Source organism: Balaenoptera borealis, assembly GCF_965194805.1.
Source record: "Balaenoptera borealis genome assembly, chromosome: 1".
Taxonomy (NCBI): domain Eukaryota; kingdom Metazoa; phylum Chordata; class Mammalia; order Artiodactyla; family Balaenopteridae; genus Balaenoptera; species Balaenoptera borealis.
Window position 1 is genome coordinate 165166741 of NC_138860.1, and position 243793 is coordinate 165410533.

Genomic DNA, 243793 nt, shown 5'->3' on the forward strand with positions numbered 1-243793 from the left:
GGGAACAAAAGGTTCTGGGTCTCAGGCAACCTGGGAGCAGACTGTCCTGGGAGGAGTGAGTAGATGGGGGACTGAACCCTCTTCGAGGGCCAGGGAGGGAATACTACCTTGCCCAGTCCAAACACATTAGAAAACGATGATGCTAGAAGGCCTGCAACTGGAGCTGGTAACCTTAAGCTACTGTCTTAACTTTTCTGAAACCCAGTTAGCTCACCTATAAAATCAGGAAAATAATAATACCATGAGGTATCATGGGGTCGCTGTAAAGGTTAAATAAGGCAACACAGATGAAGTGCTTAGCACAGAGCCTGGCATATAGGAAGTGCTTAACAAATATGATGATGATGATGGGCACTCAAAAGTAAAAGCAGATTAGGATGAGGATCAGATCCCCCATCTTTGTTGTCAGCCATCCCATCTGCAGGGTGAGAGGACCATGTGGATGGTAGAGTCCAGCACTGACCTTTGTGAGATCAGAGACCTCAGGTCCTGCATCTTCCAAAGCTGACCAGACCCACTCTGAGCCAGGTAGTGACTAGACTCAGAATTCATGAACAGAACCCAGTAGGGGAGAGCAATCTGGGATGGTTCTTCCCCACCCCCACACACAATCTTGAGGATACAGTAGGGACAAAGACATATATTGGTGGGAATAGTGAGATACCCTCTGTAGCTAGAGCTCAAGAATAGTAGAGGGGGAACATGCCATGGAGCAACTAAGCCCGTGCGCTACAACTACTGAGCCTGCGCTCTAGAGCCCGCGAGCTACAACTACTGAGCCTGCGTGCCACAACTACTGAAGCCCATGTGCCTAGAGCCTGTGCTCCACAACAAGAGAAGCCACCGCAATGAGAAGCCCACGCACTGCAACGAAGAGTAGCCCCCGCTCGCCGCAACTAGAGAAAGCCCACGCACAGCAATGAAGACCCAACACAGCCAAAACTAACTAACTAAATAAATAAATAGAAAAAAAAATAGTAGAGGGGGAAATGGGAGCTGAAGATGAAGAGATAGGCCAGGGATGGCCTATATAGGAGGATTTGAATGCCAGTTGGCATCATGATCTACACAATATAGATATTAGGGAGCTGTTGAAGGTTCTTCAGAAGGAGAAGAGTGAGCAGTGCTTTAGAACTCGAAATCCTCCATTGTGTCTAATGATCTAGGATTGACTTTGAGGAGCCCTCTGCAAAGAGACAGTATATGGTATTAGCCTACTCAGTGGTTCTCAACCAGAGGCAATTTTGCTCCCCAGGGGACATTTGGCAATGTTTAGAGGCCTTTGTGGTGGTCACAACTAGGGGTGTTACTGGCATCTAGTACTTAGACACCGGGAATGTTGTTTAACATCTTGCAATGCACAAGACCACCTCCTGAACAAAGAATCATCCGGCCCAAAATGTCAATGCTGCCAAGGTTGAGGAACCCTTCCCTAGACTGAGGGTGGAGGCACCTGCACCTACCTCCTCGCAAGATGCTAGTGGTGGGGACATCTGGGAGTTAGACAACTTGATGGACAGTTCTCCTGGCCAGCCCCCGGAGGCTTCCTGCACAGCGAGTCCTGGGAAGGTGACTGAGGGGAGCCAGGAGAGCACCGATGTCCTGTGATTGATGCAGTCGGAGTAGACAGATGGACCGGGCTCCTCTTCCTTTGCCCCCTAATTGACCAGGATCCTTGGTGGATCCCAGGCCCCGGCAACTGATGGGGTTTAGAGTGGGTGTCTCTGAGTGTGGGGCTGGGTGAAAGTGCTCCATGTAGCCCTCCACGTATTAAACATCGCAGAGAAGGAGCAAGCAGGACACCTGCAACATCACAGGGGTCTGAGAATGTCTTGCCCTCTTCAGTGAGGGGCTGGGAACTCTGTGACCTCCCCTGTTCCTCCCCTACAGCCCAAGGCAGTCCCCTCCCCACTCCACGGAAACAGGCTTGAATGAGCTGTTAGTTTCACCATGAGGCTGGGTTGGGGCTAGGAGACAGGTCACTGAATGGGAATCAGATATATGTTCTCTTCCTGATCCCCCTAGGGGAGAGCAGCAGCAAGAGCATTTACACCCTCCTAGGCTTGGTGGGGCAGGGTCCAAGATGAACCTGACAGAGAGGTGAAGGAAATCACTGGGAGATTTGACAAAGAGATATGAATTGGGACCAAGGCCCTGGAGGCTGTCTCTACTCCCACACAAGTAGGAAGTAGGAGGGGCCTCATGGTGGGGGCAGCTTGAGAGAACAGATATCAGATTCTGACTCCCACCCTACACCCAAGGCGCTGCAGCAAGAAGGGGTCTCTAACCCAGACCACTCTGCTGGGGAGCTGTACCCTCCAGGGCCCACCCCCTGGGGTTGGGGGTGGGGAATGTCCTCAAGGGCAAGGTTGACACCAGCTGCAAAAAGGCCTCCCTCCCTCCAGCTCTTGCAGAGGGGAAGTTAACAGAGAGGGATTGGAGGGGGAGGAACTCAGATCCAGGACTAAAGAGGTTCAACCTTTTGGGTTCTTGAGAAGGGGCGTCTAGAGTCCCTGCTAGGGATGGGAAGCTGTCCCTGCTGCATTCTTTTCCTGGGAGAAGGAGATGATGGTGGGGAGGGGGTGCCTGGTGTTCTTAAATGTCCTGGCCCCAGGGGTGATGGAGAGGGATTGGGAGTTGGGAATGAGAGCCCTTGAAGAAGTCGCTAAGGAGCCAGGAGGAGACCCTCTAGATTAGCCTGAGGTGGACCCCACCCCCACCCTCAATTCAGTACTGGTGACTTTCCAAGGAGGAGTCCCAAAGAGAAAGAGGAATTCCAAAAGGAGGAATCACAGGCAGAGAGAGGAAGAATCTCAGAGGTTATAAGATGGGCGGGGAGAGGCTCCGCCTTCAGTCTCTCCAGACGCACCCTGCCTGACAGCAGGCTGGGTGGGGTGGAGCTGCTGGCTGTGACTGTGACTCAGGTTTCTGTGGGCAGCCAAGGGCAGCCGGCAGGGAGGAGCCCAGACCAACAGACAGGCCAGCCAACTGCAGCTTTCACCTCAGCTGTCCTTTCTCCTGGGAATGCAGGAGGTTTTTCTCTAGCTTTGCTGGCCTCCAAGGGCTAGCCCACCCCTGCTTCCTCATCCTCACCCCCAGGCGACCCTCATGTTCCTTCCCAGAACCCTCAGCCAAGGCACTGACACAGGAGGGAGAGTCAAAGGTCACTGCCTCTAGGAAGGCCCCAGAATGTCTGTGCCACAGGGAGAAGAGTATAATAATGATTGGTCCTGCACGGGAGGGACGGACTGGGGGAATCTTGGGTGCTGGCTTTCAGGCTGAGCAGCCTGCTGCCCACCCCCCAACTCCCCCAGCCAGGATAGCCAGGATGGCTCACGTCTGGGCAAGCTGGTTGTCATGGTGAAGGCTAGGGGCTAGAATGGAGCTGCCGCAGAGTCAGGCTCTCCTAAGTGAGGAGAGGGTGCTCAGGGACTCCCAGCCAAGCCCTCTCAGAACTGACCAGCCAGGGATGGCTGGGGCTGCAACCAAAGAGCTATAGCCGAGGACTGACTGTAAGACTTCCCCTTGGTGATGGGTGAGGGTGCGGCCAGCACATTCCCCTGGTATTTCTGGGGCCTGTTTGCTGGGCTGTGTTTTTAGAGAGTGGCTGGAAGAAAGGGAATGTACATTTACTTTGTGCCAAGTGCCTGCATACATGTCTCACCAATCTTCACAACAACTGAGAGAGATCCAGCAATTTGCCTAAAATGGCAAAGCTGGGATTAAAATCCAGGACTGACTGCTACAAACACCGGTGATCTTTCTTTTCTGGGAACCAGGCTGTGTACTTGTTCTAGGGGAGGGAGAGGGAGAAAGTGACCCGAACTTTATCACCCTGGATATTTCATCAGGAGGCCACAATAGTAGGATGCAGGTGCTGGCTGCGTTTGGGGTTTGGAGACAGATGACAGTTTGAAGAGAAAACCACTGACGAAATGCTTGGCAGGTAGTAGGTGATCATTGAATATTTTTGTAAAGAAGAAGCCAGATCTGTGTATGAGCCATGGCCAGTTCTCTGGGACATCCTGGGAGCTTCTGGCTCTGAATTGCAGCAACAGCGGAAGAAGCTAGTTTGAAAGAGGGACTTTCCAAGACCATCCTTGGCGAGAGAGGAATTTGCGGAGCATCACTGAGTGGAGGTGGGGGGGTGGAGGGGTTAGGGTGGTGGGGAGGAAAAGGAAGTGTGTGGATGATACAGGATTACGGCAAGCTGCGGACGCCACCCAGCGGCCAAAACGCAGCCCATGGGGGAGCCAGGCTCCAGGAGTCTGCTGTGCGCGGAGCACTCTGGGAGTTGTAGTCCTACTACATTAAGAGCCGGTGCTGCCAGTGGGGCTGTTGGGTGTTGTAGTCCGACGTTTCCTGGGCGGGAATTACCCTCGTCGGCCGGACCACGAGTCCCGTGGTGCCCCGCGGCAGGCTGCGCAGGCGCGGTGAGTCGGTGCCGGTCAATACCGAATGTTGAGGGGCCGCTAACTGGGTCCAGCGGTGTTAGAAGGGGTCACCGAGTGGGTGTGTGTTGTGGTTGGGCAAGGCGGCCGGCACCATGTCGAGGCAGGCGAACCGTGGCACCGAGAGCAAGAAAATGGTAACCGGAGCGTGTGACCTCGGCGGGCGGGGCGGAATGGAGGTGTTCTGAGGAAGGGGCCCGGCGCGGGGCGTGAGTCGCAACTGGGAAAGCTCCTTCTGCTAGCGCTGGGAGGGGGTGGTTCCGCCGGAAGGAAGGAGGAGGAGGCTCCTTGGTGGGTTGAAAGCGGAGAATCGCTCCGGGGTGGTCCCGGGTCTGAGGCAGGTTGGAGGGCCCCTGGAGTAGCTCGGAGACCCCTCCCCCGAGTGCAGTTGAGTGCAAGACCAACAACGACGGCGGCAATAACAGTAACTCCCACTGTTGCTCTCTTACTGTGTGTTAGGTACTGGGCCTGGCATTTTACGTCCGTTATCATTTAATCCGCAAAATAACTCTCTCAGGTGGATAATGTTATCGCCATTTTAAAGCTCAGAGAGGTTGCATAACTGGCCCAGATTTACAGCTAGGAAGAGTTAGGATTTGAACCCATATCTCTCTGACCCCAAAGCTAATGCTTCATACTACTAGACCGTAATGTCTCTCACACTCAGATACTGGTTTTGCCAGAAAGCAAGTGTAAGGGGTGGGCCAGAGTAGGGAGTAAGTGCTCTCCCTCTGGCGAATGGCGGGGAGGCTCCCTTCTTGTCCTGGGAATAGTGGGACACCATCTAGTCCTATGAAGTTTGGCTGCAGATGGGGACTGGGCCTGGAAAGTAACGTGGATGATGTTTTTATCCAAACTGAGGGGACTTCTTGACAGGTGTTCCTTTTCTTTGGCATATTCTTATTTCCTCCAGAATTGCCCATTTGTCTTTGTTTTCCAGTTTACAGACTGAGTTATTGAAGGTTGCATGCAGGGCAGACCATGGGCCTTTTGTTGACACTCAGCTCTAGAGGGGATGACTAAACTCCCCTCACACCTTTGCATCTTATACAAGGAACAGCCACCAAAAATGGGCAGCAGGAGGCCCTATTACTCCAGAGTAGTACTGTACTTTTTCTCTCTCAGATCCCTTTTGAAAAGTTGATGAGAGCTGTGGATCTTCTCTGCAGAAATAGTAAATAGACAAACATATACAGAGACATTTACTTACATTTGGGGAGGATTTGTGGGCCTGTGAAGATACTCTGTGAATTCCTGTTTTGGAGGAAATACTGAGTTAAAAAGAAGAAGGAGAGAATATTTTGCTAGGCAACAATGTCATGTAGGGGAAAAAGCATGGATATCGGTTGGAATTCTCATTGGTCCTCAATTTCCTTATCTATGAAATGGGGACAGTAATACCTCCCTAGGATTAAGTATTAGGATTAATATCTCCCTAGGATTACCTCCTATGATATGAATGGATATGAGAAGTCTTCCTGTTTAGTTTTCATATCTAGCTCTTTTTTGCACTTTTTTTTAAAAACCTGAAACCAATATTGAAACTTTTAATACCATTTTAGCAGGAACCTTCAGTCTCCACCCCACCCCCACCCCGGCAGCCCTCAGTATTCACTCAGTTTTGGTGAAGTGAGGGAATTAGGGAGGGCAGCAGTGCATTCCGGCCTCAAAGCTTTTGCTACTGCTGTAGTCTCTGCTTGGAACTTCTTTCCCCAGAGAGTAGCTAGCTACTCCTCACCTCATTCAGTTACTCAGATACCATCTTCTCAAAGAGGGCTTCCCTGACCACCTGACTAGTTCTCTGTCCTCTTACTCTACTCTTTTTCTCTTCAAGCACTGTCTATTTCATTTAAAATATTTCATTATAAATTCTATACTTACTTGTTTATTTTCAGTCTCCCCCATGAGAATGTAAACTCCATGAGGGCAGGGGTTGGTTTGTTCACTGCTCCATTCCCAGCACCTAGAATGATACTTGGCACTAGGCAATCTATATTGAATGAATGACATGAAGGTTTGGTGCATCCTGTCATTCAATTCCTATTGGTACCCACTCGAGGCTTGTCACATGATCCTCTGTGTAGCCACCTGGTTCTGACATGCTCCCTTTCTTTCCTCTCTGCCTTTGGAGTCTCCCCCTCTAGCAGCCCACTTCCCAGTCATCCCAACCTTCTGCTAATTACTGTGTTCCCACTTAAGCCTTCCAAAACTTAAATGGTTAATATGCCCAAGTAATTAGATCTCTGCTTTTTGTCTGTGCAAATAGAAACAGCCTATTTGTCTAGCAAACTTTTCCTGAGTCCCAGCTCTGTGCAAAGCATTGTGGGAAATGCAGAGATGAAGCCCTAGTCCCTAACCTTGAGAAGCACATACTCTATGAGAGAGGTGGAAAAATACACAACACAGAAGTATGGTACTGTCTGGGATTGAGTCCTGGCTTCACTGCTTACTTGTGTGACCTAGGCCAAGTGTCTTCATTGTTCTGAGCATCAGTTTCACCATCTTTATTTATTTTCGGCCACACCAAGCAGCTTGCGGGATTTCAGTTCCCCGACCAGGGATTGAACCCGGGCCATGGCAGTGAAAGCCTGGAATCCCAACTGTTAGGCCACTAGGAAACTCCCACTAAAAAGGTAATAATAGTATCTATATAATAGGGTTGTTCTGAGGATTAACTGAGGTATCGCGTGTAAAGCTACCAGTGTGATAGTGCACCTAAGAACACAGTTGACACTCAGTAAATGTCAGCTAGCAAGCTTTTTCTTTTTTCTGCCGTGCTTGTGGGATCCTAGTTCTCCAACCAGGGACTGAACCTGTGCCCCCTGCAATGAAAGCACAGAGTCCTAACCACTGGACCGCCAGGGAATTCCCAGCATCCTTTTTGTTTTTTTTGTTTATTTTATTTTATTTTATTTTATTTTTATTTATTTATTTTTGGCTGTGTTGGGTGTTCGTTGCTGCGCGCGGGCTTTCTCTAGTTGCGGAGAGCCGGGGCTACTCTTCGTTGCGGTGCGCGGGTTTCTCATTGCAGTGGCTTCTCTCGTTGTGGAGCACGGGCTGTAGGCGTGTGGGCTTCCATAGGTGCGGCACATGGGCTCAGTAGTTGTGGCTCACGGGCTCTAGAGCACAGGCTCAATAGTTGTGGCGCACGGGCCTAGTCGCTCCGCGGCATGTGGGATCTTCCCAGACCAGGGCTCGAACCCGTGTCCCCTGCATTGGCAGGCGGATTCTCAACCACTGTGCCACCAGGGAAGCCCATGCTTTTTGTTTTAATTGAAGTATAGTTTATCTACAACACTATATTAGTTCCATGTGCACAACATAGTGATTCGGTATTACTATACACTGCAAAATGGTCACCATACGAGCATCCTTATTAGTAAAGATATTAACCTTTGTGTGTTTAGGCCTGCCCTTCTTTTGTGTTGTGACTCTATTCTCCAGAGCTCAGGTGAGTTACTACTTGAGTAGCAGCACTCAGAATCTCCGTGACAGGAGGCTGGAGAGTGACAAAAGAGGGGTGGACTCAGTCCTGTCACTGACCTTCCTTCCCCGGCTGCTGGGGAGCAGTCACACTGGATTATTTGTGTTGGCAAAAATAGTAAGTATGACTCTTAATAAGTATCTTGGAGCATTAGCTCAAAAGATCAGCCCCTTAAGGAGTTTTGATGTTTTGTTTGGGGCACTGACTGCAAGCCTCCTGAAAACTGTGCAGTAGCTTACCTGAGTGTAGGACTTGGCTTACTCTGCTCAGGTTGTGCCTGAAGTACTTGGCTTTGCCAGTATGAAACCACTCTTGTGGTTTCTTGGTCTGCAAAGCATCTTTAAGTCCAGGATCTCATTAGACCCTCCTACCAACCCTGTGATTGGCATGACATATTTCACTGTTACTGTTTTTGTTGGAGAAGATTGAAGTTTAGCAAAGTGAAGTGACTTAGGTAAAGTCTCACAACTAGTGACAAGTCCATACTCAGAACCAGGTCTTCTGACTATAAACCGAGCATCCTTCTATATGCCTTACTAATTGTTTTAAAGTTCTTTATAGCGATTCAGAATCTCCCTCTTTGAACCTAGTTCAGGGTGCTTTCTGGCACCACACCACAGAGAACCAGTTTAAGAACAAAAATAACAATATCTACTTTTTTTTTTTTGGTGAGCAGTATGTGGGATCGAACCCGTGCCCCCTTCCGTGGAAGCGCGGAGTCTTAACCACTCCACGAAAGTCAGGGAAGTCCCACAATATCTATTTCTTGAGTAGGTACTGTGCAACAGGTACTCTACACATATTATCTCATTGATAACCCTGAAGGGCAGATAATATTATCACCATTGTACAGATGGGAAAAGCTGATGTTCAGGGAGATTAAGCAGTGGCTTAGGATGACATCCCTTTTTTTTTTTGGACATAATAACTTACAGGACAGTGCTCAACTCTAAGAAGACTGAGTCTCAGTTACTTAACCTATCTCCTGTAAAATGGGGATAAATAATGTTTGTTTTGCTAACCTCTCATGGTTGTTATAAAGCTCAGTAAGTATCTGTGAAGACACTGTGAAAGTTTTATAAATGTTAGTGATCATTATTATTAAACATAATTAAAGCAGCCTGAAAGTAGAAGTTTTGCAGAAGAGATTCATGTTTCTGTTGGAAGAATGTGCTTATGTTCAGTGAAGAAATGGGACTGGTTGAATTGGCTGACCTTTAAGGTCCCATGGAACCTTAAGTTATAAGGGTCTTCAGACTCTGCAACCTCTTGTTACTTTTCTGACTTCCTCTTCTGTTCTCTCTTGTGTTTACTCCTGTCTAATCACACTGGTCTCCTAGCTGTTTCTCATGCATGTCAGACATACTCCCACCTCAGGGCCTTACACTTACTGCCTCAAATTTTTTCACCCAGATACCCTTACTACCTTCAGGTCTTTGCACAAATACCATCTTAATGAGGCCTTCTCTGACTACCCTATCTAAAACTGAACCCCCCCCCCACACACATATAGGTAAACATAAATACTCCCTAATCTCCTTTTGTGCTTATTTTCCTCCATAGCACTTTTCACCATCTGGCAGACCATTTATTTTATTTATTCAGTTTATTACCTCTTTCCTTCCTGTTAGGTAGTTCCTGGTACAGAGTAAACTTTGAATGAATGGTTTTTTCTATACAACAGCTCATTCCTATTTTTAAAGTCTGAAGACCTTTAAGTTGTATATTTATGTCATGCACTATTCCAAGTAGGCTTGGTTCATAACTGAAGATGGAGATAGACATACAAATTAAGAGAGGGTGTGGAGAACCTGCATCAGGGACCCTATTCCCAGATCCCAGGCGTATTGATTCTGTGACCACCAACAGATATATTTAGGACCTTGCTTTTTCTTACTGGTAAACTGGGGGCTGCTGCATGTATAAAGGGCTTGGTAACATCATGGTATGCTACTTGGCATCATGGTGGGCTGAGGCTCTTGGAGTCTCCATCCAAGGACTCATTAATAATGGAAGGAAAACTCTCCTGATTTAATGCCGTGGTGCCAACTCTATGGACTGGTTACTGCTGGATTGTCTCCATCCATTCATGCCTAAGCCATTCTAGTGCCAAACCCTTAACTTTACTAAAAATTATTCTCCTCCTCAGTAGCTTCCCTTTAATTGCCATATTTGGTATATGGTCTCTTGGAGACACCCTGATCTGTTTTAGTTGAATTCAAAGAGCTTACTTATCCTGAAACTGATTCTCTTTGACTCCCTGGTACAACTACCTTTTATTTGTTTGTTTTTTAGGGGAGATTTATTAATATTGCAGTTGCGGGGAACAGTGGACAGAATGAACATCAGCTTAGAAGCTCCTGGTTTTCGTCCCCCCAAATTACTTTTGTCAATAGTTAGCTGTCCCTTGGGGACTTCCCTGGTGGTCCAGTGGTTAAGAATCCGCCTTCCAATGCAGGGGACATGAGTTCAATCCCTGGTTGGGGAACTAAGATCCTACATGCTGTGGGATAGCTAAGCCCACATGCCGCAACTACTGAGCCTGAGCGCCACAAGTAGAGGGAAGCCTGTCCGCCGCAATGAAACATCCCACGTGACGCAGCCAAAATTAATAATAAATAAATAAATATTTTTAAAATAAAAATAATAATTATCTGTCCTTGGACAAATTACTGAACCATTCTGAGGCTCAGTTTCCTCATCTCTAAAATGAGATTAGTTTCTGCCCTTTCTGCTTTACAGAGTTATTGTGGGGTAAAAAATGAGATAATGAAAAATAGAATGTAGTATGTAAGCAAAAGGCATTCACATTATTATTCTTTTTTTAAAAATTTTATTTGTTTTATTTATTATTTATTTTTGGCTGCGTTGGGTCTTCATTGCTGCACGCGGGCTTTCTCTAGTTGCAGCGAGCGGGGGCTACTCTTCATTGTGGCGCGTGGGCTTCTCATTGCGGTGGCTTCTCTTGTTGTGGAGCACCGGCTCTAGGTGCACGGGCTTTAGTAGTTGTGGCACGTGGGTTCAGTAATTGTGGCTTGCAGGCTCTAGAGCACAGGCTCAGTAGTTATGGTGCACGGCCTTAGTTGCTCCGTGGCATGTGGGATCTTCCCCAGACCAGGCTTGAACCTGTGTCCCCTGCATTGGCAGGCGGATTCTTAACCACTGTGCCACCAAGGAAGCCCCTCACGTTATTATTCTTGCAGTGACCTCATCACCAGGCCGTGGGGATGAGGTGAGGAGCATTGGGTCGTGGGAGCCTGGGCCTTAATGTTAGTTGTACTTTCTTCCCCAGAAGACTTGCAGACAGAAAGGTGCTCTGCTCCGAGTCTGACAAGCCTCCATTCAGAAAGGGCTGGTTGGGTAGCAATCTTGATTTTTCAGCCGTGTTTCTGTATGAGTACATTGATCCAAATGTGCTGCTAACACGTTTCTCACTTTAACTCCGATAATACCTTTCCCCCAACCTGCTGCTTTTATTCTGTAGTCTTGATATTTGCTGTTCCTTTCACCTTCCACATCTCTCTGCTTTTTGGTAAGTAGGTGACAGGATTCTTTATCTGAGAGTTTCTGTGCTTTTAACTGTGGTTGTAATAGAAACCAGTCCAGGTCAGTATTGTGTTCCAGGTACACAAAAGATTGTGTTCCTTTCAGAGTTATCCCTTTCCCGCAAACACTTTAGCTATGTGTCGAGAGAAACATTATTTTTTCCCATGTTGGTGACTTAGAGGGTTATCATTAGTGCAGTGGACTTCATCTGGTACTTCCTTCCTTCCCCCTGGGACCTCTGCTGCTCCTGGATGGGGCCTTGGGAGTGCAGTTAGGCTTGGCAGCTGTGGTGGGATCCTGGGTCAGCAGAAGTCCACCTTGGTGTGTTGGAAGGGTGACTGCTCAGTGCATGAGGTACCTTTCACAGCCCGTTTTGTAGTGGGTCTAGTTTCAGCCCTGACACATTGACCCTAGGGAGCTAAATTCTTTGGCTACTCCACAGTGGGTGATGGTCTTTCCCACCAGACACAGTAACCTTCCTTTGAATTCTGACAGTTGCATTGAGGCCGATCCAGACTCTCACCAAACTTTCTCTTTTGTGTGGCTTGGTCCTGACTGCCTTTTGAATCTCTTTTAGAGCTCTGAGCTCTTCACTCTGACCTATGGGGCTCTAGTCACCCAGCTGTGCAAGGACTATGAAAATGATGAAGATGTGAATAAACAGCTGGACAAAATGTGAGTGAGCTCCTCTGTGGGAGAGACAGTAATGGGACTCCTGAGCACACCGAATCTACGTCGTTCCTTAGAGCCCAGAACAGGGTTCACTCTCATTACCAACATTTGGGTACAGTTTCCACTGCTTATTTATTGGGATGTTTTGGGATTGTCCTCGTTTTCCCTTTACCACCAACAGCCTTATGTTCAGACATAAGACATTCAGACCGCATAATATAGTCTGTTCTCTCATTTCTTTCCCAGGGGCTATAACATTGGAGTCCGACTGATTGAAGATTTCTTGGCACGGTCAAATGTCGGGAGGTGCCATGACTTTCGGGAAACTGCAGATGTCATTGCCAAGGTCATTATCCTGGGCCACCTGGCCATACCGAAGGATTGTCATTGGAAGGCACTGCTTACCACTCGCTCCCTTAGAAAGGCCCTTATTATTCCAGAAGAATAGCTAGGCAGCTGTTTGGACCAAAGAAGCCTTCCTGGTGGTTTAGGAATAGCACAGATTATGAAAAAGGGAAGAATGGTTGGTTGGGATCATCCCTGTGGATTAAAGACCCACTAAAATCAAAGCCAGATCTCTTCAACTGTGCAGATGTAGCAGAGTAGCACGGGGGTTAAGAATATAGACAGACCTGGCCATGAGGCATATAGGATCTTAGCTCCCCGACCAGGGATCGAACCTGCGCCCCCTTCATTGGAAGGCGAAGTCTTAACCACTGGACTGCCGGGGAAGTATGGTCCACATCCAAAAAAAAAAAAATCTTAGGGAAAAAAGAATACAGACAAACCTGGCTTCAAATTCTGGCTCCAATATTTAGTAGTTCTTAGGTAAGTTATTTTTAACTTCTTTAATTACCAGTTACCTCATCTTTAAAATGAAGAAAATAAGAGCTACCTCATAGGGTTTCTGTAAGGAGTAAATGAAAAAATGAACATGAGCATTCAGGTAAAATGAATGCCCTTATTGTAGAGTGTATATAGAAAATGTTTGCTATTACTAATATTAGTGTTATATATTATAGGGTTAATGATAAATGATATAACACCTATAGCTTTGTGGTGTTAGAATAAGGGTTCAGATAGCAGAGAGAGAGGACAGGAAAGTGTGTTGGGACCTCTCTGTGGTTAGATGCTGGTTCAGGGCAGCCACCCCTGTCAGAAGATCAGTGCTCCTTTCCACTAAGAAGTGCAGGTAGTCAGCAAGTTGTCACCTAATTGTATGATGCCTTGAAGGAGAAGGGTGTGGAATTGTGCACAGTTGCTTTTCCTTTTTTGCCTTGAATACCTGAAGCTTCAATGTCTTGCAGAGGCCACAGTTTTTTTCCTGAACCATTTAGTTCCCCTTGGTGGTCCCATCACATCACCTTCCCTGTTGTACAGCCCCTACTGCTCTTCCTCATAGTGCCATTGTGTGTTTTTTGACAGGTGGCGTTCAAGATGTACTTGGGCATCACTCCAAGCATCACCAATTGGAGCCCAGCTGGTGACGAATTCTCCCTCATTTTGGAAAATAATCCCTTGGTGGACTTTGTGGAACTTCCTGATAACCACTCATCCCTTATTTATTCCAATCTCTTGTGTGGGGTGTTGCGAGGAGCCTTGGAGATGGTGAGTGCAGCTCTTTACCTTCTGAGACACCTGAAATGTAGTAGGGTCTTAATAAATGTTTGAACGAATGAATGGGAGAGTGAAATAAAGGCTTTTAGCTCACCCCAGTGCTTCGCTGCCTGAGGCGGTGAAGCTGCCAAGTGTAGGATCCAAGTTGGAAATCTCCACGTGGTGTTGATGCTCCCTGCTAGGCTGGGAGGTGGTGCGCTCAGCCCTCAGAGCCCGGGAACATCTGTTCCCAGATTGGCTTATTTGGTGACAGTTTGATTTGTGAGTGTTCTTTGCTAAGTCTCCCTTATTGGGTGGGGGCCACTGCCTTCTGCACAGAAACTGGCAATCTTGTCCATGTGGAAACCAGCCCCCTTGTTTAGGCTACTGTGGATGAGACAGTTATAGCTCCATCCCTGGTGGTTTCCCAGAGGCTGTGGCTAGGCAGCCGCCCCTTCATTTTCGCACTGTCCCCCAGGTCCAGATGGCTGTGGAGGCCAAATTTGTCCAGGACACCCTGAAAGGAGACGGTGTGACAGAAATCCGGATGAGGTTCATCAGGCGGATTGAGGACAACCTCCCAGCTGGAGAGGAATGACCATCCCCAGGACTTCAGGGTAACCAGCAGGAGCACTTGTTGGAGTCAGAAAGCCTCAATGCTCCCTCTGCCCTCTAGAATTCAGTGACTGTTTAACACGGATGTTATATATTCTTCTAACCTTGTTTCCCTTCTCCATGTTAATAAAGAGCGGACTGTGATATAGTCCATTTACCCTACAAGTGTGCACATTCAGGAGGGAAATTCTTTGCTCCCTTTCCCTTCAAAGGGGCTGGATGTAGTCATCCTTGGTGGGACTAGAAAGAGCTCAAACCATTCTACATTCCTGTTTGAATTTTCCAAAGTAGAACACACTTTGACCCCATTAAGAGGCAAGCCTAGCACATTTGTCCCTGGGTCTTCAGAAAGTCATTGATGAATGGCCGTAGGGAATCCAGGATTCATTGGGACAGGGGAGGAGAAGCTGGGAGTGGTGGGTTGGATTTGCTAGCTGTAGTGTGACACACTGTAGTGCTTGCCAGGAAAGGGGAACCAGTCATGCCAGAAACATTGACTTCTGGGAAGCCACCCAGGTCTCTGTTTCCTCCCTGCTGTTTGGAGGCAACATCTCCTCTTTTTATAGAGGGTCCATCTTTTTTTCTTACAAGTTCTTCAATAAAGACACATTCTTGAGTGAAATCCCAATCATGTCATGTTTTCTCTCTGCTCAGCCTTGGGAATTTTGTTACAGTGGGGTGAGGAGACCTGCTAAAAGTTCCTGTGCCCTACCTTGATTTCATCTGGTCTAGGAATGGCTTCTTCCCACGGACCAGAGAGTCTGGGAAACCTGGGAGCAAATGAGGCCCCTTCAGAGTCATTTTTGAGTCTACTGTCTGTAGCAAAAACTAGAAGCAGACCATTACCCTAGACATGCCTAAAATGGACTATCCTGGGCCCTTGGCCACCAAGTTGGAGGATTTGGCTAGAAAGACCATGTAAACCTTGGTATTGGGGTGCCATTTATTGAGTGCTTACCGTGTGTCATCACTGTACCGAGCACTTTGTATGTATCATCTAATTCACAATTCAATTTTTAGGAGGAGGGCCCAAGTTGCCCAAGGTCATACAGCTAGTAAGTGGAAAAGCTGGGGTTCAAAGCCCCAGCCAAACTCCAAAGCCCGCGTTCTTAACCGTGATGCCTGGTTCGCACTGTGGGAGGGTGGGGGAGCAGGCCTGCGGCTCCCTCTCAGTGTCACAGAGCTTAGGATAGCTTTTAAAGGGAGCGATCAGAGGTCGTCAGGCCATATTTGGTAGCACTGTTCTTGGAGATGGCCTAGGGCCTTGAGGTCTCAGGCTGTTGGGGTGAAACAGAGCCCCAGGCCTTCCCCGAGGTTAGTAGGCAGGCCTGAGATGAGGGGAGTATTGTGCTTGAAGTGTGTCTTGGTCATAAAGGTTAGGACAAGGGTCCTGGGGCGCCAGAGCACACGGCCTACCTCCTCCAGCTGGGTTAAGCCGCTGAGGAGAGGAAAGATCACTTTTGTGTCCCCGAGTATAGGGATCCCATCCTTCTCTGAGCCTCTTTACCTCCCCCTCCAGGTACAATTGGGGGCCCCAGGGCAGGCATCCCATTTTGGTCAACTGTATACTCAGCGCCCATCAATGCTGGGTCCAGTCACACCAGAGTTTGAGTGAATGAAGGAGAGATTAAGGGAACGAAGGCTGGGCCCCAGATGTGGAAAATGTTGAGTGGTGTCTGGACCCTGCCAAGAAAAGTGAGCTGCACCACCCTTTCTTTCTCCAGGGGGGGCCCTTGCCCTTCCTCTCCTCCCAGACCACAACCAACTTCCCAGCAGCTGTTTGTATGGCGTGAGGTTTTGGATATTTCCTTTCCCAGAATTTAACTTGGGCAACATTACAGGGTCGGCAAGCTGTGGAAACAAAGCCCCCTTGGTGAGTTCTCGCGGTTACAACCCCACAATTGTGTGATGTGCACCCAGGGGCTAAGGGAAGGGAAAGGGCTGAGGGCTGTGAGCTGTTGGGAACATCACCTCATCCTCTCCCCAGATGAGCCAAACATACAAGGCCCAGCTACCCAACAGCTGGTCCCCCACCCCTGAAGTTAATTAACTGTAGATTACATATCCCTTTGCTTTACTATGACTGAGGCTGGGACACCACACCCCGCAACCCCCAGGCTAGGCCATTCCCCATTCATGATGTACTGGCACAGCCAGCAGGATGGGGCAGGTTTGCCTGGCTGTATGGGAGGGCCTGACTAACCGGGGGTGCGGGGGGGTTCCCAAAGAGCCTGGGTGGCTGGAGTAGTCCATGCTGGTGGCCTTTGGACTTGGCGCTGCCTGGGCAGAGCTCTAAGGAAAGGCCTTGCTCTGCAGCCTTTGGCCACCAGGGGTCTCCAGACCACCACTGTACTGTCCCAGAGAGTTACTATTGGATCCCTGGTTTTCAGAATTTGCCAGAAGATGCACCTGATGGAGTAAATCTCAGAGGCTGGTCAGAGCCTGAAAGTGCCCCTTTTCTTTAGTCACAACCATGGGACCAGAGAACAAAGCTCACATGGCTGCCTGGCTAAGGGCCTGCCTATTGAACCCAGGGCGCTGGAAAGAACACGTTGGCTAAGAAGTCACTGGCTTCCATTCACACCCCAAACTCTCATGCTGGCCTCCTGAGTTGGATGAGCTAGCTCTGAGCCCTCACCTAACCAACCCCCCCTTACTTCCTGAGTCGAGACCAGAGCACCAGCCCTGTTCCCCTGATGTAAGAGAGTCCTGTTCCTGCCCCGGACTCGCACCAGTGACATTTCCATATTCAGGTTACACCTTTCTCTGGTGGATTGGCTGCCCCTACGTTTGTACTGGGCATCCAGGTCTGAGAAGGAGGTGGCAAGAGAGGCCCGGGAGCAGAAATTGCGCTAAGTAAAGTTAAAACAGTCTCCTAACAAGCTGTTCATTGTGAATGGCTGGGGGTGGTGGGTGCAGGAAAAGCATCCTCCCGTTCTCCCTCCTGGAGCTTAAATGCTACCATGTGCTGTTCCCTGGAAGCCAGAGGGCCGGTGGGAGGGGAGGGGAGGGTGGCGGCAGGCGAGGAGCCTCGCTGTTAACCAATCCCCAGCCTTTGATGTAGGGCCAGGCCTGACCCCAGGACAGCCGCTGGCCACTGCCAGGAGAGCTGTGGGATGCGGCGCATTCCTGGGGGCAATTTACGCTTCTGGCGGCAGGAGAGGAAAGTTTCTACTGTGGGGAAGGGGGTGGGGGGAGGGCGCTGCAGTAGAGTTGAGGGCTTGGGTGTTGTAAGGAATAATGGAGGGAGCTGAGGCACAGGGCAGCACCCTCCTAACTCAGTCTGGCTCACCTAACCTGCTTGGCTAGAGGCCTCCTCCAGGAAGCATTCTCTGGTGGACCCAGAGCTGGTGAGGGGCAACTCCCTCACCCCCCCACCCTCTGGGCTCTGGGGGCCTGGACTGTCAGCCATGAGGGCATCTAGGACCGAGCCAGGCTAGAGGAGGGCTGGGAAGACGGTGTGATGAGCATGACAGCATGTGTGAGTGAGTGCAGACAAATGTTATTCATAGCAACAGCTAATATTTATTGCAGAGTGACTATGTGCCAGTGCGAGTCTAAGCACTTCACCTGGATTTCTCATTTAGCACTCACAACAACCCTATCAATCACTATTCCTATTTCGCAGATAAGAAAACTGAGATACACAGCTAATACATAGTATCAATAGACTTAGGACTTGAACCAAAATAGTCCAGTAATGGACACCAAGCTCTTATCCAGTACATTCTGTGTTGCATATGTATGTGTGTGTATTTCAGTGGGTGACTGTTTCCTTGTATTCCTTGGGGAGTGTGTCTGTATGTGAATTCTTTCAGTTAATGGAAATGTAGCCCTGAGCTGGGGGCTGGGGACATGGAGATGCTGGGAGCTTCTATCCATGGGGAAGCAGCTGAAGCCATGTGTGGTGGTGGGGAGGAGAGGAGAGGTTGAAAATAAGAGTCAAGGGTAAGTCCCAGCTCTGCACATAACTTATTAGTTACGTGACTCTGGACAAAGAATTTGAACTCTGAGCCTCAGTTTTTTCATCTGGAAAATGGGGATAATAATGCCTACTTTGCTGACTGTTTTGAGGATAAAACAAAATGAAGTATGTATATTTCCTGGCATAGGCCGAGTGTTCCCTAACTGGCAGTTATGATGAACATATTAGGGGAATTGTCTTGCAAAATTGCTGTGCGTGGATATGTCAGTGTCTGAGTGTGTGCATATGGAAATTTTGCGAAATCAGGGTCGTGCCTCTATTGTTCATTGCTGTATCCCCAAGCGTCTAGCACTACTTTCAGCATAAAGCAGGTGCTCAGTAAATTTTTATTCACTGTTGGCTGAGTGTAAGAATGGAGTGAGGAGGGCCCATAGGGAGAGGGTTGAGTGGGCAGTGTGGGGGCTTCCACCGGGACCAGCTACATATATTTTTTTTAATATGTATTTATTTATTTATTTGGTTGCACCAGATCTTAGTTGCGAAAGGCGGTCTCCTTAGTTGTGGCTCCAGGGCTTCTTAGTTGCGGCTCCAGGGCTCCTTAGTTGTGGCATACGAACTCTTAGTTATGGCATGCACGTGGGATCTAGTTCCCTGACCAGGGATCGAACCCAGGCCCCCTGCATTGGGAGCGTGGAGTCTTACCCACTGCGCCACCAGGAAATTCCCCCAGCTACATATTTTATCGGGCTCAGTGCAAAATGAAAATGCAGAGCCCCTGATTCAAAAATTATTATGAATTTCAAGATGACCCCCGAGGGCTTCCCTGGTGGCGCAGTGGTTGAGAGTCTGCCTGCCAATGCAGGGGACACGGGTTCGAGCCCTGGTCTGGGAGGATCCCACATGCCGCGGAGCGACTAGGCCCGTGAGCCACAATTGCTGAGCCTGCGCGTCTGGAGCCTGTGCTCCGCAACAAGAGAGGCCGCAATAGTGAGAAGGCCCGCGCACCGCGATGAAGAGTGGCTCCCGCTTGCCACAACTAGAGAAAGCCCTCGCACAGAAACGAAGACCCAACACAGCCATAAATAAATAAATAAATAAATAAATAAATAAATAAATAAAATTAAAAAAAAAAAAAAAAAAGGTGACCCACAAGAGCATAAAACCAAGCCCTTCCGAGCTACAGGCCCATGAAGACAGCCCCGGCCTCCCCTTGCCTTTGAGCATCACCAGCCCCCAGCCCTCCCCCAGCCCAGCTGTTCAGGAGGGAGTATAAGGAGGCTCCACCCAGGCCTGCCGTGCTTCCCAGGCTGTCTGAGGGAAGGTGAGGAAGGGGAAGGATTGCTCAGTGTCCCTTGCCAGACAGGCCAGGGAGGGACTCAGTGACCTGCAGACCTTTCCCCCAAGGAGCCCCTCCTGAGCCAGGCCAGGCCCGAAAACAGTCCTCTGCCCTCCATCCCTCTAGGAGCTCACCACCCCACCCCACGCCACCGACCAAACCACCAAGCAGGCCACTGGGTGGTCTGGGCACATGTGGTCACATTTAGACATTGATTGAAGCAAAATTGTTATAAGATTAGAATATTTAAGGTAACTTTAATTTCCACAGCATTACTGGGATTTTTGAGGATGGGGCTGAGAGATCCCCTGGGGTAGAAGTGAGGAGAACGGTGGGGCCTGCGGGAGGAGTCTTCATTTCCTTAGTTCTGTAAGAGAGGCCTCTGGCAACTGAAAAGAAAGAAGGAGGGCTAGACAGAGGGAAGGACTTTCCAGGAATTGTAGAACCAAGAGTCTGTAGTCCCCAAGCAGATACGGAAAGTCAGGGGTGGGCATGGGGGTGTGCAGAATCACCAAGGCCCTGGTGGAGCAGCAATTTACCAACACCACGCCCCCTCCCCAGACTATTTGCACACCCCAGGCACACATCTGTGCAAACATCCCTCTCTCCCATCATCTTGCCAGACAGATGGAAGGGGTGGCAAGAGGAAGGTTCCAGCCAGGCCCTCCCCAGGCTCCAACCTAGGGTGGTTGGAGCCCAGAGTTTTCTCATTGACAGATCAAGAGAGAAATTTAGAAGGAATGGGAGAATCATGGTAACAGTAATAACAACTGCTAACATTTACTGAGTCATTACTCTGTGCCAGGATTGTATTAAACCCTTTATATTCGCTGTTTCTAAGAGGCCCTATAGCATGGTGGGAAAGGGGAAGACTGGGGAGCCAGCTTGCTTGGAGTCAACCCCCAGCTCATCCACTTCCTAGCTATGTGACCATGGGTGAGTCAGTTAACCCATCTGTGCCTCAGTTTTCCCATCTACAAAGTGGGGACAATTCTTATACCAATCGCAAAGGGTTGGTGTGAGGATTAAATGAACTAATCCATGAGAAGTGCTCACAATAGTGCCTGGCATGGAGTAAGAGCCCTGCAAGGGTTAGCTGTTGCCATTAGGGACTATCATTATCCCCCTTTTAAAGAGGAGGAATTTGAGGTTTGGAGAAATGAGGTCACTTGCCCACAGTCAGGTGACAGAACTGCAGATCCAAACCCAGGTCTACTTGACTCCTCAGCCTGTGCTCTGAACCACCAGGTGGGTGCCAGCATCGGCTCTGCCAGGGGCTGTGCTAAGCAGGTTACATGCCTCGTCTGGTTCAGTTTAACCAGCCACCCCATTTCATACCCCTGCTCAGGCCTAGAACAGTCCTTGAATCCTCTCTGGGCAGCTTCTGATTCTTGTGGCTGAGGAAAATGAAGCCCAGAGAGGGGCAGCAACTTGTCCAAGGCCACACAGCAGGCAACCGCAGGCAGGGCTGACCCACTGATATCTAGGCACTACCAGGGACAGACCAAGGATGGAAGCCCTGGCAGGTGGGATGGGGAACCGGGCTGGGAGTCTGGCCTGGCCTAGCCTAAACGTGAGCCTTGGCTGGAAAGTCTGCAACCTCTGGCACCCAGACACTCATTTCCTGTCTTGAGGTTTGCTGTGCAAAGATCTGGTAGAACAGGAGGCAGCTGTGGCAGGGTCATGGCAAGACTGTCTCAGCCTCTGTTGGGGGATGGGTAGCTGAGGCTCACCTTGGGGGTCCAGTGAACACCAGGGGCCACAGGACAACAGGACAGGGCCAGACTTGGCCTCCTAGGGCCGGTTGAAAGGAGAAGGAGCTGGAGCCCTGCCTAACTGCAGGGCATTCAGCATGGGGAGAAAAGAGGGGCTGGGGACATGTGTGCCACATAGAACCAGGCAGGGGGGCCTCAGGAAAGTTTAAAGGGTGAGTCAGGAGAATCAGGGGTGGGATCACGTAGGGGACTGAGTATCTGTTGCAGCAACTGTGTGCGTGGAGCCCATGGGAGCCCCTTCCCGGGCACAGTGCACCCCCTCACTTGCCTGCTTGCTTCACCAGCGCCCCCTTCACTGAGCTCCCCCCCAAGAACAGCTCACACTCAGAGCTAAGAGCTCGACGTGGATTAATGGGTTTAATCCTCACAACAAGCCTATGAGAGTTTTTCAGATGAGGAAACTGAGGCTCCAGAGGTTAGGTAACTTGCTCAAGACACGCAGCTGGTGAGTGGTGGCTCTTGGACTTGAACCCAGGCAGCCTAACTCCACGCTCCCTGCCGCTTAGCTCCCACCCTCTCCCTGAACGCTCACCCCCATCTGATCCCCATCAAGGGCCTGGTTTTCACACCAGCTCTGGGGGAGGGCCACAGCTCTCCACCCCAGCCAGTGTCCTCTTAGGTACCCCGCCAACCAGGCCCCCTCCCCTTCCTCGGACAGTGCCCCAGCCTGGCTCCCCTGCTGTCCCTCTGAGCGGCTCAGGCCAGGAGGCCAGACCCAAAGACCTGTTGCAATCCCCCCAATCTGAGGGCTAGGATGGGAGTGGGCCCAGACTCTGGAGCTGGGTGAGGATGGGAGGCCCCATCGAGGAGTGTCAGGGCTGGTGTGTACCTTGGCAGGGGGACAGCAAAGTGGGAGGCCTTCAGAGGGCAGGCAGTAGGAGGGTGAGGGGGCCATGGAGGTGGGCCCAGACCCAAAGACAGACAGCCGTGGGCCCTCCCTGCTCCTTTTCTGGACCTGTGGAGGGTCTTTCCCACTTAGACCAGACACACACACACACACACACACACACACACACACACACACACTCACACCCTCACCCCAAACCCCCTTCCAAACTCCCCTACTGCCCTTGCTGCCTCCACTTTCTCCCCTGTGGCTGCTCCTTTGGCCTCTGCAGCCTGACCCCTGCCCCTGCCCCTGCCCTCCACGTCAACCACCAGCCCCTAACTGCCAGTCCCAAAGGACTGTGACATCTTGACCCTGGGGGCCTCACTGGACTTCTAGAAACACCCTGTCTTTGCTTTCTGAGTTACTGCTCTCTTGGTTTCCCCCCACCTCCCAGCCCCACCTTCTAGGTCTCCTTTGCTGACCTCTCTTCCTCTACAGGTCCTTTGAATGTTAATGGTCCTCGGTCCTGGCCTGGGCACTCCTTCCCAGAGCATCACTCCCATGGCATCAGTCACCATCTGTACACCATGGGCCCCTAATCTCTAGCTCAGAACTCTCACTTCCCTGCTGGATACGTGGAAGCCCACAGCAGTGTGCAACTCAATGCATCTGACCATCCTCCTTCTGGACCACCACCTCCAATCAGAAACTTGGGCCCTGTCCTCGATACTTCCCTCTTTCTAGGTCCTTCACCCCCACAGCCAAATCCTGCCTATCCCACCTCCTTTACTCCTCTCACATTTGACCCTTCCTTCCAGCGCCCATTGTCCGCCTCATTGGACCAGCCAGGATTATTCCAGCAGCCTTCTCACCAGTGTCCCTGCCTCTGTCTTCCTCCACGTAGAAGTCAGGGGGCTCTTTTTTTTTTTTTTTTTTTTTAATTGACGTATAGTTGTTTTACAATGTTGTGTTACTTTCTACTGTACAGCAAAGTGAAGTAGAGGGGGCTCTTTCTAAAGCACAACTCTGACCACGTCACTGCGCTGCTCCAGAGTCTTCAGTGGCTCCCCATTTCCCTGAAGTGAAGTCTAACCAGCGTCTGCACGGCCTACAAGATCCCGCTGCCTGCCCCTGTGAGCACACAGGCTCACCTCCCTAAACCCAGAATGTGCGGGTCACCACCGTCCCTCCTCTCGCTTCCCCCTAAGTCTCCCCCCACCTCCACCCCACCCCCGCCCCAGTCCCTCTCAGCTAGGTCACCACTGGCAGGAAACCTTCGCGGACTGCTCAATTATGGGCCATCACCCCTGTGCTGCCCCTTCCCCGCACTGAGCACACCATGCCCCCCTTCTCGGTGACAGGGTCTGGGTCTGTGTCCCCATAGACGGGTCGTCCCCGAGAGCAGGGGGCTCCAGACGCAGGCACAGGGCGCGTGAGGGTGAGTGGGGACCGAGCTGCCCGGGATGTGCGTGGGGTGGGGGGGTGTCTGAGTCGGTCTCGGGAGGGAGGCGGCTGTCGAGGCCGGGCTGGGCGCGGACCTTGGCCGTGCCTGTGGAAAGAAGAGGGTGGAGGCCCCGCCCCGCCGCGCCCCTCCCGCCTCCCTGGCCCCCGCGCGCAGCCCGCCCACTCCGGCAGCCGCGAGGGGCGGCCGGCAGAGCGACGCGGAGCCCCGCCGGCGCGGACCCCGACGACGCCCCTGCCCGGAGCCCGCGCGCCCCGGGCCGCCCTCGAGGGCCGGGAGCGGCGCCAGGCGGCCGCCCCTGCAGGTAACCGGGGGGAGGCGGCACGGCTGCCGGGCTTGGGGGCTCCGAGAGCAGGACCCGGCCTGGGCTTCCCCCAGAACTGTCCGGGACAGCTGGGACGGCTGGGCCTACGCCTCGGACTCCGAGGTGAGGACGGGATGGGGGACTGGGCCGGGGGTCGGCGCTGGTATGCGGGCGCCCATCCTGTTTCCTGCTTCCCGGGGCAGAATCCCAGCTAAAGCCCCCTCCTCCCTTCTTTCCCAGAAGCGGGGGCTCCAGCTTCAGACAGTCCTGGGTGGCATCCCTGACCATGTGTCTCGGAGCAGTCACTTCACCTCCGGGAGTCTCCCTTCCCACCTGTAAAATGGGGATGACAAAGCTTCCATCGCAGGATGGTGGAGCAGGGAGGACGGAGCAGTGGCCTTAGAGCCCCCTGTAGCCCCAGGGAGGGGAAACCGCTCAACTCTCCTCTCCCCATCTCTCTGCCGATTCTAGTTTACTGGCAACCTCCCGGTTTCCCGTTTTTTCTGCTTCTGCCCCCAAGTTCCTCCTATTCTAGGTGTCCTGGCAGCACCCCCCAAACTGGAGACTGGGGTTCTGAGGAATGTCCCTGACAGAGGCTCAGCACCTTGCCGCAGCTCAGGCCTGAGACCTGTGGGGTTGAGGGGACCGACTCACAGCCGGACTGTTTCCCGGCTCAGAGGGGCAGGGGTCTGAGGGCCCCAGAGCAGCCTCCCCAGGTGTCTGTCCTGGGGCTGGAGACATAGTGGCCCCATTAGTCCCCGGGCGGAGAGACACTGTTCATCCAGAGGAGCCCATGAGTTGCAAGTCGGGGAAGGGCAGACCCTCTGAGTTTGCTTGTTGTGTGTATGCATGTGTGAGCCTGTCAATGTGTGCATTTGTGAGGCGTGAGGGGGACAGTGAGTGTCTGCCAGTATGTTATTAATGTGTGCGTCAGTCAGTGTGTGCTTGTGTGAGGTTCTCAGTGTGTGTGAGAACATGCTAGGCTTTTGACGCAGAAATACCACTGACCTCCCTCAGGGGACCCTGGCAACCCAGAAGTCCTTCCTCCTGTCTACCTTCAGCGTCTCTTACTAAGGCCTGTGCCCTTGTCTGGTGGCAGGGTCCATCCCCTCCTTGGAGTGCCCTTAGCGAAGGCAACCTCCTAGGGAGCTGCCTTGGGTGTTTGGAAGATCTGGGGGCTGTGGAGCTGGGATGGCTGGAGGGTCAGGCAGTCTGGGGTTCCTCTCTGGGGACTGAGGCTCACTGGCCTGAGTAGATGGGGGGCCCTCAGGGAGCCCATTCTAGAGCCCAGAAGAGGAGGTGTGGGGGGCAGCAACCTTGCAGTGGGAGTTGGTGGTCTCAGTCAGGGCATAGATGTCCCCACTGGCCTCTCGCTGGGCTGGTGAACACCGATAGACCCTTGGACACACAATCACCCCAAAACGATAATGAGGGCACACCACAGACAGACAGAGTCACGCACAGCTGCATAGCTACACTCCCTCCCATTGACAGTCATACACAGTCATACACCAGAACATGCTCTGTTGAAACACATACCACCACAGATGCTGAAATAACAGACAAAGCACGCGCGTGCGGGCGCGCGCACACACACACCACACACACACACACACACGCACACACACACACAAACTCCTACAGACACATGGCAGGCCCTACGTGGCCCAGCCAGACGTACTCAGACAGGACAACACACGCACACTCACACTCACCAGGGTCTCTCTCTCCAGTTTCACTCTGTCCACCACAGTGAAAATGAATTTCCGCTCTTTGGCTCAGAGGAAGGGGAAAGAAAAAGGGAGGTGAAGATATCAAACAGGGCTGTCAGCCTGAGCACCCCACCTCCCCCCCTGCTCCGGGTCTGAGCCAGAGCAAAGGTTGGTTGCCCTACTAGTCCCCCAGCCCACTCCAGGCCCCCCAGTGGCACGCATGGGGCTGCCCTTGTAGGAAAGTGGGGCCTCAGATGAGCCAGTCCCATCTGTGGCCTGAGGCACTTACAGAGCCGGGGTGGAAGAACCAGAGGCACAGTGGCCTCTCATATGGGGTGCAGCTGTGTCTCAGGGTGCCCGTCGAGCTACATGAAGGGGAGGAACCTTACAAGCCGAAGTGTGTGTGGGAAGGGCCATCAGGGGAAGTGGCAAAGAGGTGACTCTGGCTGCGGTTTTCAGGGAGAACGAGAACTTTGACAGGTGCAGGGCGTGGAAAAGGTAAATGAGGGCATTCCAGTCAGAAGACACAGCGTGTGCGAAGGTGTGGAGGTGGGAAGCTGCAGAGTTCTCTCAGGGGAAGGTGACTACACAGTGGGAGACTGAGGGGGAGGGACTGACAACTACTTCGAGGTCAGATTTCCTAGGGCCTTGTCAGAGAAAGGGTGTGAGCTGCAGAGTGGTGCAAACTGGGAATCACTCTGGTTGCTCTGGGGGGAAAGGATGAAGAGGGATCTTACAGGCAAGGAGACCACTTAGGAGGCTGGGCAGAGTTTGAGGAGGAAGGTGATGGGGGCTGAGGTGGGTGGTTGCCATGGGGATGGGAGGCAGGTATAGATGGAGAGGAGTAAGGAGAGAGATTGGACAGGCCTCAGTGATGCTTGGCTGTGGGGATAGGAGAGGGCGGGCCAGGAGCCTTGTACTGGGTGGCCGTGGTCTGACCTCAGAGGAGTCAGGTCAAGGGGAGATGTGGGTTTGGACACCAGGGTCTGGTATGCTTAGGTGCAGGGGGCTGAGTGTCGAGTGTGGCCATGGGTCTGGGGGCTAGTTTAGTGTCTGGGAGGCCTGGGTATGTATGTTTAGACGCCAAAGAGGGTGTGTGAGGCCATATGTGTGCACACGTGTGCCCAGACATCAGTTAGGGAAGTCACGGTCCCAGAAAGGGAATTCCAGGCCTGCTCTGTTCTATGGTGGCGGGGTGTAGACAGCAGATCCTGACCTCGGGAGTCAGACAGACTGGGATTACTTTCCGCGTGACTCTGGGTAAGGGACTTCCCATCTCTGTGCCTCAGTTTCCTCATCTATAAAATGGGAATGCTAATACTTGTCTCCAGGGTCCTTTTGCCTGCAGAGAGGTGAGGAGTGGTCTGAGGTCACACATGATCAGGGTGCAGTGCCAAGAACTTTCACCCAGACTTCTGATCAGAGTCTGTTACACCTCTCTGGTTGGATCCTGAGAAGGGAATGGGGAGGACCTGGCCCTGCTTCCGTTCAGATTCTTGGAAAGTTCTGAATTGAGAAGTGACTGTCCCCATGCAGTCTGAGATTTCTGGCTCTTGGAGGGCAGAAGTGGGTGGCAGAGGGTTACTGCCTCCTGGAGAGAGCCATGCCAGCACTGCTGGCTCATCTCCTGGATGGGATTATGGAGACTCAGAGAGGAAGTTGCCTCAGGTCACATAGCAGTCAGTGGCAGAACTGAGCCCTGAGGACAGGACCCTGGGCTCAGGCTTCCCTTCCTCTCAGAGGCCGCCCTCCCCTAGCAGGGGCTATCAGGAACCTGGGATGGAGGGAACCTTGTCATCTGAGGTTCTCTAATTTCAATTATTTCTGTCCCCCTGGGGGAGGGTAACAATAAGAGTTTATCGGGCACCTACTGTGTATCAGGGCCTGTGTTTGCGTATCTCATTTAGTCCTTGTAACACTACTGCAAGGCAAGGGTCGGTAGCCCATTTAACAGAGGGAGAAGTGGAGGCTCAGAGAGGCCCATAAACTGGCCAAGCGTCCCCTTGCTGAGTGCCAAGCTGGGATTCACTCCCAGGTCTGTGAGGATGTACAACTCATGTTCTTCCCACCGACCTCCCGGGTCACTGCCCCCTACAGGGCTTGGTTTGGAGGGGAAAAGAATGGAAACTTAATTGTTGAGCATCTGTCCACAGTGTGCCAGGAATTTTCATACACAAGGGACTTTTTTGAGGGACAGGGAACATGGGGAGTAGCAGTCATGAGAAGGTCAGGCCCGGAGGGTGGCCAGGACAGTGAGGGCTGGCATGGTGTTTTGTAGTATCTCAGAATGCGCTGTGGTCCTGGTGGGTCCGTGAGGGTGGGCAACCTCTGGGAGCGAAGGGTCCTGGCCACAGGTCCCAATTCTGCCACTGGCTGTGAGCCTTCCCTGGATCTCCATAGTCCCATCCATGAGATGGGCCAGTAATGCCTCCCTGGCTCTCGTTGGAGCCTGTGGGGAGGAGCAATGTAGATTGTGTGTGTGGGTCATTTCTCCCTCCTGAAAGACCCCAGGAGGTTGACTGTTTGGTCCCCACCCCCATCCAGCATCCACTGCACTCACTAACCAGAAGCTCTCTTGTGTCTAGCCTCCTTCCCTCCCACTGTGGCGGCTCCTGGCCGCCACACAGCTCTGTGTGGGCCCTCCAGGCCATGCTCCCTCTGACAGGCAACCACGGCTCAGCTCGTGGCAAACATTCTTTTCATAGTTCCTGGAGCACAGCAAATCCGGCTGCTTAGCCAGGAATGCAGAGCCCCCTCCTGCAGCTGCGGCAGGGGCTTGGGCAGGGGAGCCCCTGGAGGTCAGGCAGGACAGGGGTGAGTGGAGGACCCCTCCCAACCCGACACACACACACACACACACACACACACACACACACACACACACACACACACACACACACACACACACACACACACACACACACTGTGCCTCAGCTCCAGAGAGCTGCAAGGCTGTCCTCATGTCCTCATTATCTGGGAACTCACTCAGCTTCAGTCCAAACTGACATCGTCCACCACTGGCTGGCTGGTGAACCTGGGCAAATGACTTCTCTCTGAGCCTCTGTTTCTTCATCTGTAAAATAGGGTTTATAATTTAACCTCACAGGGCTTTTGGGAGGCGTCATGGTGATGATGATAATAATGATAATAGGAAACATATATTGAATGTTCTTTATGCCAAGCACTGCTTGAAGTCGGCTACATGAAATTAACGTGTTTAATCCTCTCCAGTGCTCTGCGAAGTAGGAATTGCTCCCATGTTATTGACCAAGAAGCTGAGGCACAGACCACTGAGGTCACTGCTAGTAAGAGGCAGGGCTGGGAGAAGACTGTGAGCAGCTGGCCTCCAGAGTGGTTCTTAACCCATCATGATTTTTCAGGCAAGACTCTTAGCCGAGGGCCAGCTCATGGTAGGGGCTCAGAAAATGGAGACTTCTCCCATGAGCCCCGCTCTGGGAGGAGCCAACTGTTCACCTCGTGGCCATCAGCATGTCAGGTTGGAAAGTTGGGATGGGGAAGCAGGCCTGGGATCCTGGCCAGTCTCCTTGGGCGCCTGCGCTCGCCGAAGTTGGTGGGGGACGGGGGTATAGACTGTGCCCCACACATCTGGCCTGGGATTTAGCTGGAGGCAGGCTCTGTGCAAGGAGGCGATGTCGCCAGGGGAGGGGCTCAGGAGGAGATTAGGGAAGGCAGCTGAGGGCGGAGGTTAAGAACAGAGTCCCATTGAAGTCGGCTCAGGCACTGCCCTGGCACACTCACCCACCCCACTTTCTATTTTGTAGGACCGCGGGAGCCTTGGTCAACTGGAGTGGGCTCCTGAGGCCCGTGATAGGAGCTGCTCACTCTGTCGCCAGCTGTGCTGGCATCTGGGTTGAGGCAGCACAGGCAGGGGTGGAGGAGAAGTGGGGAGAAGTACTGTGGCTGTGGTCTCCAGGAAGCCCAAGTGTACAGGGGTTTGGCCATTTAGGGTCTGGGCAAGCCCCAAGGTTCAGATCCCAGCCCCGGTGCTTCCTGTCACCTTGGAGAATGGATGTCACCTCTCTGAGCCTCAATGCTCCTCCTCAGAAAAATGGGACAGCAATTCCCGCCTTATAGAGTTATGGGAGAGCACGATAAAAAATAATGCCTGGAGCATGTCTAGTGCTATGTCTGGTGCAGAAAATGTACTTGGGATTTTTAGAGACCATTATTGTTTTTAATTTAAAAAAAATTTTTTTAAGAGCTCTTTGACAAACATGCTTTTTATTTATTTTTATTTTTAATTTATTTTTTTGGCTGCGGTTGGGTCTTCATTGCTGTGCGCGGGCTTTCTCTAGTTGTGGCGAGCGGGGACTACTCTTCGTTGCGGTGCGCAGGCTTCTCATTGCGGTGGCTTCTCCCGCTGCAGAGCACAGGCTCCAGGCGCACGGGCCTCAGCAGCTGTGGCACGCGGGCTCCAGAGCGCAGGCTCAGCAGCTGCGGCGCACAGGCGAGACCATTATTATTAAGGGCTAACATGGGTGGAGGGGATGGGCAGCCAGCTTTAAGCTGTGCTTGAGGTCTTTTTTTTTTTTTTTAATTTATTTTTATTTTTATTTTTGGCTGCATTGGGTCTTCATTGCTGAGCGCAGGCTTTCTCTAGGTGCAGCGAGCAGGCTTTCTCTAGTTGCAGCGAGCAGGGGCTACTTTTGTTGCGGCACACGGGTTTCTCATTGCGGTGGCTTCTCTTGTTGCGGAGCATGGACTCTAGGCGCATGGGCTTCAGCTGTGCCACACAGGCTCAGTAGTTGTGGCTCACGGGCCCTAGAGTGCACGGGCTTAGTTGTTCTGCGGCATGTGGGATCTTCCCAGACCAAGGATCGAACCCATGTCCCCTGCACTGGCAGGCCGATTCTTAACCACTGCACCACCAGGGAAGTCCCTGTGCTGGGGGTCTTTGATTCTGATATTTAAGGCATTTCTCAGGCTGACCCCAGCCAGCCCTTCTCATCTCAAACCATCTGTGTTTGCAGAGGTTAAGAGCCCAAGCTTTGGCACCAACAGCCTAGGCTCTACCCCTCATAAGCTGTGTGACCTTTGGCCAATGACTTAACCTCTCTGTCCCTTGGTTTCCCACTCTGTAAAAATGAAAGACAAAGAACCTACTTCACTGGGTTGGTGTGAGGATTAAATGAGATAATTCATGAGAAGAGCCCAGAACCATGCCTGGCACATAGTAGGTATACAATAAATGTTAGCTATGATTAGTTAGTTCGTTTATTTATTCTAATTATGTTCAGGGCATTCACACCTCCATACCCTCACACATGGTATTCCCTTAGCCTGGACTGATCACCTCTCCCCACTACCACCCAGTTAAATCCATGTTCATCTTTCAAAAGCCCAGATCCAACATAAGTCACTTCCCCTCCCTGAGCCTCATGGTGAGGGTGTGGGCTGGGGCCAGAGAAGCTGGAGTCAAGTTGGCCAGTGAGGACCTCCCACCCAAGCTCCATCAGCCAGTCTGGGCCCTCAGAGAGAGTAGCCTCATGCCCCACCTCTGGGGTCATGGTGTCAGAGGGGCGTGGATGGAGGCAGGGCTCAGCTGAGCTGGAGAGAAGGCTTAGGAGCCGCTGGCTTCAGCATCTGGCTGCTTGTGCAGCGAGAGGGCTGGGATGTCAGAGTTTCCATGGGAGCGGGCAGAGGCGAGCAAGCAGCTGGGGGAGAGAGTGACGCAGCCGGCAGGCCTCCCTGCCAGGTGGGCTGGCTAGGCGTCCCCTCCCCATCCACCCAGGATTCATATCTGGGCTTGGACTACGACCCCAGCTCTGCTGTGTGACCTGGACTAGGGCTTATGATAGCCAGGCATCATGGTTGAGCCAGAAATGGGGACCTGGCCATCGAGGGCTGTGACCACATCATCTCTCCCTGCTCAACAACCTTCCATGGCTCCCCATTGCCTTCCAGAGATATACAAGCATAGCATTTAAGGCTCCTCACTAAATTGCCCGAGGCTTCTCAGCTCCTGCTTGTCCTCTCAACCCCACAGCACTTCTGGACCTTCCCTGTATCTGCCAAGCAGCTTCCTACTGCCTGAAATTCCTTTTCTTACTTTGTCTGCCTGTCAGACTCCTACTCACCCTTCAGGATCCAGCCTTAATGTCCTTTCCTCCATGAAGTCTTCCAGGGAAACTCAAGGGAGGGCAATATTTCCTGCTCTGTACTCCCACGGCCCAGAGACCTTAGTCAATTGTGTGATGGCCACTTGTCTGATGCCTCCAGCTAATTCAGGGCAGGGCATGGGGCTGAGCCATTTCTTTGTCCCAAGGCCTAGCCTCAGGTCCCCTACCTAGTGCGAGCTTCCCCAGGCAGGAACCCTAGTCTATAGTAGGGGCCACCCCAGCTTAGGGCCTGACAGAGTGTAGGGACTTCTCTGGCATGGACCCTGGCCCACAGAAGGGGCTTCCTCAGCCTGGGCTCTAGGACAGGAGGAACTCCATCAATCCAGGACCAGGTCCCACATGGGCATTGCTAAGTGCATGGAATGAATGAAGGGAGTCGATGGGGGGCCCTGGCTCCCTGAGAGGAGACTGAGGTTGGGGGCCAGTGTTCCAGCAGGGGCTCCTGGTAAAAAACCCATGGCAGGCGCTGGGGTGGCTGTGAGTTAGGGCAGGAGGCTTCGCCAGCTCCTGGCATCTTCCTCACTGTCTCCCTCTTTCATTCTCAGGCCTTGTCTCTGCTGGCACCTTCAGAGGCCCCTCCGACCTGAAAGGTAAGCTAGATTTGGGGGCAGGGCTCTCTGATATCCCCAGCTGGATGAGACCTGTGCTTGCTGCTATCTACCCTTGCTCCCTCCAGCTGCAGCAGATGCCCCTCCCAGGCTCGGGGTGGCCTAGCGGGCAGGTGACCTCAGCTCCCTCCGGCCCAACTTGGAAGCAGCTTTTTCTCATTTGTGAACTATTTCGCCCCTGCTCCTTGGCGTGGCCGTGTTTGCTTGGCCTGCCCGGGTGCAGTGGCCTGGCCGTGCTCCCGCCGGGCCCCCTCCCTGCCCAGCTCAGCCCCTCCTGCCGATGCTGAAGCTGCCGCCACCGCGCGGGGAAGCCGCGAAGGCCCAGGAATCTTGGCAGGCGGCGGGAGGCAGCGGGCGGCGGGCGGCGGGTGGCGCTCCGGAAAAGGCTGCAAATGCGAAACAGAAGGCGGGGGGGGGGGGGGGGGGGGGACTGGCAGCTGAGAAGGCCCCGCCTGGCTCGGCCTGGGGCCTGGGGGTGCCTGGGCCTGGTGGCCCACCCATGTCCGGTCTCGGTCAGAAGCTCAAGGCCTCTTCTGGGAAATGAGAAATGGCACCAGCTGAGGCCTGAGCCCCCGGGGAGGAAGGGCCGGTCCCCTGGCCACCTGCCTGAGGATACAGTGTTGCCCTGGGTCCTGTCCACTGCTGGGCCTCTTCTGGTTCATCTCCCCCCGCCTGGCTGTCCCTACCTCCCTGGATGCTTTGTTGCCCCGCAAGAAGCTCCTCCCCAGCGTGGTAGTGGGGTGGCTAGCCCCAGAGACGGGCAGAGGCTGGGGGTCTGGGAGGTAAACCTAGTTACCTGCAGGGAGGGAGGTTCAGCGCAAGCCCCCTCCAGCCCAGAGCTGAGAAGGACCCTGGAAGAGCCACAAAGGAAAAGGGACCCTATGAGAAGCCATCTTGCAGGCTTGGCTGGAGGTGGGAGGTGGGGTTGTCAGAGGCCAGGAGCTGGAGCACACAGGCTGCAGACTGTACTGAGTGCATGTGCTGAGCCCCAGCTGGGGATGGGGTGGGGTTGGGGGAAGACATGCCCTGGAGGAGGAGCTGTTCTGCCTGAGAGAGGCACGGAAGGCTGCTTAGAGGAGGAGGCATTTGAGCTGGGTCTTAAATGAGGAATAACATGTTTGCCTGGAGGAGAAAGGTAGAAAGAGCAATTCGGGCAAGGGCAGGCAGGTGGGCACAGGGAAACATCGAAAGGTTTCGGTTGTCTGGATTCAGGATGCTGGGGCTCAGGGCACAGTGGGCTCCTCTCACTCCCTAAACATGGGTGATTTCCCTAAGGGTGAGTCCATCCATGGCCCTCATCCAGGCTGCAACAACCCTGCCAATGAAGCCCTATTTTTATCTCCAGCCAATCTCTCTCCCTCCCAAGTTTCAGAACCACAGGTTCTCTGCCTCTTAGCTACTGCCCACCCCAGAAGCCCCTCAGTCTTCCTTGACTAGATTTTTGCTCTGCTCTCAGTTTGGAATATTCCACCATCACTTGCCCCTATGAGTATGTTGAACTGTCCTCTGTCCTTCAAACCTCCTTCCAACGCTGCTTTGCAAATTGAGGTCCCCTGTGGTCTGGGAGCCTCACCTGCAGGGGTGAGGGATGTTAGGACTCTTGAAGCCTGGTTGGGTAGACAAGGTGTGAAGAGGGCAGCACTCCTGTCCTGCCATCAACCTGGATGATAAGGTGTCCTCCAGCCAGCCTTGTCCCAGCCTGCCCACCTCCCTCCACCCCGCCAGCTCCCAGATTCCAGGCAGCCCTTTGGCTTTGGAGCGGTCCTCACACCTGCACATTTAAATTTGAGGGGTTCAGAGTCCCAGTGGCCTGTAGGACAGTGAGCTCAGCTCATGGGCACTGGGCCCTGCAAGTCTCCACCCAGACCTTGCGGGGCTGCTCGTGGATCGTCCACGGTGGTCAGCCCCAGACCTGACGTTAACATTAAGGCCATAAGTGCTGGCCTTCTAGAGGCTCCCATCAAGTGACCAACAGCTAGAGATTTCAGAACCTGGAACTCTGACAGGATCTAGGTACAAGGCACAAGAGAGGACAGAGAAAGACATCAGAGAAAGACAGGGTCACAGAGGTGGGTGGACAAATGGGATGGTGACACAGAGATAGGAGGAGAGAGACACAACAGGAGATGCCTCAGATACCCAGGCAGGTGAGGATCTGGATTCAGCGACACGGAGACACAGAGGAAGGGACACAGGTGGGCATGTCACATACCCAGAAGTAGAGGAGACAGAGTCCATAAGACTGGATTGGGGGTTTGAGGGTAAAGGAACAGGGCTGTCATGTACAGTTGTGCAGGTTGGTTACTGTTCAAGGGCACTCGGGAAAGGCAATGAGTAGGCCTGAGTTGGCTGGAAAAAGGGGTAGCCTTTTCCACTTGTGCTAAGGCATGGTATAGGCTGGAGAGATTCCATGTAAGGAAGGAAGGGTCAGAAGTGTCAGAAGTGATGTCAAGATTTCTGGCCTGGGCACCAGGGAGTGGGGGAGAAGCAAGTAATAGGGGAGAAGGTAATGACAGCAGTTTGGGTGGAGGTGTATGAGGGACAGCCAGGCGAAAATGCTCAGCTCACAGTCAAACCCAAGAGTCTGGGGCTCAGGAGAGAGGTAGCTGGAAACAGATGTGGGAGTCCTTGGTGATGGGATTAAAACTGTGGGAGATGGGAAGAGCTGGAAACTGCAGGAGAAACATCCAGAGAGAAGAGAAGAGGCCTGAGCCAGCTCCTTGGGGCAAGCCTGGGTCTGCAGAGTGGGCAGAGGGAAGGAGCAGAGAAGAATCTGAGGAAGAACCTTTCCAGGAGGGAGGAAAGCAGGGTCACAAGGCGGGAGTCAGTGCTGACGAGAAGGAAACACGAGGTGAGAGGGTGAGGGGTAGAGACAGTTCTTTTGAGAAGCTTGGCTGAGAAGGGCTGGAGAGAGATGAGGGTGGCCAGGGGCGGGGGTGAGGCCTGTGTAGATGTGGACTGGAGAGGCTGGAGACTGGGGGAGGCATCCACAGAGAGTGAGAGGTCCCCGAGGAAGAGGAAGAGGTAGAGGTGTGGAGGGGCCCGGGGCCTTGAGTGGGAGACAGGACCCCCTTCATCTGAGACTCAGGAGAGGGGGACGGGAAAGGGCTCTCTGATCTCTGCAAGCTGGGAGAGAGGTGTGGGGGCTTGGAGGCTCAGGAACCCTGGAGAAGTCTGGAGCCACCCTGCTCAGCAGTGGGGGTGGGCATCATGCCCAGTGAGGGAGGAGGGCAGTTCCTCTGCTCCTCTCCAAGATCCATAACTCCATCCTTGTCCTGAGCAGGCTGTGTGACCCCTGGCCGGTGTCATCTCAGGAGTGGTTAGGGAAAAGGCCTAGCAGGCCAGAAAATTGACTTTAGGGAACTTCACAAGGTGCTGGCCTTTGGCAGCAAGTCACCTGAGGTTTTCAAGGGTTGGAGGAGATGTTGCTTTGCAGCAGGAGGAACTGAGGTTAGACTGAAGGGAGGACTTTCTGGCCACCAGGGTAACAGGACAAGGCAGCATGGAGGGGCTGATGGCTTAGACCATCTCAGTTAACCCTTTCACAGATGAGGACACCGAGGTTCAGAGAGGTTAAGTCACTTGCCCAAGATCACCCAGCTGGTAAGTAGCTTTGCTGGAATGGGAGTTCAGGGGCTGCCGGGACCTAGAGGGCCTTAGGGCCCCCCAAGGCTGGATCCCTGATAGGGAGAGCCTGAGCAAGAAATGCTGCTCACCTGTTGAAGTGGCAGTGACCGGGTTGGAGAGAGAAAGAGAGACAGAGAGAAATGAGTCAGGGCCAGAGACCCAGGGAGAGAACAGAGTGAGGCTGGGTGAGTGGGGAGGCAGGAGGCACCAGGGGAGCAAGTGGGGCAGCCGATCCCGCAGAAATGTCTCCACAACAGGAAGCGTCTCATAACATACCTGTGGTTTGGCCAGGCCCCGGGCTGCCTGAGCTCCCCGAGGCTTCCTCAGCTGCAGCCGCCCTTCTGGGGTGGGGGGCTTGGAGCAGCAGGAGCCTGCGCAGAGCCGCGCTCCATCCACCCACCGGGGGTGGGGTGGGGGTGCTGCCAGGGCCACGCTAGCCACACCCCTGCACGGTCTGTTGGGAGCCTGCGCCCCACCCTCCGGCTCCCCTTATTATCTGGACCTCTGATAGCTCACGTGTGAAATGGGATGGGGCGTGGGCAGGCCCTTAAATTCCATAGGATCACCTGGGCCCCCTCTGCTGGTCGCCCCCTGGGACAGGACCCTTTGAGAGGGGACTGGTGGGGAGGGGTCACTGTTGCTGATGCCCCTTCCCCTCCCAAAGCCCTGTCCAGCGAGAGAGGGGTCTGTATTCATGCGCTTCTTCTTCCTGCTGGGGTCCATTCCCCTCCCCTCTCAATTGGTCTGAAAGACCCTGGAGCGCTACCCGCTCCCAGCCAACCTCCTCGGCCGCCCCTGGAGGAGGCCCAGGCTGCCACAAAACGCTGACTTGGACAAAATGCTGTTTTACGGGGATTTGTTGAAAAGGGGGGAAATCCCCGCTAAGGACTTGCAGCTGTCCAAACACCGCGTCTACCCTGCTGCCGCCACCGCTCCATCCCTTGAATTAGCGTCTCCTTTTGCATCCCATCTCCTGCCCCTGCCATCCCAGCCCCTTCCCAGCTGCCCTGGCTCCTGCCTTCCTTCCTAAGAGGTCACCAGAGAGGGTGATGGACTACCCAAGGTCACACAGCAGAGCCAGGCTTGAGCCTCAGGGCCCTCCCCCAACCCCTGACACCCCTGCTTGGCCGCCATTCCCCACGGGGAGACCAGGAGCAAGCAAAGGGATCAGCTGTTCCTCCCTGTGTGCCTCTATTCCCCGTGCAGGCAGTTCTTAGCTGAAGATCCTTGATTGAGACCACGTGAATGTCCCACCTGTTCCCATTCTAGCCAACAGATAGGCCCATCTGGCCTAGGGAGGGGGCTCCCAGGGCCGTGTGCCATGTATCTGTGCAAAGTCCTGGATGCTTCCGGGAGTGAGTTATTGGTGTGATCATTAAATCTGACAGCAAATTGAGCTCATCAAACATTTATGGAGCATCTCTGTGTGCCAGCCAAGTCCTGTGCTGGGCATGGAGTCGGGGGAATGTGGCGGGGAGAGAGCAGAAGAGCCAAAGAGGGAAACAAGAGCTGTGAGGGAGACCTGCAGGTGTCAGAGGAGCCCGGGGGAGGCATCCAATAGGCTTCCAGGATGTCCAAGAATGAGTAAGAGTTAGGAGGTGGAGAAGCAGTAGGGTGAAATGAACGTACAGAAGCCAGAGAGCCTGGGGAGCCTCAGTTGGGGGGGGCGGGGGGGGAGAGGTGACAGTGAGCAGGAGTCAGGGGCTCAGGGGCGCCCAGGCTCCCTCGGCTCTGATGGCGGCCGGCGCTGGGGGGCAGTCCCTCCCACCTGGGCTGCCACGTCGCACCATTCCAGGGCCATCGATTCTCAGCCCCTTCTCTGGCCAAGGCCCCACCTGGAGTGGCATGGCCACCTCCCCTCTAAGAGCTAGAGTAAGTTTTCCCTCCTCAAACCCACAGGCAGCTTGGAGCTGGAAGAGAGACTCTCTTTCTCAGTTTGCTTCTCCCTCTGTCTAGCTTGAGCTCTCTGGCGCACTCTCCCCCACGCCCTCCCCCATGGCAGTCTGTCCCAGCGGTTAAGAGCTCAGGTTCTTAACAGACCTCCGCTCAGATCCCGGCTGCCAGCTGTAGCCAGTGGGCGCATCACTGTACTTGTCCGAGCCTCAGACTCCTCATCTATAGCAAGAGGAAGAACAATAGTTCCTTTTTCCCAGGGACCTTGTGGGAATTAAATCAAATGCAGAATGTGCAGCACTTAGGCGGTGCCCAACCAGAGGTGTGAGCTGTCATTCTCACTCAGGCACCCCTCCCTCCAGAGGAAACACCTGCTCTGGGGTCCTGCAGCAGATCTGCCCCACCTCCACGATGCTGGCGGTGCTGGGATGGGGCAAGTTCAGGGAGCCACAGGGTGTAGGGTGGGGATGCTTCCTGGAGATCCACCTTGCCAAGGAAGAAAGAAAAGTGGGCAGCTGGCGGGGGCCCTGCCCCTGCCCGGGCTCCTGAGTGGACCGGGGGCTCTTCCTCTGGCGCCCGGCCTGCCTGTGTTCCTCCACAGTTCTCCCCACCCCAGACACCCTCCCAGCTGAGCCTGAGGCTGCCTGCACCCTCCATCACCCCCCATGCCCAGTGAGGCCTCAGCTCAGCATGGGAAGGGGACCAGGGCTCCCCAGAGCCAGGGCTCTCTTGAGTCCTCCTATGGTGGTGCCATGACCTTGGCCTCTGGCCCACCCAGGCCAGAACTGCTCACTCCCCTCCCCCTGCTTCCTGCTGCAAGCTCTGCCCCTCCACCTGCTCCCCCAACCCTCTGCCCCCCTACCAGGCAGAACATTCTGGCTCTGTGCTGTGTGAGCACCACCTCCACCCTAATAGCCCCCCAGCTCAGGTGGCAAGTGCGGGAGGGCCCTTATCCCGCTCCGGAGAGGCCGCATGGTGTGGTGGTTAGGGATTGGGGCTCAAGAGTCAGACTGCCTGGGTTTAGGCTCTGACTGCACCTCAGTTTCCTCATCTGTAAAACAGGGCCGACAAGCCTCACAGGGCTGCACGTGGATGGAACATCAAACAAACGTTAGGGCAGTGCATGGCCAGAGCCTCCATCAGCAGCAGCTGGGTACCAGGCCTACACGGTGTGGCCTCATGAGGCCCAGCACCAATCATGGTGCAGATAGAGCAGGTGGCCTGTGTTGAGGGAAGGTGTTCTGGGCAAGATTCTTAGTCTAAGCTTCTGTTTCTACTTCTATAAAATAGGGGATTATAATTGTATGAGCTGGTGGGGGGATCATTAAGAGGATTAGCGATGTGAAGCTGGTGAAGCCCTGCCTGGCACGTGGGGAGCCCTTAGGTGGCAGATGTTACCATTATGCTGGGGCTGAGAGAGGCTGAACGACCTGCCCAGGGTTACAGAGAGGTTGATGGCAGAGCTGGGTTGGCAGTTTCACCGACCTTCTCTGGAGCCCCGCGTTCATTCCTGCAAAGCCCTGAGTGATACTGTTTGGAGGAACACCACACTGCAGCTCCAGACTCAGCCCCACGTGCATCCCTGGGTGTGTACAACCCACCTGCACTCCCTCCTGCAGCCAGGCGCAGGTGTGGAGAGGCCCCTGGGTGGGGTGAGGGGAGCCCGGAGCAGGGATGCCAGGGCAAGTGGGACTTTCCTGGGGTGTGTGAAATGCCAGGCTAGTCCACTGTGCAGATATTGATGGGTGCTTGCCCTGAGGCACTGTGATATCTCTAATTATCACAGCCGCCTTGAGAAGCAGGTTGTTAGCCTAGCTTTAAAAAAAAATTTTTTTTTAATTTGTTTTATTTTATATTTTTGGTGGCGACCAGAGACCGAACCCGTGCCCCAGCAGTGGAAGCACAGAGTCCTAACCACTGGACCGCCAGGAAATTCCCTAGCTTAGCTTTTTTTAAAAAGAACTTTATTGAGATACAATTCACATAGCATACAACTGGTTCATTAAAGTGTACAAATCAATGTTTTTTTTAAGGTATTCACAGAATTGTGCAACCATCACAACAAGCAATTTAGAACATTTTCATCACCCCTAATAGAAACCCTGTGCCCATTAGCAATCACTCCCCATTTCCACTCCCCCCAGCCCTAGGCAACCACTCATCTATCTACCTTCTGTCTCTATAGATCTACCTATTCTGAACATACAAATAGAATCAGATAATATGAGTTTGTGACTGGCTTCTTCACTTGGTATAATGTTTTCAAGATTCATCCGTATTGTAGCATTTATCAGTATTTCCCTTCTTTTTATTGCTGAATGATAGTCCATTGTATGGATATACCACACTATCCATTCATCAGTGGATGCACATCTGTGTTGTTTCTACTTTGTGGCTGTTATGAATAATGTCACCATGAACGTTCGTGTACACGTTTTTGTGTGGACATGTTATTCCATTTTACAGATGAGGAAACTGAGGTTCACAGAGTGGAAACCTCTTGCCCAGGCTCCCCCAGCTGGTGAGCAGAGGACTCAGGCTGGCCATCCAAATCTGGAGCCTGTGCTTCTTCCCAACCCAGGCCTTGTTCTCAGAGCTGAGCTAAATGCTGTGACAGGGCTAGATCAGGACACAGGAGTGAGGGGTTAACTCTATGGAGGAAGGGGTGACAGCTTCCCTGGGCCTTAAAGGACGAGTTGGAGAGAGGAAGAACACTGCAGGCAGAGAAATAGCAGGTACAAAGGCCCAGAAGTGTGAGGCTGCCTGGTGTCTGGGGCAAAGGTATGGGGGAGGGGAGAGGCAGAGAAAGGGGTGGCAGGTGATAGGGTTGGAGACGCAGGCACCCACTAGGTGATTAGATTTAAAAGGCCTTGAGGGCTTCCCTGGTGGCGCAGTGGTTGAGAATCTGCCTGCCAATGCAGGGGACGCGGGTTCGAGCCCTGGTCTGGGAAGATCCCACATGCCACGGAGCAACTCGGCCCGTGAGCCACAATTACTGAGCCTGCGCGTCTGGAGCCTGTGCTCGGCAACGAGAGGCCGCGATAGTGAGAGGCCCGCGCACCGCGATGAAGAGTGGTCCCCGCTTGCCACAACTAGAGAAAGCCCTCGCACAGAAACGAAGACCCAACACAGCCATACCATACATACATACATACATAAATAAAAAGAATGTAAGCAGACAAGAATAGCATTAAAAAATAAAAAATAATTTTAAAAAAAAGGCCTTGAACGCCATGCTGGGCAGCAAGGACTTTTTTTTTTTTTTTTTTAATTTTTGGCTGCATTGGGTCTTCGTTGCTGCGCACAGGCTTTTCTCTAGTTGCGGCGAGTGGGGGCTACTCTTCGTTGCTGTGCGCGGGCTTCTCATTGTGGTGGCTTCTCTTGCTGCGGAGCACAGGCTCTAGGTGCGCAGGCTTCACTAGTTGTGGCACATGGGCTCTAGAGCACAGGCTCAGTAGCTGTGGCGCACAGGCTTAGCTGCTCCACTGCATGTGGGATCTTCCTGGACCAGAGCTCGAACCTGTGTCCCCTGCACTGGCAGGCAGATTCTTAACCACTGTGCCACCAGGGAAGCCCCTTTTTAAAAAAAATCAATTGATTTTTGGCCACATGGCTTGCGGGATTTTAGTTCCCCGACCAGAGACTGAACCTGGGCCCTTGGCAGTGAGAGCATGGAGTCCTAACCACTGGACCGCCAGGGAATGCCCACAAAGGACTTGATCCTGGAGGCAGTGTGGAGCCCCAGAAGGGCATCGACATAATGTGAGGTCAGAGAGACCTTAGTCAAATCCCAGTTCTGGGACTTCCCTGGTGTCACAGTGGTTAAGATTCCACGCTCCTAGGGCTTCCCTGGTGGCGCAGTGGCTGAGAATCCACCTGCCAATGCAGGGGACACAGGTTCGAGCCCTGGTCTGGGAAGATCCCACATGCCACGGAGCAACTAAGCCCCTACGCCACAACTACTGAGCCTGCACTCTAGAGCCCACGAGCCACAACTACTGAAGCCCCCGTGCCTAGAGCCCATGCTCCGCAACAAGAGAAGCCACTGCAATGAGAAGCCCGCGCACCACAACAAAGAGTAGGCCCCGCTCACCGCAACTAGAGAAAAGCCTGCACGCAGCAACGAAGACCCAACGCAGCCAAAAATAAATAAAAAAATAAATAAATTTATATGTTAAAAAAAAAAGAATCCACGCTCCCAATGCAGGGGGCCTGGGTTCAATCCCCGGTCAGGGAACTAGATCCTACATGCATGCCGCAACTAAGAGTTCTCATGCCACAACTAAGGAGCCTGCCTGCTGCAACTAAGACCCAGTGCAACCAAATAAATAAATAAATAAATATTAAAAAAAAAAAAATCCCAGTCTGCTTCCTAGAGACCTTTGCATTAGTTTTGTCATCTGGAAAATGGGGATGACAATAACAATACCTCGTTAAAGTGTTAGGAGGATTAAGTGAGCTTCCATCTCTAGAGAGCTTAGCCCCTGGCTGGCAGAGAGCCAGCCCAGCACATGGTACTGGGTATAATCATCACACAGTTTCTGGCAGAGGTGTGCCAAGGTTAGAGATGCTCTGAAAGGGCATCTGGCTGCCAAGTGAATGGTTAGGGGGTGGCTGTTGTCCAGGGAGGGGTCCTCGGTAGACTTGGGGGGGGGCGGTGATGGAGAGCTATGGGCAGGATTAGGAGAGGTTTAGTAACTTCTGCAAGACTCTGAGACTTTGAGCATTGCTTGTGAATAATATCTATATTCTGATCTTTTTGTGAGTCCCCGGGCCTGGTGCCAAAGTACCCATGGGCTGGCTTGATGGCCCCTCTCGTTCCTCCCTGCAGCAAGCCTAAGGACGCCATGCGGGGGGCTCTGACGTCGCTGCCTTCGCTGCCGCCACCTCTGTTGCTGCTGCTGCTGGTGCTGGGGTGCGGGCTGAGGGCGGCCGCCAGCGGTGGAGCCGCCGGGGCAGCGGGCTACCCGCCGGTGCAGTACGTGCAGCCCATGCACAAAGGACCCGTGGGGCCGCCCTTCCGCGAGGGCAAGGGCCAATACCTGGGTGAGCACCTCCCCGCCCCGCCCCGCCTCGGACAGTGCTGACCCCCAACTCCCTGCCTCCCGACCTCCACCAGCTCTTCCCAGGCGCCCCCGCCTCCGGCCACAACCCCTCAATCCCCACCAAAGGCTTTCCCATCTCCACTTTCTTCCTGATGCTGGTCCGGGGCGGGTGCAGAAGTGGGGTGCAGCTGGCTGGCGGAGATGGGCATTAGGTAGGGGGAGGGGCGGGAAGGTTTGTGGGGAAGTGGGGGGGGGGTGTCGGCTCCGATTGGCTCTAAGGAGGGATGCTGGTGCCACCTGGTGGCCATTCCATCCCGGTCATGCAGGGATGAGAAGCTCTTGGGGAAGGCCCAGCCTGGGTGGGTTGGGTGCTAAGAGCCCTGGGGTGGATACCCTGCAGTTCCCAAGGTGGCCACTGAACCACTAAATTCCATCCTCCATGACAGCAGGGAGGGAGAGACCGGGAGTGGTCTTCATGAACAGATACAGAACCTTGTCTTCTCAAGTTGCACCACATGCTGGTATGGGGAGTGGGAAGATGGGTCCCCTGTCCCCACTGTCCAGGCCCCTGACGGCCCCTTCTCTCTCTTTCTCTCTCAGAAATGCCTCTACCGCTGTTGCCAATGGACCTGAAAGGAGAGCCTGGTCCCCCTGGAAAACCTGGGCCACGGGGTCCCCCTGGCCCTCCTGGCTTCCCAGGAAAACCAGGCACTGGAAAACCAGGGCTACATGGGCAGCCTGGACCCGCTGGCCCCCCTGGCTTCTCCCGGATGGGCAAGGCTGGTCCCCCAGGGCTTCCAGGCAAGGTTGGCCCACCAGGGCAGCCAGGGCTTCGGGGGGAGCCAGGGATACGAGGGGACCAGGGCCTCCGGGGGCCCCCAGGGCCCCCTGGCCTACCTGGGCCCTCAGGCATTGCTGTCCCTGGAAAACCAGGCCCCCAGGGGGTGCCAGGGCCCCCAGGATTTGGGGGGGAGCCAGGGCCCCAGGGAGAGCCTGGGCCCCCAGGTGATCGAGGCCTCAAGGGCGAAAATGGAGTGGGCCAACCAGGGCTTCCTGGAGCCCCAGGCCAGGGGGGTGCCCCCGGACCCCCTGGTCTCCCTGGTCCAGCTGGCTTGGGCAAACCAGGTTTGGATGGGCTTCCTGGGGCCCCTGGAGATAAGGGTGAGTCTGGGTCTCCTGGGCTGCCAGGACCCAGGGGGGAGCCAGGAGCTTTGGGCCCAAAAGGGCCCCCTGGGCTGCATGGTATGGGGGTACCAGGGTCAGCAGGGGTGCCAGGGCCACAGGGCCCACCAGGGGCCAAAGGGGAGCCAGGCACCCGGGGCCCTCCTGGCCTGATAGGCCCCACTGGCTATGGGATGCCAGGGCTGCCAGGTCCCAAGGGGGACAGGGGCCCAGCTGGGGTCCCGGGGCTCTTGGGGGACAGGGGCGAGCCAGGTGAGGATGGGGAGCCGGGGGAAGAGGGACCACAGGGCCTTGGGGGTCCCCCTGGACTTCCGGGGTCTGCAGGGCTACCTGGCCGACGTGGGCCCCCAGGGCCTAAGGGGGAGACGGGGCTTGGAGGACCCCCAGGAGTGCCTGGCATTCGGGGTGACCAGGGGCCTAGTGGCCTGGCTGGGAAACCTGGGCTCCCAGGAGAGAGGGGGCTTCCAGGGGCTCATGGACCTCCTGGACCGACTGGGCCCAAAGGCGAGCCAGGTTTCACGGGCCGCCCTGGAGGACCAGGGGTGGCAGGAGCCCTGGGGCAGAAGGGTGACTTGGGGCTCCCTGGGCAGCCTGGCCTGAGGGGCCCTTCTGGAATCCCCGGACTCCAGGGTCCAGCTGGCCCTATCGGGCCGCAGGGTCTGCCAGGCCTGAAGGGTGAACCAGGCCTGCCGGGGCCCCCTGGAGAGGGGAAAGTGGGGGAACCTGGCATGGCTGGGCCTACAGGGCCTCCTGGGGTCCCAGGTTCCCCAGGACTCACGGGCCCTCCTGGGCCTCCCGGACCTCCTGGGCCCCCTGGTGCCCCTGGGGCCTTTGATGAGACTGGCATCACCGGCCTGCACCTGCCCAACGGCGGCGTGCAGGGAGCTGTGCTGGGCAAGGGGACCAAGCCCCGGTTTGGGCTGGGCGAGCTGTCGGCCCACGCCACGCCCGCCTTCACCGCTGTGCTCACCTCGCCCTTCCCCGCCTCAGGCATGCCTGTGAAGTTTGACCGGACCCTCTACAATGGCCACAGTGGCTACAACCCGGCCACCGGCATCTTCACCTGCCCCGTGGGCGGGGTCTACTACTTTGCTTACCACGTGCACGTCAAGGGCACCAACGTGTGGGTGGCCCTGTACAAGAACAATGTGCCAGCCACCTACACCTATGACGAGTACAAGAAGGGCTACCTGGACCAGGCGTCTGGGGGCGCCGTGCTCCAGCTGCGGCCCAACGACCAGGTCTGGGTGCAGATGCCCTCGGACCAGGCCAATGGCCTCTACTCCACCGAGTACATCCACTCCTCCTTTTCAGGATTCTTGCTGTGCCCCACATAACCCATGCTGCCCCGGCCTCCTCCTCTTTAGCGGTAGAGAGACCTTCTCACTTACAAAGAACCTCCATTTAAAGAAAAAACCAAAGGCCGAACAGAGGCGGGAACAGAGGCGGCCGCGGCCTCGGCCCGAGGAGACTGAGTGGGTTTCTCCCTCCGCGCAGGCTGAGGTTGTTTCTGGAAGAAGGTGGCCTGCGTTCCTCTCCCCCGAGTGTCTGTGCAGCGTCGGGGTTGTGCCCCCCCTCCTGCCTTGCCTGGCCTGCAGGCAGGGCCCCGGGGCACTCTGCCCAGCTGGTGGAGACCCCTGGCCCCCTGTGAGTGCTGGGCTCTGCTGGGCAGCGAAGGGTGCTGCTGCTCTGTGAGTCAGAGCTGAGAGGGGACTGAATGGCCCCACCCATTCCCCCGGGGAGACATCTTCCCAGCCCTGCCCTTCCTGCCTGCCCGCAGACGGCCCGTGCTCCAGGAATGGGGCAGGGCCTCCCTCAGTTCTTGGCTGGGGCTCTTCCGGCTGCCCCGGGCAGGACCTCCAGCATAAGACGGTGGGGCCCCTGAAGAGTTTTTGTTTCTCTCCAGGGGAAGGGAGAGGAGGGGGACCGTCGAGGTGGCCAGTGTGGACACCCTGTCAGGACTGCCACCCTAGCGGTGGGGCGGTGGCATCAGGCCTGTCCCTGGCAGGTACAGGCGTGTGGCCCCTCCTGCAGGCTCCCAGGAAGTGCCAACCCCCCTTCAGTGCTCAGGCTGCAGCCATGGGGAACGGTGGTGTGTGAGGGGTAGGGGCATGGGTCTGGGGCAGGATGGCAGCTCTTCATGTTTGTCTCCATCCCCCAGGCTGCCCCCACCAGCTCTGGCTCTGTTCATCATGAGGCCAGCCACCCAGGCCCCTAGGGACCACCACAGGCGGGCACGAGGCAGGATGGGCAATCAGCGAACATGAGTATTCCTCCCTTTCTCTCCTTTCACCTGCTGGGGGAGGGCTGATTTTCTCACACAAAATTGTGAGGGATCATTGCCACCCCCAAGCCCAGTATCCCCAAGGCAGAGAGCTTCTTGTTTGCCCTCAGAACAAGGTGCACACAAGCTTGGGGATGAAGGCCACCGCCTGCTTTTTCTTAATAAGAGCCATATGATGGGTATGTGTCGACCACAGGGGTTAATCTGCTGGGGCTTCCTCTCCTTCCACCCTCTGGTTCCAATTTCCTGTCCTAGGCAGGATTAGGGCCCAGGAGGCTGAGGTTCTGAGAAAAAGGGTGCCAACAGGCCCCTTTGGAATGAGTTGGATGTTTCTGCCATTTTCCCCAATCAGAGCTCCGCCCTGCAGGAAACGGGCAGGACCCCCTCCCATGCCCTCAGCCCCTAGTTCAAGCCGAGTGGATAGAGCCGAGGACCCAGCGTGAACCTGTTCCAGTTCTGGCCCGTGCCAGCCTTCCTTCCCATGTTGAGGAAGGAGTCTGGCCACTGATTTTTTTTTTTTTAACATTTTTATTGGAGTATAATTGCTTTACAGTGGTGTGTTAGTTTCTGCTTTATAACAAAGTGAATCAGCTATACATATACATATATCCCCATATCTCCTCCCTCTTGCCTCTCTCTCCCACCCTCCCTATCCCACCCCTCTAGGTGATCACAAAGCACGGAGCTGATCTCCCTGTGCCATGCGGCTGCTTCCCACTGGCTATCTATTTTACATTTGGTAGTGTATATATGTCCATGCCACTCTCTCACTTCGTCCCAGCTTACCCTTCCCCCCACCCCATGTCCTCAAGTCCATTCTCTAGTAGGCCTGCGTCTTTATTCCCGTCCTGCCCCTGGGTTCTTCATGTCACTGACTTCCGACTTGTTACTCTGTGGCTCCTCAGGCCCGTCGCCTGGCCACAACTTCTCCAAACAAAGCAGACCGTTTGCTTGCTTTAACTTTCAAAAGGAGAGACAAAAACCCAAATCTGCCCAAGTGGCACTTCAAGAGCAGGTTTTGGCTACGGTTCCTGGTGGGTTTCTTATTCATCGGCACCCACGGGTACTAAGTCTCAAATCATACCTCGTGGGGCCATCTGCTCAGCCTCCTTCCTGGGTCAAAGCCACTGCTATCTGGCCTGTTAGGGAGGCTTCTGTTGGGCGGAAATGCATCAGCTCCTAGTGGGAGCCCAGGGCCCTGAGGAGGGTACAGGGAGCCAAAAAACAAAAAAAACAAAAAAAAAAAACAAAAAAAACCCAAAACTGTTTCACGGAACTGAGTTTCTGCTAAATGTCATTCCTGAAGCCTTTGGGGAGAGGTGGGGGGTGTTTCCAAAATATTTATGGGGTTTCCAGGTGTCCACTTAACTGACTAGCTTTGATAAACTATGTCAGGTTTTAACAAAACTACATTACCTTGTGCATTTTTATGTTCTGATTCCTCATTTTTTTAAGATTAAGGTTTAAATGTTTTCCATTAGTAATTTCATTTCTAACCTGGTATAGGAGCTTAGTTCTCTACATACCTATTATGTACCCTGTGTCACAGAAGATTCGGGAAAAATGCACTTGGGAATCAAAGAAAATGGGACTTCTTTTTGAAAAGAAAAACAACGGTATTGACTGTATTGACACAATCTCAATAAAGCCTGTTGAAGAAACAGCACTGTGCTGAAACTGGCATTGATTCAGAGGTGTCTCGAGCCTCTGGATTTCATAAAGCACCCAGGGAGCTCTCTGGGGCTCTTGCTCTGCACCCTCTCAAGGAGCCTGCATTCCTCCCAGCCAGGGGTTCTGTCACCACCGCATCAGAAATGCTTGCTTCTCCGAAGCTGCCAAGGCTCTGCACCAAGTAAATGCCAAGAGGCATTTTAAGAAAGCAAAGTAAGGCAGTGGCTGGAGCTAGGGGAGACGGATCAAGCTTCCCTGGAACATTCCTGCAAGCTCTCAAGGGTAGTGGAGCATGACAGCTGGCTCAGGATCCTGAAGGTCAAGTTTCAACATCTGATACAAATTATGAATGAAATCAGGAATCTTTGCTCCTGTGGGCGGGGCTAGTGCCAGGCCCAACGCTGAAGGCAGGGCCAGGGGAGCTGTCCTGGGAGAAAGCACCGCCCCGTTAACTTGCCGCACTCTGGGAATCTGGACAGCAGACCTGAGACCAACCTGTGCCCTGAAAAGTCCTGTGGTTTTCCCCAGCCTGGAAGAACCCCATCTTGGCTGAAAGCAGGCCTGTCCAACAGTCCTGAAACCTCAGGCTAGCTGCAGAGCTGGGCATGCGTCTCTCTCCACCGAGGCTGGAATATCCCTCAAGTTTGAGGGGAGGTGCCTCCTCCATTTCAATTTTCCTTTCTTCAGAATAGATGGTGTGCAGAACTTCCCAGCAGGCCAAGGCCTTTGACTGAGGCCCAAGATGCAGAATGAGGCCCGGCCTTCACCTGAGATGATGTGCCCCGCTCACACAAAGGTCAGCAGTCCGGTGATACACGGTCCCCTCTGCATCCTCCTACAGCGTTCTGGTTCCTGGCTGGGCCTGGGTTCTATCTGGGGAGCAACCTATGAAGTCAGGCTCTGAGAGCAGGAAAATCTGGCTTGTTCCTGCCCGCTGCCTGGGCCACTGTGAGGGATCTCCAACAGGAAGAAGCACCAAACCACGCCTGCTCTGCTTTTCCTGGCTGAACAGCTGGAGGAATATGCCTCCACAAGCCAGCAGCTTGGGTCCCTAGCTCCTAGGAGAGTGAGGCCCAGACAGAGAGGCACAGGCACAGAAGGGCAAAGGGGGAAGAATCCATTCAGGGCAGAGGAGAAACACAGGAAACAGTGGTGGGATTTAAAGAACTGTTTATTGCTCTGTAACTTCGTCTGGAAGCTGTTAACAAGACCCATGACAGCCAAGGGCCAGGTGTGCACCTAGATCAGCTAGATTCACGTGTCCACCTCCTGATCCGTATAAACTTGGCGCTCGGGGGCCCTGTGCAGTCAAAGGCAGGCATCCTGGCAAATTGGTTAAATCCTAACAAGGAGAAATGATGCCGCAGATCATTTCCACCTCCCCAAATCCCATGTCCTAGATAATAAAGGAAAACACAAGTATTGCTCCAAAATAAAACCTGCCCCGGTCCCTTATGTCTGACTGAGGAGCCAGGAGCACCGAGGCTCTGCAGAAGCCAGGAACCCAGCACCAGAAGGCATCCGTCCCTCCCTCACTGTTCAGTGACCTCCCCAAAGGAGTCCCCAGCCCCAAGGGTGCACTCCAGCCACACCGCAGGAAGACCGAGGCAGGGAGCCAAGCCTAAGGGAGCCCAGGGTTTCCAATCCGAGCTGTAGTTGGTCCTGCTGGGTATGGCAGAGCCCCAGCAGCTGTGGCCCTCACAGATTCTTCTGGAAGACCCGGTGCAGGCTCTGGGCCAGGACGTCAGTCTCCTCATAGCCCTCACAGCTTTGCTGCCAGCTCTCTGGCACCTGTTCCATGCCATAGTAGGCGCCAGCAATGGCCCCGGCCATGGTGGCAATGGTGTCTGTGTCCCCACCAAGTGAGATGGAATAGACGAGAGTCCTCTGGAGGCTGTTGAAGGCAGAGGGGATCTCGGGGTCGGGCTCCATGCAGCGCAGGAAGCAATAGATGGCAGTGGGCACAGATTCAAAGGCAGCAATGCCATTCCCTGTGGGGAAGCCAGATTATGGGAACTTGACCCACCCCCCTTCCCGAGCCCCACATGTCCCCAGGCTTCCTGCCACCTGCCACAAGTCAACACTCTCAGCTTCAAGTTGGGCTGCGATTAAGAGCACAGGCTCTGGGGTTAGACTACCTGGGTTCAAATCCCGGCTCGCCCACCTATTGGCTGTGTGATTGCTGTATCTTGGGTTCAGCTCCTCGTGTAGAGAGTGAATAAAGTTAGGAATTCTCGCAGGGCTGGTGTGAGGGTGAAATGACATCCTAGAGGTAAAGCATTCTGCATAGTGCCCAGAACACAGTATGAATAAACATCAGTTATCACCATTAGCTGTAAAAAACTAGCGGCCGGCTGCCATTTCTGGGATGTTTAGCTTTAAGGCTGAGGGTACTGTCGCCCTAGAACAAGAGGGTGCTGTGCTCGCAGCCTGCCAAGGACCCTACAGAACATGGCTCTGCTGTCTCAGCAACCCTGGCAAAGGTGTGATGGCGGCAGGCGTGACTCCAGGCACCCCTGAGCCTAAGACTGACCCTGAAGGATGACGGGTGGGGGGGCTACCCACCTAGCTCGGACACCACCTCCTCTCTGGTCACTGAGTCCTGCTCTAGAAGCTCCCCAATCTTCTTCAGTCGGCTGGAGTATGGACGCTCCTCCATGCCCAACCTGTGGGTTGGGGGCGAGATTTCAGGGAGGTCGGAGCCAGCAGGGTGGAGAAGGCAGGAGGGGGAAGGGCTGCATGGGAGGGCGAGGCAGGGACGTGGGCATCTGACACTTAGGCACGGGTGTCAGGGCAAGAAGTGGGAAGGGCGAGGTGTGAGCTGCCCCGTTTGTTCTCTGGGACCTGGAGAGCCCTGAGGCACAGCCAAGGCAAAGGGCTTCTTCCCACCCCTCCTTAGGGCCTGCAATTTAAGAAGGAAGGTTTCAGCTTGAGGCAGGGCCACCCCACCAGCATGCACATGCACAGATGCGCCTCCAGCCCGCCTCCAGCCCGCATACTCACTCCCGGGCATCTGACACGGACTGGGCATCACTCTCCAGCTCCTCCATGTGGCCCAGGAGTTGTTCAAGGAAGTGCTCACTGGACGACTCACCCTGCAAAGCCAGGTGCACGGCCAGGGCCTGCAGGATGGCACCGTTGTAACCCAGGGAGGAGGCGTGTGTCAGCTGGGCCGAGAGCCGGGCAAACTAGGGCAAAGGTGAGGGAGGCAAAGACCTGCTGTCACAGCACCCAAGCTGCAGAGGGAGGGAGGGACGAGAGTGTCCAGAAGCCAGCCAGCCCTAACTACCTTCTGCACATCCTGGACACTGCTATAGGCCAGGGAGATGCCGGCCACCCGCATGGCACCCCCGTTGCCGTAGGAGCCTTTGCCATTAAACTGGGCCCGGGCAGGCTCAAAGACATCACGGCACTTGGGGCTCAGGAGCTTCCTGAAGACGGTGATCACTCCAGCACCATAACCCCGGTCAGGGTCTTTCTTGTACTCCTGAGCAAACCTAGGGGAGAGAAGGGGACAGTATAATGATCTAAGAGATGCCTGCCAGGGTTGGGAGAGAAGAAACCTGGCTGGTTTGGGAAAAGAGGAATCCTTGGGGACCTCAGGAGCCTGTGCCAGCGGTGCTGTCACTTCTAGCTTGGGAAGCTGCAGCTGCCCTAGGGAGTGTCCTGTGGCGGGGTGTGCAGGGAGGGTGTCCCGTCATGCACGGATGTCACTGGTCTGGTCAAGGGGTGCAATAACTCTGCCCACCTGGTTTGCTTCACCCCAGGACCACTGCCCTCACCTGTGAGCCATGTCCATCTCGTCGAAGGCCTCCTTGGCCAGCAGGGACTGCACCAGCGCCCTGGCCATGGCTGTGTCGTCTGTGTAGCACAGTGCTTCTGCAGGGACAGGGCGGGGGGCGGAGATCAAGCTGCAGGGCTCGAGGGTGGCGGCTTTGGCCTCCCACTCACTCCTTTTATCTACTACTTCCAGAAGGCCTCAAGTCAGCCTCTCACGCCCATCCAGTTTCCAGGGCTCTGAGTCAGTCACATGTCCTGCTGATTTCTGGAGGAAAACCTTCCACCCCTTCTGGCTGCCATCACTGAATCTCCAGTCTTAATGGACCTGCTTTGGGCCTCTCAAATCTCCTGCATATTCCCCACCCTCCAGCCCAACCTATATGTGCAGCCAGAAAAAGAGTAGAATATCACTTTCCTCATCTCACTCTCCTGCTCAAATGGCTGTCTATTGCTTTCAGGATGAGGTCCAAACTCACTGCCTTGGCCATTTGAAGCCCGCCCTTCCTCACCCATCTTATATCCCACTGCTCCTCTCCACATCCTCAGAACCAATCCTGGAGCCTGGGTCAAGTCCTTCCCAGGTGGGGCTGCTCCCCCCCCCCCTCCTCTGGCCCTGTCTCCTTCCTCTGGGTGCCCGAGTCTACTGCTCTGGCACTTCTAACACACACCATTGGTTATGTGGTAGCTTCTCAAATAGGCTATAAGTGAGCTAGGGCCAAGGACTTGGTTTTATCTGAAGAAGAGACAGTTACAGAGAACAAAGCATACTCCCTAGTGAGCCCCTTTTTATTCCTCACATCTGCCCTCTGCCCTCGCCCCCCATCCCCGCCCTGCTCTGTGTATCCCAAGCCCCAACCCTGCCTTCTCCTCCCCTTTCACTCTCAGGAGCCCCCACCCCCTACTGCACCAGGAAGAGAGGCTCACAGGCACCTACTCACAGCCACACTCTCCAGTCTGTCCTCAGAGGGACTGGTCCCTCTTGAAGTGCCCCCCGAGCCCAGTTCCCCAGGGACCTTGTCCTTCCTTTGTCTCCTCAACTCCTCCTTCTGTGATACAGCAGCACCCGGTCTCCCTTTGATCGGTCCCTGCACCCTGCTTTCCTCCAGGGAATCACTTCTCTCCCACTCCCAGTCCAGATGATAGGGGATGGAGCCAATGCCACCTCCAGCCCAGCCAAACAGCACCCCATTCCCTGTTTCAGGGATGGACGGGTGACCTAAGCCAGGCCAGTGAGACTCCACCAGAGACCTCTGCTGGTGCCACTGAAAAGAGATACTTCCTCTGCCGGAGATGCTGAGCTGGGAGCTGCTGAGGGCCACCCCGTGGGAAGGGTCTGCCAGAGTGAAGCCCACCCAGAAGAACGCAGATCTGAATAAGCAGAGGAACTGAGTCTTGAGGAGATGGCTTGATTTAGCTCTGCTTAAAGCCAGACCTGCCCTGGACTTCTCAGTGATGCCAGCCAATGCATTCTCTTTTTGCTCAGGCCATTTTGAGTTGGGTTTTCTGCCACTTGCACCCAAAGGGTCCTAAAATCTCAGCCTAAAATGTCTTCCCCTCATCTTAACATCAAACCAAAAATGAAATTATGAACTGTCCCCCCCCATCCTGTCTTCACCTCAGCCCCAGCTCATCTCTCTCCTTCCCCTCATACCAAACATACTCTTATTTTCTCCTTTTCCATTTCCTCCTAAACCCACTGAAATCTAACTTCCAAGGTTCAACCTTCTACTGAAAATGCTTTTCTAAGTCTAGACTTCCCCCCACTTAACCTCTCTGTAGCCTCACACCAGTAACCAGTGTCTTCATCTTGAAATTCTTGAGTTTTGTTGTTACCCATCTCCCCTGCTTCTCTTCCTATAAACTGTTTCCTTCTCTAGCTCCTTTTCCTCCTCCAGGGTTCCGGGTGTGGCCCCTTTTTCTTACTATTCTACATGCTCTCCAAGAAGAATCATCCTCAGCCGTGATACTGCGCTGAGATCTGGGTGATGAGTTGACTGCACAGGGAGGGAGAGGCAGAGGGGAGAAAGCATTACAGGCAAAGGGACAGCAGTACATGCAAAGGCCTGAGCTAGAGGAGGCACGAAGTGAGAGGAAGTGCAGCGCAGACAGCAAGGCCAATGGTGGTATAAGGTGAAACTGGAGACGAAGGTGAGGGCCGGCCACGTAGGGAACATTAAGGAGTTTGGCTCTGTCCTAAGGGTAATGGAAAATTACTGCAAAGATTCACGAGGGGAGACCGCGATAAGATCTGCTTTCAGAAGTGCACTCCAGCTGCCTGGAGAGGGACTGGTGGCCCACTGATTCGGGAGACCCGGGTAAAACGCGTAAAATGGGTAAAATCGGCAGGGACGTAAGTATTGGACTAGGCGCAATCTAGGCGTGGCTTGAACGGCTGGGCGGTCTGTGTAGCCAAGCCCCGGGCTGGCAAACGTTCGGGTCGAGACGTGTGAAGACGGGGTTCGGATTTGGACACGCTGAATCCGAGGTGCCCGCGGGTCGTGCAGATCGGGCCCCTCCGGCCGCTGTCCCCTCCCTGCCCAAGTCCCTCGGGGCTTCCCGGTGCCCAGTGCGCCCGGCCCCGCCCACCTGTCCGCGCGCTCCCCGGCGAGCCGGGGTCCGGCTCCAGGTCCTGGACCCGACGCAGGACTGACGTCAGGTCGACGGTGTCGCGCGCCTCGTAGACGGCGCCCACGCAGTCCCCGAGCAGCGCGCCCGCCAGGCAGCCTCGGAAGCGGGAGAGGGAGCGGGCCGCCCCAGCCCCTCCGCAGCCCGCCGCCGTCATCACCGCCGCCGCCGCCATCCGCGCGGACCAGCCGCCACTTCCGGTGCGGCCCGCGCGCGCCCCACCGCGCGGCTTCCCCGGCCCCACAGCGCCGCCCCGCGGCCCGGAGTCGCAGCTGCCCCGCGGGTGACAAGGGGCGGTCCCGCAGCCCTCATTCGATTGGGCCTGGCCTCTGTATTTAGCCCGCGTTTCCCCGACCTGTAAACGGCGTCACAGCCGGGCGGGACGGCCACTAAAGGGTCCCCGAGGGCTGCGCACTGAGGCGGACCTTCGGGCCACTGCCCCTCACGGTCGGCCAGCCGTGCCACAGCAGCCCAGCTCGGGTCACTCAGTCCGGGGTGGCCACCCCCAAGCCCTCCCCCTGTCACCCTAGCCCCGTCTGGGCCTCCCCTAGGCGTCAAGAGGGCACGCAAGGGTCCAGCTGGGACAGAGCTGGTTAGAGGTCACGGCGCTGGAGCCCAGGGTGCTGGCCGAGCCCAGAGAAGGGCATGGGATTGGGAACATGGAGCTTGAGGGATGATGTCCCCATCTTTGCTCCTCCGTGCACAGGAGAGCCAAGAGCCCTCTCCCCGCTGGCTACATGCAGGGGTAGCAAAGAACCGTCTGGACTGAGAACCCCCGACCTTTATTAGATTCGTTCTCTCCACTGCCCTCCCTCTTTCATTTTCCACCAGCCTTCCCCTCCTCCTTCAGCCCCCTCGCTAGGTTAGCTCCAGCTGGCAGGTTTTGAGTGGACTCAGGGTGCGGTTTGTGGTGCGGGTGAAGGTGTCCACCTCCGGCACAAACTTCTCAGCCGGCATGGTCAGCTTCCGCCGGGTGTCCATACACTTGGTGTCCAAGAGCATGGAGTTGGCCTTGCAGGCGATGTCAGCCTGCAGCCGGGCCAGATGCTGGTACAGGGCGTCCAGAGCATCCCTGGGGAGGAGGGATTAACAACCCACCACCGCCGGCGTGAGGCTGGGAGGTCAGGGCTGAGCTCACCAGCCTTGAGTCAGGAAGACAGCAGGGAAGCTGGCAGGCAGCAAGGGACCCCAGTGGTGGGAGGTGTCTCCCCGCCCCTCCTGCCCACTCCCCAAACCTACTGTGCCTGCGCCAGCTTCTGCTTCAGGGCAGCAGTGGTTGCCTCTAACTGGTGAACCTCCTCAGTGAGGCCGTACTGTGCCTGGAGGCAGAGGGGCAGGTTGGGAGTCCAGGTCAGCCACACTCTCCTTCTGCCCACGGGTCTGGGGGCTGCCCTGCGCCAGCACCCCTGCTCCACCAGGGAGTGAGTCATCCTGAGGAACCTTAGCCGGGGGCCCGTGCCCCACCGGGGTGCCCTCGTACCTGGTCCCTGCAGAGTTCCACGTTGGGCCGGTAGGTCCTGGTCTCTAGCCGGGTGTGGCATAGCTTCAGGTTCTGTAACTTTCTGCGCAGATCCTCCTCCAGATGCCGGATGTCCTCCTGCAGCTCGGCAATCTCCTCCAAGGTCTGCAGGGACAGAGTGACTGGTCTCCACCTGGTGCACCCAGTCCGGGGCTTCCTGGCAGGGCATCAGGCTCCTCATCCCACAGCAGGAAGTCCAGGCCCCAGGAGACCAAACGGAGAAGGCTCACATTCTTCTCTTGCCACTTGAGCTCACTGTACACTTTCTCCATCTCCCACAGGCGCTTCCTGAAGGCAAATTCCGTTGCAACCCTCTGGGCTTCCAGTTTGTTGTTGGTCTGAGGACAGAAAGTAGGCGGGGAGGGCAAGGGGAGGGTATAAGCTCTGGCCAGCTGAGGATGTCGCTCAGGTGAGGGGTGGGATGCCACACGGCTGACAGGGAACAAAAGACAAGGGCTTGAGTGCATGCTGGGCCCATCTCTTAGCCATGGAGGATCGGGGTAGGGGGAATGGTCAGTCACCTTGGCAATAGTTAGGGCGATGGCCTCCCTCAGCTCTATGGCCCCTTTCATTTCAGCCTCTGCTTGGTTCTTGTTGAACTGACTGCAGTCATCCCACTGCTGGAGTGTGGTGGAGCTGCAGGTGGCAGGAAATAATCAGAGTATGGCCTCTGCGGCGAGGAAGAGAGACTGAATGAAATGCCCTTCTTACCCGTTGGGGACACGTGTGGGATTAATCTTCAGAGAGATGTTCGGGGATTTGAGGTTGAGAGAGAAGCAGCCTCTGTCAATGTCCAGTGTCTCCATTTTGCCCCGATGGTCAGAGTTCAGCTGCTGTCGGACTTCCTGCAGCAGGCTGGGGACAGAACAGACTGGATCAGGAGCCATACCTCCAAGGCCCTGGAACGCAGCCCCCATGGTACTGAAGGGACAAGGAGGGATGGGAAAGCTGAGGTGACAATGGAGCTGCCACTGCAGCTGAGACAAATATGGGCACAGCTGGATGAGCTCCCCACAGACAAAATTATGGCACCAAGTGCTTGTACACACCCACAGGGCACACTCCAGTAGCTACACTCACAAGGCTCACACTCCCAGAAAGTCAGGGTGGTGGCTTCATCTCTCATGCTTCCAATAAATTGATAATGGCTGCCTAGAGCAGGTTCATGAGAAGTATTCTGAGACCACGTCCAGGTGGTGCAAAAAGTGCTACGATCAGTGGGTGAGTGGTTTCTGCCATGGGCACAGCAGGGGCAGAGGCGGCCTGAGAGCCAGTGACTTGTTACCCATGATACACACGTTCTACATTTAAAACACAGCCTTCAAAGGCGGGTGAACGTGCGAATGACATATCTCTCTCTTACCAGAGCTTCTCAAAGGCCTGGCTGATCTTCTGTTGCAAGGCCTTCTTGGTGGCTTCAGTGACCTCTACCTCTTTGTGCAGCTCTTCCTCCACGAGGTCCTTCACCACATCAATGTCACGCCGACTCTCCCGCAGGGTCAGGCACTCAATCGCCACATCCAGAGGCAGGTTCTTGGCCTGCAGGTTTTGCTCTGCTGACTCTTTCATCTAGAAAAGAGAGGGCACAGGAGGCTGGTGGGGCCATCCGCTGGGAAGCAGCTCTCATCCCCACTTAGGCCAAGTGACTCAGATGGACATGCCACCAAATACCCTGACCCGGAAGAGGGGAGGGAGAGGGAGGTCCTTGCAGGCAGGGTCTCCTGGCACCCTGCCCTGGCTCCCTGCCTGTGTCAGGGCGTCGATCTCAGCATCTAAGTCCGTCAGACACTTGTCCAGCATCTCCTTCCACCGGTTGACAGTATCAATCCTCTCTGCCAGTCGAGTCCTATTGTCATGTTCGTCCCAAATGGTCTGGAAGAGACAGAGCCAGATAAAGAGGTTGTCGGGAGTTGGGGGCTATCCCTTTCCCACCCAACTGGGCTCCGGCCCCCAACCTGGTTGTTGGTCTCGTTGCAGAGGACCCGGGCCTCCTGGCGGATCTGGTGTGAGGCATCTCGCTGCCGCTCAGCGTTAGTGGACAACAGGTAGCTGTTGGTGTGCCAGTCTGGCAACCGGAAGCGTGGACTGGGCTTGACACTCAGCGTGGCCATGGTGCAGGAGCCGAAGGCTCAGGGACCCCAGGCCTGTTCCAAGACACCCACCTCTGCTGGCGGGGAGCAAACAAGGCTGCAGGAGAACACTGAGGAAAGCCTCTCCTGGATCAAAGCCCCTCCAAAGGACGTGCTCCTGTCCGTTTTGCTCCAAGCCCCTTCCTGCTGGAAGCCTGCTTGGAAACAGCTCTCCCTACACTCAACTTCGTGTGAGGCACTAACTAAGTTTCCTCCTACCCATCCATCCACAGACACAAACTGCTGGACCCTTCAGGTCCTGGAGCAGGTGAAAGGGGATAATGGGGTTCCTCGGTATGTGTGTGCGCGCGTGTGTGTGTGCATGTGTGTGTGTGTGTAGTGCCAAGTGCTCAGTGGGGCTGGTGGAGGGGGGTGGGCAGGTAGCAGGAAAAATAGCCCTTAATCCAGTTTCCACCGCTACTTCCAGTAACCAAGTCCTGTGGAACTTTCTTTGTTTTCCCTGCCCTAGCCTTGGGCTAGGACCCTGCGGGATCTAAGAGAAGAAGCCCTGTCCCCATCCAGAGAGGACCGGCTTGTTTCGAAGGGGCTTCGAATTGGCACTAGGGAATTGGGGGTGGGGGGCTGGTCGCCTCCCCACCTGGATCACATTCCCTCCCTCTGCCCTCTGCTGGAGGAGGAGGAGCGGGTGTGTGAGGGGCCCCAGCGGGAGGAGCTGTGGTCTGTCTAGTTCCCAGCCCAATCTCTCCCTTCCCCTCCCAGGATAGTCATCTTCAGTTTAATACCCCGGCGCAGAGAAAGGAGCGGGAGGGGGTGAGCACCTCCCCACCCCTGTCCCCTCCTCCTCTCACCTTCCCAGCGCGCACTTCCGCCTCCCTTCGCCGGCTCCTCTGTTAAGCGCCCCCGGTTGCTAGGCAACCCCTTCCGCGCGCGGGTCATCACAGCCCGCGTTCAGCTTGGTAACCGCCGGGCGGCGCGGCGGCGGCGGCGGCGGGGGCGTTGGGGCCAGAGGCCTTCCGGGTAGGAAAGGGCCGGCGACGGGGCTGGTGCTGCAAGAGGGTGGGGAGGAGAGGGCATCAGGATATCGCGTTCACTTCATTCACAAGTTAAAAATCTTTACTTTGGGGCTTCCCTGGTGGCGCAGTGGTTAAGAATCCGCCTGCCAATGCAGGGGACACGGGTTCGAGCCCTGGTCCGGGAAGATCCCACATGCCATGGAGCAACTAAGCCCGTGCGCCACAACTACTGAGCCTGCGCTCTAGAGCCTGCGAGCCACAACTACTGAGCCCACGTGCTGCAACTACTGAAGCCCGCACGGCCTAGAGCCCGTGCTCCGCAACAAGAGAAGTCACCGCAATGAGAAGCCTGCACATCGCAATGAAGAGTAGCCCCCGCTCACCACAACTAGAGAAGGCCCGCGTGCAGCAACGAAGACCCAATACAACCAAATATAACTAATAAATTAATTTAAAAAAATAAAAATCTTTACTTTGATAAAGGTTACGCAGCGACATGGCAAAAAAAAAAAAAAAAAAAAAAAAAGTACCGTACAAAGCCAAAGTAATCTCCCGGTCAGGCTCACTCTCCAGCAGGTATCCTTCCCAGAATGTGTATATATTTAACATTATTTACACACATTCTACTGATTCTGTCTTTCCCAATAATTTCATCAACTGCTTGACGGCATAGAAGGAATGATTATCGTAATTGGAGAGGACACGCCCCTGGGAGAGGTAACAGGTATTAGAAGTAATGCTCAATATCCAACCATTTCTCTAAAAAGGAGAAGGAAAAAAAAAAATCAACCGTGCTAGTACCGTTCTAGACATTGGAAGATGTTGACAGGTAATGTACATAACTAATAGGTGAGGTAGGCATTACCCCCATTTTTGCCAGTAACTGAAGAGACTGGTAAGGATGGAAACCCAGATGCATCTGGTCCCCAGCTCTACCTTCTCTCAGTTACGACTCCGCACTGCCTCTAGTGGTGGCGCTGGACAACAAGAGGAAGGCAGGGATGCTATGCCCAGCTTGCCCGCCTGCTCCTCTTTGAGGGCTGTGCAGAAAAATCCTAGGAGATGGATGCTATGACCACCATCGTCTTACAGGTGAGGAAACTGAGGCATAGAGAAGTGAGGAACGTGCCCAGGGTCACAAATCTAAGTGGGAGAGCCTGGATCCAAACTCAGGCAGTCTGCTCCAGAGGCTAAGTTCTGGTTTGATGGATGGAGGGTAAGAGAGGAGTCCAAGAAGAGTCCTCAGTTTTAAAACCTCAGTGATTGGTGGGATGGGGTCACAGTGGGAAGAGAGGCAGAGAACCCAGGGCTTGGTAGGCAAGGGGATGATGAGGTTGGCTTTTGAGTAGTTTGAGGTGATTGTGGTGGATCTAGGTACTGCTGTCCAGCAGGCAGTTAGAAATGTGAGTCTGGAACTCTGCAGAAAGACTGAGACTGGAACATTTCCAAGACTCCCTTGATCACAGAATTTTTTTTTTCCACAGAATATTTTCTAAACTCTAATACATGGCTCATAAACCAGACATGCATGGGAATTTGTGATATAGCTCTTTTACTAGGATTAAAGAAGACAGAAAACTAAAAGGTCCTGGACAAATTATTTGCCGGGAGAAATGATAAGATTTTGGCATAGATATTTGGAAACATAACAAAAAAGAAGTAAACAAATATGGAAGAATGGTGGTGGCTTTGGCGTGTATCTCTGACCATGGTGGTGGTTTTGGTGTTCATGACTCCCGAGGCTCCTGCACATCCTGGCCAAAGGAAGAAGATATTAGCAGAAAAGGTCAGACAGCTGATGGACTGGACTCAGAAAAACAGAGTGATAAGAATGAATGATGCCATGTTCAATCGTTTTGTATTAGAAAAACCTAGAAACTATTCTGTTTTTGTGCTGTTTACTACTCTCCAGAAGTTTAGATTATGTGTAACATGCAAACTTGCTCTTCAAGAATTCCAGATCTTGGCAGATTCCTGGCAATTCTCCAGTGCATTCAGCAACAAGGTATTTTTTGCTATGGTGGATTTTGATGAAAACCCCGAGGTCTCTGAAATGCTCCAGGTGATGTCAGTTCCGAATGTCCTCCACTTTTCTGCTAAAAGTGAATTTAAAGCAGATGACATTTATAATTTCAAAGAGAGGGTTTTCATAGCGCAGCAAATGTTCACGTGGGTAGCCGAGAGAACTGAGAGATGGATGGTCAATGTCCGAACCAGGAAGCCTATACATTATTACTATTCCTTCAAGTTAGGGATATCTTTGGCTCTCATCGGTGGGCTTGTGTATGTATTGAAATGGAATAGGAAATTTATTTTTAACAAAAATTTATGGGCAGTTTTAGCTCTGTGTTTTGTGATTTTGATGTCATCTGGTCAAATGTGGACTCATATACGAGGAGCCCCATTTGCTCAAAGCAATACTCACACAGGACAGACACATTATATTCATGAAGTGCATTACTTTCAGTTTGTAGCAGAAGTGTATATCATTTCTCTGTTTCATGTGTGCATTACCCTGGGAATGTTGCTGTTAGATACAGCTGCCACCTCTCCTATGAACGTTATAAATAGGAAGATAATGTCCATGACTTGTTTGTGTCTAGTTGTAATATTCTTCAGTTGGCTGCTTTCTCTCTTCAGATTTAAAGAACCTAACTATTCATTCCACATTCTCGTGGATTAAAAAGGATCCTAGAGATGTAGACAAGGAAGCAAGAAATTTTTTTTAAATGTGAAAATAAAAACATGAAACAGCAGAATATGAACTTGTAACTTTTTTAAGTGATTAAGACTTAGCCAAAGGAGACATGAGGTGCCCTGGCAATAACAAGCTATTTTCTCTCAAAATCTGTGAAGTGTTATGGTATGCATCTTCTCTGTTCTTCTCAATTTTCTCCTCCCAGTAAATGTCATAGATTACCTTACTTAGTGAATTCCAATAATTAAAATCCTCAGAGTGTACCCCTTTTACTGAATTAGGACAGTGTTTAAAAGTACTTTAGTTAATACTTGGTCAGCTGATCTTTTTCTAATATGAAAAATATCTTGATAAGGTATCCATACCCACATCTAGCTACTGAAGTTAAAACTGTATTGCCTTTCTTGGAGGTGTATATTTGCACAGCTTACTTCGTGTGTTGTTGCCTGAAGGCTTATCTTTCTTTAGCGTGCACTTCCAATGTCTAGAGGCAGATACAGTACTATGTGGTGCTCCATCTCCCAAGTCTTCCCTACTGAAATACACTATTGTGCTTCTTGATGGTTGTAGATATTACAGACTAATTAAATACTGGATTGTTTCTCCACGATCGTTAACGACTTTTTATCCGGAAAGATTTCAGGTAAATTATCTTTCTTTATTTCTCTTCCAAGAGGGCAATTTCTAACAAAATAGTAGTTCCTATTTTGGTGTTGATGTGAGGTTGTTTTCAATTAAATTTAAATCTAAGGGAAAAATATAAAGACAATTCAGAGGATGAATGATGATTTTATTCACCCTTTTCTGTTTAGAAGCATGCTAAAATGTCAGGTTATTTCCAATATGCAGAAATGTAAAACTGAATGTCTTAAAAGCTGTTCTATTTTGGCCTTTCTACCCTCTTAAGTGGAAAAACAAAGTACAAATTTGGAGATTCCCCCCCCCCCCACCGCCCCCTTACCTTCATTTTGTCGTATGTAGATAACCAAAGTTAAGTTCTAAATAGCTTATTAATGTGCTTGGCAAATGACAGCAAAGTTGTATTTTACTATTAAATTGAACTCTGGTCTTCCCTCTGGAAATTGCTATTTTAGAAAAGTGAGAACTGTGATTGTGAAAATGTTTTTCAAGCAACAGCAATTTAGTGTCACATTAGAAGATTTCTGCTTTAAATTGGGACTGGCTTTGGCTGTTCACAACCAAGTGACCCACCTTCGAGGTACAGTGGAAGATCTTGACGTTTTTGTGTGAGTTGTTTGCCAAGGGATTTGGGTATAGTTGCTCGAGTAAATTGTATTTTTTTTTAAACACAGAGTGAGTGGAAATAGTTTCTCTAACTTAGCCATTTTTGTTTGTTTGTACACTACTCCAAAGGAAACTGCTTGACTCTGGCCTTTTTTCCAGCTTACTTTTCTGTTGCTCTCGCACCTGTCTCAGGCCAAATAATTCATGTTGAGATCCTCAAGGTTGAGACTTAAGTGAGACTAAGTAGTTTTGTATACAATAGCCAAAGAGAATGAACCGCTGCTTCAACTACACAGCTGCAGATGATTTAATCTGGAGGTTGAAACAACCAACAACCCCCCTCCCCGACTGGATTTGCCCTTCCACTTTCTTGTATAAGAAAGTCTATCAGTTCAAATGAATGGAAAGTAGCTTTGCTGCATTCAAAGTAAAGTGTTATACTTTTGTGCAGATTTTAAAATGAATATCTAAAGGGTCTTTTTTTGGAGTAGAATAAATTTTTATTACACAGCATCTTATTTTTAAAAAGACTTTATCTTCATAGAATACATCTTCACCTTAGAGATTCCCACAATGGGAAAACAACAACTTATTACTTATAATTTTGTATCTCTGGACAGACTATTTTAGGACAAGTAAAATAAACACATTTGAGGATTAAGTCTAGGTTTAGAATCTGTAACAATTTGAAACATCTATAAAGGGACCTCTTCCCTACATGGAATTTCTCTATATTCAGGAACTCTCCAGGCTCTTCTTCCTAGGATTTAGAAATCAGTAATGTGAAATATCAGCATTTCTAATTTGCCAATTTACCTTGGACATGTAACCATCAGTAACTGGTATCGACTGAACAGAGAGGGGAAGTTTGCAAAAACTAAACACTGCCTAATTTTCTGCAAAGTCTTTATTATCGAATTAACAGTCTTTCCCTTTCTCTACCATCCTAGGACAAATATAGAAGTCTGATCAGATATTGAGAGCAATAAAGCTGAATTCCCTTTAAGAGTTTGATAAATTAAAAGGCAAAAGCTCATATATAATGTTTAGTTATACTGAGACTCTTGTGAGAAGCTGAGAGACACCCCATTAACTCCCCAGCATAGAGAACTCAGTCTGACAAGTTTTGGTTACAATTCCTCTCAAATCTTTCCTCAAAGATTACATTCTAAAAATAACGAGGTGATCAGGAGAAGAGGTTTGTCTCACCAACGGACTTAACCTGTTATTTCCTCCTTACTGTGAATTGAATGGCATGACAGAGCAGAGGCAAGGGAGGTGTATAATCAATTTTCAAGGTATTACGTCTAAAAGGTCAGAGCTTCCATAGCATAGCAACAGCTGTGCAGATGCCCTCATCGTGATCGTTGAAATAACAAAGCCTAGCAAAGGTGAAAGCTGAGAGTGCCAATCCCTGGAACATAGTCACAACTTGTCCAATGTCCCAGTGACTATGAAGAGGGAAGGGCTGCAGCCAGGGAGTAGTCCACCGCAGAGCAAGGATTCAAATAAGCAGTTGGAAATAGGCCCAGGAGCAAAACACTGACAACCCTCTCACCAGTCCAGTGGAGAGATGCAGCCTTGGAACCAGAATGGTGGATGGATGACAGGTGAATGTCCTGTATTCCACACCATCCTGGGGTAGGTTGGTCCTGGAGAAATGCTGAGACATGAATGGTCTGACCACTGGTGCTCGGAGGAACAGAGCTTGTCCTCCTCAGGCACCACAGAGGACACGGCCTCCAGAGAGTCGCCCTGTCGCTCCTTAAAGGGTCTTAATGTAGATACTAGTAATACTTTTAAATTAAAGATTTAAAACACACCTTTTAATATAGTAAAAAATAATACTATTCAAAGGAATACCACAAATGGCAAACATTTATAATCTAAAATCTTTATAAAAGTACAAAAATAAATTAGAAAAATTAAACTCATAAAATGGTTAAGCAACCTTAATTTTACATTTGTATGAAATACAAGTGAAAACCATCTGAATGATAGTGGTGACTGAAATCCTGTTTGGTAAAGTATCCTATTCCTATGTTGTTTTTGGTTTTGGTTTTTGCAACATAATGTGCAATTTCCATTTGACAGTTTATGTTGCAGTAAATAAAGAGTAATATTGTACAGTTAGCAGTTGCAAGTACTTTTGAGTTGGGCTGTTTCTGAGGTCAGTTAGCAAAAAAGTCCATTAACATTTTATTTCAGCTGAGAATCAGACATCATATAAGGCTTCATAATCCTAAACGACGAATATGTCTGCTTTGTTTATAAGTAAATCTTGAACCCAAGCATTATTCTTTTTGTAAAAAAAAATCTTTATTGGCGTATAATTGCTTTACAATGTTGTATAAGTTTCCCAAGGATTATTCTTTTTTTTTTTTTTAAATATTATTTATTTATTTATTTAGGCTGCATTGGGTCTTCGTTGCTGTGCACGGGCTTTCTCTAGTTGCGGCGAGCGGGGGCTACTCTTCATTGCAGTGCGTGAGCTTCTATTGTGGTGGCTTCACTTGGTTCTAGGTGCGCAGGCCTCAGTAGTTGTGGCACATGGGCTCAGTAGTTGTGGCTCGCGGGCTGTAGAGCATAGGCTCAGTAGTTGTGGTGCACGGGCTTAGTTGCTCTGCAGCATGTGGGATCTTCCCGGACCACGGCCCGAACCCGTGTCCCCTGCTTTAGCAGGCAGATTCTTAACCACTGCGCCACCAGGGAAGTCCCCCAAGGATTATTCTTAAAGGAAAATATTTTAATAGAGAAAAGTATGAGAGAAGTGCTGCTCTATAAAGGCATTGCAAAGATCTCTATAGACTGTGGAAATTACAGAAATAACAAAAGTGACAGAAGGCAGGAAAACAGTCATCTCTTTTCTACAGATAAAACTAAAGATTCCAGTCCCCTTTATGATAGAGACATTTTATCAAATATAGTAAAAATGATCCCATCCTTTTCTGGCACTGACAGATTAACCTAATTAATTTCCTAAAAGCATCTGCAAGGTATGCAAGTCTCAGCAGCCAAGGAATTTGTCAAATGATCAGACGACTGAATCATGGAAACTACAAGAACTGAGAGTTCAAGATGTATGGCCCCCCTCCAAAAAAAACCACCTCGGAATTTTACCTTAGACTGCCGCCTCATTTCTCTATGCTTTAGTGTAGTGCTCTGAGCACCCTTTTCCCTGAAGTTTCAAGCAAGTGAAGTCTAATATAATTGGTGACTTGTTCTGTCCAGTCCAGCGTGTCTTATTAATCAATCAGAGCAATTGTCCGATTACTGTCTGCCTAGATAGCCGTCATACTTTTCTGGTACTACACTTAGGGATGCTACAGCCTGATTTATCAGAGCATGCCTTCGCATCACCGTTACACATATTTCCCCCATTTAACTGTATGAATTTGGGTGTGGTTATTGACGTTTTTAGAATTTTCCTATATCAGTGTAGTTACTGGGCAGATTGACAGTAGAGTGATTCTCTTCAATTTGTCAAACTTAACAACTGACACACATAGTTAAAAAAAACTCAACCCATCAGCATTTGTTAGTTAAGCTAACTAGTGCTTCTTCAGCATCAGTAACAAGATCCTTTAAGAACACAAACTGTACTGTTAGGGTTGCACAGACTCTGGCGACATGTAGGTGGGAGAAGACTGGGGTGAAGAACACACAGTAGCCAGAAGGGAACAGACTGAATTCTCTGATGTTCTGGAGAACATAAATAGGGTAAATGGAAATAATGAAGGGACAAGTTTTTAATATTTAGGCTGGACTGCTTCAAAGTAGTGAGTTACCCCCAGGTAAGGAGCTCATCCTCATAGGGATTCCTGCTTGCTTGGAGGCCTCACCTCACACTAGGGTTCCTTTGAGTCCAGAGATGGCAAAGGAAAACATTTGCCCTGTGCAGACTGGGCAGAGTGGTGGGGCTGTGGAGAGTGTGCTCCATCCAAAGGGACCAACCACTCTTGGGCTTCCCCTGGTGGCAGCTGTGAAGGGATACTGAAGGAATAGTGAAATCGATGACCCTCCTTACTTTTTAAGGGATTTTTATGTGAGATCTTCTGATTTTTTAAATATTAGGAACTAATAAAAATATTTTAAATACCAAACAAAAATTATTCACAGACAAATTGGCTGCCAACTTGAGACCTCTGATTTTACTCTATTAACTTCAATTATGAAATGAAAAGTGATATACCTGAAGCTATGCAGTTAGGACAGTTGAGAGCTGGTTTTCAAAATTTCAGTCCAGGGTTTTCTTGCATATTATACCTGGGCTGTGTATCCACTTCAGGGCCTGTGACGATTCCCTGTCCATTTCAGTTTCTTTTTTTCCTGCCTATTCTTAAGTTCTTTCACTGCCTGGCAGAGTTTGCAAGCCTGGCTTCTTGCTTACCCCCCTTTCCACGCCACCCAATGTCTTAAAGGGAGGAGAGTCTAAAAGAACCAATGTCTTTTATTTAAGGTGGGGGAGAAACTCTTTTATTTATTTATTTATTTTTTGAATTGTATTTTCCATCACTTTAATTTTTTTTTATATGGAGCCCCAGCCCCGTCAGGCATTTTTTTTTTGGTCGCACTGCGGAGCATGCGGAACTCCCCCAACCAGGGGTCAAACCTGTGCCCCCTGCAGTGCAAGTGCGGACTCTTAAGCACTGGACCACCAGGGAAGTTCTGGGTTGGTGGGGGGCCGGCACAGCAGAACCTCTTTAAAACCTGAGTCCCACCTACATGCCCAGCACTATTAAGTACCCTCCATCTATTAACTCATTTAATGTCCCAACAGCCCTACTATTATCTCATTATAGTGGAGGAAACTTGAGATTTAGAAGCATCAAGGAACTTGTCTATTGTCACGCAATCCAGGTTTGAATTCAGGACTTCGTGATGATTAAAGCCTAAATTCTTTCCGCTCTATCACACTAACTCCCTTTACCTAAGCCTGAAGTGCTGTAATGATGACCACAAAACGAAGTTTGGAGCAAAGCTTTTCTTTTTATTGCAGTTATTAGTGAAAGTTACACTTCAAACTGAAGCTAAGCAACACTAAAACCATTAATATGTTAAAATCAAGGATTAAAAACAAATACAACTAAGAACACTTCCAATACACAGAGTGGCAGAAAAAAGAGGAGTGGTTCTGTCACAGGACATTTTAGTGACAGTTTGGCTCAGAAAGAGTTACGACAATTTCTTTAACATAAAATACTGTAAGTGACTGAACTGCTTAAAAAGCGGCTTGAAGCTTCTCAATCTCAACCCTAGGTTTTTTTGTAGTAAATTTTTTTGGGGGAAAGAAAATTTAAATACCCCCCAAAAGTATTTTTGCTTAAAAACTTTATTTGCCTTCTGCTCATCTTAATGACATACAGTCTTTAAGGAATTAAAATGACAACCATATCCAAAGCCTGGCCCCCAAGTACACAGTGATAGGACTCAACATTTGGTGTTTCTAATTATACAGTGATTACATATATATCATAGACTAGCTCCCACCCACCATATAATCCAATTTCCTCTTAATAAAATGTGGCAGTCAGGTTTAATATCATTCAAGATTTTATCCTGTAGCATATTACAAACTCAGACTTACTCCATTGTTTTAACTAATGGTATCATGTAACCAAACATTAACAAAGGAAGGCTTATAAACATTTTGAAATTCTGCAGTCTCTAAAGTACTACAGTAAATTGTTCTTACTTATGAAAAGCCAACAAAAAATATAAGGCCAGACCAGGTGTAAGACAGGATAGGGAAGATGAGGAAGGAGGTTTGAGTGTCCATCATTTTACCATGCTGAAACTTGGTATATTTGGCAAGAATAGTCAGTGTGGAAAAGGAGGATGGAGAAAGAGGTTACTCTGATTTTATGTAATAATTCAGTTTCTAAACATACTGATATTAACTCCCCAAAATATTTCACATCTGCAATACAAATAGGCACACACGGTTAAGATGGTTAAAAAGTAAAATTTAAAAGGCTATTTGTCCATCTGCAGGACATCTGCAGGAGGCCCCACCTCCCCACATGTCCTATATTTACATTTTACTTTTCAGAAAAGCCCCTTTTAAAAGAGTGCTATTTCCTGTCCACTACTTCGGGCTTAAAAAAAAGCAGCAATTATCTCAAGTGGGAGCAGTTAGCAACGCTTTAGGGGTGTGTATTTGTGTGTAATATAAATGTTCTCTAGACTGAGTGGTCAGATTACACTGGAATGGTTATATTACAATTTTAGTCCCCCAAACACTAAAGAAACACATTATTTTTTCTATATAAACTTATGTAATACACAGTGTTATAAACATAGAATATTTACACACACACACACACACACACACACCACTGCTTCCCACAGCCTATGAATGCATCCATATACTAGTTCACAAGAATGATCTTTATTCACAAGATACAGTAATACTTTCATGGGGCCCATAACTGAAGACAGATATTAAAGCTACACATGACAGCAAAAATTGTTTAAAAGTATTCCTGATATATCCAATGTTCTCAGCTATCTCACCCAGCAAGGTGGATGTTTTGTTCATTTTCCAAGCATGAATCTCCCCAACTTTTCAGTTCTTGTAATTCTCATTATCCTATAAAACTAAGATAGATCTCATCCATGTTAGTGATGAGCTGGAAAAGCCCAAACTACCTGCAACAAGGGGAGATCAGCATCTATAGAAATAAAAAAATAAATGTTGAATGCATTCATACCCTGTGTACCTAAAATGCATCCTTTAATTTCTTAAACAAAACAAAACAAAACAAAACAAAACACAAACCAAACTTGTCTGTTTCAACAAGGAATTGCTTACACAACCTGTGGTGATGTGCCCTTTGTTTTTTTCCTAGAAACAAGAGCCCCTTCCCCTCAGGAAAGTGGGTAAGCCTGTAGAAATGTAAGGTTCTGCCCACAGTCCATAAAGATAACTGGGTCAGACACCAACAGGCTTCCTGATATCACCTGCAGATGCTCAGAACTGAATTTAAATGAAGAAAAAACCCTTTTACTATATTTTAATTTTTACAGGTACATGGTGATTGGAAAGCAACGGTCAACTCTGCAAAGTGGTAAGTGAAATAAGCACACTTTCCTTCTTAAAACCTAACCCCTTACGCCAAAAAAAGGTTCCAAAAAAAGGTACCAAAAATCTGCAAGAAACAAAGGGATAACTATCTGGTTGTACAACAGCCCCTGACGCCAATCTGTAGCAAAAATGCCTGAAGGCAAAAGGCAAAGTTAATTTCTGATTATCTGATGGTTTCACCACATTAATCTAACTCAAAATACAATCACAGCTGCCATAGCACCACTAAAAGGAGTTTGGTTTTTGAAGTTACGCTTTTTCCAAAGATTATTATAAAGAAAAATTCAGCCTGTGCAATAAATATCTAGCAGGGGAGAAACAGAACAGAATACGTTTGTAGGTGAACACCATACCGTGATAAAGCCTCAGTTTCTTACACTTGTTTGATAAAATGATCTAGGGTAACTAAAGATACTTTCATAGAGGCAAACTGGAAATGAACCCTTCACACAACAATATTCTTTTATCTTTAACTTCTGAATAGCTTTTCTTTTGGAGAACTCAAGCACTGTCACAAACATTATCCTATTCTTACAACTACTTTGTGAGGGAGGTGAGGGCAGGTATTATCACTACCATTTTATAAGAACCTAGGCACACAGAGATTAAGGAAATTGCCTTAAGGACACAGAGCAAATGAGTGGTAGAGCTCTGACTAAACTCCAAATCTCAGTTCAAGTTTTAGAGCCCTTTCTACTCTCAAAGGCAACAAGTTCTCAACAGTCTTTTTCCAGTTGTGATCTTCTAAAATTTCCTGCATTTTAAACCTATTTATGCCTTCTCCTTTACAGCTCAGGTTTGACTAGGAAATGAGTTTAAGAAGACTTTTAATATGGAATTCTGCACACACCAAGAGGCATATATGTGAGAGAGAAATTAATATCTATAGAACTAAGGTCTGAAAAAATCATTATGTAAATTAAGAGGAAAGAATAGTCTTAAGTATTCATTCAATGTAATTTTTACATATTTAAGAAGATGTGTCAGAATAAAAGTTACAAATCTTCTGAAGTTTAAATCAGAGTCTGATTCATTAAAACCAGGAGCTACATTAATTTTCCTTAAGAATATGGGCATCTCTGTTAGAGAAGATTGAAATATTACTTTCAAGAATTATTTCTTTTATCACTTTGCTGTAACATCATATTTCAGATACATATTCTGTTCATATTACCACTCTATAGCTAGCAAAAAACTCTATGGATAGAGATAATACCTGCAGCACTAACACTTTCAGTCTTAATTCTCATTTAACCAAGTTAGGATTTCTTTCCATCTATATTAACTAAAGTTACATTCTAATGATTCTCATTATCTTCTTTTTGTTTTAGCCCTCCTGCTTTTATTTTTAACAGTGTGTGTGTGTAGGGTATGGAGAGGGAAAAACTGCACAATTCATAAATGGCATAAAACACTGATTACATCCCAAAATAGAATGATGGCACTCAAGTAAATCAAAGAATGGTAGGTCAAAGAAAAAACTTTAGAACCCAAACATGAAAACAGTATTCAAAGAGTCTCTCAATCAAGCTATAACTTGCGGCATGTGATCTTCCTTTCCCAAGTATTTTAAAGACTCTTACCATTTACTCATAGTATAATTCTATCTAAACTGCCTCTAAATACTTTTTCTTTTCTTTTTTAAAGAGGAGAAAGGCATTGTACCCTGGGCTAAGAAATGAGAAAGCTCCTGGAAAACTTTTAAAGAATCTTATAGGACAAAGTATTAGAAGATTTTGGTTAGTGCTTGCTAGTCCTGATTTTTGAATTAGAGAAAGAGCACAGGCACATCTGCAGGATCATCATCAATACTATGAGATCATTCCCTTTCTGTGAAACAGGGAGATATCTGCAGTTAATTACCACTGGAGATCCAAATCTGTTGCTACCAAAACCAAAGGTTTACCTGCTACCAAAGGCTCCTCTTGTTAAACTCCCTGGGATCAAACTGTATCCATTAACCTGGTTGGACCGTCTATGTTAGGCAAAATTCCCCCTTCATTACAATCTACCAGTGTTTCCCCCAAATCTGTTATCAAAAAATATTTTCATTACAGGAAAGATTACCTTGTCTGGAAAGGTCCTGTTTTTGGTTGGTGTTTTCTATATAAAGGGAAAAGCTGGAGAAGCCATGTTGATAGTAATGCCATGGCTCTATTTAAGGATAAATACTTCATTTCTTTATTCAGAAGCAAATTCTCTAATCAAAATAGATGCAGCTTTAGATCTGGGACAACAACATAAAATAAATTTAGGTTACAGAGACTCTCTTCTTAGGTTCAAATGGCACCAGTTCCTCTTTTACAATGTGACTGTGAGAACCAGACAAATACCAAACAATTGTAAGGTTTCCCTCCAAGGATTCCAGCAAAGAAACCTTTTCCTTTTCCTCATTTCCCCCCTCACTACATACTCTTACAATCCCACTAGTCCATTTCTTCACAAAGATCTCCTATCATACCTGCAAACATTTTTTGTAGAAAGAGTCTTTTCTTCTTTGGTTCTAAAAATAAAGGGCCAAATTAAAGGATTTTTGTTTGTTTGTTCTTCCAACTAAAGCCATGAAGTAAATAAAGATGGAAAGTTTTAGGCATTAAATACCAGGGTAATCTCCCTCTCTAGTTTCTGGCATGGCCTCTTAAACTTTAAACATAAAATTACAGATGTGCATGCAGTCAATTTTTAGAAATAATAAAACAAAAACAAAAACAAAAGGCAAAGAAAATAAAGTTCTAATGACCAAGAATCCCATCTGTTTTCTACTCACATAAGCCTATTCATGACAGTTCTAAGAGATGACTGTAAACTTGAACAAGTCACCAAGTACTTCACCGTGGTAAGTCAGTTACTGATGCCAGGTGCCCTGATTTATGGAGCCAACCAGTTAAAAGAGCAAAATAAGCTCTATGTGTCCGGTTCCTATGAGCTTTTGGAAGGAAAAAAAGAAAATAAAGGATGATTTCTACTCAAAGCTGCCTTAAAAATACTGATCTACAAGAATTGTATGCCTGTCAATCTAGGACAATGTTGAAGCATAATGAATAAAACTATTAAAATTATAACTACAATAAATATCCTTAAGAGGGGAGCATATATTTGCAATAAAAATATATCTGACTGATTGATATTTAGTTTTTTAGTATCAACAAATTCCTATAATCGGAATACCAACCTTCAATTAATACTTGATGTAAGGGTAAGGAAGTAGCTGTGTGTGTGTGTGTGTGTGTGTGTGTGTGTGTGTATCAACCTACTGAAACTGGCAAAAACGTGAGGAAAAAGTGATATGGCTAATGTCTATACGAAATCACATGCTGATTCATTTTAAATTGTTAAATTTCACATAACATAAAAATAATACTTTTCCAATTATAGTCACTTGAAACTTTCTCATTTACCCCTCTCAGTGAAAGAATGTAGTATGGCAAAATGTCATACATTAAACCCTGATAATTTAGAATTTAAAGCTCAGAGGAGGGATAAAGTTTATCTTTTAATCTCGTACAGAAAAAAATGGCTTACCAAGCAAATTCACCATGTAAAAACACAATGGAAATATTTTACCTGTTTAACAGAATTCACTTTTTTCATGCAGCTTTATAAAAAGTTAATGTCAATACAAATAATCTTGATCTATTCACTAGGAAACTGGAGTAACCATATATGCTTGAAATTAATTTTCTATAATCATACTTTTAACTGTCTTCCAATTAATTCACATTCATAATTATTACTTAAATTTTTAAGTAGCTGAAATACTGTATTAGTCTTTATCTCTGATTCTACCTAGCCACTTAAACTCTGTTTCTTCACTGATGAAGAAGAAACAACTTTAAAAGTATGGTAGGGTTCAATCAACTTTAAAGGTATGGTAGGGAAAAGATTAGGGTAGCAAATCTTCCACATAACATAATCATGGTGGGGGCTGGAGCACCCCATTTCAAAGTCAATTATCACTGACTTCTGGATCATTTGCTATTTGTTTTCCAGGCCTATGAGAATGGTATCACAATCCTAAGGCTGGATGATGTATCCATTTAAAGCAGTTTCAATGTAGCTGAAGTTAGAAATAAGAAGTGTAACAATCAAGTTGCCCCAAAACTGCAGATCAGGTAAAATAAATCCAATCCATTAGTATTAGTTTTCTACTTAAGGGAAAGAAATCTAAAGAAAAGCCCCACCTCCCCTCCACGTTTAGAAATCTGTCTAAAGACTGTCTTTAATGCCCACTATATAAACAACATTAAGTATTCTAAGTTAGAAAATAGTGTTAATGGTTTATTGGTTTATTGGTAAAAATCCAAACTCTAGACTTTATGGAATTAGTAGTTTGGTTGGCATATTAACATTCCATCTTAATCTTTGCCAATATTACAAAGAAAGAGGAAAAGCTAGAGATATCTATAAAAATAAAATACCTTAAAACCAATATCTAAGCAAAATATAAAAGTTGCGCACAAATTGCCAATAAATATAAACATCACAATAGAAAAATTAATATTAAAAAAATAAACTCGTAATTGCTATTATGACATTATAAAAAATGAAAAAGTTTAATGTGCATGTATATTTGCAGACAGATATAGTACACTCCAAACAATCAATATATTTTTACTATCATTATTACATAATGCAGCATACAAGGTTACTGAGGTGTGGTGTTTTTTTGTGTGTTTTTAAGTCTATTCTTTTCTGGGAGAGTGCTCACCAAATTCACAAGCAAGAACCGGTTAGGTGATCATTTACTGCTGTTTACTACTTCCTAGTTCAGGGGAAAATTGCTTTCCGGTAGATTACTAAATTTCCAACCAGTATGAATAGTCCTGCTATTATCCTCCCTCTTATTTCCTCCAAAGCCCAATTTTACCTGTTCTATTTCTAATTAATTGATCATATAGATGCACTGTCATCATTTTTCACCTATGCTAGAAAAAAGAGGGAAACATTTAGAATATTTCTTGCTGCCTGAAAAAGAAAAAATTTCCCTAAAGATAGAGAAATAATCATTTTACTTCTCCTCTTACACTGATTTCCATGATGACTTGGCTCCATCTTTATAAGCCGTCTTCTTTAATAAAGATTAATTAGAAAAGGCTGCCAGGAGATATTTACAAAAGGGTCAATATGCGGGGGCGGGGGGAAGGTAGCCTATGACATAATTTCTGGCAAGTTACCTTTGCCATCGGGCACTTAACTACTATATCCATACTCTTGTTAAAAAGTTAAGCAAACTTGCTGTTTTATGTGCCTTATAGATTACCTGCAACACAGCTGAGAACTGAAAGGGTTAATTCTGTTAAAAACTGTGTTTTTAAACTTACAAAATATATTTGGTGAGCATTTACTTAGATACTTTACTGAATAAAAGCTTTACTTGGTTCCCTTGGACCAGATTCAGAACAACAAATAACATTATTTATATGAAACGGTCATACCCTTGGAATTCTAAAATAATTTATCTTTCAAATTTTTAGCCTCATGCTATTTGAAAAATAAAAATCTACAGCACCATCTTCTGAAAAGGCACTTTCTAAGAACCGCCTTGCTTTAAAAAATGATTTAAAAATTTAATTCAGTGTCTACCCTGAAGAACATCTCTGCTTTACTGACACGCTAACATAGACACAACATTAGAGTTTGGTTACCTAAGACATTGATTTCAAAAAGGAAGGGAGACCAGTGGCCAGATAGATGATTTGATAGCATCTTAATTTTGTCACACTGTTGGCTACCTGATATTTCAATAGGGCTTCTCATTGGTAAATCTCAACCCTCCATATGAAATTTATTAAACTTCTATCTTTAATTCAAATTAAAATCTTTAACTTCCATACTTTAAGAGCAAAAGATTCTTACAACGATGTAAAAATATAGAGCACTATCTTTGATGGGTAAAGAAAAATAAAATTGAACTAGCAGTAGATAATATTAGCACAAGCCTTGACCATTATATCTTAGTTAAAAGAAATGATTTTGACCAACATGGAAAATTATAAACTGAAATGTACCACTTTTAAAAGTAGGAAAAAGTTAAAAATATTTTTCCCTTTGAGGCTCTCTCTCTCTCTCTCTCTATATATATATATATATATACACACACACACACACAGAGAGAGAGAGAGAAAGAGAGATTGTATTTTTCTTCCTGGGAGTCAGCTTAGGTTTCACTAATCACAGCATCATTTCCAATATTGCCACTGATCAAAAATGTTCTTAGTATAAGCAGGAAATTTTTTTAAAAAGATTTTTTGGAGAAAATTCTGACTTTCACATCTAGGTACTGATTTTACACATTATTCCTGGCTTGTTTTTTGACTCCTGTAGAATCACAAAGTGCTTTATATGATCAAATGAGAGGGAAAAAGGAAAATAAAGACAGACTTTAGAGTCAGGGTTATACTGCCACTCACAAAGGCCTCACTTGATATAAAGTCTCCCAGGTATTATTACTGAAGCTTTAAGAAATCCATGAATTCTCAAAAAGAATGAAAAGGATTAAAAAAGCCAAAATAAAGATGCCAGTTCAATGGTGTCTTTTTGCAGCTTGACTGATAACTCATAAAAGATAATTTAAGTAGCAAGTTACTGTTAGGGGCAACTTGTCTTTAAAAACTATTCAATAGGAGAACATCTAAGAGGATGAGTTAAATAAATATTTAACCCAGGTTTAATGATACTGAATAAAATTTATGCCAAGCTGTCAGTTAAGCTTCTTGGCAAAACATCACTATCAAGTTTTAATAGCAAGACTACAAAATATTCTAGCTGAATCCAAGTGGCTAGCTTCACAGATTTCATAAAAATTAACACCCATGGCAAATTCATGTTGGCCTCTGAATCAAACACCCACCAAATTCCTTGAATAGGAGTCTCTAATTCCTGGTCTATAATCCATCAATAATAGATCCTTCAGACTGATTACTGGCACTCTGAGTGTTCACCTTTTCCTTAAACATTGAGATCCTCAGCCAGCCATTTCTACTGAATGACAACTCAGCTTCTATCTCCTTAGTCATACTTTAAGTCTATCATGACTAAGCCTGTCATGAGGTCTGTCATACTAAAATCCATTAGAGAATATATAAGTAAACTTTAGGCAGTGGTGGGTCATCAGAGAACCTAGTTTGGAAAACCAGTATAGGTGTTTAGAGGGCTATAAGTCTCCATGCTAGAAAGTAGAGATGAATCTTTATCAAGTGCCTTCTAAAACACCCAGTACATTCCTACTAGAATCCCACCTAGACTCTCTTGTAGGAAGATAAATAAATTAATAGGTTACAAACAGGAAGATTTCCACAGAAGAATACTTTTTCTGAGAAACTTGTTAAACGGTAAATATTAAGAAAAAAATAAAGGGCACCTGTACTCCTGTGAAAATATGCTAAAAACCAGTACTGAGGAGGCTGAGGTACCCTTTTCCAAAACTGCTAAAGTAAAAATCCACATTTCTAAAACAAAGAAAGAGTATCCTGATATTAAATTGAAACTAAATTGGCAGCACCCTTTGTTACCTTGATATTTCATGTTCTTAAATCTTATTTAGGAAAAAAAAAAAAAAAAAAGTCTAACACTAGCCTTGAATCCTGCTCATTTCCTTACTGTTAAGTGCAGTAACTGTCAGACTCTACTTCATTAAATAAATATAGCAGCTACGGTATTATAAATGCATGGTCCTCAATGCCAGTAACTTGATACTGTAATATAAAACATGTATCAGCACTTTACACATTTGCCATCCAGAATATACATTAAACTCCCAATTCTGCTTCACATGAAAATCTATTATACCAGTTGCTGGGACTGACATTTTAAAGTCATTCTTATATCACAGAAAACAGCAGACATAAATTCAGCATTCATTGTATAGTTAGTGAGCAAGGGCAGGAACAGAAAGGTCACTGTTGAGTTTCATGACCATTAAACTCAAAACAACCTTTTTTTTTTTTTTTTTAAATAAAAAAGATCAGCAATTCTACACCAGAAGTATAATAATGAAACAAATTTCAAAAAATATTTGCCACCTAGTATTTACCTTAAAGTTCTAAGCACAAAGCTTCTTATAATTAAGTTTGATATACCAATTTGTTAGTAAGCAAAATAGAATATACTATACATATTCTTTCAAGTTAACCAACTTTAAACTAGCAATGTTGAAACTCTAAGAGCACCCTAAAAAGAACTCACTTCAAAGGTAAAGCTTTATATTAAAAAAATTTTTTTTTTCCTCTGTAAAAGTCCTTCTAAATAGATTTAAATTATGGGCTTTACTTTAGCACATGTGAGATTAACTGACTGAAAATTAGGTAAAGCAGGTAAATAGGGAAAGGTTATCTACAGTTCTTCCCTGGGCCCTAAAGTTTTCCACATCAATCTGTACAGCTCCCACTGATAAAGGAAGATGTTTTACTCATACTGAGCAAACATACGCCATCAGGTTTTTACCACCTAGGATATACAATTTTCTTCTCTTGCCTATGTTCTTGACTATATTCAGTGAAATTTCAATGTAAAAAAAATACACTCTTTATAGAAATTTTTTGGAGGAGGGGGGAGGGTTGGGAGAAAAATGTATACACTACACAAACATTACCTTATGTAAAGAGCTTTAAAACAGTGTTGTAAATTGCATTTCAGACACTTCAATATAATAAACATACAAAATACAGTACTTTCTTAGTTTTCTGGCAGAGGGACAAAAGATTTCATACCTGTTGGAGGATATGGGCTCAGATTTTAGGCTCAAAATACAGTAAATTGGCAATAAGTGTGGATTATAAGTAAGAGAGAAACTACAGAGCTAATCCATTTGTTTTCATGTGCAGATGGAATTCTGAAAGGTTAACAACAATGCCCACTGGAAACAATCTGTAATATCTATACTCTGAACCAGTGCAAAAAAAAAAAAAAATTAAAATGCAATTTTCATGAGTTACAAAGTGCAAAGCTCCCCTGAATCCAAGGTTACTGATAAACTCGGTTTTGACAGCTTTATAGTATTTTTTAATATCTTAAAGTGAAGTCAATAAAACAAAAGTTTTGCAAAGCTTTTTTCAACATTTCAGTGATTTAACTCATTTCAAATGCTCAAAGTCCTAACTTCCTTTGTCACCATCACCCTAATTTTAAAAGGAAAGTTACACTGGTGATGAATTAGCAAAAAAAGTTTTTAAAGTATCATTTTATATTTTCCTGACTCATTTTAGTAAATGAAAATGGGCACCTAACCAGTATGATTCTTCAGTAAACATGATCTATTTTCAAAGAATTTAAATATCTTCTAAATCTTAAGCTAGTCACTGTCATTACTTAAAGTTCTTCAACTTTATTTCTAATATTCAAGGTTAACACTCATTTAGGAAATTTAACTTCCTTCATTTTCATTATGATTTTTATAAGACATGCTTTAAACTTGAAAATTACAAAACTTTCCTTCTGAAATTAAGGCTATATACTTTGCCCTTTTAAAATTATGGAGGTGCCTGTTTCTCCCACTCTCTGTGGTAAAGATGTGAAACAGACACAGCTTTCTTTTAAAACTGCTTATTGCACTAAAAGAGAGCAAAAACAAGTTGTCAGTTCTTAAAATAAACATGATTATATTTCTATAAAAGATGTTGCCAGCATGATTCTATAATTATTAAAGCACTATTCTAATAAATATAAAAGAAAAGGAAGCTATACTTCAAAACACATACATATATGTTTATATATATACAACACACATATATATAAAAATATATATATATGAAAATCACATTAAGGTATGAGAGGCAGCAAATAAACTAGTAAAAAAAAAAACCAAAAACACCCTCCACAATCCCTTCTCTCCACCCAATTTCAGAGGCCTCAACCCTACACAGTTCCAATCATTTAAAATATTTACCCTTTATAAAAGTTTTAAGGGATTTCCATGTATAACACATAGAAACAGAAGACTTTAGAATACATATCACTAATAGAGAAAGAGAGTTACAACTTCTGACAAAGTTGTGTGTGTTTTTTTTAATATATTTATAGCAGCTTTAACAAACTCACTAAAGAAAAAGAATAGCTTAGGTTGCTACTGCTTATGTACACATTGCACAAATGGCAAATGTAAGTTGAGAGCAGGAGGGGGCAGACATTCACTCTCACAAAAACATATTTTATATATATATATGTGTGTGTGTATATATATATACATATATATATATATAGTTTCTTAAGAAAGCAATACCAAGAGTTGAGGACTCAGAATTATGTATGAGACAAGACAGGAGTAGGGCGTGCAAAATAAAAATCTAGTTTGCCATGCTTCATATTCAAATGAACCAGATACATGAACATTTGAATGTTACTGGTAGCATCAGGGAAAAAAAATGTAGGTGATGAAGGCAAGGGAGGTAGAGAGAGAAATCATAGTGGTGGTGGGAGGATAATAAAAGGGAAAGAAAGTTCCCCAATGGAATGAACTATAAAATATATACAGAGATACATATATATCTGCTATCAGTGTAGATCCAGATATATATGCATATGCAGTATGCATGTATATAAGTAAAATATACAGATAACTTTTACAAGAATACATGAATGCACATTTTTTGCACACATAATTGTGAACAATCACTTTGATTATTCATATAGGTGTGTTTTTTAAAAAACCATCATTTACTTTTTCTTTACTTTTTTTTTTTTGCAAAGAGTTGTGCTGCCAAGCAACTTGAGGTAAAGGCATTAAAAGGGTTAGACTACAAGAAAGTGAAAACAAAACGATCGCGATACTTCCTACAGGAGACCGCACAAAAAAGCAGTTGGCTGGTTTCATATTGCATAATGGTGCTGTGTTCCTTGATGAAGTAAACAATCTTCCTTGTATCAACATAAAGATCAGGCCCTGGCCCCCACACAGTGTTGGTTTCTGTACGGCTGGAGGCATCCCCACTCAGCTGACTCCACTGGAAACATAAGTTGTATGTTGATTCATCTTCCAGTTCTTCCTCTCAGAGAATATTCTTAGACTTTTTAAGCAAAGTACATTGTGCGTAAGGTATCTTGGTGAATCTGTACAGCCTTGGCAAGAGCTTGTGGATCTCGTCCATTGCTCTGTCCTGAAACGTGACTTCCTTCAGCACTGTAAGAAAAGTGGCAGTGAACACAAAACCAAACCCTATTCTGATGTAATAATTCTGAAAAATATTATTTGTAGAAAATTTTTTAAAAATTAAAAAAAAAAGAGGCCAGTATAATGAACTCCTACATGTCCATCATCCAGTTTCAATAATTATTAACTCAAGGCCAATTCTGTTTTACATCTCTCACCTCTCCAAGACTATTTAGAAGTAAATCCAAGACATCCTATAATTTTGTCTGTATATATCACTTTTATTACCAATAATCTCTCCCCTGAATTAATCTGGTAAAGCAACAAAATCACTACATCACACTATTGCTAATAAGCCCAGACTGCACATTTTAATAGGAACCCTCATCTTGGGCAGTCAGTTCTATCATAGCTTTTCATTTGGATCACTGACTCTTCTAACAGCCTGTGGAAATTTAATTCTAAATGGCAGTACTTTATGGCAAAGAGAGAGGCACATACTTACATGTAAACACTTAAAGAAATTTCCCACGAAAATCCTAACACACAGAGCATACTTGGATTTGGGTGAGAATCTGTATTTGTTATGCTTTTATATTACCTGTCATGTTCTTTGTCCACAAGATGATATCTGGCTCTAAATGCTACCAGGTGAGCATAATACGCTGGTGCAGGTATAGAAACAGATCGTGTACAGCGCACATAAGTGTGGCAGAGCTGGTAAGTTAGCAGTTGAAGTTCATCTGCAGTAAAGCAGTTATCATCCCATAAAACATGATAGTGTGAAGGACGGCTGGTACCCTATAGAAGGCAATGGAATATTCTGCTGATTTCTAAACTTTTAAATAAATATTCACCACAGACTAAGTGAAAAAACAAGCTTTGTACATTAGCAAAATATATCCTAATTTAATAATCAATTAAAAAAACATTTAATTGATTCTGGGTATATATCCCAAAGAAGTAAAAACAGGGACTCGAACAGATATTTGCACACCTGGGTTCAAAGCAGCATTATTCACAATAGCCAGAAGGTGGACACAATCCAAGTATCCACTGATGGATGAATGTATAATAAAAGGTGGTGTATGTATGTATGTATATGTGTGTGTATATATATATATATATAAAACGGAATACTATTCAGTCTTAAAAAGGAAGAAAAATCTGCCACGTACTACAACATGGATGAACCTTGATGATGTTATGCTAAGTGAAATAAACCAGTCACAAAAGGACAAATATTGTACAATTCACTTATATGAGGTACCTGAAGTAGCTGAGTTCATAGAGACAGAAAGTAGAATGGTGATCACCATGGGTTGGGGGGATGTGGGAATGGGGAGTTAGTGTTTAATGAGTACAGAGTATCCGGGAAGATGAAAAAGTTCCATAGATAGAAGATGGTATGACTGCAGAATAATGTGAATTACTTAATGTCACAGAACTGTATATTTAAAAATGGTTAAAATGGTACATTGTATGTTATGTGTTTTTTACCATAATCAAAAAACAAGAACATTAGTTGAGCTCCTATGTATTAGTCACTATGCTAGGGACTGTGAATTCAAAGAAAAACAAAGTAAACAATGTCAAAACAATGGAAACATAATTCAGTAGAGGAGTAGAGGAAATAGAGCATCTGTAATTATAAAACAACTAATAAATGGCTATAGTACTACTGGTACTTAGTCCTATATGAGAATACCAAAGGAAGTAATTGTGAGGGTGAGCCCTGGGGGTTCTTCACCAAGAGGGGAATGAGTGAGATTTGGCCATTATGGGATGGGCAGGGTGAGGAGACACTGGAGAGAATGAACAGCCTTTACAAAAGCACGGGGGCATAAAATTTCATGGCATATTTGGGGAATAGCTAATAGACTAGGATCAACAGAATATGGGGCACGAGGGGAAAAAGATGAAATTGAAATGAACATTTGGAATCAGACTGAATGACATGCTTAGGAATTTGGACTTTCACCTGTAGGCAGCAGGGAAAGCACTGCACAGCTTTTTTTTAACAGGAGAGGTTTTGGGTGTGATAAGATTGGGGGTTTTATAAAAGTAACATCAGCAGTAATATGGAGGATGGGTTAGAAACAGAATCATGATGAAGCAGAAAACAGAAAATCTGAACAGACCTATTACTAGTAATTGAATCAGTAATCAAAAGCCTCCCAACAAATAAAAGTCCAGAACCAGACAGCTTTACTGGTGAATTTTACCAAACATTCAAAGAATTAATACCAATCCTTCTCAAACTTCCAAAAAATAGAAGAGGAGGGAACTCTTCCAAACTCATTTTACAAGGCTAGCATTACCGTGATACCAAAACCAGACAAGGATGCCTCAAGAAAAGAATTACAGGCTGATATCCCTAATGAACATAGATGCAAAAATCCTCGACAAAATATTAGCAAACCAAATTCAACAATACATTAAAAGGATCATACACCATGATTAAGGGGGATTTATTCTAGGATGTGAGGATGGGTCAACATCTGCAAATCAATCAATGTGATACACCACATTAACAAAATGAAGGATAAAAATCGTATGATCATCTCAATAGAGGCAGAAAAAGCATTTGAGTATTTATAATAAAGACTGTCAACAATGCGGGTATAGAGGGAACGTACTTCAACATAATAAAGGCCATATATGACAAGCCCACAGCTAACATCATAATCATACTCTAAGATCAGGAACAAGACAAAGATGCCCACTCTCACCACTTTTATTTAACATAGTTATTGAAAGTCCTAGCCAGTGAAATTAGCCAAGAAAAAGAAATAAAATATTATACAGATCTTCCTTGACTTACGATGGGGTTATGTTCCAATAAACCCATTTTAAGTTGAAGATATCCTAAGTCAAAATGCAGTTAATATACCTAACCTACCAAACCTCATAGCTTAGCCTAGCCTAACTCAAACATGTTCAGAACACTTATGTTAGCCAGTAGTTGGGCAAAATCATCTAACACAAAGCTTATTTTACAATAAAGTGTTAAATACCTCATGTAATTTATTGAATACTGTACTGAAAGTGAAAAACAGAATGGCTATATGGATACAGAATGGTTGTAAGTATATCAGTTTTTTACCCCTGTGATCGTGTGACTGATTGGCAGTTGTGGCTTGCTGCTGCTGCCCAGCATCATGAGAGCATTGTACTGTATGTCACTAGCTGGGGAAAAGATCAAAATTCAAAATTTGAAGTACAGTTTCTACTGAATGCATATCACTTTTGCACCACTGTAAAGTCAAAAAATAGTCAAACTATCATATGTTGGGGACTGTATATTATAAAGCTATACTAATTAAACAGTATGGTAAAAACAGGCACATAGATAGATCAGTGGATCAGAATAGAGCCCAGAAATAAACCATGCATATATGATCAATTAATTTATGACAAAGGAGGCAAGAACTTACAATGGGGAGAGGACAGTCTCTTCAATAAATGGGGTTGGGAAAACTGGACAGCCACATGCAAAGAATGAAAATGGAGCACTTATCTTATACCATACACTATACACTAAAATTAACTCAAAATGGTTTAAAGACTTAAATGTAAGACCTGAAACCATAAAACTCCTGGAAGAAAACATAGGCAATAAGCTCCTTGACATAGGTCTTGGTGATGATTTTTTTCTGATCTGACACCAAAAGCAAAAGCAACAAAACCAAAAATAAACAAGTAGGACTACACCAAATTAAAAAGCTTCTGCACAGCAAAGGAAGCCATCAGCAAAACAAAAAGGCAACCTACTAAATGGGAGAAGATATTTGCAAATCATGTATCTGATAAGGGGTTAATATCCAAAATATATAAAGAACTCATACAATTCATAGCAAAAGAAAAAAATCCAGTTGAAAAATGGGCAGATCTGAATAGACATTTTTCCAAAGAAGACATACACATGGTCAACAGGCACATGAAAAAAAGGTTAACATCATTAATCATCAGGGAAATGCACATCAAAATCACAATGTGATATCACCTCATACCTGTTGGAATGGCTATTATCCGAAAGATTAGAAATGACAAGTGTTGGTGATGACAGAAAAGGGAACTCTTTTTTTGGGGGGGCACATGGTGGGGCATGCGGGATCTTAATTCCAGGGATTGAATTCGTGCCCCCTGCAGTGGAAGCGTGGAAGTCCTAACCACTGGACTGCCAGAGAATTCCCTTGGAACTTTTTAAAAAAAAAATGTATTGAAGTATAGTTGATTTACAATGTTGTGTTAGTTTCTGGTGTACAGCAAAGTGATTCATTTATACATATATATATACATTCTTTTTTATATTATTTTCCATTATGGTTTATCACAGGATACTGAATATAGTTCCCTGTGCTATACAGTAGGGCCTTGTTGTTTATCCAGTCTATATATAATTGTTTGCATCTACTAGTCCCAAACTCCCAATCCATCACCCCCGCCACCCCCAGCAACCACAAGTCTGTTCTCTATGTCTGTGAGTCTATTCCTCTTTTGTAGATAAGTTCATTTGTGTCACATTTTAGATTCCACATTAAGTGATACCATATGGTATTTGTCTTTCTCTTTCTGACTTACTTCACTTAGTAGGATAATCTCTAGGTCCATCTATGTTGCTGCAAATAACATTATTTCATTCTTTTTTATGGCTGAGTAGTATTCCATTGTAATATATATACCACATCTTCTTTATCCATTCATCTGTTGATGGACATTTAGGGCTATTGTAAATAGTGCTGCAATGAACACTTGAGTGCATGTATCTTCTTTTTTTTAAAAAAAAATTTATTTATTTAATTTATTTATTTTCTCTATTTTTTTGGCTGTGTTGGGTCTTAGTTGCAGCATGCGGGATCTTTTGTTGCAGCACGTGGGTTTTCTCTCTCTAGTTGTGGCACACAGGCTTCTCTCTAGTTGTGGTATGCTGGTTTTTCTTTCTCTAGTTGTGGCACACAGGCTCCAGAGTGCATGGGCTCTGTAGTTTGTGGCATGCAGGCTCTCTCATTGAGGTGTGAGAGCTCAACAGTTGTGGTGCGCGGGCTTAGTTGCCTTGTGGCATGTGGGATCTTAGTTCCCCGACCAGGGATCAAACCCATGTCCCCTGCATTGGAAAGCGGATGCTTTACCACTGGACCACCAGGGAAGTCCCTCATGTACCTTTTTTTTACTAAATTCCCTCACTTCCTTTCCTTCTTTTAAAAAAATTTATCTATCTATCTGTCTGTCTGTCTCTCTATCTTTGGCTGCTTTGGGTCTTTGTTGCTGCGTGTGGGCTTTCTTTAGTTGCAGTGAGCAGGGGCTACTCTTTGTTGTGGTGCGCGTGCTTCTCGTGGTGGCTTCTCTTGTTGTGGAGCAGGGGCTCTAGGCACGCGGGCTTCAGTAGTTGTGGCTCGCAGGCTCTAGAGTGCAGGCTCAGTAGTTGTGGCACACGGGCCTAGTTGCTCTGCGGCATGTGGGATCTTCCCAGACCAGGGCTCGAACCCGTGTCCCCTGCATTGGCAGGTGGATTCTTAACCACTGTACCACCAGGGAAGCCCCTCGCATGTATCTCTTTTATTTATAGTTTTCTCTGGGTATATGCCCAAGAGTGGGACTGCAGGATCATATGGCAACTCTATATTCATTATTATTTTTTAAAATTAATTAATTAACTAACTAATTAATTATGGCTGCGTTGGGTCTTCGTTGCTGCATGCGGGCTTTCTCTAGTTGCGGTGAGCAGGGGCTACTCTTCGTTGCAGTGTGCGGGCTTCTCATTGCAGTGGTATCTCTTGCTGCGGAGCGTGGGCTCTAGGCGTGTGGGCTTCAGTAGTTGTGGCACGTGGGCTCAGTAGTTGTGGCTCGCAGGCTCTAGAATGCAGGCTTGGTAGTTGTGGTGCACAGGCTTAGTTGCTCCGCGGCATGTGGGATCTCCCGGACCAGGGCTAGAACCCATGTCCCCTGCATTGGCAGGCGGATTCTTAACCACTGTACCACCAGGGAAGTCTTGGCAACTCTAGTTTTTTGAGGAACCTCCATACTGTTTTCCATAGTGGCTGCACCAGTTTACTTTCCCACCAACAATGCATAAGAGTTCCCTTTTGAACCCTCCTATGCTGTTGGTGAGAATGTAAATTGGTGCAGCCACTGTGGAAAACAGTATGGAGGTTCCTCAAAAAATTAAAAACAGAAATAACCATATGATCTAGCAGTTCCACTTATGGGTATTTATCTGAAGAAAACAAAAACACTAATTTAAAAAGTATGCACCACTATGTTCATTGCAGCAATATTTGCAATAGCTAAGATATGGAAACAACCTAAGTGTCCATCGATGGATGAACAGATAAAGAAATTGTGATATATATATATGGACATTATGCTAAGTAAAATAAGTCAGACAGAGAAAGACAAATGCCATATATCTGGAATGAAAATGAATGAATGAAAAATAATTTAAAAAGCATGGTCAAAGATACAGAGAACAGATTGGTGGTTGCCAGGGGCAGGGGTGGGAGAAATGGGTGAACTGTTTTTGTTTTTACTTTAAATAAACACCACCACCACCACCCCCATGGAAAAAAAAAAAAGAAAAAAAAGAAAACAGGAGGAGACTAAAAGCAAGGGGAGCAATTAGGAGGCTGCTGCACTAGTGCTGGTATGAGATGATGAATGTATGAAGTATGAAAATGGCAGTGGCAAAGGAGAAAAGAGAGATTAGCTCGTACGTTAGCAAATATTTATCATTTTTCAGACACTGTGCAAGATTTTGGGGATAAAGTTCAAATTACTACCAAATCCTACCTCCCCCAAATTTGTATGTTTATAATGCATGTATAATATATTGTACATGCACACATTCAGTATTTACTGAACACTCACTATATGCCATGTCCTGTATGAGGTTCTGGGCACACAGTAATGAATAAGACACACATTCCAGTGATGAGACAGATAGCACATAAATAAAACCATCAGAAACTGGGCTATCAAGAGAATTAAAATGTAGGGTAGCATGGAAGACTGACTATGTCTGTGGCTACATTAGCTTCCATGGTTAGAGAAGGCCTGTCTCTCTGAGAAAGAGACATGGAAGTGAGCTCTGTATGATAAGGAGGGCTTGTAAGATCAGGGGAAACAGCATTTCAGGCGCAGAGAAGACATAGGGCTAAAGTCCTAACTATTTACAATTCATTCAGTTCTCTCCCATCACCATTCTAGTCCCAACCACCATTATCTTTTGCTTAACAGACTCCTAACTGATGTCCTCAATATCACTCTTACTCCCCAGTACAAACAGTACTTAAATAAGAGTGAATTAAAAAACAAAACACACACCTAATTACGTTAGTGTCTAGTTTAAAGTCTTTTAATAGCTTCCTAGTGCACTTAGACTAAATCCAAGTCCTTATCTTTGCTCAACAAGGCCCATAAGGTCCAGCCTAGGCTACCTCTCTAACTTACTCTCATACTGCAGCAGCAGCCTGCATTTGATTCCTTCAGTGGACAAATTTTTTTCCACCAAAAGGGCCTGTATATGCGCCTCTTCCTCATTCTTGGCTTGGTTAACTCCTACTCATTCCTCAAGATCTTATCTTAAATGTCATTTCTCAGGGAAGCTTTTTGTGATCTCCCAATCTAATCTAAATCAGTTCCGCACTGAAGTCTCTCTTCCTATCTTTACTTTCCTTTTATTGCACCTAACCCAATTTATAAGTATGTATTTGTGAGATGACTTACTTAATAAATCTCCCCCAATAAACTAAAAGAGGAAAGGATTCTGTTATTTGTTCACTCCACATACCTAGTATCAACACCTATCTTCTAAGAGGTACACAATAAATATCTGTTGATTGAATGAATAACCTCTGCCTTTTGGGACCTTATAGACTAGTGGAAAGGGGAGAGAAACAAAAGCTTGATTACAATGCTGTGTAATAAGTGCAACAAAAAGGTATGCACAGGGTGCTCAGGCAGTGCAGAGAGGGACACTTGTCTTGGGGAAGGATACAAGAAAGACTACTGGGAAGAGCTGATGTCTGAGATGAGTCTTAAAGGATGAGCAGGAGTAAGTTAGGGAAGAAATACTTCCTTACGGAAGCAACATGGACAGGATACTTATGAGAATTACCTAAAAGTAGTTTAGAATGGCTGCAGCTGTGTTGTATGTTTGTGTATGTAAAAGAGAGGAGACAGTCATACACAGAGGAAGAGAAAAGGAGAGGGAAGGAGTAGGAGGGAAGAATAGGAGGGAAGAATGGGAGAAAAGAGTGAGAGACAGAGAGACTGAGGGTATAGCAGCAGTGAAGGGAGCAGGATAGTGGATATAAGGACTTGAGTCTATAGGTTGTCCTAGGAAGATGAGACTTCACCTTCAATGGATGTGAAGCACTAAGCAGATGAATGATAGGATCTTAGCTTTTTTTTTTTTTCTAAATAAATTTATTTATGGTTGGGTCTTCGCTGCTGCACCGTGGGCTTTCTCTAGTTGCGGCGAGCGGGGGCTACTCTTCATTGCGGTGTGCGGGCTTCTCAGTGTGGTGGCTTCTCTTGTTGCGGAGCACAGGCTCTAGGCGCACAGGCTTCGGTAGTTGTGGCACACGGGCTCTAGAGCACAGACTCAGTAGTTGTGGCACACAGGCTTAGTTGCTCCGCGGCATGTGGGATCTTCCCGGGCCAGGGCTCAAACCCGTGTCCCCTGCATTGGCAGGCAGATTCTTACCCATTGCGCCACCAGGGAAGTCCGGATCTTAGCTGTTTTAATTAATCTAATGAGAACAGACTAAATGAGGGCACCCAGGATCATCATGTAATTATATAGGAAAGTAATAATGAGAACTTGAACTAAGCAGGGGAAGTGAGGATAAGAATAAGAGATAGGGGCTTCCGTGCGCCACAACTACTGAGGCTGCGCTCTAGAGCCCACAAGCCACAACTACTGAGCCCGCGTGCCTAGAGCCCGTGCTGCACAACAAGAGAAGCCACAACAATGAGAAGCCCGTGCACTGCAACAAAGAGTAGTCCCCGCTCGCCGCAAGTAGAGAAAGCCCACGCACAGCAACGAAGACCCAACACAGCCAAAAAAGAAAAAAAAGAATAAGAGATAGGTCTTAGACTGAGAAGATAGATTCTGTAGAGTTCAGGGATTCCATTAGATAAGGGTGGCAGGTGAGAAGGTGCAATCAAAAATAACTTCAAGATCTGGAAATCAGGAGAAAAGCTGTATCTGTAAAAAGAGATTTCAAAGTCATAAATATTACTTGAACTTAAATTTTTTTTTTTTTGGCTGTGCTGCACAGCCTGCAGGATCTTAGTTCCCTGACCAGGGACTGAACCCAGGCCCACAGCAGTAAAAGAGCTGAGTCCTAACCACTGGACCGCCAGGGAATTCCCTGAACTTAAAATTTTAAAAGGTGGGTGGAAGAAGAACCAAACCTAGAAAAAACGGAAGGGTAAGATGACAGGTAGGATAAAATGTGTAGTGGAAGCCAAATGGTAGATGGTTTTGATGAGTGCGTGATTATAATAGAGTCAGAAGTTACAGAGATCAAGGAGCAATAACGGTGGGGCAGAAGGCAGTTTGCTATAAGTTGAAGAGGAAATAAGTGTAGTCTTTTTTGTTCTTAATGTAAACCTTTTATAGAAGTAAATATATAGAGAGAAAAATACATGTACCATACATGTAGACTGATGAATTTTTCACAAAGAGAATATACCCATGAAACCAGCACCCAAATCAAGAAACTAAGGTTAACTGCAACCACAAAGCCCCTTTGTGCCCTCTCAGGGTCACTACCCTACCTGCCACCCTGCTCCCTGTAACCTGACTTTTAACATCATAGATCAGTTTTGCTTGTTTTTGAAGTTTATAATGTATGTACCCTCTGGGTCTAGCTTCTTTGATTTGACATTGTGAAATTCATACATACTGTTGTATCATTCTTACTGTCGTATAAATCACATTTGTATAGTTATTTATCCAATCTACTGATCATGGGCATTTGAACTGTTTGTACTGATAGTTTTTGTACTGACCATTATGACCAGTGCTACTATGAATATTAACATACTATGTTTTGGTGAATATAGGTATGCATTTCTGTTGGCTAGCTTGGAGTGGAAATCCTGGTCATAGAGCATACATATATTTAAGTTTAGTAGATAATGCCAGCCAATTTTAAAAAATGTTCACATTAATTTACACTCCTACCAGGAGAGTATAAGAGTTCCAGTTGCTCTATATCCTTAATACTGTTTGTCTTTTAAAATTTCAGCCATTTTGGTGAGTGTGTTTAGGCTATCCTTTTAAGAACAGTTTGGTGACAAATGGTAGGAAGACAGCACCTTAAAGGAGAACAGCAGGAGCAAGGAACTGTATTTTAGGACGGGGATAACTATAAGCTAAGGGAATGGAATCAGAAGCTTAAAAGAGACTGAAGACATACGAAAGAGGATAACTGGTGAACTAAGGCCAACTTAAGGCAGGCAAGAGTGAATGAGAACAATCCTACAGGTTGACCCTTTTTCCTGTGGGAAAGGAGGGAAGAAAGTAGGCATGACTGACAATATAATTTCTTACTGAGAAAAAAGGAAGGGGTCATGTGCTGAGTGTTGGGGCAACAGACCAAGTTAGGAACCCACAGAAAATGGTAGAGAGAGCTAATTAAAGTGGAGTCAAAGGAATGTTAAATCACAGTGAAGAACATCTTCGAAGTTTTGGAGATTCATATTAGGAAGTTATAATTTAGGACACTGCCCCTCCTCAACAGGTACATTTATGGCTTCAGAAGAATTTCCTTTGGTGGGTCAGAGGGGTCACATGCTCCACTCGGTTAATGTGTTTCTAACAGTATGGTAAGTAGGATTTTTTTTCCCTGCTGTCCTAGAATTTCAACTAAGGTCCAAAGAAGGGGACTAAAGGTGCTAAGCATCTTACATTCTAAAGAGCTACAACCCTTTGGAGTCAGCTACCCTCCCTCAAGGGCTCACCGAGAGGAGACAGTTCAGGACAGTCCCGGGCTCTGGCCTCTTCTCATCTTACCCCTATCCTCTCAATATAGGAAGAGATTGAGAGTTTTGTGAAAATACAGAATTTCAGTTGTGAGGAAAGGCACTCTCTCTCCCCTAAAGACATGTAAGGGGCACTCCAAGAAAATCAGTTGTAAAGATGAGAGCCTGTTAGAAAGGGAGAGACTATCCCATCTCATTCCCCAACTGGATTATTCCTGAGCTCAGAGTCCATAGGCCCACTCTCCCAACTCCATACAGCTAGAGCGATGAGAGCTCTTGGAAGCAGTTCTGGGAGTCTAAAAAAATGAAGTTGAGTAGAGAAGGAGGGGTCATGGAGCCATGCAATGGGATATCTAACCTAAAGAAGGGGCTGGGGTCTATACCACAGATGGGGCTAAAGAAGGACACTGCTGCCCTTTGAGGGTCCTCAGCTCCATGGAGGCTAAGGGATTAGAAAGAATCAGAATGGACTAGAGAAAGGCTTGTGTCATCTCCCCACTACTGACATTCTGGCAGTCAGCAGTACCAGATGAGTTAGAGTCCTAGAAGGAGGAGGGGAAGGAGGTATCTCAGAGGCAGGCCATGGTCCCCTCCCCTACTCAAAACACTGGGACCAAAGCTCTAGAGCCTGTCTTGGGCAGACGGAGGGTAGAAGGGAAACACCAAGCTTTAATTTTATTTGTAAATTTAAGTTTTAAAAATGAATGGGGGGCTTCCCTGGTGGCGCAGTGGTTGAGAATCTGCCTGCCAATGCAGGGGACACGGGTTCGAGCCCTGGTCTGGGAAGATCCCACATGCCGCGGAGCAACTAGGCCCGTGAGTCACAACTACTGAGCCTGCGCGTCTGGAGCTTGTGCTCCGCAACAAGAGAGGCCGCGATAGTGAGAGGCCCGCGCACCGCGATGAAGAGTGGCCCCCACTTGCCGCAACTAGAGAAAGCCCTCGCACAGAAACGAAGACCCAACACAGCCATAAATAAAATAAATAAATAAATAAATAAACCCAAAGTTTAAAAAAAAAAAAAAAAAAAAAAAAAAATGAATGGGAATTTTATCTCAAAATAAAATGGGGAGGGGAGGAAATGGAACTAAGCTGTAAACACCAATATGGCCAACATAAATGTCAAGAAGTTACGGAATTTGGCCAAAACGTTGTTAAAGGATCTGTTGTTCACTGGTAAAGTTAAAAGTAGTGATACAAAAAAATTATCTCATACTGGTTAGGAATTATTCGATTTTAATTTTAGCTGTTAAAAAATAAGACTCCTCCTTTTGATCTCAGAGAAGTTCGATAAGTCTAATAAAGCTGGGAAGACATGTAAAGAACGGTCTTTGGGGACTTCCCCGTTGGCACAGTGGCTAAGAATCTGCCTGCCAATGCAGGGGACATGGGTTCGATCCCCGGTCTGCGAAGATCCCACATGCCATGGAGCAACTAAGCCTGTGTGCCACAACTACTGAGTCTGTGCTCTAGAGCCCGTGAGCCACAACTACTGAGCCCATCTGCCACAACTACTGAAGCCCGTGCGCCCTAGAGCCCGTGCGCCGCAACTACTGAGCCCATGCGCTGCAACTACTGAAGCTCGTGCACTCTAGGGCCCATGTGCTGCCACTACTGAGCTTGCATGCTGCAACTACTGAAGCCCGCATGCCTAGAGGCTGTACTCTGCAACAAGAGAAGCCACTGCAATGAGAAGCCCGCACACCGCAAGGAAGAGTAGCCCCCGCTCACTGCAACTAGAGAAAGCCCAGAAAGTCCCTGTGAAATATTCCTGGTTATTTGCTGACTAGAGCAAAGTTTCAATTTGGTGTCCCCCCAAAATATTGGTCCCTAAAGTTTCTGGTTAAATACATTGGAGAAATAGTCCTGTCTTGAAAATTCATAATAACCATTTGCATATCAATGGTATCCAAAAGTTCTAGAGTAAAAAAACAATCTGACCAGCATTTCTAAAATTTACGTGAATAGAGAATCTTTTTTCCCCCTCCATTATATTTACTAAAAAGTCATAGCAGTAGGGTTCCTTGGGATACATGGAGAGAAACTTAAGGTTAAAATATGTACTCGAATGATAATAGATTTTATCTCAGAAGGTACTTTTAACTTTGTTTTGCTGACTGTTACCACCCACCATGAAAATATACCACATTGATTGTAAACAGGAGGGGTTATAAGAACATATATAAATGAGTAGGACAATAATTTTAAAGCCCTAAGAGTGAAACTGGGGTTAGTGTATGTGGGACATATAAAGCTTTAAGATTCAGATATACAGTTAGGTACATCTTCCTGAAATTTCTATTTTAATCAATGGCAAGTAAACTAAAATAGTTTTGGGCTACATTCTCTCAGATATCCTGCGAATGTGGATTCACTCTCTGCTGCTGGAAAGTTTGAGAAGCACTGAATGACAGCTTATGTTTTACTAAGTATAGCTAACAAATTAACAAAAAGATTTTCTGAAAATAAGAAAAGACTTAGAATTATTTAACTGAAACTTAAAGCTGTAATTCTACAACTAAACTCTTTCACATGCTCAGTATCTGCCAGTAAATGTCAAAGTTTTCTATGAAGTATTATTATCAAAAAGAATATATCAAAGGAACAATCAGGTATTTTAGATTTTTTTTGAAGTTTTACATTAAATTAAGGACATAGTTTAGGGAGATGCCTTCTATTAAAATACTTATATTCTGGTACTTTCGTAGAAATAAGTCCCTCTCTCAAGGTGAAAAAGGGGATATGATTTAGTTACTGAAAGTTTCATCTAATTTCATGTGGAAACAATCGGAAGTGCAGAGAAGAATATTTCTTTCTCTTTTTTCTGAGATTAAAAAAACATGCCTAAGAACAGAAGTTCCTGAATAAAAACATTTCACCCGAAGTATAGGCTCACCTGTATTCCAGCATGGCTACAGAGGTAAAAGTCAAACTCATATGGGTGTGTAATGTCTGTATCAACTGTTGTTCCAGCTGGGATATTGCCACTTCTTCCGACCTAGATTTGTTTGGTCAAAGTTTAAACAAACAAGACAAAGGTAAAGAATGTGTCTGAAAGCACTTTTAAAAAGATATAAATACATAGGCCGATTCCATGTTTCACTACTTCCGGCTTGAAATGTTACTTAAGCAGGCATTAAGAGCAGACCTTATTCTAGTCCTAGTTCCTATTCTTAAATGTTGCTGAAAGTGAAAGCTGATAACAAAGAGCTATTAGTCTCTACTGATGCTTAGCTGGTAGTTGATCGCAATACGGGTAGAAAACTTAAAACATTTTTTTAAAAAAGTTACTTTAAGTGCTCCAATTTGTGACATCTGTGCAGAGCAGGTACTCTTGAATGTGCAGTTTTATGAAAATTAGCATTTTTCTCAGAGAACCCTAGATTTTTAGAGGGAAAGAATGCTGACAACAGCATCAACTAGAGTCACCATTTGTTAACCATTTATATGTCAGGTACTTTACATACGTTATTTCTAATCCTCATAATCCTGCAAGTTAGGTATTATTCCCATTTGTCTGGGGGGAATCTACACCTCAGGAATACAAAATAACTTGGCCAATAGCATACAATAAAGGGCATAACTGAGAGTCAGACATGGAAATGACTGCAAAGGCCCTATTTCTTTTATTTCATATTAGCAGTTTCAACATCTTGTAAGAAAACAGACACCATGATTTTCTCTGAGTAATACATGATGTAAATGAAAAAGTTCGAAACTCCTGATAATGAAAGTCTCCTAATAAAACACTTTAAATGCATATATATACTTACCTCTACCTCCTTATCCCTAACATATTTAAAATCATTAATTGTAAGTCGAGGTTTACAAGGCTAACAAATCAGAGACTCTTTTACTGACTCAGACATTATTTCTGCTGTGTGAGGGACTGTTACCAGGTGGTGGCTGGAGTTATATCTGTGTGGACCAACCAGCTAGCTTCACCAAATCACAAAATAAAGAAAACAGTTCATAAACTACTAAATTATGCCTATTCTTAACATACAACTCTCCTAATTAATATATATTTAAAAATTTTATTCTCTTTAGAGAGGCAGCAGAATGCCTGGGTTCATATCAGAGCTCCACCAGTTTCTAGTCATGAAATCTAGGGCACAGTATGTTCCTCTCTGTGCCTATTTCCTCATTTATAATTATCTCTCATCTATTGTGATTAGTAGATTTAGAGCAAAGATGAAAGAGAAGCAAACAAATGAAGGAAAGGCACAATTAAACATCAGTTGCAAGAAATCATTAAATCTAACTTAGGTTTTCCTGATCTAACTTTTGAAGAAACCTTTGGTTTTCTAGGTACAGAAATGTAATTTGGGGCACAGGCCTTTAACAACATGGAGGCCAAAATAAAACTATCATTACTGCTATTAGAGATGTGGTACAGGACAGTGATTAAGAGTACTCTGGAGCCGGACTGCCTATTTTGAGTCCTAGCTCTACCAATTTAACCTCCATGTGCCACAGTTTCCTACTGTGAAGAATGGGGATAATAATAATAAGTACCTCATAGTGTTGTTTGTGAGGGTTAAATGAGTTAAATTTATAAAAAATATCCAGAACAGTGCCTGCCATTATGCCCTCTTTTTCTCTATCACTACCACCATTACCACCACTCTACAACTAGGTAACCTCCACTGAGTGCTTAGCATGTGCCAAGCACTGTTCTAAGTACATTACATATTTTAATTAAAAAAAAATCCTTTCAAAAACCCAAATAAGGCAAATATTAATATTATCCAAACCTTGCTCAGAAAGAAACCGGCACAGAGATGTTAAGTTACTTGCCCAAAGCTACACAACGAATGTAATCAAAGACCAAATATGTACCAAAGACAAGACACACTCCTTTCTTTTTCAGTCTTTTCTATTGATCCCCTTTCCCAAGGGGACACTGACCCTTGTACTCCTCAGATTTCTCTGCTCTAAGGTTTGCAGGATGGGGGCAGAGCACTGAAAATGAAAGTTAGTTTGCATGAATTTTCACTAATCACTCTAGAATGTCCCTAGCTTGTAAAATTAATTTTTACAAGATATTTTAAAAATAGAACATACCTTTTTTCTTCTGAACATTTAAGGAAAATATGAATAAAAAGAACAATTTTAAAACTATGAGTTTCTTCACAACAACAAAAAAGTATAATGGGATTTTGAACATTTGGAGTGTTACTAGAAATTCTAGAAAGTTAAAAATTAACTTATTTTGATGCTTCTATACTCATAATCAATCTGCTTTGCTGTAACCCACTACTATATATCAGAAACTCTGCTGTTGGCAGAGAGCCTTTGTTAAGTGCTCTATGAACTATGTTAGATAATCTTTGCTTATAATAGTATTACAATAAATGTAAGATTACCCTTTCAGTCCTATCAGCACAAAATAATCGAGTGTGATGTCTCTTCTGAACTACAATGTAAGTTATTCCAGGTTGATAGTCTTTCTCCAAACTGATGCAGGCTTCTCGAATTGCTAGTAGTTCATAATATAATACCTAGAGAAGATGAAATGGAAAGATTTGATCTAGTCAGTTGTTCTCCTATACATACTTCAAAGTAAGACAATGATTTAGACTTAGAATTTCTTAAACTTATCACCTCACAGCTAATTATACTTCTCTATTCCATTTTAACTATTATCAGAGCATGGTCTTAGCGATCAAGGCTTACATATCCAGTAAATATTTTAAAAGGGAAAATCTAAGGAAGTATCAAAATTTGACTTTAAGAACTCTCAATTAAGGCTCCTAACTTCAGAACTAGACACCATATTATAAACACAGTATCTGATTTAACCACAGTATGATGAGAATCCCGGGCAACCAACCTGCCTAAACTGCCCCTCTGAAACACCATCCCGATAAAAGATGATACGAGTAGGTTTGAACCGAGTTGACTTATAAAACTGAATGAGAAGTTCTCGGACCATGGAGGCAAGGTCCTGGATGATCTCCTGTCGGGGTCTCTGAACTCTTACTGTAGCACAGTATCTGCTTGGGTGGGCATCCATACTACCTACAACCTAGGTTGAAAAAAGTAAAGAAAACATAGAAATTAAGGTATTCAAAACTATATGAATATGAATTTTACCACAAAAAAGTTGAAAAAAAAGGAAAAGGATTTCATTTAAATTTGTATTTTATTATAACCTTAACTATTTATCACAGTTCATTTTGAAAGTAATAAAAATAGATAATTCCAGTGAAGAACAGAATAAAAGACCCAGTCTAGGGTCAAAAACTATTTTCCCATAAGTAGGCTGTACTTTATATTTAACAATTTGGTTCTAATTTACAGATGTTGCTGGTAAACCTAAATATTAGTAAGGATAGAAAGACAAAGAGATGTACATAGAGGAAGGAGATAAATAAAAAAAGAGGGCCCATTCAAACTCTTGATTTCTCTTTATAGCTCTTACAGTTAAGCAAACTACCCCAGAAGCCATATTCAAGATGACTCTGGCATTATCTTAAGAACTCTTATGTTTCATAAATTTTAAATCTTGGTTTTGAGAGTAGCTATCTTAATTTTTTCTCTCTGTGTCTTAATATTGTTATGTGTTTGGAGCAGAGGGAACTCTGAAGCATGAACTTATAAGTTTTCCTTGACTGTAGTCACTCACAGATCTACTGAAGCATGATCACTGGAACCAGAATATTTAAAAGTGTTCACACATCACTGATCAGAGCCTGGGCCAAGAACCAGCTGGTTATTCTACCTCCAGCTTCTCTTTCTTCCAGGGTAGTATCTATAAAAAAGTCATGCTTCAAAAATGGACCTCTGCACCTCCATGTTCACTGCAGCATTATTTACACAGCCAAGACACGGAAACAACCTAAGTGTCCATTGATGGATGAATGAATAAAGAAAATGTGGCATATACATACAATAGAATATCATTTGGCCATAAAAAAGAATAAAATCTTGCCATTTGTGACAACATGGATGGACCCTGAGGGCATTATGTTAAGTGAAATAAGTCAGACAAAGACAAATACCATATGATGCCACTTATATGTGGAATCTAAAAACAAAAAACAAACAAAAAATCCCAACTGAGTTCACAGATATAGAGAACAGACTGGTGGTTGCCAGAGGGGTGGGGTATGGGTGAAATGGCTCAAAAGGTACAAACTTCCAGATGTAAAATAAATAAGCCATGGGGATGTAATGTACAGCATGGTGACTACAGTTAATACTGTACTGCATATTTGAAAATTGCTAAGAGAGTAAATCTTAAAAGTTCTCAGCACTTACAATTCAGGGGACGCCAGTTTGATCCCTGGTCAGGGAACTAAGATCCCAACATGCCTTGGGGCAGCTAAGCCTGGGTGCCACAACTAGAGAGCCCTCGTGCTGCAACTACAGAGCCCATGCACTCTGGAGCCCACGCGCCACCAGGAAAGATCCTGTGTGCCCCAACTAAGACCCGGCGCAGCCAAAAAAAAAAAAAAAAAAGTTCTCCCCATAAGAAAAAACTTTTGTAACTATGTATGGTGACAGATGTTAACTAGACTTATTGTAGTGATCATTTCACAATATATATGAATATCAAATCATGTTATACACCTGAAACTAAAATAATGTTATATGTCAATTATACATCAATTAAAACATAAATAAATAAAAACAAACTATTTCAAAAGAGTACCTAAATTCCCGTCAGTAATTTAAACATCTTATTAGAAACCAAGATATGGAAAATTCTTATATTTCTCTTCAGTCTTAGGTCAGATTAGAAAATAACCAAGAGTTTTTTAAAAAGTGAGCTAGAACTTGTCTACTTCTTTAGGTACATGGAATTGTATCTGCTTTTTTTAATCTTCCCTAAGTAAAAAAAAAAAAAAAAAAAAGGAACCTGACCGTTTCTTTTCCACTGCTAAAAATAAATCCATACCCCCTCTGATGGCAAAAAAAAGCCTTACAAAATCAAGCCTCACAGTCTGCTATACTACATTCCAATTCCCTGCATTTGAAATTCCTCAACACACCAGATTTTTGCAATTTTAATTCACATCACTGTCATGGTAGTATCTATTATACTACATGGCATTTATTACTTACATTGTTTCTCACACTAGTCTTTAAGTTCTTGGGAATAGAAGATATATAGCAAAAATAATCAAATTCTATTTACAAGACCTCTGATAATTATAAAAGAAAGTGAATATTTGGTAGAAATGGATTTAGCAAAAAAGGACAATGACAACCCAGAAGTCCAAAAGAATTTAAAAGTGCTTAAACTTCTTGGAAAACAACCCAAAAATAGCAAATCCAAAGTAAGTCTTTAGAAATTTTGTATCATTTTATCTTCTCTAGGAACATTTTAATGACTATCAGAGATTGCTCAATACTACCTCTAGGACACTTGAAATGTACACAATTTATGCATAACATTAAGAATACAAGGAAATATAATTTATTAATAGATAAAAGTTAATTTTCTTCATTAATGAAAAGAGCTTTGGAAAAATAAGTGAAAAATTTAATATTACTATCATTTTCAAGGAAAGATTAAGATTTATCAGATTTTTAAAATTAAAAGTAAAGATTATAATGAATGATAGAAAAAATATATAAAAAGTCTTACAGTTTAATTTCTGAAATTTATCAAGTATGCCTAAAATATGTTGACATTTTCAAAATGCTGACATTTGTTAAAATCAAGCAATTTTCTTTCTTTCTTTTTTTAACATCTTTATTGGAGTATAATTGCTCTACAATGGTGTGTCAAGCAATTTTCAAGTTGGGTAAAATATCATCTGGCTTTATGAAGTTTATAAGAAATACACCTTTGAACTGACACAGAAAGGTTACAAATATAAAGGTGGGCAAAAGATAGAACAGGCAAATGTTAAAAGTAAGAGGAGCAGTAATAAAGAATTCAAGTGCAAAGTATTAAACTGGACAAAGATGAAAGATATTTTATACTGAAAAAAATGCAATCCAGCAAACTTATATGTCATGCATCTTTCTGTAACAAAGACACTACTGAAATACATAAACTCTGAATTACAAAAAGTAACTGAAAATATACAACCATGGAGAGGTCAAACAGACAAATTAAAGTAGGATACAGAAGAGTTGAGTAATATAATTAATAAACTTGATTTAATAGATATATATAGAACTTGCAGCCTCCAAACCAGAGAATATCATTCTTTTCAAAAACCCAAAGAACATTTGAAAGTTGGCTCTGGAGAGATCTACATATAGATATATATATTTATAAAACTTTATAAATATATTTTTTAAACTTTATATTTATAAAAGTTGGTTTCAAAGAAAATGTCATTAAAATTCAAAAAGTTAAAACCAAAATGTTGATCTTTGTCTAAACTTTAGATAAGATAAACCTGTCTAAAGATACTCACAGCAGCAATAGAAGGCTTCTTCCCATCCCCAGCTGGTGGATGAGTGACATCTGCTCCCAAAAAGATCACTGGTTGCTGGAACACAGAAGGTCTTAAACACAGTTTTAAAAAGAGTTAGATCATTTTTTTCATTATCCTTTTACCTATTTCACACTACTGCAACACAACTGCAAGTTGCTGGCATAGCACAGAGGAGGTCTGTTATAGACAACTTCATAGACTTGAACTACTGACAGCTTTATTCTCTTAATTCATGAATCTCTATTAAGTGAAGTATTCAGAGCAGTTTTCTGCCTTAAGCAGCGGTGCTGGTGGTTGCAAAGGTCAACTGCTGCTAGCATTCTTAATAGGCATAAAATGATAAACTTCCTCATATTAATCCACTGATTTGTATCAATCATTCTTTAATCTACTTACATTTTAAGCCAATGTAATCTCTCAAGGAGATAAAGAATCATTAAACCACACTGGAAAGGATTATGGGACTCTACTACTCCCCAGCCTCTGACCAAAAGTATAAAATTTGAGTAACATACGTTTAATAGTCATAAAGTAGCTAGCAGTTCATTTTATTTTAAAACTGTATCCTTTAAGATTCAAATGACTCTTAGTTCTTGGAGTTGTTGATAAAATTCTATATTCATGTCATTTATGAATCTCATATTTAATAGGGATGGGAAATAGAGGCAGTATGGAAAAACAGGAAAAAAAGAGCTTCTGTGTCAACAAGATATTTAATTTTTTAGAGCCCTAGTTGCTTCAACTATTAAAAGGAAACCTGTTGTTCAATTCTCCAAATAACGGCCTCTTCCCCAGCACCCTATTTCTAGGTCATTACGTTTCATACTTCCTAAGAGCTCTTAGACATGATGGTGATATAACAGTAACATCTGTTGTCCCACTGACTCCGCCAGGAGTTGATATGGCTTCCTTAATTGATATACTTAATTGACATGTCCCCCCATCCAACCCCACCCAAAGCCCCTAAAGGAGGGAAGAAAGGCTTCCCTCACTTTCTAGGTGAGTGAGTTGCCTCATGACACCAGCTTGAAGATGACTACCAAACAATGAGAAAGTTCTTCAAGCTGGGCTCTCCAGTGAAAAATAAATAAAATTCTCTACTTTCTAGCCAGGGACGAGGCACTTTGCATACTAAATGAAAATGGAGATGGGAGGGGATTTTTCATAAAGGAATCTTGTAAATTTTGCCAATCAAAACTCTTAAGTTTTTGCCAAAATGTCTACTTATCTCCCATGGCAGGAATCATCAAAGCTGTCTCTTACATAGGTCTTAGATATGGCAATACAGAGAAAAATTAATATTTTATTAGGTGATTAGCTTATCTTACCTTTGATGAGGTACAAGAATATTATTGATCCCTCCAAGTTTAACATTTATCTTTAGGCACAGGTTTGAGAGAGTTTGAGGGGATGTTTTTATTACATTCTTGACTTGAACACACTGTGTAGCCATACCCAAAAGTGTATCTCCAACACGCTTCACCTCCGCTATGGAACAAATACAAATACCTCTAGTTATGAAAAGGCAAATTTTACTGAAAATTAAGCTGCTATGTATGTTTTCCCCTTGTGAAATACATCACTGTATTACAGGATACCAAAACTTATACCAATACTAAAACAATGTTATTAAAGTATACTTCCTTTTTTTTTTTTTTTCAGCCATGCTGCGCGGCTTGTGGGATTTTAATTCCCCGACCGGGGACTGAACCCAAGCCCTCTGCAGTGAGAGTGCGGATCCTAACCACTGGACTGCCAGGGAATTCCCTATACTGCCTTATTTGATTATATAAATGTGCAGAGTTTTGAGGGCATTCAAGAGTGCAATTAGTGGGACTTCCTGGTGGTCCAGTGGTTAAGAATACGCCTTCCAATGCAGGGACGCAGGTTCAATCCCTGGTGGAGGAACTAAAATCCCACATGCCATGGGGCAGCTAATCCTGTGCGCCGCAACTACTGAGCCCATGTGCTCTGGAGCCTGCATCTGCAGGCCACAACTAGAGAAGCCCTCACGCTGCAATGAAGACCCAGCGCAGCCAAAATTAAAAAAAAAAAAAAAAAGAGAGTACAATTAGTAATATACTGTCTATCTTAAATGTTTTAACTTGATATCTAGCCAATTAAAATAAACTAGATCTTTTGAATGAACTGTTTCCAGCATTTCTGAAAACTGTGTTCTACAATATACAACTATAAAATACGAAAAATAATCCTAAAAAATAAAGTATACTTACTGCCTTGAAGATTAGCTTAAGTATTTAGTGATAATTTTTTCCAGTTGTTTTCTTCATATATAAGGAAGCATACTTTTGTCTTCACGAAAATAGTATAACCACAATAACCGAAAAACCAGAGAAAAATATCATACATAAACCCTTATTAGTATTTAATTGTACTCTCTTCCAATAATGTTCTCATTTGCATTATTTTAATGCAGTTATAATCACAGTATACTTTAGCTTTCAATCTAATTCTCCAAACTTTAATTTAGAAATATAGAGGTATTACTGTATAAAGGTTTTTATCCTGTTCCTTTCCTTATCCTGTTTCCTGTTCCTCTCCCCCTCTCTGCCATTGTAACTACCATAAAGAGTTCGGTGTACATAACTTCTTATATATAACACATGGAAAACACTTTTAAACAAAAATTGAGAATATACTATACACTCTATTGTGTAACTTGTCATATTCACTTAATAATATAGTATGTTCTGAATGCCAATATATAGATGCCCTTATTATTTATAACAACAGCTGTTACTTTGTTTTTAAATGCCAAAAGGTATCTAACCACTACTCATACACCGACATATTTTTAACTTTTTCCAGGTTTCCATTATTTCAAACAATGCTATGAATAACATCCTTGTATATTTAACTTTCATTTGGTTGTATAACTAGAGCTTCAGAATAAATTTCTACAGGTAGAATTGAGGGATCAGAGATATATATACTTAACATTTTTATAGATACTGAAAAGTTGCCCTCTAAAAAGGTTTATTAATTCATCCAACAAATATTTAATGAGCCACCTAATACATGCTAGTACTGTGCGAAGCTCTGGATATACAATGTTAAGTCAAGAGAGACATTGTTCTTGCCCTCACAGAGCTTATAGTCTAGTCAGAGAAATAGCCATTAATTAAATAACTTCAAATTTAACATTGTAACTGTGAAACAACATAAAGGAGTGGTAACAAGGTGCTGTAAGACAATAAAAGTGAGAGAATTTGACCTTGTCAGGGAGGTCAGGCAAAGCTTCCCCAAGGAAGGGATGTCTGAACTAAAATTCAAAAGAATGTGTGTTTACTTGGTAAAGGGTGGAAGATGGATTATGAGAAGCAATGCAGGTAGAAGGAAGAGGATAAACAAAGAGTTTCTGCAGGGAAAAAAGAGCATAAAGTGAGATGAATTCTGAAGAGGTAAGAAGTCATGGATTAGGGGCTTCCCTGGTGGCACAGTGGTTAAGAATCCACCTGCCAATGCAGGGGACACGGATTCAAGCCCTGGTCTGGGAAGATTCCACATGCTGCAGAGCAACTAAGCCTGTGTGCCACAACTACTGAGCCTGAGCTCTAGAGCCTGTGAGCCACAACTACCGAGCCCTCGTGCCAGAGCTACTGAAGCCTGCGTGCTTAGAGCCCATGCCCCGCAACAAGAGAAGCCACCGCAATGAGAAGCTCGCGCACCACAACAAAGAGTAGCCCCCACTCACCACAACTAGAGAAAGCCTGTGCACAGCAACGAAGACCCAACTCAGCCAAAAATAAAAAATAAATAAATTTATTAAAAAAAATAAAGTCACGGATTAGAACATGCAAACCCCTGGAAGATAATCTTAAATATCAATTTTACCAATTGTATAATGAAAAACTACTGAAGTGGGGGTGATAGGGAAGAGGATAAAATCAGATTTGTACTTTAAAAATACCACTCTGGACATTAGCTATAGCACCAACACATAAAAGATTAGAAGTCATCATTTCCATCCTCACAACAACAACAAAAAAAGCTGAACAAACTGAAAATTAATGACTGGTCTTAGTCTTAGATCCATCAGAGAAAACTGCTACCCCCAAAACAGGTGAATACAGAGAATCACAGCCAAGATCAGCTTATTAGAAGCAGAAGCTGATGAAGCCATTAACTGCAGGAACAATTAAACACTGACTCCTGGGAATTCCCTGGTGGACTAGTGGTTAGGACTCCACACTCTCACCGCCAAGGGCCTGGTTTCAATCCCTGGTTGGAGAACTAAGATCCCACAAGCTGTGCAGTGTGGCCACAAACCAACCAACCAACCAACAAAACAAAACAACGAAAAACAACATGCACAAAAAACCCACACACACTAACTCCTATAACTCAATAAGAAAAAACCCAAACAATCCAAATAAAAATGACCACAGGAGTTGAATAGACATTTCTCCAAAGAAGATCTACAAATGTTCAATAAACACATGAAAAGATGTTCCACATCACTAATCATTAGGAAAATGCAAATGGAAACCATGAAGAGATACTACTTCACACCCAATAGGACGGCTAAAATAAATAAATAAGTATTGGCAAGAAGGTGGAGAAACTGGAACCTTGTACACTGCTGATAGGAATTCAAAATGGTGCAGACTCTGTACAAAACAGTAAGGCAATTGCTCAAAAAACTAAAACAGAATTATATAATCCAGCAATTTCACTTCTGGTAATATACCCAAGAAAAGTGAAAGGAAGGACTGGAACAGAGAGCTGTATACTCATGTTCAAAGCAGCATTATTCACAATAGCCCAAAGGTGGAACTAATCCAAGTGCCCATTGATAGATGAATAGATAAACAAAATGTGTATATACATAACAATGGAATATTATTCAGCCTTAAAAAGGAAGAAAATTCTGGGCTTCCCTGATGGCGCAGTGGTTGAGAGTTTGCCTGCCAATGCAGGGGACACGGGTTCGAGCCCTGGTCTGGGAGGATCCCACATGCCGCGGAGCAACTAGGCCCGTGAGCCACAACTACTGAGCCTGCGCGTCTGGAGCCTGTGCTCCGCAACAAGAGAGGCCGCGATAGTGAGAGGCCCACGCACTGCGATGAAGAGTGGCCCCCGCTTGCCACAACTAGAGAAAGCCCTCGCATAGAAACGAAGACCCAACATAGCCAAAAATAATAAATAAATAAATTAAAAAAAAAAAAAAGGAAGAAAATTCTGATACATACTATAACATGGATAAACCTTAAGGACATTATGCTTAATGAGATAAACAGTCACAAAAGGACAAATACTGTATGATTTATTCAGTCAAATTCATAGAGAGAGAAAGTAGAATATAGGTTTCTAGGGGTTGGGGGACGGGAGATGGGGAGTTAGTGCTGAGTTTCAGTTAGGGATGATGAAAAAGTTCTGGAGATGGATGGTGGTGATGGTTGTACAACACTGAATGTACTTAATGTCACTGAACTGTATACTTGTTAAAATGGTAAATTTTTTGTTTTATATATTAGTATATTTTACAACAAAAAAGGGGAAGAAAATTCTGATACATACTACAACATAGATAAACCTTTAGGACATTACCCTAAGTGAAATAAGCCAGAAACAAAGGGATAAGTATTGTATGATTCCATTTATATGAGTTACTAGAATAGGTAAATTCATAGAGACAGAAAGTACAATAGAGGCTACCAGGTGTTGGTGGGTAGGGGAATGGGGTGTTAGTGTTTAATGGGTACAGAGTTTCTGTTTGAGATGATGAAAAAGTTCTGGAAGTGGACAGTAGTTATGGTTGCACAATGCTGTGAATATACTTAATGCCAGTGAATTGTGTACGTTAAAATGGTTAAAATGGTAAATTTTATGTTATGTATATTTTATCACACATATACATAAAAACTTGTTTAAAAATAGTTAATTCAGGAACACTCCTATGAAAACAGTACCTCAGAAGGAATGAAAACTACAATCAAAATTTGGCACCTGGGACTTCCCTGGTGGTCCAGTGGTTAAGACTCTGCGCTTCCACTGCAAGGGGTTCGATTCCTGGTGGTGGAACTAAAAGCCCGCATGCCACGCAGCGTGGCCAAAAAAAAAAAAAAAAAATTGACACCAAGTGACTGATTTATAGAAGGCATCACCTACACCAACATGAGACAAATGTAGAGGTCCCAGGGCTCTGGCAAAACAGGGCAGGACTACAGAAGAAACTGAAATACAGGCAGCAGCACTCAATAAACAAAAATTGAATTTAAAAAGTGGCAAATGATGAAAGAGTTTTCCTATGAAAAAAACAAATGGGATGACAGCTATAAAGGTGCTGTTTTTGAAAATAAGAATTCCAGAATGATTTAACACTTGAAACTATGTGAGTAGATAATTTGATTTATAAGTAAACATAAGCAAATAATTTTGTAAAAAGTGAAGGGGAAATATGACAAATAAAAACTAAGGGAATCTGTTGACAGTAGACTTGCTTTGAAAGAAATGATAAAAGACATTTTTCAGAAAGAAGGAAAAGTATACAGGTCGGAAGTCCAGATCTATATATAAAAAAAGGTCAGAGAAGGAATAAATAAAAGTAAAATAAGATCTTTTACTTTCTTATTCTTAACTGAACTAAGAGATACTGTTCAAAATAATAATAGCAACAATATATTGTGTGGTTACAACTTATGGATAGGTGAAATGAATGACAGCAATATTGTAAGGGGGAGGGAGGAATTGGGAATACTTTGTTATAAGGTATCTACACTATCTGTGAAGTGGTACAGAATTATTAAAAGCAAACTCAGATTAGTTGTAAATGTATACTGCAAACTCTAGGGAAACCACTAAAAGTTAAAAAAAAAAAAAAGTATAACTGATGTAAGAGAGAAAATGGAATAATATAAAATGCTCATTTAAAACCATAAAATGGAGGGGCTTCCCTGGTGGCACAGTGGTTAAGAATCCCCCTGCCAATGCGGGGGACATGGGTTTGAGCCCTGGTCCAGGAAGATCCCACATGCCGCGGAGCAACTAAGCCTGTGTGCCACAACTACTGGGCCTGCACTCTAGAGCCTGCGAGCCACAACTACTGAGCCTGCGTGCTACAACTACTGAAGCCAGCGCACCTAGAGCCTGTGCTCCACAAGAGAACCCACCGCAATGAGAAGCCCGCGCACCGCAACAAAGAGTAGCCCCGCTCGCCGCAACTAGAGAAAGCACACGTGCAGCAACAAAGACCCAATGCAGCCAAAAATAAATAAATAAAATAAATAAATTTATTTAAAAAACCCCATAAAATGGAGAAAAAGAGGGGAAGATAAAATATAAGACCCAGGGACTTCCCTGGTGGCGCAGTGGTTAAGACTCCATGCTCCTAATGCAGGGTGCCTGGGTTCGATCCCTGGTCAGGGAACTAGATCCCACACGCATGCCGCAACTAAGAGTTCACATGCCACAACTAAGGAGCCTGAGTGCCACAACTAAGGAGCCTGCCTGCTGCAACTAAGACCTACCGCAACCAAAAATAAAAAAGACCCAAACTACGTGTTGCCTACAAGAAACCAATTCTAAAATAAAGTGATACAGAAAGATATACCATGCTAACACCAAGAAAAAGAAAACTGAAGTCGCTGTATTTTTTCACACAAAGTAGATTTCAGAACTAGGAAGATTATCAGGGATAAAGAGGGGTATTACATAATAATAAAAGGGTCAATTCTTCAAGAAGACAGGAAAATCTTTAACATGTATGCAGCTAAGAAAAGAATGCCAAAATAAGTGAGGCAAAAACTGATAGAATTGCAAGGAGAAACAAACAAATCCACTATTATAGTGGAGACTTCAATGCACTTTCATCAGTAATTGACAGATCCAGCAGGCAGAAGGTAAGTATATATTCAATAGCTGACTTGAACAGTACCATCAATCAACTGATTCTAAGAGTCATTTATAAAATACTTCATTCAATAACAGCAGAATACACATTCTTCTCATGCTCACATGGAACATTCATTAAGGAAGACCACATTATGGTCCTAAAACACACCTTAACAAATCTGAAAGAACAGAAATCATACAAAGTATGGTCTCAGACCACAGTGGAATTAAACTACAAATCAATAATGGAAAGATAGCCAGGAAATCCCAAAATATCTATATATTAAACAACATAATTCTATGAGACATGGATTAAAGAAAAAGTCTTGAGAAATTTAAAAATATTTTGAACTAAATCAAAATGAAATACAACTTACCAAAATTAGTGTGATGCAGTGAAAGCAGTAATTAAGAGACAAATTTATGGCACTGAATGCAGAGAAGAAAGATCTAAAATCAATAATCTATGTTTCTACCTTAGAACGATAAAGAAGAACAATACAGGCCTAGAACAAGCAGAAGGAAAAAAATCTTAATTAGAGCAGAAATCAATGAAATTGAAAATAAGAAATCAACAGAGGAAAATCAAGGAAACCAAAAAGCTAGTTCTTTGAAAAGATCAAAGAAATTCATAAACCTCTAGCCAGACTAATCAAGAAAAAAACAGACAACACAAATTATTAATATCAGAAATGAAAAAAGGGTCATTGGCCCCAAGGACATTTAAAGGATAATAAAAGAATATTATGAAAAACTTTAGGCCCACAAATTTGTTAACTTACATGAAGTGGACCAGTTCCTTGAATGACACTACCAAATCTCACACAGAAGAAATAGATAATCTGAATAGGTGTGTACCTATTAAAAAAATTGAATCAATAATTAACAACTTTCCAAAAAAAGAAAGTACCAGGCCCAGATGGTTTCACTGGAGAATTCTACCAAACATTCAAGGAACAAATGATACCAATTCTCTGCAATCTCTTCCAGAAAACAGAAGCAGAGGAAATACTCATGATTCTGAGGCCAAAATACCCTAATACCCAAACCAGAAAAAGACATTACAAGAAAGGAAAACTACAGATCAATATCTCTCATGAACACAGATGCAAAATCTTCAACAAAATATTAGCAAATTGAATCCAACAATGTATAAGAATTACATACCATCCCCAAGTGGGATTTATCCCAGGCATGCAAGGCTGGGTTCAACATTTCGAAAATCAATTAAAGTAATTGATCACATTAAGAGAAAAAAAAGAAGAAAAATCATATGATCATATCAACAGATGCAGAAAAGAACATTTTGCAAACTCCATCATCCATTCATAATAAAAACTCTCAGCAAAACTAGGACTGGAGGGGAACTTCCTCAACTTGATAAATAACAATTATAGAAAGCTTATAGCTAACATCATGTTTACTGCTGAGAAACTAGATGTTTTCCCCCTAAAGTCAGGAACAATGCAAGAATGTCTCCTCTCACCACTGCTATTCAACATCGTATTGGAATTCCTAGCTAATGCAAGGAAAAGGATATAAAAGTATACAGACTGGGAAGGAAAAAATAAAACTGTCTTTGTTCATAGAGAACATGACTGTCTATGCAGAAAATCCCCCAAAATTGACAAAAGCTTCCTGGAACTAATAAGTGACTATAGCAAGGTTTCAGGATACAAAATAAATATACAAAAATCAACTGCATTCCTAAATACTAAAAATGAACAACTAGAATTTAAAATTAAAAACACAATACCATTTATAGAAGAAAAAGAAAAAAACAATATACTTAGATATAAATCTAAATGAGGAAAACTATAAAACTCTGATAAGGGGCTTCTCTGGTGGCACAGTGGTTGAGAATCCACCTGCCAATGCAGGGGCCACGGGTTCGAGCCCTGGTCCGGGAAGATCCCACGTGCCATGGAGCAACTAAGCCCGTGCACCACAACTACTGAGCCTGAGTTCTAGAGCCCGTGAGCCAGAACTACTGTAGCCCGTGCTCCGCAACAAGAGAAGCCACCGCAGTGAGAAGCCCACGCGCCGCAATGAAGAGTAGCCCCCGCTCGCTGCAACTAGAGAAAGCCCGCGCGCAGCAACGAAAACCCAATGCAGCCGAAAATAAATAAATAAATAAATAAATAAATAAACTCTGAAAAAGAAATCAAAGAAGCTCTGAACAAAGAGATATTCCATGTTCAAGGATAGAAGACTTAACATTAAGATGTCAATTCTTCCCAGCTTGATCTATAGATTCAATGTAATCCCAACAAAAGTCTCAGCAAGCTATTTTGTGATATTGACAAAATGATTCTAAAGTTTATATAGATAGGCAAAAGACCTATTAGCTAATACAACAGGGAAGAAGAAGAACAAAGTCAGAGAACTGACATTATCTGACTTCAAGACTTATCACAAAGCTAAATTAATCAAGACAGTGTGGTTTTAGCAAATGAATGGACATACAGACCAATGAAACAAAATAAAGAGTCCAGAAATAGACTGACACAAATAGTCAATCATTCACAAAGTAGCAAAGGCAATTTCATGGAGAAAGATAATCTTTCCAACAAATGGTGCTGAAACAATTGGAATCCACGTGCAAAAAAAGAAAAAAAAAAACAAAACAATCTAGATACAGACCTTAACACCTTTCACAGAAGTTAAGTCAAAATGGATTATAGGGCTTCCCTGGTGGCGCAGTGGTTAAGAATCTGCCTGCCAAAGCAGGGGAAACAGGTTTGAGCCCTGGTCTGGGAAGATCCCACATGCTGTGGGGCAGCTAAGCCCGTGCGCCAAAACTGCCGAGCCTGCACTCTAGAGCCCGCAAGCCACAACTACTGAGCCCACGTGCTACAACTACTGAGGCCCGCGCGCTTAGAGCCCGTGCTCTGCAACTAGAGAAGCCACTGCAGTGAGAAGCCCGTGCACTGCAACGAAGAGTAGCCCTCGCTCGCCACAACTAGAGAAAGCCCACGCGCAGCAACGAAGATCGAATGCAGCCAAAAATAAATAAATAAAATAAATTTATTAAAAAAAAAAAAGGATTATAAACCTATATGTAAAAAAGGAAAACTATAAAACTACTAGAAGATAACACAGTATAAAACTTAGACTATAACACCAAAAATGATCTGTGAAAGAAAAAAATTGATGACTTTATTAAAATTTGGACTTCATTAAAATTTAAAACTTGTGCTCTATGAAAGACACTGTTAAGAGAAGACAAGCCACAGCCTAGGATAAAATTATTTGCAAAATAGGTATCTGATAAAGAACTTGTATCTAAACATACAAAGAACTCTTAAACCTGAACAATAAGAAAACAAACACATCAATTAAGAAATGAGCAAAAGATTGGAATAGACATTTCATCAAAGATATACAGATGGGGCTTCCCTGGTGGTGCAGTGGTTGAGAATCTGCCTGCCAATGCAGGGGACACGGGTTCGAGCCCTGGTCTGGGAAGATCCCACATGCCACGGAGCAACTAGGCCCGTGAGCCACAACTACTGAGCCTGCGTGTCTGGAGCCTGTGCTCCGCAACAGGAGAGGCCGCATCAGTGAGAGGCCCGTGTACCGCGATGAAGAGTGGCCCCCGCTCGCCGCAACTAGAGAAAGCCCTTGCACAGAAACGAAGATCCAACACAGCCAAAAATAATTAAATAAATAATAAAATAAATTAAAAAAAAAAGATATACAGATGGCAAATAAGCACATGAAAAGGTGCTCTCTCCCTCTCTCTCTCTCTACTTTTTTGGCCAAGCCACGCAGTATGCAGGATCTCAGTTCCCCAACTAGGGATTGAACTCGTGCCCTCTGCAGTGGAAGCGCAGGGTCTTAACCACTGGACCGCCAGGGAAGTCCCGTGCTCAATATTGTGTTATTAACGAACTGCAAATTAAAATTACAATAAAATACTACTACATGCCTATTAGAATTGCTAAAATCCAAAAAACTGACAATACCAAATGCTGAAGAGGATGTAGAGCAATAGGCACTCTCATTCACTGCTGATGGGAATACAAAATGGTACAGTCACTTTTTGGCAGTCTTATCATTTGATACAGCAGTTGTGCTCCTGGTTATGTACCAAATTGAGTTAGAAACTTATGTTCACACAAAAACCTGCACGTGAATGTTTGAGCAGTATTATTCATAACTGCCCAAAACTGGAAGCAATCAAGATGTCCCTCAACAGGTACATGTATAACAAACTGTAGTACAACCACACAATGCAATATTAAATATTATTCAGCATTAAAAAGAAATGACTTTATCAAGCCACAAAAAGACATGGTGGAATCTTAAATATTTCTAACTGAAAGTGGCCAATCAGAAAAGGGGACATACCATATGACTCCAACTATATAACATTTTAGAAAAGGCAAAACTGTAGAGACATAAAAAGCCCAGTGGTTGTCAGGGCTTTAAGGAGATGGAGGGAGAGATGAGTAAGTGGAGCACAGGGGATTTTTAGACCAGTGAAACTATTCTTTGATACTGTCATAGTACATACGTGACATTATGGATTTGTCAAAACCCATAGACCTGTACACGTAAAGAGTAAACTTTAATGTAAACTGTGGACAATATGTTAGTAATAATTTATCAATACTGGTTCATTAAGTGTACCACTCTAATACAAAATGTTAAAAATAGGGAAATCTGTGTACAGGGGAAGGAAGGCATATAGGAACTCTCTATAATATCTGCTCAATTTTTCTGTAAATCTAAAACTGTTCTAAAAAATAAAATCTATTAATTAGAAAAATCACTCACTGAATCACTGAGTGAAGCAGTGTAGAAAACGGACTGAAAGTGAACTAGAGGGAATGAAGGCAAGAATATCAGCTTGGAGGCTATGGTAATATCAACTTTCTCTCCCATCAACAGTGTATGAGAATGTATATTTATTCATGCCTTTGCCAAAAATGGGTATTATCATTGTTGGTGAAAAATAATTTATTCTAGTTCATATTTCTTTAATGACTAATGAGGCTCAGCATCTTTTCACTGATAATTGACCATTTGCATTTCTTTTTTATGTCCTTTGTCTTTTTCAGTTGTTTGTTCTTACCTTGATTTACAAATTCTTTGAGTTTAACACCTTCTGTATTCTATCACAACTTAAAAAATATCTTTTGAATTTTATAACCATCATTTTTTTTATAACCATCATTTTTAATCACTGCATAGTATTTCACCAACATACAACGTACTCACTGTTTAAAACCAGTTCTTAGTAGTTTTTCAATGTCACAGATATCATTATGAAAATTTTGTGCATAGTGATTTTTCTACATTATGAATTCTTTTCTTTGAACATATTTTTGGAATGGGAAATACTGAACTGTTGACTGCAAGCACATTTTTATACTTTCTATGAAAGGATATTATCAATTTATACTGCCATCAGCAATATATTAAAATACTAGATTCACTGCATACTCACAATCACTAGGTAGTACAGTATTTAAATATATTTGCTAATTTAGTAGCATAAAAATTTTCCTTTTATTAATTTGTACTTTTCTTTATTGGTGAAAACCAACATTTTCTCAAATATTTACTTGTTTTTTCTTGAGAAATTTTGGTTTATATTCTTTGCTCATTAATGTAGGAGAATATAAAAATTTTTTCCTTTGAATGCAATAACAGATCCATATGAATATTTTAACTAATAATAAACTAGCCCTTTGCTGTCTCCATTTGCTGCAAATATTTTTCATGTTCTATGGTTTCCTTTTAATTTTAGTTATATAACTGTGATGTATGGAAAACTTAATTTTTATGCAGTCAGATCTAACGATTTTCTTATGTGAATTCCATCATTTTAAGCTTAAATAATTATACTCCATTCAGTAGTTTGGAAATTATAATTTCTTTGTGTTTTTCCATGTTTCAATGATTTATACTTAACATATTAATCTCATAAACTTTAACTCGTTTACAATAATAAGAGCTAACATTTATTGAGCATTCACTATATGACAGGTGCTATCATAGACCCAGTTTACACATGTAAATTTATTTAATCCTTACAACTACCTTCTATGGGTTAGGTATTTGTAGTATCCCAATTTCATAGATGAGGAAACTCAGGCTTTGTGTGGTTAAGTAATTCAGGTAGTATCACACAGGTAGTATACCTGGCAAAACCTGGGTATTAAGCAGCACAGTCTGACTCCAGAGCCTGTGCTTTTAACCGCTACATTATACTGATACTCAAGTTATCTCAATGACATTTTTAATAAATAATTCTTCTCTTAATCATTGTTTTGTAATGCTTCCTTTACTGAAATTCTTTTCACAGGGTCTCAGACTATTTAGTTTGCTCTCCAGATTTGTCTTTTTAGTAACAATACATGGTTTTAAATACTATAGCTATAAAATATATTTTAATGTTTGAAAGTTTTAGGATATGTGTTAGCATAATTCTAAAAGGAATATTTTTTTCTTGGCCGCACCGTGCGGTAAGCAGGATCTTAGATCCCCAACCAGGGACTGAACCCATACCCTCTGCATTGGGAGTGCGGAGTCTTAACCACTGGACTGCCAGGTAAGTCCCTAAAAGGAAGACTGAGTACTTGAGGAAAAATGCAATCTTAATACAATATCCTTACCATACACTGGTGTCTTCCCTGGCAGGATGACAATAATGAGCTGTAGCCCAGAGTACGTGTTCTTGAGATGCCGGAACATGGGCTCCACGCTGTCTGCCCCCTGCGCATATTTGCAGAAGCAAGGCTGGCCCTGGATGGGCATCCCTGCATCTTTAGAAATCTTCCGCAGCTGGTCCGTGAAACCCCTAGAAGGAGAAATCACTAAAAATAAAACCTTTGTCTAGTCAGCAACACCTACAAAGTAGTAATGGAAAGTTTGGGAAGGGAATGGAGAATGATGCAAAGATTTGTGTGCTCCATATAAGAAGAGGTCACCAGACTACTGATGTTAAGGGCAATGGTGGGTCAGTAATCTATTTTGCAAACTAAGAACACTACTGTACAGTTATGTGGCATTTTGTAGTTCACAAAGGACATTAGTAATAGAGTATGCTGGTTAAGAGCTCAGCTCTACAGATTCCAGTTCTAGTTCTGTTACTTACTAGCTATGGAATTTTAGGCAAATTTTTTCAGTTTCTCTCATCTGTAAAATGACCACTTTCAATACAGGGTTGGTGTGAAGATTAAATGAGATAATACATGTGAAGCACTTAGCACACTGCCCAAGACATGGTATAAAAGCTTGATAAATTTAAGCTATTATACATTTTCTAATTTGATCCTGACAAGATTCATAAGAAAGTGGTAGGTAAGGTATTACTGCCATTTTATAAATCAGGAAACAGTTTCAGGGACATTAAGTATTTGACCAAGGTCAAATGCTTATTAGACAAATGGCAAGAGTAAGAACTATGACCTAGTCCAGAATTTCTTTCTGCAATAATACCTATCTGACACTAGGATAGCAGGAAAGATTCTGTCCTCAGAAAAGATTAAAAAAAACAAGAAAACATTTAAAAAGAAATGAGGCAGACAGCACTTTAATGTACTTTTATCCGCAGTGAATAAACAAAAGACTAATAATTTCTTATTTAAACAAAATTCTGCACTTAGTCTAGAATAAATAAGTAATAATGTTGGGGTTTAACAATCACTTTACTTGTTTTTAAAACAAATACGGTCCTAAGTCAAGGATCTGAGTGATCTTTGCGCAAAAACACTGATTCCCTCAGGACAGAGATGAAGTTTGTAGAAATTCCCTTCTCCTTTTCCTTATTAGTATTTAATTCAAGAAAGTATGAAGTTGAATATTTTCAGTTAGTCTGAACAAGAGCCATAAGCCCAATGATTATGAGACTTCTATCAAGCCATGAATAACAAATGTAAAATGAAAAGAATAACTCGAAGCTTGAAAAACAGTTGGAGGTGTTTTCTTTGGTCTCTGGAGGTCAAGTAAGATAATAGCAGCATTGTCTTTAACTGTCCTCATGACATTTTACTTGAAAGCCAGGGGATAAAAACTATACTAAAAAATATACTAAGTGAACCTTAAGACATAAGATTTGGAGCTAATAAAAAGGAGTGAACAGAATTAAATAGAAAATAATTTTTCTCACATGAAGGAGGCAAATTCTTTTTTTTTTTTTTTTTTATGAGACATACTCTTAGCACACAATCCAGCAGTCATACTCCTTGCAATTCACCCAAATGCATTCAAAACTTATGTCCACACAAAAACCTGTACACAGATGTTTATAACAGCTTTCTTTTTTTTTTTTTAATTTTTATTTATTTATTTATTTATTTATGGCTGTGTTGGGTCTTCGTTTCTGTGCGAGGGCTTTCTCTAGTTGCGGCAAGTGGGGGCCACTCTTCCTCGCGGCGCGCGGGCCTCTCACTATCGCGGCCTCTCTTGTTACGGAGCACAGGCTCCAGACGCGCAGGCTCAGTAATTGTGGCTCACGGGCCCAGTTGCTCCGCAGCATGTGGGATCTTCCCAGACCAGGGCTCGAACCCGTGTCCCCTGCATTGGCAGGCGGATTCTCAACCACTGCGCCACCAGGGAAGCCCAGGAGGCAAATTCTGAATTGACTTGGGGTAAACTGGTCTCTACGTCACTCAAGAACTATTCATTATGGGCATATTTTATAGGATCTGTTAGTGGAGACTTAAATTAGACCATAATCGTTTTCTTAGGGAAATTAGATTCCAGAGGGGAGATAAGAAACTTACACAGATAATTGTAATTCTATTTTATACAGGAAGTGACAAGTACAAATGGAGAGGATATTGATAAACTACTATGTTTACTACTATGGATTATTTCCAGCATCACAAATCACAGAAGACTGGCTATTATTTAGAAATGCAGAGATAGGAAGGAGGCATTTTCAGTAAAGAGCAGCATGAGTGGAAATGGAAAAAAAATACCAGACAGTTAGAGGGCATACAGTACTCAGTTTCTTTGTCCAGAATATATGAAAATGGAGAAAGGACTTAAGAGGCAAATGAAAACTTTTTAATATTATACTGATTTTTAATGTTATTCTTTGTCAAAGAGAAACCTGAAAGTTTTAGAGTGGAGGTAGTCACAAGTGGAGCTGGTGCTCTTTTCACAGTAGCACAACTCCTCAAACAAGAGTAACAGCAGAAGCCCTTGAGACTGCCAATGCCCCAAAGATTAGAGAGTCCCAAAGGAGAGGGCATAGAGGAGAAAGGAAGCCAAAGTGATAAAAAGAAACCATGAAAGCAAGAATGGAGAGAATGTCAGGAAGGTAGTCAATTGTATCTAATGCTGCACAAATTTTGAGGAAAAATAATGGCTGAGAAGAGACCATTAGAATTGATAAGCACAAAGATACTGAAGATCTTCCAGTAACCAGTTTCAGCAGACCACTAAGATTTCAAGGAAGGAGAGAGAATGGAAGCCTGGAAGGCTTAAGTCAGGTAAAATGAAAAATGAAGATTTTGGGGGTCTGTTTTAAATTTAAACAGAAGATTGTTGAGGGAAAGAATCTGGAGAAGAGGAAAAGTAGTGGAGATGCAGGTCAAATTTTGGAAAGTAAGGAAGTGAAAATGAGAAGTAAAATGACTCTTTCAAAGAACTCAATTGAGAAATAAGGATGTTATTTAATCCTCATTCAGTAAATAGGTACTATTATCTCTATTTTTAAAAGGTGAAAACTGAAGCATAATGAGATTAAATAAATTATCCATGGTAGTAAGACTAGGAAGTGGCAAACCTGAGAATTATATCTAATCTGTTCGCCATCAAAAGCCAATGGTACTCCTGCTACACCACATAAGCTAGTCTATGAGCATGCTTGTAAGAATGAATCAGTGACTTAGACATGACCAACAAATTCAGGAATCTTCATCAAAGTAATGAGAAGAAACATTTTTAAAGGTTCAGTGATTAAATATACTTCATATTGAGGCAACACTGGTTAGAATATTAGCTGAGTAATTTAAAACTGAAGTACAAAATTTAAACACAAAATGGTCCCAAAGTGAAACTAATGACAAGCCTTACTTCAATATTTCTTCTCTGCACTGCCTCTGTGTGGCAAAACAAGCTATAGCCCACATTTTGATTTCAACTCCTGTGTGGAACTGTTTCCCTCGCATGTCCCATACTCCGTGGCTTGGTGTTGCTACTGTCCGATTCTACAGAGAAAGAGAAATAATAAGGCAAAAATGAACAAACATTTAATATATACCTTATTTGAATGAGCTGAAAATAAGCATTTCAAATTGCTGAACTGATATATATCTGATATTCTACATGCAATAGGCTGTTCTAAATCAATATTTTGTATTTTTATCATAGAAAAACAAAAGTTCTACTAAGTTCAAGCAAAGACACTGATCTTGAAACAAACAAAAAAAATTGTTGGAACAATAAAACACTTTTTAAATTCCAGACTTAGCTAGGGAGCCCTTCTCTCCATACACAGAAACTGTATGATTATAATTTAAAAACTATCAAGAGGTTTTACCCGGCCACCATACTGGAGCATAGGTGCTGGAAGTACACGTCCGGTTACATGGGCCATTTCATCCCGAACTTTAAATTGAAACTCCTGAACAAATGGATCTGTTTCATAATTTGCACTTCTTACCTAACAACAGAAAAAGTTTGTAGTTACTTTCAAAATTCCCCCAAATTCCCTGCTTTAGAACCCTCTAATGTTTTTTCTTCACTGTGTCAACAATGTTTTATAATACTGACAGGTGTAGATAATGGTACCCTCACTATAGAGCAGAGAATCTTAACTTGGGGACCACAGATCATGAGTGGACTGTAGGAAGTCTGTGAACCTCCTGATAATTTACAGAACATTTAAATGTATTAGGTTGCATAATAAGAAATTTCAACTATTTACGATTCATGAAAATGGTAACTTTATATGATTAAGCCTCATATACTTTGGGAGGGTGGTTGAGAGACTGCAAGAGAAATATAAGGTTGGCCAAAAAGTTCGTATGGGTTTTCCCCTAATATCTTAATGAAAAACCCGAATGAACTTTTTGGCCAACCCAATACCTGACCTAAAAATGGTTAATTACTTCTAATTAGAGGATCTGGATATATACTATTGAAATTTATTTTATGCAGATCTCGACAGCAAATATCAATAATCCTAAGGCTTTTGTTCCTAATGGATTACAAGTTATACAAAATCTCCTTGAATATTTTCAGATAAAACACAGCACATTATAAAATTTACTTAAGAGATACACTTGAGACAGAAAAGAAAGCCAGTATGAGATACAGAGTATAATCTTTATGTAATATACCAATACATGCAAAGATAAAGAATTTATTGTAATTCAGTGTAGACTTGAATCTCAAAAGTGTAATTCATGCTCATAGTGTGCTATAATGTGTTTTTCAAAACATATTTACTTAGTCTCAGGATAAAGGTCAAACAAGGTTACAAAAAAAGGCAACGTTCAATTCTTTGAGTAACACTCTATTAAAAAACACTGTATAATCTAAATATGTAAAAAGAATCTCCCCACAATGTGCAGGAAAATTTGTTTTCTAAATTAGGCATCTAATTAATGCATCTAACTAATGTATCTTTTCTTCAAGCTTAAATGCCATTTTTTTCTGTAAGGTTACCATCAATAACAACAACTACTATTTACCAGGAGTTGCTAGGTGATGTGTTTGGTGCTAAATGTTTTATAATTAATTTTCACAATAACCTATGACTGTAAAGTAAGTCTTTTATAGTCTTTATTTTACAGAGGATAAAATTAAAGCTCAGTAAAGTTGAATGATTGGCCTAAAACCATATAGCTGAGCAAGTGATATATAATTTGAAACCATGTACATTCTGATTCTAGAGTTCCTACTCTCAATCACTGCACCAGCCTACCAGATGCTATAATTATAATAATACAATAATAGTAACAGTGAGTGAGTAAAGAAGTTAGACTTTGAACCCAGAGTCGTTAGATTCCAAAGCCTGTGCTTTCAATCACTGTACAATATCATCTCTCTGAACAGAAAAGCTGTAATAAATGAGTTAGAACTAGTTACTGAGATTTTATAGAGATAGTGAGAGGTTCTAGTCTCTTAAAGGTTTTAAAATTTTGTCATAGTAGATCAGAGAAAAATCCATGATGAGAACCAGCCTGTATTTTCCTAATTAAATATCATGTAATAACTTACTCTTTACAAACTGTAAGGGAAAAAAAGGTCTTTTTTTTTTTTTTTTTGGTAATTGCCTTACAAAATGAAAGAGCCAGTTCTGTAACCCTTTTCCAACAATCTCTAAAACTGCTTTTGAAAGTGTTATTAAGTTGTTTTGGGTAATGTTCTTATTTCTAGATTTTTTTCTCTTCACTTGGGCAATTTACATGGTATTCAAGAAGAGAGTAAGATAAGATCCAGTTGCCTTCATTTTTCATTTTGCCTTAATTCCGTCAGTTTTAAAAGTAGTATTGATGTCTCTTTTCTCCCCATTTAGAACAAGGAGACAGCTTAGAGATCCCATATGGCTGGAGCTGTCTTATATTTCTTTATTCATCCTGTACGGTTACCAGTGTTTACAATGGAGCTAAGCCATCCTACTTTGTGTGTTAAGACTCTCAACATTGCTAGTCATAAAACTTTGACTTTTCTTCCTTTTCTCTTCCTCTTTTAGGTGGAAGGTAAGAAGGTCCAGTTTGCTAAACTGAAACATTAGTTCTGAGAGTATCTGTTCTGAATCTAATTAAAGAGCTTGGGGTTAAATTAGAAGGATCTAACCCTTTTCATAGAATCCACTAAGATTCACCCCTAGAATACCACTAGATTACTTCCATAATCTCTTTTAATTCTGACAGCCCATGAAATGGTCATAAGGTATGAGTTGATAAGGACATGGTTCTTTAGAGCTCATCCTAATATGTTTTTAATTTTCATTTCTAGGATTAAGTACTAACCAATCTGCTAATTTCCTCTTGTCTATCTGGTGCAGATCTTGCTGTTGCTTTGATCATAGTGGAGGTTTGATTGTCCGTTAGCTTCTTGATACATCGTTGCCCTGCCACAATATTACAGACCTACAAATGGAAAAAAGTTTTGTACTAGATATACACATCTTTCTTAAAATTCTGAGTGCCAATTACATGTGAGATTAAATTTTAATATCTACTCCATTAAACCACTTCTGTTTAATATCATGTTAAGTAAAAAAGCAGTAAACAATACTGCTTTACAGTATGATTATAATTAGGTAAAATGTACACTGCATAAAAAGGCTGAAAAGAAGTGTACCAAAATGCTTACAGTGGTTACATTTAAAGTGGTAGGACTGTGGATGAATTTTTTCCCATATTATTTTATAGCTGAAAATTTAGAATAAAAGGAAATTTAAAAACAGTTCAGTCTCCAAAATAAATGTGAGAGTATGACGTAAGTTATAGGTCATTAAAAACCCCAACAGAACGATGAATAAGAGGATATTAATAAGCAGCCTAAACACATTACTTCTAGTGGCAGATAGGTATGTTTCTGCTCCTGCCCCACTTGCAGACAGGGAAGGTGTGGGTACTTCAGCTGAAGAGTATACTTTTCTCTGAAATACTGTGCTACTGTTCTCTCCACAGTTTGGCCATTTTCTAACTGTAAAGGAAAGCTGGAAAAAAAAAATTACACACATTAATAACTCTTATCTCATTATGAGCCAGCAAAACTCCCAATCTACTAACTAGAGCAAGCTGCCTCACATCATCTCTGCTCTGACAAACACCAGCTTTTCTTACGTTTGATGACTGGCAGGCCTTCTTGTTACATTACAAACACGGTATTTCCGTCTCATTGTTCCACAATGAGTCACTTCAACCTTCAGACCTGTTCCCAACAAGAAAAACTGAGGTTATAGAACTGTCACACGTAAAATATTTATAACTATAAAGCCTGTTCACTACTATAAAAACTCAAATTCTAAACAGAAAATCTGTGATACAGGCAATGTGATATTAACAAAGGATTTTATATATAACATTGTTAACAACGGTTACAATCACGAGAGACCTAACTCCAAACCTTTTCCCTATTCTATCAAGCTATTAAAAAATAGTGTAAAATTTGCAAAGCCTGTATATCAAGGGATAAAGTTCTCCATTAATAAAAAACCCTGCTTATAATGCAGGTTTTTATGCTGGTCGAGGGAAGGAGCAAAGGGAGTTATGATAATTCTCAAGATGTTCTATAACCTTCAAAGTATGTGATATCTCATTTGCCCAGTAATCACATACTGACTGAAGATCATAATTTCATATAGCTGAAGAAGAAAGTCCTTCAAAGATTTTTAAAGTAGGAAGGAAAAAAAAAAAAAATTCCAGGCCCTTTTAACAGAAGTGGAGTGACAATTTCGTTGAAGGATAATATAGTGATACAGTTCTTTTACTACTATTAGAAATCAAATGCAACCAAAATAATTCCTAGAACAGGTAATCCAGACCTTCTTATGGAATCAATGATCCCTTTGAGAATCTGATGAAAGCAATAAATTCTCAGAAAAATGCAACATACACTTAATTTAGCATATGAATTTAGATGTTCGTGGATCCGTGCGTCCATTTGTGGACCCTAGGGGTTTGCGGATCCTAGGCCTGCTTTAGAAAGTGAAGCTGTGGGCTTTTAAAACACTGGCTGAAATTCTTTGGGATGAATTTTCCTATGCAGTGGTGTACAAAAGAATTTTCTGAGATGATGGATTGTTCTACATCTGTGCTAAAATCACCAGCAATATGTTACTGCACACATGAAATGTGGCTAGTGTGACTAAAAAACTAAAATTTTAATTTAACTTTAATAAATTAAAATTTAAACAGCTACATGTGGCTAGTGGATACTCCTGGAGCTACCTAGAGATGAGTTAACAAACAGATACAGTGGCTACTGGTCACAGATAAGCAACTCCATTTCTAAGGCCTATACTCCAAAGGAGGAAAATCTAAAAAAGGGTAGATGGAGGACAACTTTTAGTTCCCTGATAGTATTTACGGTTAAACTTTTGTATTATTTTCCTTTTATATCTGTGTATCCTATAGTGCAGAGGTTCTCAACCAGAGGTGACTCTGACCTCCAGGGAAGGTTTGGTAATGTCTGCAGACATTTTTGATTGTTATGACTGGGGGTGCTACTGGCATCTAATACATGCTAGATTTTGGAATGCTTGGATCCAGGGATGCTGCTAAATTATACTGCAATGCACAGGACAGCACTACCTCCCATCCCCGACCACAACAAAGAATTATCCAGCCCAAAATATCAATAGTGCCAAGGTTGAGAAACCCTGATACAGTATAACTTATTTTCGTATCTACTAACTGCAGAACCAAACACAAAGTTCAATCATAGTAATATTTTCTTATGACATATCAGCATAAATTAAGATGTTAAATGGACACAGTGTTACTATACCAGATTGGTATGAGATTTTCTTAAGAACTACTCCTAATTGAATCAGTGAGAAATAGGTTTTATTAGTAACTACCTTTATAAAACTAAAATGTCAGATCAATTAGAGCATTTACTATGCCTCTATAAATAAGACTAGAAAATACTACCAAGAGAAGGCCTTTTAAGAAGGAAACACCAACAATATGAAGTAAGCAAGATATAAAAATATTGTTTAGGGGGAAAACACGATAGAAAAATTTAAAACAAATTTCTGTTATCTATACCACTTAGCAATTTGTTTTCAAATCTTCCCCTTGAATTAAAAAAAATTATCAGTAAGGTTCTACAAGCCTACTAAATAAGTTTTTATCAAAAATAAAATTGATGTAAAGCAACTATACTCCAATAAAAATTAATAAAAAAGTAAAATAAAATAGATACTCTTACACACATATGGTACTTTTACCATAAACTTCCTCCAATATTTCTGCTATTTAACGATGATGAATTACTGCACAAAGAAACCACCCTAAAGTTACCATTAAATATTTAGGAAAAAGTTCAACTAGAACCAAATAATATTGTACTAGGAAATCTATTCATTATAGCACACTTTGTATCACTATTTAACAATTTTCATCAAATTCCTCATGCTAACTAAAAATTAAACCCAAATACATAATACAAAACATGTAATTTTGATTCTCTTGTGTAGCTGAGGTAGGAATACATGACGTACTTTAAAGAGTCCTCTTTAAAAAAAAAAGCCTTCTTGACTTTGAATGGAGGAAAAAATCATCAGTATGTCAGTTAGATCCAACTCAGATTTTTCTACCCCAAATCTACAGTCATAGGTGCCTAAGGATTAGATCCAAATCCAGGGGTTAGCAAAAAGCTGAAATTTTAAAAAATGGACTAGATAATTCTCTGCCCAGGTCCCTCCCCAAACCCTCCATCCAACAAAAAATGTTTTTGGCTTTAATAAATCAAATATTTAACCTATAAACTTGGCTTTACCTTCACTATAACATCAACTTTATAATGCTTTCTAGTCATTTTTTCAGTCATTTCTTTGGCCCCCTGAGCAGTTGAAGTTAAGATCGAGTCCATGCTCTTCGGGCAGCAGTTGAATCCTTGTTCTGTACATCTTGTATTTTCTGTGATAGAGTGGTGATATGAGTTGATTGCATAGTTACCGCAAAATAATGTAAGTGACTTCATGATATCAGAGGTGGTAACTAAGCAGCAACTCCACTGGAAACCATGGCATTTAGATGATCACATATTAATGGTGGGTAATGCACTACCTCCCAACAATGCTCACTGTGCAGTTAATACAGATTATGAAAGGACAATGGTATGATTGCAATATAAGAATATATAACACTTTCTTATTCTGACACTTAAATAACTTGAGATAAATGGATGCCTATTTTCAAAGCAGGAAGAATTTTCCTTTAAATGTTTTATTACAATAACCATCTCTCTCCTGGTTACTAAATGACAAAGAATAAATGATTACTGGAGCAAGCAGGATGTATTCAACTATACTAATTGATTTGGGGAACTGAAAGATGTTCAGAGAACAAACTTCAATGCTTCATTCAAACCACAAGCTAAAAATTGCCTGTAACAAATAGGTAAAACCTTAAAATAAAATGACATAATTATTTCTGACAATTTAAGATCTAACATTTAGTATAAATAGAATTTATACTATTCATTCTAATTAGAGAATATCTAATTTCTCTTTGTGTCTAAATAATAAAGAACTAAATACAGTGGAGTCACATCTTACATGAGGATTAGGTTGTAAAGTCATGAACAAGGCAAGAATTTTACATAATCAAAATTACTCTTGAAAAATCCCTTAAATTGCAGATAAAGTACACTATGTGTGGGTTTGCACATAAAAGTGTACATGTATATAGAAAGCTACAATTATATAAACAATAAATATATACAAAATATAAATTTTAGGACACAATTGAAATTAATTTTTAATTTTTCTCTTTGGAAGACCATGTAGAGATGAATTTGTATTAGTAAAATATACATACGATGCAACACCACTGTATACATTTTAGTTGCTAACTATAAAATAGTCAAGATCAATGGTCAACTGAATAATGTATATGAAATTACTAAGTTTCAGCTCTAGAACAACACATGAAACAGGCTAGTCCCATATCCATAAATTTACAAAGGAATAAAATATTCTGCTATCATTTCAGAAAAATAAAGAAGTCATTATATTATCGATAGAATACATTCAAAGAATGGCTCCAGTTCTGAAGTGACAATGTTTTTGGAATAAGCTTCTTATTTTTAACAGTATCATAGAAGCATTTTCCTAACAGATACTCTTATACCTTCAGCTAGTACGGGAAAGTATTGACAAAAAATTAGCTAGTGTCAATATTAATTCCATTACTTGGTATTTCCTTCATTGAAACACTACCTAAGATGTTATGGTAATGAATTTAATGTGACATTTTATAATTAGTCCATATTTTTACTGGTGATGTTACATGAACAGATTTATATCTTAAAAAATTCCAATGAAAGTTTGTTATATTCATGCATTTTATAGTTAAGTTGTTCCAAATGCTAATTAACTCACCTTTTATCTCTTTGGTGAATTTTACCCGATGAGAATCAGTCAGAGGTCTTGGCTGCTCATCAATATTATGAATGTCAAGAACTTCACACATGAACTGAATTACAGGTTGTGCTTTGTAGAAGGCAGTGGCAGAAACTAAGAAGAAAAACACAAATAGTACAAATTAATGTTTCCTTTAAAAAAACTCAAAAACTTGATCTCGGGCTCCATGATAATTAACTAATACAGAGTTAAAATTACCCTTTTATGTATACCTATATACATATAAAAATATTTCCAAAGTTAAGCAGTTTAAATTTGAACTGTTTGACTGGAAGACAAGCACAATAACAGAAAAGCCTAATATTACAGTTTTTATAATCTATCTCTTATCATGGGTAACTGAATCATTCCATTTCCTACTACATGTACAGAGCAGTGTTCTGGCTATGAAACAAGGTCTATAAGGGGACAAAGAAGGCCAGAGCACCTTAGAAGAAGAAAAGGTTAGGTATTATTTCTTAAACAAAGCTTTTTGTGCCACCCTAGACTGCTTATCTATTCTAGTGAGAGCTCTCCCTGTTTTGCACAGATTTGAGAAGACAATGGTATTAAAAGTTACTAGTGCTAATCCAAGCTACAGGTAGTAATAGTAAGGTGTATCTGCCCAATGTTATCTAGCTACAGTCAGCAGTCTTCCAAGAGCCAACAAGTATGATTTCTTAATCTTGGGTTTTGGAACTAGAAGAGCTTCTACTAACCAATAGTTAGTAGACCACCATCACTCATTTCTTAAATACATACTTACTGACTGCTATTATGTGCTATAAAGGCACTGGGGATACAGTGAAAAGTAAAACCAAAACAGACAATAAGCTACATGCTATCATGTTTTTTATTTAAAAAACATGCCTACTGTGGTGCTCTTTCTCTTATCCTCCTTGGTTTAGGATTAAATGTCTTCCACAAAATGTCCCTCATCTCTGGAAGGATATTTATCAAGGCTTTAAGTAGTTATTTCAGGTAGTAAGACTACTGTAGATATTTTTTATTTTCTTCTTTTTGACTTTATCTTTAAATCTTCATTTTTTAATAGTGAGCACATATTACTTTTTCTTTATTACAGAAATAATATATGAATGAAGTCTCATCCTAAAAAATTTAAACAATATAGACATGCACAGTAAAGACTTCTGGTCTCCAAGTATCTTTAAGAAGCAACCATTATTAGTACTTAGGTATGTATATATCCTATTCTTTTAATATACACTTAGATATAAAAATGCATATACAACTTTCTTTTTTTACATGAGATCAGATAATAAATGTTCTATGACTTCTTTTATTATTATTTTTAAAACTAACAATGTGTCTTAGAGATCTTTTTATTCTGCAGTTTGGGTGCATGGTAATTAAGTGAATATATATTCCCTTCCCCTCTTAATGAAAAGGAACACAAATGATAAAACATTAGAAACACTATTCTGGCCTTTGATTTCTTTTTTCTCATTATATATCTTAGAGATAGATCTATATGTACTAATATGGAACTATATCATTCTTTTTCACAGCTGCAGGATATCTCATTGCATGGACCTACTTAATGTCCCTCATGATGGATAGTTATGTTGATTTTGTACTTCCATCCAAATAAACTTTAGAAATACCTCCACAATTTCAAACTAACTAAAAAAAGAGAGACTGGTAAGACTGTATTAGCATTCTGGGTATCTTATTCAAATCCACAGTACTTTAAAAAAATGTATACATTACATTCTTCTATTAAAAAATGTGAGAATATTGTTGTACATTAAAACAAGGCTGGCAGGACACATACCAAATAAGCACATATTGCTTCTGTGTTAATTAAAAAAAAGTGGATAAAGGAAAATAAATACATGGTAATTAACCTGCTTATTTTGTCTTTCCTTTAATCCTACAGGTAAATTTTCTTCACTGGATTATTATAATACTAGCATTCACAACTAATGTGTCTTATCTCACAGAGTTGAAACTACTAAACAAACATTATTTATCCTGTTTAACATTCTATTAATTTTCCTTAGTGTTTATCCCACTGTTCTTCTAATCATTACTGTTCACCATCTTCCCCACAGCAACGTGGGCATCTGAGGTAAAAATTAAAGTTAGTGAAGGAAAGCTCTTACAAAAGATGGGATGAAATCAGTGAGTACAGTTGAATTAGGCATGAATTTCAATCAGCAAAGATCTGCCTCTCTATCCCTTGGTTAAATCCTTAACATTTTATAAACCTACATATTTATGCATTTTTTCCTTCTTTCCCTTTCACAAATCAGCTGAGTCTAACTGAAAAAGTAATATTTACATTTAATATTTTAAAACCTATTAACAAAATATACATTAACACACTAAAGGAAATAAACATACAATCATTTCTACAGATAATTACCCTCAAAAAAGCATTAGATAAAATTCAGCACCATAACTAAAAGTCTCACAGTACCAGGACTAGAAAGGAGCTTTCTCAATTTGATAAAAGTTATCCACCAAAAATCTATGGTAAATTCAACTTCATTTAATAGAAAGTGCTAGCTGGCACAGGAATGCAAGCTAAGAGAAGTAAAAGGTAAAAAGATTGGAAAGGGAGAAACAAAATTATTATTCTTCACAATATGACTGTCTAGAGAGAAAACCCAATAATCTATAGATAAATTATAGAATTAGTTCAGTAAGGTTGCTAGATTTAAGATCAACATATAAAAATAAAATTACATTCTTATACATTAGCACCCAACTTAAAATGTAATTTAAAAAAGATACCACTTAATATCACAACAAAAAAGACATAAGACACGAGATAAAATCTGAACAAAAGATGCCTAAGACCTATAGAAGTAATAGGTATCTTTACTACTACAGAAAATCTAAATAAATGGAGTATATACCTTATTAGTATAAATTATTTGTAAATTAATCTGCAAATTCAAGGCAATTTCAATCAAAATACCAATAGGATATAACCCCCTTGACCTCTGGAACTTAAGAAGCTGATACTAAAATTAACATGAAAGAGAAATGAAACAAGAATAGCAAAGATAGTTTTTAAGAATAAGGTCTGCTCTAACATTCATTGAGATCTGTTATAATCCAATTCAAGTCAAGAGACTGTGGGGACAGACACACAGACCAGTAAAACAGACTTGAAAGCCCACCTTATACAATATACAAAAACAAATTCCTATTCAGAGAACTGAACATGAAAAGAAAAATAAACATTTAGAGGAAAATATAGAACATCTTTATGATCTTGGAGGCAAGAAAGAATTTCTTAAGATATAAAAACTATCATAAAAAAATACCATAAACAAAGCTAAAAAAAAAAGACAGGCTATAGATATGTGTAATACATATAACTAATGATTACTATCCAGAATATATAATAAGTTCCTATAAATCAAGATAAAACAAGAAAAGTGGCAAAGGATACTAGGCATTTCATAGAAGAGAAAATCTAAATGTCAAAAAACAAATTTTCACTAATTATCTTATTTGTAATTAAGGAAATATATACAAAAACTATATCAAGCTATCATTTAACACCAATCAAGACTGGCCAAAAATGTTAAGACCGATAACACAAGCTGACAACAAGCCAAAGGAAGACTGAGAAAGAAAGCTCTCATACAGACTGTAGGAATATAAACTGATACAGTCAGTTAGGAACAAATGGTAATTTATAGTAAGTTTGAAGATGAGCATAATTTTCAACTCAACAATTTCACTCTAGGACTTCCCTGGTAGTGCAGTGGTTAAGAATCCGCCTGCCAGGGCTTCCCTAGTGGCGCAGTGGTTGAGTCTGCCTGCCAGTGCAGGGGACACAGGTTCAAGTCCTGGTCTGGGAAGATCCCACATGCCGCGGAGCAACTAAGCCCGTGCACCATAACTACTGAGTCTGTGCTCTAGAGCCCGCGAGCCACAACTCCTGAAGCCCGTGTGCCTAGAGCCTGTGCTCTTCAACAAGAGAAGCCACTGCAATGAGAAGCCTGCGCACCACAACGAAGAGCAGCTCCCGCTCACTGCAACTAGAGAAAGCCCGCGCACAGCAACGAAGACCCAACGCAGCCAAAAATAAATATAAGTAAAATAAATAAATAAAATAAATTAAAAAAAAAAAAAGAATCTGCCTGACAATGCAGGAGACACAGGTTTGAGCCCTGGTCTGGGAAGATTCCACATGCCAGGGACCAACTAAGCCTGTGTGCCACAACTACTGAGCCTATGCTCTAGAGCCCGCGTGCCACAACTACTGAAGCTTGCGCGCCTAGAGCCCGTGCTCCGCAACAAGAGAAGCCACCGCAATGAGAAGCCCGTGCACCGCAACAAAGAGTAGCCCCCCCCTCGCCGCAACAAGAGAAAAGCCCAGGTGCAGCAACGAAGACCCAATGCAGCCATAAATAAATAAATGAATGAATGAAGGAATGAATGAAGGAATAAATTAATAAAAACCCAAAAAACAATTTCACTCTATTGGAGTATATACTCTACAAAAATTCCGTATCTGTGAAAGGCAACATGAATGAGAATGCTTATTGTAGCACTGTTTATAATGGTAAAAAGAATGGAAACAACTTAAACACCAGCCAAATGGATAAATTTGTACTACGTGCATGTAATTAAAATTAATGGGCAGGTGTTAGAATTCAGATAAATAAAATTGAGAAGCAAAAAACTTGAGATGAGTTTGGTAGAAAATGCGATCTTACCAACTACTTAGATTGCCATTATCTAGATATGTATAATATACAACTAAAGCAAAAAAATTTACCAAAATAGACTAGATGTATAGAATACCAGTGGGATAGTCTTTCAATTCATGAACATAATATCTTTGAATTTATTAAGGTCATTCCAATTTCATTAAGGTCTTGTGATACTTTATAACTCATTTATTAATAATTGATAGAAAGTTTGCTGCTGTTGGAAATGTATCCTTTAATCTTTCATCACTTACTTTTTTTTTTTTTAATTTATTTATTTTTGGCTGTGCTGGGTCTTCGTTTCTGTGTGAGGGCTTTCTCCAGTTGTGGCGAGCGGGGGCCACCCTGCATCGCGGTGCGCGGGCCTTTCACTATCGCGGCCTCTTTTGTTGCGGAGCACAGGCTCCAGACGCGCAGGCTCAGTAGCCGTGGCTCACGGGCCCAGCTGCTCCGCGGCATGTGGGATCCTCCCAGACCAGGGCTCAAACCCGTGTCCTCTGCATTGGCAGGCAGACTCTCAAACACTGCGCCACCAGGGAAGCCCTACTTATTTTTTTAATTAGGTTTATTTTCTTCTTTTCATGGGTAGCAGTGTTAGAATAATGAGAAAAGGATAGGCTTGGAAATGAAATAGATTTTTTTTTAATAGGGTTTTTAAAAAATTAATTAATTAATTAGTTTATTTCTTTTTGGCTGTGTTGGGTCTTCGTTTCTGTGCGAGGGCTTTCTCTAGTTGTGGCGAGCGGGGGCCACTTTTCATCGCGGTGCGCAGGCCTCTCACTGTCGCGGCCTCTCTTGTTGCGGAGCACAAGCTCCAGATGTGCAGGCTCAGTAGTTGTGGCTCACGGGCCTAGTTGCTCCGTGGCATGTGGGATCTTCCCAGACCAGGGCTCAAACCCGTGTCCCCTCACTGGCAGGCAGATTCTCAACCACTGCGCCACCAGGGAAGCCCCGAAATAGATTTTAATTCTAGATCCAGACTTGAAATTCAGAGAAATCATAATTTGTTCATTGCAAAATTAGAAAAACATCTAGTACTTATAGCATTAGGGTGAAGATTCAATATAAGGTACCTACTTGTGCCCAGAACATGGCAGGAGCTCATCAGAGCTCTTTTTCTCATCTTTGAAGAATTGTCTACTCATGTCTTTTGCTCTCTGATTTACTGAGGTTTTAATTCTAGGCAAAATCATTTTGTCAATGTAAACTAACTCCTTGAAGAGGCTGATGGGAGAATGTTCCATGAAAAAGCGATTAGGATTCTTGAATTTGCATTTTACTGTGTCAAAATTGAAAATTTTTGTTAGGACGCAGCTAAAATAACAGATGTGAAAAAAGAAAATAATAAATATTTGCCATATTTAAGATAACTAGGACTACATGTACCAAAATGAGCCCAGGTCCAACTGATGAGTATAAAATAAAGCAGTAAATAATGTTGGATCCTGGTAAAAACATAACTACAATTATACTTTAACCTCCTGAGAGGTTATGTGCCTCAATTTTATATGTATACTTTCACTGCTCTGAAGATGTAAGAACAGAAACTTATTATACAATGCCTTTTTATGGTAATAGTGAGCAATTAAGAGGCCACATTAAACATCTTGGCATGTCTATTATTACCTAGCAAAATAATATTAACAGAGTACTCAGGAGATATTGATAGATGAAAGGATTGCTTTTTTCTTTTTCTATTTTTAATATAAAATATCACATATTTACTAGAGTGTCACTAAACAAATTATAAAGTGAATATCCACATAACCAACATTCATATCAAGAACTAAATATTGCCAGTATCCTAGAAACCTCTTCCCTATCCCCTTCCCAACCTTAACTTCTCCTCTCTCTGCTAGAGGTAACCAAAATCCTGGCTTTTATGGTAATCACTTCTTTTTCTTTATAGAATTACAACATAAGTACAGATCACTAAGGACCACAATTTAGTTTTCCTAGTTCTTGAATGTTATGTAACTGGAAACACAAAGCATGTAATCTTTTTGAGTCTTTTGCTAAACATTGTTTCTAACTCATCTGTATTAATTAAATGTAACTAGTTTCTTCATTTTCATTGCTCTAACACTCTGTTGAAGAAATACACAATTTATCCACTCTGATGTTGATGGACAGGGAATTCCCTTGCAGTCCAGTGGTTAGGACTGGGCGCTTTCACTGCCAGGGGCCCAGGTTCAATCCCTAGTCAGGCAACTAAGGATCCCAGGCGTAAGCTGCCCCGTGGCAAAAAACAAAACCAAACAAAAAACCTGATTATTAATGTTGGTGGACAGTTTATGCTGGCACTTTCCTTTGGTTATCAGAATAAGGCTATGAATATTCTTATAGATAGCCTTTTTTTTTTTTTTTGGCTGCACCACACAGCATGCGGGATCCTAGTTCCCTAACCAGAGATCTAACCTGTGCCCCCTGCAGTGGAAGAGTGGATTCTTAACCTCTAGACCACCAGGGAAGTCCCTAGGTGGCCTTCTTGATATACGTACACACATATATTTCTCTAATAGAAAAGGCAATATCTGAGTAGAACTGCTGAGTCATTAAGGATGTCTATCACTCCTAGATAATGTCAAACTCTTCCAAAGTGGTTTTAACAAATAACTCTCCCACAGCAGCATTTAAGAGTCACTGTCGTGCCAAATTTTCACCATTAGTATCGTTAGACTTGAATTTTAGCCCTTCTGGTGGATGTGTAATGATATCTCATTTCAAAAAAAAAAAAAACAATTTGAGATATAACTTACATACAATAAAATGCATTTCAATTGTAAAGGTCAATGATTTTGACAAACGTATATACATCTATGCTATTACCACCCCAATTAAGACAGAACCTGTCATCACCCCAGAAAGTACTTTCCTGCCCCTATGCAATCAGCTTCTGTCACATCTGCCACAGGCAAGCACTGATCTGATTCGTTTCATAATAGAATAAATGGTTCCAGAATTTCATATAAATGGAATTATACTGTATACGCCACTTTGTCTAGCTTTTTTGTACATCTTACTTGAGATTTATCCATACCATTGTATAAATTAGTAGTTAGTTCTTTTTAACTGCTGGGTAGTATTTCATTGTATAAATAAATCACAACTTGTTTCTCAGTTCACTTGTTGCTGGGCATTTGGGTTGTTTCCAGTTCCTAATTATTATGAACATGTAAACACATATGCACAAATCTTTGTATGGACCTATTTTTTCATTTCTCTTGGGGAAAGACCTAAGAATAGAACTGGTAGGACACATGGCAAGAAAATGTTTAAATTTAAAAGAATCTGCCAAGGGCTTCCCTGGTGGCGCAGTGGTTAAGAATCCACCTGCCAATGCAGGGGACACAGGTTCGATCCCTGATCCGGGAAGATCCCACATGCTGCGGAACAACTAAGCCTGTGTGCCACAACTACTGAGCCTGTGCTCTAGAGCCCACGAGCCGCAGCTACTGAGCCCACATGCCACAACTACTGAAGCCCGCACACCTAGAGCCTGTGCTCTGCAATAAGAGAAGCCACTGCAACGAAGAGTAGCCCCTGCTTGCCGCAAATGGAGAAAGTCCGCGCACAGTAACAAAGACCCAATGCAGCTAAAGATAAATAAATATTAAAAAAAAAAAAAAAAAGAATCTGTCAAAATATTTTTCAAAGTGCTTGTACAATTTTATACTCCTACCACTTCTGATTGCTCCACACCCTTGCCAACACTTAGTATTGCCAGTCTTTTTGATTTAGCGAATCTAGGTGTGAAGTGATATCTCACTGTGGTTCTTACCTACATTTTCCATATGACCAATGATGTTTAGCATCTTCTCAAGTGCTTACTGGCCATTCCCATAATCTTTTGTGAAATGTCTGATTTTGACCACTTTTTAAAATTGTCTGAGTTATGCAAGTTCTTCATATATTCTGGACACAAATCTTTTGTTTAGGATATGTTATGCAAATATTTTCTCCCAGCAGTAGCTTGCCTTTTCATCTTCTTAACAGTGTTCTTAAGAGAAGGTGTTCATTTAGATGAGGTTTCCAACATATTAAGAAATCTTTGCCTACTCCAAGGACATGAATATTTTTCCTCTTTTCTTACAAATTTCTCAGTTTTAATGTTTTTTTTTCGTACAAATACTCAGCTGTTCTAGCATCGTTTATTGAGAAGACTATTCTTTTCCCATTGAATGTTGGCCCCTTTGTCAAATATCAATCAACCACATAAGTGGGTCTATTTCTGTAGCTATTCTAATCACTTCTTAGCCTTTTGGCTAAGATCAAGCATAGTATCTATAGCTATCCTGTAACTTGATTTGTATGTCCATCTTTAACCCCAATATCACAGCTTTGATTACTGTAGCTTTATAGCATGTCTTCAAATCAGGGATTATGAATCCTCCAACTCTGTTCCTCTTCAAAATGGTTTTAGCTATTCTAGGTTCTCTGCATTTCCATATAAATCTTAGAATCAGCTTGTCAATTTATATTATTAAAAAAAAAAGGCTGGTGAGATTCTGGGATTGTGTTGAGTCTACAGATCAATTTGGGGATAATGGACACCCTAAGAATTTGAGGCTTCTGGGCCAAGAACATGGTATCTCTGTTTATTTATATCTTCCTATCTTTCTCAGGAATGCTTTGTAGCTTTCAGTGTAGAGGGCTTGTACATCTCTTTTAAAATCTATTCCTAAATATTACATTTTTTGATATTATGAATGGTACATGTGTTTTTCATTTTTCTAATTGTTGAATGCTGGGTATTATTTATTATACTGCTAGTATTTTCTTTTTATATATGCAACTAGTGTCTTGTGATCTTGCTAAATTCATCTGTTAATTCTAGTAGGATTTTTTTTTTTTTGGTAGATTTCTTAGGATTTTTTACGTAAACAGTTATGTCTTCTGCAAACTGAGATAGTTGTATTACTTCCTTTACAATATTATGCCTTTATTTTTCTTGGACCACCAGCACAATGTTAGACAGAAGTAGTGAGAGCAAGTATTCTTGCCTTCTTCTTAATCTTACGGCAAAATCATTCACTCTTTTTATCATTTAGTATGATGATGCCTGTATGTTTTTCTAGATGCTTTGATCAGGTTGAAGAAGTTTCCTTTTACTGCTAGTCTGTAAATTTTTATCATGAAAACGTTGAAATGTGTCAAATGATTCTTCTGTCTGTTGAGAGGATTACATTGTTTTTGTCAGATGTCAGATTCCGGGGTATACTAGCCTCATAAAATTGAGTTGTAAAGCCTTTCTTCTTCTTCTGTTTTCTGAAAGAATTTGTGAAAGATTGGTATTATTTTTCCTTAAATGTTAGATAAAATTCAGCAGCGAAATCATTTGGGACTGGAGTTTTCTTTGTTAGAAAGAACTATGGATTTAATTTCCTTAATAGATACAAGGCTATTCCAATTTTCTTTGAGCCAATTTTTGTAAAGTTGTGTTTCATTTATCAAATTAATTGGTATAAATTTGTTCCTAACATTACCTTATTAATCTTTCAGTTCTGAAGGATCTTTAGTGATAACTCCTTCTTTCATTCCTGACACTAGTAATCTGTTTTATTTTTCTATTTTTCTTGATTAGTCTTGTTAGGAGTTTAAAATTTTTATTAGCTTTTTAAAAGGAATTAACTTTTGGTTTCATTCACTTTCTATACTGTTTGTTTTCTATTAATTTTTGCTCTGATCTTTATTATTTCTTACCTTCTACTTACTTTGGGTTTAATTTGTTCTTCTTCTAGCTTAAGATAGAAACTGTGTGTGCTAGCCTGCCTCCAAGACGGTCCCTAATAATAAGTCTTGCCTCATGGGATTTGCACGTTTGTGTCTCTCCTACACTGAATATAACTGGTTTATATAACTAATAAGACATTACAAAACTGGCAGAATATAGCTTTCAATGCTAGGCCTTAATGTCATTACAGCTTTTGCCTTGCTCTATCATGGATTACTTGCTCCAGAGGAAGCCAGCCACAATATCATGACGACACTTAACCAGCCCTGTTGAGAGGTCCAGATGGCAAGAAACTAGGCCTCTAGCACAAACTTGTTACTGAGTTTTACAGATGTAAAACAAGACTTAACCGTCCATTTAAACATTCATCAAGTACCTACTATATCAGGGACTCCTTTGTGGGTTGGAATTTAAAGATGACTCAGACAAAGCCTCTGCCTTTTAACAATAGATCCTGGGTTAGGATGGCAGAGGAACCACAAGCAGCTCATTTCATTCCTTCCTCAAACTCCACTATAACTATGGTAAGGAATTAAAAGAAAGAAAGAAAAAAGACATAAACCTAGAAGGAAGGGAGAACAGAAAACAGAAAATGCACCAACATTTTAGAAGATGAAAAGCGAGTAGACAAGTTGTAACTGACATAGCAGATAGAATCCTCAGAAGGCGTGAGAAATGGCAGTACTAGGTACCTCTGAAACTGGTGATAAAAGGATGGGGGTAGTGCAGAAAAATGAAGAGGAAAGCTGTTTGAGAAGCAGGTAGAATCCTAGGTCCCTTGTTCAGCTCCATTCACATTGCGGAACAACTGCCTCGCCTTTATCCTGGCATAAACTGTAGGTCTATTCTCTGGAAAAAGTAAAAGACTTTTGGAGGGAGGATGTCAGGCACAATTAAGGGCACAGGACTGTACCCAAAACAAGGAATTAAATGACTATAAATATTAAATGCTGAATGCAGACATTCCCCAAGCCAGAATCCCCGACTTGGCTTCCAGATCGCAGGTGATGAAGACTATTACCCTTCAAGCAGGAGTTTGGAAGGCTCATCTTTGGGTAATTTGACCAGGCAAAGGGAAAGACCTAAGGATAAACTAACATTATAGGTTCCCCAACATCAGCCCGATCAAATCACCCTACGATAAAGCTCAAAGTAAACAGGCTCCACTGATGAATTCGAAGCATCTAGTCAGTGTTTTAGAGTCCCAATGCATCATGAATAATCAAGGATACTATATACTTGAAGGAAGCTTCCAAAATGGAGGATAATGATCAAAACAAACAAACAAACAAAAATTTGGAGGAAGCATAAGCATGTGTAAGAAAAATAAAACTCCAAAATAAATTATCTACAGTGAGCTTAGAGAAGATACTACCATATATGAAACAAGAATAGTATGCTACTATAAAATAACATTCAGGAAATAAAAAAGAACGATTAGAAATTTTAAAAAGCGAAGGGGGTTAAGAAGACGAAGGTAAGTAAATTTTCCAGAAAGTAAAGTAATACAAGGGAAACAAAACCTCACTAAAGCTATTTAAAAAGTGGAGCACCACTTTCAAATTTATGAAGGAAAATTATTTCCAACATAGAAACCTAGCTGAACTTTCATTCAGGTTTGTTGATACATTTTCCAATGTGTAAGGCATCAAAAATTTTTGCCTCTTGTGTACCCTTTTCTCATGAAACTTCTAAAAAAGGGGGAGGGGTAGGAAGGGATACAGATAGTGAAGTCTGATCCCAAGAGGACAGCTGTGCACCAAATATGAACATACTCAATCAGACTGAAGCAGTATGGATCAAGAAACAGATTTGATTAGACTGTCATTGAAATTCCGGCTGCCATTATACTCTTTTTCTGATGTGAGGATAGACTAGACAAGTCTGATACAGGTATCTTTACTTGGCTGAGCTTGACCAGTGCTGATAAAGTTCCTGCCCTGCTGCCTGACCCTTTCACCCTAAAGAAATATTCTGCTTTGATCTACTTCTGAGGACTAATTTGAATACTGTAAAAATCAAATTATTTCTTAACTTTAGGGATCTTATACCTGAACTTAAGACAAACATATGAAGCAAGCAACACTAATATTGTGATTAATAAATTACTTATTAGAAATCTGTTTTCCTTGCAAAGGAAGCATATTCAGTGAGAACTTTTGACTCTTAAGCAGCATAACTTATGATTACCAAATTCTACAACCATTTATATATTATGACTACTTTCTTCTAGCAGCAAAATAGTGAATGTTTTACAGAAAGCTACTTTTTACTGAAAAGCACAAGGAAGTAAATAAAGTATATAAAAATAAAACACATTTCTCAACTCAGATGTCCTGGGTCTGAGATTTGTCTGCCAGGAATCTTGCCTCTTAAAGGATGCAGTAAAGAGCTGTGAATATTAAGGGCATAATCTCTGGAATCAGAAAAATTGACCTCTATCATTTAAATATAAACTACTGTGCCTCAAATATAGTTATATCTAAATATACCTTTAATAGGTTATATTACATATATCAATACATTAATAAAAATATAAAATACAAACTATGTGACATTTCGAGGGAGAAAGTCACTTTAGACAAAGTTTAGAGATTTTGTCTCTAAACTTCAGTTGGTGGTATCACTTAACTCGTACAACTGTGATGAAGTTCATAGGAGATACAGTTGTCTTTTGGTTCCTGCGGGAGATTGGTTCTAGGACTCCCTTTGGATATCAAAAGTCGGTGGATGCTCAAGTCCCTTATAAAAAAATGACATAATACAGTCGGCCCTCAGTATACATGGTACCCAGGTAACAAGGTCGACTATAATTAATGTAAAATGTTTAGCATTCTGCCTGTGGTAAACAAAAATATCTTCAGGCACATACAACTAATAAATACCAGATTCATTCTTTCTTGGCTGTGTTGCATGGCTTGTGAGATCTTAGTTCCCTGACCAGGGACTGAACCTGCGCCCTCGGCAGTCAAAGTGCGGAATCCTCATCACTGGGCCACCAGGGAATTCCCCAGATTCACTCTGATGCTCTTAAAATGTGTAATTACAAAAATTAAATGCAAGTTGCAAATGAGTTAGGCCTAAAGGCAGGCCAACCTAAAAAAATATTCTGCATTTCATTGACTCTAAAATGCTAATTATGGTAAGGTACATCAGTATTGTATGTCTCCTAAAAGAGAAATTTGCCAATTCAACTGTGACAAACCATCTACTGCAAGACATCTCCTGATTTCAGAGATAATGAAATGTGAAAAAGTTTTTTGTGTGTCTAAGATTGGTAAAATTCATTAAAGTTATATAGTTGAGAGTTAGGATATTAAACACCATGAAAACAATCATTTTGAAGACAAGATTAAGTCACACAATTAGAATTAAATTGCTTGCTTTCTTAAAGTACTGTTCCATGCTTATCTCCACCACAAATTTCACCTCGCTCCCACCTGTCACTTCCTCAGAGAAAAGTTCCTTGAACACTGAGACTAGAATGGATCCATTTGTTACACAGTCCCACTGCACTTAGTACTTCCTCCTAGTACTCATTATATTGCTCAATACTAATCTTCTCTGGTTGATTTCAAGTTCAATAAAGACTATTTTGTTCAGTGCAATATACCAAGTGGAAGGGGTGCAAAATCAAAACCACACAAACAAGAAAGGAAATATAAGCAAGTAAGGTGGTCAGTGTAATATTTTCCCTCATTATTTTTCACAGCAGCATTATATATTATTGACAATTTAAAAATAAACTCATTTAAGTGCCTTCTTAGCACAGTAGGCAGCATGTCAGTCTCATAAGAATAAACCCATTTAAAATTTTAGGCTTTGGGACTTCCCTGGTGGCGCAGTGGTTAAGAATCCACCTGCCAATGCAGGGGACACGGGTTTGAGCCCTGGTCGAGGAAGATCCCACATGCCGAGGAGCAACTAAGCCCGTGCGCCACAACTACTGAGCCTGCGCTCTAGAGTCCGTGAGCTGCAACTACTGAGGCCCACGCATCTAGAGGCCGTGATCCCAACAAGAGAAGCCACCACAAGGAGAAGTCCGTGCACTGCAATGAAGAGTAGCCCCGGCTCGCCCCAACTAGAGAAAGCCCGTGCGCAGCAACGAAGACCCAATGCAGCCAAAAATTAATAAATAAAATAAAATAAAATAAAATTTTAGGTTTTATTTCATTTCATTAAGATAACACAGATCTTTTTGTTTCTTTGCTTCACAGTGGCACCTGAAATTATCTACACACTTTGTTCACACTAATAAACATACTGTCACATGTTTCCTGAAACATGTAGCCTTATAGGTCTATCTCTTCTCCCTATCCCAACCAACCTATTTCATTCCTCTTCCTTCTTTCCTTCTTTCTTCCTAAAGGGAACCACTATACTGAAACTGGTGTGTATTTGTCCCATCTATGTTTTTTTGGGTTTTTTTTTCTGGTTTTTTTTTTTAACATCTTTATTGGAGTATAATTGCTTTACAATGGTGTGTTAGTTTCTGCTTTATAACAAAATGAATCAGCTATACGTATACATATACACCCATATCTCCTCCCTCTTGTGTCTCCCTCCCACCCTCTCTATACCACCCCTCTAGGTGGTCACAAAGCACCATCAACTATGTTTTAATAATTTTACTGCATTTGTATGTATCTAGTATATACTTAAAACAAAAAATTCACATAAGTAGTAACATAACCTTTTGCTATTTGATCATCCCCCCAACATTGTTTTCAATAATAATCCATGTAGATCTGGTTCATTCATTTAACTGTTACATAGTATACCACAAATAACAATTTAGGTACTTATTCCAATGTTTACTTATTCTGTTATTGACAGGAATCAGGCTGTTTCCAATTTTCTGCTATCACAAATAATGTCTCAGTTTTTGCAAGATACCTCTATGGTATATATTAAGGGTTTTAAGACATGTTCAATTTCATCTTTACTGGATATTGAAAACTGCCTCCAAAGTAGTTGTATCAAATCATACGCCTATAAACAGTGCATGATAGTTCCTTATACTTTATCCTCACCAACATTTGATATAAGACTTAAATTTTTATAAATCTGATAGGTGTGAAACAGTACTGATTTCACTTGCATTTTCCTGATTACTAATGAATTTGAGAATCTGATTTTCTATTGGCCATTTGTGTTTCCTCTTTTGTGAATTACTTTTTTTTCTTTTTTGTACTGATTGCCTTATATCCCATAAAGCTCTTGGTTATATATGCTGTAAATATTCTTCTAGCATTTTAAATTTGTTTATGGTGTATTTATAACAAATAAGTTTTAAATTTTGACAGAGCCAAGCTTATTAGTATTTTCTATTATGATTTATACATTTTACATTTTGTTCAATGTTAGAGATATTCTCTTACTTTTTGTCTGAATGAATCTTATCTTATTTTTTATTTTTTATTTTGGGCATACTCCACGGCATATGGGATCTTAGTTCCCCGACCCGGGATGGAACCTGCGCACCCTGCATTGGAAGCGTGGAGTCTTAACCACTGGACTGCCAGGGAAGTCCCTGAAAGAATTTTAAAGTTTTGCTTTTCAAATTTTAGATTACAATCCACCTAGAAATAAATTTGGGATATGATGTGAAATGGGTCTAATTATTTTTTTCATATAGTTAACAACTGCATAAACACCATTTATTAAACATTTTACTCTTTCTTCAGTGATTTGAAATGCCACCTTAATATCAACAAAGTTTCTATACACACACACACACAGAGTTTATTTCTAGGCTTTATATTCTGCTTCATTAATCTGTCTGTCCCTGCAGTTTAAAAAGTGTGCTAAAATTGTTACAGTTTTAACATAAGGAGGGCAATTCCTCCCTCTTTATTCTTCTTTAAAATTATAGGTTTTTCATCGTCACTTATTTTTTCCATATAAATCTTAATATTGACTTATCAAGTTTCACTATATACCCGATTGAGATTTTACTTAAAACTGCATTTACAGATTAATTTTGGGAGAGTTGACATCTTATCAAACAGAGTCTTCTCAATAAGCCTAATATATTTCTTTCATTCAGATCTTCACTTATATCTTTCAATAAAGTTTTATATTTTAGAGACCTCTCAGAAATCTTTTATTCCTGTGTATCCCCTTTTCAACCCAAACTCTCAATGTCATCACATTTTCTAAAGCCCAGTTAAGACATCATTTACTTCTACAAATATTTTTCTAACTTTCCAGGCTCAATTAGATACTCCTCCTCCATGTTCTTGGTTTTATTTATTCATTCCTCGCTTAATATGACCGAGAGTTGCGCCAGGCATGGAGGTATACTGGTGAATAAGATGGACAGTCCCTAGCTTCATGGAGCTTTCATTCTAACAGGAGACAAAGAATAATAAACACTTATAATTCAAGGTGACACATGGTATTACAGGGGAAGTATACTGTACTATGGGAATACATAAGAGAAATACCTAACTCAGACTTGGGGGAATGGCTGGATGGGGGGCAAGAAGGGTGTCAAATACTGCTTCTCAAGGAAGTAACATGTAGACTGAAACCTGTAAGAAGAACAGAAGTTAGCAAACACAATAGTGACTAAATATCATAGTACTGACATCCTTGTCTTACTCTTGATTTTACTGGAAAAGCTCTGTTGCTTAACTGTAAAATCTACTCTCTGAATATGTTTCCTCCCTTGGCTTCATTGACACCATTTCTTGGCTCTCATACTGCCTGTGATAATCATTAATTGCTCACTGGTTCCTCTTCCTTCCTTAAATACTAGTATTCTCCATGGCTCTATCCTTTGCATTCCTGTTTTCAATCTAAATACTATTTCTAAAGTTTTTCCATTTTCAGAGTTTCAAATATGGATTTATATACTAAGGAGTCCCAAAACTTTTACTTTTAGCTCACACCACTACAGATTTTCACATCTGCATTTCCAACTACATACTAGATGACTCTGTCCGTATGTTCCATAGAATCCTCAAGCTTTAGACATATTTACATTTGATATATTTATACATGGTATATACTGCCAGCTAACCAGCAACAGCAGACCTACCTCCCATATTCAGTATTATCATTCATACCTGGTATGAATGAGTCACTATTCTGAATGTATGTTGGTGAGTATGCCCTTCTTGAAAGCTAGTTTATAAAAGCTAGCACAGTTAGCTAGCACAGTCACTGAAGGTTTGGGAATATGAAGGTTGTTTCAAAGACTGAATAATCATAGAATTCTGTAGGCCAGGTATGGGGTTTTGTTTTTTTATTTTTAATATGTCAATTTGGCTAGGCTACTACTTGCCAGTTATTCAATCAAACACTAATCTAGGTATTGCTGTGAAGGTATTTTATAGATGTAATTAAAGGGATATTATCCTGGACAATCTGAGTTGGCCTCATTCAGTCAGTTGAAAGGCCTTAAAAACGGGGCTGAGGTATCCCCAAGAGAGAGAAGAAATTCCACCTATGGACAGCAGTTACAGCCCATACCCATGTGTTCTAGCCTGCCCTTCCTGATAGCCTACCCTAAGGATTTCGGACTTGACTAGCTAGCCCCTACAACTGTGTAAGCCCAATCACTCTCTCTCTCTATGTGTCTCCTACTGTTTCTGCTTCTCTGGTTGAACCTAATACACTAAGATTGTAGCTTTACTTCCAAAAACCAATTCCTTCAAAAACCTAGTAAACCTCCTGGTCTATTCATTTCCAATCAGTTCCATGTACCAGTAACTATACCCAAAGTTTTTTCTGGACATGGTTTTTAAACCTATTTTTTCAACTTAATCTTTGGAATATGTTCCTTCCTCTCCATCCCACATTAGACCATCACCATCTCTTACCTGAACTAGTGATTGAAAAAGCCTCCTAACTGGCTTCTCAGATTAGTTTTTTCTCCTCTATCTATTCTCCACACTGCTGCCAGAGGTCTCTTTCTGGAAAACAAATATGATCATGTCACTATCCTTCTTAAAAACTTTTGAAGTCTTCCTACCTACAGAATAGAGGTAAATTTGTTTTCTATTTCATTATTTTCTGTTTTTAACTCTTATTTCCTTCTATTTTTCTTTGCATTTAATTATGTTATTTTTCTAACTTATTAAGATGAATGTACAGGTAATTGATGCTTTTCTTCTTTTCTAATAGGCATTTAAGGTTTTAAATTCTCTCCAAGCATTGCTTTAGCTAATCATACCAATTCTGATATGTACTATTTTCAATACTCTTCAGTTCAAAATATTTAAAATTTGTGATTTCTTTGACCAATGGGCTATTTAGAAATTATGTTTTAGTAATATCCAAAGCTGAACTTTAAGTTCCAGTAGGAAAATAGCAGCAATTTATTTCCAAAATTTCCCACTTTCCTCCTAGAACTCAATACAGAGCAACAAAGATAATGTAAAAAAGAGAGGAAAGAAAAGGAAAAAAACCCCTACATCTTCAATGAACCTAGGAGACAATAAAAACCTGAAAATGCCAAATTGTAAGTAAATATGGCCCAAAGTACTTGGGACTAGTAGAACCTATGCAAGGGAGAAAGACATGAAAGATGAAAGAAAGCCTAGTGGGGCAAGAGTAAATTTTCACTCCAGAGAGACAGGGTCCTATCCTAAGTGGGAACTGCCATGTTTAGTTCTGAGATTGAATGGGGGAATCTCAGAAGGAAGTAGAGAAAGGAGGTGTAGAAAGTGTCATGAGAGTGAGCAGAGGGTGAACTAGAAGTGACAGATCTCAGATAGGATTACCCTTTTAAAACCAAGGCATGCATTTTTCCTCTGTAACGTCAAGCTTGGAGAAAAGTTAAAAGAATAGTAAAATGAACTACCATGTACCCTTCACAAATTCTCTAATTGCTAATGTTTGAGCAGGCACTTTTTAAAAGGCAGGAGCTGAATTCCCCTGGTAGCAGAAACTCCTTAAACATATATTACTCAGGGGCAAAAGAGATGTGCTTTATTTTGAAGAAAGAACCCATCAGAACAACAGAGGACAGAGGCCTTGAGCAGAGAAACCTGGAAAACCACCTTGCTCCTGATGTCCTGTCCCACCTCCCTCTCCCACTCCAGTCTCTTCTAATAGGTGGTTTGGGAAAACTCAACTCATTCAAATACGAATAACAAAAGTGATAAGTATCCATACAAAAATACCATTTAAAAAATGTAAAAAAGCAGCACAACATCTCTGACAAAGAAAACTCAAGAGAAAATACCACCACGAAGTAGATAAAAAATTATAACACTACTTTTTAACATGAATTCAAAACTTCTTAATGCAGCTATGAAGAAAGATCTCAGAGCAGAAATTTAAGAACTCAGGGAAAAGACAAACAGTTAAGAGAAGATGAGATAAGCACTGAGAACTCATGAAAGAAATGGAAGAAAAAGACTTTTTCAAATTTAAAAATGAAGACTAAACTACAATGAGCAAATGGTAAAAATTATATCACAAAAGGCACAGTAAGGAGCAAGTAGGATGGAATTTTTTTTTAAAGAAAATAAAATGACAGATTAAAAAAAAGATAAAAGAGTTGAACCTACATTTTCAAAGGGAATCCCATGTTTTATATAAAACTGACCCAAAATGCTCAACACTGAGAAAAAAATCTAGTGAAATAACTGTAAAAAATATTTTCAGCAACCAGACAAAAAAGCAGGTCCTTTCTAGGGAAAAGAAAATCAGCTGACATCATATTTCTCTACTGAACATTCATTGTCAGAAGACAGTGGGAAAATACCTTTAAGAAACTCAACAAAGTGTGATTCAGATAAACCATAATGAAAAAGAATATTAAAAAAAAAAAGCATGTCTCTACGTGTAGAACTGAGTCACTTTGCTGTGCAGCAGAGATTGGCACAACATGGAAATCAGCTATACTTCAATAAGAAAAAATTGAATGAAAAAAAGTGTGATTCAATCATTTTATGTCTAGCCAAGCAGTCCTTCAGGAATAAGGCTATAGACAAATGGTTTTCAATATGCAAAAACTCAGCTCTTACTCATATGAGCCCTTTCTGAAGTAATAACTCGAGGACAAACTGCAACCAAGAGATGACAGGAAAAATTTTAGCAAAATGACTTGCAATTAGCACCAATACATATAATTGTAGATTTAAGATGAAAATGAATGGACATACAGGTGACAGAATGGAATGTAACTGTTAACATGCTCAGAAAACACTGGAACAGTAATATATATGAATAAATGAATAACAGAAAAACCATAAAAAGTAGCATAAACTCAACTGATCGCACTTTACAGTAATAGATAGGAGTCAAAGTTGAAAGTCAAGTAGTATAAATTTAAGCAAAATCATAACAACAATAAAATAATGCTATATTGGCTAAAACTAGTTAAAAAAGGAGAGGGAGGAAAGAAGGGAAGGAAAAGAATAAAGCTAATATAAATGTTACTCATTAAGGAAAGCAAAAGATACTGCTTTAAAGAGAGAGAAAGATGAGTATTATATGAAGGTATGAAGGTAACCACTGATGAGAAAAAAAAAACCTTCCTAATAACAGAACTAGCATTTAAAAAGCACAGAAAACATACCACATGGATTATAATCCTTTTGTTAGACAATGTAGACTTTTGGCCCAAAAGTACAAAAGAAGTCACTTTATCATTGTAAAGGGTATAAATCACAATGAAGAATACAGATAGGTATACATATGCTCCCAATACTATAGCAGCAACATTACAAAAGTGGAAATATAAGAAGAAATAGAAACACAATAGGAAACTTAAATTTATTTCTCCCATTCTGAGACAAGTAAACAAAAATAAATAAGGAAATAGATGATCTAAACAACATAATCAAAATTGAAGTGCTGATGGATATTCATTTAACTCTATCCTATAAAATGATTATATCTTATTTTCAAATAGCTATTGAACTTTCATTCACAAAATCTGACCATATATTAGGTTACTAAAACAAAACAAAACAAAACCCTCAACAAATTCTAAAAATAGAAATACAAACCACATTCTCTGATTAACAACACAATGAAACTAGAAATTTATAACACAATCAGAAAATAAAAAGATCTTCAATCTGAAAATTTAAAAAGTCTCTCAAACAACATTTGGACAATATGGGAAATACAAATGAAATCTGTGGTGTTTTGAGAAAATAATATAATAAAAAACTAGATATTAGAAGCTTTGGAACATAGCTAAAACAGTGATAAGAAGAAAAATAACTGTTTTTTTGGGTTTTTGTTTGTTTTTATTTTTGGCCACGCCACACGGCCTGCAGGATCTTAGTTTCCCGACCAGAGATCGAACCCAGGCCCTCAGCAGTGAAAGTGCAGAGTCCCAACCATTGGACCACCAGGGAATTCCCGAAATAATTTTTTAAAATACTTTTTTTAATAAGAAAAAATGAATTAAATGAGTTACTAATATAGTTCAAAAAGTTAGGAAAAACAACTAAATTAACTGAAGAAAAGTGGAAGAAAAAATTTATAAAGCTAAAAAGAGAAATTAAGGAGTCAGAAAACAGTAAGCCAGAGAACTAAGAAAAAAATTCAAAAGCTCTTTGGTGGGGGGAGGCGGTGGGGTGAGGTGGGGAGAACCCATTGATTAAACTCTACCTCAGGGCTTCCCTGGTGGCGCAGTGGTTGGGAGTCCGCCTGCCAATGCAGGGGACACGGGTTCGTGCGCTGGTCCGGGAAGATCCCACATGCCGCGGAGCAACTAGGCCCGTGAGCCACAACTGCTGAGCCTGCGCGTCTGGAGCCTGTGCTCCGCAACGGGAGAGGCCGATACAGTGAGAGGCCCGCGCACCGCGACGAAGAGTGGCCCCCGCTCGCTGCAACTGGAGAAAGCCCTTGCACAGAAACGAAGACCCAGCGCAGCCAAAAATAAATAAATAAAAAAGTCTAAACTACTACCTCTCCTAATTAAGAGTAAAAAGGACAAAGCACAAATATAAAAAAGAAACTATGGGGATAAACCACAGAAGTAGACAAAACTAAAAAAAAAAAAAAAAAAAAAAAAAAAAAAAGGAACTACTTAGTAAAGATACATTAGATATAGATAAAATATATATTTCTAGTAAGATATAACCTACCAAAACTGAATCCAGAGAGTCTAAACAGACTGATTTTTCACAAAATAAATGAAAGATTTAAAAGAGCTACCCACCAAACAAAGCAAAACACACCAGGCCACAAGATTCTACAGGGGAATTCTACCAAATCTTAAAAGAGCTGATAATTTCAATACTCTTTAAAAACTGTTGTACATTTTAGAAAATGGGAAACTTCTAAATTCTTTATGAAATAAAATATTAATACCAAAACTTGAAAAAGACTGCATTAAAAAAAGAAAAGATTGCAGATCAGATCAATCTTACTTTTTTGCAATTTGATTAAAAAGGTAAAGCATTAACAAACAGTTTCCAACATCACATTAAAATAATCCAAAAACACAAGTTTAGTTCAGTGTTTGTTAAAAAAGAAGGGAAATATCATATCATCAGCTCCATAGCCACTAAAAGACATCTGACAAAATTCAACATCCATTCTTGATTAGAAGTACTCAATAAAATAGGAACCAACAGATGCTCCTAAACATATACATACATATATGTATTTAATGCAGAAACACTGGAAGCATTCCTTCTAAAGTAAGGAATAAAAAGAGGATGCCCACTACTCTCTAATGGTTGACACTGTCCTATCTAATTCGTCAATAAAATCTGATAAAAAATATTAGAGGTATAAAAATCCAAAGGAAGACGTAAACCTATCACCATCATAGATGAAATGATTATAACCTAGAAACTGCAAGGAAATCACTTGAAAAGTTAATGGAATTCAATAAGGCAGAGAGAAAAAAGTTACTATACAGAAATTAAACGCCTTCATGTACATAAACAATAACCAGTTAGAATCTATAAACCCATTTAATAGGGAAAAAAGAGAGAGAGGACATATCCAGGAATGATAATAAGAAATGTGCAAATTTTATGTGAGGAAAACTTAAAACATTCCTGAAGTAAACAAAAGTAATCCTGAACAAATGGAAAGGCATAGTGTTTTCTTGGATAGAAAGACTCACTATCTTAAGACTCAGTAACTTAATTTAAAAATATAATGAGGTCACAGTAAAAGTAACAGCCCATCCTCCCATAACCACTAGCTCTGACAAGGTATTTCTAAAGCTTATATAGTGAGATAAGTAAGAATGGCCTAGAAATCCTGAAGAGAAAAATGAGACTAGCCCTAGAAGATATTAAAAGTTATAAAAGAAAGGACTGACTGAAACACACAGCCCCACCAAAAGACAAATTTCTACATGACAAAAAGCAAAAACAAGACCACACCAAAGATCAAAAGATAAATAACAACCTAAGGATAATATTTGCAATTCATATTGCAAAGGGCTAATCTCCTTGATTTCAGAAAGCTCTCTCAGTAAATAAGACCAAAAATCCAACAGGAAAAAAGGAGCAAAGGACATAAAGAATTAATAAAAAAGAAATAAGGTGGCCCTTACATATGTGAAAAGATGGTCAAATGCAAATTAATAGTACATAAGGAAACTATTTCTTGTAAATTTGATTGACAAAAACCTAGAGTTTGACACCTCTAGTGGCAAAGGTAAAGGGAAACAGGTAGTCTCATTTCCTGATGCACAATATTTACAATCTCAGTGGAGGGCAATCTGGCAGTAACAATCAAAATTACAAATATATCTGCTTTTGACCCATCAATCTCACCTCCTGAAATCTATCTTAAAAATACAAATATATGAATGATGTTCTGAAATGGAAAATAATTAAAAACAGCCCTAGTATACACCTAAAGATGACTTTAAAAATACATCATCTTGACGTATCCCCACAATGGTAGATGCAGCTGAAAATAATGACAAAACTATGTACTGATCTGGAAAGACCCAGGGATCCTTGGAGGAATGGCTGATTCCAGGTATAGAGGAGGAAATACAGGATGAATCTGGAAAATTCTGCTGTGTCAGAAAGCAAGAAAGCTATCAAAGACAATGAATTATCAACAGGACAATGTGATTTTCCACATAAGAATTCCATCTAATGTAAAAGGAATAACAGAATTAGAAAAAATACCAGTTGGTAATCCCTAGTGAAATAAATGACTCAGGTAACAATGATCAATGAATGGAATATCAGTGATTGAAAGATTGATTGGGAAATTTACTATGGAGAGATCAGGCCTACTGATCTCTGAACATACTGATCAATCTTAGTACCACTAAAGTTGGGACCACCATATACTATATGCCTCCTAATATGATATAATATGGAGCATTTATGAATCAGAATCCAATCAAGCTTACAGGGCCAACTTTCATTTTCAGGAAATATAGGGGATAGAGGAAGAAGACAATGACACCACAAGAAAACAAAAGACAAATCCAGATTTTTGGATATTCTACAGGAAAAGTGAAAGTTTCTACAACAAGTCAATGACATAAAAAAGGAAAAAACAAAACAAAACTAGAGGGAAGGAAATGGGACTACTACATTTTTAAAAGGCATAATAGCCAAATGTGATGTGTGGATCTTGTTTAGATCCTGATTAGAACCAACCAACTATAGAAAGATATATTTGAGACTATCAGGGAAATCTGATTATGGACAGGGAATTAGAAACTACAAATAAATGATTAAATTTTTTACATATGATAGTGGCATTGTGACTGTGTAAGAAAACATCCATATTTTTAGAGATGCACACTGTAGCAGGGAAAAAATAACATGCTGTATGGGATTTGATTTAAAATTACTACAGTAGAGGAAGAAATGTACATAGTTTAAGCAAAGGCAGAAAAATCCTGACAATCTGGATATTGGCTACATAGGCAGCAGTTTATCATACTAGTCTCTCTACTTTTATATATACTTGAAAATATTCTTAAAAAAAAAAAAACACCTAAAAATGAGAATGCAATTAGCACCACATTAAACATCAGTAGTAGGCACAATCTAAAGGTCACCAAGACCAACAGACTTCTCCTCCTTTAAAATATGTATTTCATAATGAAATACTGACATATAATAGTTAAGGATAAAAATGAGTTATAATTGCTCAGATGATCATGTCAAGGCTTTTATATTTGCTTTCATTTGCTTACTTTATGTTTAGTAGCATTCCAGGACAAGTTCTATATAAAGGATTTCTAAATGAAATGTAATAAAAAATAAAGGTTTTTCCAGTTTGTCTTAATATATGTCCAAATATTAATTCAAGATACCAGTACATATAATTACATATAAAATGTACATATATACAGACACACACACACAGGTCATATAGAAATCAACTACCCAACACAGAATATGGTTTTAATTCCCTTACCATCAATATTAAGCATCATTTTCCACATGGCAGGCCGAACAGACTGATGGAATCCAAACCAAACTTCCCTGCCCCCTCCCAGAGGGTGGTCATATCCTTCTGGAGCTGAGAAAAAGGAACGCCCCACAGGCGTATATCTACAAAAATTAAAATGGCATGTTCAATCTTTTCCTTCCTATTGAGTATTTAAATCTGCAGAACAGGTGAGTCTAGAGGATATAATCTTAACTTATCATAATAATGCCTCTCATTATGAATATATGAAATTAAACATTTTCCAAATTTGTGAAAGCAAAAAGCAACCACTCAAAATGAAAAAACACCATCCCTCACTGAAATTCTCTACACTTAAAACTACTGTTTGAATAAGATTAAATTTTATTTAAAAGTTTTAAAAAATAGTTCCAACCTTAGAAAATGCTAAAGAATAAATAATTATTGATCAGAAAGCTACTTCTATAAATGTTGTTTGTAGGACATAATATTTTTCTTTAAAAAGACACACTGATCCTATACATATACACATAGATACACATATACACATGTGAGATGCTAGTGTGATTAAAAAAGTAACAATTTCAACACAATTTGATACTGTTATACAAACAATGAAATTACCTTTAAAACACAGTGATTTAACTAAAATACTAAAACTGATAGTGTATCAGTTAGTCAAGATTTATAGCTCCCAAGAAAAAGGGTTAGACATTTTTTTCTGAAAAAAATAGCTACGCTAATGATGTGCATTTACTTTCACAAGTCAGAGAATTTTATGTAACTTACTTCTCTCAATGAATTTGTATGCATGCTATTCTTCAACTGAGATAATCAAAATATACAACATCTGAATGTTAACCAAAGGAAGACTGCACAACCTACTTTTGGGAAGAAAGCTTTCACGCTTAAAATCTAAAGAGGAAAAAAAAGCCAGAAGCACCCACTTCATGGAGGGCAGATGTCGTAGCACCACATCAACGGCATGGACAGGATTAGTGCTGATTGGCTTGTCTAATTCCAGTGGCTCTGGCAAGGTCCGTCCTGTCAGTACTTCATGTAGTAGGTGCCAACTCACCCGAGAGACAAATTTGATTGACACCTTGAAAGGTCGATCTTTTCCACCTTCCCCAGGTAAAGTAACATCTAAATCTACCTGTTGATGGGAAAAGAGTCAACTGGTAAAAGTTTTAAAAGATAAATACAATAATTTTTAACTGATACAAATATTTAAGAGAAAACAAGGCAAATATAAAAAAAAAAACCAATCTCAATGTCAAATCGATAGACTAAAATGTAAATAAGTTATTTATGCCAGCATTCTCTGTCATTGCAAAATATGGAAATTACCTAAATGACCATTTAGGCAGATATAAAAAAAAAAGGTAACGGAACTACTATGAAATAATTTCCAAGCTACACTGTTATGTGAAAAAAAGCAAGCACAAAAGATTACAAATAGTATGCCATATTTTATGTGAGAAAGGGGGAAATGGAAAAATATTCATCTATCTGCTTATTTTTGTAAAAAGAAACACAGAAAGCATGAATCAGAAACAACAAAAAAAAAGGGGTTACTTTCAAAGGATATGAATGAACAGACTGGAAGAAATAAAGGAGAGATTAACAATTCTGAGTATACTTTTCAGCTTAGTTTTGACTTTTGGAAGCATGTTAAATTAAGTTCTATAACATTAAAAAAATAAAAATAAGATCAACAAGGATGGAGAGAAAAAACTAAAACTGAATAGATACAAAATCAAATGAAACCAAATGCATTTCAAACAAATAACATAGCCAGATTGAAAGAATATTAAAAAAAATAAAAAAAGAAAGAAAGAAAGAAAGAAAGAAAAGAAAACACTAATTTAGGTAACTCCTGAACATAATATATTGACTATACTCTTGGTTAGGGGTGTGGAGGAGGGGTGGGTGGGAAAGAACTGCATACAAAATAAAACCTTAAACTCTTACTACTAAGTTTGTTTTCTGTAGTGATATAGTGTAGTAATTCAGAAACTATTTTATATGTACTGTAGGACTGAACAAATAAGTAAAAGTGGTAATATTTTGGAGAGTCAGGGGTTTAAAGGAGACGGAAGACACAAATATGCAATGTAGGGAGTAAAGGAAGAATCCTGTTGCGATAGACTAGAACTGGAAGAATCAGTTTGAATTCATGATTTCCAATAAACATATTGTATGATATTGCATACAATAAGTGGTACCTGCAGGATACATATGTTAAGTTTATTATATGAATGTAATATTTATTTATTATCTGCTTTGTTTGTCTATTTACTTATTTTATGTATTTATATTTTCTATCTCTGTCCATTGAAAGGGCTTAGAAGCACATATACCCCAGCAGCAATGAGCACATCCAGTACCCAGATTTTGGTTTCTAAATTGTATTCCCTAACTAAAAGAAACCAGTGTACCTTTGAGATATGGCTGGTTGCAGGACTACAGCAGGGAAAACACAAGATGAACCTGGAACATCTTGTGCCCAAAAGTAAGGAAATACTCAAAAAAAAAAAAAAAAAAAAAAAAAGATGTGTCATGACAAAAGCACACAGGAACCAACTTAAAGGGGCTGCCACAGGCAAAATCTGGGACAATTTGGGCAAATAAATAAGGATACAGAACTAGAAGAGAAGAAAATGCGCTCCCTTACAGTAGAATAACAATGATTAATGTAGAAGGAATGACAGAATTAGAAAATCACCATTACTACATAATAATAAACCTTCCAAGCAAGAATCATCAGTTACTAAAAAATTCTAAAGAGAAATGGGATTCTTAAAAGTATCTCCCTTATAAAAATTAAAAACTTTGGTGCATCAAGGGACACAATCAACATAGTGAAAAGGCAACCTATGGAATGTGAGAAAATATTCCAAAACATATATCCCATGAGAATACATAAAGAATTCCTAAAACTCAAAAACAACAACAAAACCAAATAACCCAATTAAAAAATGGGCAAAGGAGTTGAATACACATTTCTCCAAAGAAGATACACAAAAGGCCCATAAGCATATGAAAAGATGCTCAACATCATTAGCCATTAGGTAAATGCAAATCAAACCCACAATGAGATATTACTTCACACCCAATAGGATGACAACTATCGAAAATTCAGAAAACAACAAATGTTGGCAAGGATGTGAAGTATTTAGAACCCTTGTCCACTGTTTGTAGAAACATAAAATGGTACAGTCACTATGGAAAACAGTATGGTGGTTTCCCAAAACACTAAAAATACAATTATCATTTATATGACCCAGCAACTCTACTTCTAGGTATATACACAAGAGAACTGAAAGCAGGCATTAGAAGAGAGATTTATACACCCATGTTGCATTATTGCATTATTTGCAATAGCCAAAAGGTGCTCATCAGTGGATGAATGGATAAACAAAATGTGGTATATACATTCAATGGAATATTATTCAACCTTAAAAAGGGAAGAAATTGTGACACACGTGACAACATGAATGAACCTTGAGGACATTATGCTAAGTAAAATAATCCAGTCACAAAAGGACAAATACTGTATGGTTCCACTTATACGAGGTCCCTAGAGTAAATCTATGTTCAAATGGGAAAGCAACCCAAGTGTCCATCAACAGATGAATGGATAAGTAAAATGTAGTATATACATATGATGGAATACTATTCAGCCTTAAAAAGGGAGGAAATTCTGACACATGTCACAACATGGATTAATCTTGAGGATACTATGCTAAGTGAAGTAAGCCAATCACAAAAGACAAAACCACTATGATTCCACTTATATGAGGTACTAAGAGAGGTCAAATTCATAAAGACAGAAAGTAGAATGGTGGTTGCCAGGGCCTGAGGGGAGGGAAAATGGGGAGTTAAGTGTCTAATGTGTACAGAGTTACAGTTTTACAAGATGGAGATGGATGATGGTGATGGTTGTAAATGTACTTTGCCACTGAACCATACCTTAAAAATGGCTCAGATGATAAACTTCATGTTATGTGTATTTTACCACAATTAAAAAAAATACTATCGCCCCACAAAAGAAAGAAGAATAACTTGAAAGGAGAAACTTGGCAGATACCAGCTTAACCAAGTGATCGAAGTTAACATCACCATTAATGGAACAAATACATATTATGTGCCTCCTGATACGATGCACTATTAAGGAAAGAACACTTATGTAATATTCCTGCCAAAAAAGCTTACTCAGAATCTAACCAAGAGGAAGCACCAGAAAAACACAGAGGGACATCCTACAAAATAACCTGCCTGTAATCGTCAACCATGTTAATGTCATAAAAGAAAAAAAAAAAAAAAAGGCTGGGAAATTGTTCCAGAATAAAGAAGACTAAAAAGACATAACATCTAAATACATTCAGGAACCTGGATTGGATTCTGTACTAAAGGGGAAAAAAATGCTGAAGGACATCATCGGAACAAATGACAAAACTGGAATAGGGGCAGATTGGACAAAAATATATCAATGTAAAATTTAGGGAAGTTGGTAACTGTACTGTGGTTTTTATCCTTGCTCTTAGGAAAAACACATTAAAGGGCATAATGTATAAAACCTACTCTTGAATGGTTCAGGAGAAAATAAGTATGTATATGTATCTCTATATATAGCTGTCTCTATAGATACAAAGAAAGTAAAAGAGAAAAGAAAGAGAATGATAAAACAAATGTGGCAAACTTTAAGAACACTGATGAATCTGGGTATACATGAGTTCTCTGCATGATTCTTACAACTTTTCTTTGAGTTTGAAATTATTTCAAAATAAAAAGTTAAAATAGATAAATAATACATATATAGACTACAATAAAATGGCAGTAAGTGCATTTAAAAGACATTGCAAAAGTACAGCTTTCTGATAAAGGAATGCATCTTACCCCTGTAGTTGCCACAGGAAGTGGATTGGCTGTGTAAAGGCTTCTTTTTCCATCATAAACTGGTCTACGGTCCCCAAATATAGTTACTTTAAAATGCTGAACCATTGAGTCAACCACCTCCCTAAAAAAGGGAAAAAATGCATTCATATAATCCTCTGCATGATGAAATACAAAAATCTTAACTAAAGTAACTTCTTACACTATTTAAAGCTGTCCAAATTCTAAAAGATAATCATACATGGTAAAGATTTTGCTTTCAGGACCATGGCTTAGGATACCAGAAAGATTGATTTCTGGGAAGGGATGATATGAATTTCACAAAAGACAGAGAAGAATAAATCCAGTGAATTACTTAATCATTTCGTGACACAGTTGACCTGCAAAATATTATCCTTATAAACTGATCCAAAATCCCTTTCACCATCTCTAAGCACTACCTGACACATTCACCTTCCTTTATCAAAGAATATGACGCTCTTTCCTTTGTGCTCAAATAGCACCTAGTACATATATCTATTAGAACACTTACTTCACTGTATTATAATTATTATTACATACTTCACTTCTACTAGACTGTGAGATTTTAAGAGCAATAAACACACCTGTATCCTGTACCCCCCCCATTCCTCTACCCACCCATTCTTCCAATGGTATCTAGCCAGTAAGGATATTTTGAAACCTCCATTTTTTTACCCAGCAAACATTTTTATCCTATATACTTACATGGGATGATATTAAAGATTTTTTAGACATTTTAAAAAATTTGCAGACTACAGAGAGAATAATACCAAATATCCACAAATCAATATTTATTTTTACATACACATAATTTGTAAAAGCAGTGGAAAGATATCTAGAAGGGTATGTACCAAACAGATACAGTGGTTAGTTACCTCTGGAGAAAGAAGTGAAGAGAAGAATTGTTTTTTATTTTGTTTACACAATCTAAATATATTACAATGACAGTATACTCACATAGTACTGGTATAATTTACAATGCATTTAAAAGAATGGGAAAAAAATTCAATTCTAGCCCAGTGAAGTAGAAGAGAAAGGAGAGAAAAAAGCATTTTCTGGAACAAAATAATTAAGCTGATTTGATACCCAGAGGAATTTTCCAAATGCTCAAAATTTCTATTTCCCCGCCTTTCAATTTTATTTTGCAAGTATTTCTTGCACCAGTCTTTTACTTTCCATTCCCAATTACCATCATCCTAAATTAAAACCTCATGTCCTAGTACCTGAATTATTTTAAGTTTCTTGTTTTTTATGCCTTTAATTTTTTCTTCTCCGGCCCAACTTATATCCCACTGCCAAATGAGTCTCCAAACCCCACTTTTTTTTATTCTCCAGGTACAAAAGCTTAAGTTAATCATGCTCCTCAGTTCATGCCACATTATCATCATTCATCTATATAAGACTCCTCTTCTAACTAATTGATTTCTTTCCTTCCATATTCATTTCTTATTCCCATTCTTCCCAATAAGTTATTTTTTCTAATGTGTTTGAAAAACATTCTTCTGTTTGTATATATTCCTAACTTCACCCTCTGCACTAGGTTTTTAAAATCTGTTCACGTTGCTGTGGGACACTTAGTTCCTTGTGATGCAAAGTACTCCACATGTTGTCTACTTACTCTCCCAGCAATACAGACTCAGAGTATCTTTAACATTCAGCCACCAAAACAATGCTACAATGCAATATCTCCTTTTATGTCCCCTTATGAACTTGTGTGAGAATTAATCTCTGGCTATATATACCCAGGAACAGAACTGTTAGGTCCAAGTGAATTTTATCAACTAAATGATGAAGAACTGCCAAACTGCTCTGCAGAATGGCTGCACTGAACAATCCTCCTGGAGCTTCCTATTTCCCTACATCCCAGACAAGATTTGGCATTATCCAGCTTTGCTTTCTAATTTTTGCTAGCTCAGTGGGTAAAACTAAAAGCTTGTTTTATTTAGATTTCTCTTATTACTAATGAATTTGAGCATCCCTTCATTATTTGTGTTTCTTCTTTTGTGAATTCCCTGTTTGTTTCCTTTGTTCATTTTCTACTGGGGTCCCAGTCTTCTTGTTGAATTGAAGGAGTTTCTTTGATATTCTAATGTTAATTCATTAACAGGTTTAGTTGTTGCAAATATCTTCCCCCAAATGTTACCTGCCTGTTAACAATGCCTATGTATTTACTGAACTGAAATCTTTAATGCTGTATCATCAAATTAATCATTTTTTCACCTTATGGTTTCATGCTTTTAAGGTTTTAAGAAATAATTTGCAAATATTAACTCACAAAGATGTATTATGTTTCATTAACTCTATAATTTTATCTATATTATGTTGGTCACTAATCCATTTGAGGTTCTTCTTTATAAATAGTATTATGGGAGAACTCAATTTTATTTTTCTCCCTACCAGTTTTCCCACACCATCTACTGAACAATCTATATTTAACTGATCAATTTATAATGCCAATTTATCTTATTAAGTTCTGATCTGAGTTCTCTCTGTTGTCCCAGTGGTCTCCTTGTCTGTTCTTGGACCAGTCTCATATGTTTTCATGATTACTGGAGTGTTTTATTATGTTGTAATGTGGGGCAGGGCAAGTTCCTTTTCTTTCTCTAAGATATCAATAACTTAGATATTCATGGAAACATTTATTCAAAATAAATTTCGAGTCCTTCCCCACTGCCCCAAACTATCAATACAATAAGGAAAAGAAACATATCTAGTGCCCTACATATAGTAAATAATCAAAAAATATCTGTTGGGACTTCGCTGGTGGCGCAGTGTTTAAGAATCCGCCTGCCAATGCAGGGGACACGGGTTCGAGCCCTGATCCGGGAGGATCCCACGTGCCGCGGAGCAGCTAAGCCTGGGCGCCACAACTACTGAGCCCACGAGCCACAACTACTGAGGCCCGTGCGCCTACAGCCCCGTGCTCCGCAACAAGGAGAGGCCACCGCAGTGAGAAGCCGCACACCGCAATGAGGAGTGGCCCACCCCCTGCTTGTCACAGCTGGAGAAAACCTGCACACAGCAACAAAGACCCAACCCAGCCAAAAATAAATAAATAAATTTATTTTTAAAAAAATCTGTTGGTTAAGAAACCCTCAAATAATACAAACTCGAGAGACAAGGCTAGTATGCTAAAAACAAATTAGTGTATTAAAAGCTACTGACAAACTACAACAATAAACAAAATAAAAGAAGATGAAACGTAATACAGGTAACTGTAAAGTCTAAACACTTACGTTTGAAAAGTTCAACTGCAATAAGAACAAATTAGAGGATCTAAACTTACCCACTGCTCTCGTGCAAAGGGGCTTTAGGTGACTATAAATCCAAAATCAACTAATACTGTGATGTAGTTTCTTCAAAATTAAAGAACTCAGGTTGCATATATTTAAATACCCAGTATAAGGCAGGTAACCATCCCATCAAGTATTACACAGGTCATTTCAAACTCTGGAGTACTCTGTTCAATTTGGAAAATACTTAAGACCCTAACAAATGAAACATAATCATAAAAAGGTAATCCTGATAGAAACTCACATAATATGAGCAAAAATAAATCAAATTAAGGACTCTTAGTCTAGAATAGGAAAGAGTCAAAGGAAATTAGAGAAGTCTTCAGCTATTTTGACAGACTGTCATGTGAAAAACTGAGTAGAGTATCTTCCTTGTATGGGAGGACAGAATTAGGACAAATAGTTGGAAAATATAAGGAGCTAGATTTTGGAACAAAAATTTCCAACATTTGCTAACCACCAGAGTTATTCACGAGTGGATTACACTATCTCATAAAGTACCTGAGTTCATCCTTGCTAGAACTGTTCAAAAAGCACTTATGTCAGAGAAGATACCGACTAGAAGATTGAAAGGAATAATGTCTACAATCCCCTCTAACAGTAAAATTTAATTAAGAGAATATCAAATAATGAAACTGCAGATCATAGCATCAGATACAGAAACTCCTTTATAAATAATTACACTAAATATTGATTTGAACTTAAGGCTTCTGAGCCTTTACAAAATGGTATTAGAATTCTATGTACATTGGGCAATTTTAACTTTAACCTCTTACTAATATGATATAATTAAATGATATATTTAGACTTTTAATGGAACTTTATTGTGCAAGTTAACAAAATGACAAATGCAGGAACTGCAACTTGTCATTTTTTTCTCTCAAATGATACTGTAGCAAAGGGTAGTTTATTAGAATATTCATCAGGCAGGCATGTGAAACTAGAGGAAAAACTCTAAAACAGTAATTTATCTAGTCATCTAGTCAGCTGTAGCAGCAAAGGTACTCACTCTATTATGAAGAAAGTTTGAATTGAGAAATGGCCAACTTGAGGAACCTTTAAAACATGTGGTAACATATGTACTGGAGAAAAATAAGTAGACATGAGTTTTTAGTCCCACTCTGCCACTAAATCGTTGGGAAATTTACTTGGCCTCTCTGAATTTAGTTCCTTTATCAATAAAAATGAGATAATAGTCTCAGGGCTGTTATAGGGACCATGTGGGATATTAGTGAAAGTACCTTGGGGGAAAAAGGTAAATATGTATCATACTATTTTTATATAAAAATTTAAGCATAATTATCTCAAAATCGTACTTCAAGAATGATATTGAGGTACTGAAGTCTTCCTAACAACAAACATACATTACAATGCAGTAGCATCAAATATAGTAAATAATACAAACAATGAATTCTAATTAAGTTAGAAACTGTGAACTGAATTTTCTCTACATTGTAGTTTGTGGAGCACTAGTCTTTTATTATAACAATGAACAATGGGGGGAGGAATCTTTTGTTCAAATGTAGAAATTTCAGGATAACTTTTTTTTTGTTGTTGTTGTGCCTCTGAGTTATAACTCAGAGTGTATCTTTACGCACTGGGCTTAAAAGACTCATGGCTTTTCAGGATAACATTTTAAGTGTGTACTGTTAAGCCAGCTTCTTAGCTTACAATAAAAAGTAAAACTACCATAACCAAAATACATAAAATATTTTAACTTCTAAAGCAGTATGTAGGAAAGAAATTTGGGAAAGAAAATCTGAGTAACTGGGTATAAGAACTTCTAACCAATCTTTAGTGGCTTCCTTTTACTAATAACCTTAGTCTGAAGAGGGAAGAATTCTTGCAGAGAATAATATGATGCATTTTTGTAAAACCTCAGGACAGAATTTTAAAATCCTGAAGAATATCTGGCAATCACTACAAAAATGGAACCTCCCTGAGTACATTAGGTCTTACACAGGGCTACAGCCTACCTTCCCACTCTTACCTCAACCACCACTTCCTATATTCTGGTACCAAGTCTTTTGACTCCATCATGCTCTGGTGCACAGACTGTAAAGTAAAATTTAATATTGTTTTCAGTAAGTTCCACTTTACCACCTGACTCATACAGCAGAAAAATGGTAGGAGAGGGAAACTTTAATGTAAAAAGGAGAGGAAATTATTTTCCTGTTAATTGTTACTATAAACTCACAGAGACCCATCTTCATCTCATTTTTAGGTACCTCTTAATTCTCTGCTCCCAAAAGATAGAATGGGAGATATTATTTTAGTCTTTAGGAGAAGACGTAAAATAGTATTTTCCTCTAAAAGTGACTATTCACCTTAGTTTAGTATTCCCAGCTACAATAGATTAATTTGCCACTATAATACAGACAGAACAAAGGAAGATTGCTAAGGTATAACAAGACGCTAAAATCACCCAGAGGTTTATAAAACACCGCGAAAACAGCTGACAGCCACTCCTAGTATCCTTCTAACCTCTAATTTATCTTCATAACTCTGTACTAAGTAGCAGAGAAGGTAGCCATACCTTTGCATCAAGTTAAAGTTTAAAGATTCAGAGTAGAGCAGAAAGGAGTTATACTTTAAATCAACTTTTTAATGCCTTATAAAATTTGTAGTACATCAGAGCATTTTTTTAAAAATTAATTAATTTAGTTATTTTTGGCTGTGTTGGGTCTTCGTTTCTGTACGAGGGCTTTCTCTAGTTGCGGCGAGCGGGGGCCACTCTTCATTGCGGTGCGCGGGCCTCTCACTATCGTGTCCTCTCTTGTTGTAGAGCACAGGCTCCAGATGCGCAGGCTCAGTAGTTGTGGCTCACGGGCCTAGTTGCTCCGTGGCATGTGGGATCTTCCCAGACCAGGGCTCGAACCCGTGTCCCCTGCATTAGCAGGCAAATTCTCAACCACTGCGCCACCAGGGAAGCCCCTACATCAGAGCATTTTACCATAAACTATCTTCACTGCCAATTCATATGGGTGTGAATTCTTTCATAATCTTATATAACCACACTAGCTAATCTAGTAACCATTTCTAGTATTCACAAACAATTGATAGATTACTTTAGACTGAGCAATAGATTTTTTTTAAACATCTTTATTGGAGTATAATTGCTTTACAGTGGTGTGTTAGTTTCTGCTTTATAACAAAGTGAATCAGTTATACATATACATATGTTCCCATATCTCTTCCCTCTTGCATCAATAGATTTTTTTTTTTTAATTTTTTTAAATTTTATTTATTTATTTATTTATGGCTGCGTTGGGTCTTCGTTTCTGTGCGAGGGCTTTCTCCAGTTGCGGTGAGCGGGGGCCACTCTTCATCGCTGTGCGCGGGCCTCTCACTGTCGCGGCCTCTCTCGTTGCGGAGCACAGGCCCCAGATGCGCAGGCTCAGTTGTTGTGGCTCACGGGCCTAGTTGCTCCGTGGCATGTGGGATCTTCCCAGACCAGGGCTCGAACCCGTGTCCCCTGCATCGGCAGGCAGATTCTCAACCACTGCGCCACCAGGGAAGCCCACATCAATAGATTTTTAACTCAATGTGGCTTACACTAACAATTCTCCTCTAGAACACTTCTCCCTCAGGCCACCACTGACTTCTTAATAGACATAGCCTCTTTTCAGTCTCTACGGTCCTCGCTTCTTTTAGCATTTGCCACTGTGATCAATCCTTGAAGATCACGATCCGTGCTTTACTTTCTCTGAAACAGCTTCTACTTTGTCCTGGTTCTCCTACCTTTGCAATCTCTAAGTGTCTTCACTGGCAACCTGAAACAATAGTATCCCCAGAGATCTATTCTCAGTTTTCTTATCTTGACGCTACACACTCTCCCTAGCTTTTAACTATCACCTATATGCTGACACATCTCAAATCTCAATCTCGGGGCTTCCCTGGTGGCGCAGTGGTTGAGAATCTGCCTGCCGATGCAGGGGACACAGGTTTGGGCCCTGGTCTGGGAGGATCCCACATGCCCCGGAGCGACTGGGCCCGTGAGCCACAATTACTGAGCCTGCGCGTCTGGAGCCTGTGCTCCGCAACAAGAGAGGCCGCGATAGTGAGAGGCCCGCGCACCGCGATGAAGAGTGGCCCCCGCTCGCCACAACTAGAGAAAGCCCTCGCACAGAAACGAAGACCCAGCACAGCCATAAATAAATAAATTAAAAAAAAAAAAATCTCAATCTTCACTTATTTCCTGAGCTCTAGGAGCTTATTTCGAATAATCTATTGAACTTCTCCATCTTGATGTTTCTTACACAATTCAACCGCCAAATAGTTAAGAGAAAATAAAAAACTTGGTCCTTTCACCATCTGTATTTCTGTTAAAGCCATCAACACTGTACAAGCAAGGAACTATGAAGCCATTCTTATCTCTTCCCTTTCTCTACACACCTAAATTATTCATTCTTCTTCTAAATCTTATATCTAAGCCTCTGCTCCACCGCCACTGCCACTGCTATTAGTTAAGTCTTAGAACACACTATCTCTAATCTACAAAAGTAGGTACCAAACACGAATTTTAAAAGATACATGCACCCCGATGTTCATAGCAGCAGTATTTGCAATAGCCAAGACATGGAATCAACCCAAGTGCCCATCAACAGATGAATGGATAAAGATGTGGTGTATGTGTGTGTGTACACACACACACACACACACACACACACACACACACACACACACACACACACACAGAATGGAATATTACTCAGCCATTAAAAAGAATGAAATTCTGCCATTTGCAGCAACATGAATGGACCTAGAGAATATTACGCTTAGTGAAATAAGTCAGAGAAAGACAAATACTGTATGATATCACTTATATGTATAATCTTAAAAATAATACAAATGAATGTATATGCAAAACAGAAACAGACTCACAGCTATAGAAAACAAACTTCAGTTACCAAAGGGGAGTGAAGAGGGGGGAGAAACAAATTAGGGCTACGGGATTAACAGATATAAACTACTATGTATAAAATAGATAAGCAACAAGGATATATTACATAGCACAGGGAATTATAGCCATTATCCTGTAATAACTTATAATGAAGTATAATCTGCAAAAATACTGAATCACTATGCTATACACCTGAAACTAATATTATAAATCAACTATACTACAAATTAAAAAAAATAGGGGACTTCTCTGGTGGTCCAGTGGTTAAGAATCCCTCTTCCAATGTAGGGGATGCGGGTTCAATCCCTGGTCGGGGAACTAAGATCCCACATGCCACGGAGCAACTGAGCCCAAGAGTCGCAACTAGACAGAAGCCCGTGCACCGCAACAAAAGATCCCGTGTGCTGCAACTAAGACCCAACGCAGCCAATAAATAAATATTTAAAAAAAAAATAGTATTAGAGGTGCTAGCGGCTATGCTGGAGTATGAGAAAAAATGGTTAGAAGTATTTATATTTAATTTTCACCTAACAATTACAAATTGAGATGGACTAAAATTCATGAATAGGGATTGATACTGGTATCCTCATTTAGTCCACATCAGACGATCAGGTGTAACATATGTAGGTACACAAAGAATCCAAAGAGAATAATGGGAGTTCTGCAACATAAGAGTTAACAGTGGAACTCCCACTCATTCATTCATTTTCAGCATGTTGTAACTTATTTCCGTTCAAGTGTGTGGCACATATTCTATCAGGTTTTGGTACAGTAATCAGAACACGTCAAATTACTAAATCTATTCTTAAATAGTTTATTTCAAAATATTGTTTCCCACCTTTAATTTTTCTATAGTTATGCAATGTTAGAATAGTAGTACATGTCCATAAATTTAAAAATTTTAAATGTGTGTGTATATATATATCTATATATATCTATATACATCTATATAGATATATATAGATATATTTATCTATTTATTGTTGAATGCATGGGTAAATATGTTTTAACTAATAGGGATGCATGATCAAAAGTTTGAAGACTACTGCAATCGCCTTCCAAATGTTCTCCAGGACTCTGGTCTTTTCTCTTCTCTAATTCATTCTCCCCACTGCCATTAGAAATGCTTTTTTTTTTCTTTTTGGCTGCATCATGCCACTTGCAGGATCTTAGTTCCCCGACCAGGGATTGAACCTACTCCCTTGGCAGTGAAAGCATGGAGTCCTAACCATTGGACCGCCAGGGAATTCCCTAGAAATGCTTTTACAGAACCCTCCTACACTGTTAGTGGGAATGTATATTGGTGCAGTCACTATGGAGAATAGCATAGAGGTTCCTCAAAAATCTAAAAACAGAGTCGCCATATGATCCGGCAATCCCACTCCTGGGCATATACCCAGACAAAACTATAATTCGAACAGACACACGCACCCCTATGTTCACAGCAGCACTATTTACAATAGCCAAGACATGGATACAACCTAAATGTCCATCGACAGATGAATGGATAAAGAAGATGTGGTATATATACAATGGAATATTACTAAGCCATTAAAAAGAATGAAATAATGCCATTTGCAGCTACATGGATGGACCTAGATATTATCACACTAAGCGAAGTAAGTCAGAAAGAGAAAGACAAATACCATATGATATCACTTATACATGGAATCTAAAATATGACACATATGGGAATTCCCTGACAGTCCAGTGGTTAGGACTCTGCGCTTTCACTGCCGAGGGCCTAGGTTCAATCCCTGGTCGGGGAACTAAGATCCCACAAGCTGTGTGGTACAGAAAAAAAAAAAAAAAGACACATATGAACTTATCCACGAAACAGAAACAGACTCACAGACATAGAGAACAGACTTGTGGTTGCCAAGGGGGAGGGCGGAGGGGAGGGCTGGATCGGAGTTCGGGACTAGCAGACGCAAACTATTATATATAGAATAGATAAACAACAAGGTCCTACTGTATAGCACAGGGAACTATATTCAGTACTCTGTAATAAACCATAATGGAAAAGAATATGAAAAAGAATGAATACATACACACACACACACACACACACACACACACACACATAAAAAAAACTGAATCACTTTGCTGAGCACCAGAAACTAACACAACATTGTAACTCAACTATGATTCAATTAAAAAAAAAAAAACACTGAAAAGAAAGAAAGAAATGCTTTTAAATATAGGTGTTCCTCATTTGCTCAAAAGCCTCCAGTGGCTCTCTACTCTTTCTGAATTCACAAGCCTTAGCATGGATTTAAGATCCTTTATAACCTACTTGCTGGCCAACTTTTTCAGACTCTAGCTACTCTATTTATACTGGCCTATTTCTGTTACATAAACATGTCATACCTTTGCTCATGCTCTCTCTCTATGGATTATTCTTTCCCCTAGTCCACTGGGTAACTATTCAGCTCAGGTAACAATGTCATGTACCCTATCTTCCTCGCTAACCAAAAGCAGGAATCATTACTCTTTTATCACAGCACATACTGCACATCTCACAGAACTTGTCACTCTATACAGACTATATAATCCTTGGCAGGAATCATGTCTTATTTATCTTGTTATCTCCAGAACTTAGCACAGTGCCTGACACAAACAGGGGCACAATAAGTTAAACAGTTAATGAAAACATAGAGAAGATTTTAAAAATGATCTTTTTAAAAGTTACTGCAGGCTTTAGAATTATAGTTCTAGTCAGGATCCATATATCCTGAAATCTAGTACTAATAGCATTCTGCTTTGGTACAATAATATGGTACATTCAGATAACTGCTTTAAATTAATTTAACTCAGCCTAAGGAAAAAAATGGAGCATACTAGAAGTAAACAAGTCAAGGCACATCCTACAATGGAATACTATACAGCTGTTATTGTAATTTAAATCTACACAGATAGATAGATATTAGGAATAAACCCTACCTACTAGTCCCTGATGTTTAGACATATATTTATTTATAAGAGTATCTTTGAATTTCAAATATATTGTAGGAATATTAGCCAAAAGGTTAATTTCTACTGAGTAATTTATTTAAATGCTACTTTAAAAGAATTTTGAGATTTGAAATAATCACCATCTATTAACTTTCCTATCTTCCAAGTGACTAACAACTAACAAGGAAAATAAAACTTGCTTTTTCTTAACTGACATATTTTGCATGATATAGTTTCCCCAAGATAGCTAAACATTCAAAACTATACCATTTGATTTTCACTGGCAGTGTTTTCTGGTGTATGTCTTCTAAACCATTTTAATCAGAAGTATACCCCTCTACAGATAAGACACCAAAAGAACAGCTGGCAAAAGAAAAAAATAATTGGACTTCATCAAAATGAAAAATGTTTGTGTTTCAGAGGATACCATCAAGAAAGTGAAAAGGCAGCACAAGGAATATAGCCAATATTTTATAATAACTTTGTATGGAATATAATCTATTAAATATCAAATCACTATTTTGTATACCTGAAACTAATAATATAATATTGTAAATAAACTATATTTCAATTAAAAGAAAAAAGAAAAAAAATTTTAAAAAGAAGTAAAAAGGCAAGGTGCAGAAAGGGAGAAAATTTTTGCAAATCATCTTATCTGATAAGGTATAAAGAACTCCTACAATTCAGTAATGAAAAGGCAAATGATCCAATTTAAAAATGGGCAAAAGACCTGAATAGACATTTCTCTGAAAACATACAAATAGCCAATAAGTGCACGAAAATATGGTCAATATCACTAGCCATCAGGGAAATGCAAATCAAAGTAACAATGAAATACTACTTAACACTCACTATGATGGCTATAATCAAAAAGACAGATAACAAATGTTAATGAGGATGTAGACAAACTGGAATCACCACACACTGCTAATGGAAATGTAAAACGATGCAGCCACTTTAGAAAAGAGTCTGGCAGTTTCTCAAAAGGTTAAACATAGAGTTACCATATGATTCCCCTCTTGGGTATACACTCAAGAGAAATGAAAACACGTCCCACACAAAATTCTGTACATGAACGTGCATAGCAGCATAATTCTTAAGAGCCAAAATGTGCAAACAACTCACATGTCCATCAACTGATGAACTGATACACAAAATATCCATACAATGGAATATCATTAAGCAATAAAAAGGAATGAAGTACTAATACATGTTACAACATTATGTGAAAACGTGAAATGAAAGAGGTCAGTCACACAGAAGGCCGCATATTGTATGATTCTATTTATATTTAAATGTCCAGAAAAGGCAAATCTACAGAGACAGAAAGTAGATTAGTATTGGGCAGGGACTGCAGGGAGGGAGGCAATGGGGAGTGACCGCTAGTGAGTATGGGATTTCTTTGGGGGAGGACAAAACGTTCTAAAGTATGACTGCAGTGACAGTTGTACATTATCACTGTGAACATACTAAATGCCACTGAATTGCACACTTTAAATGAGTGAATCGTGTAGTATGTGAATTTTATATCAATAAGGATGTTATTTAAAAAAAGAATGTCCTGTACTTCCCTGGTGGTGCAGTGGTTGAGAGTCCGCCTGCCAATGCAGGGGACATGGGTTCGATCCCTAGTCCAGGAAGATCTCACATGCCGTGGAGCAACTAAGCCCGCGAGCCACAACTACTGAGCCCGTGCACCTAGAGGCCGTGCTCTGCAACAAGAGAAGCCACCGCAATGAGAAGCCCACGCACCGCAACGAAGACTCAAAGCAGCCAAAAAAAAGAAAAGAAAACAAACAAAAAAACCCAATGTGTTAAAAAGAAAAAAAGAATATCCCTTTCTTGCACACTACCCTGTTATAACACTATGCCAATAATATTCCTAATAACAGTAGAAGAGAGTTTCTTCAAACACTCTGACTTGCTATTTCTATTTAAAAGCCAAAATCATATCAATATAGATTTTTTCCTTCTAAGATTCAATCATTAGAATTACATTACATCCATATGCACTATGCACAAACATTCAGCACTATGTCATTAATCATAATAGAATAGTAACAGCAATCATACTAGTACAATGATTATAAGATAATGCTTAATTTGTAAAAGAAAATTAAACCAAAACTTCGATCACAATCTATTACCAACTATTTCAACATTCCTTCAAATCTTTATGCAAGGAGATCTTGCATTTATAATCATGCTGCATACACAACTTTCCCCATCTATTTCACTATTTAACAATTTTGAATAAATATGGAACAGTCTATTCATGGTTTATCCTCATATATATTAAGTAGTTGTACAAACTAGCATAAAAATCTCAAGTTACAGATTTTATACTTCAGGTCATAATATTTCTAGAAATTAATTTTTAGTTATTAAGACCATTCACTTGTTAAAAAAAAACTAGAAACATCTGAAATCTGCTTTACATGCTCTTTTAACTAATGATGATTTTATAATCAAATAATTAAATAGGAAAAAAAAAGAAACACACAGACACACACTCCCCAAAGAAGTGAGGAAAGGATAAAAAAAGCAACAGACAGAAAGTCTAAAGTAGAAAAATTGACTCACAAGATGATTCACAAGCATTTCCTGGATATTTTGTCCAAGAAAACTCTTCTGACTAAAGTGGAAACTTGTTTGGCTGCAATACATCATTCTACTATTATGATTAATGCCACAGTGCCAAATATTTGAGCATGTGGCATATGGACAAGAGAAACCTCATATGTGTTGATTTAAATACTGCTGCATTTTGGCCCATAACTGTTTAGTTCATATTGAAAAGGAATTGTAAAGTTCTATTTAGTTTCTTCTAACTTCTAGAATTCTAGTTGTTGAAGTGTAAGAACTGAACCAATTTAGGAAGCCCACCAACAATTTTAACTGACTAGTTACATGATATTTCAAAAATTGAAGACAAAAGCTAGTCTTTTGAAGAAAATAAAGGGAATAAGCTTTGTGGATATTGACATAAAATTAAATCAATATTATTAACAAAGTATAAAGTTGGTTAATGCCAATTTTAGAGTCCCAAGGAAGTCCTATAGCTCCTATCAAAACTCAAATAAAAGGTACACGATAAAAAAAATTTCCATTTGGGAACATCTAAATTACAGATCCTTTACTCCTACTGACCAATAACGTAAGAAGACATAGCAACATAAAGATGAAATACAATTAGGGATGCCAAAAGGACTGTAAGTTAAAACCAGAATGTACCACACTAATTTATTATATACATTTTCCTCCCAAACTTAACCAACATGTTGAGCATCTACATGTGAAACTCTATGGTACGCAACTTCATATACACACATATAACATGTGATTATTCCTCTACCAAAAAAAAGGTAGGAAAAAGAACAAATCTAATAAACAATTTTGTTCTTTTTTACCCAACGTTATTGCCAATGCCCTAGTCCCTCATAACTCATCTGAAATACTAAAAAAAACTTCAATTGACATCCTTCTAAGTCCCAAGCCTCCAACTCCTACCACTTCCTCAATTCCATCCCATTTCGTCTTCAAGTGATTTTGTTTTTCTAACATTTTCATCATATAATTTTCCTATTCAATAAATAATGTATAAGAATTCTTCACTATATACTGCTAAAGTTAGGGGCAATTTTTTCAGGCAGGGCAAGGTGGAGAGGCAATAATAAGGAATTCAGCTAAGAAATATCTGTCTTAGACATTCTATCAGTTAAGAGATTTCCTTAGATTAATAAATGCCTTTTAAAAATGTAAACATCTACCAGAAAGGTCAGAATTATCCTTCATTCAAATTTACACATTAACACCCCAGTTCTGAGAAACAAGAAAAAGGGAATTTGAGAGTGCAGCATGAGACAGTTGGTCCCTGTAAGCCCAAAGACAGACAAAAGAGAAGGACACTAACATAAAGACTAACCTATATATCCTAGGAGAGAAGGGTAGGGCACTGAAAATCCATATCTAGGCATACAAAGCCCTCTATAATGTCCAGTTCTCTTTCCTGTCTCCCACCAACACACTCATCCCATTTTACTTTTATAAGCATTTCATTCATTTTACTGAGTATTTATTATGTGTCAATCATTGAGCTAAGATCAGGGCTACAAAGATGATAAAGAATATTACTTTTCATGAAGAGGTTATACTGAGAGAAGAGGGTAACAAATAATGCACTAAAAATACTGTAACGAAAGTGTACACCAACCAAGTACTACAAGGTCATAGTAGAATGAATTACCATCTGGCCTTTCGGCTGGAACCACCATCTTCCAATAATTCATCAAAATGACCAACACAAAGGGAAGGAGGAGGGGTACTTGCTATATGTTTTCTAGGCCTTTTAGAAAACACGGAGTTGTTCCTTTGGCCACATACATGCGAATCAAGAAGAAAGTGATATTGTAGATATCAAGCGAATGGGCACTGTTCCATAAGGAATGCCCCACAAATGTTACCATGGCAAAACTGGAAGAGTCTACAGTGTTACCTAGCACAATGTTGGCATCGCTGTAAACAAACAAGTTAAGGGCAAGATTCTTGCCAAGAGAATTAATGTGCCTATCAAGCACATTAAGCACTCTAAAAGCCAAGATAGCTTCCTGAAATGTGTGAAGGAAAACGATCAGAAAAAGAAGGAAGCCAAAGAGAAAGGTACTTGGGTTCAGCTGAAGCGCCAGCCTGCTCCACCCAGAGAAGCACACTTCGTGAGAACCAGTGGAAAGGAGCCTGAACTGTTGGAGCCCATTACCTATGAATTCATGGCATGATGGGTGTAAAGAAAATAAAAGACCTGGACTGTACATATGTTTCTCTTAATTGAGTAGAAGTGTTGTGTCCCTTCTCCCAAAGAAATATTTAAAGCACATTTTAACTGTGTCCGAATTCAGTGGGTGATGTCTTTACTTTTCAAATTTAGTTGTTTTTCTTCCTGAAAGATGTGAGGTAATTTGTTGTGCAATATACTCCACTGGTTAATAAACTGTCAAATATTATTTGTAAAAAAGAAAAAGAAAAAAAGAATGAACTACCGTCTGACTAAGGAGTTCAAAATGTTTGTCCTGAAAAATAATAGAAGTTTGCCAGATAGGTAAGGGCAGAGAGGGCATTCCAGGTAGGAGTTGCAGAATATGAAAAAAGATAAAGGTTAGAGCCAAACTAAGAAAGGTATGCTATAGTAAATTTGGGATGTTATTCTGTAGGCAATAGGGAGCTGAAAACATTTTAAAGTAGGGGAGTGATATAATCAGATTTCTTATTTAAAAGAATAAGTACGCCAGAAGTATGGATACTTAACGAGAATGGGGAGAGAAAGAAATGTTAGGGGAGACCAATTTGAAGATCATTACAATAGTCTAGATAACAAATAAGGGTCTGAAACCAAGGTGGTAGCAGTATGGATGGAGAGGGGCCAAATTAGGGAATAATTTTTGAAACAGAAGCAATAGGACTTGATAACCAACAGGAGGAAAAAGAAGGTCTAGTTTGGGAATTTAGGTAGAGGAAAAGAATATAGTAGTATGAGCGGAGTGTGGGGATGGGGATTGAGAGAATAAGTTGTTTTGACCTGTGTTTGAAGCACTTTATAGATATTCAGGTGTCAAGTCTGAAGCTCAGGAAAGAGGTGGAGGCTACAGCAAGATTAGGAAGTCATGTACTCATAGATGGTAGCTTATTGTAGTACCTGACCAGAACCTCCACCTTAAGCCTGGCTTAGGCTCACTAAACCTGGTTCTTCTCAATTGTTGTACCTTTGTTACTGCTGCCTTATCTTTAAAAAAAAAAAAAAAAGTCTTCTCTTTACTACACGATATGCAATTCTACCAACTGTTTAGATTAGCCCAATTCCTTTCCTTCTTGCTTTACAAATATTTCTTAATGACTATCAAGTCAGGATTCTGGAGTGCTGGTCTCACCTTTGCTACTAGAAATGTGTGTTGTTGAGTAAGCCTCTCAACCTTTCTGGATTTCAGCTACAAAAAAAGGTATCAGGAAAAAAAAAAAAAAGGCATCAGATTAGTTGATATCTTAGATTCCTCCACTTGTAATACTCCACAACTTGCTTCCTGACCTCAGAAAGAACTCTTTGTTACATGTTAATTATAACACTCATATGATGGTTTTCTTTCATATGTTATTACAAAGTCTCTTAGTGCTCATTCACTTCATATTTCTTATGTGTCTTATCTCTTCTACTAAATTACAAATTTCTTGACAGCAATAAATCTATGTTTTAAATGAAGGCTCTTAATAATAATACTTACTGAGTAAGAAAAGGTTGGGGTATTTGATAGTACAAACTAAAAGGCTAAGTTGAACATCATTGTTTTCTAAATATTTTGTCCATAAGTCTTTCTTTTTTTTTAAACCCTCCTTTGTGGTGTACACCATATCATAAATTCCTTTTCTGTTCCTGTATCATCTAAACCACATCCACATCCATAGTATTTGGGGGAAGTGAAAGAAGCTTATTGAAAGCAGACTGATAAATCTTTATATATCATATATACTTGTTCCTATAAAAGAGTAGGGAACAGTTAGGAGTTGAGGATCAGGAGAAGAGAAGGCATGAAACCATGACAACCACCATCATCTTAAAGGGAACATCACGAAAGGGGTAAATAGGGTCGAGGTGGGGTAGGGAGAAAAAAGAAAGCACCAATAAATATTACCTAATAGCAAAGGAAAAAATGCTCAGTCTGATTTCAAGAGCACATAAAAATGACTTGCACCTTTTCTATTATCACAGAGAAAACATATGAATTTACGTTATAATGGAAAAATTTCAAGGCTGTTTGTAGATTTTTCCCATCATCACACCTCTGAAGTACAGTCAATTTCAAAGCAAATTACCATCTGTTCTTGGTCAAACTGTTAGACATTATCATTGCTATTTAGATATATAAGATAAACATAATTTCTAAAGCAAAGACAAATACCAAAAGCAAAAGATCTCTGAATTCTTACCTGTTCACTCTCCTAGGACACTTGTCTGGTTTAATATCTACCTCATAGAGGTAGACATCGATCTTTGGAATTTCAACTTGAAAACAGTTAGCCAGCAATTTAATGGGTTTGCCCATGGTGCCATAGCCAGGTCTTCTGGGCACCATGAGTAGGGGCTGGGCCCCAACGGGTCCTGCCAGGAAAGGGGAAAAAAAAGAGAGAAACACTCTTACAAGCTGCATTTAATAATCCTGTCAACCAGAGTAAGTTAGAATTTTAAGTACAGTTGATAATGCTTGAAGCCTAGTGCTGAAAGATGACATCGTTTCTAACACCAATTTCTTTCACCCCACTTTACTTTCCTCATTAAAACAAACATAAAAAGAAACAAAAACTGGGTACCTCTGGAAAATTGTTTTGGAAGGGGTAGAAAGGAGCACACAAACCCAGGTGAGCATAAACAAAGCACAAATTGTATCCAAAAAGTATGCAACCAATAGCAAAGTAAACTTAAAGAAGGGTAAGAGCAAATGAACAAAATAAAAAACAATATGCAATAAAAAGGATCAACAAAGCACAAAATCAATTATTGGAAAAGATAACTAAAATTGATAAATTCCAGTGATTTTTATAACAGAAGAAAAAAAGGCTTAAGTAACCAATATAAATGGAAAAAAAAGTATCAGTATCACTACAGATACAGAAGACATTACAAACATTGTTAATAAATTTGAAAGTTTGATGAAATAGACTAAGTCCTAGAAAGATACAGCTTACTGGTATACAAAAGCATATAAAATTTGAAAAGTTCTCTTTTCAAATAAAATAAAATGTAAAATGGTGCAGCTGTTTTGGAAAACAGTACAGTGGTTCCTCAAAACATTAAAAATAGAATTACCATACGATCCAATAGATCCATGATCTACTTCTGGTTATAAACCCAAAAGAATTGAAAGCAGGGTATTGAAAAGATAATTATACACCTATGCTCATAGCAGTACTATTCACAATAGACGAAAGGTGGAAGCAACCTAAGTGTCCACTGATGCATGAATGGATAAAGAAAATCTGGTATATACCTATAATGGGACATCAATCAGCCTTAAAAAGGAAGGAAATTCTGACACATGCTACAACATAGATGAAACTTGTAGAGGTCATGCTAAGTGAAATAAGCCAGTCACAAAAAGACACTGTATGATTCCACTTATTAATACCTAGAGTAGTCATATTCATAGAGACAAAGCAGAAGGGTGGTTGCCAGGGGCTGGGGGAAAAGGTAGAAAAAGGAATTGTTGCTTAATGAGTATAGTTTCAGTTTTGCAAAATGAAAAGAGTTCTGGCGATTGGTTGCACAACAATGTGAATGTACTTAAATACTACTAAATTGTACACTTAAAAATTGCTAAGGTAGCAAATTTAATGTTATATATATTTTATCACAGTTAAGAAAAAAACAAACCCTAGGTGATATCTAGCATTAAGTTTTTGAAGCTCAAAATGTTGTAGCTTTGTTAAACAAAATTCAAACAATAAATTCAGTTAGTAAATTAGTAACTATTATCTAAATGAATTTACATTTAAAATATCTGAAAAGTGCTGTAACTATTTGAAAAAATTAAATATTCACACACATGCACACACTAAAAAATTCCAGATCCAGATGGCTTCACTAGAGAATTATACCAAACATTTAAGGAAAGAAATAATACTAATCTTAAACAAATTCTTCCAGAGAATAGGAAAAAAGATAATTAACAACTTTTCTTCACTGTGGATTAAAGTGCTACCTGCATCACTTATTTTTAAATTTTGTTTTCATATATTTGTAAGATCTTTTCTGAGGGCATAATCTTTCCTGCTATCCTAAACTGAGATAGGTAATAATGAGTAATTCTAGACTAGGTCATAGTTCTGGCTCTGCCATTTATCTAACCACTTGACCTTTGTTAAATATTAATAGCCCTGAAATTCTATTTCCTGATGTATAAAATGGAAATAATACCTAATCTGCCTCTTTCTTATGAATCCTGTCAGGATAAAATCAGAACATGAACAACAGATAAAATTTATCAAGCTCTTACCAAACCTTGTAATAATTTTTTTTAAACTATTGAGGTATAGTTGATTTACATTGCTGTGTTTAATTTCTGCTGTACAGCAAAGTGACTCAGTTATACATATATATTCTTTTTCATATTCTTTTCCAATATGGTTTATCACAGGATATTGAATATAGTTCCCTGTGCTATACAGTAGGACCTTGTTGTTTATCCATCCGATATATAATAGTTTACATCTGCTAATCCCAAACTCCCAGTCCTTCCCTCCCCAACCCCGCCTCTCCCTTGGCAAGCACAAATCTGTTCTCTCTGTCTGTAGTCTGTTTCTGTTTCATAGATATGTTCATTTGTGTCATACTTTAGGTTCCACATATAAGTGATATCATATGGTATTTGTCTTTCTCTTTCTGACTTACTTCGCTTAGTATGATAATCTCTAGGTCCATCCATGTTGCTGCAAATGACATTATTTTATTCTTTTTAATGGCTGAGTAATATTCCATTGTGTACATATACCACATCTTCTTTATCCATTCATCTGTTGATGGACATTTAGGCTGTTTCCATGTCTTGGCTATTGTAAATAGTGCTGCTATGAACATAGGGGTGCATGTAGCTTTTCGAATTACAGTTTTGTCTGGGTATATGCCCAGGAGTGGGATTGCTGGATCATATGGCAACTCTATTTTTAGTTTTTTGAGGAACCTCCATACTGTTTTCCATAGTAGCTGCACCAATTTACATTCCCACCAACAGTGTAGGAGGGTTCCTTTTTCTCCACACACTCCAGCATTTATTATTTATAGATTTGATGATGGTCATTCTGACAGTGATACCTCACTGTAGTTTTTTTTTTTTTCTCTCACTGTAGTTTTGATTTTCATTTTTCTAATAATTAGCGATGTGGAACATCTTTTCATGTTCCTGTTGGCCATCTTTATGTCTTCTTTGGAGAAATGTCTATTTAGGTCTTCTGCCCACTTTTTTTAGTGGGTTGTTTGGTTTTTTTTGGTCATTGAATTGTAGGAGCTGTTTGTATATTTTGGAAATTAAGCCCTTGTTGGTCGCATCACTTGCAAATATTTTTCTCCCAGTCCGTAGGATGCCTTTTCATTTTGTTTATGGTTTCCTTTGCTGTGCAAAACCTTATAAGTTTGATTATAAATCATACCAATGTTTTCTTAGGTCAGTCTCCCAAGGCAATAGAAATAAAAGCAAAAATAAACAAATGGAACCCCAAACTTCATAATGATTTTATAGATGAAGAAAACTGAAATGATTTGCCTAAAATTTCATAGCTAGTAAGTAGCAGAACTAGGATTGGAACCCATTCTGCTGTGCTCTCTATTTTGTTCCATTGATATATTTGTTTATCCTTTTGTCAATAATACACTGCCTCGATTATGGTATTTCACAGTAAGTTTTGAAATCAGGTACTGTCAATCAGTTCTCTGACTTTCATCTCCTTTAATATCATGTAGCTGTTCTGGGTATTTTGCCTTTCCGTATAAACTTTACAATCAGTTTGTCAATATCCACAAAATAACTTGCTGGGATTTTGTTTGGAATTGTGCTAAGTATATAAATCAAGTTGAGAAGAGCTGACATCTTTATACTGAGTTTTCCTATCCATGTATAATAAAATATCTCTATTTATTTAGATTTTCTTTGATTTCTTTGATTTTTTTAAATCAGAGTTTTGTAGTTTTCCTCACATAGATCTTGTATGTATTTTGTTAGATTTATACCTAAGTACTTCTTTCTTTTCTTTTTTTGGTGCTAATGTATAAGGCTACAATAATCGCGACAGTGTGGGTTTTCGTCAAAGAAGAGAAAAATACATCAGAGGAATACATAGCCCCAAAATTGAACCACACAGTCAACTGATCTTTGACAAAGGAGCAAAGGCAATTCAACGGAAAAAGGACAGTCTTTTCAAGCAATGGTGCTGATGAACAAGTGGATGGATATCCACATGCTAAAGGGGAAAAAAAAAAAAAAAAGAATCCGGACACAGACCTAAAACTTTTTTCAAAAATTAACTCAGGGGGGACTTCCCTGGTGGCGCAGTGGTTAAGAATCCGCCTGACAATGCAGGGGACAAGGGTTTGATCCCTGGTCTGGGAAGATCCCACATGCTTCGGAACAACTAAGCCCGTGCGCCACAACTACTGAGCCCGCATGCCACAACTACTGAAGCCCGCGCACCTAGAGCCCGTAATCCTCAACAGAAGCCACCGCAATGAGAAGTCTGCGCAGAGTAGCCCCTGCTCGCTGCAACTAGAGAAAGCCCATGCGCCGTGAAGAAGACCCAACGAAGCCCAAAAATAAATTAATAAAATAAATAAATTTATAAAAATAAAATAAAGGGAAATAGTCTTCCAACTAGTGGTTGTGATACAGAATGTCTGATTTTCAGTAACCTATTCTTAATTATTCCATGCTCTTAAGAAGGCATTTTGTTCCATCTTATCCAGATTTTTTAGTTTTCTTTAGTGGAAGTTCTGAGCCTAATAAAATAATCTGTCTACTCTACATGGAGAAAATTCTATAGCTATTTAACTACCTGCATTTTCATATAAATTCAGTGATCTGAGGACAGAGTTTATGAGTGACTCATATTTCTATCCCTAACACTAAAGAGCACATCATATTAAGTCCCTTGTTCTGATTCCATGATTACAGAGCAACCTTCTGATTACTGTCTATATACCCATATAGACGGCCGGAGGGAGATAAGTCGCTGACTAGTCAACATGAATCTTCTTTATGCTCTGGAAATAGTATTTTTCTTTGTAAATGATTAAATTGGCATTATGATTTATATATTAGTTTCTTGTGAACTTGGTTAGCATCAATCAGTCCCTCAAGGTGATGATCAGCTCTGGATGCCTGAAAAAACCAAGCATCAGGATCTGCAAAGCTAGGGACCAGACTGTGGAGCACAGTGACCCTCTGTCATACTACCTCATAAATTTGTTTGAGTAATCTGAATCCCTTCCACTACATTTTCAAGTTTCATAGTAGCAAACACACTGTATATATATAAAATGTTATATTCTGTTCCCACTTAACATAGCATCATAAGCATATCTGTATTACTAAGGTCTTCATAATCATAATTTTAACGGTTATGTAATAATACATTAAGTTGATGAACTAAAACTGACCAGGTTCCACTCAAGAATATTTAGCTTGCTTCCAATGTTTCACTATTATAAATAGTGAAACATAAGCAGTTGTAGTGGATATTCACAGGATGGTATGCTAAACACAACCCCACACTTTTCCTCCACCTACTGGCTATTCTCTTAAAAACTATACACTCTCTCAAGTACTATATGAATACCAGCAATTGATATGTTCTTACGTGAATCTGACACCACAACTGACTGGTCTAAGGGATGGACACCAGAACCAAGAGAAAGTAATGAGCCTTTTCCCTGGGACTTTTTTTTTTGTTTTAACTTGGGACCTAAACAACAATCAGGTATTTCCTCTTCAGGGACTAAAGCTGTGAGATATAATAGCTGTTAGAGATCAGGTGTTCTGATGTGTAGAAAAAGCCAATCAGCAGTGAGAGGAAATGGAAGCTACATGTAGACAGCTACAAATAGAGAGAAATCAAAATAAGAGATGGAGTAGTCTGATACCATGAGTTACTAGTTCCACCTGCTCCAGATGCAAGCTCAGCTGCAAACCTGTTCTTCCTATTCAACCTGCCTTGGATTCCATGAGCCAATAAACCCCTTTTGCTTAAATTAGTTTCAGTTGGATTTCTGTTATTTGCAACTAAAACTCTTAACTGATAAAAAGAGTAATTATGTTAATTACTTCAACTGAAGTATGGTCTCAAACCTGAGTTCAAATTCCAGATCTAATGACCAGGGGAAATTCACAGCCTCTAAGACTCAGTTGCCTATTATTATTATTATTTTCATTTATATGTGGGATCTTTTTTTTTTTAACATCTTTATTGGAGTATAACTGCTTTACAATGGTGTGTTAGTTTCTGCTTTATAAGAAAGTGAATCAGCTATACGTACACATGTATCCCCATATCTCCTCCCTCTTGCGTCTCCCTCCCACCCTCCCTATCCCACCCCTCTAGGTGGTCACAAAGCACCAAGCTGATCTCCCTGTGCTATGCAGCTGCTTCCCACTAGCTATCTATTTTACATTTGGTAGTGTATTTTTTTTAATGATAGTTAGACTGCACAACACAATGATTTGACATACCTGTGCACTGTGAAAAGATTCTCCCCATCAAGTTAATTAACTCATTCATCACTCCACATATTCACCTTTTTTGGGGGATGAGGGGGGACTTAGAACATTTAAGTTCTACTCTCTCAGCAAATTTCAATTATACAACAGAATATTATCAACTATAGTCACTATATTATACATTAGATCCTCAGACCTTGTTTATCTTATAGTTCAAAGTTTGTACCCTTGTACCAACCTTTCCCTATTTCCCCCACTCCCTGGCAACCATTTTTCTACTGCTTCTGAGTTTGACTTTTTTTAGATTCCACATGTAAGTGATACCATGTAGTATTTGTCTTTGTCTTATTATACTTAGCATAGTGTCCTCCAGGCTCATCCATGTTGTCAGAAATAACAGAATTCCCTTCTTTTTTTAAGGTTGAGTAATATTCACTATGTGTATATGTGTGTGTGTGTGTGTGTGTGTGTGTGTGTATACACATATCACATTTTCTTAATTCATTCATCCGCTGATGGATACTTAAGATAGTCTCCATACCTTGGCTATTGTGAATGCTGCAATGAACGTTAGAGTACAGATATCTCTTTAAGATAATGGTTTCGTTTCCTTCAGATATATACCCAGAAGTGGGATTGCTGGAATATATGGTAGCCCTATTCTTCTTTTTTTTTTTAATATTGGAGTATAGTTGATTAACAATGTTGTGTTAGCTTCACGTGAACAGTAAAGTGATTCAGTTATACATATACATGTGTCTATTTTTTTCAAATTCTTTCCCCATCTAGGTTATTACAGAATATTGCGCAGAGGTCCCTGTGCTATACAGTAGGTCCTGTTGGTTATCTATTTTAAACACAGCAGTGTGTACATGTCAATCCCAAACTCCCAATCTATCTCTCCCCTCCACCCTTCCCCCCTGGTAAAGGAACATATGGTAGCTCTATTTTTAGTTTCTTGAGGAACCTCCATACAGTTTTCCATCGTGGCTGTACCAGTTTATGTTCCCACCAACAGTGTATAAGGCTTCTCTTTTCTCCACACTCACAACAGCATTTATCATTTTGTCTTTTTGATAAAAGTCATCTTAACAGGTATGAGGTTATATCTCACTGTGGTTTTGATTTGCATTTCCATGATGACTGGTGATGTTGAGCACCTTTTATGTACCAGTTGGCCATTTGTATGTCTTCTTTGGAAAAATGTCTATTCAGGTCCTTTGCCCATTTTACATTTTTAATAAATTTATCTATCTATCTATCTATTTATGGCTGCATTGGGTCTTCGTTGTTGGGTCTTCATTGCTGTGTGGGCTTTCTCTACTTGCGGCGAGCGGGGGCTACTCTTCGTTGTGGTGAGCGGGCTTCTCATTGCAGTGGCTTCTCTTGTTGCAGAGCTCAGGCTCTAGGCGCGTGGGCTTTAGTAGTTGTGGCACGTGGGCTCAGTAGTTGTGGTTCGCGGGCTCTAGAGTGCAGGCTCAGTAGTTGTGGCGCACAGGCTTAGCTGCTCCGCCCTTTGCCCATTTTTTAATTGAGTTGGTTTTTTTGCTACTGAGTTGTAAGAGTTTCTTGTATATTTTGGATAGCAACCCTTTACCAGGTATGTGGTGTGCAAATATTTTCTCCCATTCTATAAGTTTCCTTTTAATTTTGTCAATGGTTTCCTTTGCTGAGCAGAAGCTTTTTAGTTTGATGCAGTCTCACCTGTTTATTTTTGCTTTTGTTGCCTTTGCTTTTGGTATTAAATTTAAAAAATCATTGCCAAGACCAACGTCAAGGAGCTCACGTGCTATGTTTTCTTCTAGGAGTTTTATGGTTTCAGGTCTTCTGTTAAAGTCTTTGATCCATTTTAATTTTTATATATGGCATAAGTTGGGGTCTAGTTTCATTCTTTTGCATATGAATATCCACTTTGCCCAACACCATTTATTGAAGAGACTATCCTTTCCCCACTGTATAGTCTTTGCTCCTTTGTCAAAAACTAACTGACCATACATGCATGGGTTTATTTCTGGGCTCACATTGATCTATGTGCCTATTTTTATGCCAATACCACATTGTTTTGATATAACTTTATAATATAGTTTGAAATCAGGAAGTTTTCTTTGTTCATCTTTGTTCATCTTTCTTAAGACTGCTTTAGCTATAGGGGGTCTTTTGTGGTTCCACATAAATTTTAGGATTGTTTTTTCTATTTCTGTAGAAAATGCCATTGCAATTTTTTTCTTTTTTTTTTTGCCATTGCAATTTTGATAGGGACTGCACTGAATCTGTAGATCACTTTGGGTAGTGTGGACATTTAAACAATATTAATTCTTCCAATCCATGAGCACAGGATATCTTTCCATATAGTGTGTCTTCTTTGATTTCTTTCATCAATGTCTTATAGTTATCAATGTGCAGATCTTTGACTTTCTTGGTTAAATTTATTCATAAGCATTTCATTGTTTTTGATGCTACCGTAAATGGGACTTTTAAAAAATTTATCTTTTTGATATTTAGTTTTTAGTGTATAGAAATGCAGTAGATTTTGGCTTTTTTGTTATAAATTTATTTATTTTTTTATTTATTTATTTGGCTGCATCGGGTCTTAGTTGCAGCACGTGGGATCTTCGTTGAGGCATGTGGGATCTTTTGTTATGTTGCATGGGCTTCTCTAGTTGTGGCATGCAGGCTCCAGAGCATGTGGACTCAGTAGTTGCAGCACGCGGGCTCTCTAGTTGTGGCGCATGGGCGCTAGAGCGCACGGACTCAGTAGTTGTGGTGCGCAGGCTCAGGTGCCCCTCGGTATGTGGGATCTTAGTTCCCCGACCAGGGATCAAACCTGCGTCCCCTGCACTGGAAGGCGGATTCTTAACCACTGGACCACCAGGGAAGTCCCGAAATGCAATAGATTTTGTATATTGATTTTGTATCCCGCAACTCTACTAAATTCATTTATTACTTCTAACAGTTTTTCATGCAGTCTTTAGGGTTTTCTATATATAATAGCATGTCATCTGCAAATAGAGACAATTTTACTCCTTCCATTCCAATTCAGATGCTTTTTCTTTCTTTTTCTTGCCTAACTGTTCTGGCTAGGACTTCCAGCACTATTTGAATAAAAGTGTTGAGAGGAGGCTTCTTGTCTTGCTCCTGATCTCAGAGGAAAAGCTTTCAGCTTTTCACCACTGAGTATGATACTATCTGTGGGCTTTGTCATATATGGCCTTTCTTATGTTGAGGTACATTCAGTTACCTTATTTTAAAAATGAGATAAAATGACCTATACATTCTAGATGTGCCTGGCACAGAAGCCATTAAAAAAAGTAGTAGCTCTTCAATAAATATTAATACAAATAAACAGCCACAACATTTCACACAACTATGCTAAGTGAATTTCTCTGCATCAAGCACCTACTGTTTTACTTGGGGGAGCTAGAGAGGGAAAGTGGCATATAGAATTTTTTCCTTCAGATAAATTTCAAAAATAGACCTACCACGTCAAAGGATAGGAACAGAAACATGTTTCTGACTCTTGGTATTTACTACCAAACTGGCACATGAATGCATTACTATCACCAGATTTCTCTCCTGTGCCCTCTCTAGCATTAGGCATTACAATTTTTAAAAACCTTTTATGTATTCAAAAAAATAACTTTCTGCTGTTTTATTTACATGTGATGACTATCAAGATTGGCTTAATAATAATGTTTTATTTTTCTATAACCCCCATTCTCTTCTGAAATTCACTGCCCCCATAGACAAGTTTTTAAAAATCAAAAACATAAAAAGTCATTTATCTATTCTATTTATTGAACCATTATTATGTTCGAGGTTTTATAGATACATGCATTAATTAATAAGTCAGTTACTTTGCTTAAGTAGTTCACAATATACTCGGGGATATCCCAAAATTACAACAACAACAGCTAACATGTATTGAGTATTATATATCTGATATACATTTGGTGATTTCTTACAACATACCTTTTGAGGCAGGTACTATATTATACTGAGGAAACTGAAGCACAAGGAGATTAAAAAACATGTTCACAGAAAGTGGCAAAGCTAGGATTTGCAAATAGGCAGTCTGATTTCAGAGCCTGGGCTTTTAATCAGTACACTATACTACTACAAACTAACATGTGCTGAAAGTCTATCATTCATTAAGTCATCCATTCATTGACTCGTAAATGTGTTCAACAAATATTTACTGTATCCTAAGTGCCAAACATTGTTCAAGTGAATAATAATTTTAATAATAACAATAAGGACCTGGTCCTCATGAAGGTTTTATAGGGGTGTGGGGCAGATTATATTGTATTTCTTTTTTGCCGATTAGGTAGTAATAACTGCTATAAAACAATAAGATAGGTTAGGGCTTCCCTGGTGGCGCAGTGGTTAAGAATCAGCCTGCCAATGCAGGGGACACGGGTTCGAGCCCTGCTCTGGGAAGATTCCCACATGCCGCAGAGCAACTAAGCCTGTGCGCCACAACTACTGAGCCTGCGCTCTAGAGCCCACGAGCCACAACTACTGAGCCCGCGTGCCATAACTACTGAAGCCCGCGCACCTAGAGCCCGTGCTCTGCAACAAGAGAAGCCACCCAATGAGAAGCACGGGCACCGCAATGAAGAGTAGCCCCCGCTCGCCGCTTAGCCCGCGCACAGCAACAAAGACCCAATGCAGCCAAAAATAAAAATAAATAAATTTATTAAAAAAAAAAAAAAGATAGGTTACGGGGATAGAAAATGTCTGTGTGTGGGGGGGGGGGAGGTAGTTAGCCATATTAGGTAGGTTTGTCAAAGAAGACCTCTTTGAAAAGGTGACAAGTAGGCAGAAAACAGAAGTGAAAGAAAAAGTCATGTAGACAGCTGAAAGAGCATTCCAGGCAAGGAAAACTCAAGTATAAAGAAAAAAGCAGAAGTTTGCTTGGTGTTTGATGAACAGCAAGGAGACCACTGTGCCTGGAGCAGAGAGAACGGTAGGAGATGAGGTCAGAAAGATACTGGGAGATCAGATCTTATAGGATTTGCAAGCCGTGATGAGGTCTTTGGATTTTATTCTGAGACATGAGAAACCAACAAAGGGTTCTGAATCAAGAAGCATTATGATCTGACTTAAACTTTTTTAAAACAATCACTCTAGCTGCTGTATGAAAAATTATATGTAAAAGTACAAGCAGGGAGACCAGTTAGTAGGCTAGTCGACTTTCCAGGCAAAAGATAATGTTGGCTAGGGCAGAGGTGGTAGCAGCTATGGGAATGAGGTCAATGTGGAAAATATTTAGACGGTAGACCTAATGAGAACTGCTAATGGATTAGGTGTGGGGTATGAGAGAAAAGAGCTCTCAAAGCTTTTCGGTCTAAGCAACTAAAAGAATTGGAAATGCACTTACTGAGACAGGAAAGACTCAGGAATAACAGAAAGCTTTGAGAAGAAATCAAGAGGATTCTTAGGACATGTTAACGTTAAGGTTTCTGTACAAGTAGGCATCTAGTAGGCAGTTAGATGGGTGTGGAGTTCAAGGGAGAGGTCCAGGCTGGAGATGTAGATATGAGTGCCCTTGGCATATTAGTGATATTTGAAACCACTGGACCAGAGGAGATCACCCAGACTGTGGCAGGATACAGAATACTACTAATAAGCTCTGGGAAACTCCCAATGTTTAGAGATTGGGGAGATGAAGATGAAACAGCAAAGGAAGCAGAAAAGTGATAGCCAATAAGCTTGGAGGAGGACCTGGAGAATGTGGTAGCCAGGAAGCCAAGTGGAAAAGGAATGTCCAGAAGGAAGCAAAGTAATCAAATGAAGTTGAAGAGACAAATAAAATTAAGATTTGGGAACTGACTACTGGGTTTAACAAATTCTTTGTTGACTTTGATAAAAGCAATTTCAGTGAAGTTCTAGGGACAAAAACCTGACTGCAGCTAAGTTCAAAAAGAATACCCTGAGGGGACTTCCCTGGTGGTCCTGTGGTTAAGACTCCACACTTCCACTGCACGGGATGGGGGTTCGATCCCTGGTTGGACGGGGAACTAAGATCCCACATGCCTTGAATCTGATCAAGCTTTTTGGTCCTAGCAGTTTACAGTAAATTTAGAGAAACACGTTAAATTACACCATGAAGATGGAACCAGCAAAATCCAGACTGTGAGAAAGTCTAAAAGGACAAACAATCCATAAATTGTAGGGGGAAAGAGGATAGAAAACTTACAAATTAAGAGGCACTTAAAAGACATATCAATCATTCACAATGTGGGAAACTTATCTGGATCCTGACTCAAAAATGAAATAAATTTTAAAAAGGCAAATTGTTTAAAAAAAAAAAAAAGAATAATATCTGAGACAAGTTGAAATTTGAATACTGACTTAATATTTGATATAAAGGGTTATACTATTATTTTATGCTGTGATAATGGTACTGTGGCTTATTTAAAGAGTCCATAACTCTCTCTCTTTTTTTTTTTTTGGCTTCACCTTGCAAGGTTCCCCAACCAGGGACGGAACCTGCTCCCCCTGCAGTGAAGGCACGGAGTCTTAACCACTGGACCACCAGGGAAGCCCCCCATATCTCTTATGGATGTACTTAGTAGATATTTATAAATAAAATATTATTATGTCTAGAATATGCTTCAGAAAATACAGGGGAGGGGAAAGTAGAACGGACATGACTGGACATGGGCGATGGGTACATGGGAGTTTATTATACAGCTCTGCATATACATCCTCAATTTTCTATAATAAAATGTCTTAAAAATTAGGAACAGAGGAATTGTCATTTCCTTTGCATACTGAATCTCTTTACTATACCATTATACAGATAAGGAAACTATGATTCAGGAAGATTAAAAGCACTGCCCAAAGTAACAATTAATTTTTTTTAATAGACTTTATTTTTTAGAGCAGTTGTGGGTTCACAGCAAAACTGAGCAGAAGGTAGAGATTGCCCATATGCCTCCTGCCCCCACATAGGCACAGCCTCCCTGACTATTAACATCCCCACACCAGAGTGGTACATTTGTTACAATCAATGAACCTACAATGACACATCATTACCATGTTAATTTGAGAGCCAGGATTTGTTTCCAAAACCCATGCTTTCTACACTATATTACACTGACGATTTTTTTCTCCATTATTGTTATTTTCCCTGATGCTTTTTATACAAACTGGTAAAAACCAAAATTCTATTTCATGAATAAGCAATGTAACAGAACTCTACTGTAATTGACTATAAAATCATCAAATTTAAGTATATAAAATATTTTAATGTAAATTATTGGAAGAAATAATTCTGTCAATACAACAAATTATACTTCCAGAGAGGCATATTTTAGTTATTTAACAAATACATATATATTGCTCACTAGAGTTGAAAATATAATTACACAGAAATAAAAAGCACTATCTGGAATTTCTACCTCAAACTTTTCTTTTAGTAGCTATAGCAAGTACTGGCTAATAACAACTAACCATGTTAAACTTCAAACAAAAAACCATACATTTTCAAAGCATATGTGTGTGTTGTTCACTGACCTAACAATCTAACATGTATTAGTGAGTCCAAAGCTAAATTACAGTCTATAGTAAATGTGACTGATGAAAATAAGCAATGAATAAATAAGAATCAACTATAGCATTACTATAGCCTATTACCAAATTATGGATTTTCACTGGGAACTTTTGCTTTGATATTCATGGGATACCTCATTTCAACCATTCTACTTCTAGGAATTTATCCTAAAGCAATCACTGGATCACTATACAAAGATGTATATATTAGGATAATTACCTAAGTTTTAGTTATAATTTTATAAAAAACTGGAAAAAAATCTAATCCACCATCAATGACACTAATTAATAATATAAAATTAAATGCGGGAATTCCCTGGCAGTCCAGTGGTTAGAACTTCGTGCTTTCACTGCCAAGGGCCTGGGTTCAATCCCTGCTCTGGGAACTAAGATCCCACAAGCCACGCAGTGCAGCCAAAAAAAAAAAAAAAAAAATTAAATGCTATGTACTCAGTAAAAATTATTATATTGCTATATTGCTATATAGATATAAGTAATGATAAGGAAAGCTATCCATGATACAATACTGAGTAGAAAAAGCAGGCTAAAAACAATATGATGATAGATGGATGGACGTTTGAGAAGATATACAAGAAAAAATTAGCAATGGTTTTATCTGGAGAATGGGATCATATTATTGTCATTTCTGTTTTAGACTTTCCTATACTGTTCGCTTTTTTAAAAATAATAAACATGCATTTTTACAACCAGGAAAAAATTTTTATTTTTGTTTTGAAAAAATAAATATACTGTGTTGACCTCAAAATTTGACATTTTAAATGCCTCTGTTTACTAGTTAAGTCCACAAGGCTAACTAGTAAACATCAGCATGAGATTTCAGTAACTTCTTATCTACTAAGTCTACCTATTCATTCAATGAACCTGTACAAACACAATGCACTTATATCAGATTACATTTATTATATTCACTGTAGCTAAATAATCACTCTAGAACATTCAGACTGTTGGGGGTTAAATTTCTCAGATGCACAGTGGGGAACCATTATTTCAAAGCCATTTTTCCCCCTGGAAAACAAGCAGCCCACGCACTATGGAAATGCCTTGAGATTTATTTTATAATTAAAGTTTGGGTAGCTTTTGAAAAACTTTGATCACCCAAGCAAAAATTTAGAAAAATTTTGAGTAATTTTAGAGAATGCCACTTTTATGTTAAATACACAGATAGAGAGCAAGTCCTAATTTAGAAGCTATAAGTTTCTTCAAACAAACAAAAAAAATGACTTCACTGCTAAGATATAAGCCTATTTTGCAATCTATTCTTCAACCTTTTTTACAATTCAGAGATATATTAATGAACTTCTGTTGTTAGATTTAGAAATCAGTTAAAATATCAAATACTGGTAATGACTCAAAAATTGTATTATGTAAGCCTACAACCGAGAACACTTTCTTGCAAAAATGAAGAATATAAAAATATCCCATGACTATATCCTACAGATATCTTCTGATTTCTCAAGAACCTGATAATTTAGAAACAACGGAGGAACAACTGGCTGATTTAAAACAAAGAATTCTTCCAGATTATTTCATTAAACTAACATTCCAGACTAATGTACATAATTTTTTATTGCAACCAAACCACAGAGAGCCCACATTTAAGATATAAGAGAAAGCATCAGTGTGTAACAAGATTTTGCTAAATCTCAGTAGTCTTTTTTTTTTTTAAAGCAATGGGTAGCCAAAGAAGATCATTAATATTAAAAACACAGATAATGGCAGAAAACTATAGAAACTCCAAATACAGAAAGGCTGTTCATGTATCCTAACAGCATAACCACTATGGTTGAAAAACCACACAATATTCTTTCTCACATCTGTTTTGTTAATGAGCCAAGAATGAGGGTCTATTGAGTATCCTAGACAACTGAATTAGAAGCAGGAATGTCTGGTGAATGCTGTTCATCACAACAAACCGAGACTAAACAGGTTTGGAAAGAATACTATTCTTAAATAAATTATCTTTTTAGCTTTACCTTCCTGAAAACAGATCACTTGCCTTTTCCTCCCATCCATTAAAACAAAACAAAACAAAACCACACGTAAATTACTTAAGATACTAGTTTTAAGTACTATAAGAGGAAAAAAATTTTTTAGATTAACGAAATATAATATTTAATTCATCTTTCACTTAGACCCTCAATTATTTTAAGACTATGGAAACCAGTGTGAAAAAAGATGGTTGTGATATAAAGCAATGTAGTATTCAATTAGAATCTAACAGTTTATGACAATTCGGCAAGAATTCTATCCCGAGCCAGGGTTTTTCCATATACAACATAGAACTTTTCCTGGAAATGTCCCCTTTACAGGGCCTCTGGCCTCTTTGCATACTTTCAGACCAGGCCTACAGAACCAAACAAATGCAATGTTCCCACTGGAGAATATAAATTAATTCTAAATTATCAACCTATTACATAAAATTCTCTGAAAGAGCTAAGGTAGCACTTAGAAACTGTTTCATTCATTTTAACCACTTTCCTAAATAACTTAATTAAAAAAAATTTTTTTTAATTAATACATTTATTAGCTTGGAAATTGGTTTAAAACTTTAAAGAGTGGTTATATCAGGGTGATGAAATCAAGGATAATTTTTTAAAGTCTTCATCATGTTAATCGAATTACGTTTAAGGGTTTCATAGATGTTCTTTTTCCCGCTTTACTTTCAAGTCTTTGTTTAGAAGAAAAAAGTTGTTTCTTGCCTCCTTTACAGTTTTCCCTCAGGGTTTTCCATCACTGTCAGAGAAATTAAATTCTAAAACAAAAATCAAAATAATCTTGCACATTTTTATAAGTCCCAATGCCAGTCAAGAGCAGTAAATACTAGAAAAAAAGTTATAATGGCCACTCCAGAGCAGCACTAGCTAAAAGTTAAGCGACAACAAAGTAGAAAAACCTTTTCCATGTTTACAATTCATGCCCTCTAGGCAGAACAGCATTTTATCTTCTTCAAGACAAAAATCTACAAGTGAGAAAATCTATATAACAATAAAAACATTTCCCAAGGGATTAAAGACATACTAAACTGAAAACCTAATGGCATTACATATTTTAGTACTTTGAATCCACAACTTTTATCCACCTCATTCAAATTTAGCTTCCACACATCCTTTGGAACTTGTTCTCAAATGACTTTTCTTGATTTTTATTACTAAAGAAACGCAGAGTCCTAAAACAACTACATTCAAACAGGAATTCAAGAATATAACTAAGAAACATAGTCTATTCACTTTTGCAAGACTTTATAAGACATCTACCAAACATGTCAAATCACTTTGCATTATTATTAATTTAAGGTAATAGAAAATGTTTTTCTTCCATTGGTAGGTAAGTACAATTCCTTCTGCCCTTAACAGTAGTCTGACTTTACCTAAAAATACAGACTAGAATAGTACAGTCCTAAAAAATAGCTACTCAGGAGAACTGATATCTTAATGAACATTTCTGCTTCTTTTATTCCCACTTTATTTGGAATGAAAATATAACATATATACTCTTAGTCCAGCTGTAATTAAAGCATAAAAAAATAGGGTTTCATCAGAAGTTCCCCTAACTAAGGAGTCATAGGCACAAATGCTAAACTATTGATTATTATTATTTAAAAACCAATTGTGCCTGCCAGCTTTTCGGTTAAATCAGTGTTCACACAGTACTAAATCACTACATTGTACAGGACATCCTTAAAAAATCACTTAAAATATTACCTGCAAAAGGGAAGAATAGACAAATATTAACTTTTAGTGAAGAACGATTTGCCAAGAAACAATTATATAGAATTTGTATCTCTAGTCCTCTAAAGTAAATAAATTTAAGTTTTCTATGTATCCACCTAACAATTAGAATTTAAAATATTTTGCCGTAAGATGATTCCTGAGAATCTCCACACAAAAGAAAAACTTAGAACAAAACTGGAGAGCCAACATCCAACACTGACTCAATAGACTATCAGAGAAAATATGCATCTAAAATTTTTTAAACCAAAATATGTATCTGTCAAATTCTTGATTTTAGACTTAGTTGCACATTTTTCCCAACTATGCTTTCGATTTCACTTGCAGCATAACAATTACACATCTCAGGAAGAATGAAAATTTTGTTTTTGATGATGACAATCTTAAGCCAAATTATACTTTACCTTCATCATTAAATTACAGTCAATCATGTATAAACTGCACTGAAGAATAAACTTTGTGTTTCACGATGTCCAAGCATATGGCTGACAAATCTAACTATACCTCCGTAGATGTGAGGACAGTTAAATAGGTATATATTTCAGCAACGGCCCATGCAAAAAGAACTAAAACTTATCTATAGCTCAAGAATTCTTAGGAGCGTTTACTGAATCGTACTTGGCGAGTTGGACCCCTTGGCTAGGCAGTTTGACTTCAGAAGTATTTTCTAAGATGTTGTCCGTATATTTGGGAATAATTTCACATGAAAAATCCAAAAAAGAAAAGAACCTTAAAAAATTTTGGAAATATCTTTAAAATTTTAGGATAAGTAGTAAAGTGTTTAACTTTCATGTTTGTTTTCCAGGCTCAACAACAGAACAGTTATGTAAAAATCACGTATAGCTCCCAAATCATCACATTCCCTAAACAGTGTATTAGAAAACTGGAAAACAAAGGCAAGACAGTTTCGGAAACCTATAAATCAATGATAAACAAACGAGAGTCTAAAGCTCTTCACAATCTAGACAAACCTTTCCCTTTTTAAGGAGACGTGAAAAAAAAAAAAAAAAGGAGCATGCAAAAGAGACACGGTAAAAACTGATTAGAGAAAATTCCATATAATAAAACTTGTAATAAACGCTTTTCCCCAGCCCACCTCTACAATTCCTAAGGGCTTTTTGCATCTACTTGACAATTATACTCCTTAACGTAGTCAACAAAATCTTTAATATCATTATGTCACTGGTTTCTTTCATATAAGTTTTTCTTATCTCATATTCAGGTGCCTCCCAAATTGGCAAAATGAGATGTGAATTTCAGAGACTTGTGGTACTATTAGTAAGAAGACACCCGCCGCTTAATATTTTCATAATTAATTTATAAAACTGTGACTGGCTGGATGAAGCATACTTCCAAATTTAACATACCAAATATGATCATTTGGAAAGCAAATCGTTATGTAACACCTACTTTATGTCCTTCAATTAATTACAGACCGTAAAAAGTGCTTTTTCTTTTTTTAAGATAAGTACTGCCCATGATGCAATTTTTTCTCAAGACTGTCATTTTTTTCCCAAGAAGAGAAGCAGTTTTCTTAAATTCCAAATTTCCAAGAATATGACAGCCGATTCTCTAGGGAATATAGAATGAAAAAATATATATATAGTCAGCAATTTTAAGATCTACCTCGATCCAGGCTGATACGACATTTCCAAGATCCTCAGGAACTATTATATGTACCATGCTGCCACAAACATAGATGAGAACTCGGGGATGGAAGAAATTCCATCTTGCATTTGACGTTGCACTAATACTAATACGTTTCAAACTTAATTCTCATCTGTTATCTTAATGTATCTTCACAACTACATAAGGGAGAGACATACGGGAGAAGGCTGGCCACCCAGTGCCTCTACGGGACACACTACCGGATTAAAGAACACACACCCCGTTGTATCTTCAACTGGAGTAACAAAAAAGATGACAAACCCTTCTAGACTCCGGGGAAAAAAGAGTAATATCGCCTAGGGAACCCCAAACTTCAATCCTTTGAGCAGTGTCTCCTCCCCGCAGTGTCATCGCCTACTCCGTGGCTCCAGGGAACTGCGGCGGGGCTGCGGGGAGGCGGAGGAAGGGCCGGGCGCGGGGCCGATGGGGGACGGCGCTCACCTCGCGCACCTGGGCCGGGGCGCAGGGAGCAACGATGCTCTGCGGTTACCCCCAACGGAAGGACCAGCAGCTCTGACTCACTCACCTGCGGAGCCGATTTCCATTCATGGAGCTGGGGGGAGTGCTTCCAGCGAGAAGGGCGCCCGCCACTGAGGGCAAGGAGGCGGCGCAGGGGGCGACGCGGCGCGACAGGAACCCTCACTCGGCCCCGAGGCGGGGTGGTGACGGCTTCTCCTCAGCAACCGCACTCCGAAAGCTCTCGTCAGGAAGAGCGGCCGTCGGGAGGCAGCGCGCAACTAGGAGAGAGGAAGAAGCGTGAGGCGAGAAGAGACAGGCTCCGTGCGGAACTTGCGTCGCCCGCGGCCGCCTACGATCCCAGTGCCCCTCCACGACTGCGGCGCCGCCGCCGACCTCCCCGGGGGCCGCCCCCGGAAGCCTGATGGCGTCAGTTCCGCTGCCCGGGCTCTCGCCCGACATCCAAGCCTCGCCTCTCCGCCCTAACCGTGCGGGCGCGACGTCTGTGCGGGCGCGGCCGGCACGAAGGACGCAGGGGAGGTGTCGCGGAGCGGGCGCTGAGCCTGGGCGGGGCCTGGGGCGAGCGCGATTGGGTGCGGCCAGTGGCCGCGAGCTGGGCGGGGCCTGCCCTCCCGCGGTCCTCCGCCGGGCCGTGCCGGCTGGAGACAACCCCGAGGGGCTGGACTCCTCCCGCCACCTGGTGCGGGACAGTGCTTGCCCGAGGCGAGGTCGCGGAGGGTGGCATAGCTAACCTGGACAGGAGCCTTCCTGAAGCGTGGCTGGTCTGAGGTGTAGGACCAAGACCTGCAGCTGTGAAGGCCCCGGGTCGATCTTGTCTTGGGCTGAGGCCCCCTTCTTCTCGAGGCCCTCCCACCACGCCCAGTTGGGACCGACCCACGCACTTCCTCCTCTGCAGGCGGTCAAGTGACCACCAACAGTTGATCAAGCCTGTAGAGTTGCTTTGACGACCATTTTTTTTGGGGGGGGGGATGTACAATATAACTTGGGGGAAGATTATGAAACAGGACTTGACACAAACATCAGATCGAATAATTTCCATGTTAAAAACTCTTTAATAACGCCTGGTCACACCAGGACCCAAACTCCATCGCGGGGCCAGCTGTAGGCGTAACAGGACCCCTGCCTTTCCCCTCAAGCGAGACTCTTCCCCATCATTATGCGACAGCTATACTGGTTGGCCTCCCCTAACGGGGAGAGCGCTTTTCTATTAGACCTGGAGCCTCTCTGCTTCTGGTTCCCTTGGCCAGGAGCCCTCTCCTTCCTCTTCACACTCACCCCTTCCCCTCCGCCCCTCAACCGCTCGTCATACCTCAACTTAAGACATTTCAGATGCCTTTCCCGGACCTCCGATCTATGGTGAGGTACTCTGTATACTATGACAGTATCTCCTTAATAACCCCTCTCCCAATCTGCAATTTTTGTTCACTAGTTTATTGGGTGCCCCCTCCTCCACTAGAATGTAAGCTTTATAAGGTTATTAGGACCAGCACATTAGTATTTGTTGCCTGAAAGAAATGTGATACTATTTTATTCAGGTTGAGGAATGATTCATGATTTTTCTCTATGTGTCTAAATATCAGTAATGTTTAGACTTTTAACAATCAAAATACATTATTTTTTTAAAGCTTGGGACAAAGAGGAAAGGGAAAAAAAAAATCTTTAGTTCCCCCCCCAGTCACTGTGGGACTTTGGATCAGTCACTTGAACCTCTGGGCTTCAGTTTCCTCACAGTTGTTGTGAAGTTAGGGAATGTACATAAAGCACCGAGAAAATCCTCCCTAAATGTTAGTGAGGGCATTTACTATTGTTATCATTTTGAAGCACTTATTAGATGCACCTACCGTAAACACTTAATAAATGGATGGGATTCAAACCCATATCTGCCTCCAATTCTGCCTCACTCCTTCCTTCCCATCCTTACCCCTTATACTGAAAATGCCCTCCCCAATTTCAAAATATCAAATGTCACTAGATGAAACACTGTATCTTAAAAGTTATTTTCAATCTTTGACTATACACAATCCAAGTCCTTAGCAGCACTTAACAGAGGTAAATACCAACTCTTTTGCAAGTCTTTCACCCTCAACCCCCTCAACTGGTTCCCTAAATGACTGCAAGCTTCTTGGCTTTGTTGACATGGATTTAACAGGATTGGGACCTTCTAATTCAGCCCAATTTAATAAATGTCAATGATGCCTTCCCATCTACCTCTGCTATCCACGGACCCCACCTGTGAGCCCATTATGAAAGGCTCATGAATTGTAATATCAGGAAGTAGGAAGGCAAAAAAGTTTGAATGATTCTGCCAAAAGCCAAGTTGTATGAGGCTCTCCCCTGACAACATGCACATCCTAGTTTTGGATAACCTCATTCCCAAATAAGTCTGCTCTTAAGGGTATAGTGCAGGGTCTTTGTGTATCTTAACTGTCATAGCCCCAGTGCCTAGAACAGTGCCTGTGCCTCGTACATAGCAGCATCCCATAAATATTTGTGGGGCAGGTGGATGGACCAATAAATAAGTGGGCTTCAAGAATGGCAACTCTGCCCTCATACCCTGTGGTACTGGTTGCTCTCAGAAGAACTGTAGAACTGTAGAATAGTACAGTAGAACTGTACTATAGTTCTGTAACTATAGAACTGTAGAACTGTAAAATAGTACAGAAATCTTGGGGGCAAAGAAATCAGTGCCCTCTGAAAGTTGCATTCCAAGCTTCCTGTGCTAGACAAACATCACTGGATGAGGAAAGCAACTGGATAGATCCCTTTCCTCTTGCATGGGCTGCAGTTACCCGACCTGACCCTTTGAAATCTCTTCTCCGAGACAAGCAATTTTTACACAGCAGAAAGTAAGCTACTTTGTACTGCAGCAGAACACAAATAAAACGTACTGGCTTTAGGGACAGTCAGAGCTGACACTGAAGGCCCTCTGCTACTATCTGTGATTCTAGGAAAGTCACTCTCTCTGAACATCACATTCCTCATCTGTAAAAACCAGAGTAGCTAGGTAGAGCAGACACTGCTTGATGCCTACCCAAGAGCCTTTTATCCCTTCTTGCCTAGCAAACATGACTTGTCTTTCTAATCCACATGACTCATAGGATAACTTGTAATTAATCTAAGCCACTCAGGATGGATGATCTCATTTGCTTTGCCAATGACAGAATAGTGGGAAGATGACCCATTTCTAGCAAATGAGACGTTAGGCCCGATCTGCTGGGGCTTCCAGGGATTCCCTTTCTTTAAAATGAAACATTGGGAAAAATTAGTCCCTCTTCTGCTAGACTTTGTTCTGTCAGCATTTCCTTCCTGGAATTACAGCAGCCATCTTGGGATCCTGAGGTGAACTAGCATGAGGGTAAAACACCACAAAGGATAGAGCAAAAAGAGTGCAAGAATCTGTTATGTTGATATTATCATTGAGCCAGTGAATTATCCAACCTTGGAGCCATATGAAATCAGGACTTCTTGTCATGTGATAGTTTCCTTATTTAAGCCAATTTACTTGGGTTTTGTTATTGCAGTTGAAGGTTAACTGATAAACTACTTCACATGAATGCTGTGAAGATGCAACCAAATTATAATGGATACTGTACAAAACACCTAGCCAAGTACTTCAAAGTACCCAAAGTCCCTATTCCTTTTCCAGTTCACTTCCATTAACAACCCAAAAACCTGGCTAGGAGCTCCCACTGCCTCTTTTACAAAGAAAGTTCCTTGCCTTCAGAAGGTGGGGAAAGTCCCTAGAAAAGTTCCTCAAAATTTCTTTGTCCCAAAAAGACACTGCCAAGAGGATAGTGGTAAAGCTGCTGCAGTCTAAAATAAAAGGACAGTGTGTTCCTGCAGGGTAAGCCACAGTGGCCTAAAAAAAATCTTGATATGGTATCCTGGGAAGGTAGTTGTGGCACTTAAATGGAGAGCTTCTAAATGCACCTCACCTCCAGCAAGTCCACTTTTCCAGCTCAACACTGCTGCTTTAAAAGAGTGCTTCTGTCACGCTCTGTGCACTTTCTAAGCCTGCCAGATTTCCTTAGCTTACAGCCAAAGGAATAAATATCTTGAAAACTAGGAAGAAAAACGGAGAGCTAATTTTCCAATTCGATGCTTCTTTACATTCAAGCAGTACAGACAGTAGTCTGAGGATGGCCCAGGCTCAGAACTTGAAAATATTCTTCTTTTTGCACTATAACCCTTTCCTTTAGCCGCCAAACCCTAACTGCCATGTGATTCTGGGGTCTATTAAGCCAAGTGATACCCAACAAATACACAGCCTCATTCTACCCTAAAGGCACTTGACAGACAAGAATGTGCTACAGTATATGGTGCCAACTGACAGGGCAGAGGGAAGGCTGCTCAACCAATCCTGAAAAGAGATATCCAGGGGTGCTAGGACAAGCCTTAAATCAAACCTTGAGCTCTAGGACCAGATAAATCAGGCTTTGGGCTCCTACCATGTTTTTCTCTTGAGTAGCAACCAACAGCCAAATGCTGAAATCTTTTTTAACATCATTTATGGCAATGAAATTTATAGCCAAAATGTGGTATAATGATCATCTTCCCTTCGCTCTGCTAAACACTTTCTGCTTCATTAACGGTCGTAAGTTTAAGTCTTATTTCAACTGGGAAAAATCTCCTCCATGTTCCAGTCTGCTCTTCAAGTCCAACCAACCTCACTACTCCTTGCTGGTGAAAAAGAGCATGGGTCTGGCTGGCTTGCTTCCAAGGAAATCTGGCAGGGGTAGCCACAGGTTAGCAATTTGAACACTTGGTCTCCAGAGGAATGCTAGGCCCACTATTGTACATACTAACTGCCAGTGAAATTTCTCACTGGGCCCTGTGCCAGAATCCTTCTCTGTGCCATCTTCCCCCAATACACAGAAATAACAATACTCTAGGAGTACCAGGGAGGAATGCTGAACTTACATGCTTGACAACTGCACCAACAGTTTAAGGCACAAAACCATAGAACCTTGAAGCTGGGGTGAGAGTAAGAAAAGGTGATGATAATCTGGTTGTTTCTGCTTACCTGAAGATTCAGGAATACTGAGTCCATCCTGTAGACTCAGTATCACTTCTTAATTCTCTCCTCTGTACTCAAGAACCACAGATTCCAGCTCATTTCTACTCACAAATATTGACCCCCCTGATACACGCTATGGCCCTGAGATGACGAAAATGAATAGAATGTAGTTTCTGCTCCTAGAAGTTCACAGGCTCTGGGGAAAACAAGTCATGAGAGTAAATAGAGCAAGTTGCTAAGTGCTACTGAGTGCACTGGAACACCATCTGTGACACTAGTTAGGAACAAAATTAGGTTTGTTTATTTTATTCTTTTACAAGCATCTCCTGAGGATAGGAGGAAGCTGGAGGCGGAAATGGTGCTGGTGGTTGTGGTGAACAACCTGGAAGCCCCAGTCTTAGCCTGGTTTAAGTTAGGTTTTCCAATGCTCATTTTCAAAAAATACTGGAGAATGACCATATGCTTACGAGATCCCAGAGAAGATGGAGTGGAAGACAGTAAACTAAGTAGAAAAAAATACCCCTCCCCCTTCACTGCAGCAGTTTTCATGTTGTTAATCTTGTCTTTAAATCCTATTCCACTCTCTTTACTATTCTCCCATCTCATTAAAGCAGTCAAAAACATACAAGGTATCTACGCGTGATCTGACCGTCATCTTAGGTTCTACTTCCTCTCCTCATCTCGTTTCCTACAGTCGTACACTAGGTTTCTCTTGCTCTACTCTTTCTCTAAGCCATCTTGTTCATTCCTATGGCTTTAACTACCATCTACATGATTATGAATTCCATATCTATAACTGCAGTTTTGGTAGTCTTCCCTGAGCACCAAAACATAAATGTTTACTGGAAACCTTAACCTTGTTACCCCATGGGAACCTCAAAACTCAATCTAAACAAGGCTAATTGTCTTTCTTCACAAAATTTACCACCTTCCTTCTATAGTCTCCCTTTCCCCCCAGTCTTGGCTAGAGGAATGTCCCAATATACTCACTTGCTCAAGAAGAGTGAACATTATTAGCCTCTACTCCTCTCTTCCTGTTCCATCATCCATTGAGTCCTATTAATTCTATCTCCTGAGTGTCTCTCCAATGTGCTCTTTCCTTTCTATCTTCATTGATATAGCCCTATAGCCTTGTTCCAGCCCTCATAATCTCTCTAAATGGTACCAGAGAACCATTTGGCTACTCATATCCACCACCAAACTTTTTAAACTCCTTAAGGAGAGAAACACTGTTTTCCTCATTTTTGAATTGTGCCTGCTTACTCCCCTCATAATACTTCTAGACACAGTGCTTTGCATGTTTGTTGAATGAAGAATAAATGGAGGCCCTGTGAAGTGATTACATACAATCTGCAGTTTCAACACTCTGGAATTTGTTTTACCCACTTTACTCCTTTAGAAAGTGATGGTTCTGCTCTTCTAACAACCTGTTACTCTAATGTAAAATCTATCAGAGATTATAATTAATCCCAACAGTTTGCTTTGCTAAGAAAAAAAAAAGAGAGAGAGACCGCACTTTAGAAATAGAAGCCACTGTTGTCTTTATAAAACACAGAATTGTGCTGCTGCTGTTGCTTGCTTCAGAAGAAACTGTACATTACAGCTGCTGGGATAATTTTACAATGGACTGGACAAGGTACAGCTCAAAGCAGGACACAAACACAAGTCTCAAAGGGAAACAAATGCAAACAAGTACACAGCTGTGGGGCTCCAGGGACATTTCCCCATCCATGCTGGACTTGAGAGGGATAAAAAGTTTAGAAACTAAATTGAAACCCAGAGTAGACACACATGCCCACCAGATGGCTGCTAAGTGCAACATCACACACCAATCAGGTTGGACTGTGTGCACAGGAAAGTCATTTCATTTTTCCTTATTGCTACTACACCAGGGGGGGGTCAGTGCATTCGACATATTGTCTTTACTTGCACAATCCTTGGAGGGTTTCCTATTTTCCTTTTTAAAGAAGGAAATCTGCCTTCCCCACCTTATTCTGTTTTTTTGCTTTGTTTTCTTTTGTTTTGAGCCCATAACCTCCACTACCTTTCTTGGGCTCCCAAACAGCAGCCAGAGGTTCTAAGTCAGTAGGAGTAGAGTAAGGGGAGAGCACCAACCTAGCCTCTCTCCCTGTCCAGGGAGAAGGCAAGTCCTAATAAATGGGCGAAAAGAGAAAACCAGAGAATCCCTTCTCCCCAGTCTGCTTAGAAGGCCAAAGAGGAAAGAGTGCCCTGCATAACCCTGCCATGATCAGACTTTAAGAAGGAAGGCATCCCAGCTACCATCCTGGATTGGCCTACGCCCAGCAAATATAAATAAAAATAACTTCCCCCAATGTAATTTCCAAAACTGCATTTTAGTTAGAGACGTCTCTCTACCCTGAAGGGGAAGGAACTTTCATCCTTCTTTGTTACACATGATGCCAGGTCTAAAACACTGTCCCACCAGCCTTGCAGATATCCTATGGGCCAGCTAAGAAGTCACAGTGTCCCCCTGGCTGCCCATCTTGCTGGCCTCATTTACAGAATTCTGGACAAGAAAAAGAAAACTATCCAAGAACATCACTGCTTAGCCAAAGAGGAGGCTGCAGTGGAGCTACTGAATAGGTGGGAGCTTTTTAGGGAGGTTTCACACTGTTAGGTACCTTCTTCAGCATTAATCTAAGCCTAAGTTCCCAGCAACAACAGCCTTAGGCTTATCCCCAGAGGCCAGCAGTAGCACCTCAGCCCCAGTGAGTTAGGCTGGACTGGAAAAGTGATCAATGAGCAGCGCTCTCCTTTCCCAGATTTTAGCCAAATTCTCTCCATTCTCTTCCCATCCCTCTCTTCTTCCCCCATGTCTATCCCCTAACCCTTCAACGCTGGATAACCAAGTAGGTCAACCCTAGGACATCCTCAGAAAAGGGAGGCCCCAGGTAGAGAGAAATGAAACCAGATCTAGAAAAAGCAATGAGAGAAACCAACTCCAAAGAGTGGACAGGTGTGGAAGTTGCCAGAAGCCCTCCTGATTTCATGCCAGTTGGGCAGGCCTTCTGCTATGCCCTCACGTAAGTTTGAGGGCAGTCCAGCCCAGTGAGGACATCACTGGGCTTGGGAAGCAGATTCTTGGTCTTCTGCAGCCGAGGAGCTAAGCCTGACCTTGCCAGCAAACAGTGCGATCACTGTAGCCATGCAGAGAATTCATCATCACAAAGGCAGATAGGCAGGCAGGCCAGCAAACAAGCTGAGTGAACAGAAAATAAAATAAAAGGAGGCCAGGGAAAGAGAGAAGAGGAAAAGGAAGGTAAAAGAGTGGAACAAAGGGAGCAGGAGACTTCTCTAAGAGGATGAGGCTGGGATCTCCCCAGAGCTTCTTCAGAGCCTAAGTAAGAAGCACCACTTTAAATAAATCAAAGAAAGCCAAAGCTTGTTGCCAACCCCACTTCTCAATCTGCATGCACCACCTTTCAAACAAGAATAATCCTCAAGGTCAAGGGTGTTTTTCAAGTTTCAAAGACAAAAAGAAATAAAGAAAATCACAGCAAGATGTCATATTCTTGCCATTGCCCAAGCTGTTTCTTTTGCTTTTATTTCTTAAATGGCATGTACAATGCCAAAGGGCTAAAAAATGCATTTCAAGCCTCAGCTCAAAACCCAACTGGAGAGAGTGAGGCAAAGAGAGAAAAAGGAGAGAACACAAACTTGTTGCTGAGAGTAGGTGGCTGCCACCAGCTCTCAATGGACATTTGCAAATGCTGGTGAATGACTGGACCCTCCAGGAATACTGCCCTGATCCCAGCCCCAAAACACACCGAGAAGAGAACACTCAGAGCCCACTGTCCCAAGAGAACTCCCCTCCCCAAAGGGTGACTGAACACGAAGTAGACAGTGTATGAAGGCGATGGACAGGGCAGATGGAGTGTTGGCATCACTCTCTTTAGGCACTTGTGTAAGGAATGTAGGCTCTCCAGTGAGCTGCCTCCTCCTAGAGCCCTCCATTCTGTTCTTCAGCTGGGCTGTGCCCACGGGGCACCCCACACTGTAGCCAGCAGGAAAGAAGTAAAGGAAGAGTTACTCAACAGTCCCGATGCCTTCTCCATAATCAATGCTTGTGCTACGTTTTGTGAAGTTGCTGAACAAAGTAGCCAACCAGCACAGAACCTGGGATAGACTGTTTTGCATAGCAAATCTGGGTCTGTACAAAGGCTGCTGGGGAGGGGAAATGGTAGCTCTAACTTCATACGCCCATATTCAGACCGGCCTTCCTCTGGCTGGCCTCCAAGCCTGAGCTAGGTCTAAAGTGTCATGGCTTCATCACCAGATTGAGGCAAGCCCAAGCCCAGGCTCCTCAAAAAGAGGAATTTCCACACTGAAGCTGCAACTCCTCATCCCAAGCAGTGGGAGAGGAAAAAATGAACAGGCAAGGAATGAGGAAGCCTTGCTTCAAGGCCAACAGGCCTCAAGCTAGAACCCCCTACTTTTCCAGTTCTGCAACACAGCCAAACCCCATCTCTAGCCAGGAAGACAGGAAAAAAAAAAAAAAAAAAAAAAAAAGCCCATGCCACCCACTCACATGCCCTAGTGGGAAATCAGGAAAAATTCATTTGTGTAAACAGAAGCAAAAGGGAGCAGCAAAATTCCCCAGCCTATCCACAGGACACGCTGAAATCTGGGATAAGCCAAAGTGTCAGAGGACAGTCCAGAGGAAGGGAAGATGCACTTGCAGAAAAGAGTGCAGGGCAGTGCAGAAGGGGTGCCTGCAGCAAGAGAAAGATATTATCTGCACAGAGGAAGGGTGGAGACTGAGCCCCACCTTGGGGAGATAACCACCCCCTACAGAGCCAGGCCAAAGAACAAGTCAGGTACATAGTTCCTTCTGACGGCTCAATGTTTCTGGGATGTAAACTCATTGGGCATGGGAGGGATTTCCAGATTTTGGCAATAGACTCAAGTTATGGTATAAAAATAACATTTAGTTTTTGCTTTTTTTTTTTTTTTTCTTATTTTAGACCTAAGGATCGTTTGTTAAAAGACACCCCAGTTAAAAAATATTGAAACATAAACAGACTTGACCATCAGGGAAAAAAAAAGAAGCCAAGAGTGAGAAATGCTATGAAAGTAACTCCAGACCCAGACAGGTGGGGAGGAAGCGGGGACAGGAGGAAAGGAGACATAAGTGGAAAGGCCAGAGGCCAGTCACCTCAGCAGCTCCGAGAGACTTGTCATGTCTGAAAGTGCAAATGTCAATGGATTTTAACCATCTTGAGGTGGTGATCTTTTTAAAAGCTCAATGAATATGGAAGTCAACTCCTTCAAATGCAAAATAGCTGGCGCTCTGGCTGGAGGCTTGTTGGGTTAGGGGTATTTCATCCCTACCTACCTCCTTCTCCCACCCCCACCCCGCCCCCACCCCCCCCCCCAAAATAGGTACAAAAGGTTGCAGTTCTGCAGCATTACCGTTACAGGGAAGGCACTGGTTACCCACCAGCAGGCGGAAGGAAGACAGGGTCGTGTCACTTCAGAGCTAAGTGCCATAGTGCCTTAAGTCTTACTAGGGGCTGGATGTCTGTCAGGGAGAAGGTGTAAGGTGGGGTAGAAAAGGTGGAGAAAGAGGAATAAGGGAAAGAGGAGTGGCAGCTGGGGGAGGGGCAACCAAAACTATTAGCATTAAAAATCTTCCTACAAGCTGGATTCTCAACCCATTAAAACATCTAGTATCCTAAAATATTGATCTGCATCTGGTTTCGTTTTTCTTCTTAAACAAATCTAGACCTTTTCTGATTAAGGCTCCTAAAAATTCCTTCCCTCCTCCCACCCACTTTCTCAAGCCCCTCACTTTCCCATCTAAAGTATCAAACCCAAACCTACCAGCTTTTGTCTGCAGGGCTGCAGAGCCGACCTTACCAAGCTGTCAGGCATGAGTCTTTAGCACTGTGAGTCACATGCGACATCTGTGTGTATGGTGGGCACCGGGGCTGCCTCTCTTGGTCCAGTGGAGTCAGGGCCAGATGTGACAAGATGGGGTGAAGGGTGGAGGGCATGAGGTGAATATCAGATTTCTGGCTGGTGGTCTGGCTTACTGGCCCTGTTCCCCACCCTTTCGCCCCCTCTGTAGAGGAAACAAGGCCTTCTGCATTCCTCCCTGCCCCACCTCCCTCCTCCCTGCTTCCTCTGGATTTGGGCGGCACAGCTCTTGGGGCTTGGAAAGCTTTCTTCTATCCAGTGAGGTAACAGCGTTCTGCCTTCAAGCGAAGTACATGGTGCGCAGAGTATCCTGGTGAACCTGCACGGCTTTGGCCAGGGCCTGGGGGTCCCGCCCATTGCTCTGCCCCGATATGTGGCTCCCCTCTCCACTGAAAAGGAAAAATGAAAGAAGTCCTTCCTGGTGAACTGAGCTGCTACTAATTCCTTCCCCCACCCCTAGGATGCCAATTCCCATAACAATTTAAGAGAAAACCCCAACCCAGATTTGGGCTGACAAGCCCAAGGACATCAAATTGGACAATACTCATTTCCTACTACCCAAGGAAAATTGAGAGGGTCTGGTACCAGAGGCTGAAGCAAAAAGGAAGCCAGCCTGATCCCAGGCCTCACCTGTCATGCTCCTTGTCCACTAGGTGGTATCGTGCCCGGAAAGCCACCAAGCGGGCATAGTAGGCAGGTGCTGGAATTGAGACGGAGCGTGTGCATCGTACATAAGTGTGGCACAGCTGGTACGTCAAGATCTGAAGCTCATCCGCTGTGAAACGGTTGTCATCCCAAAGGACATAGTAATGGGATGGTCGGCTGGTGCCCTGGGAAGATAGGAAGGTAAGGAGCCCCAGGTTGGGCAGAGGGGATGGTTGATGATAAGGAACAGGATCACTATTGAGAGTATGGCTGGGTTGGAAGACTCACCCATGAAAAGGCAGACACAAAGCCACCTATGTCATAAAGCACCCATCTTATGGGCAACCTGCCTAAGACGTTCAAAGTGCACTTATGTTCAAGTGCACAAAGGGCTTATTAAGAGAACAATCCTGATTTGAATGCCACTCAGTGAGGAATGATATATTCTAGAGACAGTGGGAATAATCAACTAATCTTTGACCCATTGGAAACCCCAGGACATAGCCCAGCTACCTGGATGCCTGCGTGGCTGCACAGATAGAAGTCAAACTCAAATGGGTGGGTGATGTTGGTGTCCACAGTGGTCCCAGCTGGGATGTTACCACTCTTCCCAATCTGTATAGAGACAAAGACAACCGAGATCCCAAGATCTGCATGACCCTAACTAGGGCCCCAACTCAATTCTAATCTGATTCCATCAGAATCCCAAGAGTAAAGTAGAAGTTGCTGTTCCCAGAGGGTACTGGGAATTGAAATAATAGGCTTCTAAAGTCACACAGACCTGTGTTTAAGTGCTGCTTTCACCATTTATTAGCTGTGTGATCTTAGCAAGTCATTTAACCTTTCTGAGGCTAAACTGGAGATAATAACAGTACCTACCTCACAGGGCTGCTGTGAGGAAGACGCCTTGTACAGTGTCTGGCACATAGGAGAAGTTCAATAAATGGAAGTTCCCTTTCCCTTCTCTGGGAGCTGGTCTATATATGGGGTCTATAGGCCAGGGAGCTAGGAGGAGGGAGATGAAGTATAAGGGAAGGAGGGGAGAAGGGGGAAACAAAGGGAAGGAAGCAGCAGAGGAAGGACCACAAGAGCTAGGGGGAAGAAAGGGGCCAGGGAAGATGGACAGGCCAAGGACTAAATCCCCACATTTATTTCAAGGGCTTCTTCCATATTAAGAGAAGGGAGACAAGATAAGGGTATGGGTGGCTTCCTCAATCCCTCACTCACTCGCTCATTCTTGTCAGCACAAAAAAGGCGGGTGTGATGGCGTTTCTGCACCACAATATAAGTGATCCCGGGCTGGTAGTCCTTTTCCAGTTTGATGCAGGCATCACGAATGGCCAGCAGCTCATAGTGGAGGATCTAGGCACAGGGTGAGGAGGGAGACAAAGAGACACACAGCTCCTCTTGAGTTCACACATCTTTCTGAACTAAGGGGTTGCCACTTGTAATACGGTTTTTTGTTCAGCCTCTCTTTATAAGCTGACACCCAACCATTAGAGATGATAAGCCCTTCCTACCAAAATCAGCCTTATACAGGCATACCTCAGAGATCTTGTGGGTTCAGTTCCAGATCACTACAATAAAGTAAGTCACACGAATTTTCTGGTTTCCCAGTGCATATAAAAGTTATGCTTACACTATGCTATAGTCTATTAAGTGTGCAGTAGCATTATGTCTAAAAAAAAAAAAAAAGTACATACCTTAATTAAAAAATACTTTATGGCTAAAAATTGCTAACTATCACCTGAGCCAGTGAGTCGTAGTAGGAACATCAATCACTGATCACAAATCACCATAACAAATATAATAATAATGAAAAAGTTTGAAATATTGCAAGAATTAACAAAATGTGACACAGAGACATGAAGTTAGCAAATGCTGTTGGAAAAATGGTGCCGACAGACTTGCTGGACGCAGGGTTGCCACAAACCTTCAATTTGTAAAAAATGCAGTATCTGCGAAGCACAATAAAGCGAAGTGCAATAAAACAAGGTATGCCTGTAGACAGTTCACATGATATGTTCCTATAAAACCTAGCTGGGAGGCTTAGTATCAGCAGAGAGCACTCATCTGGTTCCTATGTATAATTAGACCTAACATCAAGACACAGAACCAAGGTTCAGAGAGAAATCACAATGCCCAAAGTAAGGCTGAATTTAGGATCAGAAGGAAAATGGAAGTTACCCATGAGCTCTAAGAGCAGACAGGATTGGGACCACCATAGAAGACTAGACACATAGTTCAGAAATGGGTGTAGAGGGAGTAGATAAATTCAGTCCTGAAAAAAAGCAGTATTATACAAAAATGGACTAGCTAAAGAAGCCACAGGTGAAAAACCATAGTCAGTAGTTGCCTTGTGGCCTTGGATGTCAGGTATAGGGAGTAAAAACTGTATAAAACTGTAAAAAAGTAAATACAATTAAAAAAAAAAGTAAATACAATTTAGAATCAATTAGAACTAGGTTTAAACCCAAGCTTTATCTAATTTTATTACCTTGCAAGTTACTTAACCCCTTTAAGTCTCATTTTCTCCACATTGACTAAAGTTACTAATAAGATCAGCCTCACAAAACTGTTGTGAAGACTAAAACAAATAATTAAGTAAAAACATAAAAAACCTAGTAGTGGCTTAATAACTGCTGACTGCTTTGCTTATTAAGCAGTTTGAATTTTAACCTCAGGCTATGTGAGGTCACTAGACATCTCTAAACAGACATATTATGATAAATGCATCTGGTATTTTAGGAAACACTGTACGACTTGGAGGAAATTGAGCATAATGGTTAAGAGCATGAACTTTGGAATCTAACCAACTTGTTTGAATCCCAGCTCTACCACTTATTAGCCTGGATGACACTGAAGAAATCATTTAACATTTTCAAGCCTCAGTTTCATCATCTATCAAGTGGAATAATAATTATTTCATAGGGTTATTGTAAGCATTAAATAGAATACATACAAAGTGCTTAGCTCAGTTTACGGCACATAAGAGGTACCCAATAAATGGTAGTTATATTACTATGTATTAAATGGTAGTCAAGGAGACCAGTTCAGTACACTAATCTAAACAACAGAATATGAAGGCTTAGCAGGGAGAAGGAATAGGAGGAACATCGTGAAGGTCAATAGCAGTGATTCTCAAAGTGTGGTCTCCAGACCAGCAGCATCACCTAAGAACCTGTCAGAACTACAAATTTTAGGGCCCCATCCTAGACTAACTAAAGCAGAAATTCTAAGGGTAGAGCTCTGCAAACTACTTTAATAAGCCCTCCAAAAGATTTTGATGGATGCTAAAGTTTGAGAACCACTGGTCTAAAGAATCAGTCTTCAACACGGACCAACTAGTAAATAGGCACTGAGGGTCTTTTATTACAAGAAGAAAGGTCTATCAGTGATTGTACAGGCCATCTCTCAGTTGTGATCTCTGCTTCCAAGACTACTCCATTTAGCAAACCTCCCTAGGTAGTAGCACCTCCCAGTGTCAATAGCTCAGAAAAGACAGCAGTACTCTCTGCTACCATCAGGCCCCCTGGCCTCAATGTGAAGGTTTTCTTGACCTATTGTGGGCCCTACCTGGGGGAGCTGGCCTTCAGGAACCCCATCTCGGTAGAAGATGATGCGGGTAGGCTTGAAGCGGGTGGACTTGTAGAACTGGATGAGCAGCTCACGTACCATGTAGGATAAGTCTTCAATGATCTCCTGCCGTGGTCGCTGCACCCGCACAGTAGCACAGTAACGGCTGGGGTGGGCATCCATACTGCCTACCACCTGATAACCAAAGAGGCAGGATCAGCTCCCAGAACCTCCACCCTCCCAACACTGTTAGGTTCTGGGTTTGGGGAAAGACCTCTTAGCAAAACAACTATGCAACTGAATGAGGTTTTTTGGATTCAATAAGCCCTGGTTCAATCTCTGTTCTATCACACATGTGGAAGTTACTTAACCCACATGATCTTCTTGTTCCTCCTCTGAAATGGAGATAAGAATACCACCTAGTTTCAGTGCTGTTGTAGCACATATAAGTCATCTTGCACAGGGCCTAACCCACAGTAGGTACTTGATAAGTTCGATTTCCCTACTCCTTGCAGAGGGGCATGTGAAGGTTTGGCACTACTAGCTCAAAGAGTGACCTCATTCAAAAACAAGTTTATCTTTTTTTCAATTCAAGTGCTAATCTACGCTAGGAACCATAGTGAAGAGTGTTCTTGTGGGTGGTGGGAATAACATCATTTTCTAAGGGAACAATAGCCAAAGCCTACTAGGATGGATGGCCACAAGGAAATTAAAGATAAGCATAGTCTAGGGTTCCCCACATTTACTGAGATAGGCCCATTCTGCCTAGAGAAACTTGAGAGTTGAAGAAAGAGAAGTGGGAAAGAAGGCCTGGTCCCTTTAGCCAATTCAGAAGCCCCTATGAGACAGGGAGCAAAGATGTCAGGAGAGGGATTGGAGAGCTATCTAATCTACTAGGTGGATCAGGGGTAGGGATGGGGAAGAGTAAAGGACAATCGCAGCAACTAAGTAACTCCCTTAAAAGGGATTTCAGAGAAGAGGTATGTTTGTTCCCATATTCCAAAAGTGGGCACAGAGAGAGAGAGGGAAACTCGAACACAGAACAAAAGTGATGGAGACAGGGCCAAGTCTCTGGCCACAGCCTACACTCTCACTGCTCTCTCTCTGAAAAGAAAATGCCATGCAGAGTTAGTTTTATTAAGAAACCAAGGGAGTGGTTAATGGGGATGATCAGCTGAAATAAAAAGATCTTGTGAAGGGTCAAGCACCAGAGCTGAGGGAAGGAAATCATGTGTAGTCTTGGGGGCTCAGAGCTAAGAGAAGAACCTTATGAGGAAGTTGGAAGGTATCACTCACTGCTGTGATAGAAGGTTTTTTCCCATCCCCCGCTGGGGGGTGTGTAACATCTGCTCCCAGGAATATCACTGGTTGTTGAAAGACAGCAGAGCTAAACAAGGAAGAGAAAACAAATGGTGAGGAGTTGGGTCTTCTCTTCCTGGCACCATCTAGCACCCACTTTGGTCCTCTCTCCCTTGTGTGTGATTCACTTGGCCTGGATAGGGTCCTATCGTTTCATCAATCACCAGTATGGTACCTTGCTTGACAAGGGCAAGTGGGCAATAGAGTTCATACCGTTGGTGTGGAACTAGGATGTTGTTAATGCCACCAAGTTTGACATTGATCTTCAGGCAAAGGTTGGACAGAGTCTGAGGCGAGGTCTTGACCACATTCTTCACTTGCACACACTGTGTAGCCATTCCCAAGAGTGTATCTCCAACACGTTTCACTTCAGCTATGAGCAGGGAGAGAACTGATTAGTGCATTCAACAAATATTTACTGAATGCCTCCTAGATGCCAGGAAGTATATGAGGTGCTAGGGAACACAATGATGACCAGAAACACACAGGGTCCCTACTCTTATAGTGCTTACTATCCAGTGACTAATTTTAAAAATCATGAAAAGTATAACAATGATAAATGCTACAACAGAAAACTTCATGGAGCTATGACAGCATATAACGTGGGGGTAATAACATTGTCAGGAAAGGATTCTTGAGTAAGTAATGAGTGAACTGAAATCTAAAGGTAGAAGAGAACTTAGAAGGGAGAGGGAATATGGGAAAGAGCATTCCAGGCAGAGGGAAGAGCGTGCAAAAATGTACTCTGATAGGAGAAAGCAACATACATTTGAGAAACTGAAAGGCCAAAGTAACTACAAAGGAGAATAAAGGAACCACAGTGTGAGAGAAAGAATGTGGTCATTAGACCGATCTAGGGAAGAAATGAGGGTAGCTTAAGAAGGCAGCTGTCAAGATGGAAAGAAACAGATTCAAGAGACTATATACGTAAGGGAAAATAATTTTTATGGATAACCTCTGAGTTTCTAGATTTTTATAATAGAACAGATAGATCATAAGTTCTTTTTGAGACATTTTGAGTTTGAAGTGTTTTTTGGTCATCCCAGTGAGGATATCCATCAGGCAACTGAGTATAGTAGTTGGAAGTTCAGGAGTAGTCTGAAATGGAGATGTAAATTTATGAGATATTTAGGCACAGGCAGTAATTGAAAACATGACCTTGAGATCACCAAGGAAGAGAACAGAGTGAAAGGAGAAGAGGGCTTAGACCTGTATCTTTGAACTCACAATACTTGCAGAACAGGAAGATGATGAGTCTGCAAAGGACAAAACTTCAGAGAACCAAGAGAAAGATCAAGACAGTATTATATCATGAATGCCAGGGAAGAAAGAGTTTCAAGAAGGAGCAAGTGTTCAACTAAGTCAAATGCTGCTAAGAGATTGGTAAAATGAGGACCAGAATTTTGTGATAGTGAGGCAAAAATTAATGTATAGAGGCAAAAACTGGTTTTGGTAATACAAAGTACCAAGGAGGAGATGTAGGATCAATGAACGGTATGATATGTTTTCAATGGGAGAGATTTGAGAATGTTTTAAAAAGCTAAAGGGATCATTTCTACTTCCAAGAGATAAAGTTAGAGGCAAACCAGTGTCTCTGCACATGACATTCAGAAAAGCCAAATAAAATACAGAAATCATCTTTTTGTAGGCAGCAGAGAAGTGCTAAGACAACAAGAACTGGAAGAGTTAACACTGCAGAGAGGGAGAGAATCTCACAGAGGTGAGCCATCTGCTGCAGCTGCTTTTGCCCTGGGTACATTTGCTGATTCGAGGTGTGGGCAGGAGGCTGAGATTCTAGGCTTTGCACCAAAAGAGGAACCACTGCCAAGGGACAGAGAAAGCAACAGTTTCTGGCGAACACAGGCTAGTTCTAAATGTGAAAGGTTAAAAAAAAAAACATTTAAAAGAAAACACAGACTAGTATCTTCATAACCTTGGGACTTCCTAAACAGGACTCAGAAAGTACTAGCCATAAAGGAAAAATATTGATAAATAGGACTACATTAAAATTTTAAATTTCTGTTCAACAAAAGAACCCATTAAGAAAGTAAAAAGGCAAGCCACAGATATGTATAATATATATAAATTTAAATAAAGGAATTATAAAGAACATCTATAAATCAATAAGAGAAAGGTTGTGAAGCCAGTAACAAAAGGAAAAGACTTGAGCAGCCACTTCTCAAAAGAGGCTCGTGAAACAGCCAATAAAAATATAAAAAGATACTCAACTTTATCAATCACCAGAGAATTCAAATTAAAGCAAAATGCAGTATCACTAAACACCCATAAGAATGGCTAAAATGAAAGCGACAATACCAAGTTTGGTAAGGATATAAATAACTACAACTCTCATTTGCTGCTGTTGGAAGTATACATTTGGACACTTAAAATCCCTCCTAGTTACACACCCAATAGAAATGGGCACATATGTTCAAAGGACATGTACAAGAATGTTCACTGAAGCATTATTTATAATAGTAAAAACTGGAACCAACCCAAATATGTCCATTAACAGTAGAATGTATAAATAAATACATGTAAATTGTATTATCATATAATGGAAAAATTGTAGCAAACTACAACTAAACAAACATGGATAAATCTTACAAACATAATGTTGAGTGAAAGAAGCCAGACACAAAAAAAGGTACATGGTATATGACTCCATTTATATAAAGTTCAAAGACAGTCAAAACTAATCTATGGTGTTAGAAGCCAAAATAATAGTGGTTAACACTGATGGGGAGTTGTAGTGATTGGTAGCCTGGGATTGTGATAATGTTCTACTATCAGAACTAGGTACTGGTTACCTTGCTATGACATTTTGTGAGAATTAATTGACTGAGCACAAAAGATCTCTATATGTATACTGTACTTCAATAAAAAGTTTACATTAAAAAAATTTTACCAGTTTAGTGGAGGAAGGAGTTAAAAATACTAAGGACAGGATGAGGTATGGTACCAGATTAGAACTGGACAAATGTGACACTATCCTTTTATACTCTCAGGGCAATCACAATGCATGTGGACCTTGCTTTGACCATCACTTGGCCTACCAGGAAGGAGGATGAAGGATCTTTAAAAGAATCTGACTGTTCCTCTTATCTGCAGGCTTAATTCCTAGGCAATGCCCCCATTACCTAAGTGGTATTCAATATAATCAAAGAACAGCATGTAAGTGGAAGAAACCCAAGGTCCTAATCAAGGTATGAGACTGGAGAGAGGTATAACATGACTGAGCCCAGGGAAGGGAAAATTTTCTGAGTAAGCACTGACTTCTCCAAGCATGCCGCACTATACTCCACATGCAGGCCAGAAACACTGGATTCTCCCTTTATGGAGGAAACCAGAAACATGGATAATTATTCAAGGCAGTTTTCCTAAAAAGCATCCGATAAATCATTAAGAAAAAGGTAGTGAAGCCAATAAAAAAGGAAAAGACTTGAGCAGGCACTTCTCCAAAGAGGCAAGTGAAACAGCCAAAAGAAATATAAAAAGACACTCCACTTTATCAATCACAAGGGACATTAATTTATGGCCCGAGAGAGACATGGATTGGAGGTCAACCAACTTCTATAAGTATTGAGTATCATGTGAGTGGAAGGTTCTACCTTGGGTATATATGTGCAGAGGGAAGAAGGTTTCAGAGCAGAATCAGATCCACTCCATGCTCAAAACAATATCAAGCAAGACCGTAACTGATCAGCAGCCTGATACAATTTCTAGAGGAATCCAAAAAGAGATGAGTTAATCCTGTAGGTAGGATGACAAGAGAAAGCTTCCAGGAATAAGTACATTTAAACTAGGACTTGAAGGATAGAGAGAATTTTAAGGGCAAGATGGGGGATAAAAAGAGTATTTAGATATTCTAGGCAAAGGCAAATGATGTAAGCAAAACCAGAGACTAGACAGCAGAGACAAGGAATGAGCATTTAGAGCACCTACTATGTCACAGGCACTGTGTTAGATGCTGCCTTTTATATAATTAATTAACGAGGCTGAGAAAGGTTAGGTAATTCGCCTAAGACAGTAAACTGGCATAGCCAGGATTAAAATCCAGTTCTATCTAATTCCAGAACAAGTGATCTTTCTGGTATGTGTGGCAAAGGGAACAGTACATGAAGCTGAAAAGGTTAAACTAAGATCAGGGCCCTAAAAAACTTTTATTCTGTGAATGGGTGTAATGAAGGTTTTTTTTTTTTCTTTCAGAGTACAATCACAAAAAGTCTCATCCAGTAACCTATACAAGAAAGATTTAAGAAGAAATGTTAGAACTAAATTGAGAAGAGTGGGTGGAGAGCAGGGAATACATCTTTTTTTTTTTTTTTTTTTTTAAATTAAGAAATTTTAAGAGTAGTTATTTGTTATTTCATTTTTTTTTAAAGCTTGATGGTATTCACATTGCTTAATTTGTGTCATGCTTTATTTATTTATTTTATTTCTTTATTTATGGCTGTGTTGGGTCTTCGTTTCTGTGCTAGGGCTTTCTCTAGCTGTGGCAAGCGGGGGCCACTCTTCATCGCGGTGCGCAGGCCTCTCGCTGTCGTGGCCTCTCTTGTCGCGGAGCACAGGCTCCAGCCGCGCATGCTCAGTAATTGTGGCTCACGGGCCCAGCTGCTCCGCGGCATGTGGGATCTTCCCAGACCAGGGCTCGAACCCGTGTCCCCTGCATTGGCAGGCAGATTCTCAACCACTGCGCCACCAGGGAAGCCCCAAGGGAATACATCTTAATACTGTAAAAAAGAGCATTAGAGGTGAGGCAAAGAGAAGACAGACTGTCCCCAAAGTCTGGATGAAGGTACCCAGAAGCAATTGTGATGCCAACACAGAAGAGAAAAGTAAAGAGAAGGGCTTACTGGTAGACAGAGGAGACAAGCTACTAAAGAGATCGTTCACCAAAACACTTTGTAAGAGCAGAGAGTACATCTGTTTTATCCACCAATGTATTCAGGATCTAGCAGTGTTTCTTTTCACACACAGTAGGTGATCAATAAACTGTTGCGGAAGGGAGATAGGTCAAAGGGAGAGATCGGAACTGCAGAGAGGTCAAGGGTGGAATCAAGATTTTAATAATACAATATAACATACAGTAACAATAGTTCATGACTGAAACAACTGAAATGGATGAGAATTTCACTAGAACGAAAAGGCAGAGAGGGCAGAGTACAGAAATCTGGAAAATGCCAGGCATTCCTGGTAATGACAAAAACAATTAAGGAGAGACAGGAGAAAATATCAAGAAGTCAAGAGGAGAAAGGTCATTGGTGACCCTCTGCAGAGGAGGTTTAGGAGAATGGCAGAGGTAAAATAAATGAAAAAGGCTAAGGAGTAAGTGGCTGGTGAGGAAGTGGGGGTAGAAAATGTAGAGAACTCATTTAAAAACGCTGATGAAGAAAAACAAGAAAATAGGAAGAAAAAAGCTAAAGGAGATGGCATGACTGTGGTAATGTGCTCTAGCGTGGGGAATCTAAAGATGTTTGAGGGTTCAAGGGTCCCAAAGGTAAAAGGATGGAATAGAAACAAGAGCACACGTGGGTTGAGTAAGATAAAAGGATAGACACCTCTTCCTTTGAAGAGAGGTGGAGAGGAAAAAAAGAGTAAGAGAAAAGCACTGAGTCAGAGATGTATATAGTCATTCTCATTCTGAAAAGAGAGGGAAAGCTTCTCAAAAAGTCTACATCATTCCCAGCAGTGGAACACCAACAGAACCACCACAAATTCTGCTTGGGTGTGCTGCCCTATGTCCTGACAGACAATGCACTCCTAAGAATAGGAATCTGGACTGACCCATCTCTGTATCCGGCTCAGCTTAGCCTGGCATAAACACCAGCACACAGAGGACCCCAGTAAATGTCACTGGGAGGGACTGTGAGCAGGTAAACAGGACCAGAGATGACTAACTGGCTCATATAGGCTAATATTTCTCCTCTAAGAAGAGCACTGACACTAAGGAACAGCTCTGGCTAGAGCCAAGAATCCACACTGAGTCGGCCCTAGGATCTTCCAGGGAGCTACCCTGAGAAGAGTCCTATCATCGTAATCACTGTCCCAACAGAACTGTACCATACACTGGCGTCTTCCCTGGCAGGATGACGATAATGAGCTGCAGCCCTGAGTAGGTGTTCTTGAGATGCCGGAACATGGGCTCCACGCTGTCTGCCCCCTGCGCATATTTGCAGAAGCAAGGCTGGCCCTGGATGGGCATCCCTGCATCCTTGGAAATCTTCCGCAGCTGGTCTGTGAAGTTCCTGCAGCACAAGTATGGTCATGACAGGAGGCAGGTAAGTCCCACTTTAATACCTCTAACCAAATGTCTCCATCTTAGGGGTCTAGCACTATGACAGGCACTGACAGATTCTAAGATGAATGAGACATCATCACATCTAGTGTAAAAAGCACATTTACAGTTGGATAGGACAAGATAGAGCTTGCTAAGTGTTCAATGGTACAAGCAGAGAGCTGAGGGAGCCCAGAGAAGGGACCTGTGGGAATTCTCAAAGTCCCCCCATGTTGTCCCATTCAAGCAGCTGGTTCCTATGTTTTAAGTCTACAGCAATAGGAAGATGCTCAAGAGGAGGGCCTCTTGGCTCAAATTAAAATAAATAAGGTTCCAACAGTGATCAGAGCACAGGAGATGCTCAGAGAAAAATGAGCTCCCTCCTCCCCTACTGGTTCTTTGAAGCCTGAGAGCAAATAATTAAACAAGCTTCTTTCTTTTGGCTTTAGAGCTTTACCCTAGGAAAGGAAGACAAAGCTGGAAGAGAGGGTTCACATGCAATAGATTAAAAAAAAAAAATCGAGCCACATAAATATAATGACAGACTGAAAGGAGCAGCAGGAAATTCAATTTGTGAAAGTCCTGCATTTAGATTAAAAGCAACAATGTACAAATAGAGAATAAAAGCAATTGTTTAGGGGATGTTATTATATAGCATATAAATATCAATAAGATGGATTCAAAAGCCTATACAGTGAGGAAATAAATTTTTTACTTATTTAGTTACAAAGAAAAAAAAAACGTAAGATTAATACAGTACAACACTGTTGTATAAAATTTTAAATCACTTATATACATATAGGTATATAAAATACATAAATTGGGTAGGAAGGTTATAATTCATGACAGCGACTGCATCAGAAAGGAGGAACGGGACTAGAATGGAGGATATAAAGGAATGTCAAATTTATCTTTAATATTTTATTTACTTTTTAAAAAGGATAAAATAAATATGACAATATTCTGGATGATGGACACATGGATGTTTTCCATAGTATTCTATTTAAAAAATTTTTTTCAAATAAAAATTAGAATAAAAAATATAACCTATTATTTCATGTAAATAAGAGCCAGGGCTCTGATGGACAACTAACAGTGTTTCTTCCATTTCTCTGCTTTGTATACAACTACAGTATAGCTATTAAAAAAGCCAATGTGAAAAAAAAAAAAAAAGCCAATGTGTTACCAGATTCCATCAGTAAGTGGGTCTCTACTTCAAGGAAAGTGGTTTTCCCTATTTTCTATTACCAGATCACACTTGGGATATTATGTCCAGTGCTGGGGGCCACAAAGTGTTTAGAGAACTCTAGGATGGAGATAGTCTTGAAATCCTGTCCTAAAAGTGATACAGCTGAGGTAACAGGGCTTCTTTAGCCAGAAGAAAATTCTGAGGGTTGACCCTAGGACTCCCTTATACCTCCCCAATTACCAATTTCTCCACCTCATCTCTTCCCCTTTTGTCTCAGTGGAAAGGATGGCTTTTTCTGTGCTTTGGATCCCATTCCCTCATACACATGTAGGAACTTTGTTCTATTTCCTTTCTAGTTTCTCTGGGTTCTATTTTCAGCCTCTGTTCACTACGCACATTCTCCCTGGACAATCTCATCCACTGCCACCGCCGTAAACTCTCAAATCTTAATCTTTAGCCCAGAATCATACATGCAACTGGGTACCCTGACCCAGGTGTACAAGTCACATTTTTACTCCCTGAATCTAGGGATCATTGCAAGAAGGGGTTGTCTGATGAACTGACTCCTTCCAACTCTGAGATTCTAGGTTTATCGTTTCTGTACCCCAAAATATCCAGAACAAATTGCTTCTCAAAAGAATGGGACAGGGGAAGGACACGGGAATGAGAGAGAAACACACCAAGAGTGGAGCTACCAACAATGTGACACAAAGGCACAGAGCTGAGAGCCTTTCTAATATTGGTTAAGGACCAGTCCTCCAAAGCCTGGCCAAGGCTAAGAGCAGCCTGGCCTACATGGGGCTAAAATCCCAAGAACCCAGGAAAGGAGACAAGAGGAACATATTTAAGAGAAACTATAATTGTGTGGAAGTAGTTATGTATCTGTGAGGGGAGGAGGGCCAGAGTCTCCATATTCATCAGGGGCTGCTGTAACTAATTCTTATGAAAATCCCAAGGCCAGCTGAACCCACCAGGGCACACATCTCTACTAATTCTCATCACTGCCCGAAGTGGTCAGCTCCACTGATTCTTTCTCAGCCCCAGAGTGCACTGACCTTACTCCAGATCCAGAGAAAAAAAAAAGCTACCACTTCAAAAGACTGCAGGAACACTGAACTGTACACTTTAAATGGGTAACTTTTGTGGTATTTGAAAAATATCTCAATAAAGCTGTTTTAAAAAAAGAAGACTGCAGGGGAAGGGTTGGTGACTTCTTCACTTACTTATTCACTCATTCAAGACCATTACTCCCCTAACCTGTTCCTTTAAACCATTTGGCTATATCACTTTCTTCATTGCTGTCATCTACTCCCAGCCACTCAGCCACAGGTGGCTCAGAGGCCCTTACAATTCATGTTCACCTAATTCAGGTCACTTGGACCCGACTGAACAAATTCTGTGCACAGAATACCAGCTGAACTTTTATTTCCAATTAGGAATATAAGCTTTGAAACCTCTGAACTGATTTGATCCCAATCTGACACTTTCTTGATAATGCAAACCTTGTACAAGTTACTTAACCTCTTTGAGCCTCAGTCTCCTGAAAATGGAAATACGACCACCTACTCACTGTGAAGATGAAATAAGAGAACATAAAATTAGGTATAATGTTGGCACAAACATTATAGTCATCACTACTACTGTTTACCACCCATGTTAATAATTGTAACAAAAAAATAATTCAGGTCTCCCTTAGGAGATTCATGTCCTGAAATCATCATCTCTGACACAGATATGGCTCCTTATCAAGACTCCTGACCACAGATGGACAGAAAAGAAGCAGGCAGAAGTGTGAGCCAGACAGCACAGCGGGGGGAGAGTCAAGACTCAGAAAGAACAGACTACAGATCAAATCGTGGCCCCTTGGGAGCAGAGGAAGTTAGGCAGCTCTAGGGTCCTTCCCACCCTTCCATCCATACACCCAACCTCCTTACTTGAGCACTTCTTCTCGACACTGTTTTTGGGGTGCGAAGCAGGCAATGGCCCAGACTTTGATCTCAATCCCATTGTAGAACTGTTTCCCCCGCATGTCCCAGACACCCTGATTGGGTGTGGCAATGGCCCGGTTCTGGGGATAGGCAAAGGGGGCGTCCAGGTGAGCCTCAGTAGACCCAGGTGGGTAGGGGAGCAAAAGCCACTGGCTATACAACCCAACCTCCCCCCACATGTCCCAGAGATGTTGTCTGGCCCTGACCCTGCTCACCCGGCCGCCGTACTGCAAGATGGGCGCCGGCAGCACTCGCCCTGTCACCTCCGTCATGTCATCCTTCACCTTGATCCCAAATTCCTGGATGTAGGGATCTAGGTTGTAGCTGGCATTCTTCATCTGTAAGACAGAAGAAGGCGATCTCAGGAGAGCAGTAGCTTGGCAATACTGCTCACCCTCCAGGTCCCAAGCAGAAAGTCCTGAAGAACAGCTGAGGCTGGCAAGAAATAGCCCTAAAAAGGGGGTTGGGGGGAAGTGGAAAATGAAGTAAGTGGGAATGGATAACATAGGGAAGTAATACAGGAGAGAAAAAGAGATAGGAAACAAAGTAGCTACAGGGTCAAGAAGCAAGAGCAGTCCTATGGAGTCCCAGGTAACAAATCCAGACTATTGTTTTCCTAAGGGTCCTGCCAGGGCAGAAAGGCATCTATGCTACCAGGGACTCCCATGACTGAGCAACCAAGCATACGTTTCTCTGCATCCTCACTGACCAGGCGGCTGATCTCCTCTTGTCTGTCTGGGGCCGATCTAGCTGTAGCCTTTATCATGGTTGAAGTCTGGTTGTCAGTCAGCTTCTTAATGCAGCGCTGCCCAGCCACAATGTTACAGACCTAAGGAAACAAGAATAGGTACCGCTGGCTTGAGTATAGTCCACCCTATACCCGGAGCCCCATAGTAAGGGAAGAGGACTTGGCTGTCAGTCCTGGGAAACGGACTAGAAAATTCCTTGTTCATAGACAGGTAAGTTAGAAAATATCCACGTGCAATACAAAAGGTAATACAGCCACTTTGTGATTAAGAGCTTAGGATCCAGAGGCAGATCTGGGCTCAGGGCTCATATACTAAATAGAGAGAACAGTAACAATCTCCTAGGACTGTCTGGAGACTAAATTAAATAAAGAACTTAAAGAACCAAGTACAGTTCTGAACATAGTAAACACTCAGTAAGTTGTAGCATAAATTATTATTTACCAAAGGACCCAGTCTAGAGCTCTTCTGAATACTAAAAAACACAATACACACAAACTGGATGCCTAGGTAGTTGACAGCTCTCCAATGGTAGCAGGCAGTCAGTCGTTCCACACTGCAACACATCAGGAGAACTAGCAGTGACTCTTAACTCTTGAGCCCGAGCCTACAGATGATCACTGAGCCCTTGGACTATAGAAATCACTGTCTGTTGACTGCCAGTGTGCTCTGTTGGTGTGAGGAACATCCTGCCACATGGTTCCTCTGTATTGGGCCCCAGAGAACACAATGGAGATCAGAAAAGACTTTCTAGTGATATATAAGACTTCCACTGCCCAATATACTATATTCAGGAAGCAGTGAACAGGAAGCCTTTTGGCAAAGTAGAGAGAATTCAAGAACACTTGAGTTTGAAGTCCAGCTTTGCCAATTCTAGAAGATGCTACCTTGGGCAGGACTCTTAACCACTCTAAGACTCTGCTTCTTTAATTTTAGCCACCGGAAAAAGCACTAGCTGTCTCTTGAAGCTGTTGTGAGGATTTAGATGAAATGAAATGTAAAACTTGTTCCCATAGGGCCAATAAACTAAGTACTGCTTCTCTGACTAATTTCCAGAGTTCATGCTGAACAATGGTAGGGAAAACCAGGACAAGGTCACCTGCCCTTAAACTCTGTACCTCAAAGAATTAGTCAATTCCCTTAATGAAAATCCAGAATTGTTAAAATTTGTGAGGTTGCTCTCTTGAAGGTAACTTAAAGTTGTAGAACTCTTTACGGATAATTTCAACTACAGAATCAACTCTGGGAAAAAGACTAAAGCAGGGATGTAGAGAAATTGGACCCCTTGTGCATTGCTGGTGGGAATGTAAAATGGTACAGATGCTGTGGAAAACAGTATAGTGATTCCTCAAAAAATTAAACACAGAATTACCATATGATCCAGTAATTCCACTTCTGGGTATGTACTCAAAAGAAATGAAAGCAGGGACTAGAACAAATATTTGTAAGCCTATATTCATAGCAGCATTATTCATAATAGCTAGAAGGTGAAAGCAACCCAAGTGTCCATCAATGAATGAATAGATAAACAAAATGCGGTATATACATACATGGAAATATTATTCAGCCTTAAAAAGGAAGGGAATTCTGACGTATGCTACAATATAGATGAACCCTGAAGACATTACGTTAAGTGAAATAGGCCACTTAAAAAAAGGCCATATATTATATAATTCCATTTATATGAAATGTCCAGAATAGGCAAATCCACAGAGACAGAAGTAGATCAGTGGTTAGTAGGGGCTGGTGAGGAGGGCAGAGGGAATGGTAAGTGACTGTTAATGGGTATGGGCTTTCTTCTGGGGGCGATGAAAATGTTTTAGAATCAGACAACAGTAATGGTTGTGCAACTCTGTGAATTAACTAAAACCCACTGAATTGTATATTTTAAGAGGGTGAATTTTATGGAATGTGAATTATATCTCAATAAAGCAATTCTAAAAAAAAACTATCACCTACAATAGCCTATGTGATTTGACCCTGTACCTCTCTCCAAAATCATCTCCTACTACTTCTCCCCTCATACACTACATACCAGCCACTAAGCCTTCTGTCTCTCTAAGAAGATCCAAGCTCCCTGCTGCTTTAGAGTCTTTGTACTCGCTATTAAACTCTTGCCTGGAAGGTTCTTCCTTCAGGTTGTAAGAGGTTGGTTCTATCTCATAATTTGGGACTCAGCTCTAATGTCTCCTAAAAGAAGCCTTCCCTGGTGGTCCAGTGGTTAAGATTCCACACTCGCACAGGTTCGATTCCTGGTTGGGGAAGTTCCACATGCCGTCAGTGTGGCCAAAAAGAAAAAAAAAAAAAGAAGCCTTCCCTGACCACAATAACTAAAGTGAATCTCCAACCCGCTCCACCCTTATGACTATCCCCTTAACCTGTTTTATTATTCTTATAGCACTTACCACCAACTGAAACTATCTTATTTATCAATTTACTATCTATCTCCCCCTTCTAGATTATAAACTCCATGACAGCAGGGACCTTATCTGTCTTGTTAATCTCTGCTTTCCCCACACCTAAGAGTGTATGACTCATAGTAGAAGTTCAATAAATATTTGTTAAATAAACAAGCAACACTAAAATCAAAATACATAAGTTATTCACCTTGGAAACTATTGTTTAAACAGAAGTAATGTCAATTTGCTAACAAATCTCAGCTTGCAGTAGATATTACCCAAAGCCTATCTACTTAGCTGTAATTGCCGTTAAAGACTTCTGTTTACATCTCAGAGAACATATTGTCTTCATCCCACTTTCTGTGCATCAGCAGCTATTACTAAGTCAGAGTTCTTGCGCTTTGGGATCTCTTCTCCCTTCAGCCTAATTTCCTCTGGTTAGTTCTGAAATCCCAAAAGCTCACAGAAGGCTTAAGTTTTGGTCCCAGCTATCTGACTCCTGCTGCTAGAACAGAGTAAGATGGTAATCTAGGCTAGTGCTTTTCCAACTTAAATGTTCATATGAATCCTCTTTAGATTCTGCTAAAAGAGATACTGATTCAGTAGGTCTAGGTGGAACCTGAGATTCTGCATTTCAAACAAGCTCTCAGGTAATACCTATGCTCTTGGTCCACTGACCACACTTTGAGCAGCACTGGACTAGACAATGAAGCAGTCAGAGATAGTTTCTCATTAGACATTTTGGCTAGTGTATAGAAAACCAAATACAGCCCAGTGGTTCTCCATTTGCATTCTATGACTTAATGCAAATGACATCAGAGCATTACTATTCTTTAATTGCAGAATTTCAAAGGTCTGCTGAAGCATAAAAATATGACAAATCTTGGAGCAAAAACTTTTTCAAAAGGAACACATTGGGTTTCCCTCGTGGCGCAGTGGTTAAGAATCCGATGCCTGCCAATGCAGGGGACACGGGTTCGATCCCTGGTCTGGGAAGATCCCACATGCCGCGGAGCAACTAAGCCCATGCGCCACAACTACTGAGCCTGCGCTCTAGAGCCCTTGAGCCACTACTGAGCCCTTGAGCCACAACTACTGAGCCCGCGCACCTAGAGCCTGTGCTCCTCAGGAAGAGAAGCCACCACAATGAGAAGCCCGCGCACCGCAACGAAGAGTAGCCCCCGCTCGCCACAACTAGAGAAAGCCCGCACACGGCAACGAAGACCCAATGCAGCCAAACATAAATAAATTCATTAATTTTTTTAAAAAAAGGAACACATTGATCACTGGGGATATAGGATTTACGTTACAGGTAACGTTCATGTCCATTTTCTGTAAAATAAAGTATACTTGTATCTTTAGGTCATTTAGACCCCCAGCTCCAGACAGGGAAAGACAAATTAAGAGGACATGAGTGGAGGTATCTGAAATCTCTGTCCTGAATGAACTAATTACTTATTAAACAGTAAATACAGCTTTCGCCTCTGCCTGGCAGTCCTGAAAGAATACGAGAGCAGGATGCGGGATAAGTAAAGAACTCAGCAGTTAAGAATGAGGCCTGGGGCTTCCCTGGTGGCGTAGTGGTTGAGAGTCTGCCTGCCAATGCAGGGGACACGGGTTCGAGCCCTGGTCTGGGAAGATCCCACATGCCGCGGAGTGACTAGGCCCGTGGGCCACAATTACTGAGCCTGCGCATCTGGAGCCTGTGCTCCGCAACAAGAGAGGCCGCGATAGTGAGAGGCCCGTGCACCGCGATGAGGAGTGGCCCCCACTTGCCGCAACTAGAGAAGGCCCTCGCACAGAAACGAAGACCCAACACAACCATAAATAAATAAATAAATAAGTGGATACATGTATTAAAAAAAAAAAAAAGAATGAGGCCTACATTTCACAGAATGACCTCTCAGAACATCAATTTTCCAAACCTAAAAATGATGAGAGACTACAAATGGAAGAACAGACCTCTGATGATCAGTGTGCAGGTACCATGCCTGTTCCCCAGCCAGGCCATTACTTGGCAGTCTCACCTCTAGGGGCAGGTAGGTATGCTTTTGTTCCTGGCCAACTTGCAGGCAGGGCAGGTGGGGATACTTGAGCTGAAGGTTATATTTCTGCTTGAAATACTGTGCCACTGTGCACTCCACAGTCTGTCCACTCTCCAGCTGCAAGGGAAACCTGTTTGGGGGAAGGGAAAGAGGTGTCATAGCCCAGCATTCAGTAATACCTTTCTAGACCTACAACCATGGGAAGCGCCAGACTTGACTTCATCCCTATCCAACCTCTTTGAGCACTCCCACCACTCATGGGAAAGCAGAGGAAATACAGGGCTCCAAGAGTGAAGCCAAAGATTTGAAAGGCAAGTTCCACAATGGTCAGATCATATCTGACTCATCTGTATTTCTAGTGTTGTACATGAAGCCTGACACACAGTAGGCACTCATAGTCCAGCACAGTCTGAGGTGAAGAAGATAGATGGAATCAGTGACAACTTTCCCAAGGGTCTAGCCCAGGATCTCAACTTTCTTTTTCAGGAGGAAGAATAAGTTGAGAGAGATTCTAACATTTATAGAACTGAGAAAGAAGCCAGAGAAAGACACCTGCTCTCTAGTAAACGCCCAAGAAGGAAAGGTGGAGACCAAGAAGGTAAAAATGGTAGGGAGAGTATCAATGGATCTGGGAAGGTTAGGGGAGGGATGCCAAATTCCCACAGCTTATCTTCAAAAACAGGGCTCATCCTCAGGGCCAGGTGTGGGTGCAGAGAAAGTGAACAGAGTATGTTGAAATACTGGCCCTCTTCCACCAACAGTATGGCTTAGCAGCCTTGTCAACTTACGTCTGATGGCTGGCAGGGCGGCGGGTAACATTACACACGCGGTATTTCCTCTTCATCTGTCCACAGTGGGTCACTTCCACCTTCAGGCCTGGGATACACACACTGCTTGTCAGGGTTCGAAAAGGTTGCTCATGTGCCCAGGCTTGGCCTCTCCCCTGAATATATCCCAAGGGGATTTCCTTTTAGGACTAAAGAGAAAGTAGCACTGATTCCCCTCCCCGCCTGGTTGGGTCCTCACCCTTGATCTCCTTGGTGAAGCGCACACGCTGAGAGTCCGTGAGGGGCTTGGGCTGCTCATCTATGTTCCTGATGTCCAGCACCTCACACATGAACTCAATCACTGGCTGCGCCTTGTAGAAGGCAGTGGCTGAGACTGTGGGGACATGGTAGGTACAGCTCAGCTCAGGTTCTGTCTTCCAGAATAAATGGAAGCACTGCTCTTTACACCCTCTTCTTTATAGGGTATTGGGATGGGGGAGGGGTCCCAGGGCTGTAGGGATTAGACTAGGAGTGTGGTTACAGAGCTGGGAGGGATGAGGCTGGGAGTGTGGTCACTGGACTCAGGGTGCCCCTGGCTCCATAGCTCTCCCCACTCACCATCAATGTTGAGCATCATCTTCCACATGGCAGGGCGCACAGACTGGTGAAAGCCGAACCAGACCTCGCGCCCACCCCCCAGCGGGTGGTAGTAGCCCTCAGGCGGTGAGAAGAAGGAGCGGCCCACAGGGGTGTACCTGGCAGGGACAGGCAGAGAACTGGTCCCTCGGGCACAGGCCCCCACCCTGTGAGGCATCCTGGGCACGGAGGAGCCCTGGCCTGGAAGGCAGGACACCAGGGCTTTAATTCCAGCTCTGATCCTTTACTAGTTGTGTGACTGACCTTGTGCAAGTCTCTCCCCTTTTACTGCCCTGCAGGGACAGATGGGGTGAGGTCCAAAGATATCTAAAAGGGACAGGGCCAAAGTTTTAAACCATCTAAATGTATATGCACACTTGCCTGGTATATGGTAGGGCTTCAAAGAATTTTTTATTTGAAAGGCACACGGAGGGACCTTAATATATGCTCATTCCCCTCCTCCTCCCACAGCACTTCTGCCACCACTTGTAGCCCAGATACTAACTACACCCAGTACCTCATGGATGCCAGGTGCCTCATGGCCACATCCAGGGCTTGCACAGACTCCAGGGGAACGGGGATCTGGCCACTAACCAAGGCCTCATGCAGCATGCGCCAGCTCACAATGGCTAGCCACTTGATGGAGACCTTGAAGATTCGATCCTTCCCTTCCCCAGGGATTGTCACCTCGAAGTCAACCTTCAGGAAAGAGAAAGGGGTGAAAGATTGCTGATGCTGTCCCACAGTCCAATATTCCTTGCCTTGCCCCTATTATCCTTCACCCCATAGATTACCCAAGAATCTGCTTCTTAAGCTGATAGGGACTCACAATGAAAACTTCAGAGTAAATCCAGCCCCTTAGTCTCCAGCCACCTTGGCTCAGTGTATCTGTCCCTCTCAACCACACTTAGTAGGAAGTCCCTTAGGTCTATTTTAAGTCTAATCTCAGTCTGTTTGGACAGGGACAGACATACAGGAGGCTAAATAAACATCAGCACCTACCCATCCCTCACCCTAAAACACACTTTCTCAGCACAAAAGATGAAAGGGATCTCTGGACTGCCAGACTCCAAACAGGCTTAGTTGAGTTCTGTCCCTCCCCAGACCCCTGACACAGGTCCAACGTGACTCCCAACCTTACCCGTTCATTGCCAATGGGCAGTGCTGTGACAGTGTAAATGTTCTTCTTTCCATCATACACGGGCTTGCGATCACCAAAGATCTGAGGCTTGAAATGCTGGACCATGTATTCCACCACTTCCCTGTGGGGAATGGGAAAGGCCAGTGGAAGCTGAAAGACTACCACTTCAAGCTCTTGGAAGTAATTTAAAGTCCAGGCAATGTCCCATCTACTATATTCTGTCCTACCAGCTACTAATCTCTACTCTATAGCAGTGCTTCTCAAGCTTCAACATTCATATGAATCACCGAGAGATCTAAAATGCAGGTTCTGATTCAGCAGATTTAGAGCAAAGTCTGAAATTCTACGTTTCTAACACGCTCCCAGGTGATATTTTTGGTCCTCGGATCACCAAGGCTCCGAAGGACCTAAAAGAGTGGTTGTGAGTGCCTTCTGAGCAGAGGGGGAGGCTGAGGGGAGAAGGGCTTAATCTCAGGGTCTGTCCAGAATTAGGAACAAAATCTAGGCTGCTCCAATTCCCAAGCTGATAATCAAGAAAGGTAGATGGGGAAGAGACCTGAATTGGAATAGGAATAAAGTGTGGAAGACGAACCTCATCTCTTCCAGCTCTCCGAAGTCCTTAGTTCTACCACCCTGTTTTCTCTCCATTATCGTCTCTTTCTTGATTTCACTTCCTGTCCTCTGCTACTTAGATTCCAGAGTATCCAACTAGCCTTCAAAATCCCAGTCCATCCAGCTATCTGAACTCTTCGCTTTCTAAACCAAAGCTCTTGAATACTATTGGATAAAAAGACTCAAACTATACATTGGAAGCAACTGTAAACATATGGTTTTAATGCCAATTAGGCCTCAGTGCTGCCCAGCAATCTTTTTCATATCTCTGATCACTTCCATCCTCACAGATTGTGTCAAACCTTCTCCACTACCCCTCTAACAACAGAATCCATTCCTACCTCAGATCAAAAAACATCTTTAATAATTTTGACAAGAGTAGAACATAGAAGGTAAGGCCACCCTCAAGTTCCCAGACATATAAACAAATACATTTATATACACTTGCCTCTTTTCCTCTTTCTTTCCTCTCACACTTGAAATATCCCTTCCATATATAATTTTTAAACATCTGAAAATATGTTCAACTTCACTCAGTAGAGAAATACAATTTAAAATTAGACCAAGATATAATTCTCTACTTATCAGAATGCCAACAATTAAAAAATCCAATATACTGAATGGGTGCAGATATGGGGGGCTACCTTACTCATGGGAGTATAAATTGGTACAACTTACCTTAAAAAACACTGGCAACATCTCAAAAATTTTAAATGTATTATGCCAGCAATTCCAGCCTAGGAACTTATCCTACAGATACACGTGTATTTGCGTGCAAAAATGTATCTATATTAATATTCTACACAGTTTCATTTTTGTAGCAAAAGTTTAGACTCAACCTAAGTGTTCCTGAATAGATTCATTAAATAGGTTACAATATATCCATTCAATGGAATATCTATGAAGCTATGCAAAAGAATGAGACAGATATGTAGGTACTGGTATGTATTACTTTCCAAATTATATTGTTCAGTGGAAAAAAACAAGGTGCAGAGCAGTGTACATAAGATTCTGTATTCTGTGTGCTTTAAAAATGTTCTATAAACATATATGCTTGCATATGTATAGAAAAATATCTGGAAGTGTACTCAAGAATGGTAATAATGAATGCATCTGGGGAAAGGGACTAGGAGACAGGAGGCCAAGGTAATACGAGACATTTTTCATTGCTATTCTTCCTGTAATATTAAAATTTTTTTTTACATTGTGCATATATATATATATGTCCTCCTGCCTCAGCAAGGACATCCCCCCACTCATTCCTCTCCTCTCTGTCTTGTATCTTTAACCTCTCCTGCACTAGTTCCTTCTCGGTTTATAAACATACCCATGTCTCATTCTTAAAAACATTTCATTTATTCATTTCAACAAATAATGAAATGCAGTAGGCACTATACTTGACCCCTTATAATCTTCTCTAGCCAACATATTCCCTCTCTCCCCATGCTTCACTATCAAGCTATCTAGAAAAAAGCTATCTGTTCTCACTATCCCTACAACATTACCTTCCATTTATTCCTTAACTCACTGTTAGATTTACTAGCCCAACTCCTCTACTGAAACTACTGTGGCAAAAGGTACCAATTGTCTCCTAATAGCCAAATCCAGTGATATTTTTCAACATTTACCTGACTTAGAACCTCTTCCTCAAGAACTTTCTTGAATTTGGTGATATCATCCTCTGCTAGTTTTTCTTTTACCCCTCTGGATTCTCTTTTAAGGCTGTGAGACTCAGGAAAATAAGGACTACTGGACTTAGTGGCTTAAACGTGCATTACTTACCGGTTGACTCTGCGAGGACACTTATCCGGCTTGATATCCACCTCGTAGTGGTAGACGTCAATCTTAGGGATGTCCACTTCAAAGTAGTTGGCCAGGAGCTTGATCGGTTTCCCCACGGTGCCAATGCCAGGCCGGCGAGGTGCCTGGAACACCTGCTGCAGGGGGGGCAGGTAGGCGCCTGCAGCTACAAGACAGAGAGGCTGGTGAGGGCAGAGTCTGGTAATCTCCTTACCACTCTGATCAGAGAAGGCACAAGGCCTCCTAAAACAGGAGCAGCAAAGTGTAGGAAAAGCCTCTTTCCTGCCTACCCAACCCAACTGAGGGCTTCCACTGGCTGCAACAACCCAGGCTCATTTTTTAAAAACTCTTTCCAAGTTAGGAAAATTACCCTTGTTGTCTATCTTAAATTCATCAAATGAGTATGTAATAACTTCCTATTACATGTTAAGCAGACGGGCTAAATCTGGCTCTAGTAACAAAACTCTTTCTTCCCTCTACTAGATGAAGACTCCATCAGGTATCTAGCAGACCAAGAAAGCCCTGTTATCTGTCAGCCAGATGCTCACTTCACTCATCACCATCCTGAACACAAAATAGTATCATCTTAATGCTTCTCTGCACTGCAGACAGGAGGAAGACCTAAAGAAGGCCAAGTGCTGGGGTGGGGGGATGGGGGGAGGGCGCGCAAGGAAGAGAGCAGTGTCTGAGAAAAGATTAAGGCAACCGAATGGCTGAGGATGGAGCAGAAAAGGAGAAAAGGCTAAAAGGATAGATTTTGGAGACTAAGGAAAGGAGAGAGGCTGAAACACGGAGCTGGTGAAGAGGCTGGAACTGGAGGTCACAGCCCAAAAATGCTTAAACTGGGAAGGAGGAAAGGCTGGAGTTAGGGGCTGAGACAAAATAGTTGAGAGCCTGGGCAAGAAGCAAGGCTGCAAGTGGGGAGACAATGAAGAAGAAGTTCAAAAGAAGAAAAAGCTAGGGAATGAAGACAGGCTAAATGTAGGAGACTGAGGCAAGAGTAAACTAGAGTAGAGGACTTGGGAAGGAGGGGCAGACATTAGCATGCTGGAGAAGACGAGATTACTGGTTCTGGGAAGAAGAATACAAGATTCTTTCCAGGCCCACAGCTCCTTCTACACAGAGGGCCCAGACACTAGCAGAAGGGGTTGAAGACAGAGGCAGCCCTTGGGAAAGGGCTAGGGCAGGGTCAACTCCCACTACTTTCTCCTCCATTGCCACCAGCCTGATTGCTGCCCCTGGTTTTATTTTCTAGCTTGAGGGGAAAGGGAAGAAAAGAGGAAATTGACTAAGAAAACCCTCTGTCAGCATCCACTATTGTCTTTGCCAGCAGAGGACCAGCCCAGGTGGGAGGAAAGAGGGACAAAACAGCCCAGAACCTCCCATTACCAGAGATCTGCTTTCACAGTTGGCGAGGCTGGGGGGATGGGGCATATCCTCAGCTGGGGGGTCAGGAAGAGGTCAGAACCATTCAAGGGAGGGGCATGCTTTCCAGAGCTAAGCTGCTGTGTCTCCTTCTAACCACCTGTCAAGCCTACCCTACTCCACAGACAGGGAAACAGACGGGAATGGCGGCCCAGCCTGGGGAGAAAAGGTCTTCAGGATTCAGCTAACCTGGGGAAGTGAAAGCTTAACTACTAGCACCTGACCACATACCCCAGAAAGAGCTGAACAGAAATTATACACAAGCCATAGACAGACATACACATCCAAACACATACTTAGACCTGGACAGTGTACCTTCATACACATACGCCTCACCAGCCTAGATTGTGAGTTCTTCAAAGATACAGACTGTACCTGCCTTGGTCACTGCTGAATCTCCAGTGCCTGGCATATAGGTGTTCAATATACAGATACTAAATGAATTAACAAACAGATCCATAGACACACCACAAAGAACACACAAGCACACACAGCACACAAACACACAAACACCTGCACACTGCTCAGAAACAATTATAAACCCGGCACAGGACAAACATGACCCTAGTGGAAGTAGCTGGTAAGAGATACCCTTTCCCTCCCCAAGTTCTTACATTCCATTCACCTCCTTAGCCTCCCAGGCTGAATAATTGTTAGGAGCCTTGGGAGAAAGACATCCCCTAGAGCTAGGGGCTGGGTAGAAATGATGGGGAATGGGATAGACACTCTAGCCTCAAAGCCTTCTCTTCCCCAGAAACAGGACTACACATCAGACTTAGCCTTAGGCACCCTCCACTCCTAGGAGGCTTTGGAAAAACAGGGAGCCCCCACCCTCCCCTTCATACCCAAACTAGGGAAGGCAAGAGGAAGAGAGAACCTCTCTCCCACTCCACTCCCCTGCAAGCCTTACAGCAGTACCAAGTCCCTCCCCTAACCCCACCCTGCCCCCAGCTTTTAGTCTGAGAAAGGGAGACACTTCCCTTCAGACCCAGACAGGGACAGACGGCCACTTTGTGATGCAGATGAGGGCCCCAGCACAGAGGACAAAGCTTGGGCCTTGGGGGAAAGGGGCGGGGCCCTTCCCTGCAGACAAAAGCAAGGAGGGAGGGGCTATGAAAAGGACACTCCCCCTCCCCCATCCTCAACCAGCCCTGAGAAGGAAAAGTAACAGAGCTGAAAGGCCTGGCTCAGGGATTCCTTCCCTGCAGTTCTGAGGCCCACATACCTCCCAATAAGCTAGACAGCCCACTCAAAAGACAAACTCAAGGCTGGGTTAGCTGTCCGGTAAGCAAAGCGTAAAAGGCCAATCGCTCCAAAAAGAATCTGTCCACACACTGAGTACACACAAATTATTAAATATCCACACATGTGCTTAACCATTTATGTTCACACTGGAATGTGATTCAATTCAAAAAATAAAGACGTACTTGTGTCAGGGCCCAGACATTGGTTGGTTCCACAGATAAATCAGACACCACCTCTACCCTCTGGGAGCTCCCAGTCCAGTATGTGTGCTTGTAACACACCTGAGCACAGAAGGCACACCTGGCCATAAGCCCAGTGAAGCCAGCAACAATACCTTGCTTTGTGTACGTACTGTGTCCTCAAACCTCCAAGAAAATAGTCTGAGCCTAGGAAGGATGCAGTTATGGGATCCCTCCACTCACAGCTTCCAGAATGAATTTCAACTACACCTTTTGATGAGGTAAAGCCTGCCCCATTAGGCTACAGCCAACTCCAGATACCAGGCTCTAGTTCCTTCCCTAGAAGCTATAAATATGTAACATGAACCAAAAAAAAGTCAACTTTTTCATCACTCTAGAGACCATTAGGAATTCATCATAATAGATCACTAGCAGTCTGGTATGGGTGCCAGCTCCCAGCAATCCATCTGGACCTCTGTGACCTCTACTACTGTAGTCCCTGGGTTGCTGCAAGTAGTCTCCAGACCAGAAAACCAGGAGAGCTCCTGGAATGGAGAAAGGGGCCTAAGGGAAGGATGAAGTAGTTTTCTAAAGTCAGTTGCTCCCTGCATTCCACCTTAAGGCTTACACAGCCTTTACAAGGTTGTTTTTGTCCTGGGGAAAGCAGTCACTAAGTACTTATAGATCACTGAATGGATGACTCGAATGAGTCGGCAGGAGCTATTTCCTTAAGGAGATTAGATCTGGTATAAAAGACAAAGATGCTTCAACCAGAAATGAAATTCCTGTCCCAAATGGAAATCCTATTCCCACCCCGAGATCAAATGGAAGGAAGTAGTGAGACAAGACCTAAAGGATTCCCAGGTCCAGACTGCTCCTCCCATCAAAAGGGTAAGAGACACGACACAGGAGGTGCCACCACTACACAGCACATCCAGGGACTCTGGTCTTCTTGGGGCACCCTTGCCTCAGTTTCTGCTCTATGCTTACCGCCTTTTCTCCTGATTGTAAATAAGGAGAAGTTAAGGCTATCACCTGGGACACCATAGTGAAGGCTATAAACTTCCCCCTACCCCAAACAACTTATTTGTGACAAAAGGCTAGCTTGACGACCTTGGGTCTAATAACATGGCCCTGACAAGTTTCTGGGGAGTAGAGAGAGGAAAAAGAAAAGATACCCAGTGGGGGACAACAAACATAAAAATATTAAGGTATAGAAAGATTAGGCTGTCGACTCAGGAGACATTCAATACAGAGGTCATTTTCTTTGGATTAAAAGATCCCAACTCTGCTCACTGTTGGACCGTGCAAACGTGCAAACCAGGCAGAAAACCCCTTCTAGGTAAACCTGGTCCTGGCCTTGGCAGCTCAGTAACCAACACATTTTTTAAGGCCTGTCTTCAAGGAAGACCCGTCCATAACCTAATACATTGCTTCCATCCCAGTCTTTCCTCATCCCAGTGGCAGAATAAGGCACTTTAGCAGTTTCCCTCAACCTATTCTTGGCAAATTATGACTGAAGGTTTTCAGGGCCAAGTGCAAGAGCCCCAAGATGGGGAAGGGACCCATTTCCACTTGTACTCTGCCAGCATAACCTAAGAGAGACTGCAGCCCAACACTACGCTCCTTTTTCCAAGCCAACCTGCGGGTCTGGGGCCGGGGGGTTCGGGCGGCCACGCCCCCACCACATCGGGCAACCCGTTCCAGCTGCCACCTCCGCGCATGCTCCGGCGCCTCCGCTCCATCTCCCTAGACTCGGGGGGGGGGGGGTGGAATCCCGGGGCTGGATCCCCACCCACTGCCCCCTGACCCTCGCCCCCGCGTCAGGCCCGGCTGGGGCGGAGCTCACAGCCCAGCTCTGGCGCCTTCTCCCAAAAGACATCAGCCCAGCCCAGCCCGACTGAGCCCCCGCCCCCGGCATGCGGCAGCTCTGGGCCCATCTGTGTCGACCCCCTCCTCTCCTGGACACCTGGGGCCCGCCCCCTGCCACCTGCCGGGCCTCTCCCTAGGCCTCCCGGGATCTCCGAGAGTCCTTACGTGCGTTCAGGCCCTTCTCCCAGAGCACTTCCCACCTCCAGGAGTGCATATAGCCTCCTTTGATAAATGGCCCCCGTCTCAGAGCTCCCTTCACAAGGTTTCCCCCGGAACTGCACACAGCCCCCTTCAAACTGGGCCCCCCATCTCATAAGAGCCCCTTTCCTCACTCAGGAAACCTTTCCTCACTCGGAAATCCTGCTCTTCACGCGGGAGTCCCCTAGTCCTTGGAGCATGCACCGTGCCCCTCTGCCGGGGGCCCTTACCTGCTCCCGAGGGTCCCGCTTCCATCCCATATACCCGTGCGGAGGTCAGGCGGCCCGGAGACTGTGGAGTCCAGCGTGAAGGGCCTAGGTACCCTGCACTTTAGCTGCTTGGGCTCCCGGGCCGGGCTCGGCTACCCCCCCCAAGCCCGGCCGCTCGCGCCGCCGCCCCCGCAGCCTCCGTTGCAGCCGCCGCCGCGGAGCCTGCAGCAGCTCCCCCAGCTAGCGCCCGGCCAGCTGCCAGTGCGCAGGCGCGACCGCCAGGCCCAGGGGGCGGACGGGAACGAGTCAAACGGGGCGCTCAGACAGCAACAAAGGCCAATGGAGAGGGGCGGGGGCATCGGGGACCGGAGGCAGCGGCCCCTGGCGGTCACCCGTCGCCATGCAGCCCGGCGGGAGGGCTCCGGTAGAGGCGCCGCGGAACCACGCAGTGGCTTAAGTGGAGTGGGGCGGGGCGGGAGGACAACCCCCCGCAGCAGCCTCCGGCCTTGTCTTTCCCCAAACCTGTCCCTCCAAGCCTACACACAGCCTCCCCCCTTCACACAGAGCCACGCGCACATTTCCACCTCATTCCCAGGTCACCCTCACACACTCCGAGAACCCCGTCACCCAGGGGCCCTGCCTCCCACCTCTCCTCCCAATCACCCTCATCCTTCAAGCCTCGGCTGCAAAGCGATTGCCTCCGCGAAGCCTTTCTCCGTCCCTAGTCACTGAACTCACTGACGCCACCCTCTCTTCCAGGCCGACTACCGGGCGCTGAGACCACAGATATGAAAGAGACTGCCTACCCTGGAAGATGTCGCAGTCTCAACTTGAGTGCAGCTACTGAGCTCTACCTGCGGGACCTGGGAAGCACCTGTCTCCACTTTCTCATCTACAGCTCACGCCTGAACTCAGTCAATCCGCTTCTGCCCTCACCACGTCACTTAAAACACTTTTTGTGTCGAAATTCAAAGGATAATTTTCAACTCTTGTTTCTCTGCAGCATCTGACACTTTGCCTCTCCTTCCTTTTTGAGCCTTCTACTTGGCTTCAGCATTTTCTGAGGTCTCCTATTGCCTAAGCCCTTTTCAGCCTTCTTCAAGGGCCTCCCTCTTGCTTTTCATTCATTAAATAACAGTGTTCACCATGGTTTCAAACCCAGCTCTCTTCTCATTCCACTCTCCACTTTTCCCTTAAAGGTCTCATCCATTCTTATGGCTCAACTATCCTTCCAAATCTCTATTTCCAACCATGTCTCAGACTCATATTTACAAGTGTCTGCTGGACAGCTCCACCTGGATCTACCAGCACTTCAAATTTCAAGAGTCCAAAACCAAACTCTATCTTTCCCCCACAAACGTGCTTGTCCTATAACTCCTGTCTCTGCGAAGGGCACCTTCATCCCAGAAATGACAGTTTCTCTCTCTCCCTTGCTTCTTCCCCTATACAGCTGTTCACAAAGACCTGACATGTTTACCTCCTGAACTGCTCTCACATGATCTCCCTGACATTCTTCTGATGGCTCCTTGTGCTGGTGCAGACCTTTACCATACCTTGCCAAAAGTATCACAATCACCTCCTTGCTGGTCTCACGGTTTCGGGGAACATTTCTCCTATTTGGTCTGCATCAATTGATAGGTGGTAAGAGACCTCAGCTCAAACATCACTTTTCCATATATTCATTCATATGTATGCATCCATCTGTATTTTTTGATGCCTACTTTACACTAGATGCTGTGCAGAAGGCTAGGAACTTAAGAGAGAGACCATATCCAGTCGCTACCCATTGGGAAGATTAATTTCTGACACTTTTCATAGTATGCTTTGCTTTTCTCTAGCAGAGGTTCTCAAATAGCAGGCATCAGAATCACCTGGAGGGCTTGTTAAAACACTGAATGTTAAGCACCGCCTCCAGAATTTGTGATTCAGTAGGTCTTGGGTGGGACCCCAAGAATATATTTCTGATAAGTTTCCAGATGGGGCTGCTGCTGCTGATCTGGGGACGACACTTTAAGAACTACTGCTCTACAAGATAAAGTTAAGAACAAAGACTCTAGAGCCACACTGTTTTGGTTCCAATCCTGGTGCTGCCATTTACTAGCTGTGAAAATTACTTAACTTCTCTGTGTCCCAATTTCCTCCTCCCCTATTTTAGGGGGTGAAAATAGTTCCTACCTCATTGGACTGTTATTAATATATATAAAGACCTCAGAACAGTACCTAGAAGAATGCAGGTGAAGTATTGGCTACTACCATAATTACTGTCTGTCTCTTGTACTACATTCTAAATTCTTTAAGAGCAGGGACCATATCAGATGCACTTCTGTCCCCCTTTAGTGGTTGGCACAAGCTGTGCCCAGAATGATCAGTAAATTTGGGTTGATCTGTATCAAATAGATGGCATCAAAACATCCTCAGAAATAGCAAGATCTTTGCCTTGGTGTAACTAAGCTAGAAGCTCAGCATTCCTTAAGAAGAGTTTGAATCCCCTGTTCTAAATACGAAGACTCACACTTAACTTTGTGGAAGGCACTGGTCACTATTCTGATCCACCTCCAAAGTGGCTAGTGGAGTCAAGCCTGGTCCTGGCCTTGCAGGGTCTCTCTGCAGAGTGTCTTCATCATCAAGGATTTCACTCTTGGCTAGGCAAAGTGGTAGAGTATAAAGGAATTCCAGATAGTGTCTTGTTTTCTTATTCAGACCTCTTCCAGTAACTCCTGATGTACCTTCCCAGAAAGCTATTGGCTCCTTCTGTTTCCAGTTCAATCCTTCCATCTCAATCCATAGCTAAGTCACACCCAAGGGCCTCTGCTACGTAGGCCAGACCTCAGATCTTTCCACTTACACACCTTCCCTAAACCCAGAGTTTCCTGGCCCCAAAACAACAAGAATGGCCTAAGAAAAAAACTGTATCTCCATCTATATTTTCCTTTTTTAAAATATTTAAAAAACAGCCTGGGAACAATGAAATCAAGGTAGTATAGTAGACATAAAACAAATCGTATACCCTATTATCAGGAAATGAATCACTAACACCTCCTGCATGCACCATCTCTTTTTACCTATAATAAAATGTATTTCTTATATAATATTTCAGGAGATAATTTTAAAAATCAGAAATCATGAACAATGGAATTAATAAATGTCACCTTGTACTTTGAAAAGACTTATGCAATTGGTAGACTTTTTAAAATTATGTTATTGACACACATAAACTGCACATATATAAAGTATACAATTTAATCAATTCTAACATATGTATCAACCTGTGAAACCATCATCACAATCAAGACAGTGAACATATTTATCTCCCCAATTTTAAAACTCATCACAGAGATTTAACAAATACAAGGGAATTTTTTACATAACTATAGATTAATGAATTTGATACCTGATCAAAAGTTTAAACTACAGACATTTTTTTCCTTTAAAAAATGCAAAACAGAATAAAAAGCAAGAATTGAGCAACAATTAAGGAGGACACTGAGAAAATTATCAAGAATTACCAAACAACATCTGGCCCAGGTTTACTGTGTAATATTTCCAACCATTCCTTAAAGAGACAATTATGTTCCACGTTATACGAATGGTTCTAGAACATGAGAAAAAGGGGAGTTTTCCTAATTTGTTCACAATAGCAGATAAAGATCCACATCTCTTATCATATGATGATATTACAAAAAGAGATCTCAGGATAATGGATGCAAAAATCACAAGTCAAATACTAGCCTACAGAATCCTGTAAGAGATTAATTAAAATTATGATAATAATATTAACACTTAACATTATTAAGTATTTACTTAATATTAAGTGTCAGGCACTGTTCCAACACTTTACATAAGTTAACTCACATAATCCTCACAAAAATCCTGGTGCATCATAGAACATACAGGTGAGCTTGGGCTAAGAAGCAATAGGTAAATAAACAGCACAGGCAGGTACTATCATTAAAAATAAAGACACAGAGGGACTTCCCTGGTGGTCCAGCAGTTAGGACTCCATGCTCCCAATGCAGGGGGTCCAGGTTCGATCCCTGGTCAGGGAACTAGATCCTGCATGCAGCAACTAAAAAAGATCCCACACACTGCAACAAAGATCCCACGTGCTGCAACTAAGACCCAGCACAGCCAAATTAACTAATTAATTTTTTAAAAAATGAAGGGCTTCCCTGGTGGCGCGGTGGTTGAGAATCCACCTGCCAATGCAGGGGACACGAGTTCGAGCCCTGGTCCGGGAAGATCCCATATGCCGTGGAGCAACTAAGCTCGTGTGCCACAACTACTGAGCCTGTGCTCTAGAGCCCGTGAGCCACAACTACTGAGCCCGCGTGCCGCAACTACTGAAGCCCGTGCGCCTAGAGCCTGTGCTCCACAATGAGAGAAGCCACTGCAATGAGAAGCCCGCACACTGCAACGAAGAGTAGCCCCTGCTCACCGCAACTAGAGAAAGCCCGTGCGCAGCAACGAAGACCCAACACAGCCAAAAATAAATAAATAAATAAATAAAAATTTTTTTTAAATTTTTAAAAAAATGAAGACACAGAGAGGCTAAGTAACTTGCTCAAGATCACACAGCTTGCAACTAGCAGAGGCAGAACATGAACCCATGCTGTATGGTTCCAGGGTCAACACCCTTCACAACACTATATGACATTATTATTAAAAGAGCACATATCACAAGCATAAGGGTAATTCAGGGATGGTTCAAAAATAAATATATACCATATATGTAGATTAACAAAAAATAAACAGGATAATTGTAATAGATAAAAATATTTGATAAATTTTAAGACCCATTCTTAATAAAAATAATTAAAATCAATCATCCTTAACAAGATAATAGAATATCTATCTTTAACTAGTGGAGAAGCAGAGATGCTTTCCTGTTTTTAAGAAATAAATGAGGTCACTCTTCACCACTAATACTATTTTAATACTGCTTTGGATATTTTAGCCAGAGCAGAGGGAGTCAGAGACAGAGAAAGAGAGAGAGAGAGAAATAAAATTAAGTACATAAGAAAAAATCTTTATTGCAGTTGTTGCAATTACATAATAAGAAAATATACAGTCTTGCTAATTTTAAAATTAGTAAGACTAAGTGGAAAGATTCAAGAAAATAAGCAAAAATCTATAGCATTCACTGCTGGTATAAGTAATAACTAATTAGAAACTATAAGGGTAAAATATCTCATTTAAAATACTTAGAAATAAATTTAATGAGAGATGCTTGTGTTCTATGAGAAAATCTGTAAGAATCAATAAAACATAGAAAAAAGTAAGTTAAGTAGAGTTAAAAGTGAAAACTCTGAGAGTTTTCTTAAATAGAAAAAGTGAGTTAAGTAGAGAGAGATGCCAAGTTCCTGGATGGAAAAACCAAATAATGTAATAATGTCTGTTGGACCCTTGTTTTCCAGCCCCAAGTTCTGAGGACTAGCATCAGGTATTTCCATCATTCCCTGTGTATTGAGCTTTAGAAATACAAAGAGATAAGGATGTATTAGAGCCAGTTCCTAAGAAGAGACAAACATACAGTTGAGTGCTATCCAATATAAATATCATGTGAGATACATTTGTAATTTTAGATTTCTAACAGCCACATAATAAAAAGTAAAAAGAAACAGGTGAAATTAATTTTAATATTTTATTTAACCTCCAAATATTATCATTTCAACATGTCATCAATATAAAAAATTATTAATATTTTACATTTTTTTATATAAGTCTTTGAAATCTGGTGTGTATTTTACACTCATAGCACATGTTAATTCAGACTAGCCACAAATTTAAGTGCTTAATACATGTGGCAAATGGCTACTGCACTGGACAGCACAGATGGTCATTTCAATGCAATTTTGAGTATGAGAAAGGCAAGCATGGGTGCCATGGGAACTAAGAGGAGATATGTCTAACTCAGTCTGGGATAATCAGGGTAGGTTTCCTAGAAGAGATACCTACTTAAACAGGCCTGGGAGGATGAGCAGGAATTAGCCAGGCAAAGGAAGGATGGGAGAAAGGCATTCTAAGCAGCATTAATGGAGAGCATGAAAGTAAGAAAGGGCACTTATACCAGGAACTATCAGTAGTGCTATCCTAGCATAAAGAAGGAAGCAAGAAACACTGAGAAGTGGCTAGAGAAGTACACCATTCCCAAATCTGCCCATTCTCTCCCCAGCCTAAGCCAGGGGAGGGGCAGCAGGGGGAGGAATGGAAGGAGCTGTCCCTGGTTCTGACATCCAAGGCAGATTCACAGTGGAGTTCCACCCAAGCGGGAACTGACCCAGATCAAGTCTATTTCTTTGGGCATTCTGCAGCACACATGGAAGCCCCAAAACCCTACACCTGGGCTGGCAGAACAGGAGAGTCCTTTGGACAGGCTGGCCCTGAGTGGGTTAGAGAATCTTA

At 42.2% G+C, this 243793-nt stretch overlaps 6 protein-coding genes and 3 pseudogenes across 22 annotated transcripts; 4 read left to right on the plus strand and 5 right to left on the minus strand.

Annotated features, from left to right (window-relative positions):
- The first annotated feature begins 4229 nt into the window (after positions 1 to 4229).
- TRAPPC3 (trafficking protein particle complex subunit 3) lies at positions 4230 to 14992 on the plus strand. Of its 3 annotated transcripts, none has more exons than XM_082363618.1 (5): positions 4230 to 4433; positions 12059 to 12156; positions 12400 to 12499; positions 13579 to 13761; positions 14228 to 14992. In XM_082363618.1, exons 1-5 carry the CDS (start codon positions 4245 to 4247, stop codon positions 14345 to 14347), a joined length of 690 nt encoding a protein of 229 aa, XP_082219744.1. In that variant the 5' UTR covers positions 4230 to 4244; the 3' UTR covers positions 14348 to 14992. The 3 variants fall into 3 exon arrangements, with proteins under 3 accessions (XP_082219744.1, XP_082219745.1, XP_082219746.1); XM_082363619.1 differs by having other exon boundaries at positions 4423 to 4588; XM_082363620.1 differs by lacking the exon at positions 4230 to 4433 and adding an exon at positions 8018 to 8052.
- Positions 14993 to 23906: 8914 nt separating this feature from the next.
- Positions 23907 to 48149, plus strand: COL8A2 (collagen type VIII alpha 2 chain). 4 transcript variants are annotated; one of them, XM_082363127.1, is made up of 4 exons: positions 23907 to 23995; positions 32393 to 32437; positions 42807 to 43021; positions 43621 to 48149. In XM_082363127.1, the coding sequence occupies exons 3-4, from the start codon at positions 42823 to 42825 to the stop codon at positions 45537 to 45539; spliced, it is 2118 nt and encodes a 705-aa protein (XP_082219253.1). In that variant the 5' UTR covers positions 23907 to 23995; positions 32393 to 32437; positions 42807 to 42822; the 3' UTR covers positions 45540 to 48149. The 4 variants fall into 4 exon arrangements, with proteins under 4 accessions (XP_082219253.1, XP_082219254.1, XP_082219252.1 ...); XM_082363128.1 differs by lacking the exon at positions 23907 to 23995 and adding an exon at positions 24024 to 24118; XM_082363126.1 differs by lacking the exon at positions 23907 to 23995 and adding an exon at positions 28673 to 31423.
- Positions 48150 to 49310: 1161 nt separating this feature from the next.
- On the minus strand, positions 49311 to 54768 carry ADPRS (ADP-ribosylserine hydrolase). Its single transcript, XM_082363500.1, has 6 exons — positions 54524 to 54768; positions 51940 to 52036; positions 51447 to 51654; positions 51161 to 51345; positions 50723 to 50823; positions 49311 to 50148 (listed from the first exon to the last, which is right to left on the minus strand). Exons 1-6 carry the CDS (start codon positions 54735 to 54737, stop codon positions 49856 to 49858), a joined length of 1098 nt encoding a protein of 365 aa, XP_082219626.1. The 5' UTR covers positions 54738 to 54768; the 3' UTR covers positions 49311 to 49855.
- Positions 54769 to 54793: 25 nt separating this feature from the next.
- Positions 54794 to 59156, minus strand: TEKT2 (tektin 2). Of its 3 annotated transcripts, none has more exons than XM_082363404.1 (10): positions 59020 to 59156; positions 58037 to 58245; positions 57828 to 57953; positions 57445 to 57650; positions 56793 to 56936; positions 56603 to 56717; positions 56312 to 56419; positions 56043 to 56186; positions 55802 to 55881; positions 54794 to 55634 (listed from the first exon to the last, which is right to left on the minus strand). In XM_082363404.1, the coding sequence occupies exons 2-10, from the start codon at positions 58190 to 58192 to the stop codon at positions 55421 to 55423; spliced, it is 1293 nt and encodes a 430-aa protein (XP_082219530.1). In that variant the 5' UTR covers positions 58193 to 58245; positions 59020 to 59156; the 3' UTR covers positions 54794 to 55420. The 3 variants fall into 3 exon arrangements, with proteins under 3 accessions (XP_082219530.1, XP_082219532.1, XP_082219531.1); XM_082363406.1 differs by having other exon boundaries at positions 58037 to 58225; positions 59020 to 59143; XM_082363405.1 differs by having other exon boundaries at positions 58037 to 58248; positions 59020 to 59055.
- A 1687-nt stretch (positions 59157 to 60843) lies between these two features.
- Positions 60844 to 74500, plus strand: LOC309614739 (dolichyl-diphosphooligosaccharide--protein glycosyltransferase subunit MAGT1 pseudogene; annotated as a pseudogene). Its single transcript has one exon. The product of its transcript is annotated as a dolichyl-diphosphooligosaccharide--protein glycosyltransferase subunit MAGT1 pseudogene (transcript).
- Positions 63518 to 68719, minus strand: LOC309621118 (succinate dehydrogenase [ubiquinone] cytochrome b small subunit, mitochondrial pseudogene; annotated as a pseudogene). The gene is made up of 2 exons: positions 68715 to 68719; positions 63518 to 64891 (listed from the first exon to the last, which is right to left on the minus strand). The product of its transcript is annotated as a succinate dehydrogenase [ubiquinone] cytochrome b small subunit, mitochondrial pseudogene (transcript).
- Positions 74501 to 78805: 4305 nt separating the features above from the next.
- Positions 78806 to 196524, minus strand: AGO3 (argonaute RISC catalytic component 3). 5 transcript variants are annotated; one of them, XM_082363038.1, is made up of 19 exons: positions 196176 to 196524; positions 176407 to 176578; positions 158266 to 158386; positions 154311 to 154519; positions 153370 to 153506; positions 127585 to 127719; positions 123317 to 123404; positions 123042 to 123189; positions 122495 to 122614; positions 120055 to 120177; positions 119589 to 119722; positions 116177 to 116361; positions 103025 to 103184; positions 101676 to 101766; positions 98129 to 98323; positions 97662 to 97796; positions 95189 to 95290; positions 81899 to 82098; positions 78806 to 81327 (listed from the first exon to the last, which is right to left on the minus strand). In XM_082363038.1, exons 1-19 carry the CDS (start codon positions 196192 to 196194, stop codon positions 81219 to 81221), a joined length of 2583 nt encoding a protein of 860 aa, XP_082219164.1. In that variant the 5' UTR covers positions 196195 to 196524; the 3' UTR covers positions 78806 to 81218. The 5 variants fall into 5 exon arrangements, with proteins under 5 accessions (XP_082219164.1, XP_082219167.1, XP_082219166.1 ...); XM_082363039.1 differs by lacking the exons at positions 78806 to 81327; positions 81899 to 82098 and adding an exon at positions 90175 to 90508; XM_082363041.1 differs by lacking the exons at positions 153370 to 153506; positions 154311 to 154519; positions 158266 to 158386; positions 176407 to 176578; positions 196176 to 196524 and adding exons at positions 144491 to 144572; positions 145866 to 153363.
- LOC309614829 (large ribosomal subunit protein eL21 pseudogene) lies at positions 167606 to 176397 on the plus strand (annotated as a pseudogene). The gene has a single exon. The product of its transcript is annotated as a large ribosomal subunit protein eL21 pseudogene (transcript).
- Positions 196525 to 206517: 9993 nt separating the features above from the next.
- On the minus strand, positions 206518 to 237667 carry LOC309614519 (protein argonaute-1). 3 transcript variants are annotated; one of them, XM_082363024.1, is made up of 19 exons: positions 237413 to 237667; positions 232246 to 232429; positions 229852 to 229972; positions 229228 to 229409; positions 228693 to 228829; positions 228334 to 228468; positions 228096 to 228183; positions 227290 to 227437; positions 222827 to 222946; positions 222324 to 222455; positions 222064 to 222197; positions 218727 to 218911; positions 212877 to 213036; positions 212601 to 212691; positions 211305 to 211499; positions 208956 to 209090; positions 208242 to 208343; positions 207714 to 207913; positions 206518 to 207472 (listed from the first exon to the last, which is right to left on the minus strand). In XM_082363024.1, exons 1-19 carry the CDS (start codon positions 237435 to 237437, stop codon positions 207364 to 207366), a joined length of 2583 nt encoding a protein of 860 aa, XP_082219150.1. In that variant the 5' UTR covers positions 237438 to 237667; the 3' UTR covers positions 206518 to 207363. The 3 variants fall into 3 exon arrangements, with proteins under 3 accessions (XP_082219150.1, XP_082219151.1, XP_082219152.1); XM_082363025.1 differs by having other exon boundaries at positions 222333 to 222455; positions 237413 to 237666; XM_082363026.1 differs by lacking the exons at positions 229852 to 229972; positions 232246 to 232429; positions 237413 to 237667 and having other exon boundaries at positions 222333 to 222455; positions 228693 to 228911; positions 229228 to 229334.
- Between the last annotated feature and the right edge of the window lie 6126 nt (positions 237668 to 243793).

Bases quoted from the DNA above. Each gene is read 5' to 3' on its own strand.
- TRAPPC3 (XM_082363618.1), top strand. From the start codon at position 4,245: ATGGGGGAGCCAGGCTCCAGGAGTCTGCTGTGCGCGGAGCACTCTGGG. The intron at 4,434-12,058 runs GTGAGTCGGTGC...AATCTCTTTTAG, and splicing joins CGGCAGGCTGCGCAGGCGCG to AGCTCTGAGCTCTTCACTCT. The intron at 13,762-14,227 runs GTGAGTGCAGCT...ACTGTCCCCCAG, and splicing joins TGCGAGGAGCCTTGGAGATG to GTCCAGATGGCTGTGGAGGC.
- COL8A2 (XM_082363126.1), top strand. From the start codon at position 31,341: ATGTCAGAGTTTCCATGGGAGCGGGCAGAGGCGAGCAAGCAGCTGGGG. The intron at 31,424-32,392 runs GTGGGCTGGCTA...TTTCATTCTCAG, and splicing joins CCGGCAGGCCTCCCTGCCAG to GCCTTGTCTCTGCTGGCACC. The intron at 32,438-42,806 runs GTAAGCTAGATT...TCCTCCCTGCAG, and splicing joins AGGCCCCTCCGACCTGAAAG to CAAGCCTAAGGACGCCATGC.
- ADPRS (XM_082363500.1), bottom strand. From the start codon at position 54,737: ATGGCGGCGGCGGCGGTGATGACGGCGGCGGGCTGCGGAGGGGCTGGG. The intron at 52,037-54,523 runs GTGGGCGGGGCC...CTGTCCCTGCAG, and splicing joins GCCGGGGAGCGCGCGGACAG to AAGCACTGTGCTACACAGAC. The intron at 50,824-51,160 runs GTGAGTATGCGG...CCCAACCCACAG, and splicing joins TCCGTGTCAGATGCCCGGGA to GTTGGGCATGGAGGAGCGTC.
- TEKT2 (XM_082363404.1), bottom strand. From the start codon at position 58,192: ATGGCCACGCTGAGTGTCAAGCCCAGTCCACGCTTCCGGTTGCCAGAC. The intron at 57,954-58,036 runs GTTGGGGGCCGG...TGTCTCTTCCAG, and splicing joins GCAACGAGACCAACAACCAG to ACCATTTGGGACGAACATGA. The intron at 55,635-55,801 runs GTAGGTTTGGGG...CCTCCTCCCCAG, and splicing joins CAGAAGCTGGCGCAGGCACA to GGATGCTCTGGACGCCCTGT.
- AGO3 (XM_082363038.1), bottom strand. The intron at 123,190-123,316 runs GTAAGAAAAGCT...TTTTTTTTCCAG, and splicing joins AGGCCTGCCAGTCATCAAAC to CTTTCCTTTACAGTTAGAAA. The intron at 120,178-122,494 runs GTTAGTACTTAA...TTCTGTTGTTAG, and splicing joins AAGAGGAAATTAGCAGATTG to GTAAGAAGTGCAAATTATGA.
- LOC309614519 (XM_082363024.1), bottom strand. From the start codon at position 237,437: ATGGAAGCGGGACCCTCGGGAGCAG. The intron at 232,430-237,412 runs GTAAGGGCCCCC...TCTGTCTTGTAG, and splicing joins AGCGGGACCCTCGGGAGCAG to CTGCAGGCGCCTACCTGCCC. The intron at 227,438-228,095 runs GTAAGTTGACAA...TCCCCCAAACAG, and splicing joins CGCCCTGCCAGCCATCAGAC to GTTTCCCTTGCAGCTGGAGA.